This window comes from Anolis sagrei, chromosome 1 (genome assembly GCF_037176765.1).
Source record: "Anolis sagrei isolate rAnoSag1 chromosome 1, rAnoSag1.mat, whole genome shotgun sequence".
Classification (NCBI taxonomy): Eukaryota; Metazoa; Chordata; class Lepidosauria; order Squamata; family Dactyloidae; genus Anolis; species Anolis sagrei.
In genome coordinates, this window is record NC_090021.1 from 191,053,411 (window position 1) to 191,303,877 (window position 250,467).

Here is a 250,467-nt window from a genome sequence, read left to right on the forward strand (position 1 = left end):
ATTCCCTTAAAGAGAATACCAATGAGCTGGAGGTAGCAATTACAATAATGCAAATTTTGTATATAATCAGGCTATGTGCCGGCGGTTCAAATCGGGAGCGTGGTGAGCTCCCGCTGTTAGCCCTAGCTTCTGTCAACCTAGCAGTTTGAAAACATGCAAATGGGAGTACATCAATAGTAACACCTTTGCATTTTGATGGATCAACATAAAAAAATGTTTTGTGCACATAATTAAAATATTGTGCATAAAATTGCCTTCAAGCTCTGTGTATGAATGAATATTGTATTTAGACTATCAGGATTCTCTGCTACTTTAGCACATTCCTGGAAGCTTTCCCTTACAGCCAGTAGTAAGAATCCAAGCTCTCCTGTGTAATTTAGGAAGCTCTCTGCTGGAACACAGATTAGGAAATCTCCACTACCAAGTCCCGCAAGCACTTTACCAGAACCAATGATTGCTGCACACCGCACATCGCACTTGCCCTAGTAATCCTCTATACACCTCCTGTCAAATCTGCACTTTTAATCCTTGTACCCACCTTTTGGCCCGCCCCAGTTTAATTGTGTTTTAATGTACTGTGCTTATTGTTTACTTTGCTTTAATTTGTTTTAATTGTTTGATTTGCTTGATTGTATTGTTATGTTGTACTGTTGTGGCTTCGGCCTGTGTAAGCCGCATCGAATCCTCTGGGAGATGCTAGCGGGGTACAAATAAAGTTTAATAATAATAATAATAATAATAACACACGGCACCATCATCATCACCATCATCATCACTTTATTTCTTAATTAGTCGCTCTCCACCAAAGTGCTCCGAGCGACTTACAATTTAAAATATGTATACACAATATAAAACATTCAACATAAAAACATTCAACATAAAAACATTCAGCAGTGACTATGGCAAAAATTGATCTGATTACTTAAATGCACAACGAAACAGCCAAGTCTTGAGCATCTTTACAAAAGGTCGCAACTCTGACATTGCTCTAATATATGGAGGCAATGAGTTCCACAGAATTGGAGCATTGATCGAAAAAGCTCTACGCCTTGTAGCTTCCAAATGTGCCTCCCTAGGACCCTGTATGTAAAGGAGATTTTCCTGGGTGGATCGAGGTGACCACTGATGGGGAAAAGGAATGAAGCGGTCCCTAAGATATAAAGGTCCTTGGCCATTTTGAGCTCTAAATGTCAGGATCAGTACACACAATACTGTCAGGCACCACACACAATAACTTAGCCCCAAGTTATTTAGGAGGGCTTTTATCTTTAGTTGCAATCTGTACAAAAACATCTACAACACTATATACATATTGCATTGTCTTCTCCAATCCACCCCGCCTCAAACTAACTCCAACTCCAAACTCATTCTTCCTCAATCCATATCAATCTCAACACAGTATTTCTACAATAGTCTCAGAACTCAACTACCACACCCCAATTACAGTGAACCTGTGGTTAATCCTGATACATACATTTATTCTGTTAGCACTTAAAGAAATGCTGAGTAATTTACACATTCTGACATAGACTTGGGCCCCATCTCCAAGATATCTCATTATGTACAAATACAATTATTGTAAAATCCATCAAAATTACAAAATCCAAAACACTTTGGATATGGGATACTTAAAACCTGTAATAATAATAATGATGATGATGTTCTTTAATATTGTTGTCAAGTGCTAATGTTTTCCACCAGCACCCACTTAACACTCCTCTCGGTATCAGTATGCCCAGGGGGTCTCGCGGTACCTTTGAGACTAACTGAATAGAATAAAATCCACAAAAGAGACTTGCATTTATTAGCCAGGTGAAATGTGCAAAACCACCATCACCCACGTGAACTTGCTTCCACAATAAGGGACAGCTCCCTATTCAATGGCCCCTTGGTGGTGCGGCGGCGGCGGGTTAAACCACTGAGCTGATGAACTTGCTGACCAAAAGGTTGCCAGTTCGAATCCGGGGAGCAGGGTGAGCTCCTGCTGTTAGTCCCAGTTTCTGTCAACCTAGCAGTTCGAAAACAGGCAAATGTGAGTAGATCAATAGGTATCACTTATGCGAACAACTTGACCACAGAACAACGCTGGCTCTTGAGCTTAAATGGAGATGAGCACCACCACGCCAGAGTCGGACATGACTAGACTTAATGTCAAGGGGAAACTTTTACTTTTACCCTATTCAATAAGGATCAAGATTTCTAGTTCTCAGTTAAGGATCATCCTTTATAACAAGGGATGCTTAAACTGAAATTAATTCCTTCATTTTTAAAACCTGTATACATTTTTTTCTTAGACATGCAAAGAATAAGACTGCACATGCAAAACAGGAGGGAAGCCTTAAACCAGGGGTTCCCGAACTAAGGCCCATGAGCCGGATGTGGGCCTCCAAGGTCATTTACCCAGCCCCCGCCCTAAACTTTAGACTTAGGGTCACCCTAAGTCTGAAATTACTTGAAGGCACACAACAACAATAATCCTAATTAATTTCACTATCTCATCAGTCTAAAGCATGCCCCACTTCCCATTGAAATACTGGTAAGTTTATGTTGGTTAAAATTGTTCATCACTTTCAATATTGTATTGTTCTTTCATGTTTTTGTACTACAAATAAGATATGGGCAGTGTTCATGGGATTGCATTCAATTTTTTTCAAACTATAGTCCAGTCCCCCAACAGTCTGAGGGACCGTGAACCGGCCCTCTGCTTAAAAAGTTTGAGGATCTCTGCCTTAAACAATGAAAGGCTCCCAGATTTGTTATCTCTAACATTCACAGTAGTATCTGAAGCAAAAACTGGCCTAAGAAAGTTCTCAAATCTACATAACCATAACTTTGGAAATGAAATTTGAACACTACACAAATAAACTGGATGCTGTTCACACAGAAATAGGAACCCTGTATTTACTGTCCAGATTTTGTTTCAAATCCCATTTATCACAACAGCCTTGCAGCTCCTTTTGAGGTTGCTGGCCTCCACTTTTCCCTTCTGTTCCAGCTGCTCCAATGCTTCAAAAGCCTCCTCCAGCCAGGAATATCACTAGGCTTCGTATTCGCTTGTATCTTTCATGTCTTTTGGAAAGTAGTAAAATGGCTTTGGTGTGGCGTACACAAACAATTTCCTCATATTATAGCAAAGCACTAAATATTTATAGAAGGGATTAACTTTACTAGTAACAAACTTTGTTTGTGTCTACATTGTATCTCAGAGAGAAATTATCTTGAAGGTTTTTGGTCTTCTGCTTTAAATAAATTACTCTGTCAGGCAAATATTTGAGATCACTGCTACAGTATTATAAATACTGGAGTAATTGCTCCAAACGGCATTCCTTGCTTGATTTGCTTTTTAATGATTACATTATTGTGTGAATAACAAGTGCATGTAATTTGGTTTTATGAATATATTCCATACTTTACAAAAATAGCTTACACAACACTTCATTATATCACAATCAGACAGTATAAGGCTTATAATAAAAATTAATGCCAAACTTGTACAATATAATAAAAAAGTGTGAATCAATTGAATATTAAAGTAAAAAAATAACATATTAAATTACACCGTCAGTGCCTTGAATTGCGCTCCAAAAGTGTGCAGCCTGGTACCCAAGGTGATGGTTTTTCGTTCACAGCAGGATGGCATTTTCCCCCCAAATGTATCCATGACTATACACTGTATTTGTTCCACATTATTATCTTGTTCAAATTGTTTCTTGGAAATTTGCTAGAACAGCAACACCCTGCCAATTTGGTAATAACCTTCACTATATGGGGATCCTACATGGAAGGCCCTGCTATAATTCTTCTAATTTTCCTTCCCCCATCACAGATGAAGGATTCATCTTTCTTGGAGGGCAAAGATGGATGCATGATGCATGTTCCTTAAAAACTGAAATCAGCAGCTTTGCAAAGCAAGAGAGCACAGAAAATAGCTTGCCCTTGCTATATCTAAGGCTGGTAGAATGAGGAGAAGAGATTATACCCATTATCAGATACTGGTGGTGCACAAGGGCTTCCAGAGCCCAACTATCCTTATGTATGTATGTATTCATATCTCTGAAATGTATGTATTTTTATCTCTGAAACATAGCAACCCTAAACACATACAATGGGCCCTTGGTATCCACTAGGTCTTAGTTCCAGGAAGGACAAATGTACCAAAATCCATGAAAGCTCAAGTCCCATTTTATACAATGACATAATAGCAGAGTGTCTCTTGTACAACATTCCAAAATTAGGGTTTGCCTTTCAGAATGTTTTTCAAATTTGCAAGTCGTGGGTGATGGAGGACTTCATCAGGTGACCCTTACAAAGCTGTGGGACAATGGGAGAAATTGTGGGGCAACATCACACTGTGTTCCCTACTGTTGGGGGGGTCATCCGGTGTCAAGGTATCCCTTCCTGCGATGTTTCCCCACTGTCCCCCATTTCCTCTTTGCCTCCTCCAGCTTTGTTGTACACTGCTGGCACAGAGCTCCGCCAGAAGTAGCCATGCATCATATGATGCATGGCTACTCCAGGGGACTGTGTGCTGGCTCCGTGTTGGCACTGCAAAGAAGCAGATAGAAAACGCTTCTCTGCCTCAATGTGATGAGATTCTACATCTGTCGATATGATGGTACAACTGTAGCCGATCCAGAGATAGCAGGAAGAACAGGTGCCAGCTGCTCTCAAAGATTATCAACCTCTGAGCACTTGGCACACAGCGAAATGACCTCAGATGACATACAAATGCTATGAGAACCTTTTTATAATGAACAGAAGAGTGTTACCTGTTCTTACTGCTCTCCACTCTGTAGGTGAATCACACAGCAGGCAGGTCTGCATAAAACCTACCTCAAGTTTCTTGTCTGGGAGTCTCACAAGAATTCTTGGCTCTCACATGTTCCCTAATCTCATGCTCTCTTCACATGAAATTTGAGTTGGGACTTATATAGGCGTGTCAACACATGAAATGTTCAGCTGACTTGACAAATGAAAGGAATCTATTCCTGTTTGAAAAACCTGGCAACCTTAACTTTGCATGGGAGCTTTGGAAAAAAAATCCACGGGGCCACAATCTAGGGTTACCACAGTGAAAACTAAGAGGGCTCCTGTACTTTTAATGATTGTGTAGTAGCACTTTCAGCAAGTACTGCTTGTGATCTGCTGACATTTCCTCATGTACATCAACAATAAAGGTACAGATGCCCTATTCCAGTTTTCATTTTGGCAACCTTAGGAAGTGCATTCTCAGTAGCCCTGATTTCTCCCAAACATTTTCAATGGCTGACACACTGCCATATCAGGAACATCCTCACTCAGTTTTCATCACACTTGTTTCCTTGCCTCCCTCCTTTTGCATTATAAGTTCTGTTAGGGCCCATCCAGACAGTACCTTTATCCCAGGAGCCCCACAGCAAACAGGAGGGTAGCCAGACGTTCCATGTAAACATGCAGGTAATCACTACAAAAGGCAAAAAATGCAAGGTGAGGGAATATCATGATTTTAGCTGAATATGCGGATCTTTGCAGGTCTGTATGTCCCTGCAATCGGAAATCATGGGCAGAGCTGGTCCTTTCCAGTAAACTTTCTTTTTGTGGCAGATACTTCATGAAATGTCTGGAGGACAGTTTCTCTGGGCAGGACAAAGAACAGAACTTTTGCAGCAATTCACTGCAGATATTCTCCACATATCCACATCTTGGGTTTTTTTAAAAACAACTACTGAATTTTCTGGTGGAAGTCCAGCGTTGGCCATCTTGTCAGCCTCTAAATCTCACAACAAAGCATCAAGTCTGGACAATGGAGGCAGAAATCCCGGGACCAACAGTCCTGAGATTTTTCACCTCTGTTCAACAACCGTGATTTAGTGCTGTCTGGAAGCGCCCTGAGAAACCTAACACTGGTACTCAGCAACCATATCTTCAATAAGAGTACTGGTTTCAAGGCAGTTCAAGGAGGGATAGAAGAACACCCACATATTTTCGAAAAATAAAATGATTTGTTGACCCATTGCTCCCAGAGGAGAGATGGGGCAGATCTGTTGGGCTCCAATCCATTTTTTCCCCTGAGCTTTATGCAGAGCTTGGAAAAGTTGTCCTTTGACAAATCTGGAAGCTATAGGGGGGGGGGGGGGGGGGAAACCCTTTCCAAATTCTAACATATGCATTTGTATTAATGATTAAAGTCTGTTAATGTTTTGTTGAACATCAATTTTGTTCTGCTTCCTTATGAAAACTTGTACCTTCAAAATATCATTGTTAGTGTTCCTCCCAATTACCAGTCGACAACCATGATACTGGAGATAGTAATTCCACATGTGCGCATCAAGTCACCTTGATTCCCGAAGTCCTCTCATATATCTGACTTTGACCAGCATTGACTAACAGCAAGGCTGACACTGTATACCCCAATAATTCCAATGTCTGCAGGCTTTCGGTTGCTCTTACTTCATATTTCATTTTAATAGCAGAAGCAGAATTAAACTGTCAGCAATATTTGAGAAGCCAACACTGTTTATGTTACTAACGGGTTTTACATCCGTCATGACTTATGTAGTAAATGTCATCACCTTCAAACATATGCTTTGCCTCCATTTGCTGGATAGTTATGTGGCTAATCCTCAAACCAACAATCCATCATAATGAACAGAATTATGATAAATATCCCCATCCGTTGTAATATTGGCTGGTGCTTTTCATTACTACATTGTCTAGATCTAATTTCAACGTGGCTCTTTCTCACTATATTTCCACAGTGTGCTAGTCATTATCTCTAGCCTAATCTTGCAGTTCTCAATGAAGGAGGGAGGGAAAGCAATTTAATGAGAGATTTTATGGGAATTTCACCTCAGGTTGTATCTACCATGCTCAGTGGTATATGACCTTATAGATGGCAGCTATTTATATATGGAAGAAAGGTTCATTTTCCACTCAATGTTTATACCTGATTTTTTTTTCTTTTGCCCAAGGAGTCACTTCCTAGAATATTAAAATGCAATCTATGGGCTGCATAAATTATGAAATTTCTATTCCATCTTCTTTATCTAGTAAAGCTGCAGTACAAACCAAAGCTTGGAAAATGACTACAGAATAGTATTCAGGTACAGTTATGTCCCATCTACATTGCCATATAATGCAATTTAACTGCACTATATGAATCTACACTGCCATATAATGCAGGTCAGTGTAATTAAACTGCATTACGAAATTGCATTATATGACAGTGTAGATGGGATCTTAACTGCAAGGCCAAGAAAAAGTAGTTAGTTAGTTAGTAGTTAGTTAGTTGACACCTCAGTAACCACAACAAATCATGAGATAACAGTGCAAGGTGTGTGAAGCAAGCACATGACCCAGGTGAACACTTTTCTACTGGCATGTAGTGAGGTCACACCCGTAACTATAAATTCAACTATAACTGACATTATTACACCACAAAAAGAATGATGTTGGTCCTCTGATGTTAGAATCACACCTTAATGTAGTTTGCTTTTACTATTGGGGAAAGGAATAAATTACAACTAGCTGTTTCAAATTAGTTACTTCCAAATTATAGTATATGCACATGCATTAATGTGGAAGTAGGGGCTGGTTCATTCATGTGAATATTAGGGGACACTCTGAAGTATGTGGTACTGAAATGTGTGGAGGCTTCTCAGCTCCAGGAGTTTCCAGATGAGGCTGAACACCTAAAACCATTTCAGCTTTGGTCTCCCTGGTGGATGATCATAGCCCCTTCTACACTGCCAGGTAACATCCAGATCATCTGCTTTGAACTGGATTATAGGGCAGTGTAAACTCCTATAATCTAGTTCAAAGCAAATAATCTGGATTATCTGCTTTGATGATCTGGACTTTATGGCAATGTAGAAGGGGCTCAAGACCAGGAATGGATAAGGGAGTGTGCCCCTGTTGTTTTGGCTGTACTTTTCAGAGGCTTTCTTTTCCTTTGACCATAGTATCCTTCTAGGCTGTTTCTTTAGGATATGACTTAGAAGCACAGTTTTACAGTGAACCTATTCTTTTAAAAAGAGGAAAGCCTAAATGGTGGTTCTGGGAGGATAGGGCCCGTTACCTAGAAGGGCAGGTAGAATCCCTCAAGGCTCTGTTGGTCCCTGATATTATTTGTTCCATGAAACCACTGGGGAAGGCATCCCCCAGTGGCGCAATGGGTTAAACCCTTGTGCTGGCAGGACTGTTGACTGATAGGTCAGCAATTAAAATTCGGGGAGAGCAGGTTGAGCTCCCTCTGTCAGCTCCAGCTCCCTATGCAGGGACATGAGAGAAGCCTCCCACAAGGATGGTAAAAACATCAAACATCCAGGTATGCCCTAGGCAACGTCCTCGCAGACAGCCAGTTCTCTCACGCCAGAAGCAACTTGCAGTTTCTCAAGTTGCTCCTGACATGAGAAAAAAATACTCGGGAAGACTGTCAATGTTTTGGGATCAAGGCATCACCCTTATTCTAATGACTCCCAGTTCACTTCGTCTTTTCCACCTTACTTGAAGGAAGCTCTTTCTTTAATAAAACAGGCTCTGACATCAAAACAGTTCAACATATTTCAGCAAACTTGCAGCAAATTGAACTGCACTATCCTCTTGGATTGCTCTTCCAGCAAGGAACGGGAAAACTGCAAAATGATGCCTTCAAGTTCTACCTCAGTAAGGCCACTATCATGGTTGATAGTCTCTAATGCTGCTGAAAGGTCCACATACAACACCTGAATGACACATCAAATCCAGACAATTAAATCAATGTATTGATTCAAGTAACCCAGATGGGGGTGGGAGGGAGGTGGGAAGAGGGTAGTAAGGGTGGGTGGGGTGAGGGGTTTAAAGGGGTAATTGATTGGTCCTCTCTGAGCTAATCTCCCATCACCAGGGCACTAGCCAATCAGTGTGTGGATCCAGACCAGCCTCTTTTCTGGCCAATCAGGAAGGTGACAGGCCGGAGAGAGATTTTTGAATAGCTGTCATGTGTATAAAACTTCATGTTTCTGTATTTCGTGTTATACTTGTACATTTTGGCATCAGCTGTACATGCATCCTTTCTGGCAGGATTGAAAATAAACCTTTGTGGCTTGTGTTCACCTTGTGAGTGTGTTCTCTGATCCTGAACTTTGGGCTTTAGCATAAATGCTCACCGGGCACGGACCTTTCTTATCAGCAGTCCTAGCTTAAATTTTGACCTCAAATGTGCATACATCCCAGTTAGAATGGTGCTCTTGACAGAACAAAAGGGGGGAAAGAAGGAGGGGGAGAGAAGCCTTGAGCTAGTTGAGGAGCAGGTACAAGCTTGTGAATAATCAAAATCACAAATGTAAAAGCCATGAATGTGGAAGGCCAACTGTACATTGTGATTTTAGTTATAGGAACAGCTGCAGTCTCATTTTTTGTTTGCCTGCTTTATTATGCCTTCTTAAACATAATACAAATATCAAAATGGAAATATGAAAACAACAAAGATCAGAACTGAAATGAGGAGGAAAATTTTCAAACCAGGAGTGCTTGTTCTGCAATATTGATCCTATTTCAGGATTGGCCCTCAAGGAAAGCAGAGCTCTCCCACTCTTTTCACATTACCTGCTTTTCACAGTACCTGTTTTTTGCTGTTGCTTACCTCCTGAAGCAATTTGGAGTCACACAGCCTGGAATACTCTGTTCCAGAATTAGAAGAGACTGTTTTTGCTTGAGACTGCTGAGAAGAGCATGACTTCACTCCTTTCTCTCTCTCCGTCTTGCTAAATTAATTGAGTTGAAAGCACCTTTGCACTTTGAACTGAGTTTTCAGCAAGGTGAAGAGGAAAATGGAAAGTGGAAGGCAGAAAGAGAAACAAGGATGTTTTAAAATCAGCAGAGGAAAGGATTGTTCCCACTAAATCCAGATTGTTCCCACTAAATCAGGACAATTGGATGGTAGGTCTTATCCCATGGTAAAAAAATGGAATATGTTCTTCAACATACCAGTGTTCTTCTCCAAAGACATGTGTTTTTCTCCAACTCAGTATTTCCAGCTACCAGGAATCCTATAAACTGGAGGTGGGGAAATGTTTGACCTTCCAGATGTTTTAAACTACAGCTCCCACCATTACTCCTCTTGAGTGGGGGTAATGGAAGTTGTAGGCCAATAGAGTCTCCCAGACCATTTTGGAAATCACATATTGATTTCCTACTGGCTATACTAGAAGCAGTCAGACAACCCAGTCTCCAGACCACGTGGTGCATCACATAATTCTCACTCATTCTTTAAACGTTTTCACTGAATTGTGTGTTCCAGAAGCATTCAGATAGGGGTCTATTTCATCACGTTCGGGAAGGGTCGCTCCAGAGGATTTAGGTTCCACAGGAGCCTTTCTTCAAAATAAGCCATGAGTTTCAGAGTAGCACTAAAAGGGGAAGGGTCCTATCTTAGCTTAATGATATTGACTGGAACATGGAGTAGGTGAAGCCATCCCGCAAGTTCATCAGGGAATCCACATGATGGGAGAGGACTGGTGCCATTATCTGACATAATCTTCATTTGAGTGATACATTTCAAAGAGAGTTCACCAGCTTCTGCCTCTGTACTACAAAACCTTCAACCTCTGGTAGAGATTGAAAGCTGACTAGGATTTGATTGACAATTTTGTTTGCTCATCTGAGGCCAATTGTTTGAAATGAACAGTAAAAGGTGACCGGACCCCTCACATCATTTATTGCTTTGTTGAGCTGTATACCTTTGATAAATGGACACCTTTTGCATTGGGCTTTGTCCCAGATGTATCACAATCTGATTTAGTGGCATACCAGGAGCAAAACAATTGGAGAGGTCCACCCCATATGCAAGCAATAAAGGAGTATATTATGGTGGGACCTGGAAAAGCTTTTTCCGAGCAGTGGTGATTACAGCAGCAGGGAAGCAGCTTGGGCCTACTAGGAAACCTGAACAAATTGATCAGCCATTGCCTTGTTGTTCCTTCAACATCATCAGACCAACAGTTGGTTAGGCACCACCAGCCCTTTTTCCTGCCCATTTGTGGAGGTAGCAGCATCTCAAAGGCTTGGTAATTATACAGACTCAAGCTTAAGCTGGTCCATGAGGTCATGAAGAGTTGGAAGTGACCAAATGAATAAACAACAACAAGCTTAAGCAATCCTGCCCTCCTCCAAGAGCACTGAGGCAAGTTCCAACTGAAACAGTGGCAAGCCCAACATCTTGTATCGCATTTGTGGAGGCAGCAGCATCTCAAAGACTTGGCAGTTATACAGACTCAAGATTAAGCAGCCCAATGGGATCAAGGAGAAGAAATAGCTGTGGCAGTAGCAGAAAAAGTAGAATAGAGATATTTTGGCAGCAGTAAGCTTTGGCCTGGCCCAGCCTCCCGACACAGAGCAGCTCACCCCCTTTAACTCTGTGAGCACACAGATATAGCCCCCCCCCCCGGTGATATAGGAGCCCCCGGTGGCACAATGGGTTAAACCCTTATGCTGGCAGGACTGAAGACCAACAGGTCGCAGGTTCGAATCCGGGGAGAGCACGGATGGGCTCCCTCTGTCAGCTCCAGCTCCCCATGCGGAGACATGAGAGAAGCCTCCCACAAGGAGTAACACATCAAAACATCCGGGGGTCCCCTGGGCAACATCAGTGCAGACAGTCAATTCTCTCACTCCAGAAGCGACTTGCAGTTTCTCAAGTCATTCCTGATATGAAAAAAAAAACCTTATTCTGGTGGTAGAACTCCAATTTTGGTGTAAGTAATCTGGAGGAGACCTTCCTGGATCGTTGCTTCTCCCAACTCTGTTAAAAATGGTCCAATTCAGGTGCCAAACATGCTAAGAATTCCACTAGGCTTTTAACTGTACTACAGGTCCCAGCCCTTTCTGAGCTATGTCTTTGCCCCACTCCTCACCCTATATGAGAATTGGTTTTAGAAAGTGCAACATTGATAGCGCCCTGTGTGATTTCTGCCTGCCTCTTTCTTATTTGCTCAAGGTGGTTGTCTGACCTGGGATTCCAACACCAAGCTTCATTCAGGAATTGCCGCTTAAGAGCTCAAACTCATAAATTAAATGTTTGCCCTTTCAGGTCAGTCATGAAGGGAAAGGACTCCCCCCTCCTGATATCTTGTGATTGATTTTCTCCAGTGAACGACAAAGGACTTGATAAAAGACCTAACGTTTTCTACGAGACAGGGATCTCATGTCAAGATCTTCAGTATCAACATCTTCTTTTATAGCCTATAGCTCAGCTCTTCTTTTTAAAACTGGGATAGGAATCAAGAATGAAGAATGCTATTGGGGTACAACATCATAGATATAGCTGATCTTGGAAATGTCAAATTAATCAGACATGTTACCTCACTTTTGCACTTTTTCAGATTTGTTTGCGTTCAGTTACACTACAACATTCCTTAAAACCTGTAGGGGCCTGGATATGCTGCAGTGCTAATAACATGATAAAGGACTGTAGAGCAGAGTTTGGAACAAGTAATTTTTTACATGTCCACAGAGGATCCTGAGGGTTGTGGTCCATCAAGGTAAGTCTCCCATTCTAATACGCAGTTCAAATCAATCTTTTCATGTAATCTTTAGCAATTCACAACTTGTATTCACCATTTGGCTGTACCAAATTTGTGATGATTTGCAGATACAGTGCTATAGAGTCCACCTCTTCTCACAATAGCGATCCAACTGGAATTCCCCATAAAATTGGATTCCTGCTGAAAAGCTGCACTGAGACCAACTTTCCACATTGTCCAGAAACACCAAGGTGGTCGATCCCACTCATTTGCCTGTGCCATGAGAGTGGAGATATGGCTCAACAGGCCCAGTCCTTACTGTTGTCCTGCTAAAGAGAGATGGTGAAGGATCTGCAAAAAGCAGATGTCTGCTCCATTGATATCTTTGGGTGTTCCTAGAGAGTCCAGGCTTCCTCTTCCCCCATTGCATATCCCAGAAGGAAAAGGCAGATTTAAACCAAGCAAAGAAAAAGGCATTTCTTACAAGGAATGAGTGTCATTACTTCTTGCCAGCTCACCTTCCCAATTCAACCATCAAGTGGCATCTGCTGAAAAGGCAGAGCTAGTCTACGGAAACTTGCACTACAAACATCTTTGGTGCTACAAGTTCCTTTTGAATGTTGAGAGAGTTTTTGGAGTAGTGTCCTGTACAAATAAAATGGGCATTAGCAGTTGTTGTTGTTGTTATTGTTGTCTGTTTTCAAGTCATTTCTGACTATGGTGGCCCTAAGTGGTGATGCACTCTCCCCCATCCCTCAGTTGCCCCACAGAGAAGGGTGGAAAACTATAGCTCCCAAGATTGCATAGTATGGTGGCATGGTATTTAAAATAAGGTCCAGTTGCCTTCATTTCACAGTGTAGATGCTCCCAGAGTAGGTTCATGGACCTTGGGAAACTATAACTTCCAGCACCGCATGGTATGGAGCTATGGTGTTTAAAGTGGGGTCCATGAGCATTTATTCCACAGTGTAAATGCACCCAGAGAAGAGTATGAACCTTGGGAAACTGTAACTTCCAGGACTGCACAGCATGGAGACATGGTATAATAATAATAATAATAATAATAATAATAATAATAATAATATCTTTATTTATATCTCATTTTTCTCCCTCATGAGACCCAAAGCAGTTTACAAATATTAAAATAATGTAAACAACAATCCAAATAAATTAATAATAAATAAATAAATAAACAAATATTTATACCCCGCTCCATCTCCCCAAGGACTCGGTGCGGCTTACATGAGGCCACGCTCATCGATACAATACAAGCAACATAATACAAAACACAATAAAATGAGCAAAATATATAAAATACAAAATCAAAATAGTATACAACACAACAATATAAAATCAAAAATTAAAAACACAGGGAATTTCACTAGGCAGGGCCAGATGCATGGATAAAATTATAAAAAAAATTAAAAACACTGGGAGATAGGACAGTATAATTTATAAGGAAGAGGCTCCAAGAATGAGGAAGGATTTCATTGCACAGCCCATAAAATAAAGTGCATCTAAGGAAATTTTGTGCAAAGTGTGGTCAGGGGAAATCTTGCATTCAATCACAGAAGGCACATTGGAATAACCAGGTTTTCAAATTCCTCCTAAAGATTGCCAGTGTGGGGGCTTGTCTAATGTCTCTGGGGAGTGAGTTCCAGAGCCAGGGGGGGGGGGGGCACCACAGAGAAGGCCCTCTCTCTCATCCCCGTAAGTCGCATCTGCAATGCGGGCGGGAGCGAAAGAAGGGCCTCTCCAGAGGATCGAAGGGAACGCGTGGGTTCATAGGTGGAAATACGGTCATGCAGGTAGGAGCGTCCCAAACCGTTAAGGGCTTTGTAGGTCAAGACCTGCGCCTTGAATTGGGCCCGGTAGATAAACGGTTGCCAGTGGAGCTCCTTAAACAGGAGGGTTGACCACTCTCTGTAATTCGCTCCAGTTAATAGTCTGGCTGCCGCCCATTGGACCAGTTGGAGTTTCCAGGCCGTCTTCAAGGGAAGCCCCACGTAGAGAGCATTGCAATAGTCCAATCTAGAGGTAACTAAGGCGTGGACCACCGTGGCCAAATCCGACTTCACGAGGTACGGTCGCAGCTGGCACACAAGCTTCAATTGATAATAATAATAATGGAAGGAAGGGAAGGGAAGGGAAAGTAAGGAAAGGAAAGGACCCAGAAAGGCTATTTTTTAAAAAGACATTATTTTGGCAAAGTAAAACGTTGGTGAGCAAAAGGTAATGCTTTCCCTAAAAAGGGTACTTTTGGCTCCTCCCACAATTTCCCCTCCCACAAATTGGGGAAATTTTTAATTTTAAACCTGAGAGCAACGAATGCCATCACATTACAGAATTGACCAAATATCCGGATCATTACCAAAAATCCGCTTCCCCACCACCTCCTGAAACCTTTGAGAAGAATGCTGGCCCCTATGCTTTAAAAAAGGAAGTAATCCTACACTGGGTTTGGGTTATCACTTTTTAGTAAATGTGATGAAGTGGTAAAGTTGTTATGTCAAATGTTAATGTTAGAAAACATAGAACTGACGGGGGGGGGGGGGGGAATTGTATATAATAAAAAATAGATACCATCACCCAAAGTGCTAGGTTTTGTTGTAGTCTCCTTTAAAAGTCTTCTTTCAAAAGCCTAAGTTTCCTTTTCCAACTGGCAGGAATTTGAAATCAAATACCGAGAGAGAGAGTGCCAGGTTGAGGAATACATGACAGTCAATACCTTTGAGCAATTAATTTTTGCCATTGACCTGCTGGGTTCTCTCTCTCTCTTTCCTTTCTGTTTTCATCACTGCCAGTAACATATATATCATTCACCTTTCAAACCATGTGGTTTGTCATCAGCTGCTTTATTTCTTGTGGCTTTATGAAATGAAAAACAGCGTCACAGTTTGGTGTGAGGGAACTAACAAGCACTTTCCAAAACTTGTCTATGTGAAAAAGAAATGCAGCCAATTCACAATAATTAACATGCCAGATAAAATCTTTAATCTGGAGTCCAGCAACACCTGCGGGGGCACGTGGTCTTTATTTCTGCAGCAGAGACTATATTTCAGATAGTCTGAGCAGTGACTCTTTGTATGCAGACAAGATTCTTCAAATCTCCCTGCTGCCCATAATATATCAACAGGCCCAACAACGATATATTGCAGCAGAGACAACACACACGCATGCACACACACCACTTGGTCCATGGTCTACTTTCGTTATCATATGATCGGTTATGCAATTCATCACATATGTAGGAGCTGAAGTCATTCTTATTCTCTCTGAAACCCCTAGACATTATTTAAAGATTTAAAAAATGAGACATCGGGTGACAGTGTAGCTGAAGACAGGACACATTAGGAATGGAAGGAGAAAGGGAAAGGGATTAATGGTGAGTTAGTCCACTCGATGACTTGGCAAAGTGAATTAATTCAGCGCACAACTGCCTCTGGAGAAAGTCTAGCCAAGCAATCTCTTTTTGTGTCAATTGGTTTCTTCTTTTGGAATTGACACTGATTTTCACCACAGGAGAAGATGGACTCCAGTGAGAGACTGCATTACAAGGGAATGTGTCCATCACCTTGCAATTATTTCTCCATGCCAAGATTCTTTCGCCATTTTTGTTGTTTCAGCATTTTAAGGCAATGATGTTTCTGTAATCAATGTTAATATTACTGAGTACGGTGGCACTAGTGGTTCTCAAACTGTGGCCCCTTTTAAACTGTAATATAAAATCCAGATTATCTGCTTTGAACTGGATTATATGGCAGTATAGACTCATATAATACAATTCAAAGCAGATAATGTGGATTATCTGCTTTGATAATTTGGATTATATGACAGTGTAATTTGTTGTTTGGGCTTGGCCTCATGTGAGCCACCCCGAGTCCCCGTTGGGGGAGATGGTGGTGAGGTATAAATAAAGTTCTTTTATATTATTATTAGTATTTGTGACCCAAATCCAGTTGCTAAACCTAGGTAGAGCAAATCCATGAAATTGATGGCTTTTATATAAATATTATTTTTCCATTCAGCAACGTACTCTAGTTGGAATTAACAATGACATTTAGATCAGTATTCACGAAACCTTGGCTTCTAAATATTCTGTATTGTTTTCATTCCAACCTAACATATCCCTGAGTACCCACATACTGTTTGTTCAAGTATATCAGTGGTTCTCAAACTTTTTTTGACCAGGGACCACTTTGACCATGGGCCACTTGAACAGGGGCCACTCTCCAACATTAGTACCAAAAAGGTTACAAATCAGTTTTTGGCCAACTTTAGATTTGGTTTGGTTATTTGGGGTGCAAATTGAGAACATTGCATTGGATAGACCACATCAGCTCTAGTTTCTGAAACAGAACATATGCCATCCAGTAGCTACCATCTGCTTGCCCACAGAAAACCATATTTAATAAGCCGTGACACTATAAGAGGGTTTTGGGAGACCAGTTGCTCTTGTTGCAATGATGTAGTAACGGTGAGGCTGCGGACCATATTTTAGTTCTTGGGATCATGGTGGTCCATGGACCACAGGTTGGGAACCACTGAAGTATATGAAGCAAACGATTAACTAAATAAATATTTTACTTCCATACTTGACAGGCACTAAACCATCAAACAGGTGATAGTAGAATCATATTTTCTTGGAGGTATGTTGTGCTAGAACTTCAGAGAAATCTGGGAGTTATAGTCTTAAAAAATACATTTTCTCAATGACTGTATTCCACAGGCATTGTTGTTGTTATTATGTGCCTTCAAGTCATTTCCAACTTGTGGGGATCTACCACAGGGATTTTTTTAAAAGGCTTAGGGCCCTTCCACATAACCCAGAATATCAAGACAGATGATCCACAAGATCTGCTTTGAACTGGATTATCTGAGGGCCCTTGCACACAGCCCTCACCCCAGAATATCAAGGCAGAAAAACCCACAATATCTGCTTTGAATTGGGTTATCTGAGTCCACACTCAGATAATGTGGGATTTTCTGCCTTGATAGTCTGGGATATGGGGCTGTGTGGAAGGGCCCTGAGTCCACACTGCCATATAATCCAATTCAATGTGGATTTTATACAGTTGTGTGGAAGAGGCCTTAGAGTGCATCCACACTGAAGAATTAGTACAGTTTGATACCACGTAAAATTCCATGGCTCAATGCTATGGAATTATGGGAGTTGTAGTTTTACAAGTTCTTTGGCATTCTCTACCAAAGCATGATGGTGCCTTATCACTTCATCAAACTATAATTCCCAAGATTCCAAAGCAGTGAGTCATAACAGTTAAAATGGTGTCAAACTGTGTAGATACACCCTAAACCTGGGTGACATGCCCAAAGATCACTAAGTGGGTTTTCATGGCCAAGCAGGGATTCTCCAGAGTCAAAGTCCAACATTCAAACCATTATGCCATGCTGACTCAATCCACAGGCATTAATAGAAGGTATTTATACAGGAGGATGATTGCTGTTTGTGCACTGTTAGTATGGTTTACTGGTCTAATCTAGCTGTCAAATGGGTTTACTAAATTATCTTGTCAACTGCAGGTGATCTTTTTATGTCTTATCTAAAGTGACTGTGATTCTGTATAACCCAAGAGTAAATGGGAAACAAATGACAACGCTTTATGATACAGTATCTTTCAAAAGAAATTGGGGGGGGGGGGGGGAGAGAGAGGATGAGAATGAACAACTTAACATTATAAAGTCATAAACATCAAACTCAAAAGAGTGTTAAGAATGAAGGTGGAAGGCTTTTCCCTTCTTTATGTCCAAATTCCAGTGGGAATTCTGAGCTATGCCTTAATTCCTTGCAACATAACCTACAACCTGTTTCCAATTGTTTGGCATCCGTTGAACATATGCGGCACCCAACTGCTCGGCTTAATGTTGTATGAATGGATGCTAGACCTTATCTATCATTTATTTGTCTCATGTGTATGCCCATATATATTACAGACATTTTTATTTAATTATTCAGGAATTGGCACATGAGTTGCATTATCTCATTCCTCTGGGCCCCCTTGCTGACAGAATAATGCAAAGGAACAGTAGCTAATACTTACACTCCTTGGTTGTTCATCAGGAAATAAAGCCTCATTAAATTGCCCATTTCACAGGGGAAGAAATTACCCTTAATCTGAAGTGCTCCAAAAAGGAAGTGCCTCTTGTTTCTTCTTCACCAGATGCTGTGGGCAAAGTGGTGTGGCTGAGTCAGGGTTTGCAAGTAAATCTCAATCTTCGGTGGTGTCGCTTTGATTGATACAGCACTGTCATCCTCTACAAGGTCAACATGTGTATATATTTATTCAGGAAAATCCATTACATGGGAAAGGGAAATTATTCTGAAGAGTTGTAAGCCTCTTTTCTCTTATTCAGAGCTCAGGCTCTGTTCATGGCTGGCCTCTCAAAAAGATGACATGAAAACAATAATGATCTACATCTTGAAGGATGAAGAAAATGAAGACAGTCAAAACTTTGTGATTAAAAGTGCAATATAAGTACAGTGGGCCCTCAGTATTGGCGAGGTTTTGGTTTCAGGGCCTACCAAAATCCATGCATGCTGAAGTCTTGTTATACAGAATGATGTAGTAAAATGTTGTCTGTTATACAGAATGGCAAAATCAAGGTCTGCTTTCTGAATATTGAAAATATTTTCAAGCCATGGATAATTGATAGGCTTGGTTGATTAAAAAAAATGGTTCAAAACTCATTTTGGATGTAGGGGGCACTGGCAGTTCAATTCTAAAGTCACATCCATTTTTTTTAAGATTCAAAACTTTCTGAAACTTCCGAAACTTCTGAATCGCTTTGTTAATGGCAGACACACATGCGCAGTAGGGAAAAAAACAGCACTGGCACTGGGGAAACTTCAAGGGATTCTCCCTCCCTCATTTTTAGACCAATCCTGATGAAACTTGCCACAGTGGTAGAACACATGGACCACTGTTAACTCACCAAATTTCATAACCTTTGATGTATCCATGGATTTTTGGAGAATTTTCAATTTTCTTTTATAAAACAAAACATTTTTTTAATAATAAAGAAAAACTGTTCCTGGTTTGAAAGTGTTATTTCTTGTTTTATTGGGTGGTCTTTACTTTGAAAGTAGTTCTACTCCAGAAACTTTGTTTGTGTGTCACAAATCATGTTAAATTGGTTAACAGAAATCATAGTACAGACCCCATCAAGGGACATCTAGACTGACCCCCTTCTTCTAGGCAGAAAGGCACCATCCAAACGCTCCTGACATCCATTTGCTTCCTTTTCTGAGTTGGAGGGGACCGCCAAGACACATCTATCCATTTATTTCTTTTTGCAGATGCAATTAATCATTTTATTTTATCATTACTGATGTAAAGAGCTGGCTGACTATGGCTAGCTGCCCCAGTGCCTTGTTCATGGCAATCAGGTCAAAATGGGGGGAAAAATGCTTTTTAAGCAGTTTATGTTCTCTTGGCTTTGCAAAAATTGCTTATTGCTTTGCTGACTTCTTTAGACACTTTTGTAGATTCAATCAGTTTATTTTATATTTAAATGAAGACTGCCACAGACAGCTATTTTGGGTCCTTCAGACATTTTGGCTAATGAGCAGCAGAGCAGTGTGGGAAATGTAGCTTAACAGTAGGGCCTTTTGCAATCTCTTCCATTGGAAGCCTGGCCTTCACAAACTACAACAATGGCTGTGCTTATCCATGCCCACCTCATCTCTCCTTGCATTGCCAGGGGAGGAAAAGCATGCGATTTTAAAACTTTTTAGGCTTTACCAAAGTTGCTTAATGGTTGTGAAAATTAAAATAACCTTGAGAGACATCCGAATATTATGGAATATTTTCCCCAAAAAAGGTAAGTGGTTCAAATTCGGATCCCCCAACCTTTCCTGCATGGTTCAAAACTGCTTCGGAAGTCAAAATTTGGAAGTTTTTTCTGACTTTCAGGCTCTTCCGAATGAACCTATCCAACTCTAATAATTGAATCCATGGATGCAGAATCTTTGGGTATGGAGGGGCCACTGTACTAGGCATTATTCACTACTAGCATGGGTACCCGGCATTTCCCAAGTTATTTGAAAAAGTCAGTTTTTTAATTGTACAAAATGAATAAGGTTGTGGGTGAATTACAACTCACATCATGCCAGGTGAACCCTGAAAAACTCCATCAGTACTTGAAGTTTGTTGTGTTGGGCAAGTTTGCTCTAGATAGATGCATCATCGGTGGGGTTCAGTGTGCTCTTTGGCTGTAGGGTAAACTACAAACCCCACTATGGTGAGTCACTCCCCTCAAACCCCTCCATTCGGTTGAGTTAGTCATGGGGGTTCTGTGTGCCAAGTTTGGTCCAAGTCCATCACAGTTTCTCTGGTTGTTGATGCAATAGAACTCCCAGAAAGGAAGGGCAGTTCCCCTCAAAGCCCTCCAGTCATCAAATTTCAGCATATCAGGTATGTGTACCAAGTTTGGTCCAGATCCTGTTTTCTGTGCACCATAGAAAAGAATAGGAAAGGGTTAAAGGAGAGGGTGGAGTCATGCAAATTCCACAGCAATTGAGAGAGTAAGAAGTAGTGGGATGTCTGTAGTGGGGGAAAAACATAAAATCTAGAATGAAATTGTTCTCGTATGAAAGCTTTCACTTGGGTGCTGGGCAGGACTGTGTTTGTGGAGGACATTGTGGGGGACATTGGCAGGGCTCTTGTACATGTTCATAGCGCTCTCTATAACCTGCAATGTCATTGGAGGGAGGGCCTTTGGTGTCTCCTGAGTAGTGGGAGCTACAGCTGTTTGAGGAGGCAGAAGCTTGTCTGTATAAGTGGACATCCCAGGCACCCACACATACATATTTTCACTTTTATTATGTGTATAGATAGAGAGAGAGAGAGAGAGAGATGTTGCTCTGAACAATGGATCTGAATCATGTAGCTCTCCAAATTTTATTGGACTGCAAGATCCACTAGCCCCACTGAGCACAGCCAATGGTGAGGAAGGATGGGAGTTCTAATTCCATTTCTTCTCTGAACCTTTTAATAAATGGGGGCTCCTGGAAAAGACTTCATTCTCCAAAACCTGCCAGGCTCTTCTGAGTCATTTTCTTAAAAGCTCCCATTTAACATCGCTCATACAATAATGTGACCCTTTGCAGACTATAAGACTGCGGTCTTGGAAGGAAAATCCACAAAATTCAATGAGACTTATTTCAGAATAAAACATGCAAGGAATTTCCCTTTTTACCTAAGATCTGGTCCATGGTGTCCTACCACTTTCTTGTGCTGGTTTTATATATTTCAGTGTAGGCATTGAAGAAAGATTTTCTCTGGATAGTAGCCTTAGTGATAATTTTTGTAAAAACCCATTAATGGTATGTCATCATCAGCTCTACTAGATTATTTGTCTTGTTATGCTACTGATACATTTTTTTTAGGTTTACCTAACTGTAAATTGTATTTTTGTGATTGTATTATAAATTAATTTAATTTATCTGTGTAACTTCATCGTTGAATTATTGATTCTTTCTTTATGTTATGTGATAGTCTGTTTTTTTTTTAATGTCAGGAGCAATTTGAGAAATTGCAAGTCGCTTCTGGTGTGAGACAGTTGGCCGTCTGCAAGGATGTTGCCTAGGGGATGCATGGATGTTTTACCATCCTGTGGGAGGTGTCTCTCATGTTCCCACATGAGAAGCTGGAGCTGACAGATGGGAGCTCACCTGACTCCCCATTGAACCACCAGGAGCCCATTGCACCACCAGGGGCGCCTTGTTTGTCTTTTGACATAGATATACTGCCTCAAATTTTATTAAAAGTCAGCCCTCTGTATCTGGATTCTATATCCAGATCCAACCATCCGAGGCTTGAAAAAAACTTTTTCAAAATTTCAAAAAGCAATTCTTGATTTTGCCATTTTAAATTAGGGGTGCTATTTTTCTACATCATTGTATATGATGGGATCCACAGATTTTGCTGTCCAAGGGGGATCCCCTTTATCACAACAATCACTGCTTTTTCGAGATGCTAACAACAAAGTGTATTCTTGCTAGGTATGTCCTGGTATGTACCACAGAATGAACTGCTAGGTATGTACCACAGAATGAATACCATTAGATGATAGCAAGATAGCAACCTAAGGAAGACCCTTTTGGGTCAGGGCAGGGGGCTTTCTAGTGCAAGATTCAGCTCTAAACAAAGACTGACCAATTGCCTATGGGAAGCCCATCATCTGGGTATGAATTCATGGGTACTTTTGTTTTCCAGCAACTAATAAATAAGAACACACTATTACTGATACTAGAAGCCATTAAAATAGTTGATAGCCCTGCCTTCCATTAATATATAGCAATTTTCTGTTCACAGAGTGTTGAAAAATAAATGGGTTTTTGATTTTATTGAATTTCTACACTACTAAGGTGCTTGGAATGTGATTTTCCTGCTTCATGGCAGGGGATTGGATGGCCTATGAGGTCTCTTCCAACTCTATGATTCTATGAAATTATATGCAAATTGTCCAAGATCCTGCATTCTGAACAGATAGCTCCACAAGGCAGTCTTCTGACTCTGGTTTAACTAAAAATTTGGGAAGGAGATGCCTCTTCTCCTCATTTAGCTGCAAACTGCAGTTGTTACTGATCCCAGATATCTTTTGCCACTGTATAGTTATGGGGTGCACTCTCCACAAATGCCCACTGACTTGGAGATGGTTATGAAAGGAGAGAGTGAATACTTCCTTCTGCCCATCTCCTCTGTAAAGTAATGCATGCTGATGTTAATTCAGCATATGCAAGCATATGTTTCCAATGGGATCATATAGTCTAGTGCAAATCCTCTGACAAGCAAAGAGGAAATATTAATTGCCTGATAATGTGATAATGGCATGTGAGTACAGCTGTCCCAATATGGGATTCAGAGAAAGGAAGGTTGAAAAGAGACTGTTTGTTCAGATAGTGAGCATAAGGCCAAATAAAATGAGTCAATAGGTGCTGTAGAGTGGCTCCCATGTCACTGTGGTGGTGAAATTATTATAGGTTTTAATTTGAACTTTAAAAGAGATATCCATGGTGCTGAATCTTTTAACATCATCAGGGTTCAGCACCTTCAATAATGTGTTTAAACTAAAACCCAGAGTGATTCACTATTCCACTGACATGGAAACTAGTAGCCGCCCTCGATCAATCTGTTGCAAAAGGAAAGGACACCCAAAAAAAATGGTATATTGTATAACCCTCTGTTTGGACTCTACAATGGAACTTAGTTTTAGTAAGTATATCAAAGATTGCAGACTTAGCTGCTTTTAGGTAGATGTAGCATCTAGAACAGTGGTTCTCAATCTTCCTAATGCCACGACCCTTTAATATAGTTCCTTATGTTGTGGCGACCCCCAACAATAAAATTATTTTCATTGCTACTTCACAACTGTTATTTTGCTACTGTTATGAAACATAATATAAATATCTGACATGCAGGATGCATTTTCATTCACTGGACTACATTTGGCACAAATACCCAATACATTCAAATTTGAATACTGATGGGGTTGGGGAGTGGTTGATTTTTTTTCATTTGGGAGTTGTAGTTGCTGGGATTTATAGTTCACCTACAATCAAAGAACATTCTGAACTCTACCAATGATGGACTTGAACCAAACTTGGCACACAGAACTCCCATGACCAACAGAAAATACTAGAAAGGTTTGGTGGGCATTGAACTTGAGTTTTGAGGTTGTAGTTCACCTACATCCTGAGAGCACTCAAACAATGATGGATCTTGGCACGAATACTCAATATGCCCAAATGTGAACACTGGTGGAGTTTGGGGAAGATAAACCTTGACATTTGGGAGTTGTAATTGCTAGGATATATAGTTCACCTGTAGTCAGAGAGCATTCTGAACTCCACCAAGGATAGAATTGGGCCAAACTTTCCACACAGAACCCCCATGACCATCAGAAAATACTATGTTGAGAAACACTGATCTAGAAGATGTCCTAAAAACAACTAGTCAAATCTTGTCTCCTGTCCCTGAAGCTTTATTTATGAGAATCTGCCTGATAATGATCCACTTTTTTCATGTTCTTTGAATCTAACTTACTCCCAGACTTTTGGGCAGCAAAAATGCCCAAACCCAGGCATGCACCACTGAGCTTTTATGAGGAGGTGAGGTGGGTTGATGGGATGCACCATGATTGATGCTGGTTTAGAATTGCTCTGGAGAGACTTTCCTTCTTGTCAATATTAGCCCAATAGGCAAAAGCATAGGAAGTAACTATGGCAGTTAAAATGTTGTCAATCTGCTATAATTGTGTAGTTTGTGGACACATTTTGAAATTACTTCGCTATCTTTGGTATTACAGACTCTCCTTATTAGGATTTAAGAGACCTTAAACCTTTTATTTACATCCTTCCCCCCTTCCAATTGAAGATAACATTTTATTCACAGGCTCTTACCCACAAACATTTATGCCCGAATAAATCTTGTTAATCTTTATGGTTTCGCCAGTTGTATTTTGTTTATGTCGACTTCATTCCTCTTGTAGCAGCACATTTACTGGGGAGCCCCGATCTCACTGGTTTCCATGGGGGCTTGCACTCAAGTAAGAGCTCATAGGATTGAAGCCTCAGTCCTTGCTCAGTTTGTGCTCCTAAAGCACACATATATTTCAGCTGGTATGACATCTACAGCTTGGAGAAATATGGTGAGAGCGGAAGAAGGACCCCCTCCCCTCTCTCGTCTGAACTCTTTTTGACCCCGTTTTCTTTCTAGGGCCTACCAGAGGATGCAAACAGCCATATATTTACAACATGCCTCCTTCCAGAATTTCACAAGGAAGCCTGCTCCGTGAACCTTTCCATAATGATTTCTTTTACTGCCATGTCTGCTTTAGGTCGAGCTAAAGCAAGACCTAGAGAAGGTGCAATCTGAACTATGGTTACCTGGGTGCCCTTTTTTAATGGAAGTAATAATTGGTGGGTTAAAAAAATGACAAGGAGTGGGCATCCAAGGCTCCAACTATTTAAATGGAACTTTTCCCTAAAGATAACACCCAGGTAATAATAATAATAATAATAATAATAATAATAATAATCTTTATTTATACCCCGCCACCATCTCCCCAATGGGGACTCAGAGCAGCTTACATGGGGCCAAGCCTGGACAACATGTTACAGCAAAATAAAAGGTAACTTCTCCCCCAGCTCAGTATGGTGGGGCATTGGACTAAGGTGTGCACCTACACTGCAGAATTAATGCAGTTTGACACCATTATTATGGCCCTAGCCTAGTGATATGGAATGATGGGAGTTGTTATTTGGTGAGGCACGAGCAGCACCAGAGAAGGCTGCAGAACTACACTCCCTTCATTCCATAGCATTAAGCAGTGGCGGTTAAAGTGATGTCAGACTGCATGAATTCTACAATGTAGATGCTCCCCGAGACACCCTGAGACCAGGGTTTGAATCCTGCTAATTTTTGGAAACCCAATGGGTGAACTTGGACAAGTTGCACTCTCTCAGCCTTAATGGTGTTGCACTCTCACAGCCTTAATTGTGGCACACTGATTCAATCTTGCCAAGAAAATTCCTCTGTTAGAGTTGCCATCGGTTGGAATCTAACCAAGGACAGATGGCTTCAAGGAAAGTTGGTTATAGAGAAATCAAACACTCTTCATCCATGTCAGTTTTTCTCAATCTGGAGGTCAGGACCTCTGAGGGTTCACGAGGGGGTGTCAGACGGGTTGCCAAAAACCATCAGGAAACAGTATTTTCTGTTGGTCATAGGGGTTCTGTGTGGGAAGTTTGGCCCAATTCTATCATTGGTGGGGTTCAGAGTGCTCTTTGATTGTAGGTGATCTATAAATCCCAGCAACTACAGCTCCCAAATATCAAGTCTATTTTCCCCAAACTCCACCAGTGTTCACATTTGGGCATATTATATATTCATGCAAAGTTTGGTCCAGTTCCATCATTGTTTGAGTCCAAAGTATTCTCTGGATGTAAGTGAACTACAACTCCAAAACTCAAGGTCAATGCCCACCAAACCTTTCTAGTATTTTCTGTGGGTCATGGGAGTTCTGTGTGCCAGGTTTAGTTCAAGTCCATTGTTGGTGGAGTTCAGAATGCTCTTTGATTGTAGGTGAACTATAAATCCCAGCAACTACAACTCCCAAATGACAAAATAAATCCCCCTCTGACCCCACCACTTATCCTTAAGCCCAACTGGAATTAAAGTGAGGTGTTTCTATTGATTCAGAAATGTCTTCATGCTCAAAGACTTTCCAGCTTCGCTATCCAAGGCCTTCTTTACAGGAGTTATGGGACCATCTCCCTCACTGCCCTAGATGTTAGAAATAGCTCTTGTTTTCCTGTAAACCTCAAAATTTCATTACAAGGAATAGTAGCATCCCACTCAGAAGATCCAAATCTTTGGAGTCTTTCTTGGTATGAAAACCACTGAGTACTGGTATAGAGATGGCTTTAAGGCAATTCCCCACACTCCCATGTCCACAAAAAGAAGTATAAACACCAAAGAGAAAAGGAGTTCCAAGCAAAGTTTATTAATTTTCACTTATTCTTGTGTGTGACTCACACAAACAGGATGAGAGCTTTACCTCTGGTTCACACTTTTTCCTGAGACAATAGTGCTCCCCCCTCCTTCTTTCTAATTATGGTTTTGTTTCCTTTAGTATTAAGGCAGGACATCTGGTCTTTCCATCTCTCCTTCTATCTTCCCTTTCTGTCTCACTCTCTCTCACACACACACACATCAGAAAGACTTCTACAAAATCATAAAATGGATTCCTTAATTAGACTAATTTGCAAGACCTGTACCCAAAAGATTTGTACCAAGACTCCAGTTGAAGGTCACAGGATTGGTCTGAACCCTACAAAGAGTCATCTGAAGCAACTTGTCCCCCCTTTCTTTGCTATTCTGCACACTCCCCTGGATTAAGGTTCATCTTCTTATCACACTACAGGGCGCCATGGAAAATTGAAACAGACATTTGTGTGTTACTTTGCTTGGAGAAATGGCCCACAAATTGTCTGAAGTGCCATTATCAGTTTTTAGGGTGTGTTTTAAGACTCCAACTTATTACTGAACCCAAAATGATGCTATTTGCTGGTCCAAGCATATAATTTAAAGGAGAGGAAGAATGTCACAAAAAAGAAAGCAGGCCCCTTCCTTTCAAAACTCATAGCCATAGGACACCTTTGTACCAAAATGCTTATATTTACAAAGTAACCCTATATTTGAACGGTAAGTACAACCCATCCCCACTCAGACATGAATTACATTTGTAAGAGCCCCAGGTAGTTTAGTGGCTTGAGTATAGGGCTAGGACATTGGGAACTACTGATTCAGTTCCTGGCTCTGCCATGGAAACCCATTGTGCTATATCTTAGGCAGATGGCACTAAGGGCCCTTCCACACAGCCGTATAGCCCAGAATATCAAAGCAGAAAATCTTACAATATCTGCTTTGGGTTGTCTGAGGACCCTTCCACACAGCCCTATTTTCCAGAATATCAAGGGAGAAAATCCAACATTATCTGAGTGTGGACTCAGATAACCCAGGGCCCTTCCACACAGCCCTATATCCCAGAATATCAAGGCAGGAAACCCCACATTATCTGAGTGTAGACTCAGATAACCCAGTTCAAAGCACATCTTGTGGGATTTTATTCAGCTGTGTGGAAGGGGCCTCAAACAGCCTCAAAGGGTAAAATAAGACTTTCCCCTGACATTAAGTCTAGTCATGTCTCACTGGGGGGGAGGGGTACTCATCCCAGCAGGGTTGTCCGTAGACACCTCCAAGGTCATGTGGCCAGCATGACTGCACAGAGGTACCTATTGATCTACTCACATCTGCATGTTTTTGAATTGCTAGGTTGGTACAAGCTGGGGATAACAGCGGGAGCTCATTCCTCTTCCCAGGCTCCTAAGGGAGGCAAAAGCATATGCCCCTCTCAACCAGTCTTGCAAGAAGACCCTGCCATAGGGTCTCAGGAAGTGAGAAACACCTTGAAGGCACACACACACACACAAACAAGAGTTCCACTCCAGCAACTCATAAACTAGTGAAGTTTTGCAGAAGTTTAATGTCGGTTTTCATTGGTTAGGTCTGGGATTTTGAGGCAAGCAAAATCACCTCTGCAAGTGAAGAGACTTCAAGGCTACTAGGGTCTAGCTCATGATTGTGTTTACGCACCTTGGAAAAGCTCTGTGCAATAATGTCAAATCAAAGCCCAACATTTGAATAGAAGTCTTATAAAATAAATAAACTCCCTGTCTTTGGTTTTTGCTTTTTAGGACTCCCACCTAAGTGAAGGCGAGGAGAGAAAGAAAGAAGGCAAGGTGGACAGACTGTCAAAACAGTCCAAGGCAGCAAGCAAAGGCTGAGAGACCAGGACAGTTCCTTTAAACATCAGCCCTGATGAAGTAGAGCTTCATCAACTCAACGGGGCCAGCAGCAACGTTTAGCAGCATGTCAAGGTTGAGAGCAGCTTTCCCTGAAAACGCCTAGAAATAAAATGTAAACAAGTCATAATCACAGGCCGTTGGTTCTCTATAAAAGCAGCAAATCGTCATCCTACACGCGAGGAAGCCGGACTTTTTCGCGGGTGGCGTAATAGACGTTAGTGCAATGGTCGCCTTGGGGTTGCTTCCTCTTTGAAACTCAAACAGTGCAGGATCTCAAGCGCGGTTTAGGGGGGTTTCCTTCCTTCCTTCCTCCACTGGGTTTTGCCACCACGTCTCTGCCAAGTCTGGTCAAGCCTGGGCGGGGGAAGAGGGGGCAGGAGCGCCCATCCCTGGCCTCGTGGGGCTGGAACCTGCGGGGGAAGCAGGGAAAGGCCCGCCTGGGGGAGGGATCAGCACCCCTTCTCTCTCCCTTTTCTTCTGCTTCATCCTCCGGTTCTGGAACCAGATTTTGACCTGCGTGTCATTGAGGCCCAGGGCCTTGGCGATCTCCACGCGGCGCGCCCGGGTGAGGTATTTGTTGAAGTGGAATTCCTTCTCCAGCTCGGTCAGCTGCTTGGTGCTGAAGTTGGTCCTGGCCGGGTTGGGGGGGCTGGGAGAGGGCCCATAAGCCGGGAACTTGCCTGGAAAGAACGAGATCGCAAAGAGAGAGTGAGTCCCCTTCCACACAGCTGAACAAAATCCCACAAGACCTGCTTTGAACTGGAATATGTGGACTCAGATAACCCAGTCCAAAGCAGATACTGTGGGTTTTTCTGCCTTGATATTCTGGGTTATAGGGCTGTGTGGAAGGCCCAGAAGACAACACACACACACACACACACACACACACACACCCCATTCAGAGAATGGGCTTGTTATGAAGATAACACTTATTGGTATCCTTTTAACTCCACACTCCTTCAAGTAGAACATCCCCTGTGCATTGTTTATAGCAGTGATAGGCAATCTTTTGAGCTTGGTGTGCCAACATTTGCCAAAAACCTGAGCATAATTTGGGTAAAGCAACACTTCGAGAGAAAAAAACCATAATTTTGCAATATTTATAGTTTAAATAAGAAAAAACTCCATGCTGAGTTATGGAGTGAACAATGCTTAAACATGCAGATGTTAAATTTGCAGAGCCTTTTACAAATTTAAGGGTGGAATTAGATTGGCTCTTATAAGGTGTATTTCTCTGTATGTGGCCGCATGTGTCTGTGTGTCATCAAAAATAGCCATGCATGTCAGTGCTGACACACGTGTCATAGGTTCACCATCACAGGTTTATAGAATCATAGAATTGGAAGAGACCTTGTAGGCCATCCAGTCCAACCCCTTGCCAAGAAGCAGGAAAATCGCATTCCACCCCCCCCCCCCCCCCCCACAGATAGCCACCCAGCCTCTGTTTAAAAGCCTCCAAAGAAGGAACCTCCACCACACTCCGGGCAGAGAGTTCCACTGCTGAACAGCTCTCATAGTCAGGAAGTTCTTCCTAACTATCTCAATACCTCTGAGGATGCTTGTCATAGATGCAGGTGAAACGTCAGGAGAGAATGCCTCTAGAACAGTGGTTCTCAACCTGGGGTCCCCAGATGTTTATGGCCTTCAACTCCCAGAAATCCTAACAGCTGGTAAACTGGCTGGGATTCTGGGAGTTGTAGGCCAAAAACATCTGGGGACCCCAGGTAGAGAACCATTGTTTTAGAACATGGCCATATAGCCCGAAAAAAACCTACAACAACCCAGTTCTTTCTAATGTTCAGATGGAATCTCCTTTCTTGTAGTTTGAAGCCATTGTTCTGCATCCTAGCAAAAAACAATCTTGCTCCCTCCTCCCTATGACTTCCTCACATATTTATCCATGGCCCTCATCATGTCTCGTCTCAGCCTTCTCTTCTGCAGGCTAAACATACCCAGCTCTTTAAGCCACTCATCATAGGGCTTTAGTATTTCAAGGGTTAGGGAATCCGCCGTTTTATTACACTGGTTGGAAACTTTTGAGAGGGGGAGGGCAAGTAACAGTAAAGCACAGGGGACCCCCATCCTGAACGCATTCCGTTGTTCTTGGGGTGCACAATCACCGTAAAATCTATGCAGTTTGACCCCACTTGAACTGCTCAATACTATGGGATCCTAACCGTTGCCGTTTGGTGAGGTGCCATTACTCCATGGCAGGGAAGGCGGGGGACCTTGTAAAACTACAACACTCCGGATCTCCTCCCCTTGAGGCATGGCAGTTTTAGTGGTGCCAAACTGCGTTAACTTACATGGTTTTCTTCCGTGTCAGGAGCGACCTGAGAAACTCCAAATCGCTTCTGGTGTGATGCACCTTTAGTGCCTTTTACTTTCTCCTGAAGGTCTCAACCAGAGGGCCCTTCCACACAGGCCTATATCCCAGAATATCAAGGCAGAAAATCCCACAATATCCGCTTTGAACTGGTTTATCTGAGCTCAGATTTTCTGCCTTGATATTGTGGGATATAGGGCGGTGTGGGAAGGGCCCTGAGAAGCAACTACTAGCCGAGAAAGCGTTGCTCGTCGACGACTTCTCCATCGGAGAAGCCAGAAAGGGCATTCAACCCATTACCTCTCTTCTTAGCGGGGTTTGAAACAGGTTTCCCTTCACTTGCCTGGAGGAGAAGGGAAAAGTCCCCAGGGAGGGATCAGCAAAGAAGAAGAGACGGAGGCCCCAACTACACTCACTACTGAATGCAGTTTCAATCTGGCATTGAAGGAACTGATTCTGCTTTGCAAGAAACCAATCTTGGACGCAGTTGTGAGGCTGGGCTGGGGATGGCACAAACCAAAGCGCGCTGATGCACATCGAGGGCTTCCTTCCACGCACTTTAGTGGGAGTTTGTCGCTTGGCCGCAGAGTTCGCCCTGGAATAAATGTGGAGTGCAGACGGGCCCTGAGTTGGAGAAGGGGCGGAGGGGGGGGGGGAGCTCCAGGCTTACTTTTGGCTCCGGCGCTGGAGCCGGCGTTCCTCTTGACTTTCATCCACTCGAAGGTGCTGCGCGCGGCCTGGGCGCAGTGGCAGAAGTCGGGGCTGGGCAGCGGGGGCGCATCTTCGGGGCCCGGCTGGAAAGCCTGGGCCAGCCCTCCCCCGCCGTAGCCCACGGAGAAGAGGCAGGCCGGGTAGTGGGCGCCGGGGGGCTGCTGGGGCCGCAGGAGGAGGCTGCCCTCGGCCGAGGAGAAGGCGCAAGCAGGCGGCGGCGGGGGGCGGCGCGGGTGGGCCAAGGCGGGCAGGCTCCCCACGCCGCCCTCCCCGACCTGCCCTCCCGCCAAGCCCAAGGCCTCCCCGCCCCGCGCCAGGTACTCCAGCAGAGAGTTCATGGCAGGCCCGAGGAGGCGGGAAAGAGGAAGAGAGGCAAGCCCGGGAAAGAGAAGAGGGCCGCCCCGCCGACTCCCTTCTTCTTCTTCCTCCTCCTCTTCTACCTGGAGCTGCCGCTACTCCGCGCGCTCAGCCCTCGGCAGGCAAAGCGGCCGCGAGGTAAATAGTGCCCCGCTATAAGGGCCGAGGGGGAGGGAGCACGTGCTCGCCCGCTGGCCAATAGGGGCCCTCGGGGGCCAGGAAGCGAGCGCCACCTGGGAGGGAGTGCCAGGCCCGGGCAAGGGACCCCCGCCCCAGAGCCAAGTTGGCCAAAGGAGGAAGAGGAGGAGAGCGGAAGAAAGAGAAGAAGTGGAAGAAGCAGTGGAGACGGAAGAGGAAGAGAGAAGAAGAGGAGAGGAAGAGAAGGACAACTGGAGGTAAAGGATAAAGGAAGAAGAGGAGGTGGAGGAGCGGCGGGGAAATGGAAGAGAAGAAAGAGAAGAGGGAGGAGAAGGAGAGGAAGAGTAGGACAACTGGAGGTAAAGGGAAGAGGAGGAGGAAGAGGATGGAGGAGCGGCGGGGAAGTGGAAGATAAGAAAGAAGGAGAAGAAGAGGGAGAAGGAAGGAGGAGGAGGAAAGGAAGAGAGCGAAGAAGGGGGGAGAAGGAGAAGAAGAGTAGGACAACTGGAGGTAAAGGAGGAGGAGGATGGAGGAGCAGCGGGGAAATGGAAGATAAGAAAGAGGAAGAAGAAGGAGAAGGAAGGAGGAGAAGGAATGGAGGAGTATGACAACTGGAGGTAAAGGAAGAGGAAAAAGAAGAGGATGGGGGGCGGGAAGATAAGAAAGAGGAAGATGAAGAGGGAGAAGGAGGAGGAAGGAGGAGGAGAGGAAGAGGAGGACAACTAGAGATAAAGGAAGAAGAGGAAAAATGAGAAGGAAGGAGGAGAGGAAGAGAATGACAGCTAGAGATAAACGAAAAGGAGGAAGAGGAGGGAGGAGAAGTGCATCTCTCTTCCAGCTCTATGATTCAATGAAAAGGAGGAGAAGCAACAAGGCAAAGAACAGAAGAAGGTCTTGCCTGCTCTTAGCTGCCGCTTCCAGGCGTCTCGGCTGCAGAAGGAGGATTCCGAGAGAGAAGTTGAGAGAGAAAGAGGGAGTGGTCAGCCAGGGACTCCGAAAGGCAAAGCCTCGTTCACCTCCGTGGAGCTGGAGCTTTTGGCGTTTCCTCTTTCTGAATTTCATACATCTCCAGTGGAAGGTGGGACCAGGATCCACAATGCGCTCCAATCTTCCTTCTCGTCCAAACTTGGAGGAGCTTTCCTCTCCTTGCTTCTTCTGGCGGTATCGTGTGCCTGCCTTCGAGTTTTCTCGGACTGATGCCGATCCAATGGCCAGCCTTTCCTGGGTTTTTTTTGGTGCGTTTGCCCTTGCCTTCCTCTGAGGCTGAGAGAGTGTGCTTTGCCCCTAGTATCCAGTAAATTCCATAGGCGAGTCGGGATTCGAATCCCGATCTCCTAGTCCGAAGCTCAAACCATTAGACCACATTGGCTCTGCCAAAGAACCTCCCTGCCCGCCCCCGTCCCCCAAAAGTGGTAGAAAAGTTAATGTCCCGGTTGGAAGGGGGGGGGAACCCCTAATACTTGAGGATCATTGTAGTATTAATTTTAGATGTGGGGGGTGCGAGGGGTGCAAGGCTGAAATCCTGTTTCTTGCAAAGTTAACCTCACAACCTCTGAGGATGCTTACCACAGATGCAGGTGAAACGTCAGGAGCGACTGCTTCTAGAACATGGCCATATAGCCCGGAAAACCTACAACAATCCAAAGTTAACTTTATTAGGAATATATAAAGAACTTCCAAAGTCGGGAGAAGAGCACTGAAGTTAATTAGATTGGATCCAGCTATTAACCCATTTAGAGAAAGGGTTAAGTGGGCCATGAAGTTCAGTGGAGTTACTCGAGGCTTTGAGAAGATAGAAAAGCTTGGAGAAGACAATGATGCTTGGGGAAATGGAAGAAAAAGGGAAGAGGGGCCGACCAAGGGCAAGATGGATGGATAGCATCCTTGAAGTGACTGAATTGAGATTGAAGGAGCTGGGGGTGGTGACGGCCGACAGGGAGCTCTGGCGTGGGCTGGTCCATGAGATCATCAGTCGGAAGCGACTGAAGGAATAAACAACAACAAACCCTAGGCTTAGTTTGGGGCCTGTCCATTGGGAGAGTGTGGAGAGGAGAGATGCGTGTGGGATTTCCCACCTCTTGCGGCCCAATGTAACAAAACATCTTGCTGGGTTGTTATAGGTTTTCCGGGCTATATGGCTATGTTCTAGAAGCATTCTCTCCTGACGTTTCGCCTGCATCTATGACAAGCATCCTCAGAGGTTGTGAGGCAGGCATCCTCAGAGATTGTTAACCTCACAACCTCTGAGGATGCTTGCCACAGATGCAGGCAAAACGTCAGGAGAGAATGCTTCTAGAACATGGCCATATAGCCCGGAAAACCTACAACAACCCGGCGATTCCAGCCATGAAAGCCTTCGACAATACATAAAACATCTTGCAATTCCCTTACCTATCCACCCTCCCACCCAAACTCTGCTTCCAACAAAACTCCAAAGAGGATGAATGGCAGCAGCCTTTCACTCCTGTTCCTCAGCCCCTCCAGCTCTCCTGCCTGGGCTTTTTAAGGACTGGAGTGGCCTAAAAAGCATCCGGAAGCCAGTGCAGATTGGGATGGCTTGTACAATGCCTGCCACTACACCGAGGAGCTATTAATGGTCCGCAGCCAGCCAGCACATAAGTGCTCTGTGGGTCCTCCTTGCAAGGCCTCCTGACGATAATGGGCTTCCTTGTTTCCCTTGGCAATAATAATAATAACAGCCTTGTTGCTTAATGACTGCTTTCACTTGAAACAGCAGTAAAGAAAGGAAGCTGGCTTAAGAGTGGGACATTTCTTTGCCAAGCTCTCCAATGAAGGCAGCCGGAGTGACCATTTTCTTTCAAAAGCAGAAAGATTCAGAGATACTTTTTTCTCACACACACTGTCCATTCTACATATATATAAACAGCAACAAGGAAGCTTATTCTTAAGCACATACCTTACACAATATTACCCAGAAATGAGCATTCCTCCTGTGGTTTTATTGCTTCCTTGATCCTAACATTATATTTATTTTTATGCAGCTTGTAACTGTGTTTACTTCTGCTGCCACCATATCACACTTTGGGGATTCCTTCAGTCCATGTGCCATTACAACTGATTTACCCAGATGCAGGCAGTGTTTAGTATAAACTATTTTTAAAAAAATAGGAGCTGGCTGATTCAAAGCCATATGCAGTGCTCTAGGTTAAAGTTCCTCGAACTTCACTTACACTGACTGAATGGTTTCATTTGGGTTGTCTTGAATATTGGGAATATTGCAAAAGTGGGAAATATTAGGTCCACCATGTGTTTTAGATTTGTTTCCATAATACAGTGGTTCTTAACCTGTGGGCCATGGACCACCAGTGGGTCATGAGGATGGAAATCTGGTCTGCGAGCCTCCTTCCTCTTTATTTGTTTATTTTATTTATTTTATTTCCGCTCCTTTTACCTTCCCTGTCGCTCACCATGGCATATATTCTGTATCAGAAACTAGAGCTGATGTGGTCTATCCAATGCAATTTTCTGAAACAGCACCCAAAATCGAATCTAAAGTTGACCAAAAACTGATTCATAACCCTTTTGGTACTAATGTTGGAGAGCAGTCACTGGTCAAAGTGGCCCCTAGTCAAGTGGTCCATGGTCACAAAAAGGTTGGGAACCACTGCCATAATACCTTTCTAGCAACCATGCTGGATAGGATAGAACTAACAAAAGTGGAGTCCCAAAAATTTGGAGGACCAAGGGTACCTCACTCTCAGAATAATGTATTTCAAGTATATATGGGGGGGGGGGGAGTTTTGTAGATCAACTGAATGTTGTGGATATAATATATCTTTATTTCAGTAAGGGTTTGACAGGATCCCTTATGGTATTCTTTTGTACAGAATGGAAAAATGTGGACTAGATCAGAGCTTCTTAAACTTTTCCCTTTCATGACCCTTTCCACATAAGGAATGTTTATGTGACCCCAGCTATATAAGTATATAAAATAGGCATAAAAACAAAACATTTACTGATAATAAATCAGCATTTGCAGACCCCGCTAAAGAGACTGATTTTTCATTTTTGTGGAGTACAGCTGAAGCATTTCTTTTTTTACAGAATCCACTGTAAACACTACATTGTTGCTAATAGAGCTGTATAAATGGGTGACATTCAGAAACCTTTCACTGTTGCCAATTTTTTCACAAACCCAATACTGAATCAAGGGGGCCTCATTTGGGGTCAGCATTGAGCGATGGTGCTACTTTTAGAGACATTTGTTGTTGGCTGATGAATCTAAAGAATGATCACCATTCGTCCCCCATCAGCCTAGAGCAGTGGTTCTCATCCTGTGGGTCCCCAGGTGTTTTGGCCTACAATTCCCAGAAATCCCAGCCAGTTTACCAGCTGTTAGTATTTCTGGGAGTTGAAGGCCAAAACATCTGGGGACCCACAGGTTGAGAACCACTGGCCTAGAGCAGTGGTTCTCAACCTTTCTAACACCAGGACCCCTAAATATGGTTCCTCATGTTGTGGTGACCCCCAACCATAAAATTATTTTCGTTGCTCCTTTATAACTGTAATTTTGCTACTGTTACAAATTGTAATGTAAATATCTGATATGAAGGATGTGCTTTAATTGTTACAAATTCAATATAATTAAAGCATCATGATTAATCAGAAAAAATATGGATTTGCACTACCTTCAACCGATTCAACTCTGACTTGCACAAACCACTGAAACCTCCACACAGAACTCCTAGAAGGTGAGAACGCGAGGCAGGCAAGGCGGGCATTGTGCAAGGGCAGGACTCGCACAGAGGACCCCTCGCCTGCCCTGCGCCCTCGCTGATGGCAAGAACGCGAGGTGGGCTTTGCACAAGGCCAGGCCTCACATGAAGGAGCCCTCGCCTGGCCCACATCTTTGGGGCGTGGCCAACAGAGCTGGCCTGGCGACCCCTCCAAAATGGCCAGGCAACCCCCCTGGGGGTCACGACCCCCAGGTTGAGAACCGCTGGCCTAGAGAGAAAATACAAGGCCTTAGGATTCTGAATTGGATCTGGTTCTATATTGGGACTGGTATTGGGGTGAAGGAATAAAGGGGATGTGCATCAAATTTGCAGATAACACCCAGTTGGTATCTTTATGTTGGGACACCTAATACCTCAACTGAATCAGAAATCAACTTGACCCTACATATTGGAGAAATGAACCAAAAACTAGCAAAATAAATTTCAACAAAGAAAAATGCAAGGTTCTGCATTAAACAGAGGGGGGGAAACAGATACACAAATACAGAATGTGTAACAGTAGTAAATTGAAAGTATCAAAGGGTTTTAGTAGACCATAGGTGAAATTGGACTACGAGATTGGTTATGATTCTACGATAAGACAGAGCGGATTATTTTAGTGTAATTAGATGATTGTGTATCAGTGATGTTGGTTTTTGTCGTCATGGCTTATTGTAAATTGTTTTTATATGTTGTACACCGCCGCGAGTCGCCCTAGGGCTGAGAGCGGCGGTTAACAAATGCAGCAAATAAATAAAATAAATAAATAAATTGGAAGTACAAGTGTGATGTAATGACAAAACTAATGCATCAACACAAATGTAATATTTGAAACAAGAGGGCAATTGGAGTACTATATTTTGCTTTGCGCAGAGCTAGTCTGATGGCTTTCATAGATTTTGGCCTACAACTCCCACCATGCCCACTCAGCATGACTAATGGTAGGCTTTAGTCCAAAAAAGCTGAAGAAAAAAAACTTGGGAAATTACTTTAAAGAAGAATAGATACAATAATGTGATGAAGCCATCTATAATGAAGTAGTGGCAGCAGGATAATGTTCTCATCTACACTGCTTAGTTATAGATGGCTTCATCTTATCATCAGATCCATTCTTCTTCAAAGTAGCTTTTAAGGCTCTACCAGAGGGCCAAAGATTCCCTAACTACTGAATTAGGTCATACATTGATAGAATGAGTATATATTATATGGTGAGGATCAAAGACTACAAGTGCCATGAGATACAGCCACAGCTGAGCGTTTCATCTAGACACAGAGTTTTAAGAAAAATGCTTTTATTTCAAAATATCTATCTCCCCCCCTCCCCACAAACACACACACTTTTAAAAAAGCAGAATAAATTCATGGACACCGCTTAAGTCTGCACCACACAGCTTCATTCTGTACCATCTTACTCAGAAGTAATACCACTGCTCCTATGTTCAGTAGGATTTGTACTTTCCATTCATCTGCAGAGGAGTACACTATTATGCATATTTACCCAGAAACAAATTTATTGAATTCAGGGGACTTGCTTCTGAGTAAACAACTATCTCATTAGTTTACAGTAGGCTCTCCACATTTATGAGGATTAGAGGTGCAGTACTCCCACAAAAATGGAAAACCAGAAATCAAAAGCTGTTTTTTCTACCTTCTTCTCTAGCAACATTTAGCTCTTCCAGTGCAACTCTATGGTAAACTTCTGCAGGAAATTGATCATAGAGTCACACTGGGGGACCTAGAGACTCCTAGAGAGAATATATTAATCAAATCTGTGAATAAACCAAATCCACAAAAGTTAAACCCACAAATGTGTATAATAATAGCTTTGTATTACATTCTTCTTGCCCAGTAATCAGCGCTGTGACACTCCCAAGCATGGAGTTTGTTTTCAAAAGGTACCAATAAAAATACAATATTTAAAATGAAGAACAATTTAAACCAACATGAATTTACCTGTATTTCAATGGGAAGTGTGGGCCTGCTTTTGTCTGATAAGATAGTAAAGATAATTAGGATTGTTAATGTTCTGTGTCTTTAAGTCATTTCAGACACAGGGTGAAGCTAAGTCTGAAGTTTGGGTGCGGGGAGGTAAATGACCTTGGAGGGTTGCATCTTAGTTTGGGGACCCCTGATCTGGAGGGATGTCCACATAGGCAGAAGCTACAGAGATTTGTTTGGAACAGAAATTGTATTTTTTTTGTAATTCTTTTATTTTCCTTTCTTTTCTTTTAAATACAGATAGCTGAAATACTTTGGTGCTGGAAAAGTGGGCATTTGGATTAGGTTTTTGTTTTTGTTTTTTGTTTTTTGGGAGGGCGGGGAGAAACAGAAAAGAAAAATGCAAACTGCTCTCCAAAAGGCAAATGCTCCCTGCTGTGTAGGAGAGTGTCACTTGTTTGAATTTTCCCTGCAATAAGGAAGTAAATCTTGGGTAAGAAAACAAACAAACAAATGCTTTTTAAAAACATCAAAGCAGTTTGAACCAAGGGAATGAATGTATCACAAGTGTAACAAAGGCACAAAGAAAATAAGTAAGAAATAGAAATAGAGACTGGGGACAGAAATCCCTTTCTCCCACTAACCTCTTTTCCCATATTAGAGATGTAGATGTCTGTGGCTTATCTGAGGTCACAGTGTCAGGGGAAAGCAAAAATATAGTTGGTCATCCACATTGACTGGGATTAGCGGCATAGCAGTCACACAAAAGTAGAGAAACAAACCAAATAAAAAAGGTATTTCTGAAACCTGAGAAAACACCTTTCTAGGAATAATGTAGGTCTTCCACCATAGCTCTATGGTCAAATTCCAGAGATTTTTAGAGAGAACATATTAAAGTCAAAACCACAAAGATCAATCTCATACTGGTTTTGATTTATGGCAACCCTTGTTGTTGTTGTTCATTCGTTCAGTCGTCTCCGACTCTTCGTGACCTCATGGACCAGCCCATGCCAGAGCTCCCTGTCAGCCGTTACCACCCCCAGCTCCCTCAAGGTCAGTCCAGTCACTTCAAGGATGCCATCCATCCATCTTGCCCTTGGTCGGCCCCTCTTCCTTTTGCCTTCCACTTTCCCAAGCATAATTGTCTTCTCTAGGCTCTCCTGTCTCCTCATGATGTGGCCAAAGTACTTCAACTTTGTCTCTAGTATCTTTCCCTCCAGTGAACAGTCGGGCTTTATTTCCTGGAGGATGGACTGGTTGGATCTTCTTGCAGTCCAAGGCACTCTCAGCACTTTCCTCCAACACCACAGCTCAAAAGCATCGATCTTCCTTCGGATGTGAGAGCTGGACCTTAGGGAAGGCTGAGCGAAGGAAGATGGCAACCCTAGGTATCGGAAACGTCAGGCTCCTTCTACACTGCCATATAATTCAGATTATCAAAGCAGATAATCCACATTACCTGATTTGAACGGGATTATCTGAGGCCCCTTCTACACAGTTGTATAAAATCCACATTATCTGCTTTGAACTGGGTTACATGGCAGTGTAGACTAAGACAACCCAGTTCAAAGCAGATACTGTGAATTTTCTGCTTTGATAACCTGGATTATCTGGCAGTGTAGAAGGGTCCTGAGTCTACACTGCCATATAATCCAGTTTAAAGCAGATAATCTGGATTTTATATGGCTGTGTAGAAGGGGTCTTAGGGCCCCCAGAGTAGGGGATGGGCAGTTCCCACAGATAATAAGTACTGGTAACATGAGGAAGCAGCCAGAAGGTTTAGGGCAGAGCTTCCTCCAGGAAAGAAGATGTAGGACTGTGTGGAAGGGCCCTGAGAAATCTGTGGCTTTCCAGAAACTGTTGTGCTTCAACTGCCACCCATCCTAGCTAGCAAAATTAATATTAAAGGGAAATGGGGCTAATAGTCCAACAAGATATACAGTCCCAGAGTAGCCTATAATGCTATGTAACAAAATTGGAGCGGGGGGGGGGGGGGGGAGTCTGTTCCTAGTTTGAAAGTGTTCTTCCTGTTTAATTGTGTGGTATTTACTTTGAAAGTAGTTGTTGTACGCCAGAAACTTCATTTTTGTGGCTTCAACAAATGATGTTGAATTAGTTGAGACTCGATGAAGTATTTATTGAAAAACTATAGCAAAATATTTGGCAGAATGTCCTACAAAAAGTTTAATAAACTTTCCCCATGGTTTTTATGGTAAAACCAATTAGGAAATGACATTTATGACCCAGGAACCAAAACTGTGTTACATAGTGTAAAAGAACGAATAGGGGGACTTAGTGTTATTCAAGTATAAAGACATGTGCTTTCTGCAAGAAAAACTTATGAAATCCGCCTAAAAGCTAAAAATCATAATAGTAAAAAATAATAATAATAAAACTGAAACCAAGGGGAGAAGGAGTTCAAACAGGATCAAAATACAAAAGGCCATGTAGGCAAGAATTCAGAAAAGGCAAGGAGTGGGAGGAATGCACAAAGAGCCTACAACTATTGGGGGTCAGTGTGTGTATTTCTCACATTTGGAGAGTAAAATGTCAGAGTAGACTACTATGGAGTAGGTTATCATATTAAAATGCTATTTTTAAATATAATAATACCACCATGTAGAGGGTAGTGGAAAAGTTGCTAGCCTAACCCATCTTCTACTCTTAATACTTTTCTTCTTGCAGGGATGCTATTGCTGTCTTGAAATGAGAAAACTAGAATATGGCTTCCTAGTTTGTCTCTTGACTTAACACATCTAACCTGGCACTTCATTCTGCTGCAGTGATGGGAAATGTGTTGCCCTATTTTCAAATACCCACCACAAGTGAACTTTCCAGAGCTCTGGCAATAGTTATCCGTCTGGGTAGGAAGGAAGGAAGGAAGGAAGGAAGGAAGGAAGGAAGGAAGGAAGGAAGGAAGGAAGGAAGAGGAAGAGAAAAGAATACTGCAGAAAAGGAAAAACAGGTGATGAAAGAACCTCTCTGAGATCTGTATATACAGAAACACAAATACATGTACACAGAGATTTCCTTCAAGAAAATTCAACAACTCTCAGTGGCTCAGCCTGAATCCTGCTTATGCAGACTATAGCATTTACTCCTTCCCCACAGCTGAATAAAACCCCACATTGTCTGCTTTGAACTGGAATACGTGGCAGTGTGGACTCAGATAACCCCGTACAAAGCAGATATTGTGGGATTTGCTGCCTTGATATTCTGGGTTATATGGCTGTGTGGAAGTGCCCAGGGAACAAAGAATCAAGGCTGAAATTGCTATAGTTCAGGGACAGGCAATTTGTGGGTCCCTAGATGAGCTGGACTGCAAATCTTGCCAGCTCTAACTAATGCCCAGTGGTGAAGAATTATGAGAATGGTAACCCATAACATCTGGAGGGGCACATGTTGTCTATCTTTGCTATAGAGTAATCTGAAACTTCCCATTTTTCTGACATTTCTGTCAATGGAAAAGTAGTTCTGTCAATTTGTTTGTTTGCTTGCTTATTTTAAAGTCTAGTAAGCACCCGGTGCTTTTGCTGATGATGAGATTAGACATCAATATGTAAATTTATTTATTTATTTATTTATCACTTTTCTGGGGGGGGGGGGAGAACGAGACTCAAAGCAGTTCACAGCAAAGTAAATGACAAAATTTGATGCCTCACATAAAATATAAACTACACCACATAATTAAAACAGCATATAACAATAGATTAAAACCAGTAAACTATAAAATTTTGGACATAGACAAAACATAAAACATAGAACATTAGACATTGCACCAATCCTGAGGTCACCTTGGCTACTTCATCTTACTCCCCGAATGCTTGCTTGGAAAGTCAAATTTTAAGTTGTTTCCTAAACACTAGGAGGGAGGGGGCTGATCTAATCTCACTGGAGATGGAGTTCAACAGCTGAGGTGCCACCACCAAGAAGGTCCTGTCTCTTGTCCCCACCAGTTGCACCTGTGAAGGGGGTGGGATCGAGAGCAGGGCTTCCCTGAATGATCTTAATCTCCAAGATGGTTCATAGGAGGAGATACGTTCAGACAGGTAAGCTGGAGGAGAGCCATTTAGGGATTTATAGGCCAAAACCAGCACTTTAAATTGTGCTCAGTAGTTAACCAGCAGCCAGTGGAGCTGGCTCAACAGTGGGGTTGTATGTTCCCTGTGTGCCACTCCATGAAAATATGTATATTCATTGAAATATCAGGAAAAAAGGTTATTTTCAATTTTTGTTTGTACACTCACTAAGACAGTTAAAAAGTGAAAGCACAATATCTGCTTTGTACGGGGTTATCCGAGTCCACACTGCTATATATTCCAGTCCAAAGCAGAAAATGTGGGATTTTATTCAGCTGTGTGGAAGGGGCCTGAGATTTACTTCGGAGAAGGCTTGGACTATAAAGCATGTGCTCTCCCCAAAAGAGATGGATGTATCTGCTGTTTAACTGTGAGGAGGAGGGCAGGTTGTCACAAAAGCAAGATATACTTTCCAGTGTTGTGCTATAATTCAAGGAGAAAGAGGCAGGAAGGACTAGCTAGTGTATAAAGACCCCAATGGCATTGCGTGGGTTGACACTCCTCACTCCTTTTGTGAGCAAAGAAATATGTGAATTTAAAATAAAGATGTGAATTTAGAGGGGCCACAACACCAGCACCACTTTTGTTTAACTTAAAAAAAAACAATCAGTTTTCAAAAGGGGACTTTCAGTTTTCTTCTCCTTCCTTTTTGGGCAAGTTGCAAGTCCTCAAAGACTTCCAGGAGCAGAACATTGTTCACCACATCCACTGAAGTTGGCTAAATTTGTGTAATACTGCCATTGTGTATGGTAGTTTATTGCAGATCTCTTCCAACCAAACTGGTAAGAAGGAAGAAAACCAGTCCTTCAGTTTTGGGTGCAGGTCAAGACTGTTATGGTTGTCAGCAGCCATGCTGCCTCTCCTGTTTCAGGAAAATTCAGCACTTGCATTGCAATGTAAGATGGTGTGCAGAATAGAGAAACACCCTTGGGAAAGGTATAGATGCTGCTGGGATAAGATCCTGGAATAAAGGGCAGTATAAATCCAGCCAGAGAGCCCTTCTAAACTGCCATATAACCCAGAATATCAAGGCAGTTTTTGCACATTATCTGCTTTGAACTGGATTATTTGAGTCCACACTGCTAGATAATCCAGTACAAAGTAGACAATCTGTCTTTTATACAGCTGTCAGCCCTATATCCCAGAATATAAAGGCAGAAAATCCCACAATATCTTCTTTGATGCTGGGTGAAATTGAAGGAAAAAGGAAGAGGGGCCGACCAAGGGCAAGATGGATGGATGGTATCCTTGAAGTGACTGGCTTGATTCTGAAGGACCTGGGGGCGACAGGGAGCTCTGGCGTGGGCTGAGGTCACAAAGAGTGGGCTGAGGTCATGAAGAGTATGAAGCAAATGAACGAATAAACATCTTATTTGAAGTGGGTTATCTGAGTCCACACTCAGATAATGTGGCATTTCCTGCCTTGATATTCTGGGATATAGGGCTGTGTGGAAGGGCTCTGAGTGAAGTTTGCTACTCTTTGCAAACTTTCCTTGAAGGAGGTCCAACTGATCTCAAGGGGACTTTCTTCTAAGGCTGGGTTCACACTGTTGTATAATATATTGAACTGCATTATACGGTCAATGCAGAGCCATATAATGTAATTCAACGCAGCTCAAACTGCATCAAATGAGTCTACACTGACCATACAATGCAGTTCGGAGTACATTATTTGGCAAAGTTTTTCCAACCTGAGTTTACTTTTATTGGTGTGCTTTCTAGACTCATTCCTGGTCATAATCTGGTGATCAGGTGGTGAAGGGACAGCCAAAAACATATTGCTCCCTTTGGCAAAGGACAAGAGAGTAGCTGCTTCTCTATGGAGTAGATGTTGGGTTTCCAGCCTAATATTTGCAATGGTACAGAGTTCTCTCCCACACCTGAGGGCAGCAGGATGGATATGGAGCAGAGGAGGGAGAGGGCAGATATATAGCAGGTTCTCATCTTGGGTGTGATCCTGGACTCATCGCTGAGCCTGGAACCCCAGGTTTTGGTGGTGACCAGGGGAGCATTTGCCCAGTTAAAACTTTTATGCCAGCTGCACCTGTACATTGGGAAGTCTGACTTGGCCATGATAGTCCACTCTCTGATTACATCCTCCCTATAGACTACAGCAACACACTCTACATGGGGCTGCCTTTGAAGACTGTTGCCTTTGAGAAGCTTCAAATGGTCCAATGGGCAGCAGCCAGGTTGTTAACAGGAGCTGAGCTCAGGGAGCACACAACTCCAGGGAGCACCAGCTCCACTGGCTGCCAGTTTGCTACCGGGTACAATTCAAAGTGCTGGCTTTAGCCTTTAAAGCCCTAAACCAGGGGTCCTCAAACTAAGGTCCGAGGGCCGGATACGGCCCTCCAAGGTTTACCCGACCCTCGCTCAGGGTCAACCTAAGTCTGAAACTACTTGAAAGCACACAAAAACAACAACAACCCTATCATACCAGCCAAAAGCAGGCCCACACTTCCCATTGAAATACTAATAAGTTTATATTTGTTAATATTGTTCTTCATTTTTATTATTGTATTGTTTTAAAGTGTTTTTTGCACTACAAATAAGATATGTGCAGTGTGCATAAGAAGTCGTTCATGTTTGTTTGTTTTTTTCAAATTATAATCTGGCTCTCCAACAGTTTCAGAAACTGTGACCTGGCCCTCTGTTTAAAATGTTTGAGGGCCCCTGCCCTAAACAGTTCTGGCCCAGTTTACCTGTTCTAACACATCGCTCCCTATGAACCATCTAGGAGCTTAAGATTGCCTGGGGAGGCCCTGCTCCCTGTCCTGCCTCCTTCGCAGATGCGATTGGCAGGAACTAGAGACAGGGCCTTCTCAGCTGTGGCCCCTCAGCTATGGAACACCCTCCCTAGAGACATTAAATCGTCCCCCTCCCTCCTAACATTTTGAAAGAGAGTTAAAACCTGGCTGTTTGAGCAGGCATTTGCAGACACAGTATAACTGATTAATTGAGACTCATGGAACGATTGGATGATGCGAAGGATTTATGTTGTGGGGCATTGATTGCTGACTGTAAACCTCCTCTAGTCGCACCCCTCCCCCGGGCTGAGGGGGGCTGTATACAAATATAGTAAATAAATAAATAAATAGCTTTCTGTCCTCCAACAGAAGGGAAAGGCCGCCCTGGTGGTGGGTTAAACCCCTGTGCTGGCAGGACGGAAGACCGACAGATCGCAGGTTTGAATCCGGGGAGAGTGCGGATGAGCTCCCTCTGTCAGCTCCAGCTTCCCAAGCGGGGACATGGGAGAAACCTCCCACAATGATGGTAACACGTCAAAACATCCAGGCGTCCCCTGGGCAACGTCCTGGCAGACGGCCAATTCTCTCACACCAGAAACCACTTGCAGTTTCTCAAGTAGCTCCTGACACAACAAAAAAAAGTCGTGTGAAGCTGTTGCCTCATTCTATCTACTGGTGGGGCATGGGTGGAAGGGCAACAGACAACTCTGCAAGGCCCCTCAATAACAAATTGTCCCCGACTCTGCCCCCTTCTCCGCCTGAGCAAAGGGGTTGCATCTTGCTTGCTGGCAACGCAGGAGTTTAGACGGTGAAGCTGGAGAAGAGGCGGGTCGTGGTCGCTTCCCAGCTGGCCCAGGACCGGAGCGGGAGAAAGGGGGCGCCCTGTCGCGGAGAAAAGGGCGCATGCGGCGTGATTAATGACTCCTTCATCAAGCCAGCCCCCCTTCGCCCTTCCGAGGCTCCCAGGCCCAGCCAAGAACTCTTCCTCACTGGAAGACTCCGTCCTTCTCTCTTGGGGAGCAGAGACGGGGGTCCCCTTCCAAGAGCCAGCTTGACTAATCGTTTTAGCATTGGACCAAAGCTCAAGAGACAAGGGTTGGAGTCACAAGTCAGTCATGTAAACCCATCAGTGACCTTGGGCGAGCTGCGCACTCTGGCCTCAGAAACCCCGTGATAAGCTTGTCTTAGGATCTTCCATCACAATGAAATACTCCTGTGGCGCTGGAGTGCGGGTTCACTTCTGAGACCTCAAGGGTTATGTCTATACCAGGCATGGGCAAACTTCGGCCCTCCGGGTGTTTTGGACTTCAACTCCCACAATTCCTAACAGACGGTAGTTTGCCCTTGCCTGGTCTATACTGTACTATGAATACTGCATGGCTTAAAGCTATGGAATCTTGGAAGCTGTAGTTCGACAAGGTCTTGAGACTTCTCCGCCAAAGAGCATTGGTGTCTCAGCAAACTACAACTCCCAAGACTCCATAGCATTGAGCCATGGCAGTTAAAAGTAGTGTGGAACTGCATTAATTCTGCAATTCAGACGCCCAGAGGGCTTTCCCATCCGCAGCAAGCAAAACTGCTCCACTTCTGATGAACCTGAGCCTGAGTCGAGTTGGGAAGCCAGGACCCAAACAAGGACTGAGTGCTGGTGCCTAAGTGCTGGTGCCTCACCAAACTACACTCCTAGGCCCCATCTACACTCCTATATAAATTCCAAATTATCTGAACTGGGTTATATAAATACACACTGTCATATAATCCAGTTCAAAGCAGTTAAATTGTGTAGATAGGACCTTATCCAACCCCAACACTGGTTTAGGTATTGGGCACTGGAGACCAGGGTTCAAATCCTCGCTCAGTCATGGAAATCCATAGGCTGACTTTCTACAAGTCACACTCTCTCTGCCTCAGAGGAAGGCAATGGCTATGGTATCCTGGGAGTATTTACAAAGTTTTTAGCCTTCTCTGCCAAAAGAGTGCTGGTGCTTCAACAAACTTAGCACTGAGCCATGATGGTGTCTGCAGCCGCCTGAGGCTGCCGAGAAAAAAAGCAAATAGGAATTCTGTCTGAATGAAGGACAAATGTTCTTCCTAGATGCGAGTTTAAGGGACAGAGCTCGAGTCTATCTATCTACCTACCTATCTATCCATCTATTCATCCATCTATAGGCTATTATTCCGCAGCTCCACAACTAGCATGGTCATGGTGGCTTGGCAGGTGTCGTCCAAAAAGAACCTGCCCAAACCCTGGAGTTAAGAAGCATGCAACCTGTCAACCCACAAAACACACATAAGAATCCATGCAGCCTGGAGAAAGGTATATCCCTGGATTCTGCTCAGACCCGTAGCCAGGATTTTGATTGGGGGAGGGGGGGGAAATGAGTTTGATTCGGGGGGGGGGCTAAGTCTGAGTGAAAGAGGGTCTACCCTAGCAAACCTTTTGTATTGTTACCCCAATACCCCCGTGCATATGGGATATATTGAGCATGGTGATCAGATCATGATATGAATAAACATAACAGTTATATAATGCGCCAGTAAGGCCTTCTCGTGGACCACCATGAGAATTTCGGGCCCCTCGAGCCCCCCCCCCCCCCCCCCATGCCTGATTCTGCTGTAGCATATACTGGAGCAAAGATGGGGGGGGGCTTGCATCTCTGCTTCTAGAAGACCTTCACAGATATGAAGAAAGTGCTCTGAAGATTTAACTGCCCAATGACTTACTGGAAAGTGAGTCCCTTTGTTCTGAATGGACCCTACTCCCAAAACTATCTTGAGGTATGTTGTGACCAATTGACTAGTCTTAAGGCCCTTCCACACAGCCATATAACCCAGAAAATAATCAAGGCAGATAATTCACAATATCTGCTTTGAACTGGATTATCTGAGTCCACACTGCCATATAATTCAGTTCAATTTGGATTTTGTACAGCTGTGTGGAAGGAGCCTGTCTGAAAAGGCAACATACATCCAGATAGCAGAAGAATAGGAATATAGGTTTATCTTTAAAAGTTTATAATATTTCTACATTGGTGATCTTTCCTGAATGTAATTTCGTAATAGCAGGGTGAGATATTCAATATTTGGAAAATCAACTTCAATAAAACTGTGACAAGTCATTTATCATTTGCAATCAGCAAGATCAGTTTTTTAAAAGTTTCATTTGCTTGTTTGGCCTGATCAAGAGATGGGCAAATGCCTGGGTTGGAAACATTTTATCCTCAGCTCCATGCTGCTTTAAAATTGTTTGATTCTAGAATTGAGGGGATAGTTGTGAAATATGCAGATGTCACCAAAGCAGCAAGTACATAACAAAAGCAGAATCCTGGGTGAAGTTCTCAGCCTGGGAAATTGCCAGAATTAATTTCAACCTAGATAAATGTAACCCTCTGCATTAGAAATGAGCAATCAGATCCACCTATACAAGGGCAGGTAACATTTGCTTTGACAGCCACATTTGTGAACTAGAACCACATTTGTGAACAAGAGCCAAAGTATACAGACCACCAGCTAAAATGAATCAGTGATATAATACTTCAGAGAGAGGGGAAAAAACTAATAACAGCACCATAATTTGTAACTGAGGTATGCTTTCTTGCAATTTCTACTCATTCCTTCCCCTAGTCTGATTCTGCAGCAACAGATAACAATATTGTTTAGAAAAGAGACTTATTTGAAGACTGCTGTCATGTCTCCCTTTAATGCTCTCCTTTCTGGGGTTAAACTGATCTGGATTACCCCTGAATCCTATTGGTACTCCAAAACCAGAATAGATCTATTGAATCAATTGGATTTACATTTGTGTCAATTCACCACTCAATGACTAGTTAAGGGAGCATCTACACTGTAGAATTCAGGTACTTTGACACCACAATAACTGCATGGCTCAATATTATGGAATTTTATAGTTTGGGGAGGAACCTTCTCTGCCAAAGAGTGTTGGTGTCTCCCCAAACTATAACTCTCATGATTCCATAGCATTGAGCCATGGAAGTTAAAGTAGTGTCAGACTGCATTAACTGTACAATGCAAATGCATCCCTAGTGTGTCAAAATTACCAATAGGATTCAAGCCTGAACTTCTCTTGATGCAGTCAAAGGCCCTTTCCACACAGTTGAATAAAATCCCACCATATCTGCTTTGAACTGGAATATATGGCAGTGAGAACTCAGAAAATCCAGTTCAAGGCAACTATTGTGGGATTTTCTGCGTTGATATTCTGGGTGATATGGCTGTGTGGAAGGGCCCTTAGACCCCATCAGCTCTTTTCTGTGGCTACATTCACTGTGGACTCATAGTATGTTAGCAACTTGACAATATTGTTTCCAGACCTGATCCCTGTTTATGTTTTTAAAGAGTATTCCTGGTTTAATCCTTTTTAAATCATTCAAAAAAAGCTAACCTTGACTTCAAAGATCGAGGATTAAACTAAACCATCGCTTGCGCCATTACAGATCACTGATTAATGTTTTCCTTGACTTGGCTTCATCTTGAAATTACTCCTTAGGAATCCATGGAAGGATACCACTATATTAGAAATATTTCCTTTAAAGAAAGTATCTGGGTTCAGTAAAGCCAACTTCTAAGTTTAGAAAAGGGGCGGCAAGCAATAGAATTGCTTTCTATTACTTCTGTGCTGCTTTGGTGCAGATATTTTATTTAGATTCCCACTCTCTTCTAGCTGGATCTTCACTATTCAATACCCCAGGATCTGATCCCAGATTATTTTCTTATCCCAAATTATCTGACAGTATAGACTCATATAATACAGTTCAAAGCAGATATTTTGGGATCAGATCCTGGGACACAGGGCAGTGTAGATTCAAGGCCTTCCCACCCAGCTATATAACCCAGAATATCAATGCAGAATAACCCACAATATCTGCTTTGAACTGGAATATCTGAGTCCACACTGCCATATATCTCAATTCAAAGCAGATAATGTGGGGTTTTATTCAGCTGTGTGGAAGGGGCACCAACCTCCCTCTCATTTTGGGAGATGGTTGGAGTTTTCTAATTCCCTATTTGTGTGCTTGAAAGGAAGGAAATTGTGCTTTTGAGAATTCCTTCATTGAGTTCTCATAAATCCACCAGGAATTTAAAGATCCACACACATAAATGTGAAAGTTCAGAAAGGCCTTTCTTCCTCCTTGAATGGGAGAATATCCCACTGAGCTCAATGGGATTTATTTTTGATTAAACATATGCAGATTTACACTTTTAACACACTTGAAAAGCGCCTTCTCTACTTTGTAACTAATAGTATCCGTTAACTTCTGAATTGTTCCTGTATTAGATGTAGTCTTATATCCACTGGGAATTCACATAAAACTGAATGAGAATCGCTTTTGAGAAGATCCCTATCATAATGCTCTAGAAAGCCTTTTCCTCTGTTTGTTTGCTTGTTTGTTTGTTTGTTTGTTTGTTTGTTTTTGGAGCTGAATACACTGTGTGCTATTTCTGAGTAAACATGGATAGAGGTGTACTTTCAGGTCTTTTAATGAACAACCACCTGATCCAATATATAATTCATCCATAATGACAGTCTTTGGAAAATGTGAGGGGGTATTCTTGTGTGGAAACAGAGGGTGAATCCTCCCACCAAAAACCCTCCTCTGTTGTGATTCGCCGGCCTCTTTGCTGAGGCTGCTTGGGTTGTTGTAAGTTTTCCGGGCAGTATGGCCATGTTCCAGAAGCATTATCTCCTGACGTTTCGCCTGCATCTATGGCAGGCATCTTCAGAGGTTGTAGATGTTTCTTTCAAAGGGCTCAGTTATGGTGGGTTAACTGAAGAGAGATGTGTCAGCAGCCGATTGGCTGAGTGCGCCAGAGTCCAGGGTTCTGACTGGCTGCTGCCTCTGGCTGGCTGTTGAGGCCAACAGTTCTAACTGTCATTCTGCCGTTTGTTCTCTTTTGGACAGTGAAGAAATTGCTGGCTGCCATCTAACTTAACAACTGATCGTTTAAAGGCATAAGGCATATTTCAAAGACTATTTAAAATGGCTATTTTATTCCCTCTGTTCCCTGCTTGAATTCAAAGAGACCACTGTATATATAAAATACTACTAATAATAATATGATATTATAATTATATATATTTATATTACATGTAATATTACTAATAATATTACAATATAATGGTATAGTACAATATAGTAATATATAATACTGATATTTTACTATGCTAATAATATAATATATTGTGTGTGTGTGTGTGTGTGTATTGTAAGCCGCTCTGAGTCTCCTTTGGGGTGAGAAAGGCAGCATATAAATGTCGTTAATAAAATAAATAAATAATAAATATTGTTACCTTGTTTGAACCTTTCAACTGAAGTAAAAATACTGTTACTTGTTTTACAAGCCTGAGTGACATTTTATTACTGTGAACAGCTCTCACAGTCAGGAAGTTCTTCCTAATATTCAGGTGGAATCTCCTTTCTTGTAGTTTGAAGCCATTGTTCTGCGTCCTAGTCTCCAGGGCAGCGGAAAACAAGCTTGCTCCCTCCTGCCTATGGCTTCCTCTCACATATTTGTACATGGCTATCATGTCTCCTCTCAGCCTTCTCTCCTTCAGGCTAAACATGCCCAGCTCTTTAAGCCGCTCCTCATAGAGCGGCTTGATCATTTTAGTGGCCCTCCTTTAGACACTTGAGCTGCCATGTCTCAATGCTATGGGAGTCCTGGGGTTTATAATTTGGTGAGGCACCAGCAATCTTAGGCCTTTGTTCCTTCCTTTCTCTGACGGAGGAGGGAAGTTGTCTGGTAGGGGTGTCTTTTAATGTTTACTGTATTTCCACAACAAATAAAAATACTATTTTATCTATAGTCTTGAAGTTCTCTTGGAAAAGCGCATGGTTGCTTTGTTCCTGGCCAGCCCGCCTTATGCCTGGGCCAAAAGAGAGAGAGAAGGGGGAAAAATGGCTACCCGAAGCCTTTGTTCGCGCTCTTCCACTCAAGAGAAAGGGGGGAGGGTTTGCGGGGCTGGAGAGGAAAGGCAGACGGCCCCTCTAGGAAGAAGGAGCCTGGCAAATGGCTCCAGCAAAGCGTATCCCCCATTGACCCCGCCACCCAGCGGTGCCCTCGCGAGCGGGGGTTGCCTAGCAACAGGATTCAAGCCAATGAGGAGGAAGGAGGAGGAAGGCCGCGTCTCCTTCTCTTGTCTCTTTACTTAAGTGTGGGAGGAAGGCACTGCCCCCTCCCTCCATTGCAGAGCCAGCCTAGCCCACTGCACTTCTCTGCTGGGAGGCCTTGTCTCAGAGCCCTTCCACACAACCATATAACCCAGAATATTAAGGCAGGAAATCCCACAATATCTGCTGTGAACTGGGCTATCTGGAGGCCCTTCCATACTGCCCTATATCCCAGAATATCAAGGCAGAAAATCCCACATTATCTGAGTGTGGACTCAAAACAAATATTCTGGGATTTTCTGCCTTGATATTCTGGGATATAGGGCTGAGTGGAAGGGCCCTGAGTCTACACTGCCATATATTCCGGTTCGAAGCAGATATTGTGGGATTTTTTGCCTTGATATTCTGGGATATAGGGCTGAGTGGAAGGGCCCTGAGTCCACATTGCCATATATTGCAGTTCAAAGCAGGGGACATGAGAGAAGCCTCCTACAATGATGGTAAAACATCAAAACATCCTGCTGGACGTCCCCTGGGCAAGATCCTTGCAGACAGCCAATTCTCTCAGAAGCAACTTGCAGTTCCTGACACAAAAAATGTGGGATTTTATTCGGCTGTGTGGAAGGGGCCTCATTTAGACTGATACCTGGTATACTTTGCATACTTTGAGACTGTGTGTGCACTTACGCTATGGAATGAATGCACCCTGACACCACTTTCACTGCCATGGCTCATTGTTATTGATATCTTGGGATGTAAAAACCTGGCTTTTTGAACAAGCCTTTGGGAACACAGTGCTATAGACAATCATGGATTTATATGAAACTGAATTGGAACTGCTCACACGGATGAACAGTGAAGGCATTGGTTTTATATGTCTTTAAATGGTTTTGTTGTATATTTCTATTAATGGTTTAAATATTTAATATTTTATACTGTATATGGTTATGGCATCAAATAGCTGCCTATGTTGTAAAGCTGCTTTGAGTCTCCTTCGGGCTGGAGAAAGGCAGAATAGAAATATCGTAAATAAATACATAAAATAAATGTTGTATTTTGGTGATATATAATCTTTGGCAGAGATGGCTTGTGAAAACTACACCACCGACTGCTCTGGTCAATGTTATAGAATCATGAAAGATGTAGTTTTATAAGGTCCTTTGCCTTCTATGAAAAATATTAGATGTCTCACCAAATTACAAACCCCCAAATTCCATAGCATTCAGTCGAGGCTGCACTATTATTGCTGCTGTATTATTATTATTATTATTAGTAGTAGTAGTAGTAGTATGCAGCTTTTTCTTTCTTGGAAAAGATTGCAGATAATCCACATTATCTGCTTTGAATTGGATTATATGAGTCTACCCTGCCAGATAATCCAGTTCAAAACAAATAATCTGGATTTTATATGGCAGTGTAGTAGGAAATTCTAGCACAAGCATTTGTAGACTTAAGTACTACTTTTTCAGATGCAGTTCTGGATCCAGTTAGAGTTCCCTGGGGCAGACTCTTCAATTTTCTGTTCTTCAAGCATGACGTGTTTGGCCACCCACCCACACTCCCTCTGTCACTTTGAAAGTAAACCCTTGGAATTGATGGGGATTTTGCTGTTGATTTCCTAAAAGTTGAGTTCAAAGTTTCTCTTGATCCTCAAAGATTTTGTCTCACCATTCTGGAATAATTTTGGCCCCTTCTCCACTATCATATAACATCCAGATTATCTGCTTTGAACTGGATTATATAGCAGTGTAGACTCATATAATCCAGTTTAACGCATATAATGTGGATTGTCTGCTTTGATCATCTGGATTGTATGGCGGTGTAGAAGGGGCCTTTGTCAGTCCATAGTGGAGACCAAACAACAGAGATCAAACAACAAGAGATCAGACCCATAGGAAGGCAAATTTATATCTGTAACATAATTGTTGTAGCTCTTGGTCCTTTGCTCTCTACCTCTCTATCATCCCTCTTCCCTCTCATTAAGGGATGGCAAGGAATGTGTGTGTGAGAGAGGGGGGATTTAAATGCAGAAAACTCTTTGCAATTTAAGATAAGAAACTATAGCCTGGTTTGATGAGTGAAGATCTCATGGTAAACTAATTTACTTATGGCCATTCCCTACTAATTTCCATGGGACTTCCTCTCTGGAAAGCATGCTTTAGAGCTACAGCCTTAAGGAGAACAAGGGTGACTGGCTTTACTCAAGTAGAGAGGGTCTCTCCCCCCCCCCCCCCCCCCAACTCTTATTCTCCTTAGCTCTTCTTCTGCCAGGCCAGAAGAAATCGATAATAAAGTTCACCTTGAGGCCTTGGGACAGAGTGGATGAGTCTAAATAACAATAAAATGGTGTCATGAAAGAAAACCAGGAAGAACAAAGAAAGATGACTTCCAAGCATAACATCCATCCTGCTTTCACTATAAAAGGGTTTTACAATGCAGCCTGAAACAGATATTTGAGGCCCCTTCCACACAGTCAAATAAGATCCCAAATTATCTGCTTTGAACTGGAATATAAGGCAGTGTGGACACAGATAACCCAGTTCAAAGCAGATATTGTGAATTTGCTGCCTTGATTTTCTAGGTTGTATGACTGTGTGGAAAGGCCCTGAAAGACTATATTATTCTCTTTGCTTGTAACTTTGGAATATTTTGAAAGGTTGGCCATTGACGGGTATCCTGGGAAAAAAGGAGCAAAACATTGGACCTGCTTACAACACATGTCTTAATCAGATATCCCCATGGACCAGCAACCTAGATGAAGCAGGATTTATGTTAGGTGTGAAGATCCAAAAATCTGAATGCTGGGCTAAAACCAAGAAAACCTGGTGCCAGTAATGTCTCGGAGCAAAAGGCAGCACCATTGCAATTCATGGGAGTCTTGTCATTGACTTCAATGAATTAAAAGCAAAAATAAAATAAAATACACCAAACAAAAACAGTAGGATGCAGTTTGGTTTATTTTTATTTTTTTTACTTGGAAGCAAGCTTTAATTAAATACATATTGGTTTCTTGCCAAGTAATTTGTTGGACCACAGAGTGTTTTATGGTTGACCTCCTCCAACAAGGCAGAAGGAGGTGAGGGCAGGAGACACTCACTTCCCATACTGAGGTTTGCCCCATGGTTTATATTAAGCTATTTTACTATGTGAAAAAAGACTGTTTTTTATAAGTCCTTGCCTTTTAAATAACTCAACCAACACATTTTGGTGCAACAATCCTAGTCAATGAAGGGCTAGAATAGCATGAACTAGAACATACTAGGGCATCCACCCCTATGTCCCACCTCCTAATCTAAGATCATCCGGGGAGGCCCTGCTCTCGCTCCCATCAACATCACAGATGCACCTGGCGGGACGAGAGACAGGGCCTTCTCGGCTGTGGCCCCCCACCTATGGAACACACTCCCAAATGAGGTAAGATCTACTCACTCCCTCCTGGCTTTTAGAAAAAAAAATTGGGACCAGGCCTTTGGGCAGAAGAAGTAAATGTATGCAGCATTTTGGAAATACAATGACTGGAACAGCGATTTGGACAAGACTGTTTTATTGTTTTAATGATTGTTTTATTGCTCATGGGTGTATTTTTAAATTTAATTTATGTCTAACTGTAGTGTATAATTGTAATTGTTTGTACTGGCATTGAATTTTTGCCATTACTTATGTGTAAACCGCTTTGAGTCCCCCACAGGGTGAGAAAAGCAGTATACAAATACCGTAAATAAATAAATAAATAATTTTTGAGTTTTCCAGGCTGTATGTACATGTTCCAGAAGCATTCTCTCCTGACATTTCACCTGCATCTATGGCAGGCATCCTCAGAGGTTGTGAGCTTGTTGGAAATGAGGAAAATAGAGTTTATATATCTGTGGAATGTCCAGGGTGGGAGAACCTTTGAGGATGCCTGACATAGATGCAGGCGAAATGTCAGGAGAAAATGCTTCTGAAATATGGCCATACAGCCATATAGCCATGGAAGCCTTCTACAATACATACAACAACAATGCCAAAGATGGCAGCATGACACACCAGCTTTGCCCACAAACTTTTATAAATATTTGGAAAAGGTGTTTGACTACCAAAGTATTGCCATGTAAGAACTTTAAGGTTGGTGTGTTTTGTAAAACATGTCCCTTATTCCTTCTTTATCCCACCCCAGGAAGCTTAGAGGTTGCTTGTCCTTTTTGGTGGGTTGAAAGAGGGAAAAAATAATGAAAAGCCACCCAGACACCATAATAAAACATTAAACTGGAGCCTCTTCCACACAGCTGAATAAAACCCCAGATTATCTGCTTTGAACTGAAATATATGGCAGTGTAGACTCAGATATCCCAGTTCAAAGCAGATATTGTGGGATTTTCTGCCTTGATATTCTGGGATATAGGGCTGTGTGGAAAGGCCCTGAGTTATCTGAGTCCACACTGCCATATATTCCAGTTCAAAGCAGATATTGTGGGATTTTCTGCCTTGATATTCTGGGTTATATGGCTGTGTGGAAGGGCCCTGGGCCTAACACTTGGGCCTCCCAATCCCACAGACTCAGCAAATACCAACTGTGTGACACAGCATACCATCAGGAGCCTACACAAGCTCAAATTCCTTGCTCATTGTCTTGATTTGTAGGGGAGAAGAGGGAAATACCTTTTAATACTAGGAGTGTAGCACACAATCTGCACATACTATTTACTTATCAGATTCCCAGTCATTTCCTGGAAGTCCTACTAAAAAAACATTGTTGTAGTGATAATTCACCATGCACTTTTTAATTTTGTTTTTATTGCCATTTTAAATAAAAGTCCAGAAGAAACAAATACCAATAGAAAACCAGAACTGGTTAAAATATGTCTTCATTCGAAGCTGTTTATTCTGGTTTGTTTACAGATCTACAACACTTGGGTAAAAGTGAAATTCAACAAAGGATACATTTTCCTCATCTTTTCTCATTATTTACTGTAACATGGCATTTAAAGTGAGGGGGAGGGGGGAGGAAAACAAATTGTAAAGAGGGGAAGGAACAGTTTTTATTCATAGGAGTAAAAACCTCTGGCACAAAAAAGAATTGCAGGAGTTGCCAACAGGCAGCAGAGAGATGGAGCTGTATTATTAGTCAAACTGAAAAGTGAGGTTTCACCACAGTTCTGTTGTGGGAATTCAGAAGATCTGAATCTTAACTGAGCGCTTTCCAAAGCGATAAGGAACACTTCCTCCTGAATTAATGGGCATGTTGCGCTTCTCCTGTGTACCTAATGCCACTTTTACATTGAGAAAAGCTCCATAAATCCAGTAAGAGATTAAATGGTACATATAAATAAAGAGGAAGAGTGGGCGGGGAAAGGATGTTTGCGTTTCTTGTCCCTTTCAGGCTCTTGGGCAGAAACATTTGTTTACACAAGGATTGTACCAATGTCTGCTACAGAAGACTATATTAAATATTGATAGATCTAGTCATTTCCTACCGCAACAGCCATTCTGAGCATCTCAGAAGAATTCCTTCTCCTACAGCCTAATGCAGTCTTTCCTTTGTAGATACTTGATTGTCAAATATTTCAAAGTGTTTTCTTCTTCTTCTTCTTTTGTTTTGCCCTCCTCATTTCAGCAAAAGAAAGTGTGGGTTTCCACTGACATATAGAAAACTGATTTATGGTACGCATAAATATTATATAAATAATAATAATAATAATAATAATAATAATAAACAAGAATAATAACAACAAGAATAACAATTACAGCCAACAGAAATTGACATTTTTGTAAGCCTGGCTTGATGTGGACATTCTAATTACATCAGCAACATTACATTTTTGACTAATTGGAGTTTTTGCTTATTTTTATCCATGTTTCCCCGGTGGTGCAATGAGTTAAACCCTTGTGCTGGCAGGACTGAAGAGGTCCGAGGTTCACCACAGATGAGCTCCCTCTGTCAGCTCCAGCTCCCCATGCGAGGACATGAGAGAAGCCTCCCACAAGGATGAGAAAACATCAGAACATCTGGGCATCCCCTGGGCAACGTCCTTGCAGACTGCCAATTCTCTGGGCAACGTCCTTGCAGACGGCCAGTTCTCTCACACCAGAAGCCAGTTCACTCACACCAGAAGCGACTTGCAGTTTCCCAAGTCGCTCCTGACACGAAAATAAAAAATAAAAAATTCAATGTTTCCACAAGAAAAAGAATGTCAACAAGCAGACAAAGTGACTTGCACAACGGGATAGTAAGCTTGCGATCCTGGATACATCTTCCTGAGAGTAAATCCCACCTGGGTCTGCAATGTATGTTAACAACATCAGAAGTATACTGCATGGAGTTTAGGCAAAATTCATATCACCTAATAGTGGCAACTCAGGAAAATTGAAAATGACATATATACTCCCAAGCCTAAGGAGGGTCATTTTAACTTCTAAGTAAAATGACACCCAAACGCCTAAAATAAATTAACATTTCTCCATTTTAAAGAGTTTTTAATATAAAAAAGTAAGGGCTCTTTTTGTGATAACGCTTCAGTCCTGTATTAATCTATGACTTGACTTACAATTTGCTTAATCCTTACATAAACTACAAACACCAGCCACTGTTACAACTGCTCAAAACTACTCTTTCTATTTTTCCGACCAAATATACTAAATAGGTGAAAAAAATGTATAGTCCCCAAAGACCTGAATCAATCTTCCAAAAATTAGGGGAGAGGGGGGAGCGTGAAGAAGTTCTACCAATATCCACATAAATACATTAAAGATCAGGATTAAATAATCAGTGATAGCAACCAAAAAGAGAGAGTTCCTTTTTAAAATAATCATGATAATAATAAATACATCTCATTTCAAGTCCAAAGCAATCTTTTGCATTGCTGAAGGTTCTTATAAATTAACACTTGCAGAATGAAGTCCCCCGTCGGTGTTGTAAAAACTCCTCCTCAGGACTTACTAATGGGTTTCTCCAACTTACCTTCTTTCTGTAAATCATTACCAAGTATTATGACTCCCTTGCGGGCAGGCTCTTTTGGAAAGGATATTGCACGGTGATGCTTTCAAACTGGGGAAAGGGGAGAGGGAGGAAACCTAGGAAAATGTGTATGGACTAATGGCCAAAGGAAGGTGTTGTTGGGAGGGGAGAAAATTAATCCGCTAAGACTCAAAGAGTACACAAAGGAAAGTATATTATTGTTAAAGGGGGAAAGTGAGGTAATTTAAACGCCGGCACACTTCATCCATCTCTCTCTCTCTCTCTTTCTCTCTCTCTCTCTCAATCGCTCTGGGAATCCGATTCCAGTCTGTCTGTCTGTTACAGGTGCGTGAGTTTGGGGGCTTCCGGCATCCTTCCCTGAGATGAATGGTGAGAAGACAGGTCTGTGTAGGTGGGGTGGGGGTCGCAAGGTCCGTGGTGGTGGTGATTGCCCGGGATCTGGGCCGCGCAGCTGTAGTCCACGCTGGCCGAGGAAGGGTGCGAGAGGTGGCCCAGGCTGAACATGGGGCCCGAGGCCGGCATGGAGTCCACGAAGCCGCCGCCGCCCACGTACACGGGGCTGCCCTGCAAGGCCGGGTTGCCGAAGCCCCCTCCTCCCCCGCCGCCGCCGCCGCCCCCCTGCAAGGCCTGCGCCTCGTACTCGGCGCCCGGGTAGCGCTTCTGCGGCAGGCAGGGGCCCAGCGGGGCCGTGTAGGCCGCCAGTCCGTAGAGGTTCTGCTGGGACTTGGCGAAGGCGGGCGGCGAGGGGGCGTCGGCGTAGCCCAGGCCGCCGGGCCCGCCCCCCACGTAGCCCAGGTGCGCCCCCGCCCCCACCAGCGGAGGGCTCCGCTCCGGGGACTGGCCCCCCGCCGGGGAGTGCAGGATGCCCTTGGCCTTCTGGTCCTTCTTGTACTTCATGCGCCGGTTCTGGAACCAGATCTTGATCTGCCGCTCGGTCAGGTTGAGCAGGTTGGCCATCTCCACGCGGCGCGGGCGGCAGAGGTAGCGGTTGAAGTGGAACTCCTTCTCCAGCTCCACCAGCTGCGCGCTCGTGTAGGCCGTGCGGACCCGCTTGGAGGCCGGGCCCGGGGGGCTCTTGTCCTCGCACGGCTCCCCTGTCCAGGCGGGAAAGAGAGAAGGGAGGGGGGAGAGAAAGCGGGGAAAGAGAGGGAGGATAGGAGGGAAGAAGGAAGAGAGAAAAATAGAGTAGAAAGAAGAGAACGAGACGAGAAGAGGGAGGCAGAAAGGACGGGAAAGAGAGAAATAGAGGGGTGAGGAAAGGAAAGGAGGAGGAAAGGGGGGTGGAGAGAGAAAAACAGAGAAGAAGGAAGAGAAAGAGGTGAGAATTGAGAGGAAGGAAGGAAGAGAGAGAGAAATAGAGAGAGGAAGAAGGGAGGAAAGAAAGCAAGAAAGAGAGGAAGAAAGGGAGGGAGGAAGAGAAAAAAGCAGAGAGAGAAGGAAGAGAAAGATATGAGAATTGAGAGGGAGGGAGGACGGGAAAGAGAGAGAGGAAGAAAGGAGGGAGGAAAGAAAGGAAGAGAGGAGGAAAGGGAGGGAGAAAGAGAGAAGAATAGGGAGGAAGGTAGAGAAAAAGAAAAAGAAGAGGGAGGGAGAAAGGACGGGAAAGACACAGAGGAAGGAAGTATGAGGGAGAAATAGATAGAGAGTGGAAGAGGGGAAGGAAGGAAGAAAGGAAGGAAGGAAGGAAAGCAAAAGAGAAAGATAAAGAGGGGGTAGCAAGAAAGCAAGAGGGGAAAGGGAAGGTGAGGAGAGAGAAGGGAAGGGAAATAGAAAGAGGAAGAAGGAAGAGAGGGAGAGAGAGAGAGGAAGAAAGGAAAGCAAGCAAAAGATAAAGGGAAGGCGAAAGCAAGCAAGAGGGGGAAGCGAGAGAGGATGACAGAGGGAGCGAGGGAAGGAAGAGAAAGAGAGGGAGGGTGAGAGGGAGGGAGGGAGGGAGGAAAGAAAGAAAGAAAGAAAGAAAGCAGGAAAAGAGAGGGAAAGGGAGGAAGTGGGAGAAGAAGAAAGAGGGGGGAGAGGGAAGAAGGGACGAAGGAAAGCAAACAAGCAAGAAGGTGATAAAGAGAAGGGAAGGACGGGAGGAAGAAAGAAGGAAAGGAGAAAGGAAAGTGAGCAAGAAAGGAATCAGAGAAAGAGAGAAGGAGAAGAAAGAAGGAAAAGAGAGGGGGAGAGAAGGAGAAGAGAGGAGGAGGAAGAGAAAAGAGAGAAGACCAGAAGAAGAGGCAGAGAGAGGAAGAAAGGAAGAGAAAGAGGAGGTCGTGGGTGAATTGTTTCACAATGCACTGGAAAGACTGAAGTGTCCATAAGAAAACCGCACTTATATACCTGCCTAGTGTCACTCCAGGTGCATCATCGGCAGGCCTGTAGCGAGGGGGTGGTTTTAGGGGTTCAAACCCTCCCCCGAAATGTTTCAGATTTTTTTTAAAAAACCTGGTTTACTCATGAATTTTAACTGGTTAACCAAATCCCCATGCTAAGTCTATGAGATGCAAAAAATTAAGAGTCCCTCCAGAACTGCAAGCACTATCTCAAGCAAATATTGACAATTTATTCACACTGTCATTACTTGCAGCAATAGCTGATGTAGTGAAGCAGCCGAAAATTTCAACACCCCCCCCCCCGAAATTTCAACCCCTCCCGAAATTTTTTTCTGGATACGGCCCTGATCATCGGCACTATAGAATCCATGCAGACTGTCACTGCCATGTCTCTGGAATCGTAAGGAGGTATAGTTGTATAAGCTCTTTGGCCTTCTCTGCTAAACTACAGCTCCCATCATTCCATAGCCTTGAGCCATGGCAGCTACAGTGGTGTCAAGCTGCATTAATTGTACAGTGTAGATGCACTCAAGAATTCAAAGTGAAGCGCAACCAGGTGCAAAAGTTCCCCCTCCACCCCACCGCCCCTATATCAATACATTGGTAAGGATCTGTGTCTCGGGTGTACATTTAGCAAGAGGGGTATTAGGAGGAGTGGAAACCAAGTGGGCCTGACTCATTGGCAATGGGAGGGCGATCTTCTTATCTGTGTAAAATGCGAGAGGGGTTCGATCTCCCCACCCTCCCAGCAAGGAATCTCAGCTCTCGGAGGGATAGCAAAGTTACAGTGCCAGGCAGGAGAGTTGTAAATCATCGGATTTAATTGGAGGAGGCGATCGATGCCTGACAAAACCCCTGGAAGACTCTCTGGTTTGGTCCCGACCACGAGCGAGACCCAGGCCTCCAAAGGAGTGGGAAGACAATGGAGATGCTGCCCGGGCTGAGAAAGATCTAGGCGCGTTTATTATCTGGGGGGGGGGGGGGGGGATGAAAAGGGGGAGGGATTCCCGGAGGGAAAGCGTCAGAAATAGCCACATTCAGAGCAGCACTCCCTCGCCCCCAAAGCGGGCAGCCATTTCAAATTGACGCAAAGAGAGGCAGGGCGGCCTGGCTAGACTCACCCCCTCGCCTCCTTTCACTTACAGCATCAGGGGATTTTGGAAGAAAAGAAAAACAAGGGCCATCACATTAACGCCCCCATATTTATTTTTCAGCTTGATAATGTTTGTAACAAGATAGGCTGTGAGAAGACAAAGCCGCACATATGTGAGGGACAAGAGAGATCCTCTTTCTGTATGGGGTGCCTCTCTCTCCCCCTATCTTTAGGAAGGATTCTATAATGCCTCTATAGAATCAATGCGGTATGACATCACTAACGGTTCTATGGTATGGGATTAGGAAATCTGTAGTTTTACAAGGTATTTAGCCTTCCTTAATAAATAAATAAATAAATAAATAAATAAATAAATAATTTTAATTAATACATAAATTTATTAATTATTATTATTAATAAATAAATAAATAAATAAATAATTCCTCGTCAAACTATGATTCCATACCATTGAGCCCTGGCAAGTAAAGTAGGGTCAAATTGCATTTATTTTGGAGCAGGCCGGTAGGCTGTTAGGAATTGTGGGAGTTGAAGGCCAAAACACATGGAGGGCTGAAGTTTGCCCATGCCTGCTCTAGAGTGTAGGTGCACCCAAGGTTTGCTGGTCTGAGGTTCTCCAGGTGGATTAAATAAGGTAGGAGGGATTTGTTGTGGTGTGGCTTTCACGAGCCCTTCCACACAACCCTATATATCCCAGAATATCAAGGCAGGAAATCCTACATGATGTGCGTGTGGGCTCAGATAACCCAGTTCAAAGCAGATTTGTGGGATTTTCTGCCTTGATATTCTGGGATATAGGGCTGTGTGGAAGGGCCCCTAATCTTTCCAAACTTGTGGGAACATTCTCATGGTTTTCCCTGGTAAGATTTGTTCAGAAAAGGTTTGCCTTGGTTTTCCTCTGAGGCTGAGAGGGTGTGACCTGCCCAAAGAGATTTGGACCCTGATCTCCAGGCTCGATCTACACTGCCATATTCCAGATTATCAAAACAGATAGTTCAGACTATCTGTTTTGAACTGGATGACGAGTCCACACTGCCATATAATCCAGTTCAAATAAAATAATCTGGATTTCATATGGCAGTGTTGGGGAGCAGGGCGGGGGGGGGGGGGGACAGGGCGGGGGGAGGGAGTTTAGTCTAATGCCCAAACCACCGGGGCCATAAATACCATGGAATCTGACATAACGATTACCCTGAATTCTACTACAGTAGGCCCCTTGAATTCATGCTGAATGGAGAGTCAACAGATAGATATGCTTTATGGGTCTAATAGTATACCTGAGGTCACTATAGTCTAAATAAGAGAGACCTTTGGATACCAGCAAATCTCATCTAATAAAGACCGATTAATAACTGATTCTGAAAAAGGAACACCTGGCCTGACTAAACTTCAAACCGAAAAGAAGGCAAGGAACCTACAACTTCTAGGTTGCCTCAGGGACCTTGGTGGGAGGAGAGCCCACAGACACATGCCATAAACAAACGAACTTCCTTCCAGTCCTCATTTTTCTTATTACATCCCTCCAGCCTAAAACCTTTCAAAAATTATTCCTTCTAATGCAGGTATTTGCAAGTAATGCATCTGAAGAGTCTCCTTAAATATTCAGGAGTGAGGTTGGATCTTCACTGCCCTATACCCCAGGATCTGATCCCAGATTATCTGTTTTTCCCAGATTATTTAGCAACATAGACTCATATAATCCAGTTCAAAGGAGATGATCTGGGATCAGATCCTGGGATATAGGCCAATGTAGATTCAGCCTGAGTGGCCCTGTTTTCAGTAAGGCAGAGTAGATGTATTCCTTGCCTTGTAGGATAGAGAACTGATTTATGTGTAGGTTGATGATCTGGTTATATAGAAGTGTAGAAGGAGCCCTGGTTAGTGCTTGGATGAGAGTCTGCCAATTAAGAAGGTATCTCAGACATCAGTTTCAGGCAGAATGCTGGAGGGCAATGAGAGGAAGGGGTGGACAAATGGGGCTACAAACCCTACTTGGTCAAGTCGAAAAGGTTCTGCGAAATTTCTGCAGAGGGGGTCACCAGTTCCTCATCCAACTGCCTTCAATAGGTAGCAAGGATAAAGTCCAAGTCTCTTGAAGTTTAAAGACTGGTTTAATAAGTGGAGAGCAGTCTTCATCAATCAAGTGAGCTCTAGATATCTTAGATTTATCATGAAATCACCCAGTTGGGGAAGGAAGGGCCTACAGACTCTAATTTCCAAAAAATAAATGCAAGAGCATGTTTAGACTGCCTTAAAAGAAGAACAGATACATAAATGAGGGAAAGGCTGTTGGTGGCTACCCTGCACAGTTATACTGCCATGGCTCAATAGTATGGAATCCTGGGAGTTGTGGTTTGACAATGACCTTATCTTTTCCTGCCAAGGAGCTGGTGCCTCACCAAATGACAGCTCCTATGGTTCCATAGTATTGAATCGTGACATTTAAAGTGGTGTGAAAGAGCATTAATTCTGCGGTGTATATGTACCCTGGTACCTAAACTTCCATAATCCTCAGGCAGCCTTGGCCACATGGGAGCTGATGGTAACTGTAATACAAAAAAGTTACTTCCCCCAGCTTCAGGAAATGAGTAACATCAGTTTGGGGGGGGGGGGGCATCCTTAGACAGCTTGGCTGCATGGGGATTTTGGGAAGTGTAGTGCAAAAAGTGTCTCCCCCAACTTGAAGACCTTCAAATACAAGACAACAGGAATACCAGGAAGGGGGGGGGGGGCTGTTGTGTGTACCTGCGGGGGCGCAATTGTTTTTCTGCTTGGAGTTCTGCCGGGACTCCTTCATCCAGGGGAATATCTGCTTGCTGATGGTGGCTGCCGAGCCGCCCGAGGCGTTGGGCCCGCCTTTGCCCTTTTTGGCGGGAACCGCGTGGGCGGGGTTCGTGGCGGGCGGGGAGGGCGAAGAGGGCAGCGCGGGGGGCGGGGCTTGCTGTTGCTGCTGAGGAGGGGGCGGGGCTTGTTGCTGCTGCTGCTGCTGGGGCTCCCCCAACCCAGGCTGGGCGCCTTGTCCGGCTCCTCCCGTCCGCATGCAGCTCCCGCCCAAGTCGGCGCTCTTGTGGGCCGCCGGGGGGCCCCGGAGTGGGGCGGAGGCCGTGGCCACGCCTTGGAGGGAGCAAGCCGAGCCCGCGTAGTCGCTCTCCAGCTGGGAGTAAGGCTGTGGGCCGGTGGGGTAGCCGTAGGCGTCCGCTTTGCCGTAGCCTCCATAGCCGCCCCCGCCGAAGAGCGCCGTGTTGTCGTAGTAGGCCGTTTTCTGCATGATGATGGGCTCTGCGGTCGCCAAGGCCTCGGGGCCCCGCTCAAATAACATGGACCGGCGCGGATGCCCTTGCCCTCACCCGGCCTGGTCTTCCTCCGGGCCTGGAGCCACCTGGGAAGTGAAGGGAGAGACAGAGATGGAAAAGAAAGCCACCAAGGAAGGAGACCAAACCCAACTGGGCCCCTTTGGAGTTGGTACACTGTCAAATAGATGCAGTTGGGCACCGCTTTCACTGCCACGGCTCAATGCAATGGGGTCCTGTGATTTGTAGCAAGTTGAGGCACCACTTCTCTTTGCCAGGGAAGGCTTTGTAAAACGACTATTGCTATAATCCGTAGCACTGGGTCGTGGGATTTCAAGTGGGGTCAAACAGCATTAATTCTACAAGACAGATGCACCCATAGACAGTGGCTGCTCCCAAAAGATCAGTGAATCACAGAATCATAGAGTTGGAAGAGACCTTGTGGGCCATCCAGTCCAACCTCCTGCCAAGAAGCAGGAAAATCCATTCAAAGCACCCCCAACAGATGGCCATCCAGCCTCTGTTTAAAAGCCTCCATAGAAGGAGCCTCCACCACACTCCAGTCCGAGGCAGAGAGTTCCACTGCTGAACAGCTCTCACATTTAGGAAGTTCTTCCTAGTGTTCAGATGGAATCTCCTTTCCTGTACTTCTCACCCAGTTGGAGAAGCCATTGCTCCCCGTCATAGTCTCCAGGGCGGCAGAAAACAAGCCGGCTTCCTCCTCCCTATGATTTCCCCTCACATATTTTTACATGACCCTCATCATGTCTCCTCTCAGCCTTCTCTTCTGCAGGCTAAACATGCCCAGCTCTTTAAGCCGCTCCTCATAGGGCTTGTTCTCCAGTGAAAGCTCCCTCCCAACACATTATTATTATTATTATTATTATTATTATTATTATTTGTTACCCACGGCTCGAGGCAAATTACAGTATAATTAAAACACATCAACATTGCAAAAAATATATAACAGAACCTTCAGTTTCTCTTCTTCACAAACTCAAGAAGAAACGTTAAGAGAGAATGCTTCTGGAACATGACTATGCAGCCCGGAAAACTATCCAATCAAGAAGAATTGCTCAAGCTCTGCCATGTTTGGGCATTTGCCAGCATACTACACCATGACAGTCTCAGGTCCACAGAGATATACTTCGAGGAGCCTTTAGGGCCACCTGCATATATTCATTCTCTGTCTCTCTCTCTTTCTCTCTCTCTCTCTCTCTGGAAAACTATGGATAGATGAAGGCCAAGCGTAGCAGATGTCGATCATACATAATTCCATTCTTCTAAATGTAGTATTCTAGCTGAACCATTTACCTAACCTACAAAGAAAGGGACAGGCACACATGGTCTTGGGAATCCATTACTACGCTTATGCAACACAACATCCAGGAGTTTTTATTCCTCTCTCTCTCTCTCTCGCTCTCTGTCTGTCTGTCTCTTTCTTTCCCACACACATTACACGGCCTTCTGAAAACGACCCAAAATAGAAAGTCTTGATATGTCAGTTCTGGCATACAGTTCCCTCCCACGTGTTTCTTTGACACCTACACAACACGGGGAAACACACATGGACTCAAAGAGCAGAATTCCTTATATGTCCTTTTCTCGTGTGTTCCTTGTTTTCTCCTTCTACTAGACTAACAACTGACTCCAATTTCCCTCATCTCTGCTCTTGCTCTGCGGCCAGCTATTAATTCCTTGTAACCCTAAACACAATTAACTGAGACTTCATTTCAGTTGAAGTCAATTGGCTTCTCTTCCCAATACCGAGTGTACCAGACTCAAGACTGGCTTGAGTGTTGCTCTCTTCTGCTTCACTCTCAACCACATTCAGCAGAAAGTGCAGATCGTTGAAATAACTCAGTTGTGTAAGGCGGCAATATGAGGCCCCCTTCCACACAGCTGAGCAAAATCCCACATTATCTGCTTTGAACTGGAATATATAGCAGTGTGGGCTCAGATCACCCAGTTCAAAGCAGATCTTGTGGGATTTGCTGCCTTGATATTCCGGGATACAGGACTGTGTGGAAAGGCCCTGAGTGTGTACTCAGATAACCCAGTTCAAAGCAGATGTTGTGGGATTTCTGCCTTGATATTCTGGGTGGAAGGGACCTGAGTGACTATGAAATCTAGGAAGGTGACTCTCCAAAACGTATCCAGTATATGATAAACAGATCTCAGATGAGCAGAAAGAGAACTAGTTCTGGACTTGTCATTTCAACTGTGTTTATTTATGCTGAAAATAAACAAAGTGTGGCCTTATCATTATATTTCATAAAAACAGACTCTTATAGGACAATTTTCAGAACTTGATGGGCAGTGTGAATTATAATGCTTTCAAAATCGTGTTAATTCAACTATCCTAATTAATACAGTTTAAGCATGGAAGAAACGAGACAGAGAGAGCTTTGGAAAAACGAGACAAATGTATAATTTAATTCAGCTTTCTCAAGCAACCTGGATGAGATGCTTTAAAAACGTATTTTCTAGTCTACAGATTATCCACACGCTGTTATTGTTTCTTTTTGCTTGTTTGTTAGGGTTTTTTTTAGAATTCATAAAAAATTAAAATTCCCTGAATTCTTTATCCCTTCTTTACTATTATTATTTATTTTATTGTTTGTTAATTATTTATTATTTATATAATTTATTATATAAATTTATATAAAGGATATAATTTTAATTTATAATTTTATTAAAGTATTTATCTATCTCCGAATTTTATTTCTCTTTTCCGGTATAAATATTAACCAACGTGTTTGTTGTTGCTTTTGTTGTTGTTCTCCTCGCCTCTCTCTTGGCTGCCCCTTTTCTCACGCATGCGCAAGAGTCTCTGCGAGCTGGAGTGACATGATGGATTGAACCAGAATTGAAACGTGAAAAACCGGGGAAAATTCCATCTCTATTGTAAACCCTGTCTCTTGGTGTTTCGTTTTGTTTTTCCTGGAAGACTTCTAAGAAGTTAAAGTGTAACTAAGGGCATTCAATAACTTTCATTTGCAATATAAAGAAGAAATACATAGGTCAGCTACCTTAGCAGTGTCTTCCTCTTTGGAGAGATTTCAGCCAAGGTTTCTTTGGGAGCATTTTTGACTTGACATTTTTTAAAGTTTAGAGGGCAATTACCACATCTTATGTACTTTGGGCAGAAAAACTCATTCTTTTATTACAGTTCAGAAAACAAAATCCTGCTTGGGGATAATTTTACAATACAGAAATGACATTGCATGTCATATTAATGAATTATGCTAGTTCCCTCTATATAATCTTATGTTTTCTAGTTGTTGAAGGAGCCAGAATAGATTGCACAGTTTTCTTTCTTCATTCCATTCTATGTCTCACTTTTTTTTAGTTCTTCTTTAGCAAAATGTTTTCTATATTTTTATTTTCCCTAGGAGTGTGTAGAGTTATAGTTTAGATTTGTATTACTTCGTATACTTCCAACAGACCCACTGAAAACAATGTAGTGAAAGATCAGGCCCTTCCACGCAGAATAGCAAGACAGAAAATACCATAATATCTGCTTTGAACTGGGTTATCTGAGTCCACACTGCCATATATTCCAATTCAAAGCAGATAATGTGTTATTTCATTCAGCTTTGTGAGAGGGGCCTTGGTTACTTTCATCCACTACATCCCCATCTAACCCACTTTAAAGGGTTTTTGTGCAACAGAGCATATGCTACCTTATGTAGCTTGGAAGAAGATCAGAATTCAAATTTAATTAACTAAAAAAACCACAAATAGATGTTGTCTGTTTGTACTTAAAATATCCTGTATCAGATGCACTACACTTTTAATTGCAGCCTAAGCCAATGAAATTTCTTTCTGCATGAAGTGTTTAGGGCAAAATCATCCAAAACTACTCTTTAAAGTGTGCCATCTCCTAAAATATAAAATAAAACTGGCACTCAGCAATGCTGTATTCCAAATGATTCATATCTGAATTAACTCATTCAGAAGTCAGATCTGCTACAATCCAATTAAACTGCATTCCTACTAAGTAGGTGACAAGAATCCTAAGCTTGTGTCTTCTTTATTTAAAAGTTATACCAAGTTCTATGGGATTTCTCACAATAATCCTCACCATCACACAGTCCTATTCACATTCCCTTGGGTGGAAGTATAACCCAATGGGGTACATTTCTGAAGAGAGGGGCATAAGATTAGTTGATAGCAGTGTGTTGTCCAAATGTGACTCTGGGGATGCATAGGGTTCCTAACAGTATTTTTTCATGGACTTTGGCACTTCCATGCTGCCAAAAGAAGAGTGAATCAGGAGGAACAATTCAGGCTTTTATTTAGATTGAAATCATCCCTGTATCAGTTTGAGTTTTTATTTTGAAAAAGTAATTTAAAAAACCCAGAATTAGTGTTCATTTGAGGTTTTCCCTTCTCTTTTTAGCAATCAATTGGGGGGGGGGGGGTTCAGGGTTCCTACCAGAGCAGATCCACCACAGTTGTGAGTGTGCTTTCATTTTTCTTTTTTATTTATAGCAACCCTACGAATTTCATTGGCTTTTCTTAGGTCCCTTCTATATCCCTGGATCTGATCCCAGATTATTTTATTATCCCAGATTATATGGCAATGGAGACTAATATAATCCAGTTCAAAGCAGATAACCTGGGATCAGATCCTGGGATATAAGGACAGTGTAGAAGGGGCATATGTAAGGAATATGCTGGTGTTTTTGCCAGTTCCTTCTTTTGAAATGTATCCAACAGCACTTAGTATTCGTTGATGGTTTCCCATCCAATTAACCAGGGCTGACCATGCTTAGCTTCTAATAGGGTTGCATACAAATAAATAATCTCAAGGCTTTCATGACCAGTATCACTAGGTTGCTATGTTCCAAAGCATTCTCTGGAATGTCCAGAGTGGGAGAAAGAACTCTTGTCTGCTTGGGGCAAGTGAGAATGTTGCAATTGGCCACCTCGATTAACATTCAATGGCCTTGTAGCTTCAAATCCTGACTGATTCCTCCTTGGGAGAATCCACCCACCCTGGACATTCCACAGATACCTAAACCCCACTTGCCTAGTTTCCAATAGACCTCACAATCTCTGAGGATGCCTGCCATAGTGATGGGCGAAACCAGGAGAGAATGCTTCTGGAACATGGCCATACAATTCTGGAAAACTCACAGCAACCCAAATCATCTTAGGATCACATAAACCACTCATGCAAAATCAAGGCTCATTCCCCTACCACCACAATAGAAATGAATCCCTATGACGCCACAGGGCTTTAAAAATAGTGATACACTATATTTCAAAGGAGGAATCTGTTAAAATTACTGCTAAGGTAACTTGAAGGCACATACCTCCCCAGTAATAACTTATATATGTTAGGGATATGGTTAAATTGATCATGTATCACATCTGCCATTAAAATATTCTCAGTTTGTTTTGCGGGGTTGCCTATTTAGATCAGCGTCCTCCATCCTTCAGGAAGGAAGTGAAGACCTGGTTGTGGGACTAAGCCTTTGGACAATGATTCCCAGTGCAATAATGATTTCTCAGTGCAATAATGAATAATGCAACTGACAACCGGAATGGTTCCCGGAATATGATTTTGTATTATGTGATTTTAAGTAATTGTTTTAAGTGTGATATGTTTTAATTATGTGATTATGTGATTTTAAAGTATGTGTTGTTTTATTCTATATATATTCATGGCATCAAATTGTGCCTTTGTTGTGAGCCGCACAAAAGCAGTAAATAAATAAATACATTTGTTATAACTTAGTGACTTTATTTTACCCTGAAAAATACTCTAGCTCCCCTAGGAAGTTTACAGAGGTTTGTATTGCCGAAGGCTTTCATGGCCATAATCACTGGGTTGTTGTGTGTTTTCCTGGCTGTGTGGCCTTGTTCCAGAAGCATTCTCTCCTGACGTTTCCCCCATATCTATGGCAGAGGTTGTGAGGTCTGTTGGAAACTAGGAAATGGGGTTTATATATGTAATGGAATGTCCAGGGTGGGAGAAAGAACTCTTGTCTGATTGAGGTAGGTGTGAATGTCTGAGGATGTATGCCATAGATGCAGGCAAAACGTCAGGAGAAAATGCTTCTGGGACATTCTGCCCAGAAAGCACATAGCAATCTATGTTCAGAGATTTCTTCTTCATTTTAAAGGGAAGGAAAGTATTGTATGTCCCAGAAAGTTTCTTCATGCTTCCCCCCCCCCCCCCATTTTAAATACATCAATTATTATATAATGAGTCAAGTAAAACAGGCTTGGATGTTAGTTTTCCAGAGGAGTGAGTCTGTTGCAGCAAGAACAACTGAAGTCTTGTGGCACCTTCCAGGAGATTTATTTTGGCAGGAGTTGGGTTTTTTTTTCTGGACTACAGCTCACTTTTAACACAAGAAGAATGGCTCTTGGTTTCCAAATGCATGTATCTGCCCACACATGCACAGTTCTGCAAAGTGAGACCAAATGGTCAGGAAATGCTCGGATTTTGTTAAGGAACAAAGGGAGAGTCGAAGGGGGGAGGATGATGAACAACAGCAAGGCCAGAACTACCTTCCATTTATCCACACATTAATAACCTTTGAGGACTTATTTATTCCCAAACGATCTACCTATAAGCATAAAAAAAATCCCCATCCATTTCTGAAGCAGTGTTTTTTTTTTATTATTCCAGCCTTACAACGACGACCATTTTTTCCCATTGACCAAAACCAGATCTCTGCAAACGACCCTCTCTGAGCGAATATTGCCTAAAAACTGAGAAGCTTTATTCCTTTTCTGAAATACCAGAGGCTTGTGAACTCTGCTTGAACCTAAAAAGGAGGCAAAGGGCCATAAATCACATGGACAATGCTCTACTGTTTGGTGGCTCATCTTTTAGATCTTCCCCACCACACACACACACACACACTTTCCCACTTTCCCCTTTTCTTCCTTTTCGTCTCAAAACAAAACCCTTCCACTTTTCCTTTCTTCTTGTTTTTCTGGATGTCGGTTTGATTTTGTATGTTTGCAGGCTACGCAAACGCATATTGTATATACATATATCCTTTAAAGACTAGGCCCCAAATTGTTATTAGCCAGCGTGGGAGGCTGAGTCAAAAGCAGCCGCAAAGTATCCATGTCTGTGTTTCGGATTTCCTTCCTGAGCTACTTAATCACACTAGAGAATGAATCCACTTTAAATCCGGTTTCTGCCTCCTGCAAAATTCTGAGGTTTGTAGTTTAGTGAGGCTGTTAAAGACTCCTCCCTAAACTACAAACCCCAGAATTCTGGAGGAAGCAGAAATCGGATTTTTAAGTGGAATAAACACTGCACTAGAGCATGGATCCACTTTAAATCCGGTTGCTGCCTCCTGCAGATTTCTGGGGTTTGTAGATTAGTGAGGCCCAGAACCTCTCTGTCTGAGTAGTTTAAAGGCCCCTCCCTAAACTACAAACCCCAGAATTCTGCAGGAGGCAGATTTAAAGTGGATTCATTCTCTAGTGCGATGAGGTTAACCTCGCCTGAACCGCTGCGCCACGAGGCAGAGAGTAATGTATCCCTTTGTTTCCCCGTCTCTCTCTTCCCTCTCTAAATACTGAAACAATCTCTAGGAATCAAAGTGACTCTGGAGGAGGGAGGGCTCCAAAATACAGCGTCTTCCTCTTCTCTTTCCTTTCACCACGTGGAGATAAAGGAACAACTACTACTACTACAAAAAAGCAGCCAGAGAAGTTCTGCGAATTGTGTTCGATCCGGATTCTCTCCCCCCCCCCCCCATTTTATATTATATTATTCATATGAAGCCAGTCCTCCGCTAATGCGCCCACTACACTTAATTCTGCCGGGGAATCAATATCTAATATGATACCGAATAAATAAAAGGCAGTCCGAGAGGCCGGAGGAGGGGTTCTTATTAAGCAGCCGGGGTCCTTTCTCACAGCGCATATCAATGCACCTGTCAGGAGGGCCCCGGTGGCAAAATTTATGACTGCGGGCGCGAGGGCAGAAAGCGCTCCGGAGAGGAATGAAAGCCGGGAAGGAGGGGCCGGAGGGGGAGGGGGGAGGAGGAGGAGAAGAAAGGGCCCCGGCCCCACTCGGTGTAAAACAGGCCGCGTGGGAGGGAGGGAGGGATGGAAGGGAGGGCGGCGGCGGCGCGAGAAGGGCCACCGAAAGACCCGCCAGTGGGGTATATAAAGATAGATAGGAAAAGGGCGCCTTTGGACACAGAAGGACAGCAAGCGCAGGGGAAAAGGCAGCACACACACAGAAAGAGAGAGAGAGAGTCAGAGGCAGAGACTTCGGCTGAACGAAGAGGCCTTTCCGAATTGTGGCGAGAGACAGGACTCAGCGGGTTTGAAGAGCTGGACTCGCCGAGAAGGAAGGAAGGAAGGAGGGTGGAGGGAGTGAAGGAAAGAAAAAAGAAAGGGAAGGGGAAAATGGGAGGGAGAAGCAAAGAATGAAGAAAGGAGGGAGAGAAAGAAAGGGAGAACGAAGGAAAGAAACAAAGCAAGGAAAGAAAGCAAGGAGAAATGAGGACGGAGGGAATGAAGGGAAGGATGGAGAAGGAAAGAAAAAAGAAGGAAGGAACGAGAAATGGGAATGAAGGAAAGAAAGAAGAAAGAAAACGAGTAATGGAGAAAGAAGGAAAGAAAGGGAAGGAAAGGGGAGGAGGAAATAACTAAGGAAAAAGGAAGCAGAGAAAGAAAAGGGGAAAAGCGGGAGGGGGAGAAGGATGGAAGGAAAGAGAGAAAGAAGGAAAGAAACAAAGCAAGAAAAAAGGAAAGAAGAGAAAAAGGAAGGGAGGGGGAAGAAGGAAAGGAAGAAGGAAAGGGGAAGAAAGAAAAGGGGAAGGTGGGAAAGAAGGAAAGGAAGAAGGAAAAAAGAAGGAGAGAAATAAGGCAAGAAAAGGAAGGGAGAAAGGGGGAGGGGAGAGAAAGAAGGAAGAAAAGAAGATAGAACAAGGATAGAAACAGACAGCAAGCGCAGGGCCAAAGGCAGCAAAGAGAGAGAGGGGGGAAAAGAAAGCAAGAAAAAGAAGGAAGGAAGGAAGAAAAAAGGGAAGGGAAATGATTAAAGGAAAAAGAAGGAAAGGAGGGAGGAGGGAGTGGGAGAAGCCAGCCTCTGGAAATGAGCTATTCTTTACTTCCTTGGTGAGGACTGGAAGGAAGGGAAGAAGGAGGGAAGGAAGAAAGGAAGGAGACAGGCCAGCTTCTGGAAAGTAGTGATTCTTTTCTTATTGGGAAGAACTGGATGGAAGGAAGGGACGGAGGAAGGAAGGAAGCCTCTGGAAATGAGCGATTATTTTCTTGTTGGGGGAGGGCTGCTTGGAGAGAAATGGGTGATGGATGTAAATAGACCATAACTGCCATATTCCATCACCGCCCTCCTGTATCATTGGGCTGCCGCTGCCGGGTTGGCCGAGGCGGTTGTGTAATTCGGTGTGATGAGTTTGTACGTTTGGAGCCGGCCTTATGAATGGGGTGTCTGCCGTCCCTTTCCCCCTCTCTCCCTCCCTCCCTCTCTCCCTCTCTCCCTCACCTCCCTCTTGGTCAACACTTTGCTTCCAGTAACCCGCAGTTTACAACACAGTTATGATCTGAATAAACGGACTCCAAGGAGCTACTAATCCGGCACTTTAAAAAAGAAAAGCCAAATTGGTTCCAGTGGCTGGCGTTTAAGCACCTACTGTAAACCGCGGTTACCGTTTCTTTCAGCGCTTGATTGGACAGCAGGAGAGGGCCACCGAAAGGAAAGGGACCACGTTTGGTGGGATCTGGCCCGGCCTCGTTTTGGCCCACCATTTGACTCAAAGGCTTTTACTGCTATCCCCCCTTTCAATCATGATCCCCACAAATGACCTGATAGCAATCCAACTTGAGTCCCCAAAAGTCGACCCTTTGTGGCAATAACCTCTCCCCTATATGCACATCAAATATTTTCCAGGGTATATTAACACTTTTTTTTAATCGGCAGCTCTTTGCGTCACAACATATGGCTAAGCCCTTACAGGGATCATCCACTTCCCATTTCCCCCACTCTCGTTTTCGAAAGTCCACGTGTAGAAAAAAAAAACCACGAATGTAGGCATGACATGTTTTTAAAGTGAGGAGGGGACTCACCACAACTGCGTTTTCCCTTGATTTTTATCTGTCGCACTTTCAGTGGGGGTTTCAGCTTCCGTGGGAGAAAGCGGCGAGGTGGACCTGAAACAAAGGGGGAAATCTTAGTAGAAGCCTTTCTCTCTGTTTCTCCTTTCTCCCCCCCACTTATGGACACCAGAAATAAGAGCTGTCCTTTGAAACAACGTCTTTCAGGCACAGATATAGCCTCTCGCCCATTTGCGACATAAAACGGAGAGCCCTCCCGGGGCAAATGTAGGAGGAAGGGCGACATTATTTGACTCCGGAGCCGAAGAGTTCACTTCCTTCCTTCCTTCCTTCCTTCCTTCCTTCCTTCCTTCCTTCCTTCCTTCCTTCCTTCCTTCCTTCCTTCCTTCCTTCCTTCCTTCCTTCCTTCCTTCCTTCCTTCCTTCCTGGCTGAAAAGAAGGTGCTTGAGAGTTAGGAAGGGCTTCACCAAAAACATGAGGGCGACTGGCAGGCTTTGGAAAGTGGCTGCGGGTCTCAGTATGCCAACCCACACACTCGCGTGGGCCCAACCCGCCCTAACATCCAAACACTTCCTTGCTAAGTCGCCCCTCACCTCTTTTCCAGTAACATTTCTCAAGGAAGGCTAGCGATTTGCAGAGCTGTTGGTCACACTTCTGCTTGTGTAATGTGCGTGGGATGGAGACTGGAAGGGAAACAGAGGGTTGTGGAGAGGAGGAACTTTGTAGCCGAAGGGAGATCCCTCAGATCCTTAGGGCAGGAGGGTGAGTTGAGAGTCAAGGCACAAGCCATTTGTTCAAAGGAAAGATGGCAGGATGAACTCCGCCATAACCTGAGGGCCATCCATCCATAATGCATTGGCTGTGCAACTTCGAGGAAAGTCCGGCCAGGGCCCACTGAAGCCATGAAGCGCTTCCTTCCGGCATTTTAAGAGCCATCTACACTGCCATATAAAATCCAGGGTATCTGCTTTGAACTGGATTACACGGCAGTGTAGACTCATATTATTATTATTATTATTATTATTATTATTAAATATAAATTCATAAAATGTAGACTCATATATTATTAATGTTATTATTATTAAAATAAAGACTCATAAAGTGTAGACTCATAAATTATTAATAATAATATTATTGTCGAAGGCTTTCATGGCTGGAATCACTGGGTTGTTGTAGGTTTTTCGGCCTATATGGCCATGTTCTTAGAAGCATTCTCTCCTGACGTTTAGCCTGCTTACCATAGATGCAGGCGAAACGTCAGGAGAGAATGCTTCTAGAACATGGCCATATAGGCCGAAAAACCTACAACAACCCAATATTATTATTATTCAAATTATTATTATTATTATTATTATTATTATTATTATATAATCCAATTCAAAGCAAATAATGTTGATTATCTGATTTGACAATCTGGATTATATGGCAGTGTAGAAGGGGCCTTATATAATGTTGTTCGGAGTGCATTATTTGGCAAAGTTGATCCAGCCTGAGTAGAAGGCAGTGCAGACCGCCTTTGGCTTGCTGTTGCTATCCTAAACAGCACTGAAACTGTGCTTGGCTGGTAGTGGGCCCTTCCACGCAGTCCAGAATATCAAGGCAGAAACATCCCCCAACTGGGTTATCTGGGTCCACACTGCCATATATTCCAGTTCAAAGCAGATAATGTGGGATTGTCTGCCTTGATATTCTGGGCTGTGTGGAAGGGTCCTGACTGTGAGAATAAGGAAGAACACACAGACACAGATCGGTATAGATAAAATACATTCCAGATAAGACCTATTGGGCCCAACGCCCCACACATCCTTCTTTGTACACCTGAATCTGCCAGCTAAGAACTTTTTGGAAGAATGGGGGGAGTGAGGGGGGACTCTTCCCCACAATGAAGCCGAGGCCATTATAAAAAGAGCATATCTCCGAAACCTAAGCCTTTTGCAGTGACCTTTGGCTCGTGCGGCAATAACTCACCACTTAATGAACAACCAGCGGAAGGCCTCTCCAAGAGTTGGCAGCCCAAGCGAGCTCCCGGCTTCCTTCTGGGCTCGCCTTCTCCCTGCTCAGCTGGCCAGGCAGGCAGCAAGCCTTCTTCCCCGCTTCCGAAAGGGCTCGGGGTTGAGGGAGGCGGAAAGGGCTGCTCACTGTCTCAGCCCGGCTCCTCCAAGGCCTGTCCCGACCCCGCGAAACGTGGAATTATTCATTTTTCTGCCTCCCCTTCTTTATAAATTAGTACAGTATGAAGAAGGAAATCGTAAACTGGCGGCCTGGTGGGGTTTTTTTTGGGGGGGGGGGGGCACAATCACACAGAAGCGCCTGAGCGGAAGGACCATTCTTTGCGAAAGCCAGTCATTGTTACCTTGCTCTTGATTAACGGGGTAAGTTTTCATTTTGTGCCTAATTAATTATCGACTTCTTGAATCCCTTTTGCAGCACCAATAAGGCTGCAAAGGGATTCAAGGGAAGGAAATGCTGATGAGGAAAGCGGTTTGTTGTCTTTGGAAAAGAAGGGGAGAGAGGGAGCGAAGCCAAGGCAAAAATTAAATTATCAAAAGGTTCTTGTGGGTTTTTTCGGGCTATATGGCCATGTTCTAGAGGCATTTTCTCCTGACGTTTCGCCTGCATCTATGGCAAGCATCCTCAGAGGTAGTGAGGACCTCACAGAGGTAGTGAGGACCTCTGAGGATGCTTGCATTGATATATATATTCTGTTCGTCGTGGGAGTCCTCACTACCTCTGAGGATGCTTGCATTGATGCAGGCGAAACGTCAGGAGAAAATGCCTCTAGAACATGGCCATATAGCCCGAAAAAACCCACAAGAACCTAGTGATTCCAGCCATGAAAGCCTTCGACAATACATTGAATTATCAAAGTCAAAGGGGAGCAAATATTTCCAAGCAGGGGAAAGGACTAAGAGAGGTAGGAGCTTGATTGGAGAAGGACAGTCATCCAAGTTGGGGGTTTCCTTCTTCACGCTCCTTCACCCACTTCCTGGGGCTCAGAGCCCCACAGAGTCGGACAGGGGCCTATCCTGGAGACCCCACAGAGAGCGAAAAATTCTGGATATTTTCGGTGAAGTTCCACGCCAAGGAGAGAGATTCCTGTCCCGTGGCGAAATGAAATGCCCTTTGCCGTAATTGGATTCAAATGACTAATTTGTCAGCCCCGAAGCTTGGAGCGGGAATGAGTGGGATTGGGGAAGGCAAGAGTCAAGGCAATATAGACCCCTCTCTTTCTGTCCTGCATAGGTGTACTTCTATTTATACATCCCTATAGAAGACAGAGACACAAAGGTGGTCCCGAGAACCTTCCCTCCTCTTGACTCCTCGCCGAAACTTGTAGGGAATTTGCATCTCCACTGAATTGAGTGGGGATTTACTGTGGAGTAAGTAGGACCACTACCATCTGACTAAGGCCCCATCTGCACTGACCATTTAATGTAGTTCGGGGCTAGCTTCAAATTGCCACTAAACTCCTCCAAAAGTGCTCTCAATGTGCAGCAGTGCTTTGTGATGTGTGTAAAATCACCATCCAGATTGTTCAAGGATTCCCTAATCAGCTTCACAGTTAAACCGGTTTGAAACCGCATTGAATGACCAGTGTAAACGGGGCACAAATATTTATTTATTTACCGAACGTGGGTCATATAGCTCCGAGTCTCCTTCGGGCTGAGAAAAGGAGTTTGTAAATATAGTTAATAAATAAATAATTTTATCTATTTATTTACCACAGGTATATGCCGCCCTTCTCACCCCGAAGTGGACTCAGAGCTATATAACCCAGGTTCCGTACTAACCCTCTATATTCAAGTAGCATATTTTAAAGTGGCAAATTTAAAAATAGGGAGGGATTTGAATCTCGCATTGACACGAGTTTCCGATGCCAACCATGCAACTATTGCACCTGATACCTCAATAGTCACCGGCCCAAAATACAGCACGGAATGGGGCTTCCTGATTCAGACTAAAGAGAGCTCGGTGGGACTTGCTTCCTCAAGGTTTAAATTAGGGAGCAAGTCTCACCGAGCTGGGCGAGGCGAAATAAACGAATTCCAAAGAAACATGCAAAGTGTCCAAGGCACGGAAACCCAACGCCCGAATCTGCTGGATTGTCATCCCATTTATTTATGGGAAGGCAATCAGATATATAGGACCCAGCCAAGGTTTGACACATCCATGCAAATACAGTATGACAAACTCCCCTTTTTTTGCCCGGGGGTGGGGTCGAATAATTCAAAGAAGAAGGCAGAGGCAAAGCAGAACAAACCGGCAAAACAGAGGAGGAGAAAGAGGGGAAACGTCTGTTTCCAGAGAGAGTAGCCCCGAAACAATAGGCAGTGACACCATTTCCATTGGGCGTGTTTCCAGCAGGGCTGCGTGGATAGAAACAGTGGGATCAGCCAGGGCAAAAAAAAACAGGAGTTTTGCTATATAATTCAGAAGGGGGGGGGGACCGACAAAAAGTGGCTTTCCCTTAAAATGTGTCTTTCTTCTTTTCAGTGATGAACAGGCTCAATCCCGACAAAACTAATCCACAAAAACCGGCCCAGTTCCCCAAACACAGACTGACATCGAAGGAAAATAAAGGCTGAGACTCCCAGCATAGGAAAGACAAAACAACAGCGTCTTACCCTTTCAGGCAATCTACAAAGGCACATGTTCTTCTCTCCAGGTTCCCCACACATTCACTTCCTCTCTCATTATCACCTGGGGGTTGGAGGGTTTTTTTGAGGGGGAGGGGTGAAGCTAGAGGTGAGACCGAAGAGTCCATCTTTGTTCGCTTACCTGTATCCCTGTTTATCCTAAAACTGTCCTGGTGGTGGGTCCAAAAAGCGTGGGTTTGCAGCTTGGAGGGGATAGCCTTCCTCCTTTGTTCTGGAGACAATACTCTGCTAAACCTGATCTTGTGGTCTTGCACAGTATTTCCATAGACCAGTATTCCCGGTAGGATAAAAGACCAAAGCTGGAGCTCCAATAACAGCGAGCCAACGGGTATCCTGACTTGGCTGGGTTCAGGACTAATAAGGATAACGGTAATAATAGTAATAATAATAATAATAATCTTCTTCTTCAGACCTCAGCCCCTTGGAGGGGGAAGCCCCAGTGTCAGCTATTTAATGGCATGGCTTTTTGGATTGTCAAGAACAAGCTGATGAGGCCACTTAAGCGTCACCATAATTATATATGTGCACACTTCTATATGGGCGAGCAAGAGAGGAAGCCTGCTGTCATAAAGGAAACAAGGGCTGCCTTAAAATGCAAGCATATTTGTTCACGTGATCCTCGAAGAGGAGATGGCTCTGAATGAGGCTGGGGTTGAACTCCGGAAAAGCCTCCCCCAATCTTCTTCCTTCTTTCTTATGGGGCGGCTGTGGGGCCTAGCATGGCTGCAGAGCCAGTCCATGCAAGGTCTCCATCCACAGTCCAGAGCCAAGGCTCAATGGGGCTCTAGCATGCCTTGAAGGTGGTCTCACAGAGCTCAGTTGTCTCTTGGACTACAACTTACATCCATGGAGTCTAAGAGGCTAGAGCTGGCCCCAGTCAATGTGGATTATAATAATCAAAATCTGCGATTTCAACAAATTGGGGGAGGGTTGTCTTACTCTTAATGGGACCCCTCCTCCCGCACAGGGCTCTCCAAAATAATGATATTTGACAGGCGAAATGGGTACTGCATCCGAGATGGAGCCTCCCTTTCGAGCTATTTCGACTGTTTACTATTTTGTAAGGCTGGCTGCCGTCCATTGCGGTCGGTCAGGGAACCATTTGGCTCTTTAGTTAACTGTAGTGGGGAAAATAAGATGGGCCAAGCTGGGTTTGGAAAAGTAAGCAACCTTGTTTCACGCTTGCATCAGACAGTCAAGAGTTCTTTCTCCCGACCTGGAGTTTCCACGGATATATAAACCCCAACAGACCTCACGACCTCTGAGGATGCCTGCCATAGATGCAGGCGAAATGTCAGGAGAGAATGCTTCTGGAACACGGTCAGACAGCCCGGAAAACTCACAGCAACCCAGTGATTCCAGCCATGAAAGCCTTCCACAACACACTCCAAAAGTTGCTTTCTTTGCTCGCCTGAATTCGGGCAAGAGTCGTTGGCTCGAACAATATCAAAAACAAGTCAAATCATTACTATTATTATCTACCCGCCTCTCTCTATGGCTTCAGATCAAAATATTTAAATAACTAGCTAGACATTGCTTCTCACCAATATGCACAATTTAAAGTTATTTATTGCTAGATTATTATTATTATTATTATTATTATTATCATCATTGTTGTTGTTGTTATGATGGCTCTTTTGTCTGAGGTGCCTGGAAAGGATCCCGACTCTGAGAAAACGCCACCGGCCTCAGTCTATAATCTCCGAATAATTCATCGCAATCCACAGAGCTGCATTTATCTAAATAACGCTTATTTCCTCTGACTTTGCAAACCAGTCTTTGTAAAGGTTGAGAAGAAAAGAAAGAACGTGGGGAGTTCTATAAGGGAAGTTCGGCGCTCATGAGAGAGAGGTTCCGATTCCAGGATTTGTCACCTTGACTCGATATTTTTGAAAACGCAAAACCCGAGGAAGAAAGATCCTGCTCTGAGGATGCTTGCCATAGATGCAGGCGAAACGTCAGGAGAGAATGCTTCTAGAACATGGCCACATAGCCCGAAAAACCTACAACAACCCAGTGATTCCAGCCATGAAAGCCCTCGACAATACATTGATCCTGCTCTTTTTTAACCTCAGTCATATGGATAGAGGGAGACTCAACTCCTTTGCCAGGGTAATGCCGAAGGATCGGGTCCCTCTCAACCCCTTCCACCCGTTTTAAAGGGAGCAAAATAGGGAAGCGATGGTCGTAGGATTCTCTGGTCCTTAGCAACTCCTTTGAACCTGTCGGTCAAAGCCTTGGGAAGCAGAAATATATAAAATATGTAATACTAGGGCGCTTGGGAGGGGAGTAAATAGCCACAGATGGCGTTTCTTGCGTGGAGCAAAGTCTGCAAAGCATACGAGCGCTTAAGGGAGAAAGAAGGCTCCCTTCAGAGAGAAAGAAAGGACAAGAAGGGAGATAACAACAACAACAACAACAACGAGAAGGAGAAGGAGGGGAGAATGAGATGAAGAAGGAGAATGAGATGAAGGAGGAGGAGAAGGAGAAGGAAAAGAAGAAGAGGAGGAGGAAGAGGTGGAGGAGAAGGAGGAGGAGAAGGAGAAGAAGGAAAAGAAGAGGAGGAGGTGGTGGAGGTGGAGGTGACTCTCGCTTTCCTGGGGAGGCCACCTATAAATGGTTGCCTTTAAATCAGCCAGCAAGCAAAAGGACCGAACTTCAAATTCAGTAGGAAAAAAAAAAAGCCCAGGGAGCCAAGTGTGAAGCAGAGAAAATGGGGAAGGGGACCTTCAGTTTGGCCTCCGAGAGGGATCTAAGGCTTTCTCCGTCTCAGCATCTGTTCAGAGAGCCATAAAACGGGAAGATTTACAATCCTAGCCAGGCCTCCTTCCCTCTCCTTCTCCCCCTTCCCATACCCCACCCCTCCATCACACATTCACACACACACCCGGATCGACCTCACACCCTTCCAGGAATTACTTACGATGATTTATAACAACAACAAACCCGGCAATTGTCAAACTGATAAAATATTCGGGGTGATACACGAGAATCAGCGTTATCATTAAAGGGATGTTTCCGCCGAGGTCCCGAGTTTGTTTCCTTCCCTTCTCTCTCTTTCTCTCTCTCTTTCTTTTGTAGTTTTGGGTCGAAGGGGGCCAGGAAAAATATAAACAACCCGCGCGCTCCCGTTCTGGAAAGCCCAGCTCTGCATCTCCACCATTCTCTCAAGCCATAAACATTTGTCATCCCCGAAATCCCTGAATTAATGCTTTATTGTTTGAATGTATCATTCCCAGGGCAGGAAACTCTTGCCTCCGCCCTGACACACAACGGAAGTCATAAAAAGAACGACCTGCGCTTGTTTATTTATTTATATATGTATTTACTTTAAGAAAAATATTTTTAAAAACCACTCCGACTCAATAAAGATTGATAGATACCGCGAATCCAGGGATATATTTTTTTATCTATCCACCCGCGAGACATGCCCGTGTATTTGCGAGTTCCTCCTTGATGCAAACACATACATACACAAATACATAGACATTACAAAATCAGGGCAATTCAAAATCCAAGGAGTTTCAAGGTAAGGAAGCAAGAAAGGAGAGAGAATAATATGAAAGGAAGAGCTGGCTCTCTAACTTCCACAGAATGGACCAGATGCCGCCTCCAGTGGGACTGTCCCTTTCTCGCCCCCCAAATGAATTGAGGCACCAAACCCTCCCCATAAATATATCCTAAGGCCACATCTTGGCCACTGCCACGCCTTTGTGCAATGGCACTAAGGCCCCCTCGCCTTAGTGAAGAAGGACCCCAAGAATTCATTAAAGTCCGCCTTGGGTACCAATCCCAGCTCCGTTTTATAGCCTTCTATTATGACGCAAAGAAGAAGAGGAAGAAAAGGGGGAAAATTACGACCCTGGCTTGAAAAGAAGTTCAGGGCCTTTTCTCACCATTGCAGAATGGGCAGCAGATGCCGTGACAGCTAGCATTGTTCCCAGTCAGATATAAACAACCAGTAAATCTTCGCCCCGTTCCCGCACAAGGACAGTTTGGGGCTCAGCCTGCCACCGGGGAACCCAGATGGAGAGGGACCTCCACCCTGTCTCCTCCTAAAGGGGAAACATTGGGGTTCTCCTCCTCCTCGTGCCCCCCCCCCCCACATATGCCTAGAACAGCGTCTGACTCAGGCAAGGTTGCAAACGGGGGGGGGGGGAGAGAAGAGCCCCTAATTTGTCAAGCATTTGACAGCTAAGTTCATTAAGAATAGCGAAATATACAAGGAAAGGAAAGAAATGTGTACATACCAAGCTCCGCTCTTTCTCTTTCTTTCTCTTTCTTTCTTTTTTATGATTGGCAATGTTTGTAGCCCCCTCCCCTCCTCCTCCCCCCCTTTTCGGTGGTCGCCAAAGACTCTAGGTGTGCATAGAAAGAGCCCGCGCCCCTTTGTATATTATATTCTTGGGATCTCTTCAGTGTTCAAGTCTGATAGAGTCCTTTGCTTGGCAGATTAATGACGACTCCGTGTTTCTTAAGGGACGCGCTGAATTAATTATTTCGCCCATCACGTGGTCGGGACTTGGAGAAAAATCTATTCTTATCATCTTCCTTGCACTTTGAGAGGCTGTCTGCTGTGACTCTTCCCTAGCAGGATGGCTGAGGTCTACATGGTTCTATTTAACCCTCTCCTCCTCCACCACCGCCTTCTCCTCCAGCTCCTCTGCTCCTGCTACCACCACCATCACCTCCTCCTCCTCCTCTTCCTCCTCCTCCTCCTCACATACATGTACGCAGACAACCCCCCCCCTCCAAGAGAGAGAAAAAATGGGGAAGGGGAGGTTTGGCTTAGCTAGCAGGGCCTTTGAATGCTATGGGAGGCGTTCCATGAAGAAACCCCTTCCTCTCTCTGATGGTCTTTCCTGGTCGACACTGGGAGGTTTTTGTTGTAGCTTCTTCTCCCTTTCACAGTTAACACCAGCAAAAGACAAGCCGGGTACAGGAGGAGAGATTTAACCCAAAGACCCCGGAAAGCCCTCACCAGGTCCCAAACCTTGATCAGTCCTGATGCTTTGGTGGTGACAATCATTCAGCCCCACACCTCATCTCTTTCTTGTATGTACAGGGAGTGGGGAGAGAGCTGACTTACATACTATGGATGTAATTCCTGCTATCCCTCAGGCACCTATTCGCTTTGGGAGTCCACCAGCCTTGGCTGCTCTTCAAGAGAAGGCAAGCCAACCACACGTGGAAAGCCGGGAGGGAGAGTGTCAACACAGCTGGGATAAAAATAGCGCGATCGACCCGGTGGAAAGAAATGTTTGATTGCTGCCAGGGATGCTTTATGTCGGAAGGAAGAAGGCGTCACCCTCATTGAAAAGTCTACAGGAACTTACCCAGTCCTCGTTGCCTTTGCAAATTGATGCCCAGGGAGATAAAGGAGGAGGACAGAGAAGTCTGCCAGCCTACATTCTCTCCTCTTAAGGGCCTATGGCAGCAAAAGGTGGGTAGGAAGTAAATTGAACCCTTCAGGTGTGTAGCTAAGGGGTGGGGGAAATGAGGACATGGACAACCATAAGGAATATGTCCCCCAAGTGTTGCTTCAGCCACCAACTCTCCAGCATTGAAACTAAAGCTTCAGCTGAACGTTTAGAAGGAGAAACAAGAAGACTTCACACAAGAAATATAGGAATTCTAGGTCAGAACGTTTTCAGAGTCTTCCTCTTTGCAATGCTAGAAATCTAGAGACTGAAGGAATCAATTGACAGACAGACTTCTAATTGGGATCAATGCTCTCATGTTGTTTCCCTCTCCATCCGCCTCTGGCCATAATGTATTGTTAGGTCTTTTCAGAGCTTGGTAGAAATTTACCAATGACTTCTAAGTGGTCATAACAGCAACAGCAGAAAGAATCCCCACCCTTTCAGTACCTAATCCTAAAATTCAGCTGGTGAAATCTCTCAGGATAGGACAGAACAAAGGCTGTGACCTCTTGCTCTGGTCAGTAGTCCTCAAAATGCTTATGAGTTAGAGCCCCTTCTACACTGCCATATAAAGTCCAGATATCCACTTTGAACTGGATTATATGGCAGTGCAGACTCATATAATCCAGTTCAAAGCAGATAATGTGGATTATCTGATATGATAATCTGAATTATATAGAAGTGTAGAAGGAGCCTACACTTTATCTGTTTTTCTTTGTATCCCTCACCTCTGAATGGAATCTGGGATTCTTTTAAGAAAAATGATCTGGTCCAGAGGTTTCAGAATATGGATTCCCAACCTATTGGTTCTTGAACATACACTAACAGCTGGACACAAAAGTCATTCAGTTTGAAGGAAGTCTAAATGGTTCCAACTGGCCTCACTTTCTTTCAGTGATCTTTCACCATCACCAACTGGGTCCAGACTTGCCATATCAAGAGGAATCCCATGAAAATCAATACCCTGTTAAATCTGCATGTAAACCAGTGGTTCCTAAACTTTGGGCCTCTGGGTGTTTTGGACTTCAGCTCCCACAATTCCTAACACCTGGTAAACAGGCTGGGATTTCAGGGAGTTGAAGTCTAAAACACTTGGAGGCCCAAAGATTTGGGATCCACTGATCTAGACCAAGTCTAACAACTGCATCTTCACTCATAAGGTCATTGGCTGCAATGGCTCCACACTTTTTTACTCTGATTGTGGCTCCTGAGTTTCAGCACAGCCTTGGATAGCAACCTAGGGGCAGCTACTTTGAAATAGCTCCATTCCTCACTTCTGGGTGAGTACAGCACAGACAAAAGATGGAACCCAACTCCAACAAAACTGGTTATAGCTCTGGTATAGATTTCACTGATTTCTCAATGGCTTATAGGCTGAACCAGCTTCTCAAAATCTGGTCTTCTAAATATTTTAGACTTCCTCTCCCAAAATTCAAAATTCAGAGCTTTTTGTGAATTGAAGCCCAAAATACCAGTAGAGCCAAATTTATAGAAACCTGAATGCAAATTTCATTAGTGGACGTTACTTCAGAGTAGATATTCCAAGAACAGCTGCCCTTGGCTGATGTCTAGATTTAGAGCATGCATCCTCCCAAGCAAGTTCCACTTAATTCAATGAGACCTGAATAAAGGTATTAATGACAATGACTTTTTTAAGGGACTCTTTAAAACTGGAGCAGTTTTCTCACAAGTTGAGAAAGATAAAGTTTTCATGCTCGCCCACCCATCCCCATTCTTTTTTTAAATGGGAGATGGGGACTCTGGGGTATGTTTATGAATGTGCATCAATATTAATTAAACTTTTAATATAACATGATAGCTGGTGAACAGTGAAGTGTAGCCATGGGTAATGCAGAATCACATTTTAATCTAAATCCTATTGATTAATCCCAATTAATCATTGAATCAAGTAGGTAAGTCCAATTGGTTCTATCTTATCCCAGGTTTTCTGTTTATCCCAGATGATCTGGCAGCGTGGACCCATATAATCCAGTTTAAAGCAGAAAACCTGGGAACAGATCCTGGGATATAGGGCCTGTCTGGAAGGACCCTGAATCTACTGTAGTTGGAACTAACCAAGAGGAGTCACTTCCTTGTCTCAGGAGGCTGCAAAGCATGCCACCAATATTCAACATCAGTCTCCCAGTGAGTGGCCTCCTTATCAGGCATACGAGGCTACTTCACAGAAGATATCCATGGTGCTAGGTCTATTTTAGGTAAGCTACCTCCCATCTGCAGCCTGAACTCTGGCCTATTTAAAAGATGTTTGGTAATAACTATTGTAGTGAAGTACTGTGGCCCTATGTGTAAATGTCTGGTTGATGTTAGATCCAAATACACAGAGGGAGGGAGGGAGGGAGGGAGAAAGAAGTGAGGCATTTGGTGACTAATTGCATGACATCCTGGCCTTCTGCAGTTTGGCCCTGATCCAATAAGTACATCAATTGCACCCAGGCAAACTGAAACCAGTGGTGTGACTGTTGTTATTGCTGCTGCCTTGTTTTGTTTTGTTTTGTCTTTTGCTTTAATCTGGATTGAGTGTAGCCCACACATTAAAGCAGTTTGCTATGAAAAATTCAAAGATGGCCAAAAAAGTGAACACAGCCTCCCATCTTACAAACACAGGCTTATGGAATTAGTTACAAATTTCTTTGGAACTGGGCCATAAATTGGAAAGCAAGTCCAACTAAAAGAAGTGGAGTACTGCCAAGCACAGTAATACATTGAAAGGGAAAGTTTAAGACAGACAGCAACTGATAAAATAATATTAATGGGTCACTGAAAGTCATAGGTAAAGAAAGTGGTGTAATAAAAAGCATATTTTAATATATTTACATTACTTAATACAGCCCACTGACCATTTCCTTATCCCACTTTAATGAAATCCACCCTGGATAGTATGCTGAAGGGTGTTATAGAAGTTACATTTTAAACACATACATTTTGATTTGGCTGGTGTTTACTTAGGAGTGAATTCTGCCAGGGAATTAGTGCAATAAGTCCCACTAAATGTCCCCCTGTGGACATGATTCTTAATTCTATTTATGGTGCAACATTGGGCATGTTTACTTGATAGACACTGAACCAGGGATGAAAGAAATGTACTCTGACCAAATATAAGCTGATCTGAAACATGAAGGTGCAATTATATGCATTTTAAAAGAAGGAAGTTCATATATTGTCTAAGACTTTCATGGCTGGTATCTCTGGGTTGTTGTAGATTTTTTCAGGCTATATGGCCATGTTCCAGAAGCATTCTTTCCTGACGTTTCACCTGCATCTATGGCAAGCATCCTCAGAGGTTGTGAGGTCACAACCTCTGAGGATGCTTGCCACAGATGCAGGCAAAATGTCAGGAGAGAATGCTTCTAGAATATGGCCATATAGCCCGAAAAACCTACAACAACCCAGAAGTTCATATAGTTTTGTGGACTCAACTTAAACGTCTTTAGAAGTAGGATGTGAAGCTGCAGTTCACTACATAATTATATGGCAATGGGTCACCTGGAAAGCAGTAAGAGGTAAATAGAAACCTAGATCTTCTGCATACTCATTCAGGAATAGGCTAGAAAAAGCATCACCTCCCTGAATAATACATTATTTTTATAAGAAGACCAATATTTCATATGCTTTTTGGTAGGTCCCCGCAATACTCTGCTTCAATCAAAAGAGATTCTTCATTTTATGTTTTTCACTGAGTCAAGGACATGTGTGTGTAGGCAAAACTTAAGACCCAAACCATTTGTATAAATAGTTCTTTAATCAGAGGCAGCAAAAATGGACGAAACAAAATCATTGGCAAAGTCTAGAAAACATCTCAGGTAACAACAGACAATGACAGTTGCACAATGCAGGTTTGACCACAAAGGTCAAGGGAGCATACAAGGTTGGATCTGTAATGAGGAAGGTATTCCAGCCCCCCTCCCTGCTTTGTAGCAGGGCAGTTACAGCTAAATTAAGAACCATCACTGCTACCACCATCATCCTTGAAAGAGAAGGGAGTGTGGGGCTTGTTCGGTTCATTTCTGACCAAATGTTCCCATCTCCAGCCCCATCAAATAAGAAATCCTTTGATACCTTGCCACTTCCATCATTCTCTTTCAAGGGGTGACTCAACATAAATGCAACCAGTATACCAGGATTTAAGACACCCCCCTTCCCACCCACTCACTCTCCCCAAACCCTGTTCAAAGGAGACTCCTCCCCTCCAACAAGACTTTAAGAGTTTGAACCAAACATTTGTCCAAGAGGACATTAACATTACAAAAGGACTTTGGGCCAGTTCTGTTGTCTTCACACATTCTGGATTCATGTCCTTTAAGTGGGGAGCCATGAATTACAACCCTGAAGTCAAATGTATGCCATTGGCAGGCCCATTCAAAGGCATGTTTACTCGGAAGTAAGTGACACTGGGTTCAAGAGGGGGGTGATGTCCTTCTAAGCATACTTGTAACCTCCCAGCTCTCTGATCCAACCTTAAGCTACCATCTTCTCCCATTTGTTGCTGTTGTCACAGTGTGTGTTCCAACTTATGGGGAACTTAAGGCTAACCCATCTTGTAAAGATTTATTCAGATGGGGTTTAGCTGTCTCTTTATCTGAGGATGAGAGAGTGTGATGTGCCCAAGGTCACCCACTGGGTTTCCTGGTGATAGGGGCTTTTGAACCCTAGTCTCCAGAGTTGTAGTCCAATACTCAAACCACCACAACTGTGCTGATTCATTTCCACATTTTCTGTGGTGTGCTAACTATTAAAATTAAACTGGATCTTCACTGCCATATAATGCAGTTTCAGAATGCAGATTAACTACTTTGAAGTACACTCATATAATCCAGTGTAATGCAATTAATCTGCGTTATGGACCTGCATAATATGGTATAGTACAGGCATGAGCAAACTTTGGCCCTCCAGGTGTTTTGGACTTCGACTCCCACAATTCCTAATGGCTGTTTGGAATTGTGTGATTTGAAGTCCAAAATACCTGGAGGGTCTAAGTTTGTTCATGCCTGGTATAGAAGATCCAGCCCTAGAGGATTTTGACTGAACAAATACACATTAGGATTGGGTTGCTGTGGGTTTTTCGGACTGTAGTTACCAATATACCTCACAACCTCTATGGGTGCCTGCCATAGATGTGGACGAAACGTCAGGAGAGAATGCTTCTGGAACATGGCTATACACCCCGGAAAACTCACAGCAACCCAGTGATTCTGGCCTTCAACAAACACATTAGGATTATTAGAGGGCAGCTCTGTTGAAGCCATGACTTCCTATTAGGAAGGTTTATATGGCAAAAATGCAACATACAGACACACACACTCCTCTCCTTTGTTTGATCATCTCCCTAGCCATTTTCTGTGATATTAAGGATTGGGTTGCTGTAAGTTTTTTGGACTGTATGGCCATGTTCGAGAAGCATTCTTTCTTGACGTTTCACCCACATCTATGACAGGCATCCTCAGAGGTTGAGGGGTTTTTCGGACTATATGGCCATGTTCCAGAGGCATTCTTTCCTGACATTTCGCCTGCATCTATGTCAGGCATCCTCAGCAACCCAGTGATTCTGACCATGAAAGCCTTTGACAATATAATAAGGATTATTATCACTCTATGGAGTGATAATAATCTCTTCTTCTTCCTCCTCCTTCCTCCAACTGGCCATCGAAGTGCGAAGCAATGCCCCATTGAACTCAGGACTACTTGTGAACCTAGTGGGACAAGACCAGACATTTACTGGCTTCTTCCCTTAAGGACTGGCCTCTGAACCAGGCTACTAGTGAGGACTGGGCTGTGGAAGGGAAGCCGGGGCTCCTGGCCAAGGCCCGAGGGCTTCCTGTCCAAAACCACACGTGCAGCCAAGTGGGATGCCAATGACTGGAGGCCCAGGCCTTAAGTCAACAATGGCCGCCTTCCTCCTCCCCCTGCCTAAACTAAACGAATCCCAAAGCTTCTGTTGAGACGAGGATCTGGGAAGGAGCAAAGGGAAATGTGAGCCTTGAGAAAGAGGGGGATGTGAGCGGCGGGGGGGGGGGGGGCGAGCTTAGGATTGTAGCCTCAAGAACTGGAGGCCCTGCGTTTCTTTTACAAAAAAAAGAGGCAGGGGGACTCTTCTAGGTCCAAGAGGTTAAGGGTTTAGAGGTCATTCCTCCCGGGCTGAAATGCGGGCGAACGGAATAGAAAAACGTGTCCTCTGGATGAACCTGTTTCTCCAATTTAGCCGAACTTCAGTGGAAAAGAAGTGGGAGAGGGAGAGGGAATGAAGCTTTTCAGCCTCTCGACGTGAAGGCGTCAAGGAAGAAGACGCCTTCACTCTGGATGAACCCGGGCGAATATTTTTTTTGTCCTGTAGACAATGACGCGAATCAGGCAGGAATATCCATCTTTCTATATCAGGATGGGCAGATATTCAGGGGCCTGAGAAGTGGGGCTCTTGGTTCCCAAGGGGGAAAGAGAGGCAGAACAAAGAAGGGGGCCTGGGACCAGGCACAAAGAGCCTCGTGGCTCTCCAGGGTCCCGATCCCAGAGAGCCTTGCAAGCCTTCTCTCCTGGTCGCCCAAAAGAAGCACGCTCAGTCCAGGGGCAAAAGAAAGGTTTCCCACTCCCCGTGGGATGGGTTCCAGGAAATTGAAATATATTACGGGGCAGAGAGAGCTCTGCTAGCCAGGAGACCAATCCCGCCATTCAAGACAATCTAGTTAAGACCTCATGAAGGCGATGATAAGATATAAACTGCGAGAGGGATCTCAGCTAGGGTATAGCAGAGACAAATCTCACTTCTTCTCCCTCTCTCTCTCTCTCTATTTCTAGTCATACTTTTTGTGAAAACATCCCATTGCTATGAGGCAGAGATCCTCCAGTCTGAGAAATTCCAAAAAATTCCTTCAAAATGCAATCAGCATGGATATTATGCGCCCTTCTACACAGCCCTATATCCCAGAATATCAAGGCAGAAAATCCCATATTATCTGAGTGTGAACTCAGATAACCCAGTTCAAAGCAGATATTGTGGAATTTTCTGCCTTGATATTCTGGGATATCTGAAAAGGTTCCCAGAATATCAAGGCAGAAAATCCCACAATATCTGCTTTGAACTGGGTTATCTCAGTCCACACTGCCATATATCCCAGTTCAAAGCAGATAATGCGTGGATTTTATTCAACTGTGTGGAAGGGACCTTACTTCCGAGTAAACCTACCTAAGCATGTCTTGGAAATGTAAGAGGGGGAGGTGGGCTGAATGATAATATATACTAGTCTAATCTATATGAGTCGTCTCCCCTATCCCTATGGATGCGGCTTAGGTGTGCTGCTTTCCTGCCTCCGAAGTGTATATGAAAGGAGCTGCCTTTCCAATCTCTTTTATGTCCTAACATTATTGAGTTACATTCTCTACATCCAAACCATTTTTCCTTTAAAATAATCCAAACCAAAACATAACGGTTTGGAAAACAGAGATGGATGCTGAAATAGTTCATCCCGATCTGGTCTTTCACTTGAAATGCCCTTCAAATATATCCAAATTTTCCCCCTTTGGCTTTTAATCAAAGAAATCAAGGATCTTTCCATCCAAATCAATAGTTTTCGTTTCCTTTTTCGACTAAATCAGCACATTTTGAATCCAGATATGATAAAGGAAAGCACATCATATCACCTCGCTGAGTACAAAAACCATATCCTCTGGTGTCACAAAATCCTTGTAATATTCGCTGTTTTTGTTTCTCTCTCTCTTTTGTTTTGTTTGTTTACAATCTGTTTTCATATTTGCCCACCCTTTCCCCACTGGCTCCAAATACAAGATATGAACGGAAAGGAAAAGATGTTGAGTCCATTTAATTTCAAAAGGATATCAGATTTCCCCCTCATCTCTAACTCCTAAAAAAGAACGCATTTTTGCTATGTACAGAAGATGCCCAAAACGAGGAATTGGAAGGGAAGAGGGACCATTATTATTTGATTAAACTGTTTACATATCAAATCAGAGCCAGCCTTGTAGGAGGGGGGAGGGAGAAAACTCGATTTTTACCCTCTTTGGGGGGTTTATTTTGGTTTTGGTTTCTAACGTTCCCCCAACAAACAAACAAATAAATAAATATACTAACACAATTTTTAAAAAACACAATTAAAACAACCCGTTTCATTTCCTTTTTTAAAAAATTCTGAAAAGTCAGAGGAAGGGGAGGGGACCCTTCGGCGTTTTTCGTCAATCATTCCCAAAGATTTCGCTTTGGGACTTATCAAAAAAAGGACAAACCCCCGAAGAGTATCTGGAAGTGGGGCCAAAACCAGAGAAAAATAGGTACATAATAACCACCCCAAGCTTCCACTTGTAGATTGCAGCTGCAACACCAGCAAGAGCAACACCAGCAAGAGTTTGTTGTGTGTCTGTCCACTGAGTTTTATTTAAAAATAATTCTCTTTTATAGCTATATAGATATATTTATATCACTTTCTCACCACCTGGATGCAGTTTGTTGGTTGCTTTGATTGGTTGTCCGTTCCTGCTGTTGAGCAAGATGCCTAGGAAGGAAGGAAGGAGGGAAGGAGGGAAGGAAGGAAGGAAGGAAGACGACAACCCCCCTTGGGTTGGTCTCCAGTACCTTAACGCCGGGTGAGGACCCTTCGGGAGTTGTGGTCCCGGTGTGGACGCAGCTCGAGAGGAGCCCACGAGGGAAGAGGGTCCTTCCCCTCGATCCTTGCCGCCTGAGTCCCCTCGTGCCTGTCCCCTTTAGATCCGAACCGAGGAAGCGGACCCCAGGGCCTTACAAAGTCGTCAAGTCCACCTGACGGTCCTTGGACACGGTCTGTAGGTGTTGGCCAGGGACCGAGGTTGGAGCCGAGGAGGAGGAGGAAGAAGAAGAGCGGCCCTTGGTGTTAGGGAGCTTGTGGTCCTTCTTCCACTTCATGCGCCGGTTCTGGAACCAGATCTTGATCTGCCGCTCGGAGAGGCACAAGGTGTGGGCGATCTCGATCCGGCGGCGCCTGGTCAGGTACCGGTTGAAGTGGAACTCCTTCTCCAGCTCCAGCACCTGCTGCCGCGTGTAGGCGGTCCGGGAGCGCTTCGGTTCTCCTCCGGTGTAATTCGGATTCACTGCGCCGAGGGGGGGGGGAGAGGAGGGGGGAGATAAAACATTACAACCTTCATCACCAGCCTTCCCCCCACCCAACCCACCCCAGAAAGGAGGGCTGGCTGGATCTACACTGCTTTATAGGGTCGGTGTAGAACCATGTAGATGCAGTCGAACTGCATTATTATATAATACAATATAGATTATAAATAAAATATGATATATATTATATAATGCAGCCATATATATGTGTGTGTGTGTGTGTATATATAATGAAATAAAAATCAAATAAATACTAATATGATATAGTGTATATAATATGATATATGATAGTATTGTATAATATTATAATATATATTATTTTATTATATATTATATATATTATATAATGCAGCCTATACAATATAATATAATATAATATACTAAAATTAAAAAATAATATATAACATATATAATATAAATACTAATATACTAATATAATATACTAATACAATATGATATATTATTTTTATTATATATAATATCATATCATATTATATCACACTATATCATACTATATTGGTATTTATATTATATTATATTATATTATATTATATTATATTATATTATATTATGTATAAGGTATTTTCAACTGCATCTTCTGGTTCTGCACTGACCATCTAATCCAGTTCGAACTGCATTAGATGGTAGTGCAGATCCAGCCAAAGCTTCACTCTCCCAATGAGCCCCACTTCCCACTCTGTAAACACCACTGCTAAGAACAGATGGGCACCGTGTATGTATCCCTTTCTCCTCCCTCCTTCTTTCCTAGGGGTGAGTCTCTTCAAAAAACATCCCCAGCATCTTTCTTTGGGAGACACTGGAGCGAGCCCCCAGCCTGCATCCCTCTGAAGCATCATCTCTCCTTTCTGCTCCAAGCCACATGGCCGTGGGGCCTGTGTCCTCGGCCACAGACCCTGAGGAGCTCCCTGGGCTTCACCCCGTCTTCCGGCGGGGATCTCGGAGGGGTGGGCGAGGGACAGAGTGGGGAGAGGGATAGCGGGAAGCGATGCTTACCCGAGTTCACGTGGACTTTCTTCATCCAGGGATAAACCACCGCGGGCTGCTTCAGGGCCGCCGGGGACCCGTTGGGGGGGCTTTTGAGGCCGGGCTGCTGCTGCTGCTGCTGCCCGCAGGGCCTGGCAGGCTCCGAGAAGGGCCCCTGCGGCCGGGGCTGCTCCTGCCCGTGACCCCGAGGTGGAGGCGGAGGAGGAGGAGGGGGTCCCCCGGCCGGTCCCGGGGCATCTCCGCTGCACCCGAAGGGCTGCTCTCCGTAGTTGGGCCGCGGGTAGATGCCCTGGTGCTGGAAGGCCGGCGGGCCCGGCGGCGGGGCTGCCGAGTAGTAGTCCGAGGCGCCCTGCTCGCCCAGGTAGCTGCTCTGCAAGTACTCCTCGCAGGGCGGGAATTTGGGGTCCACGTACTTCGAGTTCACCATGTACGAACTCATGGCCATTAATTTCGGGGAGGTGGAAAATACTAATTTTTTTCTCCCTCTCGTGTTGTCTTTTTTTTTCTCCCCCCTTCCCCACAAAGCCCTCCTACTTGCTGTCAACTGAATAAAGTTGGCCGCCCACGTGACCCGCGCAGCCAATGGCGAGGCGGGGAGGGTGATCACCGGATTTCGTGTGTGTACCTCATAATTTCCACAAATTTCTCTAAATAATATAAGGGGGGAAGAGGGGGGAGGACACCCGTGTGCGGTCATGCGTGGTGCCTCCCCGAAGAAGAAGAAGAGGTAGCAATGCTCCCAACCGCGAATGGCCGGCTCCTTGGGACAACTCCCACAGCCCCATCCGCCCTCCAGCCCCCCAAGCCAAGCCAAGCCCCCACCCCAGGTAAATCAACGCCTATTGTCTCCATTGACTTTGCTAACCTCTGGTGCCTTGTAGTTTCAATGGTGACTATATTTCGGGCCAAGGGAAGCCAACGCCGTGAAGACAGAGGAATGGAGCAAGCATGAACTCTCGGGGCAAGGAGAGGGGACCAGGACGACGACGAGGAGGAGGAGGAGGCGACCTCAAGCAAGAGGGGGGCGCGAGGTACAATGGATCTGCCTTGCCTTTGTTTGGTCGGGGTCAACCAAAAGTTACCCAGGATCTCGCTGGGCAGAATAAAAAATAATCAGGCAATGAGTAACTAGGGTGGATTTTTACCCGGGAATGAGGACAACAAAGATCTTGTTTCAAAACAACTAACCCTACCGTTCAGATGGCAAGGAGCTGTCCGGAGAATTATGAAGTTCAACTATTATCTCATATATATATATATAGAGAGAGAGAGAGAGAGAGAAGAGGAGAGAGAAGAGGGAGAGAGATCATATATATATATATTCTCTCTCTATATATATATATATGTATGTATATATATATAGAGAGAGAGAGAATATATATATATATATATAGAGAGAGAGAGAGAGAGAGAGTATATATTACACACACACACACACGTGTATAGTGGGTTATTGTGAGTTTTCAGGGCTGTATGGCCATATTCCAGAAGCATTCTCTCCTGACGTTTAGCCTGCATCTATCTATGCCAGGCACCTTCACAATCTTGTTTCATACTTGCCTCAAACAGTCAAGAGTTCTTTCTCCCAACCTAGACTTTCACCAGATATATAAATCCCACTCGCTAGACTTCACAACCTCTGAGGATTCCTGCCATAGATGCAGGCGAAAGGTCAGGAGAGAATGCTTCTGGAACATGGCCATACAGCCCGGAAAACTCACAGCAACCCAGTGATTCCGGCCATGAAAGCCTTCGACAATACATTATACAGATATAGATATATAGATATAGATATAGATAAGGTGAACTTCATAACTCTCTGGAGAGAGAGAGACATGAGAATGACATCCTATTTGTATTAGATCATTCCAATATTCAGTTGCCCCTTGCCTTCATTCCCAGGATCTGTAAATCGATACTATTGTTCCCAACGTTTTGCAAAACATCTGAGGAAAAAATCAGAACATTGGAAAGTGTGTAGTTTAGCCATCTTTTATCACTATTATTATAATTGCCGTCATCTAGAATAATACACCTATTTGTTCTATTATTATTATTATTATTACCACCACCATTATTATCAACATTGTTGTTGAAGGAAGGCATTTAACTGCACAGCTCGCGATTTCCCCCCAGGTTCTTTGTGCTGATAATTATATGTCTATGGACAAGTTTATGATGGGATGCATGACTAAACAACAGAGAAGGCGCTGTGACGAACTGTCCCCACATCCCGGCTCTGGAAAATACAGCATCCAGCATCCGCATCTCTCTTTCTTGGGATTTCTTCTACCTGTGCAACTTCTAACCATTTGCAGAAAGGTGAAGTTTTTGCATCGACCATATATTCCCCTAGAATCGAATCTGTGACTGTGTAAATACCACACAAATTCGGTTCTACAGGGTATATATAGACAACGTAATAACATTCTGTGTGTCATCTGACTCAAGGTGACAAAAGGCAGCGTCTCTGCAATGTCCGGATCCCTTTGGTTTTCTTCCGAGGAATCCATACTATTTTCTGTTGGGGGCAAAAGTCTGGGGTCATGGGTGGGAAACAAAAATGGGATGATTTCACGAGAGAAGATCCCTCTTCCCACCACCACATATCCCCAAACCACCGGAAAATACTAATAATAATAATATAAAAGTCCCCAGACAAATGTATTATGATCGTTATGAATATCTCCGTCCGACGGATTGGTGATCTTTGAAGTGACAAATGCTACGGATGTGTTTCGGCACTTAAAGGGCTCTGGAGGAAATGGGATGGCCTTTAACGTTTGTAATGATAGATGATGGTTGCACACAAGAATATGGGGTGTTTTTTCATTGATTTTACTTTTTAAATAATAGTATAAATAGTGGTGGTATTAATAATACTAATAAGATCCAAATATTGTTGCAATTTAAAATAAAAACACTGCGAAAGGATTGGATTGCTGTGAGTTTTCGAGACTGTATGGCCATGTTCGAGAAGCATTCTCTCCTGACGTTTTGCCCACATCAATGACAGGCACCCTCAGAGATTGAGGGACCCCACGCCCAATGTTTATTTTAAATTTTAATCTATTACATCTGGCCCGGCCATAGGTTTTAAAAATTTTTGTGTGTTATTACCTATATGTGATTTATATTACATAGTAATATTGTTTTATTTGCTTATTGCTTTGTTGTTTTACTGATGTGTTGTTGGGCTTGGCCTCATGTAAGCCGCCCTTGGGAGATGGTAGCGGGGTATAAATAAAGTATTATTATTATTATTATTCCTGTCATTGATGTGGGCAAAATGTCAGGAGAGAATGCTTCTCGAACATAGCCATACAACCCAGAAAACTCACAACAACCCAGTGATTCCGGCCATTGTTGATCTTGGCCTCATGTAAGCAGCCCGGAGTCTCCTTGGGAGATGGTGGCGGGGTATAAATAAAGTATTATTATTATTATTATGCCTGTCATTGATGTGGGCAAAACGTCAGGAGAGAATGCTTCTTGAACATAGTCATACAGCCCGGAAAACTCGCAACAACCCAGTGATTCCGGCCATGAAAGCCTTCGACAACACTGCGAAAGGATGGACTCTCACTACAAAAATCTTTAAAAATTAATGTCTTGACTTTTGATGCCTAATAGAGAAAATCTATCTGAGTCTTGTAACCCTTCTCGGTTTTTCGGATAGTGGCGTTTATGGTGAAGGGCAGGGCGGGAGGTCATTCTAAATCATTGACAAACAAATCCCAGAGTTTCATTATTTCTGCGTTGTCGACAGCAACAGACTGGAGTCCAAAAGTTCATGTATTGTGGGTGACCCGGTCTTGTTGTCAATCCCCTCCCTTTCTCTCTCTCTCTTGCTCCTTCCCTCCACTTTTCTAACCAACGACAGAGAATAGGGGTTTTGATATCTGTGGAGAGCATCAAACACCCTGAGTCATTGCTTTCCCAAAGAGAGAAGTGCTCTTTTTCTTGGGTTTGGGGGGAGGGCTTCTATTTCAAAAAAGGTGGTCTTCTTATAGTGGAAAGAGGCGATCAAACCTATCATTAGATTCACTCCATCCCTCTTTTCTGAGCTGCTTAGTAAAGAAGCCTTCTCTTATCTTTCCTTTTCTTACTTTCTTTTTTTTTTGTAAAGCATTACAATTCCTTAGTAGCTGTCCCCTGCCACGCCAGTCTGTGTATATGTGTTTTGTGTGTGTATATGTGTGTGTGTATTTGTGTATATATGGGTATTTCCTTATATATGTGTGTATGGTTTTGTGCATGTGTTATAATGTCATTTTTGGGGTTTTTTGGCTCTTAAGTCTCTTCTGCTGTCTTTTTCAGTGTTTTTATGAGTGATGGTCACCCATTGGCCTGATAGGTGTATTGTGTCCAAATTTGGTGTCAATTCGTCCAGTGGTTTTTGAGTTATGCTAATCCCACAAACGTACATTACATTCTTATTTATTTAGACTAACTGTACCCGTCCTTCCCTCTTTCTCTCCTTCTTTCCCTCCTTCCTTCACTCCCTCTCTTTCCTTCCTTCCTTCCTTCCTGTCTGTCCTTCTCTTCTTCCTTCCTTCTCTATCTCTTTCCTTCCTTCCCCCTTTTTTTCCCTCCCTCTTTCTCTCCTTTCTTCCTTCTCTACTTCTTTCCTTCCTTCTCTCTTTGCTTCCATGCTTCCTTAGCCCTTTCCTTCTTTCTTTCCCTCCCTCCCTCTTTCTTTTCTTTCTTGCTTTCTTTGGTTTTTTTCTTCCCTTCCCTCCCTCTTTCTTTCCTTTTTTTCTGTATTGTCGTTTAGCTTTTCGTCATTTAGCTCTTTGGGGCTTTTAAAGTCCCTTCTGCCGTGTTTTTCGATGTTTTTATGAGTGAAGGACATACATTAGGTTGTTAGGTGTCTTGTGTCCAAATTTGGTGTCAATTCCCCCAGTGGTTTTTTGAGTTCTGTTAATCCCACAAACGAGCATTACATTTTTATTTATATAGATTATAGTTCCTTCCACACAGCTGAACAAAATCCCACATTATCTGCTTTGAACTGGAATATATGGCAGTATGGACTCAGATAAGCCAGTTCAAAGCAGATCTTGTGGGATTTTCTGCCTTGATATTCTGAGATATAGGGCTGTGTGGAAAGGGCCTTCCTTGTCTTGCTGCTTTTGGTTAATCAGTCTTCAAACACTAAACACTTTAGCAGCCAGTTCTACAGAAAATCTGTTTCTTTTCGCCTTTTGAAAGAAGAGGTAAAAGCACAGGATAGAAGCCAAAGAGTGGAGCGAGAGATCTCTCCCAGATATTTCCAGCAATAGCACAAATTTTCATATTTGTTAGACGCTGTGACCTGCGTTTCACCTTTATCGGGAGACTTGTTCAGACAGGTCAAAGCCAAAGGAGTTATTGATGAACAAAAGCGTTAAATATTCACCTCCTGCTCAACTGCCCATACAAATTCTTTTGATCCAGCAGGCCTTTTTGTGCTCTGGTTCATACCCAAGCTAAGTTTAAGGAAGATTTTGCCCCCTTTTTAAAAAAAAAAAGAGAAAAGAAAGAAAGAGAAGAACAGAATGGGAAATCAAAGAAAAGGAGAAAGGCAGCCTTGTTTCTTGAAAAAGGATTCAAGAGCCCGCCAGAAACCAGAGCAAAAGAGCTCTCCAAAACACAAGGAAATGTACCTCCTTCAGTTTAGAGCTTGCTTTAGAGTGATCAGAATGCCATACACATAAATAATATAATTCCAGTTTTATACAGAACGATGCGAATTATTGGCCTTGGATTTAAACAAAGCAAGATCCATTTCACAAGGCGAGAGGAAAGGGTGAAGGAGACACTAAGTCGACACAAAATACTTTTAGAGGTTCAGTCACCCAAATTGTTTGCATCTTTCAGATAGGAATGTAAGACATTATAGGCTAAAATACATCAAAACATAGAATAGAGTCATAGTAGATACACAAATAGGTGGTGCAAAAACCATGTAATAAATAATAATCGCCTTTTTCCGTTCCTTTTTCCGTTCCTTTGTTCAGATTAAGGCATCTCTGTCGCCCCTCCTTATCACAAACCTAAAATGCAATTGAACAATTCCCACTCTTTTCCTGTTGTGATGCGAATAAATAAATGTCAGCCTCTGTCTTGGGGACACTTACACCAAATGCCACCAAATCATTACACGCTAAGCAATAGCATCACCTCATCATCTCGACTGGGGCTGGATCTACACTGCCCTATAAGTCCCACATAATATATAATATAATATAATCCTACATAATGCAGCTCAATGCAGTTCAAACTGCGTTGTATGGTATGTTTCGAAGAGCCCTTCCACAGGGCCCTATATCCCAGAATACCAAGGCAGAAAATCCCAACATATTTCCTTTGAACTGGGTTATCTGAGTCCATACATTAATCCCACATTATCTGAATATGGACTCAGATAACCCAGTTCAAAGCAAATATTGTGAGTTTTCTGCCTTGATATTCTGCGTGGAAGGGCCCCAAAATGACAGTGTAATGCAGTTAAAACTGGATTATATGGCAAAGTAGATCCAGCCTTAATCTCAAACAGGAATATGTGTCATCGTTGACAACCAGGAAGGAAACAAATTGGTTTAGGCAGAAGGAAGGAGCTAATCAAAAATTTTAAGGGCCACCACGCCTTATTGGAATATCAGTTCACCCTTCAAAGGCTGTGCAGACAATCCACAAATATCAAAGGGACATATCAATGAAGCCAAAGGCCCTGAGCATTTATTTTCTGGGGCGAATGCGTCATAGCCTTCTCCTGTTCAGGGGGCTCATCATGCTCCTGAGCTGGAAAGGCCTGAGGAGGAGGCAGAACATGACACCTGGCACCTGTGCAGCCCTGTAATGCCCCTCCTTGGAAAGTGTACCATCAGCCTTTGCTGCCATTTGCCAACATACACGTGGAGGACGGGCAAGGAGGAGGGAAGAAAGTAAAACCGAAGCCCCAGGACAAAAAAGCCTCAGAGAAACACACCAAGAATGAACGACCTCTTCCTACGACGTCAGCCACTCAAGGTAATGCTTGAAAACCACCACAGTATAGACATAAATGCATAGATTTTGCAAGGAGGAAAAATGTACTTACTGTAGACGTCCTTCCATTGTCCCGAACCTGTTGCAATTAAAAAGAGAAAGAAGATGAAGAAACCTGTCACTGATATTATTCCACTTTCTGTATTGATTCTATTGAACAGTATTGCCCTCTTCCTTGTGTATCCCTGCTGAGTACACAAGCTGCATTAAAGAGGAAAGTTAGCATACCTTTTCTGACAAATGATTATTATTTTATTAGTTTTGCCTTATTATTATTATTATTATTAGATAGATAGATAGATAGATAGAGATAGGTAGATAGGAATCAGAGTTAAATCTTTTAGCCCAGAGCATAGATATATTGGATAGATCTTTTGGACTATCATTTTCTAGGTTGCTGTGAGTTTTCCGGGCTGTATGGCCATGTTCCAGAAGCATTTTCTCCTGACGTTTCACCCACATCTATGGCAGGCATCCTCAGGGTTGTGAGGTTAACTCTGAAGATGCCTGCCATAGATGCGGGTGAAACGCCAGGAGAGAATGCTTCTGGAATATGACCAAACAGCCCGGAAAACTCAAAGCAACCTAGTGATTCCGGCCATTAAAGCCTTAGAAAACATATCAGTTTCTACTTTGCATTTGTATAAGGAAATATACAGCTTTGAGTATTGAGTATCTTGCTTATGAAAGAAGATGCCATATATGTGTGTGTGTATGTATATACACACACACACACACATATATACCCACTTCTCTCTCTCTCTCTCTCTCTTTGTATATATATTCTTATATATATATCTTCTCTCTCTCTCTCTCTCTCTCTCTCTCTCTCTATATATATATATATATATATATTCATCTACAAACAAGATACTCAATACCCAAAGCTGATTTCCTGGGATTAATATGCACCTTAGAGATATCTCAGTCTATAAAATTTATGGAGCATCCTCACCCCGATTTAATTACCTAATTAATATTACAATGTCTATCTCCACAATTTCCTTAACATTAGATTTTAAGCTTATTATTATTGTTACTAGAGTACTATGAGAAAAGCTTGCGTTCTCCTCCTTTCCTGCATCTTTCTTTCTTCCACACGCGGAGGCAGACCATAAAAATGGTATTACAAAGATTAATAATAATAATAATAATAATAATAATAATAATAATAATAATATGTAATACCATATATAAACAATATATTTTTCAAAAGTAATTCAACTCTGTTCATCGCTTTTTTAGGGCTGCTACAAAGACAGCAAAATGAAAGTGGGTTCCAAAGATATCCTGCCTCAAGGACTTCTGTTTTCCCCCCTTCCCTTTCCCTCCCTCTTTTCAGTTTCCTTTTCAAATTGCAGGACCAACACCGTGAAATGTTCTGCAAATGAAATATTCACACACGACCTACCAGCTCCAAAAGTAGCCTTGATGTCCTCCAAATAGTAATTCTAAGAGCAAGATCGACCTCCAGTCTGACAACGCTGAGTTTGTTTAGTTTTTGTTTCTATTCGATCCAAAGTTATTATAATCCAAATCTATAAAGCCTAATTACGGAGATGCTGTGCTTTCTTTTTCAAGGGAAAGGGCCTAAAAAGGAGGAGATGGGGTTGAGTGTCCCTGGAAGGAACCGGCTCGCGGAAAAAGGGGGTGTCCGGAGAGACTTACTGTCCGCTTTCTTTCTCGAAGGGAAGAGAGAAGAGGAGGAGGAAGAAGAGCAAGTCCTCTGGGCGCTGGGCTCCTCCCGGCTCACACTTTCCCTGTCACTGCTTCCAGGAACCCAGGCATCTGCACTTGTATGCTCTTAAACTAATTTATGGTGGGAATTATATTTTGGCTTGTCAACTCTGGAGCCATAAAACAAAGTTTATTGGAATCACGTGCTTGGAAGGAGCCACTCAGGACCGATCTCGGCGGAACAATAAATAACCTCGAGCTTTAAACTTTTATTCGCTTAAATAAAGAGGGAGCGAAAGAAAGAAAGAAAGAAAGAAAGAAAGAAAGAAAGAAAGAGGCAGAGAAGGAGGAAAAAAAAGGTGGGGGTGGGGAAGGGCCCTGTATTCTCTGAGAGAATTTCAGGAGTCCAAAATAACAAGGTTCACGCAATGGGCCCCCCTTATATATATATACATAGATGTGTGTCTGTGTTTAGGCCAGGCTTGGGAAATAGCTGCCTGAAGAAAGCGGCCCAGCTGGCTTCCCTTTAGTTACTTTTTGTGAGGAAAAGAGTTCCGTGTGAAATTCGCTCTGAGTGAGTACCAATTCAACGTTTATTGGGATGAATATGTATGGGGTGGAGAGAATAGAGGAGTGGGGAGGGAAGGAAGGGAAGAGCTCTCACTTAAACAATATTGTGAAAAGTCCAACTCGTTTTGGAGAGCTTTCCAACCTTCAACCTTTCTCTACCGTCCAGGTAATTGAGCTAGGTGCCTAGAAGGAGGATATAGGTATCCTACGGCTCTTCCAGAGAAGCCCTACATCTCAACTTTTCTATTTATCACGGATTATCTGGCAGTGTGGACTCATATAATCCGGTTTAAAACAGAAAACCTGGGCTCAGAACCTGGGATATAGGGCCTGTCTGAAAGGACCCCCAGTCAGTCTAAGGCCCCTTCCAGACAGGCCCTATATCCCAGGATCTGATCCCAGGTTTTCCCTTTATCTCAGATTATCTGGCAGTGGAGACTCATATAATCAGGTTTAAAGCAGAAAACCTGGGATCAGATCCTGGGATAGCCCTTTCCGGAAGAGTCCTTCCACACAACCCTATACCCCATAATATAAAGGCAGAAAATCCCACATTATCTGAGTGTGGACTCAGATAACCCAGTCCAAAGCAGATTTTGTGGGATTTTCTAACTTGATATTCTGAGATATAGGGCTGTGTGGAAGAACCCAGACAATCTGGGGGGGGGGGGGGGCTACCAGACAGGTCCTACATTGCAGGATCTGAGCCCAGGTTTTTTGTTTATCCCAGATTATCTGGCAATGCGGATTTATATAATCCAGTTTAAAGCAGAAAACCTGGAACCAGATCCTGGAATATAGGGCCTGTCTGGGAGGGCCCCCAGTCAGTCTCAGGGCCCTTCCATACAAGCCCTATATCACAGGATCTGATACCAAGTTTTCTGTTTATCCCAGAATATCTGGCAGTGGGGATTCATATAATCTGGTTTAAAGCAGTAAACCTGGGATCAGATCCTGGGATATAGGGTCTATCTGGAAGGGTCGCTAGTTGGCTCAAAAAACATCTTCTAAGCCTGGGGTGCATATTTTTCCTCTTTGTAAAAAAATCCCTGTTGTAAACCTTGTGGCTTGCTGTGCCCCCCAAGAACCTTTTTCTGCTTTCTAAACAACTGCTGCGAGTGTGTACCTCAAAAGAAAAACCTACACTGAAACCTCCATGATCCAGAGCAGTGATAGCCATGAGCTTGGTTTGAATGTTGGGCTAGGAATCAGTGGACTAGTAATCAGGGAGAGTAGGGTTTGAATCCATGCTCAGCCGTGAGGTTGGCCAAGTCACACTTTCTCAGCCTCAGAGGAAGGTATGGGCAGCTTTCCCCTCACAACGCTACCAAGAAAAATCACGTGATAAGGTCATCTTTAGGTCACCATGCGTAGGAAGGGACTGGAAGGCGCATAGTAACCATACCTTTTGGGAGGAGACACAAGAGAGGAAGACTATCTCTTCCAGCGTCCAATTGCTGACAGCGTGTCCTTCAGAAGAAAAGCTCTTAACTTGCACTGAAACCCCCAAGATCCGGAGCAGTGATAGCCATGAGTTTGTTGGAGTGGTTTGAGTTTTAGCTAGGAAACGGTACTTTGAGCAACCAGCGGTGCTGAGAGATGTAGTTTCTTCTACTTTCCTACAGGGCAGAAGGCCGGACCGGATGGCCTTGTGGTCTCTTCCAACTCTCCTACTTCTTGCCCTGCTAAGCAGCCTCAAAGAGGAGTGAGTTCTCAGAGGCAAGAGAGTGGGCAATCAGGACTTAAAGAAACAGCCATCCTCAAGGCCTCCTCGTCTGATGTGGGGCCCTCCCAAGTGACCAAACTGTTTCGAAGCCTATGAAGTTACAGGACTTGTGAAAGTGACAAAACAGGAGAAGTTGATTCGTGTTCCCTCCCCTGCTTCTCTTGCTCCTCCTCCCCTCTCAGACTTTGATAATTGAAACTTTAAGGAGGGTTATAAAATTAGGAAAGGAGTCTGGTGTGAAGGAAAGCCAGGAAGGGGCGCGAGGGAGAGAACAAGAGAAGGAGGGTGTTACTAAACCGAAGTGGCTTCATTATAAATCATAGGGATTCAAGGACCTTGGGAAGGACTCGCCTTTCCCCTGAAAAAAAATGCGGAGAATATTTTTTTACTGTATTTATGAATGTGCTAAATGCGCCTCCAGTTGGGAAGGTCAATAGGAGATATTACCTAAGCTGGTGCCAACTGTATACGAAGGAAAGAGCGGGGGGGGGGGGGGGGAGAGAGAGAGAAACGCCTGTAATTTAAAAGCAGGAGGCAGAAAGGTTTGCATGGAGACTGAGGCGACCCCCCTCCCTCCTGCTTTCCACTCCTGTCACGTGAATCGATCTCATTACTCCTCCGACGTGATTTATGAAAATTCCTCCAGGAAGAGTGGATGAGTAGGTCGCTAGCTACAATATTTAACCTTAGCCTAAGAGGGAGAGAACCAGCGTCCCTATTTAGGACTTTCACCCGAGATCAGGACGGAATACACTATAGTCAGGAAAGAACATCCACAGCCACGGGTCAATTTCACCCTATGGATGCACCTATGAACTGGAATATATGGCAGTATGGACTCAGATAACCCAGTTCAAAGCAACAGGTCAGCGGTTGGAATCAGAGAAAGCGGGTTGAGCTCCCTCTGTTAGCTCCAGCTCCTTATGAGGGACATGAGAGAAGCCTCCCACAAAGATGTTTTTTCATGTCAGGAACGACTTGAGAAACTACAAGTCGCTTCTGGTTTGAGAGAATTGGCTGTCTGTAAGGACGTTGTCCAGGGGACTCCTGGATGTTTGATGTTTTACCAGCCTTGTGGGAGGCTTCTCTCGAGCAAGAGCTGACAGAGGGAGCTCAACCTGCTCTCCCCATTTCAACTGGGGGGGGCTCCATTAAAACATCTGGCCATCCCCTGGGCAATCTCCTTGACACCAGAAGCTACTTGCAGTTTCTCAAGTCGCTCCTGACATGTAAAAAGCAGGCATTGTGGGATTTTCTGCCTTGATATTCTGGGTTATATGCCTGTTTGGAAGGGCCCCCAGCCTGCGCTGTCCCTGTGGATCAATTCAGTGTGTTTGGATAATGCAATTGCTTACACGTCTAAACCCTAACCCCAATGTTCTGTGCCTTCTGATCGTTTGGGACTCGTGGTGACCTTACTGCAGGATTCTCTTTATAATATTCCTTGAAAGTGGGATAGCTTTTGCCCTCCTCCGAGGCTGAGAGTGTGTGACCCAAGGTCACTAAGTTAATCTCATGGCTGAGTGGGAATTCGGGCCCTGGTCTCCACAGAGCCATTGTCCAACGCTCAAAGCAGGGCACTCAGTACTTGGAGAGAAAGCCTACTGAAAGTAATGGAACTTGCCTCAGGATTTACCCAAGGTCACCCAAGGGGTCTCTGTTGCTGAGTATGAATTTAAACCCCCATTTCCGGAATTCATCCAGCTCTTAAACCCCATCTACACTGTCATATAAAAGCCAGATGATCTTCTTTGAACCGGTTTGTCTGCACTGCCATATAATCCAGTTCAAAGCAAATCACCTCGATTTGTTATGGCACTGTAGATGGGGCCTCAGACTACTGTAGACTTAAATCAACTTCCTCAGACACATCCTTTGTACACTAATCCAGACTAACTGGGCTATGCCTTTGAATACTTCATACTTCCAAGAGACCACTGAAAGCAATGGAGTGAAAGATAATCATGGCTATTTTCTCCATTGACTGTAGTATGTTTACCTTGACTTAAGACGGGATGGATCCAATGTGTTGGGAATCCAGGTGTGCAGTACCTTAGTTCGAGTTCTTGAGTTGAAAAGAGACCAGAATCTGACTCTAAATCCAGATTTACCACAGGTAAAGTAGGCTATGGTCCACTGACTACTTACCTTGCCTTTTCATATTCCATTTTAATCTGTGAAAAACTTCCAAAATTTCTCAAAAGTTGCCCTAAAATCACTAGCTCCTGTCCAGTGTTGGAAACTAAGCAAGGTCGATGCTGGTTATTCACTGGAACTCAAGGCCCCCACTAACCAATACCAAAGGCTGTGGGCTATATTTCAAGGGAAGGAATAGGCTAAACTGCCTCTGAGAATTCCTCAGCTCAGAAAATCCTTTGAGATTCAGGAGGTCAGTATAAATCTGCAGGCTACTTGAAGGCACATATACACATAGTTCTGTAAAGCCCCTTCCACTCAGCTGAATATAATCCCACATTATCTGCTTTGAATTGGAATATATGGGAAAGTGGACTCAGATAACCTAGTTCAAAGCAGATATTGTGAGATATTCTGCCTTGATATTCTGGAGGCCCTTCCACACAGCCCTTCCAGAATATCAAGGCAGAAAATCCCACAAGATCTGCTTTGAACTGGGTTATCTGAGTCCACACTCTGATAATGTGGGATTTTCTGCCTTGTTATTCTGAGATATAGAGCTGTGTGGAAGGGCCCTAAGATTGCATAATTATCACTTTGGAATAAAGAACAGGGCCATTCTAAGAAAATAAAGACACAAGTAAATCAAAATTGAAGAACTCAGTCTCTTCAGAACAGAGATAAATTAAATAATAATAATAATAATAATAATAATATAATACTAACAACAGGAATAATAACTCCAGAATCCTAGCCCAACTCTCAAATTTCTATGCCACACTGCCTCCCAGCACTTGTTTACTGTGAACCATACCATTAAAACTCACTAAAACTAGTTTAATCTCAATTTATGCAGACTGGTTGGCCTTGAATTGGGTGTAACTTTCTTTTCAAAAGTTGTTTGGAGAAGTCGTTCAGTTAAACCAGCATTTTCCAGCCAACCCAACAACTTTACTGTATGGAACCTACTTTGATCTTATCCCTCCAGATCAACTGATTTAAGGAAAGGGTTGTTTCTGCGTTTCTTTCATTCCCATCCTCACAAAAAGCAACCCTCAAATAATAGTTTAATAGTTATACTTAGAATCTCATTCCACATTTTTCTTTTTTATTCCTCTTCACATTGGCTTTCAACTGTGATGAACGAAATCAAACACAAACTGAAGATGAAATTTCATGCACTTCTTGTGGACAGCATTCACAGGGTCCATGTAAACACTTATTTAAAGTAGACCCATGAAATAATAGATAGATCTAAGTATTCCCATGGGTCTATTCTAAGTATGATTTCAATGTGCATCTACACTAGGCCTGGGCAAACTTGGGCCCTCCAGGCGTTTTGGACTTCAACTCCCACCATTCCTAACAGCTTCAGGCCCCTTCCTTTCCCCCTCAGCCGTCCAAAACACCTGGAGGGCCCAAGTTTGCTCATGCCTGATCTACACTAAAGAATTAATGCAGTCTGATACCACTCTAACTCAATGCTATGGAATCCTGGGAGTGGCACAACCACTCCTTGGCAGAGAAGGCTAAATAAAGACTTGTAAAACTGTAGTTCCTAAAATGGTGTCAAACTGCATTAATTCTGCAGTGTAGTTGCACCCTTAGTCTCCATTCAAACTACAGGATTGAGATAAGTTTGACTTCACTGCCTTTAATGAAATCCATACTAGCGTAGACCATGAAACAGTTCCCTTCTGCTGGAATCTTACATATGAACCAGAAGCATTCTCTCCTGAGGTTTTGCCCACATCTATGGCAGGCATCCTCAGAGGTTGAGGGGGTCTGTTGAAAACTAGGCAAGTGAGATCTATATATCTGAGGAATGTCCAGGATGGGAGAAAGAACTTTTGTCTGTTTAGGCAAGTGTGTATGTTGCAATTGGCCACCTTGATCAGCATTGAATGGCCTTGCAGCATCAAAGCCTGGCTGCTTCTTGCCTAGTTTCCAACAGACCTCACAACCTCTGAAGATGTCTGCCATAAATGTGGGTGAAATTTCAGGAGTGAATGCTTCTGGAACATGGCCATACAGCCCAGAAATCTCACAGCAACCCAGTGAGTCAGGCCATGAACGCATTTGACATTGAACAAGATACTGTTGGACCATAAATCCTATCATTGCTCAACATTGATTATGATGATTAGGAATGATGGGAATTGTAGTTTAACAACATCTGAAAGGCTGCATATTCCCCACTTCTAGGCTTCAAAGTTTTATGTCATAGGGATCACACCAGAAAAACCTTTCACAGTTTTTTTTAGAGCTGCTGAAAACCTTTTGCACAGAGTGCATCACTTTTAGAATGGACTTGTTCAGCTTTCAGCAGGATAATAAGAGGATAGGGTGCCTAGGTTCTACCAGTTCATTTCCCTGGATTCTTGCGAAATCATGGATTAGAATCACAACCTTTATCCAAAATACTAATTTCTGCACGTATAAGCACCATTGAGGAATGGCCAAAGATATTTTGCTACAGCAGTTGGTGTGCATAGTGTTTTGTTTGGCAACAGAAGTCCCACAAATAAGTCTTCCTTCCTTGACAATAAAGATAATTCAATAAACTGAGTAGTAAATTGTTATCTTTTCATGCCAAAGGCTTTCTCTTAATGTCATCTATACTTTGGATGACTCTCCATCTCTATAAGGAGATACACTTGGCACATGTTCAGAAACACAAGGTTTTCCGGGTGTAAATTCTTCAATTTGACCCTGATTACTTCTTCAAAGAAACTCTTGCACTTGCAGGAATGTTTTGGAAATACAAAACAACTGCTAGCTGCCTCTGTACTGATATGCTAACAAAAAGCTGATTACACACACACACACACACACACACACACACACACACACGTGTGTGTGTGTGTGTGTGTGTGTGTGTGTAAAGGGATGCTTTCCCCATTATGGGCTACAAGCAACCATCCATTTACTAAGGGACCTTCCACACAGCCCTATATCCCAGAATATCAAGACAGAAAATTCCACATTAACTCAGTGTGGACTCAGTTCAAAGCAGATATTGTGAGATTTTCTGCCTTGATATTCTGGGATATAGGGCTGTGTGGAAGGGTCCTCAATGGAACTCAATAACGTGAGAATTTCCGTAAACCAATTCGTGCTTAGAGCCCCCGTTTTCGACCAGGGGGATCCCAGGTTCAAATCCTCCTTAACTCAAAAGTAGCTATTTCTGCCTAATTTTGAATCAGGATTGTCGTGGCAATGAACCAGAACAGGAATGGGGTGTGAAAAGGAAGGAAAAGCAGACTATCAACGCAATAACTAGGCTGTATTTCAGACGAATTAAGTGGCAAAACCATCTCTGAGTATTCCTTGTCCAGGAAAACTCTAGTTTTCAGGGAAATTCATGGCTCACTATAAGGGTCCTTCCACACAGCCGTATAACCCAGAACATCCCACAATCTCTGCTTTGAACTGGGTGATCTGAGTCCACACTGCCATATATTCCACTTCAAAGCAGACAATGTGGGATTTTAGTCAGCTGTGGGGAAGGGGCCTTAGTCGACAGGTGACCTAAGAAATATCTATCAAGAAGAGATCAAGTTCAAAACTTTTCTTTGACCCCTGGGCAAGAACGAACTGAGAGCCTTCCCCCCCCCCCCCCCCCAGCAAACCTGGCCCTGTAACCAGATGCCAGTGCAAATCACCCCCTTCTTTCTTAACGCGGGCAAAGCGTAAGAAGCTCGTTCGGTTCCTTTGCACGAACCCACACAATCCAGGAGAAATTGGCAGGAAGGTTTAATGCCCCGAAACCACAAAGGGAGGAAATAAGGCCAGTGAACTGTGGGAGAAGAGGAGGAGGCCTTTCCCGTCATGTGGCCCGGGATACATCAGCAGGGAGGAAACGCCGGGTGTGCTCAGGTGAAAAATTGCAGGTTTGAAAAATGGCTCCACTTAAAGCGGATTAGCCCCGGGAAGCTCCTTAAACAAGCCCTGAAACCGAGGAGGCACGCGCGGAGGAGGGAGAGCTCCTCTTTCACCCCTCTTCCCTGCAAGAGAAAAACTACCCAAACCCTCCAAGTATTCCACTATGTAACAAAACTTGGGGGGTGAAATGTGTTCCTGGTTTGAAAGTGTTATTTCCTGTTTGGGTTGTTGTAGGTTTTTTCGGGCTATATGGCCATGTTCTAGAGGCATTCTCTCCTGTCGTTTCGCCTGCATCTATGGCAAGCATCCTGAGGATGCTTCGTTTCGCCTGCATCTATGGCAAGCATCCTGAGGATGCTTGCCATAGATGCAGGCGAAATGACAGGAGAGAATGCCTCTAGAACATGGCCATATAGCCTGAAAAAACCTACAACAACCCAGTGATTCTGACCATGAAAGCCTTCGACAATATATTTCCTGTTTAATTGTGCTGTGCTTACTTTGAAAATAGTTGTGATACTCCAGAAACTGCAGTATGTCCCACAAAAACAAAGTTTTTGCAGTTTAATAAACTTTCCCTGTGTTTTTATGATGGAACCAATTAGGAAATGAGATTATTAATCCAGGAACAAAAGTAATTTTACATAGTGTTTATCAGGGGCTGGCCTCCTGCTCCCAAAAGCCCCAGCCTGTAGGGCTGCTGCAAAAGGAGAGCAAGCTGCAAAATTAGCTGAATTCGCACTGTAGAATAAATCCAGTTTAACACCACATTAACTGTCATGGTTCAGTACCGTGCAATCCTGGGATTTGCAGTATGGCGAGGCACTCCTTGGAAGAGAATGACCTTGTAAAATGACATTTCCAGGATTCCATAGCACTAAACCATAGCAGTGTAGATGCATCATTGCATTTGAGTGTAACGCCAAGGCGACCCAAAACCATGAATGGAGGAAGTAGGGTTCCTCCTCACTCTGTGCTTTCTGACCAACACCTACTATCATCCTGGAAAACGTGGAGGTATGGCCAAAGAACAATTGAGGCTCACCAAGATGGACAACAATTAATTAATTAATTAATTAATTAAATATCTGCCTGGGAAGAAGTCCCAGTTTTCATTTGCTGAAACTCAGCTCCAAAATGCACCTGTTCAGTAGGCTCCCTCAACCAGATAATTTCAGCTCCCAGAAGCCCCAAGCCATGGGGACCATTGGCCATGGTGGCTGGAGGATTCTGTGAATTGCAATTTGCAAAGTATTACTCTAAAACTGTCCATGTTCTTTACTCCCTTCTTTCAGTTTCTCCATTATAAAGATTCTTGCTAGATTCGATCAAGGTAGTCCTTCACAACCTGAGATCTTCCAGATGATCCCAACTACAAATCCCATCTTGTTTAACCATCACACAAAGCATAATCTGCCACTCCTCACAGCCCCCAATGGAGCCAGAACTCAAAGCATACTGGATGCTGAGAATGTGGTCCTATTGCAATATGTGGGGCCTGTGGAATCTGATGAAGTGGACACTGACAGCTAGCCATCTGTCTCCTTGGACAGATTCTCTCAAGCCAAAGGAAGGCAAGGAAAGGCAAGGGGAGTGGGTTCCTCTATGTATGTTTGTGTGTGTAGGGAGACTGGGAGGGTGAGCAAGGACAAGGACTTGTCTCATGACTGTGGAAGGTGAACCCTGGAAGAGTCCACGAAATGAGGTGGCAGAGGGGAGGGGGTTCAGGGATGCTGGGGGAGGTAGTAAATGAAGCGGGCCTTTACCACCTCTTCTTGAAAAGGAGGGAAGTGAGTCCAAATAACCATCCCTTGGACAGAAGGTGGTGTGGAAATAGACATTTTTTAGGAGGAGCTGCAATTTCGGGGAGGGGAAGAAACGGAGATCAAAGGGAAATCAGAGGAAGCTGGAGCAGAACAACATCAAAGACCAGACAGATTATGGTCCTCCAAAGTAACGACCCACTCGCTTGCCCCCCACGCCATTCACAAAAGGCTGGCTACACAGCCCCATTCATGAGGTGCACTTGAGGGTGGAGGAATGTGGCTGGGGGCAGATTCCAAACAGCACAACAAGTCTGCTGGAGGCCCTGGGACTGGAGTCTCATTACCGGTCATTTTTATTCAATAGGCCGCAGTTAACACGCCTTCTCTCTGGTCTCAAATACCTGGCTGCTTTGCACCCTTAGGAAAGAGGTAGGCAGATGTGCCAAGACTGTTGAAAAGGAAGGGGAGGACTTTCAGACTGCCCAAGATGTCTGTCCTGGGGGCAGTAACCCTTTGGTTACATTGAATTCAAGAGACTTGCCTTCCAAGGCCCAGTGCCCTTCTACACCTCCCTATATCCTAGGATCCGATGCCAGATTTTCTGATTATCCCAAGTTCAAAGCAGATAATCTGGGATCAGGTCCTGGGATATAGGGCAGTGTAGATCCAGCCTCAGTCTCTGTTTATGTGCCTTCAGGTTGCCTGATCTGTATGGATTTTATGAGGTTTTCTTAGGCAAGAGATACTCAGAGGTGGTTTTTCCAGTTCCTTCCCCTAATATAAAGCCTACCTAGGGTTTGGTTGGGGGTCTCCCATCTAAGTTCTAACCATGACTTGACTCTATTTAGCTTCCAAGAAAACTACTTAAAATCTACAGAGGGCCCAGAATATGAACGAAGGAGTATGATTCAGAATCGATTATCCAAATGACAACAGCTCACATCATTCTCAGCAGGCTGATGGGAGCTGCAGTACTGCAGCATTTGGTGGCTTATAAGAGCCTCCCCCTTGCAGCATTTTTGTCCTTTATCTCAGTATCTGGCCTTGGTGATCTAATTCCAGAGAATTTTGCAGCATTGATCTCAGTGGGATTCACTTCTGTGGGAAGAATCATGGAATTGCCTTGGAGTCCAAAAACTTGCATATTTTCTTGCCCAACCTCTCCCGGACTCTTCTGCACTGCCATATAAAATCCAGATTCTCTGCTTTGAACTGGATTATATGGCAGTGTCGACTCAGGGCCCCTTCTGCACTGCCACATAAAATCCAAATTATCTGCTTTGAACTGGATTATATGGCAGTGTAGACTCCGGGCCCTTTTGCAGTGCCATTTAATCCAGATTATCTGCTTTGAACTGAATTATATGACAGTGTAGACTCAGGCACCTTCTGCAGTGCCACATTATCCAGATTATCAGATAATCCACATTATCTGCTTTGAACTGGGTTATGTGAGTCTACACTGCCATATAATCCCGTTCAAAGCAGATTATCTAGATTTTATATGGCAGTGTAGAAGGGCACTCATATAAACTAGTTCAAAGCAAATAATGTGCCTTGTACAGTTTGTGGTGTCAGTAACAGTTTTTAATAAAAGACCAATAAAAGCGAAATGGATTGCGACCAGACACTTTGTTTGGCTTTGCCCAAAGGAAATTTTGGAACCGTAGTTCTTTGAGTATGCTGAAAAAGCAGACTGAGTGAGCTGCAATTTCCAGCATCCCCTTTTGTATCACATGGATTTCTAAGTGCATAACAGATGCACGTTTAAACATGAGGCTACCTGGGCAGAAAGGAAAAGGACCATTTTGACAAAATGCATTTGATCTTAGTGACCCTTACTCTGTTAATGAGCGTGAGGCGAAGAAGAAAAGGGAGATCGAGTTTCTTCCTTTTCCCAGCGAGAAAGTTGGAGGAGCTCTAGGGTAGGATCTTTCAGCGGGACCCCTGGATCTCTCAAACAGGGGGTGCGAGGGATCCTTGGCTGGAGATCCTTGGCAAAGGAGTCACCGCCTTTGCTCTCTCGGGTGGAGGGCAGGTCTGAAGACCCAAAGTGCCGTGAGGCTTGTCCTATAGCGCCTTCTCCTGGACAAATCGCCCCACAACAAAGTGGCTCTTCTTCACAGTGGGGAGAGTGGGGTGGAAAAGGGAAGAGGCGTCTCTGGAATAGACTCCCAAATGTAGAATAAAGGTGCTGGCAATTTCTGGAGGCAGTGGTGGTGGTGAGGAGGAGGAGGAGGAGGATAAAACCGTGGGGTTTCTGAGGAGCCTCATCCAGATCTAGGATCCAAGATAAATCCATTTAAATTCAGACGCATATCAGGTTTCCGTCCATCACAAAAAAGGCTGTCAAATTGAATCTAGCTGTGCAAGTTTCTCTGCAGGACAGAAGCTTTGAAGAAACGTTTCCAGCTTGAAACATTTTTTAATGGAGGAAAGGAAGAAAAATTATCTATAATGCCATCAAAGAATATGCAATAATGGTGGGGAATCTCAACTTTCAACATTTATTTAATACTGGAAGGAGCTCTTGCTCTTCCCCCAACCCGCCCCCCCCCCCCTTTTGAATAGCACTCGCCAACAAGCTGTTTGGCAGGAAATTGCATTGTTGAGTTGCTTTGTTCGCTGATACAGAAATGCCCAGAGTCTGGACTCCTGAGGAAAAGCAGCTGCAATTGTTTAAAGGAGGAGGGCTGGTTGGTGGGGGAGGCACTACTAAAGGTATGGATAGAGATCTTTGGGGTTTTGGACACAATGAAAAGAATAGGCATTTTTGTTGTTTTCCGTGTGCCCATTCACATATAAGAATGTTTTCCAGTTTGTGCGGTCATTCTGCCATTCATACAGTATATATTCATACACATGAATGGAAGGATAGCCAAGCAAACAGGAAACCGCATATTTTGGCAACGTTTCAAGTGCAAGCAGACTTCTCATTCCACTCAGGATGTTCCACTTTCCTCTGAAACCCACATAGATCCTCCTGAAAAATAATGTTTTCTCTTTAGCTCAGATTGAGGGGCTTCTACACTGTAGAATTGGTGCAGTGTGACTGCACTTTAACCGCCATAGCTCTATACTAGGGAACCCTGGGATTTGTACAAGGTCTTTAGTATTCTCTACCAAAGGGTGCTGGTGTTTTACCAAACTACAACCTCCATAGCATTGAGCCATGGCAGTCAAATTTGTGTCAAACCGCATTAATTCGGAAATGTAGATGGACGCTAAGGCCCCTTCCACACAGCTGAATTAAATCTAACATTATCTGCTTTGAATTGGAATATATGTCAATGTGGAATCAGACAACCCAGCTCAAAGCAGATATTGTGGGATTTTCTGCCTTGATATTCTGGTTTGTACGGTTGTGTGGAAGGACCCCCAGAATATCAAGGCAGATAATCTACAATATCTGCAATATCTGAGTCCACACTGCCATATAATCCAGTTCAAAGCAGATATTGAGGGATTTTTCTGCCGTGATATTTTGGGTTATATGGCTGTGTGGAAGGGCCCCCAGAATATCAAGGCAGATAATCCACAATATCTGCAATATCTGAGTCCACACTGCCATATAATCCAGTTCAAAGCAGATACTGCGGGATTTTTCTGCTGCTGTTATATTCTGGGTTATATGGCTGTGTGGAAAGGCCCCCAGAATATCAAGACAGATAATCCACAATATCTACAGTATCTGAGTCCACACTGCATTATAATCCAGTTCAAAGCAGATATTGCGGGATTTTTCTGCTTTATATTCCGGGTTATATGGCTGCGTGGGATGGCCCTGAGCCCCATTCAGTCATGGAAACCTTGGGCAAGCCACACTCCCTCAACCTTAGAAGAAAAACAAAAACCTTCTCTGAACTAGACCTAGTTTCCACCAGACCTCACAACCTCTGAGGATGCCTACCATAGATGGAGGCGAAACGTCAGGAGCGAATGCTTCTAGAACATGGCCATACAGCCCGAAAAACCAACAACAACCTTCTCTGAACCAATCTTGCCAAGAAAAGCCTAGAATGAAGTCGCCCCTAAGTCTTAGTTCTGTTATGAAGGTGCATAACAACAATAATAGCTACTGTTTGGCCCATTTCAGAACCAGACAGAAACAAAGAAATAGATTCCTTCAAGGAATCATAAAACCTCCTCCCATTGAGGACCCAACAAACAACACCAGACAACAAAGGCAGTCATACTTCTCAGACAGGAAGCAGTCTTTTATGCCCCGCACCTTTACCACCACCACCTCCGTAATGGCCACAATCGAGCACCATTCGCCTTGACAACGTCTGGAAGCAAAACCAGGACAGACTGGATTTCGGCCAAGGGTTCGAGCGCCATAACCACTTTCATGCTGGGAAATCAGGGACTTCAACCATCATCCAAGCGATTTCTGGAGGTTTCCCTTCTGTACTCCTTGGAGAACATGATCACACTCTCTCAGCCTCAGAGGCAGGCATTGGACAACCTCTTCCGAACAAAGCCTCCCAAGAAAAACCTCATTATGTCTGAAAGGATTTGAAGGCACACAACAACCACCTCCACCCAGGGCTCTACAGTGCCATGCTCTGAGGTGGACCCGAAGGTTTCAAATCCTCAGATCCAGATTATTTGCTCCCTGGTGAACAATTCCCCACCTTGGAAGGGTTCATTCTGAAAGAAGCCCTTTTCAAAGGGGTAACTGCCCTGATGTAGCAAAAGAACAAAGAGCTTTGTGACACCTTTAAGGCTGGCAGATTTATTATAGCTAGAGCTCTGGCGGATTACAACCCACTTGGTGAAATGTATAACCGCAGAGATTCAAAAGGGGGAAGAATGCCCCCCAAACGGGGATTTTTGTTAACTAGCTGGACCGCTTTACTGACTATCCAAGAAACAAACCAGCCTTGCCCTACTCTGATTTTTAAAAATACATATGTCTTCTTTCGAGAAGTGGGGACAGGATGAAGGACCTGAGATGATGATGACAACGTTTCAGGAGGAAAATAAAGCTGGGGCGCCATAGAACCCTAAATAATTGTTGAAGACTTTCTGTCCGGAATCACTGGATTGCTGTATGGCCATGTTCAAGAAGCATTCTCCCCTGACGTTTCGCCTGCATCTAGGGCAGGCATCCTCAGAGGTTGTGAGGTCTGTTGGAACTAGGAAAATGAGGTTTCCTCCACCCTGGACATTCTACAGATATATAAACCGAATTTTCCTACTTTCCAACAGACCTCACAACCTCTGAGGATGCCTGCCATAGATGCAGGCGAAATGTCAGGAGAGAATGCTTCTGGAATATGGCCGTACAGCCCGGAAACAACAATCTCAAATCATTATTTGGGACTCAGCTTCCTAAACATCACGCGATGTTCTCCTTCTCACTTCCACCTTTTGGAGCCACTTCCTCGGTACTGTTTCTTCTCTTCCCCAATAGGGCTGAGAGAAGTATCTATAGGGCTCCATAGATTAAAAAAGATCTATTCTGCCTCCTCTCTGCTGCCCCACAATCTACCTATGTCTCCCGAGATTGCTTCTGCCTCTTCCTATCTGGTGGGATCTCACCACCACCACCATCACCAAATCCATCCCAATGAACAGTTTCCTCTAAGGAAGAGAAGGCCACTTTTGTTATTTCCCAGTAGTGACTTGGTGGAAAAGAAACAATCTTAAGCCTTCCTTATCTGTTAACCAGAGACTTCTCTTTTTATTTTATTTTTTTCTTTGCTAGCCCATGGGCCAAAAGAGGCATTTATAGCGCGCGCCCCTCCTCCTCCTCCTCCGCCTCCCCTCCACTTCCTGTTTTGTAGCTCTCGCCCTCCAGCCGCAGCATTCAGTGCCGCAATGCAGTGGAGCTGTAAATACCTTTAACAGCTGCCTGCCAAGCAAGGAGTGAAATACTGTCTTTGTTCCGATTCTCTCTCCCACCCCCAGCTTCAAAACCTTAGAAAGCAGTCCAAGAGAAGTGTATTCCCCTGGAAAACACAAATGCACACTCAACGTGGTTAAATAATTAACACGGTTAAATAATTAACAGCGAAAATAGATAAGAAATTAGACAGATTAGCTAGAGATTGAGATAAGTTAGAGATGGATAGATAAATAGATATAAAATAGATTATAGAGATCAGACACATAGATAAATAGATGATAGATAGATAGATAGATAGATGAGATAGATAGATGTAATATAAATAGATGATATAGAGATCATAGCTAGAGATAGAAACAGAAATAGGTTAGAGATGGATAGCTGTAGAATAGATTATAGATATTAGACACATAGACACATAGATAAACAGAAGATAGATAGATAGATAGATACGACAGATAATATAAATAGATGATATAGAGATCATAGCTAGAGACTGAAACAGAAATAGGTTAGAGATAAGATAGATAGATAGACAGATAGATGTAAAATAGATGATAAATAGAGATTGGATACATAGATAAATAGAAAATAGATAAGATAGACAGATGTAATATAAATAGATGATATAGAGATCATAGCTAGAGATAGAGACAGAAATAAGTCAGAGATAGAGAGATAGAGAGATAGAAAAAATAGACAGATGTAGTATAAATAGATGACATAGAGATCATAGTTAGAGATAGAGACAGAAATAGGTTAGAGATAGATAGATAGATAGATAGATAGATAGATAGATAGATAGATATGGGTGTATCAGAGCTTTGAGGAACACAAAGACACACTACATTGTGGTTGCATTATCCACCAGTATTTCTATGATTCTAGGTTAGAGATAGATAGATGTAAAATAGACGATAGAGATTGGACACATAGATAAATAGAAAATAGATAGATAGATAGATAAGATAGACAGATGTAATATAAATAGATGACATAGAGATCATAGCTAGAGATAGAAATAGGTTAGAGATAGATAGATAGATAGATAGATAGATAGATAGATAGGGGTGTATCAGCTTTGAGGAACACAAAGACACACTACATTGTGGTTGCATTATCCACCAGTATTTCTCCCCCCCCAGATCCTCTCCACAAGTCCTCTAACTTTCTTCTTCTTCTTCATTGATTTAATAATTTATTATTTATTGATTTATTAATTCATTGATTTATTAATTGATTTTTGGTGGCTACTGGTTATATTTTTCTTGGTTCATGACAAAAGGTAGTCCTATGGGATTCCAGTTAAGGCATTAGTTTATGAAAAAAATAATTGAGTAAACCAGTGCTCTCAAATATAAGCCTCAATCAAAACCTTTTGAGATTAAGTGGCCATTGGGCCCTAATGTATTGTGTTCCTAGCAAAGGTCTGCGCCAAAGGAACCACATTCCTCCTGATCTTGAAATCTAATTAGGGTCAGTTTTCAAGTACAGTTAGAACTTGGATGGGAAACCACAAATGAATACCAGGTGCCATAAGCTATTATTTAGAGGAAGGAACTGGCAAAACCACTTCTGAGTGTTCCTTGCCTAAGGAAAATCTGTGAAATTCATAGTCGACAGGTGACTTGAAAGCACATATATACACACAAAGACAAAGAGGCTGTGCAGTATGTCTGCACTGACACAGCAGTTTGATGAGGAAAGATACTGTTTAGTAAAAATGGCATTTTCACCCAATTAATAGAATGAATTTGGGAGATTTCTCAGCTCAGGGTTTCAACAACAGGATCCCCTAACTGTCAACCCAGAAAATGTGAGTATTTTGTTTCAGTCCCTTAGATTAGAATGTAAATGTTGTCACTTAAACCTAACTTTGTGTTAACTGGATTATAGGTTGAGGCGGTTGGGCAGTTATATTAATCTTATTGTGAAACAGGTGCAACAAAAACCTTTTAAAGTCAACCACATACACGCCTACCTACCTTCTGTGAGGTCTATCCAACTATAATAAATGCAGTGTAGTGGCTGTGGAGGAGGGAAAGCGCATTACACCAGAGGCAAAAGTGGGCGGCCTTATATACACACAGAGAAATATCTTTGCTTGGCATGCATGCATCTTTCTACTATAAACCAAAGACATTAAACTGGAATGTTTACTGTAAACTAGAAAGACCTTCATGTCTGGAATTGCTCTCACATTTAGCTGGTGGCTAATAATTCAGAAATATGCACTTTGCAGAGATGATTGAAAAATACCACAAAGCCAAAAGGGTGATTTCCAACAAGCCAGGAGAGGAAAATGAATCTTTTCAGCATAACTGCTAATGAAGTGGAGCATCTGTTGTTCTTCCCAATACATTCTCAGGCCACCCCACAATATTACTTTCTTACACAGAGAAAGATGAGTAAGAGCCCAAAGCAAAACATAAACACATTAACCTGTCACATTAAGAAATTTGGAAACAGACAATTGAGTAGGTTTATTTAAAGTATCTTCTAAAGAAGGCAATTATTGTGTCAAATCTTAAATTACAAGCCCTGTAGTCAAGTGGCAACAATGTAAAATTCAGTGTAAAAATAAAAGGCAACATTTTTGCATAGGAAGCAATTTATTGTTGAATAGATATGAATAGGTGAAGGCTTTCATGTCAGTAATCACTTGGTTTCTGTGAGTTTTCCGGGCTGTATGACCATGTTCCAGAAGCACTATCTCCTGAGGTTTCGTCCACATCTATGGCAGGCATCCTCAGAGGTTGTGAGATGTGCTGAAAACTAGGAAAATGAGGTTTCTCCCACCCTGGACATTCTACAGATATATAAACCCCATTTTCCTAGTTTCCAACAGACCTCACAACCTCTGAGGATGACTGCCATAGATATGGGCAAAACGTCAGGAGAGAATGCTTCTGGAACATGGCCATACAGCCGGGAAAACTCACAGCAATCCAGATATGAATAGGATTCTCCTGAAAGGGAGCGTTAGATTGGGTTCATCCAATCCAAGTGGATTCCCATCGAATGCATGGGATTTGTTCAATCGAGAAATGCATTGATTCTAGTTGAGACTCATAATGGACTATGTTCATGTTCCCTTATTTCCTCCCAGAATTGCTGTTGTTAAAAGACCTTCATATCAACCTTCACAGATGAGGAGCGACAGACAGACAGAGGGACAATCTCCTGCTCATTCAATGGGACGTGAGCTATATGAATAATTATTTTCTTTATTTTTTTTAACGGTCTAGACATATTTTGACACAACACGCTTGTTTTGGTGTCCAGAAAAGAAAAGTCTACCATGCATGTAAACGAAAAGCAACCTGCATGAAGAAGACACACAGATATAGACCCCATCTTGCATGCGGCCATTTTGGACTCCTTTCCAATGGCGCAGTGTTAAACTACCACGCAACAAAATCTCTCCCCCCCCCCCCTCCCATTTGTTCACACCCCAGAATCTTTTCATGATACTGACAGCTGAGAAGCGTAAAAATAGGACCACCACCCCATGCACACAAACAGACACAGTCCTGCCAAGCAGAGCTTTGGAAAGAGTCTGTCTTTCCCTTCTTGCAAACCTTTGGCCTCGCCACCAAACCCCGGGCACTGTGGGGCGAAAGGCCACACACCTTCCCAACCCACCCCTTCGGATTGCTGGCACAGAGCGGTCCAAAGAACAACAACAACAGTAGTAGTAATAGCAATGTGTTTAAAGAAATCCGAAGAGGGGAGGGAAGGGGAAGGACGACTCCCTGTGAGGACCCTGCAGCAAAACGGGGAGGGGGCAAGAGGAGGGGGCGCATCTCGGCTGGCTCTTAATGACCCGGAAGAGGGAGGGAAGGGAGGCCACCTGTTGCTAATTAGAGAGCGCCCAGTGGGATCAAACAGCACCCCGGCAGAGTGGGGGGGGGGGGTTAGATGAGAAAGGGGTCCCCATGAGGAGGGGGTCCACATAAGGAGAAGGACCTCATGAAGAGGGGGTCGAGATAAAGATGGGGGTCCAGATGAGAAGAGCCTGCCAGGTTTTGCTAACTCAGCAGAGAAAATGCTCCCCCAGCTCTTTCCCTTAACACGAGGGGTTTCCCCCTTCCCGGAGCCCCAGATCCTTTCCTTTCCCTTCTTTTCCTCAGGTGGCAAACCTTCGCAGGATTAGGAAAGCCAAGGTGGACGGAAGAGTGAACTAAATCCCTTCAAATAAGAGAGAATAGGCTGAGAGGAGAAGGAGGAGGGGATCTCTTTTGCCTGGTGGCGCTCTTAAATCAAAGCTCCAGCTCAAAGCCTTACTCCTGGCTTCTTGAGAGGCGCCTGAAGGCAAAAGGAAAGCCCTTCGGTAATAATACTAACCAGGATCAAAACAAGCACCGCCATGGCGGCCAAGAATGGCGTGCAACCCTTACCCCGTCCGTTGCCCCGCTGGCGAGGCGGAGGATCCGTAATCCATTGCGCGTCGCCGCTGCTGCCGCCGCCTTGGGTAGCAATCCGAGAGGTCCATCCCGATCCGGGGGAAAGGAGGAAAGGAAACCAAAGACATCAAAAAGAAAGGAGGGGAAAGGCGAGGAGGGGTAGGGTTAGGGGTGGGGGGTGGGGTGGGGAAGACAGGTAGGGCTGGAAGGGAAGAGACCTGGCTGGGTAAACAAGGCGCCCGGATGGCAAAGTGGAGGAAGCCGAGCCTCTCCCCGCCCACTCGCCCCCTTCTTCCCTCCCCCTCCCTTTCTCCCTGTCTCCCTCCCTCCCGCGGATGGCGAGGTCTTAGAGTGGGTATTTGCAGGAGCCTAGGGTTGGACTGGATCGGCACCGGAATCCCTCGTTCTCGTCGCAGACCAAAGTGCTGGGGGGATTTTTAAAAAGCTCAAGCCTACCGCCGAACTGGAGCCCAAGGCTCACTGTGAGGAAGGAAGGAGGGAAGGAAGGCAGAAAGAGGGGGGAGGCTAGGCTGGCCTTCGCCGGGGAAATCAGGGAAGAGAAAAGAGGAAAGGGGAAGAAGGAGGGAGAAGAGGGCCCCCGAAAGCCCTCGGCCGCCGCACATGACCAGGCGCAACCAATGGCGGGCCCAAACAGGTCGTAAAAGGTCTATTACCGAGCTGTAAATTTTCTTCAAACAAAAAGGAATTTAGTGCAGTTCCTGCAGGCTTCCCCCCTCCCTCCTTTCCCCTTCCTTTCTTTTTTAAACAGAGCCGGGGAGAAACGCAATGTCTGCCTCCCTCCTTCCCTGGCTTGTTGTCTTTCCGCCTTTTATCCCTTCCTTTCGTTTTCCTTCATTGAGGAACGGTAGGAGCTCCCGTAAAAATTATAATATATATGTAATTACTGTGTGTGCGTATACAGTAATATGTAATAAGACCTTAACTCCACATGGCCTCAACCGAAAGGATTAAGTCCACTCTGAAGTCATGCCTGCCTGGAAACAGAGGCTAGATCTACACTGCCATTTAATGAAGTTTCAGTTGCATTATATGGTCAGGGAATAATGCGGCCAGGGTATAATGCAGTTCAAACTGCATTAAACGTCAGTGTAGACCCAGCCACAGTATTACCTTGGATGAAGTGCACTTTCCTGAAGAAGCCGAAACATTTTGCTCACGAACTGCTGCGAGGGCTGTGTGGCCATGTTCCAGAAGCATTCTCTCCTGACGTTTCTCCCACATCTATGGCAGGCATCCACTGATGTGGGGGCCCTCAACCTCTGAGGATACCTGCCATAGATGTGGGCGAAACGCCAGGAGTGAATGCTTCTAGAACATGGCCAGACAGCCCGGAAAACTCACAGCAACCCAGTGATTCCGGCCATGAAAGCCTTCGAGCACACAAAATAGGATCATAGGATTTTTTGGAGAACACTAGGGCCAGTGATCCCGGCCATTTTGCTCATGATACATTTTCCAGTTCTGTTAATGCTTCTCTTTTTATCTATATGCGTGTACACATGCATGCATACATACATATGCCGTGTAAGTCAAAGGGCAGGAAATTGTTTGCTTGGGGTAAACGTGTGACGCGCCATGTTCAGTAATTACGTTATACACATGTTCAGTAATTACGTTATATAATCCAAAGATTATCGCCATAATCCGCATCTTTTTGTGATCCAAAGCAAACCTGGAAGAAATTCTCTTAGTTCGTTTTTTAAATACCTATGTATGCACGTGTGTGTGTGTGTGTGTGTAGAGAGAGAGAGCATTGTATGGGTGGGGTGTATGCAGACACAAACACAAACCCTTGGGCTGTGGAGAGGCACCTCTTTCGAGGCCAAAGATCCAGAAGAAACCGCTCTAATCCCTGCGGCATTTTCTCCTCCACCTTTCCTACCAAGGAGGGTTTTCCATGAGAAGGAAGCACAAGACATTTCTCGAATAGCCACAGCAGCTGGAAAGGTTTATGATAAGCCCCCGTTTTGGAGGGCTTTGCATTTGCTTTGTTGGCCCGACGCCGAGAGCGTGTTGCTGGCGCGAGAATCACAACACACGGACCCTTTTATGGCCGCTTTCCCCTTCTTTTCCAGGAGAGCCTTCCCCGAGGCCTTGCGGAGGGAACTGGAGAAGCGACAGCAAACCCGAACCGTCGCCTTCGAGAAATCTTGGCTTCCAGAAAGGCTTTGGAAAGTTTAAATGGGTTCTCCTCTGATTTGTAGCCTTAGGATCACTGCTGGCTTAATTCCCTTCCGTTATGCAATGCAAGATCCGCCCTGAAAAACGGTTCGAACTTTCTATTCTTCTCAAAGTTTACAAACCTAAACTGAAGTCATGCCTGCCAGGCCTCTATAGCTGAGGAAGAAGCTCTTGTGCAGATGGAGTTGTTGGCCTGTGTGGACATTGTGCAGGTGGGGTGAAGGAGACCATCGGTGACTTGAAATCACAAACTCAGTTTTTGGGGTACACACTGGAGGCAGGCCCGTAGCCAGGATTTTGATTGGGGGGGGGCTGAGTTTGATTCAAGGGGGGCTGAGGATCTACCCTAGCAAACCTTTTGTATCGTTATCCCAATACCCCCATGCATATGGGATATATTGAGCATGGTGATCAGATCATGATATGAATAATGCACCAGTAAGGCCTTCTTGCGGACCACCCTGATAATTTCGGGGGGGGGGGCTGAAGCCCCTCAAGTCCACCCCCCTGTCTACATGCCTGACTGGGGGCCTTCCACACAACTGAATAAAATCCCACATTATCTGCGTTGAGCTGGAATATTCCAAGCAATATGGACTCAGATAACCCAGTTCAAAGCAGATATTGTGGGATTTTCTGCCTTGATATTCTGGATTATATGACTGTGTGGAAGGGTCCTGGGATTGAAATCGTTGTGTGTGCGTCTATGGAAACAAACAAGAATTAATTCCGAGAGCAAAGCAAACCAATATTAGCATGCAGTGCAGCACACCTCGCTCTGCACCAGAGGTTTTGGAGGGAGGGAAGAAAGGGAGCCTTATGTTTTGCACCCTATTGCGGTTTAACTTCTGAGAATCCTTTGCTTAAGAAAACTGTGAAATTCGGGGGCGGGGCGGGGGGGGGGGGCTTCCACACAGCTATCTGGGGACCCTTCAACACAACCATATAACCCAGAATATCAAGGCAGGAAATCCCACAGTATCTGCCTTGAACTGGACTATCTGGGAGCCCTTCCACACAGCCCTATATCCTAGAATATCAAGGCAGAAAATCCCACATTATCTGAGTGTGGATTCAGATAATCCAGTTCAAAGCAGATATTGTGGGATTTTCTGCCTTGATATTCTGGGATATAGGGCTGTGTGGAAGGGCTTGGGGTCGCCACAGCTCGAGAGGCGACTTGAAGACAAACACACACATTGTGGAGGTTGTTAACTATTTTTTTTTGCTCATTTTAAAATATTTTTCTCGTGGCATTTGGACAGATCCAGACCCATTGAAGGTGATGGTCTCTAATGTTTAACAATGGGCTTCACTGCCTTTAAGGACAGTAGCAGACAGACAATAACTCCGGCAAGAAAAGAGCCACTCCTTTCCAAAATGGCCTCTGTCTTGGAGATGAACCACACCGCAAGATCCCAACTACTACGTTGTGTAGTTTTTAGTAGAGATAACAGGGATGAAGTCAAGATCTGCTGGAGACTCTATTAATTAAATACACTGCAAAATACGTTGAGGACATGTGTGTAGCAAATGTGCAGGGTTCCCTCCCACTAATTCAAAACTCTTATCTTCAGATGCATCGACCAAAATATGGAATTAATATCGGATGAGATTAAAAAGAGGAGATGATGCTCTTTTCCTAGATAGAAGAAGGTTGGTTCCTTTCGAAACACAACCAAAATGGCTTCTGGTTGATGTTTTTCTCTCTCTGTCTTCGCCTCACTGCGGCAACCTTTTGCGCAGTTACCTGAGAGTCAGTCCTCATGAACTCAATGAGTTTTAGTTTTGAATAACACAACTCCCAAGCTTTCTTTTCACCCAAATATATATGTATATTTACCAAAACTTGTTAGAAAGGTCAGATTTGCACCGAGGAAGAGGGCGCCATCCCTCCCAGCCCTTCTTGAGGAGCTTGCCTGCTCGAAGAGAACCGCAGCCTGACCCACTGCGACAGCTTTGCCGCAGTTATGCAAATTTCTGCGTCAAAAAAAGGGTGGCTTCCCAGGTTTTGCCGCAGTTCCCCCTCCGTGGCCGAGTTTTCCAGCCCACGTGGAAGCGGAGGAAGAGAGGATGGCTGCCTCCAGAATGGACAGAGAGAGGCTCAACCACAGCCATGAGCCCGCAATTCGTGCCCGGGCGATTTGGAGGCCCCTCATTCATAGGGTCGCCATAAAGTCCCCTCAATAGCCCTTCACAACAACAGAAATTCAAAGAAGAAGGCGGCCAACCCCGCATTTCCCCCTTCTCACATTTAAATCTCCCGGTGGAAGAGAAATCCTTGTTAAGAGAGGAGCAATGGATACAGTTTTGGTTAAAGCCCCGCAAGCAGTTTCCGTTCAAGCCTTTTTCATCTCCAGTGAGATAAAATAAGGCCATCAACAGCCACAGGCCCCGATTCAGCCAGAACTAGGCACTTGGGTTGGGGACGCAATTCCTCACTGCAAACCCATAATGTTTCAAATGGAGTTGATTTGGGGGGCTATTAATGCTTTTCAGGAGGGGGAAATGGCTCGGGAAAGAACGGTATTGGAAAGGAAAGAATGCCCTCTAAATGGCGCAGGGAAGAGAAAGGAGGGTCTTCAATCTAGAGGGTCAGGTTTCTACTCTGTCCGGGGCTCCTGCAGTCGTTTTCGGGACTTGAAGGATTGAAAATGGCCGGGAGAAGCCTCTGCCGGATCAAGACCCAAGAAAAAGAAAACCCCGCCATTTTTGGACCTGCAATAGGGTTGGAAGAGGGCTGAAAGGGAAGAAATGCCACTTTTGCTGGAGGAAGGAGACAAATGTAAAACGCTGTTGGCGTGTAAATAAACACAAGCCAGTAGTAATAACAGGGCTTCGTGTGTTGTTTGAGAGGAACAAACCGTAGTGTTGATCTTATTCTATTTGTGTAAGGAATAATCCTTTCATCGTTTTGATGTCACAGGTGATTTCTGTATTGGTTACAGTAGGATTTCCAATAGTTTTTACCCTCTGTGGTGTGTATTTATGTATGTGTACACTCTCTCTCTCACTCACTCACACACACACACACACACACACGTACACACGCTTGCCCACAGCAGATCTGAATCTATATTTCTATCTATCTACCGATAATAAATAATAATAAATAATACATCTTTATTTATAGGCCGAGCTGTCTGGGGGGCGGGGGCGGGAGGGGGGAACTCAGTGTGGTTTCCAGGCAAAAAGGCAAACATTCAATGCCTTGGTTATAGACATATACAATGTTTTGATGATAGATATATACGCCTTGGCCATAGGTCCAGAATATTTTCACCATTGGTTCATTGAAGACCCTTGAGCCAAGCTTACTTATAAATGTTAACTTCATACAGTCTGGTATGTTCTGTGGCTGCCACTATGAACTGGTGAGCCCAAATTGGGCTGGATGGTTTGTCTCACACCCCCACCCCCACTAAGAGTTTATTTCTTACATTCCGGAATAATAACATGTCTGTAAACATTGTTACTCCCGCTTTTGATGCAAACTTCTAATCTGTGGCAGTCACGAAATCACTAGGTGGTTTTAGGCAAAGCTATGGTCTCCCAGTAAGAAGGATGGCAAGAGATCATGTGTGTAAATTAATGTTTGAAGCTGTCAAGACTAATCAAGCTGGGCAATTGCAACATTCACACTTCCCTCAAGCAGACAAGAGTTCTTTCTGCCACCCTGGACATTATTCCACAGATATATAAACCTCCCTTGCCTGAAAACTAGGAAAATGGGGTTTATATATCTGTGGGATAATGTCCAGGGTGGGAGGAACCTCGTTTTCCTAGTTTCCTACAGACCTCACAACCTCTGAGGATGTCTGCCATAGATATGGGCGAAACATCCGGAGAGAATGCTTCTGGAATATGGCCACACAGCCCGGAAAACTCACAAAACCCAAGGTAGGGGTTGATGCTGTTAGCACTACTAATAGTAATTAGGACTACTACTAGCAGCAATGAAACCATCACCACTGTCCTTATAAGTACCTACAACACACCTGAATTATATTTCCCACTTAAATAAGTAACCTTATAGGTTGCTGTTGTTGTTTTGTGCTTTCGGTCATTTTCTAAGGCAACTCTATCAGGGTTCACTACACTCTCGCCTTATCAGGATTGACTTGGGTTTGGCTATGGTTGGGATGAAATATTGCCCCGTGGGATTGTGGGATACACCACTGTCGGAAAAATTTAGACCGATATCAATACTAAAAAGAATAACTAATGAGATGCTGTGGGTGTATATGAAAGGTTTCGATCTCTAGCTAAACAAAAAAATCAGTACATTAGATTTTCATTATTTTATCTTGAATCCCTTACATACACACAAATTAGGAAAATTATTCAGTGTGCTAAACAAATAAACCCCATTGCCTTGCCAGACCCAACTACTCCATCCTATTGCTGCCTTCAAGAGTGTAAAGAGATTACAGCCCTATATCCCAGAATATCAAGGTAGATCATCCCACATTATCTGAGTGTGGACTCAGATAACCCAGTTCAAAGCAGACATTGTGGGATTTTCTGCCTTGATATTCTGGGACATAGGGCTGAGTCAGGCCCGTAGCCAGGATTTTGATTTGGGAGGGGGGGACTGACTCTGAGTGAAAGGGGGTCTACCCTAGCAAACCTTTTGTATCGTTACCCCAATACCCCAATGCATATGGGATATATTGAGCATGATGATCGGATCATTATATGAATAAACATAACAGTTTAAATAATGTACCAGTATAGCCTTTTCGCGAACCAGCATGAGAATTGGGAGGAGAGGGGCTGAAGTTCCTCAAGCCCCCCTCCCCCAATATGCCTGGGTTGTGTGGAAGGACCCTGATATCACTTTGACTGCAATGGCTTAGTGCTATGGAATCATGGGAATGTAGTTTTGGTGAGATATCAGTCAGAGTAGGCTAAAGACCTTGTAAAGGTAAAGACCTAGGCTAAAGACAAAGGCCATGATTCCATAAAAATGAGCCATATCACTTAAAGTGGTGTCAAACTGCATTCATTCTTCAGTATAGATGCACCCTTAATAACCAGAAGAGGCCTGGTCGCCCTTCTAGTCCCTACCTTTCAGTTGGTCCATCCCTTCCCTCCTTGACCAAGCTTGCCTGCAAATTTATTTCCCAGTAGAGGAAGTGGGGCCAATTTATGTACGAAGATCCAATTGACCCTCTTCATTCAGACCTTCCCAACTTAATATTTCCAAAGAAGACCCTGGTGGCAGGTTAGTTGCCCCAAGGAAGTTGAGGTTATACAGGCTCTGAGGGCCCTTCCACACAGCCCTATATCCCAGAATATCAAGACAGAAAATCCCACATTATCTGAGTGTGAACTGAAATAATCCAGTTCAAAGCAGATATTGTGGGATTTTCTGTCTTGATATTCTGGGATATAGGGCTGTGTGGAAGGGCCCCTGAGGCAGTGCATGGCGTTGACGCACTAGTTGAGTAACAGGGTTTACTTCTCTTGGTTATGGAGGCTCCATTATCACAGTGATGGGAGGGTTAAAACATGAACAATTGGAAGACATGGAAGCCCCATTAATTTTAATGTCGCTTTCTTCTGCGGTCTAACTGAGGTTTATATCCATGCTCATGAATATAAACCGGTTACTCTTGTCTGTGTTGAGACTGGAGCCCGAGTCTCCAAGAGAAAAAAGAAAAAGAAACCCTTAATCCAAGAAAAATCAATAAGGAAAACTAATATGCTTTTGTTTCCTGCTTACTTTAAAATGGATTAACTAATTGAAGCCATGCTGTATTAAGGGGTGGAACTGAGCGTTCATCATCCACTCCCAAGGTTTAGATCTAAATGTACTTTATGGAAGGAATTTCCATCACAGAAGACGCCAACAGCCTGAAATCCTGATGGTTGGAGCTCAAGAAGAAGGCAGATCAAAGGACAAATAATATTGTTATCAGTAGAGTAGCCAAAAACTCTAAAGGCAAGGAAATCTGCTGCAAAAAGCCTGGAAGAGCTTGAATACTGGAATTTTAATTAAAATCTCTTCTCCTAGCTTTAGGAGGCAAAAGCCCTGCAGCAATCAATGAGAAATTCTCTCCTATCCTGGGGTTTCCTTGGCACAATTTGTTCAGAAGGGCTGAGGATGCATTCAGGCTTGGCCAAGGTCACCCAATGGGTTTCCATAGCTGAGTGAGAAATTGAATCCTAGTCTCCAGAGTCATAACCCAGCAATCAAACCATTAGAAATTGCTGGTTCTCATTTCCACGCTGTTGTAGGATTACACAATGTAACAAAATTTGGGGAGGAAATCTATTCTTGTTTTGAAAGTCTTATTTCCTGTTTAATTGTGAAGTAGGTCGTTTGAAAGTAGTTGTTCTACTCCAGAAACTTCGTTTTTTGTCTGCCACAAACTATGTTGAATTGCTTGAGACTCAATGAGATATTCGGTGGAAAAACTGAAGCAAAATGTGCTGCAGAATATCCTGTCACAAAGTTTGTGCAGGTTGTTGTGAGTTTTCCGGGATGCATAGCCATGTTTCAGAAGCATTCTCTCCTGTAGTTTCTCCTCAATCGATGGAAGGCATCCTCAGAGGTTGTGACAATGCCTGCCATAGATGTAGGCGAAATGTCAGGAGAAAATGCTGCTACAACAAGGTCATACAGCCAGGAAACCACACAATACCGCAGTCGTCCTCATGATTATTTTTATTATTGGCTTGTTGTAGGTTTTTCGGGCTATATGGCAAGGTTCTAGAAGCATTCTCTCCTGACGTTTCGCCTGCATCTATAGTAAGCATCCTCAGAGGACCTCACAACCGCTGAGGATGCTTGCCATAGATACAGGCGAAACGTCAGGAGAGAATGCTTCTGGAACATCACCATACAGCCCGGAAAACTCACAACAAACCAGTCTTTCCAGCCATGAAAGCCTTCGACAAAGTTTTTGCAGTTTAATAAACTATTTCCATGTATTTATGACTGAACCAATTAGGAAATAACATTTATATCCCAGCATCAAACATAGTGTTATTGGATCGTTAATAAAACAAACCTGGTTTTGGATCTTTTGAAGAAACTAGGCCAAGGTTTCACAGCTTTCGTGGATTTGACTGAAACATGAAAGGGTTGAGGATTTTCCACCCTTTTCAGCTAAAAAATAGCAGAGAGAAGGAGCCCGGACTGAATATTACATTTGGAATTAATTTTTATTTGATTTCATGATCCTTCAAGATCAATACTTAATTCAAATATTTCATAATTTGTTAAAATATCAATCAATATCTGATTATTTTCCCTCAAACTCGACAAAGAAAATTTCAGAGACATTGCAATTGCACTTAGGTTGATTCGATTCCCAAAAGCTTTGGATAGGCCTGACATTCCATCCTTGATATAGAAAAGAAGAAGCCCCCCCCCCTCCCCAAGTAGGTAGAAAATCCCTTGATTTTTTTCCCCCTCGGGATCAAACTTCAGGTAAAGGGCAGAGTTGGGGTGAGGGTGGGGACAGGTGCAGAATCAGCAGCCGCCACGTGGGACTCCCCATTGAGTGCACGGTGCAGAGACAAATAAAATAAAACTCTAACACAGGTAGCTTAAGAAGCAAGGCGGGGGCCCTTGCAGCAAAGGTGCCTGAGTAGTGGAAGTGGGGGAGACCCCCCCCCCTTATTCATTGTCTTTGGCCAAGGTTGGCGGAAGGAAGAGGGAGAAGCCAGGAGAACCTCAATCCGTTGGGTCTTCCATTCTCCCTTCCACTTCCTCCTGGGCTTCCTTTTCGGCGTCCTCTCCTTCTTTCCCCTCTTGCCTGGCAGAGGGGAATTTGTCCTTGTTGTTCTCTTTTTTCCATTTCATCCTCCGGTTCTGAAACCAGATCTTGACCTGCCTCTCGGTGAGTCCTAGCCCGTGGGAGACCTCGATCCTTCGCTTCCTAGTCAAGTAGGGGTTAAAAAGGAACTCCTTTTCTAGCTCCAGCGTCTGGAAGCGGCTGTAGGTTTGCCTTCCTCTCCGCCTACCGGGAGCTGCTGTTTCGGGGAGGAAAACACAGCGTTTTCTTTACCAAACCATCCCAAAAATGCAATAAAGACTCGCAGGGGCGCAGTGGTTCCCCCCTCCCTCTTCATAACACCCTAAACGTTCCTTACTTTGAAATAATAAGTCCCACAAATCGTTCACTAGCGAACAGGGAGATTAAGGGCCCTTCCACACAATCATATAACTCAGAATATCAAGGCATAAAATCCCACAAGAACTGCTTTGAACTTGGTGAGCTGAGTCCACACTGCCATATATTCCAGTTCAAAGCAGAAAATGTGGGATTTTATTCAGCTGTATGTTCCAATGAAGGCAGAACACGGGGGCCCTTCCACACAGCTCAATATCCCAGAATATCAGTGCAGAAAATTCCACAATATCTGTTTTGAACTAGGTTATCTGAGTCCACACTCAGATAATGTGGGATTTTCTGCCTCCATATTCTGGGATATAGGGCTGTGTGGAAGAGCCCACAGAAAGGAGGCTGGGTCTGAGGGTACTTCAACTACTTCATACTAGAGAATGATTCCACTTAAAATCCGGTTTCCACGTTTTGCAGAATTCTGGAGTTTATAGTTTAGTGAGGCTGTTAAAGCCTCCTCCCTAGACTACAAATCCCAGATTACTGCAGGAGGCAGCAACCGGATTTAAAGTGGAGTCATTCTCTAGTGCAGTGGTTCTCAACCTGGGGTCCCCAGATGTTTTTAGTCCCCAACTCCCAGAAATCCTAGCCAGTTTACCAGCTGTTAGGATTTCTGGGAGTTGGAGGCCAAAAACATCTGGGGACCTCAGGTTGAGAACCACTGCTAGTGTGATGAGGTCCCTATACCTAATGCTGTGGGACACCTCTTTAACTGACATGGCTCAATGCTATGGGATTCTGTGAGTTGTAATTTTGTAAAGCACCAGCACTCTGGCAGGGAAGGATAAAGGCCTTGCAAAACTACAACTCCCATTATTCCATAGTATTAAGTCCTGACAGTTCAGTATCACACTCCATTAATTCTACAGTCTAGGTGCACTCTGAGGCTGGATTTACACTGCCCTATATTCCAGAATCTGATCCCAGATTATCTGTCTTAAACTGGATTATATCAATCTACTGCCAAATAATCTGGGATAACATGATAATCTGGGATCAGATCCTGGGCTACAGGGAAGTGTAAATCCAGCCTGAGTCTCTTAATGCCAGCCCTTGGGAAAGTTTCAGTTTATTCAGGGCCCTTCCACACAGCCCTATATCCCAGAATATCAAGGCAGAAAATCCCACATTATCTGAGTGTGGACTCAGATAACCCAGTTCAAAGCAGATATTGTGGGATTTTCTGCCTTGATATTCTGGGATATAGGGTTGTGCGGAGGGGCCCTAAATAAAAATTCCAGGAGGAACATTCCAGCATCTCATGCAAAAGAAGGACTTTCCAAGGGCCTTTCCACACAACTATATAACCCAGAATATCAAGGTAGAAAATCCCACAATATCTGCTTTTGATTGGTTTATCCGAGTCCACACTTCCACATATCCCAGTTTAAAGCAGATAGTGTGGGATTTTATTCAACTGTGTGGAAGGGGCCCAAGTCTGGATTGTTTCGGTTTGTTTTTCTCCTCACAAATTCGGGGCTGGGGCACCAGTAAATCCCGGAGTTTGTGTCAAAGAAGTAGAAAGCACTTTGTGTTACTTGTGTTAATAAATGAAAACAGTATGGAGTTATAGGAAGGAAGTAGAAAAGGAAGGAAGTGGTGATGATAATAAATATTGACTAGGTTGCTGTGAGTTTTCCGGGCTGTATGGCCATGTTCCAGAAGCATTCTGTTCTGTCCTGACGTTCAAGAAAGTGGCCATAAGCCCGAAAAACTCACAGCAACCCAGGACCCTTCCACACAGCCATATAACCCAGAATATCAAGGAAGAAAATCCCACAATATCTGCTTTGAACTGGATTATCTGAGTCCACACTGCTTTGAATATTCCAGTTCAAAGCAGATACTGTGGGATGTTATTCAGCTGTGTGGAAGGGCCCCCCGGTGATTCTGGCCATGAAAGCCTTGGACAACACAATATTTTGTGAGTTTCTTTGGCGAGCAAAAAAGAAAGGCATTCTGTATTAAATGTATTAATAAGGGCAACAGTAGGTATTTGAAGGAAGGAAGGAAGGAAGGAAGAAAGGGGTGATGATAATAAATATATTGAGACTGGGTTGCTGTGAGTTTTCCGAGCTGTATGGCCTTGTTCCAGAAGCAGGCAAGATCCCCCAGAAGCAGGGAGGATCTTGAGGTGCTTCAGCCCCCCACCCCGAAATTCTCGGGGTGGTCTGCAAGAAGGCCTTACTGGTACATTATTTAAACTGTTATGTTTATTCATATCATGATCTGATCACCATGCTCAATATATCCCATATGCTTGGGGCTATTGGGATAACGATACAAAAGGTTTGCTAGGGTAGATCCCCAGCTCCCCCCCCAATCAAACTCAGCCCTCCCATCAAAATCCTGACTGGGCCCTGTCTCCTGACGTTCTAGAACATGACCATGCAGCCCGGAAAACGTACAGCAACCCAGAATATCAAGGAACCAATTCCCACAATATCTGCTTTGAACCGGTTTATCTGAGTCCACACTGCCATATGTTCCAGTTCAAAGCCGATACTGTGAGATATTACGCAGCTGTGTGGAAGGGCCCCCAGTGATTCTAGCCATGAAAGCCTTCGACAACACAATATTTTTGTGAGTTCCTTTGGAGGAAAACAAAGAAAGGCACTCTGTATAAAATGTATTAATGTTTGCCCTCATTAATACATTTAATACAGGAAGAAACGGAAAGAAGGAAGGAAGGAAGGAAGGAAAGAAAGAAGGAAAGAGTGCCCATCATAAATACTTTGTGATTTCTTTTGGAGGAAAAAAACCCACACTGTATTAAATATATTGATATATTAATATATTCCTAAACTAAATATATTAATATATTCCTAAACTACACACCTCTTTCCTAAAGAAGTAAAGAAGTGTGTAGTTTAGGAAAGAAGTGTGTAGTTTAGGGAGGGAGGGAGGAAAGACGGGCAGGAAAGAAAGAAATAATGTGGGCATGAAATACTTGGTGACTAACTTTGGAGGCAAAAAGAAAGTCTCTCGGTGTTAAGCGTATCAATAAATGCAACGGTAGTTATAGGAAGGAAGAAAAAGTAAGTGAAAGAAGGAAAAGGAAGAAAGAGCGCCGGGGTTCAATACTTTGCGGCTTCTTCTGGAGGCAAGCAGAGAAAGAGGCAAACTGAAGGAGAAGCAAGCGGCCCTGTTTCCACAGGGGAGGACAAGACGGAGGGAGAGAAAGCAGCGGCGGGGGAAAGGCAGGCAGGCAGGCCGAGAGGAGGAGGAGGAGGAGGAGGAGAGCGGAGCCACCTCGCCCGCGTCCAACCTTGTGGTCTCATCCAGGGAAACATCGGAGCCGGAGACGCGCCATGATTTAAGAGCTCTGGGTCCTCGCCAAGATTAGCACTGGACGATTTACAGTCAGGATACTGGACCAGCTCGGCCTCTTGGTGCGTCGTAAAAACCGGCTGTCTCTGTAAGTTATCGTATCCGTAAAACTTGGCCGGCTCCCCGGGACAAGGCAGGACGGCGGCGCAGGAGGCCTGGGACGGAGGCGGAGGAGGAGGCAGAGGAGGAGGACCCAGCGACTGGTTGTAGGCGGAGGGGCTGCTGCCGGGCGGGTGCTGGTGGTGCTGGTGGTAGTATTCCGGCCCGCTGCTGCCGCCCGGTCCGGGGAAGGCGCTGTTGCCGTAGAGGAGGGCGGCGGCGGCGGGCGCGAAGTGACACTCGTAGTAAGCGGGATTGATGGCCGGCTCGCCCCCTCCTCCCCCCGCCGCCACCGCCGCCGCCTTGTACTTGGAGTAGAGCGGGTTGACGAAGTAGGAGCTCATGGGCGGGCAGGCGGAGGCGCCGAGGCAGCAGCCGCCGAGGCCCTGCTGCTGCTCCTGCTGCAACTCTGCCCTTACTCCCACTTTACTCCTGGCTGCTTCTGCGGAGGCGCTGCTTGACTGGCCCGCCAGCTGAGATCTCTGACCTGCCTCGCTGCTTTTACTATTTCCTATTAGGCACACACTCGCTTGCTGGCACACACTCACTCAGACACACTCACTCACTCACAAGGGCCGGAGTCCAGGGCAAGGCACAGGGAGCTTTCCCGAGGCGGAAAGGAGAAACGGACCGAGAGGCAGAGAGTCCCACACAACAAGCAGTCCAATCTGCCCCACTGGTTCCTCTCCCTTCCTCCCTCCCAGCCTCCGTTTCTCTGCCTCTTTCTCCACCCCAGCCCTCCAGCGCTTTGGACGCTTATTAATTCCTCTGCAGAGAGGAAAAACCAGGGCCAAGATCTAGGGGGAAAGGTAGGCCGACTTCCAAAGAGAGGAGGAGAACAGGCCTGTGTTAAAACTGGATTAAGCCACGCTGGGATCTCCGAGCTAGGTCAGGTTTAAGAGCCCCCAAAGCACCGGGGTGTGGGCGTAATTTTATGGGCACCTCATAACCTGGGGCCTTTAAAAAGCTGCATTTTAGGTGGCTCTGGGGATCACCGCTTTGAAGGGACTTCTGGGCAGTTCTTTCAGGCCAAGGTTTAAGAGCTCCTGGGAGCACACCAGAAGACCTCAAGAAGAAGGGTGTAAAATATGAACCAATCCCACCCACCCGTGCAGCATCTCCTTCCTCGGAAATAGGGAAGCGAGTTTCCACTTCCGGATCAAAGGGTAGAATTGTTAGAGAAGAAGACGATGGGGGGGGGGGGGGGGACAAAAGCTCCTGATCCAGGGTTGGAGGGAGCTGTTGTTGAGAGCTCAATTCCAACGGTAACAGGCAGGGCCCCGAAGGTCATAAACCATCCCCAGGGACAAGGGCAGGGGGTGGGAGGGGATGACGGGGAGAAAGGGCTGGGCAGAGAGAGGGGGGGGGGGAGAGGAGGCTGCAATTGATTTCCAAGGCGGAGGAAGAGACAGTCATCTGGGGAGATGGGTTTCGCCATAGAATTGCAGGAGGAAGAAGGGTGGGAAGGAGGGCGAGCAGAACATCAATTTATGGTTGTGTACCATGGAGTCATTTCAAACAGAGGGTGCATCTATCACGGGGTTTTCTTAGCAGATTTGTTCAGAGATGGCTGCTTGTGCCTTCCCTCTGGAGCCGGGGAGAGCGTGACTTGTCTAAAATCAGGCTTCCAAGCGAGGAGGATCGAGGTCTCCAGAATCCACACAGCTGAAACTGGAAAATATGATAGTGTGGACTCGGATAACCCAGGACCCTTCCACACAGCCCTATATCCCAGAATATCAAGGCAGAAAATCCCACAATATCTGCTTTGAACAGGGTTATCAGAGTCCACACTCAGATCATGTGGGATTTTCTGCCTTGGTATTCTGGGATATGTGTGGAAGGGCCCCTAGTTCAAAGCAGATTTGGTGGGATTTTCTGCCTTGGTATTCTGGGTTATATGGCTGTGTGGAAGGTCCCTTAGGCGCCATGTACATAATGCAGATCAACTGCATTATATAGCAGTGTAAACTGCTATATAATGGCGCCCCATGCAGTCATGCCGGCCACATGACTTTGGAGGTGTCTAAGGACAACGCCAGCTCTTCATCTTAGAAATTGAGATGAGCACCAACCCCCAGTATCCCACATGTCAGGTGAAAATATTTACTAGACTCATATATAATCCCGTTCGAAGCATTAAATCTGCATGCTGAAACTGCGTGAGATGGCAATGTAGATCCGGCCTTAGTCCAAGTCTCAAAACCAGAATGTACAGCGGCCTAGGGAAGACTGGAGGAGGGAGAGCGAGGCATTGGTTGCACATTTATTTACCCTTGACGCAGTGCGTGCCTGGCTGCAGAGGCCGGATTAATTGACACTTAATGGAAGTCATGTCCATGAATACGTTTGCCATCATTTCACAACTCGGTGAACCAAGCAAGCCAGAGAAAGTGGGGGAGGCCTCCGTCGTCATCACCGCCACCCATAATTTATTATTAATTAGCTATTTAATAATGTATTATTATATTACCATTAATAATCACCACTTCTGCATCAGAGGGGGATTACTGGCGGTACTGCTTGAGTCTGAAATCTCCGGATCAAGGAAGTCATAGCAGAGGCCCGAGCAGTGCTGTTGTGCTCTGCTGCTTCCCTTGTAACAGTTCTCCTTTTCCAGAACCAAAGGTGGGGGTTTGGACCCAGTTTGCTCAGCCTTTTTCTTTACTGGGGAGACAGGAGGAGCATGGGGCGAACTGGATATTTTGGGACAGACAGCTTGACCTTCTGGCAGGTGGGATGGCGACATGAACTGAACAGTAAGCATGCATTTGGACTGCGATCCTAGGCAAACTTTTATCGAAATCAATGCTGGAGCCCATGAAATAAATAAAAACAAAATGAACATATGAAATCAAGAGTCGGAGAATTATCTTTGTGTCTCCAAAACGTACCAGTTTTCCAAAAGTAGAAGGTTGGCCACTATTTTCTTCTTTGAGTACACGAAATTAAGAACACTTGAAAGCAAGACCATCATGAAATTCCAACACTGATCCAACTGAGGCAACTCTTTCCCATGAATAGATATAAGGCTTTTCCAGATCCCAAAACCGAAAGGAAAGTATTTCTCTTGACCTTACCACCCTGGATGGAACCACAGAGCCGTAGCTGCTAGGTCCCATGATTAGTTAAATCAGATGGGTTGCTGTGGGTTTTCCAGCCTGTATGGCCATGATCCAGAAGCATTATCTCCTGACGTTTAGCCCACATCTATGGTAGGCAGAAAACGGGGGAATTCAAGACAGGAAACAATCAGGACCAGCTAACACCTTCCAACAAAAGACTCCCCCAGACAGGAAGCAACCAGATTTTGAAGTGCAAGGCCATTAAATGCTAATCAAGGTGGCCAATTGCAACATTCACAGACAGGAGTTCTTTCTCCCACTCGAAATATATCACAGATATATAAACCTCACTTGCCTAGTTTCCAACAGACCCCTCAACCTCTGAGGATGCCTGCCATAGATGTGGGTGAAACGTCAGAAGAGAATGTTTCTGGTACATGGCCTTGCAGCCCGGAAAACTCACAGCAATCCACAACAAATTAAATCATATAGATATGGGAAAGAGACATTTAAAATACACCCACCTTTTCTCCTCTTTAGATAACTTGAAATGAATGGTTCCCCATCTGGTTACACTACAAACATAATATGGAAACAGGCTGAAAAGTCTGGGATAGGTTGTATTGAGAACATCCTATAGATTTTAATTCCCGTCTTTCTCTCACAGGTTCCCCCTTTTCTTCCTTTCACGGTTTAATATGTTTACCCCTCCTCCCAAAAAATTTGCAACAAAATTCATCGTGACATAAAATGTGTGATGGAGTTGAGCTTTTCTTCCCCATCTTAGTAGTGAGAGACACTGATGTTGAAAACGCTGCCCCAAATAGGAGTTTTCAAAGACTTAATCATATAGGCATAAACAGGAATTGTAGAGTACCTTCCAGACTAGCTGGGAAGACGACGTTTTTAGCAGACGATTTGGTAGGGCCCTTCCAGACAGGTCCTATATCCCAGGATCTGATCCCAGGTTTTCTGCTTTAAAATGGATTATATGAGTCTGCATTGCCAGATAATCTGAGATAAACAAGCAACCAAATCCAGCTGTAACTATTGAGCACCCCATGATCTTATCTTACTTTTAAAAAATGGCAAAACCAAAGTGGATGAGGAAATTTCATGAATTCTTAATCTCCCCCAGACACCAGTAAGTAACATTTTGCTGAGAAATACCTGATTTTTTTTTTTTGAGGAACGTGCAGAGAGCTTGTAACACCATGGAGATTGGCTGGAAGAAAGAAGTCTCTGGGCATAAACTTTGGAAGACTGTAAGCACATCTATACTACAGAATCAATACTTTGACATCACTTCAACTTCCGTGGCTTAATGCTATATAATCCTGGGAATTGTAGTTTTACAATCTCATTAGCCTTCTCTATCAAAGAGTGCTGGTGCTTCACCAAACTAAAACTCCCAGGATTATATAGCATTAAGCCATGGAAGTTAAAGTGGTGCCAAAATGCATTAATTCTACAGTATAGATCCACCCCTAGTCTACTTCAGCAAATATATTACCTATCTAAATATTATTAAATATTAAATGTATTATCTATCTTCCAAACAGGCCCTATATCCCAGAATCAGATTCCAGGTTTTCTGTTTCTCCACTAACCCAAACAACATTAGAATGATAGGATCATAGAGTTGGAAGAGACCTCCTGAGCCATCCAGTCCAACCTCCTGCCAAGAATCAGGAAAGACAAGCCTTGTCATAGATGGTATTATTGTCATCAACATCGTTAACATAATTTCTAAGGGGTACTTCCATGTTTTATAATACTGGGTGTATCTATACTGTAGAATTGATGCAGTTTAAAGCCATGACTCAGTGTAATGGAAACATAAGGAATATATTTTTGGCTTTCTCTGTCCAAAAGTGCTGGTTCCTCAACACACTCAACACACAAATCACAGCATTTCATTGATTTCAACCATGATAGTTAAAGTGGAGAAAATGGGTAACTGGTAAATTTCACACCGAATGAACCTTCAGCTGTAATATGGTCTTCTGAATGAAGGAGGTTCTCCAGTCGTCCGGGATTTCGGGTTGACCAAGCTTGCAATTCTATCCACTTGGCTCATTGGAAGTTGCTTCTGAATATGTAGAGAAGAACCATCATCATCATCATCACAATAAAAAAAGAAAACATTATTTCTATTATAATAAGTACAGGAGTAGAGAATTCCACTTGCACACACTGTAAACCTGGATAAGCATAGAAAGTCTGTGGCCACTTCCACACAACTGAATAAAATTCAACTTTTTCTGCTTTGAACTGGAATATATTGCAGTGTGGACTCAAACAACCCAGTTCAAAGCAGATGTTGTGGGATTTTCTGCCCTGATATTCTGGTTTATGTGGCTGCGTGGAAGGGCCCTGGGTGTTTTGGGTACTCAAAAGTCCTTGTCAGAAGTAAATGTATTTTACTTAGATGCATAATTGTGTGCGAGTGTTTATGCAGGCAAGGGAAGGCATCAAATGCAAGTTTAATGACGAAATAACGGGTGGTTTTGGCTCACCTTTGAACCTCTTTTCGAGGGAAGAGGAAATCCCACATACATTCTCCAGAGAGCAGAAAAGGCCTTCAAGCTCATTTTGTTTCTATCTTTTTCTGTTGTTTACTAAGGCCCCTTCCACACAGCTGAATAAAATCCCACATTATCTGTGTTGAACTCAAATATATCACAGTGCGGACTCAGATAACACGGTTCAAAGCAGATATTGTGGGTTATTCTGCCTTGATATTATGGGTTTTAAGGGTGTGCGGAAGGGCCCCACAAAAATGGTTGACAGGCAGGTACAACAGCTCCAAAATTAGTTTTTTCAGAAGATGCCAGAATAGCACAAATCTATCCCTTATCTGATGATTCTGTAGGCCTGTTCAACATATCACGCCCATGATTTGAATTTACCTGCCTGAATTTTACATTTATAAAAAAATGAAATTGCTTGGTGACCCAGCATTTCCCCTCACACATTTATAACCTCGAATAACTACATTTGGTGCCCTGGATAAATTAATAGACTAAGGAGGTACCTTTCAAAGTGGTGCCTTGGTAGATACCCCTAGAGTAATTAATTAGATCACAGAAAAGTACCGCCACGTTCATTTAGTTTTGGCTGCAAACACCAAAGCCATGGATGTCGAGGTGGGGGTAAAAAAACAAGTACCATAGTCTGTATATCTTTTAATAAACACATAATCCTGCTCAGATACAGAACATTTCCAGAGAATGGAACAACACTGCCCTCTAGTGGCGAAACCCAATGCTGATCGGAGACCCAGGACTTTATGCTTTTCCTGCATTGACTGTGAAAGAAACCTATTAGCTTTCGGTGTCCATAAATCTGGAAACATTTTTTCCTTTGTTTTTTGTTTTTAAAACTCTGTTGGCTAAAAGCTACTGAAGTCATGCCCCTCCCCCTCAAAATAAAAAGAAAAAAAACAAGGAGCGTGCAAATGTTACCAAGAATGACCTCTCTCTCTCTCTCTCTCTCTCTCTCTCTCTCTCTCTATATATATATATATATATATAATATTCACAAAAAAGAAGGGGTGCTTGTACACGCCGCAGCCCTACATCTTGAATGACAGGGAAATCTTCGCCATGAATGTGCAGGATTGCCTTTTGTTAACCAGAGTGTCGTAGATATTTTACTGAACCCAATAAAAAGCTCCCTAAAATCTAATGACGTTGAAATAATACACTAAAACGAACGACAAGAAGCCCTGTTGTACAAATTCTGCACTCTTCCCACATCGTGTGGGTTTTTGGTCTGATTTATTTCCACGTTCATAACCCTCCTGCCTTGAACTTGTCCATTTCATGATATTTCTCCCAAGGATCATGGGATTGTGGGTCGATTTCCTCTAGGGCGCTTGGAGTAATAATAATAATAATAATAATAATAATAATAATAATAACAACAACAACAACAACAGCAACAGCAACAGCAACAATAAAATGAGGTGGAAAGCCTTAATGCTACATATGCGCTTTATACACACACACCAAATGTAATCAGTGTGTGTATGTGTATGTATGTGTGTATATATATATTATATATATATATCCACATCATATTATATACACACACAGTCATTACATTTGGTGTATGTGGAGACACTCATTACACTCATATATGTATATGTGTGTGTGAGTGTGTGTATATACACACACACCAAATGTAATGACTGTGTGTATATATAATGTGATGTGGATATATATATATATACACACACACACATATACACATACACATACACACACTGATTACATTTGGTGTGTGTGTATAAAGCACATATGTAACATTAAGGCTTTCTACCTCATTTTATATATATAATGTGATGTAGAAATATGTATATATCTATATTTCACACACACACACACACACACGTACACACACACCAAATGTAATGACTGTGTGTGTGCATATATATATATATATATATATATATATATATAATGTGATGTAGAAATATGTATATATCTATATATACACATACACAGTCATTACATTTGGTGTGTGGATATATATGTGTGTGTGTGAAATATAGATATATACATATTTCTCCATCACATTATATATACACACACATACACACAGTCATTACATTTGGTGTGTGGATATATATGTGTGTGTGTGTGTGAAATATATATACATATTTCTCCATCACATTATATATACCCACACGCATACATACACAGTCATTACATTTGGTGTGTGGATATATATGTGTGTGTGTGTGTGTATGTGTGAAATATAGATATATACATATTTCTCCATCACATTATACATATATATATACACACACATACACACAATCATTACATTTGGTGTGTGGATATATGCGTGTGTGTGTGTGTGTGTGTGTGAAATATATATACATATTTCTCCATCACATTATTTATATATATATATATACACACACACACACAGTCATTACGTTTGGTGTGTGGAGATATATATATATATATATATATATCATAGCACCTCGCATTATATACACACATACACTCATTACATTTGTTGTGTGTGTGTGCTATAGAAAGCAATCGCCCTTTTCCACCAAAGTGAAGGGGGTCGAAGGAAACCGATAGCCGTCCTTTCTGCCTGTGTCGCCATTTTGAAATCAATAAACATGGCCTTGGGATTAGGCCACAAGTTTAGACTCCGCTCAAAGGGACTGGAATTCAACTTTCCCCTGAACTGTCTTTCAAGGCCTGCCTCTCAGTCCCGGGGCTGCTTTTTCTCCGGCTTCCTCCATACTTCCTGGAATTAAATGCTCATCATAACCTCTTCCATTACTTCCAACAAGAAGCCTGGCTATCTAAAATGTTTGCCCCCCACCCCCGCTCCTTGTTGTTGCCCAAACCCCACCCAGATGGCTTTCATGGCCTTCCCCAGGATCTGGAGAGTTGTCTCTCTGACCTCCTCGGGCGAGGCATTGATGTTTATAGTCCGGACTTTGAAGGCCTGGTTTTGTGTTTTATCCCAACACACACAAGCATCCCAATGGCAGAGGGGGTGGGGTGGGGGTGGGGGGAAGGAGAGAGAAAAGCGCCCTGGCATATCGTAAACTCATTAAGTCCAGACGTCTAGCCTCCTCAATGGCTTTATGACACCTCCGTCCTTCCTGTGTTGTTGTTTTCCACTGATAGGTGTATGAAAGGCGCGAAGCAATGCAGCACCTTTCCCTCCAGGCCTTTCTCCCCACGGGCGCCTGTGGGGCCGGGGAGGGCGAGCAATGGGAAGGAGGGAGAGGAGAGATACCATCGACAGACCCGCCAGGCCTGCCTGACTTGGCGGCGGCATTAAATCTTCTTTTAAATGGAGAAAAAGGCCACTCTGTTTATTTCTGGCATTTTTTTAAAAAAATGGCAATGGATCCTCGGGGGTTGAGGGATATTGGGGCCTCCTCTTTCTCCTTGCCTTCAAATGGGAAACAGCTTTGGATCTGCCATCAGTGTGTGTGTGTCACACACACTCAATTCAAGGTCCAGCGGAAGTGAAACACTTGGAAGTGCCATTGATTTCAACAGGAGTTCAACTTGTGTTGGAATCCCTCCAGGGGAAAACCAATGGACTTCACAGTTTTCCAGATAGAGAGAGAGGGAGATACACAGACAGATGGAGGGTTATATTCAGATAATTTGGACCCCTTCTACACTGCCATATAAAATCCAGAATATCTGTTTTGAACTGGATTATAGAACAGTGTGATTGTTGTTTATTCGTTCAGTCGTTTGGACTCTTCGTCACCGGAGCTTCCTGTCGCTGTGTAGACTCATAAAATCCGCTTCAAAACAGATAATGCGGATTATCTGCTTCCATAATCTGGATTATACGGCAGTGTAGAAGGGAAGCAGGGCTCTTGTTACATTCCATACAATCTCCTGTTAATTCTAGCACAGCTGTTCACCTCAAAGGGGTGTTTTGAGATTGAAATCCCCAACACAGGAATGTGAATGAGTGAGGTAGAGGGCAGATGGGTTTAGTTTTCTCGGTGGGTGCTTTGAGGAAGTCCCCGCCTCCAGATCAAGGCGAGAAAAGGGCGAAATGAACTTCCTTTTTGTTTATATGGATTCTGAAAAGCAGCCCTCCATGCAACACCAGAAATGTAGAAAATATGTGTTCTCAGACCAAGCAGAGTAGGAAGCAAAGGCCACCTCCTCCTTCTCCAAAGGAAAGGCCATGATCTAGGACCTGATTTACCATCATGTGTGGGTAATGGGGCTCTTCCACCCAGCCCTATATCCCAGAATATCAAGGCATAAAATCCTACATTATCTGAGTGTGGACTCAGATAACCCGGTTCAAAGCACTCAGATAATGTGAGATTTTTTGCCTGGGATATAGGGCTGTGTGGTAGGGCCCTAAGTCAGGTTCAAATGTAAATTATATCAAGGAGGAGACGAGACAGGGAGATCTTGGTACATACAAGGAAAAGATCTGGAAAAATTCCTTCCGGATTTGGCTCGGTTTAATACAACAAATTTCTCGTGGGTTTGGAAATAATTCCTTCTACATTACATATCACATTTATGAAAGAGTGTGCCCAACTACAACGTTTTGAGGGTAGTTTAACAGGTAAATGCGTTTCTCGGTTTTGCAAAGGGGAGAGAAGTTGAAAGGAAAGATACACAAAACAAGGACACACGCATTTTCTTAGCTTGCTTTTTTTGCCTTCCTTCCCTCCCTCCCTTCCAAATTTTGGAGCTTTCCCTTTTTGCAACAAAGGCTGATTTTATTATATAACTTCAAACCATGGAAAGAGGGGGAGGAGAACACCCGCCACTCAAAAAATAAAAATAAAAAAACCATCCCAAAACAGAAAACACAACAACGAGACAAAGGTGACGCAGGCGAAAAATAGTAAACATTGGCTCAATTGGAAGAAGCTCTGTACAAGAGAGGACGAGGGTGAAGGGACAACCCAGATAATATATATATATTAATCTCCTAAGCCATTTCTTGCAAAACAAAGCATGCAGAAGGAAAAAAGGTGGGAGTCTGTTTTTCCTTGCTTTCTTTCATTCCTTTTCCAGTCCTTCAATTTGGGAAATCCTGGGCAGCCGTGCTATTGCGATTCCTCTTCTTTCACATTCAATAATACTATCAGCCTGGTTTGCTTGCTTGCCTGTCTTTAATGTGTCTGGGGAGGAGAAAGAAGTCCTTTCCTGGTTCTTTCTGTCCCTCGACTAGAAATATCTCAGAATACTTGCTGTTTAGACAAAGTTTCGCCTTCTCCCCTCACTAAACGTGCACTCACAATATCTTCAAACCAAAACAGGAAGGAAATGTCCTTGAGAAACCCCTTTTCTAGCAACATCAGGACCTCTTTTTTCCCCCACCGCCCCCAAAAATACTTGACACAAACCACAGTCACTGCTATTTAAAATAAAATAAAAATAAAGCCACCGGATCTTCGGGAAAGTTCTGGGGGAAAGTATGCATGATGACAATAATTCATCTCTCTCTCTCTCTCTATGTGCGAGTAGAAACCCCTCAAGAAGACATCGAACCCCCCACCCAAAGCAGTTCCCGCGTGGACTCCCGCCGCTCAGTCCCCTTTGTTGTTTTTCTCCTTGTTCATCTTTTTCATTTTCATCCTCCGGTTCTGAAACCAGATTTTGACCTGTCTCTCTGTGAGGTTTAAAATCCTAGCCACTTCGTAACGCCGGTCCCGGGTGAGGTACATGTTAAAGAGGAATTCCTTTTCCAGTTCCAGCGTTTGGAATTTGGTGTAAGGGCAGCGCTTTTTCCGCGTGGAGCGAGCGTGAATCCAGTTGGCCGCGGGGTTATCTGGAGAAGCGGAGTGGGTTGTGGAGGGGAGTGGGGGAAAAGAGAGGGGAAGAGAAGAGAAGCCAAGAGAAGAGAGAGGAGAGAAGGGAAGAAAGAAGGAAAGAGAAGAGAAGAGAGAGCAGGGAAGGGAAGAGAGAAGAGAAGAGATACCAGAGAAAGGAAGGGAAGAGAGTAGGGAAGAGAAGGGAAGAGAGAGCAGGGAAGGAAAGAGAGCAGGGAAGGGAAGGGAAGAGAGAAAAGAAGAGAGAGCGGGGAAGGGAAGAGAGGAGAAGAGAAGAGAGTAGAGAGGGAAGGGAAAGGAAAAGAAGGGAAGGGAAGAGAAGAGAGAGAAGGAAGAAAAATGGAAGGGGGGAGAGGGGAAAGGGTTTGGGTTTGGAAAGGGAAGAAGGGCAGGCATCGGAAGGGAGGGAGGGAGGGAGAGAAGGTCGTTAAATTAATTTAACGAAGGATGCCTGCTCTTTTCACCACCGAGGAGGAATTATCATAAAAGCCTGAATGGCCCAGTCTGTTTACTGTACAAATGATGGTAGTAGGAGTCGGTGGTGAGAGGGGGGAAGCCTCTCTCTCTCTCTCTCTCTCTCTCTCTCAATCTCTCTCTCTCTCTTTATTTTTATGGGCGCTTGTTGCTCCTCGCGCGGGGCGAGGCGTCTAGACGTTTTTATAGGTTAGTAAAACTATCAGTTTTGCACATTGGAGCCTTACGGGTCGGGGGGCAATAAATCAGAGCGGGAGGGGGGCAATTTCTTTCCTTTGCTCTCTCTCTCTCTCTAGTCGTTCTCCCTTCCAACTTACTTGGGTCAAGTTGCTGCTGCTGCTGCTGCTTCTCCTCCTTCGGGTCCCGGCTGGGGCTGGCGTTGCGGCTGCTGGCGTTGCTGTGGGAGGCGGCGGGGTTTGGGGGCGCCCCGTTGCTGGAGGCCGCCTTCTCGGCCAGGAAGGGGCCCTGGGGGAAGTCTCCAGGCCCGGCGGCGATGCCTTGGGGCTCCCTGGGAGGGGCGCACTCGGTCCTTTCGGGAGGAGGAGGAGGAGGAGAAGCAGGGGCGGCCGAGGCGGAGGCAGAGACAGAGGCGGAGGGGGTCCCACTTTCCGGCTTCACCAGCCCATAGTGGCGGGCGCTGGGGGGGTGGAGGGTGGGCGCCGAGGCGGAGGGGACCGGGAGGGTGCCATTGCTGTTGCTGCTTCCTCCTCCTCCTCCTCCTCCTGTTACTGCAGAGCTGCTGCTGCTGCTATTGAAAGGAGCAAAGGGCTCGATCCAGGAGCGCACGTACCTGCCGCCACTCTCCCCGGGCCCCCCCAAATGGGGCTGGGGCATGTATGGGTGGTAAATCCCCGGCATGGGCCCCGACGGAGGCGGAGGAGGATGAGGAGGAGGATGAACCGGCGGCCAGGACCCGGCGGCGAAGACAGAAGAGGAGGAAGCCTTGGGCGCGAAGCTGCAGGAGGCGAAGTCCGAGGCGGAGGAGGCGGAAGAGGAAGAAGGCCTTTGGGGCGCCGCGTGCGGGTGATGGGGAGCTCCCCCTGCCAGGAACCGGGCCGAACCCCCTCCATTGCTGCCCCCTCCTCCGCCTCCATAAACCTCCTCGCCGTTGTCATGGCCTATGAGGGCATCCACGTAGTAGTTACTGAGGGTGCCGCTCGACGACATGTTTGTGGAGGCTCCCTCCGTGGCAGGGCATCGGACGGGGCGGAAGGCATGAAAGGAGCAAAGCAAACCAAACGGGTCCTTGTTGTTGTTGTTGTTGTTGTTATTGGGTGTTTCTTTTTCCCCTTCCAAAAAATATAATCAATAAATAAAGTTTTTTTTCCTCTCCCCCCCAAATGAAAAAAATATATACACACACACTGTTTTAACTGTGGAAGATTCGCCGCCTTTCCCGGAGAACAATCGTAGTATTTTTGCAGGCGGCCCCGGCTCTTCACCATTGGTCCTTCCGCCCACGTGACCGTATTTACCAATACTCCGGGTAAATCAATCCGCTCAACTGGGGCTGCAAAAGGAAGGGAGGAGGGGCTGGCGAAGAGGGAGGGGAGGAGGGGGCTCGCATCAACCCACAAGGACGACGAGGGTGGGGGAGGCAGGGAGGGAGGGGAGACCCAAAATGAAGGCTACAGCCAAAGCCCAGGCAGGCTCCAGAGCAGGCGTGGCCCCAGCGGGAGAAAAGGCCGCCACTGCCACTGCCGCGAGTGGGGCGGACTATTTCTTCGCCTCTTGGGAGAGATCCCTGCCTGCCATTCATTCATTCCTGCCACCTCAAATCCTGGCAGCCTTGGCTCCTCTCTTGCCAGTGGAAAACGCCCAGGAGATCTTCCCTCCTCGGCCAAAGAAAGAGAAAAAGGAGGAGAAAGAGAAAGGAAGGAAGGCAGGGATCCACTCACACTCTACTCCAGGGAGATCCTGTTGGAAACAAACACTACCAAAACATTTGGGAAGGGGGGGGGGGAGTTTTGAGCTGGGCGTGGGTAAGGACTCTCCTCATAAAACAAGGGGGTGGAGTGGGTGGGGGTGGGGGGCACACAAAGCAATGACAGCCATCTTTCCAGCGCCAGGCTTGGCTTCCTTTCCTTGTTCTCTGTCTTTATTTTTTTTTTATTATGATGATTATTTAAAAAATAAAAGGCAGAGAAGAAATGATTGAAAGAGAGAGAGGGAGAGAGAACGAGCCTGCTGCCCATTGTGTTGTTTTAAAACAGGTGGAAGACCTCTCCGCAAAGATTTTATGCCTTTCAATAAAAATTTTATGAGGTGCATTTGATTATAGATTAATGTGTCCCTCTAATAAAATGGACTGATGGCACACGAGGAGGAGAAGAAAAAAAAGCCTCCCCTTTCTCTCTCTCTCTCTCTCTCCTTCATTCCCTCCCTCCACATTGACACGAAGCCCAGCGCCAGTCTCTGCACTTGGAAACGGTTTGCAAAGCTGGCATCCACACAAGAAGAGAAGGAATGGAAGGGAGGAAGGAAGGAGGAGGGAGGCTCCACAGTTGCCTCCAACGGAGCCTAGGTTGTTGCTTTTTAGAGAGGGAGGCACTATCTCCACCATCCAGGCTGCTTTGGTAAACAAACCGTGACAAACAAGTCGCAACAGAGGCACTTCTCTCCCACTCCCCTCCCCAACAACCCCCATTTTCTGGCCTTGCTTTCATTTCTTGGTTGCCCCCAAGCTCTTAGTGGCCAGGAAGCATTTACTACCACCTCCTCCACCCCAACCCCCCTAAAAAGTCAAGGAGATCCAGACGAGTTTTACCACCTTTTATTATTTGCTCGGAGAGGCCAAGTTTCCGGCGAGGGAGGGGGGCTCGGACCTGGAACAAAGAGTCCGCCGGTATTTACAACTTAAGCAGCCATTCTGGTTTCTTCTCCTGGAGATAAGTTTGGTTTTCAGGCGGGCTAAGAAATGGATGGGCTTGAGTGTGGAGAGAATGTGTAGGATTAGTTGGAGGCCAGCTCTGGACTGGAAACAAAACAAAAGAGCCCCAAAGTCAACCCAAACCCTCGACAAGACAGCTGGATTTCCCAATTATTTGATGACCAATTGGCCAGAGATTTCTTGGAAATGGCGATCTGTGAGATAGATAGATAGATAGATAGATAGATAGATAGATAGATAGATAGATAGATAGCTCTATTAAGGTTTTATTTGGGGAGGCTTCACACAGTGTCCAAATAATCTAACACCACCTCCTAATTTTTTCCCTGTGTGCTTTTGTGTTTGACACAGTGTGTATTGACACTTCCCATCCACACACACCTATAATATTGAATGAAGTCATAAGCTCTCAGGATGGACCACAATTCAAATTAATTTTAAAAGGCAGTTTGGAAGTTGACCGAGAAAGTGGGTTACTGTAAGTTTTCAGGGCTGTATGGCCGTGTTCCAGAAGCATTTTCTCCTGACGTTTCGCCCGCATCTAAACGTCAATGATAAGTTTCGTTGAATAACAATAATCATAGTAATCGGTCTCCATTCAGAAATCGTTTGGACATGAGTAGGTTTAACAACACAGCATCCATACAGTTCACAAGGGCCAGTGATGGAGTGTGAAAGAGAGCAAGCACACCCTTTACACATATTTGCACATATATACAGATGACACACATCTAAGCTTGGAACCCATACAATGCATATAGCTAAGTTTGGACACACAAAGAGAGTGTACTGACTCTTGATAAGAAGTCCTGATAAGCTTTCATCTCAAAGGGAGGGCTAATTTTGGGGAGAAAACGACAAGAGGGGGAGGAAATATTACTGTGATGTCACTGTTCCTTTCTGAACTCTCTCTGTGTCATTAGGCGAGCCAATATTTCCAACTTTAGTCGAGGCCATTTGTAGATTTTCCCGCTTAACAAGGAAGGGATTCCTAGGAATCTTTCCCCTTTTTAGTGGGATGTGCGTGCTTTTCTTTCTCTATTTGCCTCCTTGTTTGGCTGTTGTTGTTTTTTGAAGGTGAAAGCATTTGCAAGGATTTGGACTTCATCTGAGAGTCATGTTCATTTGCAAAATCACATGCAAACACATATACAAACACCCGGAAGGGCCGCTATTGCTTTGAGTTCTTTTTCTCTACTTTTTTTCCTCCTTTCTTTCCGCTTAACCCTTCCTCCCTTGGGCTATTTTCCCAAAATAGTGCGTCTGTTGACCCTATTTCGCAGGGTCCAATTTCTTGAAGATTGTTCTTAAGAAAGGCAAAAAACCACCCGAAATTGCCTTGGAGTCGAACAGACATAGACAATATGGCGTTTTCGAGTTGGGCAAAAACGGAGAAGGCCTTGCTCAGAAATTCAGGAGGGAAAACATGATTATTATTTTTATTTTTCAGAACACGCCTAAGGAAGAATATATTTTTTTAAAGGAATCAAAATCATCTTGGTATCTGTCTCACAATCTAGCAATCCGTGCCCCTTCCACACAGCCCTATATCTCAGAATGTCAAGGCAAAAATCCCACAATATCTGCTTTGGACTGGGTTATCTGAGTCCACACTGCCATATATTCCAGTTCAAAGCAGAAAATGTGGGATTTTATTCAGCTGCGTGGAAGGGGCCTTGGTTTGCCTAAATCGTATTTCCAAGAAAGGCGGGATAGAGGAGGCTAAATCTCGCCTAGCTTTATTTAAAAAAAAATTCCAAACAGTATAAAATTGGGATTTAGAAGAGAAGTGAATGATGCTTCTGTTTCTATGTTGCTTTCGTTTTTTAACCTCCAAAGCTAACCCTGGATCGTTTAAAGACATCCTTTTGGACTCACATTTAAAGCGCTTCCTCATCAAGTTGCGCTCAAAGCACCAACCAAAACATTTGAACACTTATTTATACACAGGGAACATTTATACACAGGGAACAATTGAATATATATATATAGCATCTATATCCAAATCTAGATCTATATCCACGAAGCCATTCCCCACCGCTTCTATGTTTTCTCTGCTTTCCCACCCTCAAAAGACCCGAAAACTGGAAACTTGTGGTGGTGTATTTTTGTTTTGTTTTGTTTTTCTTGAAAGACCAAAGGCACCTCATGACTTTACAGAGTTTATTGCATTACACATGCGAATAGGACATGCACAAAGAAGAAGAAGAAGACACATCGCTTCCCCACCCTTTAAATACCACTACGATTCCACGTATGCACCACAAGGGAAATAATGTGGGGGGAAGAAATAATAAAGGATCCAAATAAAGAAGGTCTACAGCTGAGGATGAAGGATCCCATTGCACAAAGGACAAGTATCTGACGGATACGGGGGGAGTGGATTGTTAAGTTACATCATAAAATGTGCTTTCTTGCTCTGACTCTTGGCTCCCTCTTGTCTTGGCCTCCCACCCACCTCCCGGGAAAACAAAACCAAAACCAAATCTTCCTTTCCCCCCTTTTTTGCTCCCAAAATAATCCTTAAAGTATTTCCTATATTCAAAATGTCATCTCCCCTGTCGCAGACCCCCACATAAATACCACGTGGTCAGTTAAAAAACATGAGAGGGGTAAAAAAAAGGTCACATTGTTTGGATGCTCAACATTTCCAATAAGTTAAAAGCCCGAATGACTGTGTTCAGAGTTTACCCTGCATTACGATGAGGAGGAGGAAAACAAAATAGAACAATAAATTACACGTGCTAGGGTTTCTTTTTGTTTAATATATATATATGTACGTGTGTATGTATATATATATACTCGCCATAGAGACATACGCAGACACTGGCAGCACTAAAAAGGATGACGAAAGGTCACATTCTATCAGAAATTAAGAAAATGTCAAATGAAGGGGTGTCTCTTTCCCCCCTCCCTCCCTCTCTCCCTCCCTCCCTCCCCCGCCCCTCCCTCCTCCCCAAATAAAGTCTCTCCTACATCTCTGTAGCCACTGAGCCTCTGCCTCAGCGATTGGTCAGCCCCCGAGGTGAAACCGGTTTAAGAGAAGGTCAGATTAGCGGTCAGTTCTCGGATTCGGTTCTCTCTGCTCATCTTCTTGAGCTTCATTCTGCGGTTCTGAAACCAGATCTTGACCTGCCTGTCAGTGAGGTTTACGCTCTTACTGATCTCTAGGCGGCGCTCTCGAGTGAGATACATATTGAATAAGAACTCTTTCTCTAATTCCAGTGTTTGATGTTTAGTATAAGGGCACCTCTTCTTTCTGCCACTCTTTGCAGTTAACCAATTGCTGGTTGGCGTATCAGACTTGATTTCCTCTAGCAAAATCAAAGGAGAAAGAAGGAAAGGAAGGAATAAAATAAAAAGAAGGGAAAAGGGAGAAGACACACACACATGCATGCACACACCTCAGTGGCTTATAGGGTACCCTTGGCCATGAACCCACCTCCATTGTGTCTGCCAGATATGGTGGCTTGTGGGGAATCAAACATTGCTGAGTTTGAACACAATGCTTTCCAGGTGCGAATTAAACAATGAGACAGTGGGCTTCCCTAGGTAATTCCTGTGGCGTTACTATATGGATATAAGCTGCATCTTCTGCACCTAGAGATGCAGAAATAGATTCCAAATATTCTATGGCATGGGGAAGACTCCTGCCATCTTTCCAAGGTATCACGTTTCCTTGGGTCTCAAACCTGGAAAGCCACTTAATTCACAAAAACATCTCCGTTAAAACACTTTAATCCACATTCATTTTGGAAAAAAGGAATCCATTTTATTACACACCCACAATTAGCAAGGAAAAACCAAGATGGCCTTTAAAAATAAACTTTCCACTAATAGAAAAATTGAAAAAACAGAAATACCCCGCAGAACTATATTTTTTTTCCGTTCAAGAATTTTTCCCCTCATTAGTGGCAATATTGACCTGGGCTTATTAGTGAAATTGCAATAGCCTGCTATTCTTTTACCTTTAATCAGTATATAATTAAGGCCAAATTCACAGCAGGGCTTTCAATGGATATTTTTTGTTTTGTTTTGTTTTACTAAAGGCGTTTTTCCGTTGGATTTGTGTTTTTTAGCTTTTGGCTCTTCCACCACATATATTATCCCTTCTCCAAACGCTTGTGGACCCCCACCCTTTCCAAAAACAATGAAATAGTCACCCCATCTTTAGGGACTTAATAATACCAGCCTCCAGGTCCTATTTAACCTTAACAGACTCAATTTAGGTCACCTCAGTTTGGGTCTCCTGGACCAGGAGAGAAAGGGCCGTGCTTTATTGTCAAACTTTCTCCACTTCCATTTTTTTAAGGGGAAAGTGAAGAAGTGACCCTTATTTTGAACACTTGTGTTCAGGGAGACACAGAGAAGGAAATATTCGATCCCAGTCTGACCAAAAGAAAAGGAGAACTGAGATTTAGGGAAAAAGAGAAAGCTATAGTTTGGTCTAATGCAGCAGCGAGGCAAAAGGGGGGGAGAGAGGGGGATGCTTAGTGTTTGCAACATCCCCAAAAAGGAGATGAAGAGATGCTTCCCTACTCTATCTTTTTGCCACCCACATTCCTGAAAGCTTGAGAGAGCCTGGACCAAAAGAAAGAGAGAAGGGGGAAAAGAGAGCGGGGTTGAGGAAGAGATGGAGAGAAAGAGAGAGGGGTTTTCCTGCTGCACCATTAATGGTGGCTGGGCTAGGTAGTAGGTAGGCACTGCTGCCTGTGCTGCTTTAGGCTTTAGCCAGGTGCCCCCATCCCGTGAGGAGGAGGAAGAGGACCACCCCGCCTCGTGAGGATACCCACCTTTGCTGTCTTTCTCCTGGGCTTCGGGGCTGGAGACGGGGGCTTCGGGCAGGCAGCCCCTGTCCTCCTGCAGCGAGGCGGACTTGGGCTCGGGACTTTCCACTTGGGCGACTTTGGCGGAGTTGTTGTCTGGGTGCTGGTGCTGAGGGTGGTGGTGCTGGTGGTGCTGGTGGTGGTTGCTGGTGGTGGTGCCGCCGCTGGCATTGCTGCTGGCATTGCTGCTGGCATTGCTGGCGCTGTTGCTGCCCGGGTTCTCGTTCATCTTCTTCTCCATCGGGACCTGCGAGGCGAGCTGCGGCTTGGAGGCGCCGCGAGGGTTGAGCTGCAACATGACAGTTGAACTACTCGTCTCTGGGCCGTTATTGTACTCTTGGGCTTTCCCCGCGGTGGCGTAGGTCTGGCTGAGCCTGAAGTATCCTGGGACGGGGACCTCGGGGTTCTCGATGGGGCAGGAGTCAGAGACCAGCCTCTGGTAGGAAGGGACCTCGGAGGAGGACACCAGCTTGGACCTCTTGTCCGAATACATGCAGCAGTTGGTCTCTTCCTTAATGTTGGCCGTGAAGGAGCAAGTGGGGACCTGCTGCGTAACAGGTTGCTCTATTCGGCAGGACCTGCTCGGGTCTGTCCAATTGTCTACTTGAGGTATATACGGGTGGACGTTCATACCCATATTTTGATGATTGACCTCTCGTTTGGCCAGAGACGGCAGGAGTCCACAGGTTTGCATCCCATACGTCCCAATGTCTGTGCTAGGTGGCATGTACATGCTGGCGCTGTTGGAATAAAAGCTATCGCTCCTGCAGGCACTGATCAAGGAGTCGACTAGGAAAGTATTGGCGGCAGGAGAGCTGTTGGGAAAGGACATTTTGGGGAGGAATTGGGAGGAGAGAGATTGTGTCCTTTGTAGGCTGACATCTCTACGAAAACATTCCCTGTGTAATTGTGGGTGCCTCTGCGCAACCACATGACGGCTAAGCCAATGAGAGGGGGAAATGGCCTTGAGCCGCTACCTCCCCGCCGGTCACGTGGTGCCCGGGACACTCCGGGCCGCGGCGCAAAGGCGGACAACAGCGACACCTGGGACGTCCGGGCGGAAGTGCAGCCGCCCAGCGCCGCCTCTTCCTCCTCCTCCTCCTCCCCTGCCAGAGGCGGCCAAAGCAGCAGGACTACTCGCAGCAGCAACCTTTCCTCCCCCTCCCCAAGCCATGCTTCATCCCCCCCACCCCTCAAAAGCCATCCTTGGCGCACTGCGCTGATTTAAGGCAAAGATATGCATAGAAAAGACCTGAACCCCCCTCCTCTTCCATATACATACACACATCTTCCTTCTAATCAAATATTACAAAAACAAAACAACCCAAGTCCTAAGCAAGCCACTGTCCGAATTCAGCCTGAACCTGAAGAACTTCTGTCTGCTTTGACTCTGAAAATACTGAGGCAGGTACTTCAGCACCATGCTTCCTAGGTTGAGCAAAAAGAGAAGAAGGGAAGCGCAGAAGCGGGGAGGGATGGAGACGGGGGCATGGCATGGAAGCAGGCGGAAGATGGGGTGATCACACCTGAGGATGAGGATAATAATATTATTATTGAGTTGCTGTGAATTTTCCGGTACCTCACAACCTCACATAAATGCAGGATAAACGTCAGGAGAGAATGCTTCTGGAACATGGTCATACAGCCCGGAAAACTCACAGTAACCCAGTGATTCCAGCCATGAAAGCCTTCGACAACACGATAATAATAATAATATTAATAATAGCATCATACAGTTGCTGCTTCATCAACCAACTTCATCAACCTCTCCATTATCAGACACCAATGTTGTCCTCACAAGGACCGTCCAAGGAAAAGGGTCTTAGTTTCCAACAATCCTCCTTCCCCCTCAAACCCGCCACATGCGTTCCTTTCTTTCCCTTCATAATCAGGAACCTCCTGGCTCCAATTATTATGGGGTTTCCCCCGCTGGCTTCCCCTTGGAAGAGTTTTGGGCATGGAGGTGATCTCCAAAACAAGAGTCCTAATTTGGGGAGGATGGATCCCCAAAGGGGTGTTTGGTGGTGGGGTAGGATGTTTTCCTTTTATGGGTTTTGTAAAAGCATTGGTTCCTGACAAGTGCAAGGTACAAAAGGTTGTGGGATTTATTAATACAGATTAAGAAGAATCAGGGCGATCAATAAAACCCTCATCTACATTCTTGGGCCACTTGGTAATTTTCTTGCTTCTGAGGCTTTTTCCAGAGTTATACCCCTCTTGTTGCCACACACGGGGAGGATATTTTATGAACAAATCAATCGAGACTTTGTAAAGGAGAAGATTAATAGTGAAGATTTAGCATAATGGTGTTCGCGTTATGAATTATTGAAAATTATATTATTGATTTTCCCTCCTCGGGACTCACCAGGAAGGTCAATTTTTGTTTTAATACAAATCGTCAAATAGTAAAAGCTGGACTTTTGTCATGGGTGGAAGTCTTACACTTGGGCTGGGTTCCCCCAATTTATTTATTTGACAAATCCCAACCAACCGTCCTTATCCTATCTCTGCCGGGCGGAGAAGAAGGAAAATCTCCTTTCCCGGGAAAACAGAAGACGAAATCTGGGAAAGCCTTCTTTCCCTTCAGGATCAGGAAAGCCTTTTCAGCACAACCTCCTGACTTCAATTCTTGTGGAGTTTCCCCCGCTTGCTTCCCTTTGGAAGAGTTTCGGGCGTGGAAGTGATCTCCAAAAAGAGAGTCCTAATTTGGGGAGGATAGATACCAAAAGGGGTGTCTGCTGGATGTCTTAGAAGTGATCTGGGTGAACTTTGGATCGCACCCACAAGACTGGATTCTCACACATTCCACGACCTAGGATTTAATAAAATCCTGAGATGTAATCCTCTCGGCTTGACAAAGCAAGCACTCTCCCTATATTGAAATTTGGACCCTTTCATACACTTTTATATAAAATATGTATCCTCAGTTCAAGGTTTTGTTTTGATCTTTTTGCCCTGGTTGTGTTCATCTCCGTCAACACGAACTGCTTAAAACAGAATGTGATTGTGAAGGTTGCGTTTTGAAATTTAAAAAAAAAATCAAGATTTCCCCTCTTCCCCTTCTTTTTGATTTTTAAATAATACCCAATTCATTTATTTTAGACGCCCAAGCGCCTTCGCCATGAGGTGATGGTTAAAAGGTGCCCTTGGTCTATCTGTATCTCTAGGCCCTATTTGTTCTCCCTCGCCCACTCCCTCCTTCTCCCCTTGAAAATAAAACCTCAGGGAAAGGACAACAACATCCTTTCTTTAAAGGGCGTTTTAAAAGGCCCCCTTTCGCCCTTCTTCCTGGCATCTTCTCTCGCCCTTCTGGGCTCTCCCTCCTTCCAGGATCTTAGACCATATCTATGGGAGGGGTGTAACATTTTATTATTATTATTATTATTATTATTATTAGAAACACAATAAGATGAGTCCACAGCAGACACTCTGCTGGCTGTTGTATTGGATCACACGTCGGACTATTATTATTATTATTATTATTATTATTATTATTATTATATTTTGGTGAAGAGAAAATAAAAGCAATGACTCTCATACCTCTTTGCTGAAAACACTCCCCATTTCCCCCTATTTTCGCTGTGGCAATGAGACAGACCTTTTAAAAAGCTGATCGCAGCTGTTCAAATACAACATCATTGTCAGGTTAAGGGAGGCTGGCTTTTCCGGCGGGGCCGGCCCGGAGGATTTCAGCCATCCTCGGACATTTCTGCTTTGGAAATTGTGGCTCTCCCTTTGCCCTTGTTCCTGGGGGATTGGCTTGGAAGTAAAGGAAGGGAAAAGAGGAGATAAATCGGGCCTGGGTGGGTGCAGATGAGGGTGATAGTGCCAGAGCCCGGCGTGTTGGTGTGTCTGAGGCAGAGAGAAAGAAAGAGAGAGAAGGAAAGGAAGGGGGGTCTCTCTCTCCCTCTCTTCCCCCTTCTTCCTTTCACCCCCACCTTCCATTTAAGATCATTACCAGAGCCATTGCTAAGATTTTGTCTGAGCTGGGAGAGAAACAAAAGTGGAGGTCACGATGCTCCTGCTTCGGGGGCGGCTCTTTATGCCTTGGCCAGCAATTCCCCTTCTTCTCCCACCCCAAAATCCCCCTCCAAACGAGACGCCAGGCGACCCACCGAGTTCCAAGCCTCCCCCACACCCCCTCGGCCTGCCTGCCTGCCCTTTAAGACTTTCCCCGTGAAATCTAATCAGGGACTTCATTCCCCATCCACGGCTCCTGCCTAATCCTTATTTACACTGAGCAGAAGTGTCCTCGAAATATCCCAGTAGTCCCATCTCTCTGGGTTTATTTTATTCCATTTTATGGGCGCCTGTCTCCCTGGCTGTAACGCTGGGAAGGAAGGAAAGACGAAGCCGGGGGTTTGTGCTGTTTGGTTGGTCCTGTTTTGCATCCTCTGGGGTCTGGCATTGTTTAATGAACCCCTTCCTTTTGATCCATAGGATGCTTCCCTTCCTAGATATGAGGTATCAATCCCCCAGTCTTTGCCTATAACAATCTCCCATTATTTTGTTCTAGGCAAAAGCAGCCCGGCTCCTGAGCAACCCATTGATCCCCAATCACACTTAGTTTATTTTAAAAATAATAATATAAAATAAAATAAAGGCTCTCAGCAAGAAAGAAGGGGGGGGGCTCTGGGGGAAATGAGGACCAGGTTTGGAAATTTGTGTGACACCATCTAAAAGGTGAATCAACATCTCTTTGGGAAAATGGATTCCCTGAGTTAGACCTGGCCGTGTTTTAAGGCCACTCCGGTTCTAAATCATATTTAAGATGGAATTGTAGTAATTAACATTACAATAAATAAATCAATATTGTGCCATAAATGAGATATACAAGCGACATTACCGCAAAGGTTTCCCTCTTTACAGTCTCGTATTTTTTCGCCAAAAGGGCGAAACCCCCCAAAAAGCTCCATTTATAACTCGATTACTATTTGCAGTAAAATATATGTTGACATCACCCCCTTTTCTGTCTTAATAAATAATAGAAAATAAAACCTGGCGAAGAAAGTCGTTACTTTGAACTTTAATTTTTAACCCTTCAGGTTGATTCTACTAGACTGAACCATTTATTTCCTCCTAGTTCCTCCTCTTTTATTTTAGTCACTATTTTTAGTGCAATTAGTTATATTTTCAGAAAAAGAGGGAGAGGGAGGGAGAGAAAGACTGCCCCAAAGTGGGAGATACACAAATGTGTAAACATTACAATGGACCGAAATGAAAATCTGTTCCCCAAATATTGTTTGGAAGGGGATATTATTATTATATTGACACAAAAACACAGTATGGCACAGCAAACGAGATATATATGTTGGATTTCGTATCACAAAATCACAAGTGGAGCACTTCCCGAGCGTTTAGGACTGTGTGTTGTATAACATTATTATTATTATTGGATATATAACATTATTATTATTAGTAGTAGTAGTAGTAGTAGTATTAGAGAAAAGGGCATCCTGGAAAGCTTTATAAGGTTATTTCCCTTCATTTGAACACTTCATCTGGTGGAAAAAAACCTCGTATAAACAGAAATCCAATTAATTCCACCTCCTCCTGCTATAAGAGCTTTAGGGCTGGAAGGCCAGCCTTGAAGAAAGGAAAGCCATGCCGAAAAGTCTGCCTCTTTCCTTTCCTTTAACACCATAACAATCCCACCTTTCTGTTTTCAGAGCCTCGCACTCTAGGGCTGAAAAGGATTAGGATTCCAAGGGGCGAGGAAAGGTAGGGTCGAAGATCCCTTCTGGCATCTTCAGCCCTGGTGCCAAGCTCATCAGGATTTTATTCACTTGCATTATATTTCCTGGATAATTCAATAGTGGAGGTATTTCTGCATTTGGTAGCAATCTATACAAGACCTCTCTCTATGGCGGACTCTCCTCTTGCTCTTCCTTTATCAGGGGGCCCTTTGTTTGTGGAGGCATCCAGTAAAAGAAGCAATTTCATACACAATTTCATACACAATTCGCCTTTCAAAGGTTATCACTCCTATCTGGGTGGGATTGGGCTCCTTCTTGGCGCTTATCTTTCAACATTTAATTTTCAGAGAAAGATAGAAAACAGAGGCTGGGCCAATAATGCAATTTGGACTGTATTACATGGTCAGGGTGCCACTATATTGTTGGGACCAGGAAATGTGAAATTCATTTTCCAATTTTTCCCCAGCAATATAACACATTTTGTATTGAATTGAGCTATATTACATGGTCAGGGTACCAACATATTATTGGAACCAGGAAATGTGAAATTCACTTTCCAGATTTCTTCTCCTCCCAACAATATAACACAGTTTGAACTGCATTGAGCTGTATTACATGGTCAGGGTACCAACATATTGTTGGAACCAGGAAATGTGAAATTCACTTTCCAGATTTCTTCTCCTCCCAACAATATAACACAGTCTGAACTGCATTGTGCTCTATTACATGGTCAGGGTACCATTATATTGTTGGAACCAGATAATGTGAAATTCACTTTCCACATTTCTCCTCCTACCAGGAATATAACACAATTTAAACTGCACTGAGCTGCATTACATGGTCAGGGTACCAACATATTTTTGGGACCAGGATATGTGAATTTTACTTTCCACATTATTCCTAGTCCCAACAATATAACGCAGTTTGGACCGCATTATATGGGACTATAGTGACAATGTAATATTTAAACTGCATTATTAGGCAGTGGACAGTATGATATGGTCAGGGTACCATCATATTGTTGGAACCAGAAAATGTGAAACTCACTTTCCACATTACTCCTGGTCCCAACAATATAACACAGTTTGAACTGCATTGTGCTGTATTACATGGTTAGGGTGCTATTATATCCTCGAAACTAGATAATGTGAAATTCACTTTCCACATTTTTCCTCCTCCCAACAATGGACCGCATTGAGTTGCATTATATGGATCTATAGTGACAATATAGTACTCCAACTGCATTATAAAGCGGTGGACAGTATTACATGGTCAGGGTACCACGATATTGTTGGGACCAAGAAATGTGAAATTCATTTTCCACATTTCTCCTGGTCGCAACCATATAATAGTTTGAACTGCATTATATGGGTCTGTACTGACCATGTAATATTCAAACTGCGTTATTCGGCAGTGTAGATCCAGCCAGAGTGATGCTATGGTCGTCCTTTTAGGTAGACATTCATAATAATTTCCTTTAAAAATGGTTTTGATGCAAATATAAATAAAGGATAGCCTCTTGGAGATGGAGACAGCGAGAGACAGAAATACGACACAAAACGCATCTCAACATTCATCACCAACCGAAAAGAAATTTTGAGCAACCTTGAGGGAAACAAAGAAATAATCTGGATCCACACAAACATCAGAAACGCCTTAAGATCTCTCTCTTCAAGCAACACAAATGTATGGAGGTTCCTTTCTTTTTTTAAAAAAAGCCAACTTCGACTAATTTCAAAAGCCAATATTCAACTAATTTCATAAGTAGCATATATCCACCGCTATATATCTGTAAGACATATTTTGCTCCAACAACAAAGCTGCTTTTCTTTGAGGAAGGCCCTGGTATAAACCTCTCATCCTCCTGTTATCTTTTCAAGACCTGCTTCGAATTTAAACGGGGGGGGGGGGGGGAGAGAGAAGGGGGAAGCAAACATTTGGCTCCTTTACTCGATCCTTTCTCAAAATAAATTCATTTTAGGACAAAGTGCCATTGATTCTGGGTTTCAGCGGCCAAAAGATCATTTCAAGACCCCGGCTCTGGGCTTTTTTGTGTCTCTTAGTATTTATTTGGGGCGGAGAGGACTCTTTCTAGGTATCTGGGTAACAATGAACTTCTCCAAACAAAAACAGACCAAAGGAATGCTCTTCAAAAACAAAGAGCCCGCAGCTCCTTTCCCAGAAATGACTTTGAATGTGTCTGGTTTGTCAGACAGGGATCCTCGCCGAGAAAAGGCGGAGAAAGCCCACCTTGAAGCAATTTTGGTCTTTTTTTGTGTGTATTTCCTTTCCTGGAAAAAGGACATCTTTGGAGCAAAGAAAGGTTTTCCAAAACAGAACCTAAATCCAGAGGGAAATTTTCCTTCCTCAAAAAACAAAACAACATTTTAAAGTCTTGGTGGGAAATATCCTTCCCTTTGTCTTCTATCTGCGAGGGGAATAAAATGCACTTTTTCAATAACGGGTCAAGGTGACTAGATAATATTCATTTTTGTAAAAGAACTGCTTGGTTTCTTGCAGTTGCTACTTTTTATTATTTTTTAAAAAGAAAATATACTTCCCAAAAAATCTCGTAAACCCATTTCTCCCTTAATGATTTCCTAAAAACCCTGACTAGATTGTCTCAATTGATCTGCCTGCTTCATAGAAAGGAAGCCTTGTCTCCAAGTGTCGCCGCTGGCATTGATATTCTTTGGCTGTTGCGACTGCACTTTAAAAAGAAACAATTAGTGTTTGCTTCTGCTGAGGAAATACAGGAGATAAACTCACCCTATCCTTAAAATGGGAGAATAATCCTATGCATCAAATTGTAAAAGATTATGACCCCAAATATTTTTAATGAAATACGCCTTGTTCGTGTCATAGTTATGAGTTACTTGCTCCATAAATCTTCTTTATGCTCTATTTTCTCATTTTCCAAAGCCCTGAAATCTTATAGTTGCTTATATATTAGATATTTTATTAGTTGCAGGAGTATTGCGGGGTGGAAGGAGGGGGGGGGGGGGAGAGAGAATACACTTGAACATCAAGACAATTATGCATTCCGGAATATGAGCGCGCCCTCTTGTGGAATTTAGCAAAAGGGCACCCAGACCATGTCTTTGAAAGATCATTATGGCTGGGATTATTTCCATTTCCTATTCATTTTTCTCACATATGGGCAATGGGGGATTTTTTTTCATTCCTTAAAAGAAAGTTTAGCCATGTATAAATCGATTTTTATAAATGCACAGACACACCAGTAGCAGGAAAATTTAAAATAATTATTAAAATAAATATTTGGGATGTGTTTCTGATCGAAATATACATGTAACACTGATAGAGAAAAACCTGCTTCAGGTGTCTGGAAGGGTAATAACTCAAATTTTTACCCAGGTGAAAAAGAAAATTGATAAATATCGTTTTTTCTAATAAAAACACGATTTTTCCTTCCTAGAAAATTATTTAAGGAAAAAAAGGCTGCTATTTCAAATATTTCCTATTCGGTACAAACCTCGCGGTTTGAAAATCGCTGTTTGAAAATTATAATCAATATAAACCTCACTTGCCTAGTTGTGGGCGAAATGTCAGGAGAGAATGCTTCTGGAACATGGCCAGACAGCCCGGAAAACTCACAGCAACCCAGTGATTCCGGCCATGAAAGCTTATCGATATAAATGCCTTGTTGTTGTAATATCTATCTATCTATGTTGTATCTATCTACCTATCTATCCATCTATCTGTCTATCTTCTATCTATCTATCTCATTCATACCTCAAAGACATCCAGGAATGAATTCTAGGGCCCCTTCCACACATCTGAATAAAATCCCACATTATCTGCTTTGAACTGGAATATATGGCAGTGTGGACTCAAATAACCCAGTTTATAGCAGATGTTGTGGGATTTTCTGCCTTGATATTCTGGGATATAGGGCTGTGTGGAAAGGCCCTGGGTTGCGGCTCTCCCTCTCACCCTAATATTTATTCTTTAAGCCTTCTTTACCCTTTAATGACCCAAGTTCTGCAATTAGCTACCAAAATGGATACCAAATAATGTGGGTTTCTTAGGTTTTTTGTTTTTTGTTTTTGCGGGGACTTGAGGTTGGAAGTAATCTAATGTTATACTTGGGAGGCGAAAGGGATAATTAGCCACAGGAAACTAAGGGAGTGTTTCCTTTTCCTCCTCCCTTTGTTTCTTTTTAAAGAAATTAGTCTCCTGAAACAAACAGAAAATGTTCTCTGAGAGAAACAATTAGCCCAAGAATGGTTTTCCAAATGTAAACTGGGTTTTGGAAGGGACTGCTGGCGTGGGCGGCTCTGCGGTTGATGCGTGTGCGTGGGTACGTTCATCTGCGTGTCTGCGAGATGGGGAGGGGGGCGGGAAGTGAGCAAAAAGCGGGGAAAGAAGCCTAGAGAGTGAGTAGGTGTGGTCGAAAATAAGAGAGGAACCTTTAAGGCTCCTAATTATTCAGAAAGGTTAAAGGTGATGACCTTGACATCCTGGAAGTTCAAAGGCAGTGGAGTATGGTTTTGCTTCCTAAAGAGTTTCAAATTTTGATTTTTGTCCCTAATTACCCACATCCCCCTGGTTTAGGGTTTTATTTTGGTACTTTCCCCCTTCGTTTTATTCCTCTTACTTTGGCCTTGAATGGACGCAAAGAGAATGAGAGAGCGACTCCTTCTTCCTTAATGTTGGAGTCTCCCCCTCTCTTAAAAAAAAAAAGCCAAATCCTTTTCTCACTCATCCCCTTTATTGCACATTGCGGAAATCTCTTTTCGGCCCACCAGAAGGTGTACAATATAACCCAATTAAGCTGTTCAGACCCTGAGCTTTTATGGTGTCGTCTAGACAGTTCAAGGTTTTGTAAACAGCGAGCAGCATCTAAAGTGGGAGAGAAGGATCCCTTCCCAATTCTTCTGGGGTGGGTGCTGGTGGGGGGAAATAGTAACCTTAATGTGTAATTAGTCCTGCTTTCATTGGCTTGCTTATTTATATCATATGTATAGGTAGAGAGATGCCTTGTAAAACGTTGGCTCCCAGTACTGTAGTTCCGCCCATGTGGCCTAAGTTAGTTTGGGAGGCAGAAATGGTGTCACTGCAAAAAGTAGAAGCACTCAGTTGTTTCTCAATCATATTAGACTGGGATTTTAAAACTAGATTAAACTAGTCTGGGATTTATTTGTTTATTTATTTATTTAAAACACACTTACTACTTGGGTCGATTCAGAATATTACTTTTATGAGCCCTTTGCGTTTACTGGGGTCAAACACTTCCTTCATTGAATGTGATGGACCATGGGCCCTTCCAAACGGCCCTATATCCCAGAATATCAAGGCAGAAAATCTCACATTATCTGAGTGTGGATTCAGATAATCCAGTTCAAAGCAGATATTGTGGGATTTTCTGCCTTGATATTTTGGGATATAGGGCTGTGTGGAAGGGCCCCCAGAATCTCAAGGCAGAAAATGCCACAATATCCGCTTTGAACTTGGTAATCTGAGTCCACACTGCCATATATTCCAGTTCAAAGCAGATTTTATTCAGCTATGTGGAAGGGTCCTTTCACTCAAGCTTCAGTTTTGGGTTGACAAGGGGACCTAAAAAGTTGTCTTATTCTTATTATATTATTAATATACAATATTACATGGCCATACAGCCCGGAAAACTCACAGCAACCCGAGCCCTACACTCAGGCTTCAGCCCTGGGTTGACAAGGGAACCTAAAGGGTTGTGTAATTCTTATTTTATTATTAATATATAATATTACATGGCCATACAGCCCGGAAAACTCACAGCAACCCGAGCCCTACACTCAAACTTCAGTTTTGAGTTGACAAGGGAATCTAAAGGGTTGTCTTATTCTTCTTATATTATTAATATATAATATCACATGGCCATACAGCCCGGAAAACACACAGCAACCCGAACCTAAAGTTGTCTTGTTTTTAAAGGGCTCTGCTCTTCCTTTCTAAAGGAGGAATACCCTACCCCTTCCTATCCTCAATATTGGTGGTCTCCAGGCGGCCATGTTGCATCTGCCTTCAATGCGCCACCTGGTTACAACTGCAGCGTGGTTGACCTCTCTATACGGATTTTGCGAATTAAGGAACAGGGGTAGATGGGTTTGTTTTGGGAAAGGTTTGGGGGGAAAGGATGGGGTGGGAGGAGGACCAAGCTTTTCCCTCTGAACCCCTTCATTCCCCTTGGATACAGGCAGGAGCAAGACCAAGGAAGTCCTTGAGCGATGGCACACACGAAAGACCAGGCTTCCAACTGTACTACCATCCATTTATTCACGTGAACAAGACAGCGTCCCATGCTTTTTAAAACAATGACCACACTAACCACAGATGTATATCTTTACCAGTGTATAGATATATATCCAGGGTATATTGCCCTTTTTCCACTTAAAAAAAACAAAGGGGAAAGAGGAATATCCCCATCTCAAAGCCAACCGAGAGGAAAGTGGGGTCCCCTGATGTCCTTCCATACACTTGGGACCGGCTTTTATCCCAACCCTGATGGAGGGAAAGGAATCCAAACCACGAATGATTGTTCAGTTTAAAAAACAAAATAATATCAATAGAATAAGAATAACAACAACAACACACGACAACATTAGAAGGGAGTGTTGGATTTACCCCGTTTCCCCTTGTGGGGGATCCTGCTTCTCCACCACACCCCCGAGATGTCCTGGGTGGCAGGCAAAGGTTGTTGGGAAGAGCCCAGAGTCGTTGCCCACGAAAGCCACGGGCTCTGTCCTCGGGTCGAGTGTCCTGTAAACCTCCTGGTGCCCGGTGGGGCAGGCAGGCCGAGAAGGAAGGGGGCGCCCATTCCTTCCTTTCCCCCATCCATCCCATCCCCGTGGGTCCCCCTCAAAACAAGGGGTTCCCCGTGAAGTATTGCAGTCGATCCCTGTTGAGTTTCTTTTCTTTCATCCTTCGGTTTTGGAACCATATTTTAACCTGTCGATCCGTGAGGTTCAGCATCCGAGACAACTGGAGTCTTTTCTCTTTGTTGATGTAGACGTTGAAGAAGAACTCCCGTTCCAGTTCTCTGATCTGGTACTTGGTGTAAGGGCACCTCTTCTTCCGGGACCGCTGAGGAGGGGCTGGACATTTGGGGTGGGGTGGAAAGAAGAGAAGAACGAAAGTGAAGCCAGTGGCCCCATTCAGACCCTTTCCCAAAAGCGACCACCATGCACAAGAACGTGGACTTGAGTCCAGCTCTGTCAAGCCGCCCTCCTGCAGGGCGAAAACAGCCTTTTCCCTCACTCCCTCAGAACAGCTGTGGAGTTTGGGCCTCTCTGGAGAAAACTTTGGCAAAGTGGATTGGGAAGAGAACAATAATAATAATAATAATAATAATAATAATAATGAAGAAGAAGAATGGAAAGGGGAAGACACAGCTTTATACTGTTCAGAGGAAAGTGTCTTGACTTAGGGCCCTTCCACACAGCCCTATGTCTCAGAATATCAAGGCAGAAAATCCCACAATATCTGAACTGGGTGATCTAAGTCCACACTCAGATAATGTGGGATTTTTTGCCTTGATATTCTGAGATATAGGGCTGTGAGGAAGGGCCCTGAGTAGTTCAAAACTTCACTCCGACAACACGCCTCTGCTCCTTTGGGGACTCCTATTTTGCAATTAAATGCCTCCGGAAGGAAAACTCTCCTTCTCTTTCCAAACCAAATAGGATATTGGGAAAAGCAAATCACCAATTTGTAATAAATTACTGAATTGATAAAATGATTGCCGTTTTCCTTATCATCCTCACCACCGATACCACCATCATCACTTTATTGCTCTACAAACCCCCCAAATCCGTCCCAAATCCCCACCCTCCTCCCAGCCTACCTCGAAGCCCATCGCAACGGGTTTCCTATCGTAAACACGCTTTATAGCGGCCGAGGAAACCTTATAGGATATATAAAAGCCCTGTGGGTGCTTATAAAATGGCACGTAAAAATTGGAAGAGGGAAGAGAGTGAGGGAGAAAGGACCGGGGCTTGACAAAGTGGGGTGGCCTGGTGCGCCCTCCCCCTTCCCTCCTCCTTCAATTTAAAAAAAAAGGAGAAAGGGAAAAGCCAAAGACAGGCCAAAGCATCAGGCCGAGCCTGTGCCCTTTCCTCTTCCTCCTCCTCCTCCTCAGTGTTGGCTTTTAAGAAAGCAAAAGCAGCCCGGGTTCCCAAGGCCTTTCCTCCTCCTCCTCCTCTTTCTCACCTGATCCAGAGGTCTTCTTCTCGGCCTCCCCCGAGGTCACCTCCTCGCCGCCGCCTCCTCCTCCTCCGGGGCTGGCTGCCCCCTTCTTCTCCTGGCTGGGAGCCGGAGAGCCGCCCGAGGCCTTGGGGTCGCCCTTCCTCTCGCCTCCTTCCGGGGTCTCCGGGTACGCCGTGACCCCTTGGCTGGCCTCGTAGAACTGGTCGAAGCCTTGCGGGAGGATGCCGTTCCTGCCCACGGCGCTGTAGAAGTTGGCGGCGTGGTAGAAGTGGGGCCCCCGGTGGGCGCCCCCGCAGACGGGGTCCGCCTTGAAGAGGACCTCCACCCTCCGCCCGGGGCCCGCAGCCGCCGCCGCCGGAGACAGGAAGTCCCCCCTGCCCTGCATCACCTCCTCGTAGTAGCTGCCGCCGGAGGAGCCGTAGTTGGAAGTGACGGCGCCCCCTCGGTAGGGCCACTTGCCGCCCCGCGCCCCGCCGCCGCCGTCTCCCGCGTTTCCTCCCGTGTAGTCCCTGAACCCCGCCACCTCGCGCACTGGTTGCACGTGGGGCGGCAGGTTGGAGGCGTAAGGGAAGGCCATTTGGCAGGAGGGCGACTGGGGCAGGAATGGGGGCTTGCTGGGGAAATCCGAGGGGGAGACGTAGTAGGCGGTGGGGAGGTACATGCTGGAGGCCCCGTGGCTGCCGCAGTCGTCAAAGTCGCTCATGTCTTCTCCTCCTCCTCCTCTTCCTCCCCCTCTTCCTCCTCCACCAGCAAGGAGCAGCAGCGACCGCAGCAGCAGCAGCAGCAGCCACAGAGCCCAGCGGCGCCCGGGAGCTGGCCAAGGAGCCCCATCTATCTGCCCCCGGAGAGAGAGTGGGCGGCAGCCGGAGCAGCCCCGAAGAAGGAGGAGGAAGTGGAGGAGAAGCTAAAGGAGGAGAAGCTAAAGGAGCTCCAGGAGAGGCAGGAAGGGGGGGAAATCCCACCGTGAGCTGCTGACGTGCAATTCATCTTGATTGATTCGAGGGGTAATTGTGTCACGTGACGGAGCCCAGGGAGAAATGTCCTTATATCTATATCAGACCCCCCCCCCTCCTCTCCTCCTTGAGCCTCTCCGCCTTCTCGTCCTCCTTGCCTGCCTTGCTTTGCCTTGCTGCCCACTCTCCTCCACCAAAAACCCTTCCCAAGTCACCCACTCACTCACTCCACCGCCCACCCAACCAGCCAGCCCCAAGGCACACATTCGTTTGGACAAATAGGACCATTCCCAGCTCTTCCCTCCACCCTTCCTTTCTCCAGCCCCTCCTCTCTCTCCCCCCTCCCTTCACCAGCCCTGGGGAGATGGGGAGCTAGAGGTAGGGCAGGAGATCAGCAGATCACCTGGGCGTCCCATCTTTGTCGCCCAGGTGCTCCCTTCCACACAGCAACAAACCCAGTCTGCCTGCAGGACACATTCAATGACACCCAGGCCACCCTCCAGAAGCAGAGAAAGACAGAGAGGCAGAAAGAAAAAGGAAAGGGCACAGTCCCCATGTAAGTAGGAAGGAATAGTTCGCCCTCCTCTGTATGCCTGCATGTCCTCTCCTCACTTGTTTCCAAAACCAGCCATGATTGGGAATGCAACCAGGAAGGTGACATATTATTCCTCTTCATATTCCTCAGAATTGAGGCATATTTCCTTCACAGTACGCATCACATTGACTGGATTGTTGCTCCACACTCCTCAATCTCCAGTATGGGAAGAAGAGTTGAAAGCTACAAGCTGTTCCTGGGGCAAAAAAAAAAAGGCTTCTCCCCCATTTCCTGGCCCCTTAACTCCCCTCAGGTCTAGGTCCTCCTTGGTTGATTTGCAACATCTACTTTCCCAGACCAAAAACTCTCCACCCGGCGCAGTGGCCTTGCTGCTTCCCCTCCCTTCCTTTCCTAGAAGCCCAAACATTACTCTGGTTTCACTGTGTGGAAAAAACAGAGAAGGAGAAAGAGGGAAGGGGTGGAAAGAGGGCTGGCTCCCCCGTGTCTGGGGATGTCTTCCCCGTTTCAGCAAGTGGGAGCCTTGGGGCGCTCAAAAGACGAGGTTACATCAGACATCTTTGGGTGGGGCGTATGAATCCCAAGCAAAGCCATTCGTTTCTGGAAGCAGAAGACCCAATCAATAGCTAAATGCCACGGTTTTCAGCTCAGGCAACGATCAATGTCATTTGAAGGAGATAAAGGGAGATAAAGGGAGATAAAGGAGATAAAGGAGGGGGAGATCATGATATTTTTGGGGAGGGGGGAAGGAGAAGGGACATTTTCCAAACAGAAAGTCACACAGTCCATGTTTCTCGCTAGCGCATTTGCAATGGCTTCTTCAAATCACCCCCTCCCTTATTTGGCTGTTAGGCTTCCCAAGAGAATGTAATAAGGCAGAAAAATTAAATAACACACAGAGAAATGCACATCCCGCTGCATCCCATCAGAGAAAGAGAAAATCCTTCTGGCAACAGGCAACACTATCCAAACATCTCTGCAAGGCCGACCCTCTCTTTCTTCTCTTGCTCATAGTGCAATGTCAAGTTTAAACAACAAGACCCTCGGCCGAAGAAGAGACACAAGCGGCCACAAACCCAACAACAACCCGCAAATGTACAAATTTCCTCCTTTGAGTCCTTTCCAGGAGGCTGTATGAGAAATAAATCAAATTCTTATCATCCTGAATGCTCCTAGTGAGAGAGAATCTCTATTTACTTGAATTTATTAACAATTAATCCTGGAGTAGAGATGAGAAAAGTAGGACAAAGGAGAGAGAAAATATGTGCTTTCAAGGCTCTATATATGACTTTACGAAAAGAGGAAAAAGAAAAAGAAAGAAAGCAGAAACCTTCGCGGTTCAACCTTGAAACGCCCTTGACGACAAGCCTTTCCGGCTGCGGATTAAAACAACCCTGTCCGGTTCTGACACAAAGGGCCCTTCCACACAGCTATATAACTCGGAATATCAAGGCAGAAAACCCCACAATATCTGCTTTTAACTGTGTTATCTGAGGACCCTTCCACACAGCCCTAGAACCCAGAATATCAAGGCAGAAAATCCCACAATATTTGCTCTGAATTGGGTTATCTGAGGGCCCTTCCACACAGCTCTTTATCCCAGAATATCATGGCAGAAAATCACCTCACTACCTCTGAGGATGCCTGCCATAGATGCAGGCAAAACGTCAGGAGAAAATGCCTCTAGAACATGGCCATATAGCCTTGAAAAACCTACAACAACCCAGTGATTCCGGCCATGAAAGCCTTCGACAATACATCAAGGCAGAAAATCCCACAATATCTGCTTTCAACTGCATTATCCGAGTCCACACTGCCATATATTCCACTTCAAAGTGGATAATGTGGGATTGTATTCGGCTGTGTGGAAGGGGGCTTAGAGTGTATTGAAAATCTTACTGGATTTGGTTAAGAGTCTTTCCAGCCTGCAAAAGGCTGGCGCAATTGTGCATGTTATTTATCTGTGTAATACCAACACACAGAGGAACAGGAAGGAGAACGAGAGGCGAAGACTGTATTATGTTATGTGATGAACAGCAGCACAGGAATAGGCAGAAATCGGGGCTTGTTTACTGGCTGGGATAAATCAAGATATATTCCAACAGCAGTGTAGGCATTTTAGTGAGAAGAGGGAGGGAGGAAATGCATCCTGGTTACCATTTGCAGCCACTGGCTGAGGCGTTAATACCTCTTTGGCGCCCAATTCTAAACAGGCAGCAGAAATAATGTCCAGTAGTCGATATAAAAATAATGTCCTAGCCAAACCAATCTCAAAATCCTAATTGCTTCTTTTCTATTTCGAAAATAGAGGGAGGTTTAAATAAAGGAGAGAGAACGAATATGGCCCCTGATATAATTCACACCGTGTTGTCGAAACACTGGGTTGCTGTGAGTTTTCCGGGCTGAATGGCCATGTTTTAGAAACATTCTCAACTGAGGATGCCTACCATAGATGCAGGCGAAACGTCAGGAAAGAATGCTTCTGGAACATGGCCATACAGCACGGAAAACTCAGTAACCCAATAATTCACACCTCCGACCAAAAGGTCTACCAACGGCTCACATTATACTGGTGGGCTTCCTTGCTAGTATGGCGCCAGTGTTCACCTCTCCAGGAAACAAATGCACCACTGTGAGAGGCACCAGACCTCACACAACACTTTAGGAGATGTAGAGTGTCACCCCCTTTCGTTTGAATGCGCATCGTTGGTTTCTGCGCTCTGGTTTTTGCTGCAATGGATGGACTCCCCCTCCCTCCCTCCCCCCCTCCCCCTCCCTCCCCCAAACGTTGACTGCGCAGCAAAGATGGCTCCTGCGCCTCCTTTAGCAATGGAACAAGAGAAGACCTCCTTCGCCTGGATGGTCTCTCTCTCTCTCTCGCCCACTCCAAGCCCACGAGGAGACTGCCATAGACAACCCCAATGCAAATCTTCCCCATCTCAACCCCAAATACAACCACATCTCTGAAAAAAACCTAACAACAAGCTAACCACGACCCTTTCCATGGGTTTCAAGGACGCCTTAGCAAGACTCAACCAGATTCCACCATTCCAAGTTCAAGGACACTCCAACCATCACGATATCTTAACAAGCACCATCCGAATTAAACAAAGCAGAACTGGGAGGGTTTCGCCGACCAACAAGGGCGAAACGAGCGAACCTGGGTGGGGTCAATCTCTCAACCCCTCCACAGCCTGAAACCTGAAGCAGTTCAACCGACCACCTCCTCTTTCAAACTTCGAAACGTCGACCATTTGCAAAGCCAAGCCCTCTCCTTCCCAAACCCACTCCCCTCCAATCCGGGGGACTTTACCGTGTGTCGTCTTGGAAGGTCTGCAGCCTCGTGGAACCAGCCGATGTTTTGTTCCTGGAGACATCTCTCTCCCAAATTAAAGCTTCCGTGGAAAACGAGGGCGCCTGGCATCTCGTCGCCCGTGGGGTTGGGTAGGGAGAAGAAGACCAGAGCGAGGAAGAGGGGAAAGGAAGAAGAAGAGGAGGAGGAGGAAGCAGATGTGTCTGGTCCGGCTGGAGACAGTGCCGCAATTTTGTGCCACCCAAGATAAGGCACTAACTTGACCTTAACTTTGTTATGGCGCCCCTAGTTATCTGGAGAACGTGAACAGACACTGTCTGGCAGCTCTCGTAAAAACTGACTGGAAGAAGCGATTCTGAGTCATTTCATTTATTGCCACTACGGTGCTGCAAGGAAGCCTCCCCCCACTCGCTCGCTCCCTCGCTCCCCCGCCCCCCCCCCCTTCTGCCAAACTTTAATTATTTATGCTCTTTTAGGAAACACAAAAGCGCCCAGAGCCCATTTGGAAGAATCCGGGGGACGTTCCTCTCGCCTTATCAAACTCCCAGGCATTTGTTGAAGCGGCCGGAGCTCAGCCTATCAGAGCCAAGGACCGCTCCCGGACGCCAGTGAGATGCGGGTCTGACTCGGAGGAGGAGGTGTAGGTACACATGCGTGTCAAGGATGGAGCTGGACTATCCTGCGTAGATAGCCGTGCTGGGGATGCGCACCATTGTGTGTGAGAGCCACCCAGAGAGAAAGAAAGCTGGGGGGGGGGCTACATCACCCCCTTACCCAACCACCCAACACATCACCAACCCAGACACAAAAGCATCCAAATATCCCTCATCTACACCAGCAACAGTACGCACCCGAGTTTATTTCACTCTTTTAGACGTCGGAAAGCGATGGTGAACCATTTCTGGAGCATTTTAGTCGTGGATTGGGGGGAAATGTGGAAAAATGTGACTTTTTTCTAAATTCAGAGGCAACCAAGGCTGCCATTCTTTACGGATGTCCCTCATAAGATTACAATGAAAGATTATCTGGGATAAACAAGCCTAGAGCAGTGCTTACTTGGAAAATAAATAAGTTTGCAACGGTAAAACAGGTACAAATATTTTCCAAAAATGTGCCCTTAGATTCCAAAAATCGAATAGGCTTGTATGCATGAGTAAATATTTGTGTGTCTATACTGAGCCCAAACGCTTTTGTTCCTAACTGCAAATCAACCAGGATTGTTTGAGAGGAAATAATAGTGAGTCACCCCTCTTGCCTAGTTTCCAACAGACCTCACAAGCTCTGAGAATGCCTGCCATAGATGTGGGCGAAACGTCAGGAGAGAATGCTTCTGGAACATGGCCATACAGCCATACAGCCTGGAAAAGTCACAGCAACCCAATAGTGAGTCGAATCTTCCCTATATTATCGATTCAGTTGACTTTCGCCAAAATTACCCCTAACCATCTACACCCCGATGATTTTTGGTGTCTGCACCCACATCATCCATTGCAAAGCAGAGGATGTAGCTTCGCCTAGAGAAGGAAATACATAGTTGTGGAGCTGCTTACCTGCCTTTGTTTACATGGCGTGTTTCTACATCTCAGAATGAATCAGAAGTTTTTTTGAACACATAAAGCATGGTCAACCAAGACCTATGTATTACGCTGATTTAAATAATAATAAAAATACGTGAATACAATAACTACCCCTCGGTACATAACGGATATATGCTTTGTTTTTGTTTTCTCTGCCACATTTTTAATATCACTTCACTTCGAATTCGACAAATAGTGCCTTATTATTTTTTATCATCTGTTAGGAGATCTTGTTGCAAATCTAAAAAAGTCAAGGTTTGCAAGAAGTCATTTAATTTCCAGAGTTAAAAGTAGGCGGAAAAAGACCCGCCTACTTTTGTTGTTCATTTTTAGCCAGAAATACTATTGGAAAATGTAAAATGGGTTGCTGTGAGTTTTCCGAGCTGTATGGACATGTTCCAGAAGCATTCTCTCCTGACGTTTCACCCACATATATGGCAGGCATCCTTAGAGGTTGTGAGGTCTGTTGGAAACTGAGGATGCCTGCCATAGATGTGTGCGAAACATCAGGAGAGAATGTTTCTGGAACATGGCCATACAGCCGGGAAAACTCACAACAACGCAGTGATTTCGGCCACGAAAGATTAGGCAACACAAATGTAAGCTGTTAGGGAGAAAATGTGAATATAAAAAAGCAGATTTTCTCGACGTTATTGGTTTTAACAAATCCAATCTAAATTTTTGATATTTTCAAACCTTCCACAGCTTTTCCCCATTATTTTAGAGTGAAACCTGGAAGTCGAAATTTCAGTTAACTTAGTAATATTAAATGGGTTAATTTACAGATTATTTCGTCTTAATTTTGGCTGAATTATAGCAATCGCTTTCCAGAACTACATTTTTTCCGTTTTGAAGCATCATAAAATATATAATTTTTTAAAAAATCAGCAAAAAGTAGGGAAATTAAGGCTCTTTCCTCTTCATTAAAAAATCCAGATTCAAATACCTGCGATATGAATAAAAGTAATCGTGAATACTTATTTTTGAGACCAAAAAAGGCGAATGCATAATATGAACTTGGCAAACCGTCCTTGAAAGAAGAACGTCCATAGCTCGCCTCGAATTATTACTCATATGTATTAATTGTATTAAGTAATAAGAAAGCTTTACATTTCTCTAAAGATATTTCTCAAAACAAAGCGTTGTGTCGAGGCATAATGTCACTGTTAGCATTTACATAATGTCTCTTCCACACAACGCTTGGTTTGAGAAATACCTTTAGAGAAAATGTCAAGGATGAAAATTAAACGAGTCTCCCCATTAACACTTGATAGGATTTTATTTTTAATTTATTCACTCCCAGAATCGTGTGGACGATTTCTGTGTAATTTTAACATGTCATGTATAATTAATTATATATGTCATAATTTCAACTTTTTCGAAATCCGGGATTGGATGGGAAGTGGAAGAGATTAAATTAAATTACCCCTCTTTAATGTCTTTACATAAGAAAGTTTTCCATCGCAAGTATTCATTCCCCTTTCCAGCATAATAGCCAGCAACCAAACCAGACTTCTGTTCGTAATCTCGATTCCCAAATAGATGCTTGAAAAAATGGAGCAGAAACCGGTCGCGTGGGGAAAACACGGGAGGGAGGAAAGAGCTGCAGGACCCAGGGATCCGGTTGTCTCGCTTCGTGGGTCCTTTCCTGTCCGGTCGGCCTTTCATTTCTCGCGTAAGCTTTGGGCAAGGCCAAAGTCAAGCCAAACACGAAAGGAAGGCTAGAAGGGGAGTCAAAGGAGGGAGGGAAGGAAGGAGCGAGAGCCAAGGGCAACTTGGACAAATGGCAGAATGGCCTTGGCAGGAGGGTGAGGGGGGAATGGGGTGGATCCAAGGGAGGAGAGAGAAAGAGACAGACAGACAGACAGAAGGAGGGAGGGAGGGGGAGAAAGTATCGTTTGGTGCTTCCTCCTCGCAGGGATCAAAAAACAAGACCCACTTCCACTTGGTCTGAGGGAAAACCCAAGTCTGTTTTCCTTCCCTTTTGACAAAGCAGGGCGTGGGGAAGAGGGATGAAAGTTTATTTACTGGCCCACCACAACACACTCCATCAGAATTTCCTTCCTTCCCTTGCCATGTAACAGTATCTAGTATGGTGTGGGGCCTTGGAGGACAAAGAAAGGCCCCAGAAGTGATTCCACGAGGCGAAGAGGACCCTAGTGTGGATTCCTGGGCTAAAACAAATCTCCTTGAAATCCGGGAGCAGTGGCGTCGCTGCTTTCTTCTGAGCCTCCAAGAGAAGGCTTTCCTGAATGTGTGTGCAAATAGAGAGACAGAGCCCCCTTCCACACAGCTGAATAAAAGCCCACATTATCTGCTTTGAACTGGAATATAAGGGCAGTGTGGACTCAGATAACCCAGTTCAGAGCAGATATTGTGGGATTTTTCTTGCCTTGATATTTTGGGTTATAGGGATATGTGGAAGGGCCCGGAGAAACAGTAGACCTGGATGTGGACTGATTCCACCCACAACGTATTGTCTAAGGCTTTCATGGCCGGAATCACTGGGTTGTTGTAGGTTTTTTCGGGCTATATGGTCATGTTCTAGAGGCATTTTCTCCTGACGTTTCGCCTGCATCTGTGGCAAGCATCCTCAGAGGTAGTGAGGGCTATTGGAACTAGGAAAACGGGTTTACATATCTGTGGAATGACCAGGGTGGGACAAAAAACCCTTGTCTGTTGGAGCTAGGTGTTAATGTTTCAACTGACCACCTTGATTAGCATTTGATGATCTGGCAGTGCCTGGGGCAATCTTTTTTCCTAGTTCCAATAGCCCTCACTACCTCTGAGGATGCTTGCCATAGATGCAGGCGAAACGTTAGGAGAAAATGCCTCTAGAACATGGTCATATAGCCCGAAAAATCCTACAACAATTCACCCACAACGTTTGCTCCACGCTTTGGAACAAATTGCCCTTCCAGAGTCAAAAGAATAGGCGGTTTCCAAAAGGACACATATTTACATCCCAAAACCCACACAACCTCTACGTCTTGGGACCCTTTCACACAGCCACATCATCCAGAATATCAAGGCAGAAAATCCCACAATATCTGCTTTGAACTGGGTTATCTGAGTCCACACTACCACATATTCCAGTTCAAAGCAGATAATGTGGAATTGTATCCAGCTGTTTGGAAGGGGCCTTGGAGACAAGCAGAAAGCCCCCCCATCTTCCCCCCACTCCCTCGATCGGGCTTTTGAAGGTGATTCTCCCAGGGAGATTTCTGCATTGGAATCAAATCCAAAACAAATCCATAATGGAGGAAGTGAAACCACTCCTCGACGAGCCTTTGTTACAGTGAAGGCAGCTCAGCACGTTAAGCGTTTTTCTGTCTCACACAATGAGAAGGGAGGTTGGATCTACATTGCCATATAATGCAATGCAGTTTGAACTACATTATATGGGTCGGTGTGTTGGGTTTTTTAAAAAGGAACAGGCATTAAAAGCAAAGCAGCAACAAAATATAGCACTTTCAGCAGAGGAGAAGCTTCAACGACCTTTAAGCAATTAAAGGAGCAGAGTCAAGCGTAGAGCCATATAACGCAGTTCGCTGCAGTTCAGGCTGCATTATATAGATCTACATTGGCCATATACTGCCTTTCAAACTGCATTATATGGACCTATGGTACAGTTCGGAGCTCCCGTGGCACAGTGGGTTAAAGCGCTGTGCTGCCGAGCTTGTTGACCGAAAGGTCGCAGGTTCGAATCAGGGGAGCGGGGTGAGCTTCTGCTGTCAGCCCCAGCTTCTGCCAACCTAGCAGTTCGAAAACATGCAAATGTGAGTAGATCAATAGGTACCACTCCAGGTGCTCCATGCAGTCATGCCCGCCACATGACCATGGAGGTGTCTACGGACAACTCCGGGCTCTTCGGCTTAGAAATGGAGATGAGCACCACACCCCAGACTAGACTTCGTGTCAGGGGAAAACCTTTGCCTTCACCTTTACCTATGCTGCAGTTCAAACTACACTGCACTACGTATTGTCGAAGGCTTTCATGGCTGGAATCACTGGGTTGCTGTGAGTTTTCCGGGCTGTATGGCCATATTCTAGAAGCATTCCCTCCTGACGTTTCGCCTGCATCTATGGCAGGCATCCTCAGACGTCTCACAACCTCAGAGGTCTCACAACCTCTCAGAGACCTCACAGCCTCTGAAGATGCCTGCCATAGATGCAGGCGAAACGTCAGGAGGGAATGCTTCTAGAACATGGCCATACAGACCGGAATACACACAAAATACATTGCACTACTTTACAATGTAGATCCAGTCAGAGAGAAAGAAAAAGAGAGATATTCTCCAAGAGTAGTTTTGGAGATATTCTGGGCTTCACTGCCAAGCGGGCCCATTTCTGTTTCCTCTTTCTCTTTCTCTTTGGCTCATACGCAAGATAGTTTTTATTTGTGATTTTTTTTAAAAATAGTGTTTCATACGTTTGAGTTATTCCTAGTCCAAGTAGTCGACCAGGAAGAGAGACAGAAAGGGGAGAAGCAAGCATTGCAACAACTGCTCCAGGATGTGCCACAAAGGCAAGGCATCTTTTTAGTTAGCTGCAAGGAGCCTCGTCCAGAGGCAAGTTCACGATTAAGGGGCCGGACGAGCCCAGGGGCGGCCCCTCCCTCCCTGCTTCCCTCCCTCTCTCCCTCCTTCCCTCGGGTGCGCGCCTGCGCCCTGGCCTCGCGCCCCTCAGTAGAGCTCCAAGGCCTGCTCGCGCCGGGCCACGCGCTTCTTCTTCATGCGCCGGTTCTGGAACCAGATCTTGACTTGCTGGTCGCTCAGGCTCAGCCTGTTGGACAGCTCTTTCCTCTTCTGGCGGTTAATAAACTCGTGGAGGAGGAACTCGCTCTCCAGCTCGGCGATCTGCTGCTTGGTGTAAGGCTTTCGCTTCTTCCTGGAAGACCTCCCTGGGGCTGGGCACCAAGGCGAACCTGCAACAGACAAGACACGCGTGGGTGGGTCAGCAGGCGAGAGGGGGAGAGAGAAGTCGGAACACAGCCCTTCTCGCCTGGCTTGCTCTGGGTCCAAGGAATGGAGGATGAGCAAAGAGGCCAGAAGAGGTGCTTTCGTGCTGAAATCACAGGGATGTTATAAGACTTCTGGGCTGTATAGTTATGTTCTAGCAGCACTTTCTCCTGACGTTTCTTCTGCATTTGTGGCTGGCGTCTTCAAGGGAAAATACTGCAAAAACACGGTCATACAGCCCGGAAATCACACAACACCCTACAACTGGGGGCACTTTGTTAGACGGCTGCATTTTCTTCAGCGAGGAAAGCCCCTAGTGAGAGACCCCCATCTACACAAACTATTGAATTCACTTCAAAATGTGGCGGCCAGGTAACAACTCCATGAAAACTGCAGGAAAGAAAACCCTCAATGCGCATCCGGGCCTCAAGGAGGTTCCAGGATTTCCAGAGTTTGAAACCACATTGTTTAAGAGGGCATTGAATGGTCAGTGTAGACGGGGCCGAAGGGAGAGGGAAAGAGCCTTCATGGAAGGAAGCCGGGGTGGGGGCGTTTCCTCCTCCCTGGAAGATGCCGGGGCCCCGGGAAAGATGGCGGCTGTCCTACCCTGGGGCGGCAGGGAGGCGCGGAGGCCGGGCAGGGTCAGGTTCAAGTTGAGGGCGGCGCGGCGAAGCTCCGAGGCGCCGGGCTCCGTGTCCAAAAGGCCAGCGGCGGCGACGGGCCATCTCCTCCTTGCTTCTTCTTTGGGCATTTTAGCCGGAGAAGGCAGCCTCTTCGCCATCAGGTCCTGCCCAATCCAAGCTTCCTCCTCCTCCTGTTCTTCCTCCTCCTCCGCGTAGTACTTGTGGGTCCCGTGGCGGGGCAGGTAAGGCGTAAGAGACTGGGGCGAGGAGCTGCCCAAAGCCTGGCCCCCGACTCCCCCTCCACCGCCTGCCGTGGGGCTTGATCCGCCGCAGGTCCACGCCAGGGAGCTCCGCGGGAAGGGCAGTTGCGCGGGGTGGCCCCCGTTGGCCCTCAGCCCCGGGAAATAGAAGGCCTCGGGGGCGGGGGCCGCGGGCAGGTTCAGCAGGGAGCCCACGCAGCCCGGGCGGCACAGGCTCCGCTCGCACATCTCCAGCCACGCGCCGCGGGGCAGCACTCCACTCCGCTCCATCCGGGGCTTAAAGACGGCAAGCCGGATCCCAAGAGGGCCGGAGGAGGACGAGGAGGCCCAAGGCGGCCCAGAAGCGCCTTTGGGCGGCCGGCATTTCGGAGCAAGAGAAGTCCTCAAAATGGGGCGAGAAAAAGAGAGACTCAAGGCATAGAGGAGGAAAGGAGAGGAGGAGGGGGGAGCTGAGAGGGAGGGAGGGAGAGAGAAGGGGTCTTTCCAGTCACGGGACAACGAGGGCAACCGGGGGGGGGGGGGGGGAGGAGAGGAGGAGGGGGCTGCCCCAATGGCAAAGTATAAGGGGGACCCTCCCTTCCCTTGTTCCAGGACTTGAACCTCCACCTTCCCTTCCTATTGGGCTCCAGGAAGATTGGCTCGCTTTTTCTGCCTCTTCCGCTTTTCTCGTTTGAATTCAGATTTCTTCCCAGAGTTAAGCTGGATGTACACTGGCATATAAAACAGTTTGAACTGCCTATATGATACGATTCAATCTGCATTATATGCCACTGTAAATTCAGTCTTTGTTTAGTTCTCTGTGTGGAGTGTAGATCGTTCCTATAGGTGTATAATATAATATAATATAATATAATATAATATAATATAATATAATATAATATAATATAATATAATATAATATATACACACAAATATATATACACACAAATATATATAAATACAAATTCAATATTTGTTTGGGTGGAAATACTGAGAGGGTAAATACTGTACATTACTGCATTTAATAAGGAAGCAGAAACCAAGGTGCGTAGATGCCCACACAACATGTGTGTAATAGAGGGTTTTCCAGAGAAAGAGAGAGAATATATTGCTGTATTTGGTAACAAAACAAAAACTAAGGTTATTTTTGTATGTAGTTACATGCACACATACCACATGTGTGTATGCAAGGTTTTTGAAAGAGTGAGTGAGTGAGTGAATATATTATTGCATTTGGCAATAAAGCGGAAACCAAGATGTATATTTATGTGTGTGCAGAGATGCATGTGTGATGTATGTGTGTGTGCATAGAGAAAATGTGCACACAAGGAAAGAGAAAGCAGGATGTTGGTATGTCTGTGTGAGTCTCTGCAGATATATCTATATACCTATATCTATATATCTATAGTTATAGATACACACATTGTGTATGATATTTGAGCTGCAAGAACAAGTTATCTGTGTGAATGTTTAAAACAAGGATATGGAGATGGTAGGAAGAACCAGAAAGGTGTCCTGGTTTCAGAGTTGGACTATGACCAGGATTTAATTCGGTTCAACTCTCTGCTCGGACATTGAAACCTCAGTCTCTCAGTCTCAGAAGAAGGCAAGGGACAAATCCTGTCAAGAAAAAAAAACTGAGATAGGTTTGCTTTAGGATCGCCATGAGTCAGAAACGACGTGAAGGCATGTAACAAGAAGACAGGAACATTGAAGACTTTTTCCTAGATAAAGATGGCCAGAATTATATGCAATATAAGGGGGACCCTCCCCTTGTTCCATGACTTGAACCTCCACCTCCCCTTCCTATCGAGCTCCAGGCTCGTTTTTCTGCCTCCTCCGCTTCCCTTTGAATTCGGATTTCTTCCCAGAGTTAAGCTGTATGTACACTGTCATATAAAACATCTTGTCTTCTTTTGGTGCTGGTCGTCGACTGTAATATACATATATAGAGGGGGGGAGCAAGAGAGGGGGGTGTTCTTAATCCTTATGGGTTAGACTGAGACTAGGTACTAAGAATTATTTTAACCGATAATATATTTCATATATTTTGCAATGTATTGCATATGACATGCTCGCACAAGTCTGTGATACATATCATACCTGAACGCATGTGGGGAAAACATCCTTGTTCTGAACATATTTAGTCGAACATTTTCTTATTTTCTTACGCATTTAGAAACAAGGCGAATGGAAACTCTCGACCATTACAAACCCAGGCAAACTGCTTCATACTTGCCTGGAATCCCGAATCAATTTACTTGGAAATAAATCTCATTGAATCCTATGGTGCTGATGAAATAAATATGGGATGGCAAGACCTTGGGGACTTTTCCCGGCTGAAAACATCTCTGCCAAGTAGTCTACTCTTCCCATTAAAATCCTCATTCACAGTCTTATTATTGAGCCTCATTTTTCACGATACAATGTTTTAAATGTCTAACTCTTTGTTTTAAATGCACAGTTTCTAGGGATTCTTATATTGAACGGCAAAGAAAACGCTTGCATGAATGCGAGGGGGAACGCCACAGCCACAGCTTATTTATGCTTTAATTTATTTTATCATTGAAAGGTATATTATATAAAATAAATTCGGAATTTATTTTCTTCGGCATCTCTCTCCCTTCTCAAACGAACAAACAGGCAGACAAATCAATTTGGCTAAACTACAGGTAACAAAGCATGTTGTGTACTCCTTCCCATATCTACCCAGAGCAAACTCCGTTGCTTTCAATGGGGTTTACTCCGACCTAACTGCATCTAAGCATTGGAGCCATTACCCTGAATAGTCTTGGCTTGATCCCATTAGAGCAGTTCCACTGACTTCGTATTATGCGAGTCAACAAATAGGAAAAATATATTTTGTGCAAGTTTCAAACTATGACAGCCAGACAAATATATTTTATTATCTGGGATGCCAATTTCGGGGCAGCCATGTTGGCCATGGAGTAAACTAAAACAAAATCCACACCCCACTGATCAAATAAAACCCTCAAAATGCAGGATGCATTAGGATGTTTATGGCCGGCTCCTTCTCCCAACGGTATGGGTTGTATTGCTATTTCTCTGAAGGCTAAGCCTGTTTTGAAAGCAAATCATAGTTGGGGAAGGAAAGGAGGTGAAATAGAAATGGCTACTGAAAGCCTTCAGTGATGACTGACTAATTAATAGTATTTGTTTGCATGACATCCTTTCTCCCCCTATTCTCTGGGAAGAAGTGGTACAGTCGGTGTGGTCTGCGAGGAGAAGGGAAGGGGCTTAGTGCTGATCTTCCTCTGCAGGAAACACCAATAAAAACATGGAGGGGGGATTTTCTCTTCTGAGTCTCTTGACAAAGGCAGGACCTCTCTTTTTTTCCCTCCACACTCCACGCTGGAAATTGACTTAAGCCTGGTAAAGACGTAGCTCCAACCAGCTTTAAATGGGTGCTTGTATCGAGCTGCTGTTTATAATGGGCACTTTGTACAGGCCATATCGTAATATACGTGAATTTTTGAGAAGAAAATATTCCCGTGGGAAGGTTTTGCAACATCTTTCAGGGCCCCTCCACATAACCCAGAATATCAAGGCAGAAAACCCCACAACTTTTGCTTTGAACTGGGTTATGAACATTTTCTTATGTGAGTTCATACTGCCATATATTCCAGATCAAAGCAGAAAATGTGGGGTTTTATTCAGCTGTGTGGATGCACCTCAAGGTGTTCCCAATAGCCTTTGATCCAAGAGATGTACCTTTCAGGTTAAATATGGCATAAATGGAATGAAATCCGTTGTCTTTAAGAGACCAAGAAAGAACAGACCAATAGTTCAAACTGCATTGTATGAGTCTACAGTGGCCATATAATGCAGTTCAGGCTGCCTTATATGGCAGTGGAGTTCCAGCCTAATATTGTAGAATTCCAATACGACCTTAAAAAAGAAACCTTTTGGGTTTCATTCATCTGTTGCCTGGCGCCAGGTATGTAGGTGGGGGGGGGGGGTGAAGCCCCACAATTCTCATGGTGGTTCGTGAGAAGGCCTTACTGGTGCATTATTTAAACTGTTATGTTTATTCATATCATGATCTGATCACCATGCTCAATATATCCCATATGCATGGGAGTATTGGGGTAACAATACCAAAGGTTTGCTAGGGTAGACCCTCACCCAGACTCAGCCCCCCCCCCCAAACAAACTCACCCTCCCCCCAATCGAAATCCTGGCTAAGGGCCTGCCTGGCGTATAAGGAGTCAAACCCAAGTCTGAAATGGAAAGAGGTAACGTCGTTCATAATGGAAGAACAGACAAAAAAAAATTGAGGAGGGGTTGATACACGTTAGGGCTTATTGTCTGTGTATGAGAGGGACCCGTCGATTGCTTCCCCCCCCCCCCCGCAAAAGGGGCGGGGAAGGGGGCATATTTTAGACCAGGGATCCTCAAACTTTTTAAACAGAGGACCAGGTCACAGTCCCTCCAACTGTTGGAGGGCCGATTATAATTTGAAAAAAAATATGAATGAATTCCTATGCACCCTGCACATATCTTATTTGTAGTACAAAAAAACCCCACCACTTTAAAACAATACAATAATCAAAATGAAGAACAATTTTAACAAATATAAACTTATTACTATTTCAATGGGAAGTGTGCACCTGATTTCGGCTGGAAATGTTGTTGGTGTGTGCTTTCAAGTCGTTTCAGATTTAGGTTGACCCTGAGTGAGGGTTAGGTAAATGACCTTGGAGGGCCGTATCCGGCCCCTGGGGCTTAGTTTGAGGACTCCTGATTTAGACCTTCCCGGTTGGGCTCACAGCAATGTGAGCTTTCATGTGGTTGGGTGCCACCAACTCACTTATCAATTTAAGAAGATCTCATGAACATCAGAAGGGTTTCTTAGGTATGGCATGCCCAGGTTTAGCTATTACCGTCCTCTGAAATCCAGCCTATACCAGAGATAAAACATTATTTCGAGGAAATCCGTAAAATTCCGCAACTTGGGCCCCTTCTACAATGACCATTAAACGCAGTTTGAAGCTAGGTTCAACTGTGGCTGCCAAACAGCAGGATCTCACAAAAGTGAGGGGAAGAAAACCCTTAATGCGCATCACTGCTCTGTGGGTTGCGTCATCACTATCTGGGCCTCACACTGATTCCAGAATTTTTAATACAATCATCTGCACAGCGAAATCAAATATGTTCAGTGTAGATGGGGCCCCGGTTTTCCCAATTGGGAGGGTTTGGATAGTAACTCCCAAAGTCTCTCCTTGCCAGCATCACCCCCTTCCCAACAAACCTTATGAGAAAAGTTACTTTTGGGGACTACGACTACTAGAATTCCTCCTTCTCCAGCCACCAATATCAATAGAGTCCAAATAGTAACTTTCCATAACTCTGCTATTACGCATCAGATCTCCCAGGGCCCTTCCACACAGCCCTATATCCCAGAATCTCAAGGCAGAAAATCCCACAATATCTACTTTGAACTGGGTTATCTGAGTCCACACTCAGTGGGATTTTCTGCCTTGATATTCTGGGATATAGGGATGTGTGGAAGGGCCCTCAAGCTCCTTCCACATAACTGGAAAAAAATCCCACATTCTTTGCTTTGAACTAGAATATATGGCAGTGTGGACTCAGATCACCCAGTTCAAAGCAGATATTGTGGGATTTTGTGCCTTGATATTCTGAGTTTTATGGCTGTGTAGGAGGGCCCTGGAATATATGGCAGTGTGGACTCAGATAACCCAGTTCAAAACAGATATTGTGGGGTGTTCTACCTTGATATTCTGGGTTATGTGGCCGTGTGGAAAAGCCCACAGTTTCTTCCTCCGGTAAACCAAACCGTTCTCACTGACCTAATATGGAGAGCTTGGGAGGCCTCATTTCCCCGCCTGCCCTCCTCGTCCTCCTCAGTCCAATTGCAAACAAAATAAAACAAAACCTTGGAGATTACAACAGCGTCCTGATTTTGCGTCCTGGTTTTCAGGCCTATGCTCAGCCTCCATGCCTCCGGCCCTTCCACTCCACACCGCTTTCTTCTTTCAAGGAAGACCAGAACCAACCCCCAACTCCTCCTTGGCTTTGAACGCAATCTTTAAAGCATTAGCTCCCTCCCTTCCCCCCAGCCCCACCACACCGTCCTGCAGACCACACAGGCAACGCCAGAGGATATTGCTCACCACCACTACCTCTAATTTTTATGGGTTGACTGATGTCTCCCAATTGAGCCTCTCTTATTAACTTGCGGGGCTCTGCCTTGTTCCGGGTTTCAATCGAATGGCTCAAGGAGGGGCGGGGGGAGAGTCTGAGGCCCAAACAGGCTTCTGTGCGGACAGTTTAGCCATATCCCCTCCTTTGCAAGGAGAACACTCTGCCACTGCCATCATATTTATTCTTGAAAGTTTATTCTGTTTTCATTGACATTTATATATCGCTTTCCCTCCATTTTTTTTTCATGTCAGGAGCGATCTGAGAAACTGCAAGTCGCTTCTGGTGTGAGAGCATTGGCCTCTGTTGCCCAGGGGAGGCCAGGATATTTTGATGTTTTACCATCCTTGTCGGAGGCTTCTCTCATGTCCCTGCGTGGGGAGCTGGAGCTAACAGAGGGAGCTCAACCTGCTCTCCTGGATTAGAACTGCTGACTATCAATCAGCAGTCCTGCCGGCACAAGGGTTTAACCTAGGGGTCCCCAAACTAAGGCCCGGGGGCCAGATACGGCCCTCCAAGGTCATTTACCTGGCCCTCACTCAGGGTCAACTTAAGTCTGAAACTACTTGAAAGCACACCACCACAACAACAATCCCATCTCATCAGTCAAAAGCAAGCCCACATTTCCCATTGAAATACTAATAAGTTTACATTTGTTAAATTGTTCTTAATTTTAATTATTGTATTGTTTTTAAGTGTTTTTTTGCACTATAAATAAGATATCTGCAGTGTGCATAGGAATTCATTCATGTTTTTTTCCAATTATAATCCGGCCCTTCAACAGTTTGAGGGACTGTGACCTGGCCCTCTATTTAACAAGTTTGAGGACCCCTGGTTTAACCCATGGCACCAGGGGGGCTCCAATGAGCTGAAAGTACTAGGAGCCCTTCCACAAAGCCATATAAACCAGAATATCAAGGCAGAAAATCCCACAATATTTATTTATTTATTTATTTATTTATTTATTTGCTATATTTATATACAGCAGGCGACTCAGGGCGGGGTTACAGTCAGCATTAAAGACATAAAATACAATTAAAACAGTTAATTTAAATATAAAATCAAATAAAACAATCAATATCAATAAAAACATGTATCAATTTGAGTCTCCTTGTTAAAAGCATTATCCAATAGTGTCAAATAACTGGGTTATTTGAGTCCACACTGCTATATAGTCCAGTTCAAAGCAGATAATGTGGGATGTTATTCAGCTGTGTGGAAGGGGCCTAGCCTGCAGGATTCCTCTGCCTGACCACTTTATACACATAGCCAACCTTTGAAAATGGAGGCATTGAACATATTAATATTAAACTATCTAGAAGAATATGTGTCCCTGTAAATCCATATGAGGTTCCTACAAAAATGCCTGCACTACTTACATTTTTGTAGATTATTTTATTTTATTAATTGTTATATTTATATCCTGCCTTTCCTCCAACCTACCCCATGTAAGCATGTATTGTGCCTGTAAAGGAAACATACATGGACTCAAACACACAGAGACAGGAAAATTAACAACAAACTAGAAATATATTTGAAAATAATAATAATAATAATAATAATAATAATAATAATAATCTTTTGTTATATTCCACCCTATCTCCCCAAGTGGACTCAGGGCAGATTACAACACACTAAAACACATAGTGGCAAACATTCAATGCCTCACCACAAAAACAGACAAGGATACAATTAACAACCCACCCACTCCCAACACCAATAATATGGCAAGACTGGGATGCTGTGAGGTGGGAGTGAGACTTCAGGATATGCGGAGGAAAGAGAAATGTAATGTAAGAAATAATAAAACATATTTCTGATTTGTTCATCATAAAATCATAAAATGCTGGCATTAGAAGAAACAGCAAGGGCCATCCAACTCAGCCTATTGACATGCAGGAACACTTGTATTCATATATTATCGAGATCTCTTGCATTCATATATTATCTAGCTAATAAATGGCTCCTTCTGGGATCCAGAACAGACTTGGCTAAAGAGCCTTGAACTCCTCCCTCTCTGTTCACATGAGAAAACAAATGTTCACAGAGTGTATAAACGAAAGTGAACACTGACTGCCTTTTTCAAGGCACTGGATTTGTTAGCTTTCCTATATTCCTCAGAAGCGAAATCCACTTTGTGGATTGGGAAGTTTCTTTGCAGTAACTACGCATAGAACTACAGCCTTAAAGGGCTGCCCTTCACTCACTTAGGCCCCTTGTACACAGCTGAATAAAATCCCACATTATCTGATTTGAACTGAAATATATGGCAGCAGGGACTCATATAACCCAGTTCAAATCAGATATTGTGAGGGCCCTTCCACACAGACCTATATCCCAGAATATCAAGGTAGAAAGTCCCACAATATCTGCTTTGGATTGTATTACCTGAGTCCACACTCAGATAATATGGGATTTCCTGCCTTGATATTCTAGGATATAGAGCTGTGTGGAAAGGCCCTGAGATTGCCTGCCTTGATATTCCGGGTTATATGGCTGTGTGGAAGGGCCTTTACTTACTTGGGAGCTGGTCCCTTGACACTGACTAGGCCAAAATCCTGCTTCACAGCAGAATTGCTTAACTTAGCAATAAAGGGAGAAGGAGGGTAATTGGTATGAGGAATGCTTGTAATGTATTCAAGGTGCTTTCTCCTCCAAAAACACCAAAATATCAGTTGCTGAAGTGCCAACATTTTGAAATGAACTTGACACTGTTATTTCTTGAGCACTCATATGCTTTTAATTTCTTTGGAGACAAGTCATAGCCATGCTAATCTGGAACATCAGTATGCAAAGGAATCTTGTAGCACCTTGAGACTAACTGAGAGGAAGAAGTTAGTTCTCTAATGTAGTACAAGAGCCCTCTGTATTCATCATAAAGAAAACATAACCTTGAAACAAGTTTTTCAGGAATGCTTCCATCCATTACATATTTCCAGAGAAAAATCTTAAGTAAATTAATATTCATGCAAGGTATCCAGGAGAGTAAAGCAAATGTGATGTACTGGTTGGAGTGCCACATCCCCCTCAGAGTTGGAATATAAACCTTCTCCTTGGGTGGATTTTCACTGCAGAATTAATTCTTTTTGATACCACTTTAACTATCATTGCTCAATTCTATGGAGTCATGGGAATTGTAGTTTTAACAAGGCCTTTGGCTTTCTCAACTAAAATGAGCAAACTACAACTTCCAAGATCCCATAGCATTGACCCATGACAGTTAAAATGGTGTTAAATTGAATTACTTCTACAGGCTGGCTCTACATTGCCCTATATCCCAGGATCCGAACCCAGATTATTTGGCAGTGTAGACTCATTTAATCTGGTTCAAATCAGATAATCTGGGATCAGATTCTGAGATATAATGCAGGTTAGATCCAGCCACAGTGTAGTTGCAACCTGAGCACAGTGACCTCAGGTAAATAATTCTCAGCCTTTAAAGAAGGCAATAGCACACCCGCTTCTGAACAAATCTGGTCCAGATAAACCTGTGATAGGGATGCCACAAGTTGAAATAGCCTTGAAAGCACAGGAGTACTCCCTAGGTACTTACTTCTAGGCAAGTGTATAGCACTACCTCTTTAGTCTCCCCCCCCCCCCCCTTTTCATTTCCATTCAGAGACAGAGGATGCATCTATATTGCAGAATTAATGGCACCACTTTAAGTGGATTGGCTCAATGCTATCCTTCTCTGCCAAATTGTGCTGATGTCTCACCAAACTACAAATCCCATGATTCCTTAACATTGAGCCATGGCAGTTAAAGTGGTGTCAAACTGTGTTATTTCTATGGTGACGATATTTGACCAGATAGGGAGATAAAGGTAGAGATAATAGACAAATAAACAAGACCACCCTAAGATGATAAAAAAAATATCCCAAGCAACTGAGAATAAAGTTGTTTTAGTTCTTCCATACCAACAGGAAATCTCATAGCAAAATAACTCATGTATTCTAGAGTGACTTTAGATATAGGGCAACCTTTTACATGTTTTTCTTGGCAAAATTAATTCAGAAAGGCCTTACTTTTTCTGAGGCTGAGACCCCCTTCTACACTGCCATATAAAATCCAGGTTGTCTGCTTTGAACTGGATTATATGGCAGTTTAGACTCATATAATCAAGTTTAAATTAGATAATGTGGATTAACTGCTTTGATAATCTGGATTATATGGTAGTATAGGAGTGGCCTGAGAGGGAGTATGGCTTGTCCAAGGTCACCCAGTAAGTTTCAGGGTCGGTGGAATATGGATCCATGTCTCCCAGAATCCTAGTCCTACACTCAAATCACTACATAACTTTGGCTCTCTGCAAAAGAATGTACTGTGCTTATTACTGTTATTTAGCCCCTATCCAAACAATATTTACTAAGAAACAAATCTGATGAATTTGTCACTTATTTCCAAATGGTGGCATGCATTAGTGGAAACATGCACATCCTCTGAGCAACATGTTTCATTGGCTTCAGAGAAGATCACTCCTCTGACATCACCACAATTATTTCCCCTTCAATAGAGGTTGCAGTCAGCAGCACACAGCAATGAAGACTGCATAGTATTCAGGAGGGTTGACTCCACAATATATGCTGAGGCTTCAGCTGCCAGTCCAAAGGGTATGATATCAAAAACCTTCATGTGAAAACATTTTCTACCTAAACCAATGTAGCTAGGTTTCTTTCTATTTAAATAACAGAAATTTGTTATACTAAACAGGATAGAGTGGAGACAATTAGTGGACAATAAAGACCAATTCAATGCACACCCTATACATATGTATGTGGTTTTAAACCACCTGTCAACATATGGTGACCTGATGAATTTCATAAGCATCTTTAGAGGTGGTTTCACTAGTTATTTCCTCTGAAATATCACCTACAGCACTTGATATTCATTGATTGTCTCCCATCTAAGTACTAACCAGGACTGACTCTGCTTAGCTTCCAAGGTCATTTGGTATCTGATGCCTTCAGGGAATTTAGGCCTGTCTCACTCCTACTTTCATTGGATTTAATGCAGAATGATTAATTATATCAAACCAAGAGATTTAGTAGGTGGTTCAGTTGGAAATAGCAACTGTCTTCAAAGGCCTTTCCAGACAGGCCCTATTTCCCAGGATTTGATGCCAGGTTTTCTGTTAAACTGGACTCATATAATCCAGTTTAAAGCAGAAAACCTGGGATCAGATTCTGGGATATAGGGCCTGTATGTAAGGGCCTGAAGCCTCCACTAGTAATTTGTTTTGCATATGATTCTGTCTGCTTACTGCATTGTATATGTATGTTTTGGCATGCAGCTTTCCCTTTACTCTATGTTTCTTGAGGTTTTGGGAGGGGCTACAGTCCACATGGTTAGATCTAAGACTGCTCAGAGCTCAGACTCTATTTTAAACTTCAGACTCCATTAGAGCACAGACTCCATGAGATACCATGAGACTTTGGACTGTTAACAGCAAACTCATGTTGTTGTTGATTATAAGAAAGACGCCCTGTGTTATCTGCACAGAGAAACTATTTCAAATCCTATCTGTAATTGGATTTAATAGTTATGTACCTGTATGCTGAATACATGAAGATTGTGAGTAAACCAGGTGTGTTACTTTTAATGAAATCTACCTTATGTTTGTCTCTTGAGAGCATGGTGTAGAAACAAGATATTTTATGGGAGAGTAGATACTTTTGGACACCCAAAATAACACTTCTGAAACTCTGCTGTTTTTGTGCATCGGCAAAACTTTTTTCCTAACAGATCAGAGACCACTAGGCTACCAGTCTAATAACTGAAAAGCCAAATTGCCTTGCACAATTACATGCAGATATATACCAATGAAGAGAAGATTTTACTCCAACGAGTTTAGTGGCTCTTCTCTGGAAGATCACACTTTTACAAAAGGTTTTAATTTTCAAATGGTCGTGAATGCCATTTTTCTCCAAAAGGCTATGGATATTGTGATTCTCCAAAAGGTTATGATCTCTAAAAGGTCGTGCCTTCCCAAAAGGATCAGAGTTTCAAACAACAACTGCTTTGAGGCTTATATCTTATCTTTCCTTCCTTGTGTATGTGTATATATGCATATGAACATTTTCAGTGTACACACCAGCAGAGTGCCCCATTCAGCTACCAGAAAGAACAGTGACTCATTCTTCAAAGTATTTTTATGGGACTACAGAAGCACAAGCCCTAAACCTCCAATAAATCCTGAGTTAAACAATTCAGAAATAAGATCAAGAAAGATTTCTTTGACCCACCTCTGTGTCATTTTGCATTGCTTAACACTAAGAATGTTTGTCAATTGCAAACATAAATTCTTATTCCCAGCCTAAAGATTGCAAAGGTAAATTATTATCCCCAATCAGGGAATGTGAAGAAGATCCTTTTACTTTCTGATGAAAATAAATAGCAATCATCTCAGTGTTGACCATGGCACTTATACTGTAGAATCAATGCAGTTTGACACCACTTTTAACTGTCCTGACCCAATGCTATGAAATCCTGGAATGTCTCATTGGCTGAGACACCAGCACCCTTTGGCAAAAAAAGGCTAAAGTCTTGGTTGCTCTGATTTTTCTGGGCTATATGGCCATGTTCTAGAAGCATTCTCTCCTGACGTTTCACCTACATTTATGGCAGACATCCTCAGAGGTTGAAGGGTCTGTTGGAAGCTAGGCAAGTGGGGTTTATATATCTGTGGGATGTCCAGAGTGTGAGAAAGAACTCTTGTTTGCTTGAGGCAAGTGTGAAGGTTGCAGTTGGCTACTTTGATTAGCATTAAATGACCTTGCAGCTTCAAAGCCTGGCTGGTTGCTGCCTGGGGAAATCCTTTGTTATGAAGTGTTAGCTGGCCCTGATTTCTTGTCTGGAATTCCACTTCTTTTTGAGTGTTACTCTTTATTCACACTTGCCTCAAGCAAACAAGAGTTCTTTCTCCCATCCTGGACATATATAAACCTCACTTGCCTATTCGTTGTATTTGGCCCTGCCCACTTGGTTATTGTTTTGTTATTTATATCTTGTGTTTATTTTGTATTATTTTATTTTTATTGTAGTCTATTTGTTGTATTAGTGTATGATTTTATGTTGTATTCTTTTGCCTTATTGTAAATGTTGGGCTTGGCCTCGGGTTTGCCCGAGTACCCTTGGGGAGATGGAGGTGGGATGTAAATAAAGTATTATTTATTTATTTATTTATTTACAGTATTTTCTCACCCCGAGGGGGACTCAAAGCAGTTTACTATTATTATTATTATTATTATTAGTAGTAGTAGTAGTAATAATAGCGGATTATTATTATTATTATTATTAGTATTAGTATTAGTATTAGTATTAGTGCCTAGTTTCCAACAGACCCCTCAACCTCTGAGGATGCCTTCCATCGATGTGGGTGAAACGTCAGGAGAGAATGCTTCTGGAACATGGCCATACAGCCCGGAAAATCACAACAACTCAGTGTTTCTGGCCATGAAAGCCTTCGAGAATACATTGTGTGTATGTGTATACATATACACATACAACACAAGGTAAAACAACAACTTCCATGATCCTGTAGAACTGTGCCACGCCAGCAAAAGTGTCATCAAACGTTATTCCCAACGAGTTCAGTGGCACTTTCCACATATACAGATGCCTGCAATGTGTCTTTACTTCAAATGGGAGCTTTTTGTAGAATACAGATACTCATAACTGGGTATTCAGAACATTTATTAAAATTGCCCTATAAAATATGGTTCCTCGGAATGCAATTATCCAGAAAACTGGGCTCGAACCCACCCGGCCTCCCTTTACTGACATGTTCTTTCAATTAAGGTTGTCAGAGCCTGTTCCAACTCCATGCATTTCCCGGCTTTCTCTGGCTCCGAGTCTATACAGCAGTTTGTCCAGCAGATGGCGGTGTTGTTCTACCCAAGACACCACCAAGTGCGCCTAGTTCACAACTACGATGGCCGCCCTTTGTGTAGTAAAAATTACCCCCAGTCAAGAATTGTGGGGAAATTACTCTGCATTCCCAGGGGTATTTTTCCTTTGCTGTTGTTCCCAGTGTTTAGGTGCTAATAGGTAAAAAATACCGCAGAAACTGAAAAAAATGGTGATCAGTAAAGAAACGCAGGAAAGGTGAAGGAACTAGGTCCATTAGAAGCCTCTGGTTTGCACCCAAGCGTCATAATCCATGCTTTCTCATCCTGGAATTCTAATTCAATCTCGCATGTGAATGTGTCTGTCTCCCTCTTCCTTGTTTCAAGCTTTATTTGTGAGCAAAGATGGTCAAGGGTCGGAGACTCTTACAGGTTGTGGAGTCAGCAAGTTTCAAGTTCATGGCAGGGTGACTTTGTTCCCTTACATTCCCTCTTTCCCTCCCTTTCCCCCCTTCCTTTCTTCCTCTCTCTCTTTTTCCCTTCCCTCCTTTTTCTCCACCCTCTCTTATTCCCTCCTTCCCTCCACTCCTTCCTTCCTTTGAGATGCTGTTGGTTTATTACAACTATAGTAAGCTCACTGAATTTATTCTTCGACTCAGCTCTTAGCTTACACTTTTTTCTTATTGAATGGATCTAACTCTAGCCAAGGACTAGCCATCGCCTTTAGGCCCGAGGCGAATATAAACTTTTGCTTCTTTATATCGAAGCCGTCTGGAGCCTTTTTGCAGGGTGAGCCTTGAGTAAGTGCTTTCAGGAGGGCAACTGCAGTTCATATTTCAGTCACGTGTCTCATTCCCTTTCTCTTCCCCTCCCTCCTTCTCTGACTCCCCTCCACACAGAAGGAAAACTATACCCAGTAAACTAAACTTTCTCTTGCTTTTAATGAAGCCTCCCTCACTGGGAATGTGGTCTGAACAAGCTGGATACATTTTTAAAAGAGAGGGAGATACCATTTGAACAGCATATTTGTTTAATGTGAAAACGTTAGCAATATTTATTTTCTGAACTCTTGATTTAGAATGGTTGTTGTTGTCTTTTTAAAAAACTAGAATGGAGCATCCCAAGATAAAAGCAGTACAGAAGGGGTAGAAAACTATTATCTACTAGCCATTCCCTGCCACGCCGTGCTGTGGCCCAGTCTGTGTATATGTGTTTTCTGTGTATGTGTGTGTGTTTATATTTATGTATATGTGTATATATGTCTGTTTACGCATGCGTTGTAATGTATTTTTGGGGATATTTTTGGCCTTTAAAGTCTCTTACACTGTGTTTTTCAGTGTTTTTATGAGTGATGGTCACTCATTGGCCTATTAGGGATATTGTGTCCAAATTTGGTGTCAGTTCATCCAGTGGTTTTTGAGTTATGTTAATCCACAAACTAACATTACCTTTTTATTTATATAGATTTTCACTAGTAATATTAGGAGCCCCCATAGCACAAAGGACTGCTGACCCAAAGGTCGGTGGTTCCAGTAGGGAGTGGGTTGAGCTCCCATGTGTCAGCTCTAGCTTCCCATGAAGGGACATGAGAGAAGCCCCCCAACAGGATTCTTTGCAGAGGGCCAATTCTCTCATCAGAAGTGGCTTGCAGTTTCTTAAGTCGCTCTGACAAGGAAACAAGCAAACAAACTAGTAATTACCTTTGTTGTTGTTGCTGGGTTTATACTAGGCATGAGCAAACTTCAGCTATCCAGATATTTTTGGACTTCAACTCCCGCAATTCTTAATAGCCATTAGGTTGTTAGGAATTGTTGGAGTTGGAGTCCACCAAAACACCTGGAGGGCCAAAGTTTGCCCAGGCCTGTTTATACCCTGGACTTCTTCATAAGAGTTCTGGTTCGTGGACTTCATCCAGGCAGAGGAAGAACTTGGAAGTATCCGAGATTTCAATAATTGTTTTAGGATCCTGTTATCTTGCATGTGTCTTACACTGCTCTTTATGGTTGAGTGCATTTTATAACGTTTTCGTGTATGAGGAAATGTAATTAACATATTTAATTAAAAGCGGGGTGTAAATAAATATAATAATAATAATAATAATAATAACAACAACAACATTGTCCAATCCAGTTGGGTCTTTGCAATGGTGCCAAAATGCAAACACAGACTGAGCGGCCCTCATCCTATTCTTAAGACCTTGAATGTAAACCACCTTGAGTCCCCTCGGGAGATAGGGCGAGATATAAATAAAGTGTTATTATTCTATTCTATTTATTTATTTATTATCATAATCCTTCGAGGTGTTTTTCCTTTGTATATTTAAAAGATCTCAGTAGGCTGTAGGAATTAAAACAACCATGTCGACTTGGCTTCATGCAGGCCCCTTGAACCCAGCTGTTCCAAACGTGTGTCCTAAAAATATGTGGAAGGCGGTTTTTAATTTAGGTTAAGTGGGGAACTACTAGAGGTTAAAGGGGGGGGGGGGGAGTGTGTGGAAAGAAAAGGAAAATTATCCCTCCAAAATAATGTATCAAACCTTCTGGGAGCATAAGGAAGCAACAGTTACACTGGCACATTCACACCTACAATGGATTTGCACACATCCCAGAACTCACATAATGGTGAAAATGGCATAGTGAGAATGAGATTAAAGACCTTCTCAACCTCTGAGGATGCTTGCCATAGATGCAGGCGAAACGTCAGGAGAAATGCCTCTAGAACATGGCTCTATAGCCCGAAAAAACCCACAAGAACCTAGATTAAAGACCCTTTACATTTTGGCACCATTGCAAAGACCCAACGGGATTGGGCAATGCTATTATTATATTTGTATTTGTATTTGTATTTGTATTTGTATTTGTATTTGTATTTGTATTTGTATTTGTATTTGTATTTATATTTATATTTATATTTATATTTATATTTATATTTATATTTATATTTATATTTATATTTATATTTATATTTATATTTATATTTATATTTATATTTATATTTATTTACATCCCGCTTTAAATTAAATATGTTAATTATACTTCCTCATACACGAAAATATTATAAAATGCACTCAACCATTCTGTCAGATCCTTTGATTGCAAGATCTTTTCCTCAAGGGAAGGTGTGCTTAAAATAGGAACAACTGGGTAAGGCTTTATGAGTGCAATGGCTGACTATGAAAGCAATGAATAGGACAAAGTTTAACTTGTATTGTCGAAGGGTTCCATGGCCGGAATCACTGGTTTGTTGTGAATTTTCCAGGCTGTATGGCCATGTTCCAGAAGCATTCTCTCCTGACATTTCACCCACCTCTATGGAAGGTATCCTCAGAGGTTGAGGAGTCTGCCTAGTTTCCAACAGACCTCACAACCTCAGAGGATGCCTGCCATAGATGTAGGTGAAAGGTCAGGAGAGAATGCTTCTGGAACATGACCATTCAGCCCGGAAAACTCACAACAAAACAGAGTTCAACTTGTTTGTCCCATTGATTTCAAGCTCAGAACCCCGCCTTATTAGTCCAATCCCCAAATATTGTACAGAATTGTCGTCCAAATATGTCCCTTTCACGTTTTCTTCAATCGGTTGCATTTAAATATATTGTGGAACAGGCCCTTCTTCGACTTCGAGGGCCTACATCCAAGTGATAATCCCAACTAGAGTAGACCTGTCGAATCAATGAATCCAGTTATCCGTCAGCCATTGCTTTAATGTGTCTTCAATAGCTGGGGCTAGGAGTTAAAATCAAAGAGGACACAAAGAGCAAAATTACTAAGGGCACAAGGCAAGCACATTTGTGTCTCACTGGAAACACAAAACAGAGGAGATGCAAATATAGTTGTGAGCTGGAATTTCAATAAATTGTTTTACATTTTGTATTTCACTGACCATAGGATTGATCCCCCCCCTTTCACTTTATACCTTCACAGGGAATATAGGCTTCACTAAACACATACCCACAGGAAGAATAGGCATGCAAAGGCATTGCCCCTTCCATGATAATTCTACCTTTGGAAATACATTTTTTCTTCAGTCTCCACATTGCCAGCATTGCAGGAAGTTAACACTTCAGTTGGGCATTGAAAAAATATAGTTGAGATATCCAAAGAAAAGAGCCAGGCCAAGTTTCCAAGGAGAAGGGAACACAGCAAATAAAAGTGTTGTAGGTTTGTGGGTTTGTGGAAGATTGACAACGTCCTCAGTCTCTGGAATGCTAGAAATTTGGAGACTGAAGGAAAATTCATAAGGCGAGGAGAAGACAGGGTGCTTATCAATAAGGACAATAGTCTCAATTTGCCTTCCACACCTACACCTCTGTATGTAGTTACTTGGGACTAAGGCCCCTTCCACACAGCTGAATAAAATCCCACATTATCTACTTTGAACTGGGATATTTGGCCATGTGGACTCAGATAACCCAGTTCCAAGCAGATATTGTTGGATTTTCTGCCTTGATATTCTGGGTTATATGGCTGTGGGGAAAGGCTCTAAGGTCCCTTATACACTGGTATATAATCCAGATTATCAAATAAAATAATATACTTTGAACTGGATTATATGAGTATACACAGCCATATAATCCAGTTCAATGAAGATACTCTGGATTTTATATGGCAGTGTAGAAAGTGGCCCAAACTCCCTCAAGCTTATGGGGGTGTAGGTCAGAGTAAGCGGGAAGAGCTTTGTCGAAGGCTTTCATGGCCGGAATCACTGTGGGTTTTTCGGGCTAAATGGCCATGTTCTAGAAGCATTCTCTCCTGACGTTTCACCTGCAACTATGGCAAGCATCCTCAGACCTCACAACCTTTTGCCATAGATGCAGGCGAAAGGTCAGGAGAGAATGCTTCTAGAACATGGCCATATAGCCCGAAAAACCTACAACAACAACCCACTAAATGAGACCTAACTCTGAGTTTCAGTGTTTTGCGATGGCAACCTCACAGCAAAATACATGTGCATTTATTCATAAATAAGTCCCACTGACTGCCCTGGAGTTTAGATCTATCTGATAACAAAAGAAGAGGAAAGGCGGGAAGGGGACTTGTTGAATCTGCCTTAATGGAAGATGACCTTTAGACCCACCTGCCTCAGAGTTGTGGTTGTTGCTTTCCAGGGCACCGCTTGTCCACCCTTTGCACGAAAAGGCGAGGAGAACGACCACGAAATTAAAGGCCAAGTCCAGATAGAACTTACTTCTAAGCCGCCAGCCCATGCCAGGGCTCCCTGTCGGCCGTCACCACCCCCAGCTCCTTCAAGGTCAAGCCAGTCACTTCAAGGATACCATTCACCCATCTTGCCCTTGGTCAGTCACCCACGCCAGAGCTCCCTGTCGGCCAGTCATCACCCCCAGCTCCTTCAAAGTCAATCCAGTCACTTCAAGGATACTATCCATCCATCTTGCCCTTGGTCGGCCCCTCTTCCTTTTTCCTTCCATTTTCCCCAGCATGATTGTCTTCTCTAAGCTTTCCTTTCTTCTCATGATGTGGCCAAAGTACATCTTTGACCCCAGCTTTTAGATGGCACTTATTTGCTTACTTTGCTTACTAAAATCAGTTTAATTTGGTTAACAAAAGCTCTCACTGGCCCTCTTTTCCTACTCAGGAAGAGCTGTAAGATGGCATTATAGATGCACTTGCGGGGAAAGACCAAAGAAGAACAGGGGGCTCAGTATTTATATAAAAATACACATCGATTTATACACACTTTTATACAACCAAACATATAGGCACTGTCGGCTTAGCCCTTGGATCCTCAGGCCACTGAGTGTTGTTGTCCTTGTTGTTGTCGAAATAGTTGACTGCAGAAACCAGTGTGATTTATATAAACTCGAACACTGGTGCTTTTCCCAAGTGGCTTCCCAAATCTCAATACAAAAAGTTCACGAATAGTCTCAGATGTGTTACTGTGTGCAACAGCAAACAAACACCCCAAAAAATAACACCAAACCGTAAGCACAGTATAGTCACCCTGGAGCACTGTAAAACTCCATTGGTTTCAATGCCGATTTTCTTGGGAAAGAGCCCCGTGGCAGTAAAAGGCAGTAAAAGGGCAAAAAACAAACAAAAACCCTGGGTTTCCATAGGGAAGTGGGGTCCACTTCAGCCTCTGCAAAGGACATGGCTCCCTCGACCTGGGCACAAGGCGGCCTATCGCTAGAGAAAGTGTGGAAGGCCATTCTGAAACAAGGATTCTTAAAATAGATATATTTATATATAAGTATTATGCAGAAACCATTTTTTCCCTAAGAGCTGCTTGTCAGTTTATTGCCACCCCGGTTCTGCGCAGGTTTCACAGGGGAGTAAGTCGGTTTTTTATTTCAAGGTTTGCTTCTGTTTAGGAAGTCGAAGGAGAGGAGTCCCAGGTGGTGCAAAGGGTTAAACCCTTGTGCCAAGAGGACTGCTGACCGAAAATCCCTGGCCGAGCGGATGAGCTCCCTTCTGTCAGCTCCAACTTCTCATGCGGGTACATGAGAGAAGCCTCCCACCAGATGGTAAAACATCCGGGCGGATGAGCTCCCTTGTCAGCTCCAGCTTCTCATGCAGGGGCATGAGAGCAGCCTCCAAAACATCCGGGCGGATGAGCTCCCTTCTGTCAGCTCTAGCATCTCATGCAGAGACATGAGAGGAGCCTCCCACAGGATGGTAAAACGTCCGGGCTGGTAAGCTCCCTTCTGTCAGCTCCAGCTTCTAATGTCATGCGGAGACATGAGAGGAGCCTCCCACAGGATGGTAAAACATCCGGGCTGGTGAGCTCCCTTCTGTCCGCTCCAGCTTCTCATGTCATGCGGAGACATGAGAGGAGCCTCCCACAGGATGGTAAAACATCCGGGCTGGTGAGTTCCCTTCTGTCAGCTCCAGCTTCTCATGTCATGCGGAGACATGAGAGGAGCCTCCCACAGGATGGTAAAACATCCGGGCTGGTGAGTTCCCTTCTGTCAGCTGCAGCTTCTCATGCGGAGACATGAGAGGAGCCTCCCACAGGATGGAAAAACATCCGGCCCTCTGGGCAACGTCCTTGCAGACGGCCAATTCTCTCACCAGAAGCTACTTGCAGTTTCTCAAGTTGCTCCACACACACACAAATATACACAAATGCAAAGGAGAGGCCTCCCAAAAAGGAACAACTAAGCGGTTGGGTTGACCGGAAAACTGGAAGTCCTTTCCAGATTATTTCACATTTACAGTCTCCACCCCTGTTTCCCTTTACCTGGTCCATGATCCCACCTATATTGTACTCCCTATTATTATTATTATTATTATTATTATTATTATTATTTCCTTCGAAACCGTGATCAAACTCCGGAGGGGTTGTGTGTGTGTGTGCATACATCTGAGATATATGTATCTATATACAATCTCAGACACCCCCTCCCTCTTTTTTTAGCACCTGGATTGCCTCCATTCACTTTAAAGAAGTTTCTCCACAGTACAAAGGCCTGGACTGAGGCGAGAGGAACAGAAACTACCAAAATACAAGTTTTTTTAAAAAAAAAAATCAGGGGGGAAAACCTGCAGCATTCCATTACATCCATGAATGGCAAAAAATTAGCAAAAAATGCCCCTTTACTTAAAAAAAAAATAAGGGTGACGGAGAAATATTAAATATATTTCAAGTCATTTTCAAAGCCAAGGAGAAGGCGAGGCGGAGGTCCCGGATCAGGAGACATTGTCCTTCAGCTTGGAGACGATTTTCTTGTCCTTGACGCGGCGGTTCTGGAACCAGATGGTGACCTGCCTCTCGGAGAGGTTGGTGGCCGCCGAGATCCTCCGCCGCTTGTCCTTGTTGATGAACTTGTTGAGGGCGTACTCGCTCTCCAGCTCCTTCAGCTGCAACTTGGTGTAAGGCACCCGCTTCTTCCGCCCGCGGCGGTAGACGCACATCTCGGGCTGGTTGAGGGCCACGTCTCCTGCAAACGAAGAGAGAGAGAGAAGGGGGAGAGGCAAATTAAAGGGGGGCACGGGGCACGGGAAGAGAGAGGCCTTCCTAAGGAAAAGAGCCCAGGAGGAAGAGGGTCAGGGCTGGGAGAAAACCGAGGGAGGCGCTGGCTTCCTTGCTTGCTTGATCTGCAAGCCCCTCATGCAAACAGATCTTGTGCCACCAGCCTTTCTCTTTCAGATATTGTCTAGATACTGGCCGGACAATGGTGGAATAGCACCACTTACATATTACTAAAGGTAAAGGTTTCCCCTGACATTAGTCAGTGTCCTAAGTGTCCGTAGCCGCCTCCAAGGACATGTGGCCGGCATGACTGTATGGTCACGTGGCCACATTACCCCGCAGAAGCGGTACCTATTGATCTACTTACATTTGCATGTTTTCAAATTGCTAGGTTGGCAGAAGCTGGGGCTAACAGAGGGAGCTCACTCGCTCTCTGGATTCGATTAACCTGCTGCACCATTGAGGCCCTCCCTACATATTACTATTACTATTGTTTTTGTTTATTAGTTCAGTCACTTCCTCATGGACCAGCCCATGCCAGAGCTCCCTGTCGGCCGTCACCACCCCCAGCTCCTTCAAGGTCAAGCCAGTCACTTCAAGGATGCCATCCATCCATCTTGCCCTTGGTCAGCCCCTCTTCCTTTTTCCTTCCTTTTCCCCAGCATCATTCTCTTCTCCAAGCTTTCCTGTCTTCTCATGATGTGGCCAAAGTACTTCATCTTTGCCTACAATATCCTTCCCTCCAATGAGCAGTTTTATTTCCTGAAGTATGGACTGGTTGGATCTTCTCGAAGTCCAATGCACTCTCAGAACTTTCCTCCAACACCACAGTTCAAAAGCATCTATCTTCCTTCTACTATTTAAATAAAAATTAAATATTTATTTAATATTTACTACTATTACGTATTACTAGTATTACACATTACAAATTACTAACTTTCCTGTTTTTTTTGGGGGGGGGGGGGCTGCGGATATTTGTCTTTCTTGCGCTTGAGCCCCCACCCACACAGCTGAATAAAATCCCACATTATCTGCTTTGAACTGGGATATATGACAGTGTGGACTCAGAAAACCCAAGCCCTTCTACACAGTCATATAACCCAGAATATACAGGCAGAAAATCCCACAATATCTGCTTTGAACTGGGTTATCAGTGTCCATACTGTGGGATTTTATTCAACTGTGTGGAAGGGGCCTCAGTTCAAAGCACATATTGTGGGGTTTTCTGTCTTGATATTCTGGGTTGTATGGCTGTGTGGAAGGGCCTTGAGCCAGCAATGAAAACTCAAAAGAAAATGTTACAGCTGAATATTTCCATAGAGGACACTGGATAAAACAGGCTGAAATGCACAAATTACAATGGCCAACACACATTTTGGTGCCTCAAATGTTAGTCCTATTTCTGGGTATATTTTGACCTGCCGATTCCAAAAATGGTGCTAGTTTTCACCTATCAGCTCTAGTTTTTGAGATACAGAACATATGCCACTTAGCAGACTTCATAAACTGGCCCAGAACACAATTGTTGTTCCTGGGTGATAAATGTCATTTCCTAGTCGCTTCTATCATAAAAACATGGAAAAAGTTCATTATACTGCAGACACTTTGTATTTTGTGGGACATCCCGCAGCATATTTTACTATAGTTTTTCAATGGATATCTCACAGAGTCTCAACCAATTCAACATAGTTTGTGACAGCCACAAAAAACAAAGTTTCTGGAGTAGAACAACTATTTTTAAAGTAAGTGCAGCACAATTAAACAGGAAAGAAGACTTTCAAACTAGGAACAGAACTTTTTTCAAATGTTGTTACATTACACTAGAGAATGAATCCACTTTCAATCCGGTTTCTGCCTCCTGCAGAATTCTGGGGTTTGCAGTTTAGTGAGGCTGTTAAAGGCTCCTCCCTAAATTACAAACCCCAGAATTCTGAAGAAGGCAGCTGAATGATGTAATGAATGGTAAATGAATCCTCAGATTAAGTGCCTCAAATAACCCTAGAACAGGTCTGAAAACCAAGGCACCTCTACCTACCTACCTACCTATCTATCTATATGTCAGTGTCTTGGGTTTTAGACCTAGGGTTTTAGGCCTAAGAAAGTTTCACTTTATTTTCTTCTTCATACAAGCCAGTCATATTTAATCTTCTATCTGTCCCCTGCCATGCAGTTGCTGTGGCCCAGTCTGTGTATATGTGTTGTGTGTGTGTGTATATGCGTATATGTGTGTGTATATATTTGTGTATATGTGTATATATGTGTGTTAATAATAATAATAATAATAATCATAAATATATGTGGTTTTGTGCATGCATTGTAATTTTTTTTGGGTTTTGGCTTTTTAAGTCTCTTCTGCTGTGTTTTTCAGTGTTTTAAGAGTGATGGTCACTCGTTGGCCTGATAGGTGTATTTTGTCCAAATCTAGTGTCAATTCGTTCAGTGGTTTTTGAGTTATGTTAATCCCACAAACGAACATTACATTTATATATCTATATCTATATCTATATCTAGGGTGCCCTAGGGCTTTAGGCCTAAGAAAGTTCCACTTTATTTTCTTCTTCATACAAGCCAGTCATATTTAATCTTCCATCCTCATTAATAATACAGCCCTGTGTGTATCTCTATCTCTATCTCTATCTCTATCTCTATCTATCTATCTATCTATCTATCTATCTATCTATCAATCTATCTACTTAGAGGGCTGTGTTATTAATGAGGATAGAACATTAAATGTGACTGGCTTGTATGAAGACGACAATAAAGTGAAACTTTCCTCAGCGAAGTCTCCTTCTCCAGATGCCTTTGATGTTGTTGCATCTGAGGGAGTCGGCTTCAGTCTACGAAAGTTTAGGCTTTCTCAAGGGCTACAAGTTGGGGACTTTGCGCAGCCTGTTCCAAAGGAAATGAGGCTCCTCTCTTCTTTCAGACCTCCGAGGCTGGTTCCGCCTGTGGCTTGGGGAAGGGGGCAGGGGCCATCCGGGGCCGGGAGCCTCCAGGGCAGCCTTGGGAAAGCAAACAACAGGGAAACGAGCACGGCAACAAGCTCAGAGATGAAAGGGAGAGGCCTGTCCTCCAGGCTCGGCCGCAGAGCGCCTTTGAACTCGCCCTTCTTGGGACTTTTCTACAGTCGGGACAACAATGGAGAGGACTGGAATGGGAAGGGAATTGAAAAGTCCAAACAGACCGAAACGGGGATCAAAAACCAGGTAGGGTGCGGGGTAATTTTGCAAAGGGGTCAGTTCTACAAGTCCCAACGGCTCAAGGTCAACATGGCTTGCTGGGAAGAGTCCTCGCGAGATCAGAAGCCCTTCAAACCACAGCCGAGACATGAAACACGCTTCCCTTGCGAGAAAAGGAAAGGCGGCCGTGCTCGGCCCAGAGGAAGGCAGCGGGCAAATAGGGAGACCCCTTCGTAAATGGGGTCACTCGGTTCAAGAAAGCCACGGCCCTGAGTTCGCAAGGCCTGGGCAGGACTGGTTTGTTAATTACAAGGAATTGGGAGGTCTCTTATTTGTAGTAGGGCCGCCATAAGTCAATGCTGACTTGAACGAAGGCAAGTAGCAAAAGTAAATATGCAAACAAGTAAGTGCGGAGGGGAAATCTGAGTGGAAATAATGCAACAGAGGACATGCAACGCACCCCACACTCCAGAAACTTCGTTCCCCGTTTTTCCTAGTTTCCAACAGACCTCACAACTTCTGAGGATGCCTGCCACACATGCAGGCGAAACGTCAGAAGAGAATGCTTCTAGAACATGGCCAAGCAGCGGGAAAGCCTACAACAACCAAGTGATTCCGGCCATGAATACCTTCGTTTTTGTGGCTACCACAAACTATGTTGAATTGGTTAAGACTCGGATGAGATATTCCTTGAAAAACTGTAGCAAAATGTGTTGCAGGATGTCCCACAAAAGCAAAATTTTTGCAACTTTCCCAATGTTTTTTTTATAACAGACCCAATTAGGAAATGGCATTTATAACCCAGAAACAAAAATCGTGTTGTTATTATTAGTAGGCAATGGTTAATTGCCTTCAAATCTTCTACTTATTGGTGACCCGGTGAATGCAAGGTCCCAAAGTCACTCCACCCTCAATACCCAGCTAAGCTCTGTTGTTGTTATTGTTGCTGCTCTGACAACTTTGATTTGGTAACCCAATGAATTAGGCTGAATCTACACTGCCATATAATGCAGCTCAACTGTATTGAACCAGATTATATGAGCCAACTCATATAATCCGGTTCAATGCATTCTGAAACTGCATTATATTATACGACCTAGCCCTGCTCAGGTCTTATGGTGGCAATGATGATGATGACGACTGGGGTATTGTGTGATTTCCAGGCTGTATGGCTATCTTCTAATAGCATTTTCTCCTGACATTTCGCCTGCATAGCCCTGCCCGGGTCTTATGATAATAATAATAAATAATGAGGATAATAATAATAATAAATAATGAGGATGACTGGGGTATTGTGTGATTTCCATCATCTTATGATGATGATGATGATGATGATGATGATGATAACTGCTGGAGTATTGTGTGGTTTCCAGGCTGAATGGCTGTCTTCTAGCAGCATTTTCTCCTGACATTTCGCCTGCATAGCCCTGCTCGGGTCTTATAATAATAATAAATATAATCATGAGGACGACTGTATGGCCCTGTTCTAAAAGCATTTTCTCCTGAAATTTCGCCTGCATCTGTGGCTGGCATTTTCAGAGGGTCATAATAATGACTCTTCTGAAAAGTGCGACTAAGTTCGACTTCCTCTCAAACTCCAGCGCTGGCCATTCTCCCAGTGCGGATAGTTCTGGGATGCAGGAAGAGCTTCCCTCCCTGTGCTCTCCCCTCTGTGGTTGAGGTGGGCAGCTCCTTCCTTCACCCAGCGGCCTTCGCTTCCTGTCCGGCTGACCTCCCCCTTCCCCCTCCCCCTCCCTTCCGCGCCTACCTGGGAAGGAGGACTTCCAAAAGTGGGAGCCCTGGCCCTGGTCCTTGGCGCAGTACACCTGCCCGTTCCACCCGTTGGCCAGCGTCCAGGACTGGTAGCCCTCCATGGAGATGTAGGCCTCGTGGCGGGGTTCCCCGGCCGCTGCCGCCGCCGCCGCGGACCCGAAGGTGGAGACCACGTCCAGGTATCCCGCGGGCACGTGCTGGTAGGGCCCTCCGGCGGCGGCGGCGGCAGCAGCGGCGGCGGCATAGCCCTGGTAGAAGGAGACCTCCTTGGCCCGGGTGGAGGCCTCTCCGACGCCCCCCACGCCCACTCCGCCGCCTCCCACGGCCGCCGCTCCAGCCCCTCCGGCGCCCAGCCCGGCCACGTCCATGTACTTCTCCACGGGGAAGGCGGCGGCGTGTGGGGAGGCCTTGAGCGCGGCGTTCTGTTGCAGCCCGACCCCGTGGGCCATGCGGCAGCTGTAGTAGCCGTTGCCGAAGGGGTGGTAGCCCGGGTGGTAGCCCAGAGCGGCGGCGGCAGCAGCGGCAGCGGTGGCCGTGGCGGAGGGAGGGGGCGCCGCCGTCGAGGGCCCGCTGCTGCCGCCGCTGCAGTCCTTGGAAGAAGGCGCCTCCGAGGAGGACGAGGACGAGCGAGCCCCGGCCGAACGCTCGTAAAGGAAGCCCGAAGCGGAGGAGGAGGAGGAAGCCCCCGGGCGGTTCGGCGGCGTGCTCCCGAAGGCCGGCGGGGAGAGGAAGTTGCGGCAGTGTCCTCCGCCTCCGCTGCTACTCCCCCCTCCGCCTCCTCCTGCGTCTCCCCGAAGCGGCTCCATCTCCCAGCCGCCCACTGCTCGGCTCATGCTTCCCGCGCAAAAGGATCCTGTTGCTTCTTCTGCTTCTTTGGCTGCTGCTGCTGCTGCTTCTCCTCCTCTTCCCCGTCTTGGCCCGGCGGCGGCGGCCCAGCGCCGCTCATGGCGAGCCCTCTGTGGGAAGAAGGGGCCAGCCAGCCAGCCAGCAGACAGGCGGGCGGATCAGCGGCCTCCCCTCCTCGCCGCGCTCGCTCGGGATGGTTTATAAAAACGAAGGCCACGTTGGGAGGGAGCGAGGGAGGGAAGGAAGGAGGGAGGGGGCGAGGGGCAGCAGCGCCTCTGGCTTCGCAGGGAGGCTGGGCGGGGCCCCATTGGACGGCGGCGCCCACGTGACCCTGGCCCGGCCACCGGGAAACTGAGCCAGTGAGGGGAGGAGGGAGGGAAAGAGAGAGAGAGAGAGAGAGAAGGGAAGCTTCCCCCTCCCCCTCCACATCCAAACTTTGTTTAGAAGTGTGCAGCTCCACTCCTCCCATCCGTAGACTTCTTTTCCTTTCAAAGAAAAAGGGGAATAAAGGAAGGAGGGGAAGGGGGAGAGAACAAAGCTGCATGTATATGTCTCTCTGTGTATTAATACATATATACCTACATACACACATATTTTAGAGATAGAGAGATATAATGTGCATGAATAAATATAGACATATACATTATATAGAGAGAGATAGAGATAGATACAGTGTGCATGAATAAATATAGACATATACATTATATATACTAGAAATGGAGATATATAGTGTGTATAAATAAATATGTACATGTACATTATATATACTAAAGATAGATATCGTGTGCATGAATAAATATAGACATATACATTATATATACTAGAGATAGAGACAGAGAGATATAGTGTATATGAATAAATATGTACATATATATTATATATACTAGAGATGGAGATAGGGAGATATAGTGCATATGAATATATATATATATATATATACACAACATACATTATATATACATATAGTATATGTGTGTGTATACACACATATTTGGATCACAGTGCGTATGCACATAAATATGTATGCATATAAATATATAGTGTGTATGAATAAATATATTCATATATTATATACATTATATATGCATGCATATAGTATGTGTGTATGCATATAGGTGTGTGTGTATACATACATAATGTATGCATGTGTGTGTATGCATACATTATGCATAAACACACTGTGATCCATTGGTTTGTTTGCTTGGGCCCACTCAGCTACTCAACCTCTTTGGGTCGCCTTGTGGAGAGAAAAAGCAGGTATAAATAAACATAATAATAAACATAATAATAACAATCTCCTCACTGGGTGACTTTGGGTGAGCCATACAATCTCAGCCCTAGAAAACCCCAAATTGGGTCGCCATAATTAGGGAAAGGGCAGGAAGGCACAGCACAAGTCTCTGTGTGTGTGTTTGTTGTTGTGTGCTTTCATTTCCTGAGTCAAGGTGAAGCTACTCTAGATTTTCTTGACGGAATTTGTTCAGAGGGGGTTTGGCCTCCACCTCCCTCTGAGGCTGAGAGCGTGTGACTCCTTTAAGGTCACCCCGCTGTCGATTTCCACGACCGAGCGCAGACGTTTTGGCCAATACTCAGGCCCCTGCCCCAGGCTGGCTCTCCCAGGGTCATGCCCCTCCTCCAGTGGTCTTGGTCAGTAGAAGGGACATCAATCTTGAACCAGCTCTTGAGGAGAAGCTTGGGATCCCAGTGACAGACAGGCGGACAGGCCAGGAGGGCGGATGCGAAGACAACCACCTTTCATCCCCGGTAAGGACCTGAGAAGAGTGAGGTTGGAAGTGGAGAACAGACAGAGGCATTTTCTTACCGCTGCTACTGCTCTAAGGATGGGATAAGAACTGGGGAGTGACTGAGATGAGAAACTTGAACATTCAATACATTTTTTTTGGCGTGGAAAGAGGTTTATTTCCTGCGGCCTGAGGACATTGGAAATCATAAAGATCGTCATCATCATCATTCCCATCCAAACAATGCCACGCTCGTCCATTGCGGACTTTCCAAAGCCTCTCTTCTCGAAATGGGAGGAATGTTGAAACTGTCGTTTCTGCCACCCATTTCCATCCCGACCTCAAGCCTAGTTTTGGGCGAAATAAGGTCCGGGAGATATCCCTCTGCCCACGCGAGTCCCGAGATGCAGATACTGAAGGACACGGAGACGCCTTTCTTTCTGTTCATTGCTCTTAAATAAGTTCGTCCAACGCCTAGGAAGATATGAAAGACGTATAGGAAAAGGGAAAGGGGTGGTGGTGGTCTGGACAGATGTTATAACACCCGATCCTTGCAATGATTAATTAATACCTGCTTGCCATTCCCGAAGGGATAAAAAGGTAGGTTCTTTCTTTTTTCTGTCACAAATTTTAGCCGCCCCGGAGCTTCCCATGTTCTCTTCCCCTGCCAGATCCCAAATACATTCCTTAAGTGGATCACAGGGTGGAGCTTTCAGACGGGAAACTATTCTGGCACTTGCAGGTAGTGGCTGGCACCCCGGAGAAAAGAGAAAGGGACATAAAGGGAGAGCTCTAGATTTCTACCACGTGGATTAAGGACATTTAGGGCTCTTCCAGACAGGCCCTACATCCCAGGATCTAGGATGTCCCAGATTATCTGGCAGTGTGAATTCATATAATCCAGTTTAAAGCAGAAAACCTGGGATCAGGTCCTGGGATATAGGGCATGCCTGGAAGGGACTTTAAATATCCCTTTTACCCAGTGCCCTTCCACACTGCCATATAACCCAGGATATTAAGGCAGAAAATCCCACAATATCTGCTTTGAACTGGGTTATTTGAGTCCACACTGCTTTGAATATTCCAGTTTAGAGCAGAGAATGTGGGATTTTATTCAGCTATGTGGAAGGGCCCCCCAGAAAATAAGGTTGGATATCCACTGCCAAATAATGCAGTATTACATGGCCAGTATAGACTGATGCAGTTCGAATGGCATTATTTGGCAGGTTAGACCCAGCCTAAGCCTCTCTTCCTAGATCCATTTCTATCAGCCTTCAAAGAAAACTGACCCTCTTCCGTGGTGTTTTACTGTCTTACGATAAGACTTACAGTGGAAAGAAACAAAGGGGGAAAGGAAGAAGAGGGAGACCTCTGAATAAAGGAGTTTTTTCCCCAAACTACATGCTCATACCTTACTAAAACTCCGCCAAACTAGAGTCACCTAAGAGTCCCATTTTCCCAAATGGCTGGTGGCTTTGTGGAGGTATTGAGAAGCTAGGTGGGGCCTCCTCTCGAAAGGGAAGCCGAAGACACTTGTAAAAGAATTCGTAGCAAATTCGGGATCGGATCCAGGACCCAGACTCCTGCTCTGGACACTGAGAAGTTGCTGCCCAATAGAAGCAACCTGCCCCTTCCCTCCCCCATCCCCCCAAGGCCTTGAAAGAGAAGAGATTGGCAAAGGAAAAGGGAGAAGGGGAAAGAAACAAAACCTGTCACTGGGGAAGGGTCCTGGTTTGCGGTCTTCCTGGGAAGAGAGAAGAATGGAAAAGCCCTGCCAAGGGGCCGGGCCGAGGAGAGACGCCAATGACTGGCTACTTTTTCTCCCAGGATGCATCTACAGTGTAGAATGGATGCGGTTTGATACCACTTGAACTGCCAAGGCTCACTGCTATGCTAGTTTGGTGAGGTACAAGCCCTCTTTGGCAAAGAAGGCCAAAGACCCTGTCAAACCAAATACTCCCATGATTCAATAGAATGGCAGTTAAGTGGGGTCAGGCTGCATTCATTGAACAGGGTAGAGCAGGCATGGGCCAACTTGGGCCCTCCTAGTGTTTTGGACTTCAACTCCCACAATTCTTAACAGCCTCAGGCAGGCATGTAGCGGGGGGGGGGGGCTCGGGGGGCTTCAGCCCCCCCCCCGAAATTTTCATGGTGTTTCTCGAAAAGGCCTTATTGGTGCATTATTTAAACTGTTATGTTTATTCATATCATGATCTGATCACCATACTCAATATATCCCATATGCATGGGGGTATTGGGGTAATGATACAAAAGGTTTGCTAGGCTAGACCCTCTTTCACTCAGACTCAGCCCCCCCCCCGAAACTCAGCCCCCCCCCCGAAACCCCCCCTGAAAAAAAATTCACCCCCCCCAAACGAAATCCTGGCTACGGGCCTGGCCTCAGGCCCCTTCCTTCCAGCTTAAGCGGCTGAGGGGGGAAAGGAAAGGGTCCGAGGCTGTTAGGAATTGTGGGAGTTGAAGTCCAAAACACCAAGAAGGCCCAAGTTGGCTCATGCCTGGTATGGATGTATGCCCAGTCATTCCCTCATCAACCCGGAGGGTCAAACAGTTCACGCTCCTCTGAACCCAATTCCTACTTGTTCCCAGGACACGTCAACCGCTCCGGATTAGGAAGTGGTTAGGAAAGGCCACGAAACCCGAAATGGTTCTTCTACTCAGTGGAATGACTCTTCCCCTTTTCTCTTGGCAGAGCTTAAGAGCGCACGGGTTTGGAAAATGTTTTCCCCCTCCTTTGAAAACATTCCTGCAAGATCAGAGAGGAGCACCACGTCCCACAGCCGTGGGTTAACTTGGATTGTTCTGTGATAACTCTTCAAGGCTCAGAAATTAGAAAGAAGGGGGAGGGTTAATAGGAACAGGGCCCAGCTCAAGCCAAACGCTTTGGAAAGGCTGTGGTGGAAAGGGCGCGCAGGGAAACCCCGACCCTACTGAAATCCGCAGCTGGATCCCTGCCTTATTTTGAGTGGGAAGAACAGTCAGCTGCCAGCGATTCGTGGCGATTTTCTCCCCTCCATATGACGTGGCAGGGCCCACTCCAGCCCCTTTGAAAACGTGGGTTAACTGAGGGCCCTTCCACACAGCCATATAACCTAGAATATCAAGGCAGGAAATCCCACAATATTTCCTTTGAACTGGCAGTGTGGACTCAGATAATCCAGTTCAAACCAGATATTGTGGGATTTCCTGCCTTGATAGTCTGGGTTATATGGCTGTGAGTAAGGGTCCTAACTATGTCTGACTGCCCTAGCACAGGGGTAGGTATTCCAAGGAGTGTGGGTATTCCAAGGAGTGTGTCCAGACTGTAGAATAAATGCAGTTTAACATCACTTTAACTGCCACGTCTTAATGCAATGGAATCCTGGGAGTTGTAGTTTGCGGCCACGGAGTGTGGCGGAGGCCCCTTCTTTGGAAGCTTTTAAACAGAGGCTGGATAGCCATCTGTGGGGGGTGGGGGTGCTTTGATTGTGTTTTTCCTGCATCACAGGGGGTTGGACTGGATGGCCCATGAGATCTCTTCCAATTCTATGATGCTTGATCAGTGGTTCTCAACCTGTGGGCCCCCAGATGTTCTGGCCTACAACTCGCAGAAATCCCAGCCAGTTTACCAGCTGTTCGGATTTCTGGGAGTGAAAGGCCAAAACAGGTTGGGAACCATTGGCCTAGATCAGCAGTTCTCAACCTGTGGGTCCTCATGTTTTGGCCTTCAACTCCCAGACATCCTAACAGCTGGTAAACTGGCTTGGGATTTCTGGGAGTTGTAGGCCAAAACACCTGGGGACCCACAGGTTAAGAACCATTGGCCTAGATGAACCCCAAATCAGGAGCTCAGGTGGAAAGCAGAGACAAAGGAAGGAAGGCAGGAGAAGCTCTCTACGCACATACAGACATATTGGGGTCCACCCCCCCCCCCACTCCCATATTTGCATAAAATCTCTTCCTTTTACAGAAACACTCCAGCAAAGGGGACAAGGCTCTGGAAGGACTCACCCAGGAAAGGCAGGTCAATTTGACCCGGCATTTGAGCAAACAAAGTCAGCCGGGGGTGGAGGGGGAAATAAATGTTCTCCTCACAGCATCTTGCCTAACCAGACTCTCCGGGAAAGAAGGGGAGACCTTCCTCGTTGGACCCGCAGCACCTTTCCGGCCCTCGCCCCCCCCTCCAATCCCTCCCCCTTGGCACCGAGTCAAGGTGCGTGCAGCTGACCTCATACATTTTTTCCATTTGCAAATGGCGCGGGAGGCATCAGAGTAAACAATTTGGTCAGCTGGATCTGGGCACTCAGGGAACCGACTTCTTCTTCGGGGCTTCCTGAGAAAAGGGGAGGGGGGATTTCGGGAAGGAATTAGCTCACTCTCTGTTGCCCCCCCCCCCCCCCGCTCCTTCCGCCACACCAAAGACTTCATGGAAGAGTTATGCAGAACCACTGCCCCTCACTGAATACTATAATAAATGAACCTTGGGTGCCATCTACATTAATACGCCACTTTCACTGACATGGCTCAGTCCTATGGGAGCCTGAGATTTGTAGTCTAAGATTTGTGTAAATAATAAATAAATAAGTAGTCTAATGCCCCCACAGCTGAATAAAATCCCACATTTTCTGCTTTGAACTGTAATATATGGCAACGTGGACTCATATAACCCAGTTTAAAGCAGATATTGTGAGGATTTTCTACCTTGATATTCTGGGTTATTTGGCTGTGTAGAAGGGCCAGTAGTCTAAAATCCCTCCTACACTACCATATAATCCAGATTATAAAAATGGATAATTCACTTTATTGCTTTGAACTGGATTATCTGAATCTACACTGTCATGTAATCTAGTTCAAAGTTGGTAATTCGGATTTGATGTGTCACTGTGGAAGGAGTCTAAGGTCACTTCCACACAGTCATATAACCCAGAATACCAAGGCAGAAAATCCCACAATATCTGCTTTGAACTGGGTTATCCGAGTCTACACTGCCATATAATCCAGTTCAAATCAGATAGCTTAGATTTTATGCGTCACTGTAGAAGGGGACTTAGGGCCCTTCCAGACAGACATATGATCCAGAATATTAACGCAGAAAATCCCACAATATCTGCTTTGAACTACTTTATTTAGTCCACACTGCCATATTATCCAGTTTAAAGCAGAAAATGTGTGATTTTATGTGTCAGTGTCGAAGGGGCCCGAGAATGTTTTTCTCCTTCTCTGTCAAAGAGTGCTCGTGCCTCACCAAACTACGAGTCACAAGATTCCATGACATTAAACCATGGAAATTAAAGTGGTGTCAAAATGCATCGATTTTGCAGCCCAAGTGTCCCTTTTTCCTGAGTCTTACAGAAGAAAGCGATGAACGCCAGGAACATTTCAGATGTCTGTCTTTAACCGGACCTGTTTCCAATAGTGTTTGCTGAGGAGAGGGGTAAAAATAAAGATATTGCTCCTCGAAATAAGAATTATGTCTTGCGGTGATATTTCCAGCAGTCCGCAGAACCGGGACTTTAAACTTCAAATTGCGCATTTAGATAGTCGGGTTAAGGATGTAAAATAAGAGTCAGGCCAAGTGAGGGAAGGGATGGAAGCAAAGAGGATAAGATAGCAAATGTTCGGGATGTGAAGGAAGTGAGGCCCCACAGCTAATATACGGCATCTTGGATTCAGATATCCCAGTTCAAAGCAGACATTATGGGATTTTCTGCCTTGATATTCTGTGTTATACGGCTGTGTGGAAGGGCCCTGAGAAATTTGGGGACTGAGGAGAAATTTCATACTGGAGGCAGTAGTCGTATTGTTTTTATTTTGCCTCTCCTGTGGCTACAACCTCTGCCGGTTTCTCAGGCCTGATCTACAGTGCTATACAATGCTATTTTAACAGTATTTTAGAGCCCTTCCACACAGCCCTATATCCCAGAATATCGAGGCAGAAAATTCCAGAGTATCAGCTTTGAACTGGGTAATCTGAGTCCACACTCAGGGCCCTTCCACGCAGCCCTATATCCCAGAATATCATGGCAGAAACTCCCACAATATCTGCTTTGAACTGGGTTATCTGAGTCGACATTCAGATAATGTGGGATTTCCTGCCTTGATATTCTGGGATATGTGGAAGGGCCCATAGGGTCAGTGTAGAGCCATATAACGCAGTTTAGCGCTTTTCAAACTGCATTATATGGCCATGTAGACTCAACTCAACTTTCCTGGATACGGGAATTCGCCTGGAGTGTACCTGAGGAAAAGATCTCCGCACAGACTTCCTTGCCACCCAGTCCTCTCTTTTAGGGAAAGCTTCTCCCTTTGAGTGACCTGAGCTGCTTTATATAGATTCAGGATCTGGGGAACAAAGGGAAAATATTTTCCCCGATTTAATGGAGAGGTGAGTCACAAATCGGTGCCCTTCCGGAATGGGGGAAAAAAAAGAAAGACAAAGAACCTTGTTTCTTAATGGCGTGTCTTGTGTGTATGCACAAGGAACCACTCAATCATTTGCTAGCTTGTTAATACTGGGCTGCAGTCCACGAGACAGTTAGAGTGAATATTATATTTTGAATGCTTTCTTCTTTGTTTTGTTCTTCTTCTTGCGTCTTGCTTTCTAGTTATTCTTGAATTTCTATCCAGAACTCAAAGGACTAAATAGTAAAGTTTTTACAGTGTCTGCTTTCCTAGATGTGATCCTTTCCTGCTTCCATGTATTGCCGGTGATTCCTTGAAAAGGAAGAGCTTATTTTTCATTATTTTTAGTTATTATTATTTTATTTATTATTTTATTTTTATTATTCGTTGCTGTGGGAGTTTACCTTGGAATAAACAGAACTTGCAAGGACTTCGAGTGCAATGCTTCACTTTGGAAATAACATCATTGGATTCAAGTAAGTCTTCTTCAGTTCGGTGAAGTTTGTTTCCCAAGCGAAGGAGTGTGGGGCTGGGTCTAATTTACTAGAAAAGGGGAGACACGTCGTTTCTACATTTCTCATCAAAGGGCTCCAGGTATGTAGTATCCAACTAACCTGCTTTGAAATCCCATCAGTTTGAAAGAGACAGTGAACATTTCATTTCAGCCTCTCTAATAGAAGTCAGCAGCCCTGAAGTATTTTCTGTTGTGATCCCATGGGTTTAGTGCTTTGAAAGAAAAACCTAATTCCATACATAAAAATATTATTTTTGTGTAAGAATAATTGTCAACATGATCATGACAGGAAGGGAATTCTTTCCCAAATTCCTCTCAGGGCCCTTCCACTCAGCCCTATATCCCAGAATATCTGAGTCCACATTATCTGAGAGTGGACTCAGATAACCCAGTTCAAAAGAGATATTGTGGGATTTTCGGCCTTACAATATAAGGCTGTGGGGAAGGCCCCTAAATGAATTGTTGTCTCTTAAGTGTAAATGGTTAGGATTTTCATTGTTGGGTTTGAGTTTTCATTCAAATCAACGTTTTCCAGCTTGTGGTGAACACAAAGTAAATCAAAGAAGAAAGAGTAAAAGAAAACGACCCATTCTGTACCCCTTTGCTTAAAAATTAGTCTCAGGTTATGATTTCTTAGGGTGCAGAGAAAGACCCTTCTACACAACGCAATATCCCAGAAAATCAAGGCTGAAAATCCCACATGATCTGCTTTGAACTGGAATATACGGCAGTGTGGACTCAGATAACCTAGTTCAAAGCATATATTGTGGGATTTTCTGCCTTGATATTCTGGGATGGAAGGGCCCAAAGGCAGCCTTACACACAACCTTCTCACATCTGATTAAATTCAGGTATTTTCTGGCCGCTTCACTTTGGGTGCAAGTGTTGTCCTTTTACAATGAAAATACTCCAGCTAACATCAATATACTACCAAGAAGGTTAGGGCCCTTCCAGGCAGCCATATAACTCAGAATATCAAGTCAGAAAACCGCACAAAATCTGCTTTGAGCTGGGTTATCTGAGTCCACACTGCCATATATCTCAGTTCAAAGATTTTATTCAGCTGTGTGGAAGGAGCCTTAGATTCCTCCTTGGGAAGTAGCTGGAGTGTCTTTGGACCTCTTAGCAAGGTGTAAATGGTCGTCGAAAACTATTGACACTCAAAAGAAGTCAGAAGGAAAGCTGTCCTTGATCTTTATCCTTGTCTTGGGTGTTTGTATATATGCATATATATGCCCTTGGTCTTTATGTTTTGTGCATTGCTCTAGCATGCCCTGTATATGCTATTTGAAATTGCATTATATGATCAGTGTAGACTGATATAAATGTAGTTCAATGCAGTCTATATGGAGCCTTTGTAAAGTCAGAGAGACTCCCTCTATCCCTTTGACACCTTTGGATAATATAAGCTTCACCAGGCCCGTAGCCAGGATTTTGTTTGTGTGTGTGTGTGTGTGGGGGGGGGGGGGGGCTGAGTTTGGTTCGGGAGGGGGGAGGGGGGCTGAGTCTGAGTGAAAGAGGGTCTACCCTAGCAAACCTTTTGTATTGTTACCCCAATACCCCCATGCATATGGGATATATTGAGCATGGTGATCAGATCATGATATGAATAAACGTAACAGTTTAAATAATGTACCAGTAAGGCCTTCTCGCGGACCACCATGAGAATTTCGGGGGGGGGGGGGCTGAAGCCCCCCAAGCCCCCCCCCCCCCCACATGCCTGTGCTTCACACATCAGCATTCATCACTCTGTACCAACGGCAGATGTTCATTTATATGTACCAAAGCTGACACAAAAATAAAATTTAGGCCCCTTCCACACTGCTGAATAAAATCCCACATTGTCTGCTTTGAACTGGAATATATGGACTCAGATACTGGGCAGTATGGACTCAGATATGGGTAGTATGGACTCAGATGACCCAGTTCAAAGCAGATCTTGTGGGATTTTCTGCCTTGATATTCTGGGTTATAGGGTTGTGTGGAAGGGCCCTTAGTTAGTCTAAAAGTTGCTACCATATTTCCTTTTCTTTCTGCCCTCCTTCCTTCTTTTGATGCTATTACAGGGCTTCTCTGAAAACTACAATCTCTGGCCTTACCTTCGAGAATGTAGTACTCATTGCTAACCACTAGATGGCTCTACAAGTTTTCCTCTTTAAGCTTCACTCTGGCAATGCTCTGGACAGACGCCCAGTTATGTTAGCATGAAATTTGAAGCTAAGGGGCAGCTAAGCTTAAAATAATTTTGACTGCAAAAGAGGAGAGCGGGTTCTCAGACGATGCAAGAGCAACAAGAAATCTCTGCTGCCTTGTCTTCCAGCCGGTCCATAAGACTCAGGGGCGGGAAAGAAGAGTGAACATTTAATTGGGTTTCTCAATCATGTGTATTTCTAAAATAAAGCAATGAAACGTCATTGCATGACAGTGATCTTTGTCATGGAACTTAGTTATTATCAACCTTGTGGAAATTCACATAGGACATAGCATTCATAATCGTACACATTAAGTGGTTGGAGACGACCTGTCTTCCTTGAGAGACCTCAACAGAGGAAAACAGAGAGACAAATAGCAGATGGATATGGAGATTTTGTTCGTTTTCCTGGTTTTCCCAATAGATTTGGGGGTGCACCTTATGAAAATAACAATTTTTGAATGCCTCTGGATTGTATTTCTTTCTCTCTCTTCATTCTAAGCTTTCTTTATATATGCATCTATAAAACCATTTATCAATAACTGCCTGGATATTGAAGTGTGTGTTTAATGTAGCTCTTAATTATACTTGCTTGGTGTCTGCACACACACACACACACACACACACACAGTATGTATATATGTATATAATATAACACAATACAAGATATGAGTAGGTTCTCTTTGAAAGTGTACCTTCAAATTATTTGCAACTTATGGAGATCCCAAGGTGAGCCTCTTGCATGGCTTTCTTGGTATCAATTGTTCAAAGGGGATTTTGTCTTTGCCTTTGCTTTTCCCTGAGGTTGAGAAAGTGTAACATGTCCAAGGTCCCCCCAATGGGTTTTAATGGCTAATTGGTTAATTCCAGTCTTGGTCTGCAGAGTCATAGTCCAACACTCAAACCACTACATCCTGTGTTTATTTAAAGAATCAATGTTTGATTTGTATATTGAAATGCCTGCACTCGGTGTGCCATGTCTCCTTCCCCTTGCTTACTGTTAGGTATTATTATTATTACTATAATATTATAATATATATACAATATAATAATATAACATTATTTTCTGTTTATTTATACTCTCAGCAAGGAGACTGAGGCCCTTTCTACACTGCCATATAAAATCAAAATGATATTCTTTGAACTGGATTTTACGGCAGTGTAGACACAGATAATCTGGATTATATAACAGTGTAGATGAGGCCTCAAAGGGGCTAAAAGGTATGTGTTCTCTGCTTCTGTGTGTTTCTTGGGAGTGGGGGGGGGGCACTTCTCTCACACACGCTAAGGAGACCACCTTGGAGACAAAGGGTGCATCTACACTGGGATGAATGCAGTTTGACCGCTTTAAGTGCCCTGGCCCAATGCTATAGAATCATGGAGTTGTAGTCTAGTGAGGTATCAGCATTTTTTAGCAGAGAAGGCTAAAGACCTTGTAAAACTACAACTCCCTTCATGGCAGTGATATGAAACATCATTGAAGATGCATTTTAAAGCTATGCCTGTATTACAACCCATAATAATAATAATAATAATAATAATAATAATAATATAAATATAAATATAAATATATGTTGGTGGACAAGAAAAGAGATTTAAAGAAGGCCTTAAAGCTAACCTTAAAATCTGCGAACTGGGAAGCCCTGGCCCTTGAGCACTCTAACTGGAGGTCAGCTGTGACCAGTAGTGCTGCGGAATTCGAAGAGGCACAAATGTAGGACGAAAGGGAGTAACGTGTAGGTATCTATCCATCCACTGCTTGGACTACGAGGGATCACCAAAGGAAGGAAAGGAATAATATAGTCCAGAATCTGCTGCCTAGGGGCCCTTCCACACAGCCATACAACCCAGAATATCAAGGCAGAACATCCCACAATATCCGCTTTGAACTGAGTTATCTGAGTTCACACTTCCATATATTCCAGTTCAAAGCAGAAAATGTGGGATTTTATTCATCTGTGTAGAAGGGGCCTGGGAATGCGGTGGAGTCTCTCATTCCCTGGAGGTTTCTAAACAGAAGACTGGATGGCCCTCTGTCAGGAGTGTTTTGATTTTGCATCCTGGGGTTGGACTGGATGGCCCTTGGGGTTCTCTTCGAAGTCTAGGATTCTAGTTCAGACGCGGAAGAAGGCAAAAGCGAATGCAAACCTTGTCAGGAAGGCATCCCTCTGAACCCCAACCTGGGGGGCCCAAGCCCTTCCTACCCAAGCCCCTCCCAGCCCTGAGCGAAACTCGAGAGGGCTGACCCCCGCGGCGACCTTTCCTGCTCTGGCTGACACTGGCGGTGAAACCAAGTTCATCCTCGCACCGCCGCCTGGCATCGGAGGGTCTAGACAGATGTAAACACCGCCGGCCCCTTTGGCAGGCCGGCTCCTCCGTGGGTCCCCTCCTTGCCCTCCGCCGTTCACCTCGAAGCACCCGCAGTAAAGACGCGGAGGAGAGGCAAATATTGACTCAGCCTCCTCCTTCCGAGGAGCTCCTTAAAAGCAGGGTGCCCCCCCGCCCCTCTCCCCCTCATCCCCTTTCAATTAAGTCGGATGGGATCTTGCCCATTAAAAGTCTAGACAAACAGGGATAGAGAGCAACTTGTTGGAATGGCAGGAAGGGGGTTCAAAATATAGGTTTCAGACCGTGGCAGCCACCTAAATAAAATGCAAGGGAGAGCAACCGAGTAAGCACAACTACAAAACTCCTTTTGGCCAATAACTCCGCTTTCAAACGTGCCTAGGATAAGAAAAAGAGGAGGAGGAGGAAGAAGAAAGAAAGAATAAGAGGTAGAGGAGAGGAGGAGGAGAGCAGAAGAGGAGGAGGAGAAAAGAAGAAGGAGAAGATGAAGAGAAGAAGAAGAGGAGGGGGAGAAGAAGAAGAAGAAGAAGAAGAGAGCAGAAGAAGAGGAGGAGGAGGATAAGAGGAGGAGGAGGATAAGAGGAGAAGGAGAGCAGGAGGAGGAGAAGAAGATCAGATGAGGAAGAAGAGGAGAGGGGGAGGAGAAGGAGAAAGCAGAAGAGGAGAAGCAGAAGAAGAAGACGAGAAGGAGAGGAGAAGGAGAAGGAGCAGAGGAGGAGGAGGAGAAGAAGCGGAGGAGGAGGAGGAGGAGGAGAGGAGGAGGAGGAGATGAAGAAGAGCAGGAGAGGAGGAGAGGAGGAGGAGGAGGAGGAGGAGAAGGAGAAGAAGAAGAAGAAGAGGATGATGAGAAGAAAAAGAATAAGCGGAGGAGGAGGAAACCCAAACTTTTAAGCCGCCAGAAACAGTTTCCTAAATGAAAACTAGTTCTATAGAGTCCCAGGGCCCCTTAATTGAGCTGCCTAGAAATACTAAATGTCAAATATAGGGTTCATTAGTCACCCCCTTCCCAAGGAATGTCGAATTGAAATCCACCGCAGTCGCTGTCCTCACCAAATAGCTACTTAAGGCGCTTATTTTCTCAAGAAGAAATCCCATATGCTGACTGGGTTTTACTCAGCGGCAACAAGGGATAGGATCCCATTCCTCGTTGTAGAGGCGATTAAACTATTTTTTTATGGCAAACACTTAATTTTCTCCTCTTCTAGGAAGTCAGCCACACTTTGAAAAACTTCTCACATAAACCCAACCATTGGCATTATTTAAAAAGGTGCAAAATATAACATTAATCCAGTAAAAGAGGGTGGAAGCCAGAACGAGAACTCGCCAACCGCGCCTGGTGAAAGCCGTTCTTTGTCAGATGCAAAGGAATATTTTTAATTTCCCTCATTAAAATAAATAAATAAATGGAAGTGATCGCTATGCTGCTGGATGAGAAATGGATTCTGGGTGACCTTTCTGCGCTTCTTGAGGTGCATCTATTTTGTGGAAAAATGCACTGCTATCACCGCTATGGGCTCAACCCTATGGGATCCTGGGATGTGAAGTTTGATGGGGCGCCAGCACTCTTTCCGAAAGAAAACTAAACACTTTGTAAAACCACAAGTCCCATGATTCCATAGCACTGAGTCAGGGCAGCTATGTTTTCTATGAATCTGGTGGGGAAGTGTTGCTGAGTTGGTAACTTCTGCGACAGACCAGAAGGGGGCGCCAAAGGACAGCAATAAAGCCGCCGGCAGACTTCCGCTTCCTCTGCTCAAACTGGTTCCTCTCTCCAAGGGTTTGTGGACGAAGCTCTGGCTTCCTTGCAGACTGTAGAGGGGTGTTTTACTATTTTACATCCCGGATGCACCCGGGATTTCCTCTTGTTTGCGTAGCTGGATCGATTCATGCAACTCCCAGGTTTATTTGGCTTTGCAATACTCTTTCCTCTTTTGCCCACGACCTTCACACATGGCTTTCATGCCTTCCAAGTGTTCCAGGATCCCAGAGAAGATTGGTGGGAGGGGAGGTTTGGGAAGCAGTGTAGAAGGGGCATCAGTGTGTCAAATCATCTATTGAAGCACCAGCACTCTGCAACGCCCATAATTTCATAGCATTCAGCCGAGGCACTTAAAGTGGTGTCAAACTGTGTTAATTCTACAGTGTAGATGCACCCAAAGTCAATAGAACGGCAGTAATATATTCAGTATCGCCCTGTTCTTAATGTTCCACCAAATCCTCTAGTAGAAAACCATAGGCGCCTCTCTCAACCCACATAGCACATACCTCAGCTCCCTCATTCCTGCAATAATCCCTGAATCAATCCTTTTAGTTTCAAGGAAATTTGCTTCCGATTATGGAAGAGCGACAGAGTTGGGGAGATGCTTAAAATTATTCAAAAATAAGTGACACCCAACCCAAAACCTCAGGCAACGTTTTGGAGATATTGGAGTGAGTTCAGTAGCCATAAGCTTTCACGGGCTCCAGTCTTCTTCAGTTGGAGGGAGAAATAGAAGAGGCTTCTTTTGCTGCCACAACGGAGTTCAAAGGCGCACCAACTCCAGGCATGGGCAAACTTGGGCCCTCCAGGTGTTTTGGACTTCAATTCCCACCATTCCTAACAACCTCAGCCCCTTTTCTCTCTCAGCCACTTAAGCAGGAAAGGAAAATGGAAAAGAGAAAAGGAAGGGGCCTGAGGCTATTAGGAATGGTGGGAGTTGAAGTCCAAAACACCTAGAGAAGGGCCCAAGTTGGCCCATGCCTGATCTACACTGTAGAATTAATGCAGTTCGATATTGAGCTAACTGATGTAGTTCAAGGCTATAGAATCCTGGGAATTGAGACTCAGTACTATTTTGCAGAGAAGGTCAACTGTAACTCCCTTAATTCCATAGGCAATTAGAGTGGTGCCAAACTGCATTAATTCTGCAGTGGAGATGCACCCTCTCTTCCCGTCCCAAATGACGTTCTTCTGGGCGAGGGGGGGGGGGGTGGAGGGGAAGGGTCGCAAACGCTGTGGTTTTTCATGATTTAAAGTCAAGTCAATGTTTCTTACCCTGATTCCAGTGAAATCAGAAATGCTCTTGAGGGCTCATGCCCTCAATATAAAAACAGAAGATGAGTGTCACTTATTTGAAAGGCATCCTTCTCCTTCGAGAGTAGAGGTGCATCTACACGGTTGAGTTAATGTAGTTTGACACCACTTTAATTGCCATGTGTATAATACTAAGGAATCATGGGAGCCGTGATTTGACAATTGCCCTTCCACGCAGCTGAATATAACCCCACATTATCTGCTTTGCAGTGGAGGCAGTGTGGACTCAGATAACCCAGTTCAAAGCAGATATTGTGGGATTTTCTGCCATGATATTCTGGGTTATAGGGCTGTGTGGAAGGGCTCTGCTTTGAACTGGGTTATCTGAGTTCACACTCAGATAATGTGGGATTTTCTGCCTTGATATTCTGGGTCATAAGGCTGTGTGGCCCAAGATCTTCTCTGTCCAGGAGTGTTGGTATCCCATCAGTCTTCAATTCCCGTCATTGCTCATGGCAGTTAAAGTGATGTCGAACTACAGTGATTCTACAGCCTAGATGCAATTAGCCTATAGGAAAGATGTGTGAGAAGAGACATAATAACCATGTTTAAATATTTGAAAATATGTAAGAAAGAGGGAGCATCATTTCCCTTGAGACTAGGACAATAGGTTCAAATTGAAGGAGAGAAGATTCCACCTGAACATTAGGAAGTAGTTCCTGTCTTCAAGAGCTGTTCAGCAGTTGAACCCTCTGCCTCGGAGTGTGGTGGAAACTCCTTCCCTGGAGGCTTTTAAACAGACGCTGGATGACCATCTGTTGGGGGAGCAATATTGCTCTTGAGACTAGGACAATGGGTTCAAATTGAAGGAGAAGAGATTCCACCTGAAAATTAGGAAGAACTTCCTGACTGCAAGAGCCGTTCATCAGTGGAACTCTCTGCTTCAGAGTGTGGTGGAAACTCCTTCCTTGGAGGCTTTTAAACAGCGGCTGGATGGCCATCTGTCGGGGGAGCAATATTGCCCTTGAGATTAGGACAATGGGTTCAAATTGAAGGAGAAGAGATTCCACCTGAAAATTAGGAAGAACTTCCTGCCTGCTAGAGCTGTGCATCAGTGGAACTCTCTGATTCAGAGTGTGGTGGAAACTCCTTCCTTGGAGGCTTTTAAACAAAGACTGGATGGCCGTCTGTCGGGGTGCTTTGTGCTTTTCCTGCATGGCAGGGGGTTGGACTAGATGACCCATGTGGTCTCTTCCAACTCCATGATGATTCCATGAATGTTAGTCAAGAATCAAATAAACCAAAGCTGGCCGACGTCTAGTCGCAGCATCCCAGAGAAGATGTAAGTGGGCGGAGGGTCAAGGGAGAATCTCCGTGGGTCCGGACCTGGGTGGAAAGGCAGAAGGAGAGGCCCACTGGGGATCAGGGGAGGCGGAGAAGTTGCCCCCTTAATGACAGGCGCTTTATCTCGGCTTGGGCGTCATGATCGCCATCAAAGTTCCCTTCGAGGAGAGAGTTTCCGATAGGAAGGCCGGCGAGGCGTCCTCTCCCCCCCCCCCCCCCACTTCTTTCCTTCCACTCGTGTCCCTTACAGAGCTGGGAGAGATTGGCTCGGAAGGGAGAGAAAGAGAAAGAAAGAAGGAGGGAGGGGAGAAGCAGATGAGCAAACTGAGAGCCAGGTAACTTTGCGGTTGGGAGTGGCGGGGGGCACTGTAGGGAAGTTGAGAAGATGAGGATGAGACGGGTGGCTTTCAGGCTTTTCCAAGTCCTTTGAAAGCTTGAGATCCAGCCCTTTGGGGGGGGGGACTGGGCGGGTGTGGGGGGGGGGGTTGGTTAAGAAGGAGTTACAGGGCTTCGATTGAGAAAGGTGGGTGAGGTGGGAGAGAAATCGAGGTAGAAGGGGAAACGCCTCGATGCATGAATGGAGGCCTTTCCCCACTCCCTCCCTCCCTCCCCCCTCCCCCCTCCCCTTTCTCTCTGATGCTCTAAATCATGTCTTTAAGATTCCTCGGGATTCTTGGTAGGGTTTTTTTTTCTTTTTGGTGCTCAGTCAGTCCTCCAAAGAGAGGGTTGGGAGCCAGAGGCGAAGGAAGGAAGGGCTGGAGACGAGTTCCGTCCATAAACCGGATTCCAGAAAGAGCCCCTTCCTTCCTTCCCTCCTTCCTTCCTTCCCTCCCTTTCTCCCACCTCCCTGGACGCCTTGAGGAAATACAACGAACCCCGCTAAGGTCGCAATTCGGGGGTCCATGCGTGGGCTGAGGGGCGCCTTAGATGCTCTTGGGCTGGTACGTATCCGGTTCCACGTCTGACAGGAGTTGCTTCGTGTATTTGTTTGTCTGCCTCTCTCTATGTATTTATGTGTGCTTATATATATGTGTATGTACAGACATAGACATAGATATAGATATAGTATATATGTGTGTGTATATACACACACACACATATATGTTTATATTTATATTTATGTATATGTATATATATACACATACACACACAATGTATTGTCGAAGGCTTTCATGGCCGGGATCCCTGGATTGTTGTGAGTTTTTCGGGCTGTCTGACCATGTTCCAGAAGCATTCTCTCCTGACGTTTTACCCCCATCTATGGCAGGCATCCTCAGGGATTGTGAAGATGCCTGCCATAGATGCAGGCGAAACGTCAGGATAGCCCCGAAAACTCACAACTGCACACACAATATCTGTACACGTTGTGTGTAGGGGGCAAATCGGTTCCTTCAAAGGAAACCCATATATTTTCCTAAACAGAAACATGGGAGTGGAGGGGGTAATGGGATAGTTTGCCCATCACCACCTTTGGTGAGTTTTGTTTTCGATCTATTATTATTATTATTATTATTTGAAACACAACAAACAAGATCCACAGCAGACAAGATCACTCTGCTGGCTGTTGTATTGGATCACACGTCGGACACTTCTCAAGTTATTATTATTAGTTATTATTATTAGTTATTATTATTATTATTCGCTCTGAGTCCCCTTGGGGTGAGAAGGGCGGCATATAAATGTCATAAATAAATATTATTATTATTGTTACTACGTTTATTTATACCTCGCTTTTTTCTCCACAAGGAGACCCTAGAAGGGACTCAAACCCTCTCTTTTAATTTCCAAACTCTTCACACCCCTCTCCCTCCTCGTGTCATTGAATCCTGTTGTTTCTGTCAGAGGGCAGAACGAGGCAGAAGTGCCTCGCTTCAGAAGCTTCCAACACCCTCACACAAAGCCAAGAGGGGAGGGGAAGGGGCTTGTTTGTGTGTGAGAGAGTGCGACGTGTGTGCGAGGCAGAGAATCAGAGCATAATGATGCCCCTAAATGAAGGGGGAAATGTTTGCCGGGCTCGTTTTATTAATCCGCCTGTCAATGCCACCCCAGAGGCCAAAGCAGCCCAGGACCCTCTCCTCTTCCTCCTCCTCCTCCTCCCTCTTCTTCTTCCTCCTCCTCCTCCTCACTCCGGGTCTTCCTGCTTCCCTACCTGGATCTATTTGTCTGCTCCGAAGCCGCTGACAGGATCCTGTATTTATTTGCTTATAAACCCGTTCCAATAAATGATCATTCGCCGAGCGTCACTCGTCCCTTCCTGACGAGCGCACTCCCTTCTTTTCCTCTCTCCTGATGAGTGACATTTCGGGGCAATAGAAGGATGTGCGGGTCCCTTTGACCAGGCACCCCTTTCTCGCTATTTTATATATATATATTCCAAACAGAAGTAATAATCCTATTTGGAGACATCTGAATGAAAACTCGCTTTGGCGGCAAAGAGGAGGAGGAGGAAGAAGAGGAAGAGGAGGACGACGCTGCTGTTTTCCCACCTCGATCCGCGCACGTTTTTGTCTCGCTGCTCCCTATTGATAGTGTTGTTTATTTATTTTGTTTTCTTTCCCGAGGCGGGGGGAAGCTGAGATGATGGAAAGGATCCGGAAAGAGATGCTGCTGATGGAGCGCGGCTTGCACGGCCCACCCGCGGGGAAGCGCCTCGTGTCCAGCCTCTCCGGGGACCCCGAAGGCCTGGAGCAGAGCCCGCCTTCGCACGGAGGGCGCCTCAGCCCCCGCCTGCCCCCCGCCGCCCTCCACGGGCCCCTGGGCGACCTGCCCCCCACCAAGGGCAAGTTCGAGATCGAGGCGCTCTTCGGCCTGGCGCACCCCAACAGCGCCGCCGACGCCGCCGAGATGGCCCCGGCCTCGGACCCCTCCGCCGCCGCCAGGAAGAAGATGAGCCACTACTCCTCCGCCGCCGAAGTGGCCCAAGAGGCCGAGATGGGCAGCGACGTGGAGGTGGGCTGCTCCGCGCTGCGCTCCCCCGCCGGCCTGGCCGCCTCCCAGCTCAAGGAGAACAACAGCGGCAAAGGTAGGCATTGGGCAAAGATTTAGAGACAACAAGCATCCCTTCATTGACTGGGAGGGAGCTTGGGGGGAAGGCAAGGCAGACAAGCATCTCCCTCAGCGCCCAAGCTGAGCCTGCTTCTACCCTGGCCACACACAGGGCCCTTCCACACAGCCCTGCATCCCAGAATATTATGGCAGGAAATCCCACATTAACTAGAATATATCGCAATGTAGACTCAGGGCCCTTTCACACAGCCCTATATCCCAGAATATCAAGGCAGAAGATCTCACATTATCAGCTTTAACTGGAATATATGGTAGTATAAACTCAGGGCCCTTCCACGCAGTCCTATATCCCAGAATATCAAGGCAGAAAACCCCACATTTATCTGAGTGTGGACTCAGATAACACAATTCAAAGCAGATATTGTGGGATTTTCTGCCTTGATATTCTGGGATATAGGGTTGGGTGGAAGAGCCCACAATCTGCATTCTTTTTTTTTTTTTCAATTCCTTTGTCTTCTGTCCTTCAGAAGCCGAATATGAACCCATAACGAATGGTAATCGGGTCCCTTATGGATCGTCTATGTTTAGGAGTTCTATTGAGGATCTCTTAGGCTAGATCTACACTGCCTCAAGGAACTAGGAAATTGATGCTTCTGTTCAATGTTTTGTCTTATGTCTGATTTAACACGCTGCATTTTTTTAAGTTTAATGTTAGTTAGGTTATTGTAAGTATGACTTAACTAAAATTAATGTATTAGTTTTTCGGGTTGTATGGCCATGTTTCAGAAGCATTCTCCCCTGACGTTTCGCCTGCATCTATGGCAGGCATCCTCAGATGGAGGCGGGGTGTAAATAAAGTTTTATTATTATTATTGCCTAGTTTCCAACAGACCCCTCAACCTCTGAGGATCCTTCCATAGATGCAGGCGAAACGTCAGGGGAGAATGCTTCTGGAACATGGCCATACAACCCGAAAAATTAATACATTAATTTTAGTTAAGTCATAATTTGTTTGTATATGTTGGGTTGCCATATTTCGTTACTATGGATGTATTGTTGTTGTATTCTGGGATTGAATGTTTGCCCTTTATGTTTAGAATAAGCCTCAGTCCCTCCTGGGAGAGAGATAGGGAAGAATATAAATACATTTTCGTTATTATTATTTTATTACTATGGGCTCTTCCACACATGGCTATATCCCAGAATATCAAGGACGAAAATCCCACATTATTTGTGGACTCAACCCAATTGAAAGCAGATATTGTGGGATTTTCTGGCTTGGTATTCTGGGATATAGCCCTGTTTGGAATGGCCCTTGATCTCAGGATCTGATCCCAGACTGATTTTTTAATCTAAGATAATATGTAGACTCATATAATCCATCAAAGTAGATAATCTGGGATCAGATCCTGAGATATAAGGCAATGGAGATCTAGTCTTAGTTGGGTGCTCTGGATGTGTTACAAAGTATCAAAATATTCTACTAGATCTTTTTAAAAGAGGGGAACATTTTAACTCTCCAACCCACTGCTTTAAGGAATAATTACCGTCCATCATAAAATCGAAGTGGTGCGTTGATTCCGTACCCTGTGTAACACGCCACTTTCCCAGTTTCTCTCTGTGTTGGGCATCTCTTCTACTGGGATTTATGCATTTTGGAGATCGAAGTGTCACCAGCACCGGGTTTATTTTGGTCTGTTTTGTTTGTGAGGGTCTGTTCCCAAGTGGCAGGTCAAGGCAGGTGGCTTTTGTATACATTTGGGGCAACGCTTTGTAACAAGAGTATTTTCAAAGCTGCTCCTAAGACACTGTCTTTTTTATAACTTACTGTGTCGTTTAGAATTGTTTCTATCCCCAAAGTATTGGTTGCAAATTATCGTGTCTATTTATTATTGTTATTATTATTATTATTATTATTAGTTTACATTGTTATTATTATTATTGTTATTATTATTATTACTGACTATCGGTTGTTTTTTTTAAAAAACCCACTCAACATTTATTCACGTATTTTCGAAACAAAAATCTCCCCAAATTTAATCTTCCTTGTTCTTCATCCTTAAACTTGGGGGGGGGGAGCACAAACAACTGGTTCAAGTGCAATGGTTGACTTTTTATGTTAGGAAGGATATCTCAGCCTCAGTCAACCGTTAGCAGCAACTTTTGGGTCCCATCAATAATTTAGAAAACTGGGTTGCTGTGTGTTTTCCGGGCTGTGTAGCCATGTTTCAGAAGCATTCTCTCCTGACATTTCACCCACATCTTTGGCAGGCATCTTCAACTGTTGTGAGATTTGTTGGAAACTAGGTTTATATATCTGTGGAAAGTGGGAGAAAACGACCTCGGGGTATTTTTTTTTCCCTAGGCTGATAGCATCTTGAAACGAAACGAGAAGCGCATTTATTGACCATCTTTCTCTGTTTATCGTTGACATTTTGATACATTTATTTAAAAAAACCCAGAAAGCCGTGTTGTTTTGGATCAGTTCCATTTTAAACGAAGACATTCCTAACTTTCCTTCGGCGATTTGGTTACACAGAAGGAAGCCGGTTGGTGGTTGATTTCCATTTAAAAAAGAGACGCCTAATATATATAAATATATAAATATATATATATGTATGTATGTATGTATGTATATGTATATGTATGTATGTATATGTGTGTGTGTGTGTGTGGGGGGGTGTCTCCTTTTTCTGAATGGAAATCAACTACCAACCGGCTTCCTTCTGTGTATATATATTTTCTGGCAGAAGGATTATACTAATTTTAACAAAAAACAAGGGAGGAGAAACTTCTTTTTATTATTATTATTGATCCTATTAAGGGCGGCGATTTGTATCCGTGACAGCGAGGATTAATTATCCGAGAGGGAGGGAGAGAGGGAGGGAGAGAGAGAGAGGGAGAGAGAGAAAAGGGACAGCTTGCCAAGGGTGCCCCTCACTCACATCCCCAAAGCCACTCCTGGAGGATAAATCTCCCTCGCTCTCGCTCTCTCTCTGCCTGCCTGCCTCTCTCTCAATCCCCATTCTTCTTCTTCTGTTGTCTCTCCTTCGCAGGCTACTCGGACAGCGGCTCGACCCCCAGCAACCCCACCTCGTCGTCCTCCTCGTCGTCCTCCTCGTCTTCCTCCTCCTCCTCGGGCCTCAGCGGCCTCCACGGCGGCGGCGCCCTGGGCTCCTCGGGCTCCAGCGCCGACCAAGTGCGGAGGTACCGCACCGCCTTCACCCGGGAGCAGATCGCCCGGCTCGAGAAGGAGTTCTACCGGGAGAACTATGTCTCCCGGCCCAGGAGGTGCGAGCTGGCCGCCGCCCTCAACCTCCCCGAGACCACCATCAAGGTACGTGGCCAAACCGGCCATGGTTGGCTCCATCCCAAGGCCTCTCTTCATCTCCATCTGGGCTTTGTTGACTGTGTTGGGGTGCATCTACGCCGGAGAATGAATGCAGTTTGACCCCACTTTAGCTGTCACCACCCAAGGGATTCGTAGTTTGCACTCTTTGGTAAAGAAGGGTTTTAAAAATCGCTCAGACTCTCCAGGTGGTGTGTGTATTTACCGAGAAGGCATCCACACACCACCACTTGGACTGCCATGGCTCAATGCTATGGAATCGTGAGGGTTGCAGCTTGACAGAAGTCTTTAGCCTCCCCTGCTAAAGAGGGCTGGTGCCTGAGCAAACTGCAGCTCCTTTTATTCCATAGCAGTGGGCCAAAGTGGTGTCGAACGGCGTTCGTTCTACAATGTAGACGCATCCCCCAATTCCTTCAAGCCAAAGACATGAGAATAATACTTTTCTCTTTGGCTTGGTTCTCCCAGTTATTTTTAACCTCGGGATAGTTGGCTCTTTCTAGCCGGAAGGCAGGTTATCCTTACCTTTCCCTCCCTTTCCCCTTTCATTTCCTTTTCTTTCCCCTCCCTTTCCTCTTTCCCCTCCCCTCCCCCTTTCCTTTCCCTTCCTTTCCCCTTTCCCCTTCCTTCCCTTCACTTTCTTCCTTTCCTTTCCCTTTCCCTTTCCTCTCCCCCTTCCCCTTTCTTTTCTTTTCCTCTTTCTCTTTCCCCTCCCTTCCCTTCACTTTCTTCCTTTCCTTTCCCTTTCTCCTTTCCCCTCCCCCTTCCCTCTCCTTTCCTCTTTCCCTTTCCCCTCCCTTCCCTTCACTTTTTCCTTTCTTTTCCTTCCCTTTCCCTTTCCCTTTCTCCTTTCCCCATTCCCCTCCCCCTTTCCTTTCCTTTTCCTTTTCCTTCCCCTTCCCCTTCCCTTCCCCTTTCCTTTCCTTTCCTTTCCTTTCCTTTCCTTTCCATTCCTTCCCCTTCCCCTTCCCCCTCCCTTTTCCGCGAGGAGACGGGATGATTGGGAGGGAAAGAATGCCATTCACAAATAAACCTACCAAGTATCCAAGTTTTGACTCGTAATTTAGGACGGATCTCCGCTGCCATATAATCCAATATCTGATCCCATATTATCTGCTTTGAATTGGATTATATGACTCTACACTGCCATATACTCCAGTTCAAAACAGATAAATCTGGGATCAGAAACTGGATTATATGGCAGTGTGGATCCAGCTTTAGTCATTTTGGAGTGGGACGGTGTTAGATCTCCCGGAGTACTTTATTGACGTTTATTTTCGCTCAATGAGGGGGCATCTACACTGCAGAATTAGTGCACTTTGACACTATTTTAACTACTATGGAAGCGTGGAAATTGTAGTTTTACCAAGTATGTAGCCTTTTCTGGCAGAAAGTGCTGGTGCAAATCTCAGGGTTCCACAGCATTGAGCCACGGCAGGTCAAGTGGTGTCAAAGTGCACTAATTCCACAGTGTAGATGCACCACGGTTGATGCACCCTGGTTCTTTTGTAGTCATAAGAGAACGCTTTGGTTTTGGTGGCTATACACCAACGTTTAGGTTTATTTGCGAGCGAATGCTCTTGTTTTGGGTTGCTGAGAGTTTTCCGGGATGTATGGCCATGTTCCAGAAGCATTCTCTCCCGACTTTTCGCCCACATCTATGGTAGGAATCCCCAGAGGCTGTGAGGTCTGTTGGAAACTGGGCAAGTGGGTTTTATATATCTGTGGAATGTCCGGGTGGGAGAAAGAACCCTTGATTGGCATGTTTTGATTTGTGTTCCGCCTGAGATAAATATCTGGGCAGGATGGAGCAGTGAATGGGAGCGGGAGAAAGATCCATAACATATAGGATAAAAATAAGATACATAAAATAAATAAAAAAGTGGAGAGCGTTTCCTTCTGGAAGATGTTGCTATCCGGGCCACCTTTCAAAACTCAGCTCGAAAGAGATGTATTGCCAGCGTGCTCTTTGGGAGAAAACCCGGCGTAGATCCGGTTTGTGTGGCGTTTAAAACTTCATTGATCTCTGTCTCAGACACCCGCCTCCGTGCATCATCTCCAAACAAGTCCGTTTAAGGACGGTGTCGGCTCCTTTTAATTGAGAATCGTTACCTCGCATTATTATGATGAGAAGAAATACATTGAAGTACAACTATTTCTTTGGCTTTTAAAAATGTGTGAATGGAGGAGAGAGTTCTAACACAGCGGTGGGGACAAAGGATACCTCAAGGCGCTTGCTCAAGTAGCGTCAGGGTGCATATTCTACACTGTAGAATAAATGCAGTTTGGCATCGCTTCAATGCTATGGAATTATAGTTCTGCATTATCTTTTAACTTCTGTGAAAGTGACTTACCAAATTATAAATTCAGCATCCTTTTATTTATTTAACAGTCACATTTGCAATTTGTCTTCCAAGAAAGCTAAGTGTGCATCTATGGTATAGAATGAATGCAGTTTGACACCAATGTAACTGTCATTGCGCAATGTTATGGAATCCTGGGAGTTGTAGTTCGGTGAGGCACTAGAACTCTTTGGTAGAGAAGGATAAAGACCTTGTAAACTACAGTTCCCGTGATTCCATAGCAGTCAAAGGGGCGTCAGGCTGCATTCATTCTTCAGTGTAGATGTCCACAAAGACTCCTGCTTACAGTCTCCCTTCCTCATCCTCTTCCCCCCAATTTCCTTGCTCATAAGTCGTTAGAATTGAGCCAGGGCAGGTCAAGTGGTGTCAAACAGTGCAAATTCCACAGTATAGATGCACCCGAAGGCAATAGAACTGCTTGGTGCTATTCATTCTGAAGTGATGCTTGCAGCCTCCCTCTCTCATTCCCTTCTCCCCAATTTCCTTGCTCATGGTTCCATAGCCATGACCCAGTTAATTCTGGAGTGGAGATGCACCTTAGGACTCCTACTTTTTGTTTTCCCCTCTCTTGTCCTCTTCTCCTTAATTTCTTCCTTCGTGTCCCCTAGCATTGTGCCATGGAAGGTCAAGGGGTGTCAGACTGTATCAGTTCTACAATGTAGATCAGGCATGGGCAAACTTTGGCCTTCCAGACTGTTAGGAATTGTGGTAGTTGGAGTCCAAAACACCTGGAGGGCCAAAGTTTTCCCATGCCTGATGTAGATGCACCCAAAGGCCACAGAACTGCTTGATGCCATTCATTCTATAGTGTAAATGCATTCAAAGGCCATAGGACTGCCTGATGTCTTTCATTCTATAGGGTAGATCAGGGGTCCTCAAACTTTTTAAACAGAGGGCCAGGTCACAGTCCCTCAAACTGTTGGAGGGCCGGATTATAATTTGAAAAAAAAAAGTATGAATTCTTATGCACACTGCACAAATCTTATTTGTAGTGCAACCCCCCCCCCACTTTAAAACAATACAATAATTAAAATTAAGAACAATTTTAACAAATATAAACCTATTAGTATTTCAATGGGAGGTGTGGGCCTGCTTTTGGCTGATGAGATAAGATTGTTGTTGTTGTGTGCTTTCAAGTCCAGACTTAGGTTGACCCTGAGCAAGGGCCGGGTAAATGACTTTGGAGGGCCGTATTTGGCTCTCTATGGCTTTAGTTTGAGGACTCCTGGTGTAGATGCACCCAAAGGCCACAGCACCGCTTGGTGCCATTCATTCTATAGTATAAATGCACCCAAAGGCCATAGAACTGCTTGATGGCATTCATTCTATAGCATACATCAGGCATCCTCAAACTGTGGCCCTGGAAAAGCTCGTTAGGGCTTCTGGGAATTGGAGGCCCAAACAGCTGGAGGGCTGCAGTTTGAGGATGCCAGGCATAGATGCACCCAATGGCCACAGCACTGCCTGATGTCTTTCATTCTGTAGTGTAGATGCACCCAAAGGCCACAGAACAGTTTGATGCCATTCATTCTATAGCATACAGGCACCCAAAGCCATAGTACTGCCTGATGTCATTCATTCTATAGTATAAAAGCACCAAAAAGCCATAGCACTGATTGATGTCTTTAATTCTATAGTGTAGATGCACCCAATGGCCATAGAAGTGCTTGATGCCATTCATTCTGTAGTGTAGATGCACCCAAAGGCCACAGAGCAGTTTGATGTCATTCATTCTATAGCATACAGGAACCCAAAGCCATAGCATTGCTTGATGCCATTCATTCTACAGCATAGATGCACTCAAAGGCCAAAGTTCTGTTTGATGTCTTTCATTCTGCAGTGTAGATGCACCCAAAGACCACAGAACTGCTTGATGTCTTTCAATCTATAGTTTAACTGCACCCAAAAGATATAGCACTACTTGATGTCATTCATTCCATAGTGCAGATGCACCCAAAGGTCATAGAGCTGCTTGTTGTCTTTCATTCTATAGTGTAGATGCACTAAAGGCCATTGTACTGCTTGATACCATTCATTCTATAGGACAGATGCACCCAATGGCCATAGAAGTGCTTGATGCCATGCATTCTATAAGGTAGATGCAACCAAGGGTCACAGCACTGCTTGATGCCATTCATTCTATAGCGTAGATGCACCCAAAGGCCATAGAGCTGCTTGATGTCTTTCATTCTAGGGTGTAGATGCCTCCAAGGCCTCCTGCTTGCAGCCTCCCTCCTTCATCCTCTTCTCCCCAATTTCCTTTCCTTTGTCCCCTAGCGTTGGGCCAGGGCGAGTCAAGTGGGGCCACCCCGCCGTGTGGATGCTTCTCTGACCCCCTGCCTTGTCCCCTTTCTCCCCTCCTTCCAGGTGTGGTTCCAGAACCGCCGCATGAAGGACAAGCGCCAGCGGCTGGCCATGTCGTGGCCGCACCCGGCGGACCCCAGCTTCTACACCTACATGATGACGCACGCGGCGGCCACGGGCAGCCTGCCCTACCCGTTCCACTCCCACGTGCCCCTCCACTACTACCCCCACGTCGGGGTCACGGCGGCGGCGGCGGCAGCGGCAGCCTCCGGGGCGGCGGCGGCGGCCTCCCCTTTCGCCACCTCCATCCGCCCGCTGGACACTTTCCGCGCCCTCTCGCACCCTTACTCCCGGCCCGAGCTGCTGTGCAGCTTCCGGCACCCGGGCCTCTACCAGTCGCCCGCCGCCGCCGCAGGACTCAATTCCACGGTCGCCGCCGCCGCCGCCGCTGCCGCCGCCGCGGCTTCCTCAGCCCCGCCGTCGGGCTCGGCGCCTTGCTCCTGCCTCAGTTGCCACAGCAGCCAGGCGGCAGCGGCGGCCGCGGCGGCCTTGGGCTCTCGAGCGGGCTCGGGCGCGGATTTCCCTTGCACGGCGGGCGGGGCGGCTCCCGCGCAGCGCTCCTCGGAGAGCGGCTTCCTGCCTTACTCCGCCGCGGTGCTGAGCAAGACGGCCGTGCCCTCGCCGGACCCGCGGGAGGAGGCGCCCTTGACCAGATAGCCTCTAGGTGGCGCTGTGGGGAAGAAGCAGGCGCAGGCGGCACGGGGGAAGGCCAGGGCGGGACCGCAGACATACACTGGAGAGCTTGTCTTTGGGGTGGGGGCTTGGTGGTGGTTGTTTTCTTAAATTTATCATCTTTAGATCTATCATTCGTCCCAGGGCCCCCTCGAAGCCAAAACTAAGGCCTCTACTACACTGCCATATTATCCTAAGTATCAAAGCAGATAATCCACATTATTTGTTTTGAAGTGGATTATATGAGCCTACATTGCCATATAATTCACATTATCTGTTTTGGATTATATGAGTCTACACTACCATATAATCCACATTATCTGCTTTGAAGTGGATTGTATGAGTCTTCACTACCATATATTCCACATTATCTGTTTGAACTGGGTTATATGAGTCTATACTGTCATACAATCCACATTATCTGCTTTGAACTGGATTATATGAGCCTACACTGCCATATAATCCAATTCAAAGTAGATAATACGGGTTTTCTATGGCAGTGTACAAGGGACCTAAATTGGCTTTAAAATGAGAATTGTAACCGTTCTTTTGAGTGTGATTCTTATTCTTATTTATATAAGTAAATTGTGATTCTTATTATGCCCCCCTTGGAAGTAAAAACTAAAGTTGGATCTACACTGCCCCATAATCCAGCTAACCAAAGTGGATAATCCAGATTATTTTGTTTGAACTGGATTATATGAGTCTGTGCTGCCATATAATCCAATTCAAATCTGATAATTTGGATTTTATATGGCAGTGTAGATGGGGCCTAAGATTGGCTCTACATTGCTATATAAATTCCAGATTATCTTCTTTAAACTACACTGCCATATACAATCCAGGTTATCTGCTTTGATAACATTATGCAACAAAATTTGAAAAGAAAACCTTCCTATTTTGAAAGTGTTTTTTCTTGCTTAATTGTATGGTAATTACTTTGAAAGTGGTTATTATACTCCAGAAACATTTGTTTCTGTTGCTGAGGATAGTACTATTATTTCCTTCAGTCTAGGCACTTCATGGTTTGTAACTTTTCTTAATGAAAAGATGTTATTTTTAACTTTTCTGTGTGCAGGCTTCCACAAAGTTTTTGCAGTTTAATAAACTTTTCCATGTTTTTTTAATGATAGAACAAATTAGGAAATGACATTTGTAACCCAGGAACAAAAATCATGTTGTATAGTGTAATTTGGATTTTATGGCAGTGTAGATCCAGCCTAAGAGGCTTTCAATTTGTTATTATAGAACTGTAGAGTTAGAAGGGATCACAATGACCATCCAGTCCAAGCCCTTTCTGATGTATAGGAAAATACAATCAAACCATTCCTGACAGATGGCCATCCAACCGCTGTTTCAAAATCTCAGTAGTTCTCAATCTATGGGTTCCCAGATATTTTGGCCTTCAATTCCCAGAAATCCTAACAGCTGGTAAACTGGCTGGGATTTCTGAAAGTTGTAGGCCAAAACATCTGGGAACCTACAGGTTGAGAACCACTGCTCCACAGAAACTCCCAACATATTCCACTGTCAGATAGCTTTGAGGTCAGGAAATTCTTTCTGATGTTCAGGTGGAATCCCATTTCCTGCCATTTCAATCCATTGCTCTGTGTCCTAGTCTCCAGAGCAGCAGAAAAGAAGCTTGACATTCCCCCCCCCCCCCCAAATGTGGCGTCCTCTCAAATAAACAGGACTCTCATGTTCTCTCTCAGCTTTCTCTTCTCCAGGCTAAACCTACCCAAGTTCCACAGACAGAAAACCTGGGATCAGATCCTTAGGTGGGCTTTGAAATAAGAATTCTCATCATATTTTTTTTACTGTAATTCATGTCACGCCTCTATGGAAGCAAAAAGTAAGGTGACATGTCAAGTGGGTTCTCCTGCATGGCAGAATGGGACTGGATGACTCTTGTGCTCTCTTCCAGCTCTAGGAAAAGTTCTGTGAACAGTTAAGTTAGCTGGAGAAGGATCTGGGGATCAACCTTTCTTAGAAGGACCAAAATCCACCTACTTTTTCATCTCACACAGGGAAGAGCCCAAGGGGTGCATCAACACTGAAGAATTAATGCAGTTTGATACCACTTCGAGTGGCAGATCCCAATGCTATGGAGTTATGGGAATTTGTAGTTTGCCCAGCATTCTTTGTCAGGGAAGGCTCAATGAAGATCTTGTCAAACTGCAATTCCCAGGACTGCATAGCATTGAGCCATGACAGTTCAAGTACATTCATTCTGCAGTGTAGATCAAGCATGGGTAAACTTAGGCCCACCAGATGTTTTGGACTCCAACTCCCACAATTCCTAACAGCCTCAAGGGCCTAAGGGTGTTAGGAATAGTGGGAATTAAAGTCCAAAGCACCTGGAGGGCCCAAGTTGGACCATGCTTGGTGTAGATGCACCCTGTCCTGCTTAACCTCAGAATTTCACTTAGCGCCCCTGCTGGCGACAGGGGGTACTGCCTCGCCTCTTTATTTATTTATTTTTAATTAATTATGATGCTGATGATGATGACTCTTATTGTAGATAGTAGTGGGAGAATTTGGGACCTACCTACTTTGCAAGAACCCGCTCTTCCCATCTCTTCAACCTGCAGTCCCTAATGTTTAGTTGTCATTCCATGGTGCTGGTGAGGATTGGGCTCAATGTCTAAAAAGCCTTTCTCTGGAGGAGGAAACACACCAACCACGAAGCCTCGATCCACAGAGGTGATGCCTGTGGTGAGTGGGTGGCAAAAGTGGGAGGACAACCGAGGGGGATCGGGTAGCAGAGAATGCGACTCTTATGCGAGATTTGTTTGAGCCTCCTCTCCCATTGAAGGAGCAAAGCAAGGGTGAACCTGACAGCATGCCAAGGGTAGAAAAATAAGGAAGTATATCTCTTTTCAGAGCCTTGTGCTTTCTTTTGAGCACCATGCTCCATATTTAATCTGGGAATGGAAGAGAATGCGACTCTTATGCGAGGTTTGTTTGAGCCTCCTCTCCCATTGAAGGAGCAAAGCAAGGGTGAACCTGACAGCATGCCAAGGGTAGAAAAATAAGGAAATATATCTCTTTTCAGAGCCTTGTGCTTTCTTTTGAGCACCTGCTCCATATTTAATCTGGGAATGGAAGAGAATGCGACTCTTATGCGAGGTTTGTTTGAGCCTCCTCTCCCATTGAAGGAGCAAAGCAAGGGTGAACCTGACAGCATGCCAAGGGTAGAAAAATAAGGAAATATATCTCTTTTCAGAGCCTTATGCTTTCTTTTGAGCACCATGCTCCATATTTAATCTGGGAATGGAAGAGAATGCGACTCTTATGCGAGGTTTGTTTGAGCCTCCTCTCCCATTGAAGGAGCAAAGCAAGGGTGAACCTGACAGCATGCCAAGGGTAGAAAAATAAGGAAGTATATCTCTTTTCAGAGCCTTGTGCTTTCTTTTGAGCACCATGCTCCATATTTAATCTGGGAATGGAAGAGAATGCGACTCTTAAGCGAGGTTTGTTTGAACCTCCTCTCCCATTGAAGGAGCAAAGCAAGGGTGAACCTGACAGCATGCCAAGGGTAGAAAAATAAGGAAGTATATCTCTTTTCAGAGCCTTGTGCTTTCTTTTGAGCACCATGCCCCATATTTAATCTGGGAATGGAAGAGAATGCGACTCTTATGCGAGGTTTGTTTGAGCCTCCTCTCCCATTGAAGGAGCAAAGCAAGGGTGAACCTGACAGCATGCCAAGGGTAGAAAAATAAGGAAATATATCTCTTTTCAGAGCCTTGTGCTTTCTTTTGAGCACCATGCTCCATATTTAATCTGGGAATGGAAGAGAATGCGACTCTTATGCGAGGTTTGTTTGAGCCTCCTCTCCCATTGAAGGAGCAAAGCAAGGGTGAACCTGACAGCATGCCAAGGGTAGAAAAATAAGGAAATATATCTCTTTTCAGAGCCTTATGCTTTCTTCTGAGTACCGTGCTCCACATTTAATCTGGGAATGGAGGAGAATGCGACTCTTATTCGAAGTTTTGTTTGAACCTCCTCTCCCAATGAAGGAGCAAAGCAAGGGTGAACCTGACAGCATGACAAGGGTAGAAAAATAAGGAAATATATCTCTTTTCGGAACCTTGTGCTTTCTTCTGAGCACCATGCTCCACATGTAGTCTGGGAAATACTTGAAACATTCTTGGCGTAATAGAGTTGAGAGGGGGTTAATTCACAGTTCTGGGCTTCATTTGCTCACAAAGCCACGCGTGGGCAAAAGGGAGGCCCGGCGTTCCCACCCCACCCCTGCTGTCGGAGGGACTTCAATGAACCTGAAGGAGGCCCATAAAAAACTCTCGGTGTTATTGCCGTGTCAATTTTGATGCTAATAATGTGCAGATTATGACGAAAATTGCCAATCATGTTCTCTGATGGACCTCCTTTGAATGTGGAGTGGGGAAAAGGGGGGAAGAAAAGTTCTCCGCGTGGAGACCTGCTGTCAGGCACTAACAACCCGCTAAGGGAAGTCATTAGAAGAGACAGATAAGAGACGCCGTACATAAAACATTTGTTCGCGGGGCAAATAATAATGTCTGTTATTTAATGTTATCTCTGATATCCTGGAAGAGAATTTTTTTATTATTATTATTATTATTTTGGGGTATTTTTTAATATATATATTTTGCACACCATAGTTCCTATCCTGTCTCAATTGCCAATTCCTTTTTGGTAACTCGGAATATAGCCCTGGTTAGACTTTTCCCCCTCTCCTTCGGTTGATATCCTCCCAATGTGAAGAGCCTCATTAAATCAAACTCGGATATTTCCATAATGCTCCCAACAGGGCCACTTCACTCTCCACATAATGAGGTTTCTTTCCCTCCTTCCTGAAGAGTGGAAGCCCTCAAATAACCAGCGATTGCTTATTTAGGTGTGTGGGGTTCAGGCAGGCACACACAGCTCATTCCTTCGCACTCTTTTATGGATTTCAAGTAATTTTGCCCTCTTTTGAAAGACACTGGACGTGAGTGTGAGTGAGTGGGTGCTTGAGTGGGGTCCCCCACCCCCACATTCTGATTTTTGAAGTTTCTACTGTTTTTGTTCGGTGAATATAAAGGGTAGATCTCTCTTCCTTGATGTTTTTTGGCCAGAAGGAGAAGACAGGTTGAAGAAAAAACCCAGCATTGCAAAGGGGAGGGAAAACAAGATAGGATCCATGGGATGCTGTGAGTTTTCCAGGCTGGCCCTGATTGATTAATGTCTGGAATTCCTCTATTTTTCTTTATTTACCTATTATTTTATTTACTTTATTTATAAAGTAAATAAAATGTGAGTTTTCCCGGGCTGTATGGTCACATTCCAGAAGCATTCTCTCCTGACGTTTCGCCTGCATCTATGCCAAGTATCCTCAGAGGTTGAGGGGTTTGTTGGAAACTAGACAAGTGAGGTTTATATATAATCTGCGGAATGTCCGGGGTGGGAGAAAGAACTCTTGTCTGCTTGAGACAGGTGTGAATGTTGCAATTGACATTGAATAGCCTTGCAGTTTCAAAGCCTGGTTGCTTCCTGCCTGGGGGAATCCTTTGTGGGAGTTCTTAACTGGTCCTGTTTGATTCATGTCTGGAATTCCTATGTTTTTCTATATTTACTTATTAATTTATTTACTTTATTTATTTTATTATTCCCACAATATTCCCTTTTCATAACTAAAACTAACAAATAAACTCTATCTCCAGGTTTACAATAAGCAAGTAAATAAAAAATATTAAAAACACAACTGACTTCTCCCCTCATCAACAAAGGCAGCTACCAAGCTATTGTTTGGGTTGTTGTGAGTTTTCTGGGTTGTACGGCCATGTTCCAGAAGCATTGTCTCCTGACGTTTCGCCTACATCTATGGCAGGCATCCTCAGTTTGCCTTTGTTGATGAGGGGAGAAGTCGGTTGTGTTTTTAATATATTTTTATTTACTTGGTTATTGTAAACCGGGAGATAGAGTTTATTTGTTAGTTTTAGTTGTGAGAAGGGAAAATTATGGGAATAATAAAATAAATAAAGTAAATAAATTAATAAAGAAAAACAGAGGACCCCAAATTCTACACCAACTAAGATCTCCCACAAAAGATTCCCCCAGGCAGGAAGCAGCCAGGCCTTGAAGCTGCAAGGCTTTGAAGCTGGCCAACTGCAAAATTCACACTTGTCTCAAGCAGACAAGAGTTCTTTCTCCCACCCTGGATATTCCACAGATATAAAAACCTCACTTGACTAATTTCCAACAGACCTCTCAACCTCTGAGGATGCTTGCCATAGATGCAGGCGAAATGTCAGGAGAGAATACTTCTGGAACATGGCCATTTAGCCCGGAAAACTCACAGAAAGCCATTGATTCCAGCTATGAAAGCCTTTGACAAGACAGGACTTTTTGGAGAACACTAGGGCCAGATCTACACTGGCATATAATGCAGTTTGAGCTGCACTATATGCTCATTTTATACCCATACCATCCAGTTTGAACTAGGTCTACACTGACCACATAATGCAGTTCAGATTGCACTAAAAGGCAGCCTAAGAAAAAAGAAAAACCATATGGGGCGGGAAGAAGGACTTAAAACTGGCAAGACTACTCGTGTATTGAGAAACAGGGGAAGAGAAAAAACTATGTTTGTTCACAGTTTTATAATATTTAATTGTTTTATTAATATATAATTTAATGTTAAGGAAATAGACCAAAACAAAGCACTCTTTTACTAGATTTTACCTTCTTTTTTCTCCCCCCCCCCCTTCTGCAATTTATCTTAATCCTTTGGTATGTTTGCCCTCATTGGATGTAGAGAGAACAATTTTGGCAATAATGTTTACATTTTTTCCAAAATATAAATAAATATAAATACAAATCTAATATAAATATAAATATTATATAAATATAAATATATAAATATAAATATATCTTAGAAGTGATCGAGAAGGTTGCTGGTTGGTACAAAAAACAAAACAAAAACAAAATGGACATAAATTCGTTTTATGTTGGGTCCGTTGGACCTGGTTATTGTTATACGACCATTGTAAATAAAGTCCTTGTGTTTCGGATATTTGCTGGCTGTATGAACTCACTGTAAAATATTTTACAAATGTGCAATAACGAGAAAGCTTTGTATATTACGTTATTTATTGTGTTTGGTCATGTAAAATAAATGTTATTTAAATCAAAAAGAGAGAGAAAAGTCCCAGGATTATTTATTTCAGGTTCTGTACAAAATTCTTTAACAACGTTGCCTTATTCTTGTTCTGGTTCATGTGTGTGAGTGTGTGTGTACACACAAATGCACACACTTTAAAATGCCATTCAGGTTTATGAGAACTTCTTGAAATAACCTCTTTTCATACACGTATCAGGCTGATTAATTCAATCCTAATCGGTATTTTTTTTTTACTGCGATTGCAATGCATTACTCATGTTTATGGCAGACGTGTTATAAAGTCCAAACATTGGTTTAATTTTAATTGGCTGGCCCAACCGAGGAGTGTTTGCAAATACAACTTGCAGATTCTAGAAGAGAAACAGTCAACACTCAACAGACATTAATTTGTCCCACTTCTAAGGCATTTGTTCACTGCAAAGCCTTTCTAGTATTCTAAGTATTTAATGTTCGAGTTGCTGTGAGTTTTCTGGACTGTATGGCTATGTTCCAGAAGCAGTCCCTCCTGACGTTCAGTCCACATCTATGCAGGCATCCTCAGAGATTGTGAGGACTGTTGGAAACTAGGCAAGTGGGGTTTATATATCTGTGGAATAATATCCAGGGTGGGAGAAAGATATGCGAGTTTTCTGGACTGTATGGTCATATTCCAGAAGCATTATCTCCTGACAGTTTCACCCACCTCTACAGCAGGCATCCCCAGATGTTGTGAGGTCTATTGGAAACTAGGCAAGTGAGGTTTATATATCCGTGGAACAATAATGTCCAGGGTGGGAGAAAGAACTCCTGTCTGC

At 44.3% G+C, this 250,467-nt stretch overlaps 10 protein-coding genes across 12 annotated transcripts; 1 reads left to right on the plus strand and 9 right to left on the minus strand.

Moving 5' to 3' along the window:
• Positions 1 to 27,020: 27,020 nt before the first annotated feature.
• Positions 27,021 to 32,385, minus strand: HOXD1 (homeobox D1). Its single transcript, XM_060762948.2, has 2 exons — positions 31,866 to 32,385; positions 27,021 to 29,549 (listed from the first exon to the last, which is right to left on the minus strand). Exons 1-2 carry the CDS (start codon positions 32,242 to 32,244, stop codon positions 29,218 to 29,220), a joined length of 711 nt encoding a protein of 236 aa, XP_060618931.2. The 5' UTR covers positions 32,245 to 32,385; the 3' UTR covers positions 27,021 to 29,217.
• A 25,477-nt stretch (positions 32,386 to 57,862) lies between these two features.
• HOXD3 (homeobox D3) lies at positions 57,863 to 178,129 on the minus strand. 2 transcript variants are annotated; one of them, XM_060779537.2, is made up of 5 exons: positions 178,070 to 178,129; positions 104,050 to 104,076; positions 76,786 to 76,869; positions 66,161 to 66,794; positions 57,863 to 61,083 (listed from the first exon to the last, which is right to left on the minus strand). In XM_060779537.2, exons 4-5 carry the CDS (start codon positions 66,732 to 66,734, stop codon positions 60,308 to 60,310), a joined length of 1,350 nt encoding a protein of 449 aa, XP_060635520.2. In that variant the 5' UTR covers positions 66,735 to 66,794; positions 76,786 to 76,869; positions 104,050 to 104,076; positions 178,070 to 178,129; the 3' UTR covers positions 57,863 to 60,307. The 2 variants fall into 2 exon arrangements, with proteins under 2 accessions (XP_060635520.2, XP_067327474.1); XM_067471373.1 differs by lacking the exons at positions 104,050 to 104,076; positions 178,070 to 178,129 and adding an exon at positions 85,682 to 86,117.
• HOXD4 (homeobox D4) lies at positions 90,596 to 98,281 on the minus strand. The gene is made up of 2 exons (XM_060779530.2): positions 96,975 to 98,281; positions 90,596 to 95,941 (listed from the first exon to the last, which is right to left on the minus strand). The coding sequence occupies exons 1-2, from the start codon at positions 97,660 to 97,662 to the stop codon at positions 95,613 to 95,615; spliced, it is 1,017 nt and encodes a 338-aa protein (XP_060635513.2). The 5' UTR covers positions 97,663 to 98,281; the 3' UTR covers positions 90,596 to 95,612.
• HOXD8 (homeobox D8) lies at positions 135,374 to 141,147 on the minus strand. 2 transcript variants are annotated; one of them, XM_067471364.1, is made up of 2 exons: positions 139,626 to 141,147; positions 135,374 to 136,202 (listed from the first exon to the last, which is right to left on the minus strand). In XM_067471364.1, exons 1-2 carry the CDS (start codon positions 140,128 to 140,130, stop codon positions 135,907 to 135,909), a joined length of 801 nt encoding a protein of 266 aa, XP_067327465.1. In that variant the 5' UTR covers positions 140,131 to 141,147; the 3' UTR covers positions 135,374 to 135,906. The 2 variants fall into 2 exon arrangements, with proteins under 2 accessions (XP_067327465.1, XP_060635550.1); XM_060779567.2 differs by having other exon boundaries at positions 135,374 to 136,205.
• HOXD9 (homeobox D9) lies at positions 149,819 to 178,118 on the minus strand. The gene is made up of 3 exons (XM_060779549.2): positions 178,070 to 178,118; positions 151,951 to 153,143; positions 149,819 to 151,158 (listed from the first exon to the last, which is right to left on the minus strand). Exons 2-3 carry the CDS (start codon positions 152,798 to 152,800, stop codon positions 150,917 to 150,919), a joined length of 1,092 nt encoding a protein of 363 aa, XP_060635532.2. The 5' UTR covers positions 152,801 to 153,143; positions 178,070 to 178,118; the 3' UTR covers positions 149,819 to 150,916.
• Positions 157,477 to 160,469, minus strand: HOXD10 (homeobox D10). The gene is made up of 2 exons (XM_060779523.2): positions 159,317 to 160,469; positions 157,477 to 157,837 (listed from the first exon to the last, which is right to left on the minus strand). The coding sequence occupies exons 1-2, from the start codon at positions 160,179 to 160,181 to the stop codon at positions 157,560 to 157,562; spliced, it is 1,143 nt and encodes a 380-aa protein (XP_060635506.2). The 5' UTR covers positions 160,182 to 160,469; the 3' UTR covers positions 157,477 to 157,559.
• On the minus strand, positions 171,303 to 177,505 carry HOXD11 (homeobox D11). The gene is made up of 2 exons (XM_060779560.2): positions 173,254 to 177,505; positions 171,303 to 172,139 (listed from the first exon to the last, which is right to left on the minus strand). The coding sequence occupies exons 1-2, from the start codon at positions 173,951 to 173,953 to the stop codon at positions 171,904 to 171,906; spliced, it is 936 nt and encodes a 311-aa protein (XP_060635543.2). The 5' UTR covers positions 173,954 to 177,505; the 3' UTR covers positions 171,303 to 171,903.
• A 2,777-nt stretch (positions 178,130 to 180,906) lies between the features above and the next one.
• Positions 180,907 to 185,926, minus strand: HOXD12 (homeobox D12). The gene is made up of 2 exons (XM_060754986.2): positions 185,214 to 185,926; positions 180,907 to 184,573 (listed from the first exon to the last, which is right to left on the minus strand). Exons 1-2 carry the CDS (start codon positions 185,758 to 185,760, stop codon positions 184,332 to 184,334), a joined length of 789 nt encoding a protein of 262 aa, XP_060610969.2. The 5' UTR covers positions 185,761 to 185,926; the 3' UTR covers positions 180,907 to 184,331.
• Positions 185,927 to 205,163: 19,237 nt separating this feature from the next.
• HOXD13 (homeobox D13) lies at positions 205,164 to 213,484 on the minus strand. The gene is made up of 2 exons (XM_060779511.2): positions 212,379 to 213,484; positions 205,164 to 207,399 (listed from the first exon to the last, which is right to left on the minus strand). Exons 1-2 carry the CDS (start codon positions 213,214 to 213,216, stop codon positions 207,149 to 207,151), a joined length of 1,089 nt encoding a protein of 362 aa, XP_060635494.2. The 5' UTR covers positions 213,217 to 213,484; the 3' UTR covers positions 205,164 to 207,148.
• A 17,832-nt stretch (positions 213,485 to 231,316) lies between these two features.
• EVX2 (even-skipped homeobox 2) lies at positions 231,317 to 244,277 on the plus strand. The gene is made up of 4 exons (XM_060779499.2): positions 231,317 to 231,719; positions 233,340 to 233,800; positions 236,841 to 237,121; positions 241,861 to 244,277. The coding sequence occupies exons 1-4, from the start codon at positions 231,706 to 231,708 to the stop codon at positions 242,512 to 242,514; spliced, it is 1,410 nt and encodes a 469-aa protein (XP_060635482.2). The 5' UTR covers positions 231,317 to 231,705; the 3' UTR covers positions 242,515 to 244,277.
• The last annotated feature ends 6,190 nt before the right edge of the window (positions 244,278 to 250,467 follow it).

What these genes read in the sequence shown, in the direction of transcription:
- EVX2 (XM_060779499.2), top strand. An exon ending in GGAGAACAACAGCGGCAAAG is followed by an intron (nt 233,801 to 236,840) that starts GTAGGCATTGGG and finishes TCTCCTTCGCAG; the next exon opens with GCTACTCGGACAGCGGCTCG. An exon ending in TCCCCGAGACCACCATCAAG is followed by an intron (nt 237,122 to 241,860) that starts GTACGTGGCCAA and finishes CCCTCCTTCCAG; the next exon opens with GTGTGGTTCCAGAACCGCCG.
- HOXD11 (XM_060779560.2), bottom strand. Translation starts at nt 173,953, where the DNA reads ATGAGCGACTTTGACGACTGCGGCAGCCACGGGGCCTCCAGCATGTAC. An exon ending in GAAGAAGACCTCTGGATCAG is followed by an intron (nt 172,140 to 173,253) that starts GTGAGAAAGAGG and finishes CCAAATGTCCAG; the next exon opens with CCCCTCCTCAGCGGTCCCGG.
- HOXD4 (XM_060779530.2), bottom strand. Translation starts at nt 97,662, where the DNA reads ATGACCGCACACGGGTGTCCTCCCCCCTCTTCCCCCCTTATATTATTT. An exon ending in GAAAGTCCACGTGAACTCGG is followed by an intron (nt 95,942 to 96,974) that starts GTAAGCATCGCT and finishes CCCTCGGCGCAG; the next exon opens with TGAATCCGAATTACACCGGA.
- HOXD13 (XM_060779511.2), bottom strand. Translation starts at nt 213,216, where the DNA reads ATGAGCCGAGCAGTGGGCGGCTGGGAGATGGAGCCGCTTCGGGGAGAC. An exon ending in TTGGAAGTCCTCCTTCCCAG is followed by an intron (nt 207,400 to 212,378) that starts GTAGGCGCGGAA and finishes CTTCGTTTGCAG; the next exon opens with GAGACGTGGCCCTCAACCAG.
- HOXD12 (XM_060754986.2), bottom strand. Translation starts at nt 185,760, where the DNA reads ATGGAGCGGAGTGGAGTGCTGCCCCGCGGCGCGTGGCTGGAGATGTGC. An exon ending in CGCCTCCCTGCCGCCCCAGG is followed by an intron (nt 184,574 to 185,213) that starts GTAGGACAGCCG and finishes TGTCTGTTGCAG; the next exon opens with GTTCGCCTTGGTGCCCAGCC.
- HOXD8 (XM_060779567.2), bottom strand. Translation starts at nt 140,130, where the DNA reads ATGAGCTCCTACTTCGTCAACCCGCTCTACTCCAAGTACAAGGCGGCG. An exon ending in TCCCTGGATGAGACCACAAG is followed by an intron (nt 136,206 to 139,625) that starts GTTGGACGCGGG and finishes TCCCCGAAACAG; the next exon opens with CAGCTCCCGGTAGGCGGAGA.
- HOXD3 (XM_060779537.2), bottom strand. Translation starts at nt 66,734, where the DNA reads ATGTTATTTGAGCGGGGCCCCGAGGCCTTGGCGACCGCAGAGCCCATC. An exon ending in AAACAATTGCGCCCCCGCAG is followed by an intron (nt 61,084 to 66,160) that starts GTACACACAACA and finishes CCGCCTGGACAG; the next exon opens with GGGAGCCGTGCGAGGACAAG.
- HOXD10 (XM_060779523.2), bottom strand. Translation starts at nt 160,181, where the DNA reads ATGTCCTTTCCCAACAGCTCTCCTGCCGCCAATACTTTCCTAGTCGAC. An exon ending in CCAGGAGAAAGACAGCAAAG is followed by an intron (nt 157,838 to 159,316) that starts GTGGGTATCCTC and finishes TGATTTTGCTAG; the next exon opens with AGGAAATCAAGTCTGATACG.
- HOXD9 (XM_060779549.2), bottom strand. Translation starts at nt 152,800, where the DNA reads ATGTCGTCGAGCGGCACCCTCAGTAACTACTACGTGGATGCCCTCATA. An exon ending in GCAGCAGCAACTTGACCCAA is followed by an intron (nt 151,159 to 151,950) that starts GTAAGTTGGAAG and finishes CCGCTTCTCCAG; the next exon opens with ATAACCCCGCGGCCAACTGG.
- HOXD1 (XM_060762948.2), bottom strand. Translation starts at nt 32,244, where the DNA reads ATGAACTCTCTGCTGGAGTACCTGGCGCGGGGCGGGGAGGCCTTGGGC. An exon ending in CTCCAGCGCCGGAGCCAAAA is followed by an intron (nt 29,550 to 31,865) that starts GTAAGCCTGGAG and finishes CGTTCTTTCCAG; the next exon opens with GCAAGTTCCCGGCTTATGGG.